Here is a 281,054-nt window from a genome sequence, read left to right on the forward strand (position 1 = left end):
GCATCCATTCAAAGATGCAGCGCCCCCGACAAAAGGGACGTGAGTACATGTGGAATAGTGCTCGTATGTAAGACAGACAAAACAACATATGAAAATACGGTAACTCAAATAATAGGCAAACAAAGTATATCAAGAAATTACGAAACATCCCATAGAATCAAATTTCAAGTCTTATTATACCTACATCATTCTGAACTTCTTTTGAGATCAATTGAGCCATATGAATTATGTATGGAATACATAATACAATGTAATTGAAACAACATGTACAAACAAGGCCAATGAAAGTGGCACCTATTGTCTGTGTTACAATGCGTCTCACTAGACCATCCATATCCCTCTCTTATTTTACACATATACATTTCATAGACCGTCCTTAGTGTTCACATATTATATTATACACCTACGCGTCTCATAGACCGTCTATAGTGTTCACATATCATATTATATACTTATGTGTCTCATAGACTATCCATGGTGTTCACATATTATACTATACACCTATGCGTCTCATAAATCGTCCGTAGTATTTATTCATACCGTATACCTATAGGATTACATATACAATACACATATGCGTTTCATAGACCATTCATAGGATTTTATATACAATACACCTATGCGTTTCATAGACCGTTCATAGGATTTCATATACAATATACCTATGCGTTTCATAGACCGTTCATAGGATTTCATATATACACCTATGCGTTTCATAGACTATTCATAGGATTACATATACAATACACTTATGCGTTTCATAGACCGTTCATAGGATTTCATATACAATACACCTATGCGTTTCATAGACCGTTCATAGTATTACATATACAATATACCTATGCGTTTCATAGACCGTTCATAGGATTTCATATATACACCTATGCGTTTCATAGACCGTTCATAGGATTACATATACAATATACCTCTGCGTTTCATAGACCGTTCATAGAATTACATATACAATATACATATGCGTTTCATAGACCGTCCATAGGATTTCATACACAATACACGTATGTGTTTCATAGACCGTCCATAGGGTTCATAACATATCATTATGCACATAACCATATATAAACTCAAGTGACATGACTAACGCTACTTTTAAGGTCATAAGTTCCCAGATCATTGGAACACTTCATGTTCATGCTCATCATGGAGAAACATAGCTCATTACATTAGCACATGTATGGTGAATCAATAAGTCTATTTCAATGGCACATGGCCCAAATTCGTTTTCATAAGATTTATCATCATTTAGCATATGATATCTCTCTTCCAGCTCATTATATACCCTCTAGTCAACTTAAGGTCATTAGCTAAATTCATGATTCTTGGGGACTTAACATCGAAGTCATTTGCATTTATTATTTTAGAAGCATACATACTATGATTGAGACCATTGGGACATACAACACCTCATAATTCTCATTTTGGTAAACGGTCGCATTTCATGTTCATACTATCACTTACTTGTACTTGCCATGGGTGATCATAGGACATTAAGAATATTTAAAACATTTAGGAACACCATAGCCTCTCCTCATGAGGGCGTAGGAGCTTATAGCACATTGGAAACATAAGTACGAATACGTTCATCTCATAATCTTTCACACTATATATCACTTCATTAGTACTTTCAACTACTTACAACATCATTATTTCATTGGCTCCCTTGGCCATATATATTATTCTTCATTCATTGCATTGTGGCCGTATATAATATTCCACACTTTCATTTCTTTACTTTCAAGGATTATCATCATAAACATCAACATATAGAATATTCTTGAAGTACCTTTCCCAAAAAGGACAATACACAATTCCAACTCATAAATATGTAAAGGATTAAAATACATTGGAAATACTTACAAAGCACAACATTAGTTAAAGCAGCCACATTGGGGCATGACTTGAGGACATAAGCTTTTAGGCAAACCTATTTTCGAAGTCAATTAGGAACGGGTGAATCAAGGCTTATTTCATAACCTCTCTCACATCATTTTATTTCATTGACACCATTGGCCACAAGTATAATTTCCATTATTGGTACGATGGCCACACTTTATATCTCCAGCCCACTTATTTTACTTTCCATCATCTTTATGGGTTATCAACAACAATGCATTTCTAATCCAGACCTTAGGTACACATATGAACAATTAAGAGTCTTAAGCGCATCGAGTTTTTCTCACATAATTTGGCATCATAACTTTCATTTGAAACACGACTCAAAGCCATAACATTTTAATACACAACTCATATTTTGAACACATTTTCAAAGAATAACAAAACATGATAAGAGCATTCAGAACACATATTGAACATATTTCTTTCGGCACAAAACTTATTCGGAATAGTCAATTCATAATGAACAACTCGGTACTTACAAGAACATCGTGGGATTCAATTCTAAGAGAGAAGTTTAGCCAACATACCTGGAATTTGCCCCTTAATAATACTACGACGTTCCACCACACTAAATAACTTAAATCTACAACAATGCAACACAATTGCACCAATATTAGCAAGATTTCTATACTTTAAGTCATTTAGACTTTTTATCAAACATCTAATGTGCATATCTTTTTACAACCTCCTTCAACGGAATATATTCACCTAACAACTACCTACCACACCAATGATTTACTTCATAGTCACCTCTAGGCCATCCACAACTTTCATTAGCACATGCATGCCCAACAATTCACTCCCAACCCATAAATCTTATCAATTAATTTATTTTACAATCTCTACAATACCAACACAACCTAGGTTAGGAATTTCTTTCTTTCAATCACCATCCCATAAGTCCTAACACATATTCCATACATAAATAATCACCATGAATTAGTTAGAGATGGCGGACATACCTCTTGTAGTGAGACTCTTGAAAATCCCAACTTGTAGGGTTCCTGACCAATTTGGGAATTTGAATGGAAATCTATGGATCTTCAAGATTAATAATTCTAGTTAATATAAGTGTTTAGGAGTAGTAATCAACTCAAAATTACTCCAAAAACATTACCTTGGTTCATGGGAGGGAAGTTTTGGACGGATTCCCCTTGATATGCAAACCCTAGCTCAAAGAAATGACTTATCCCCTCTCTCCACGTGCGCGGCCGCGCACCTGGGCAAGTGACCGCACATCTGGCCGCACACACAAGGCAGGATACTCTCTTATATGTGCGGTCGCGCATATCGTAGAGGTCTGGTAAAATGGCCATAACTTTCTTTAGAAATATCCAAATGATGAACAGTTTAATGCGTTGGAAACTAGACTCAAAGGGCTTTAATTTGATAGGTATATCATCACCTAAGTCTTTATATTTTGGGAGTGGCATTTGTTAGAAGTAGGGTCTTGTGCTAATTGAGACATCCTTTCCACTTAATGTATCCAATTTGTTCCACACAAATTCTTGTCATTCATAAAATTTCTTAGTATGTTCCAACTCACCTTAAACATATATTTTAATTTCAAAATAATGGGGTTTTATCCCATGAGTCTCCTTTAATACTCGAATACATTATTTTCAAATACCGTTGACGCACTTTACAATCTTAAATCATTAGGAGATTTTAACGGGGTCTTAGAAGAACACTACTAGAAAATGACAGTTTTCTGACCGCAATTTCGCGACCGAAAAAATGCAGACGGAGTTTCCGACTGAAACGGTAGCAAAATTACTGAAAAATATATATATTTTTTATAATTTTAAGATTGACATTGCGACTGTGTCCGTCGAAAACATTGGCGGATAACATCGAAAAATACTTATTTCGCCTCTTTCTCTCTTTCTTTTTTTCTTTCCTCCCATCTCCTCCCCCACTGCAGAACCCTCCAAAGCTGGTGCCATTGAAGACGGAGGTAAGGTAATTCTTTCTCTCCTTCTCTCTATCCATCATCCTCTCCTCTTCTTCTCATTTTCCTTTCTCAATTTTTTAAGTAGGTGGGCAGCAGCGACAACGGTGGACTCCGACGACATTCTCTCCCTCTACACTCAGCGGCAGTGTTCTAGTGGTGCTCTTCTACGATTGCAAGGTTATTAAAATTTATTATTAAAATTATTAAAATTATTCAAGTATTTAGAAATTTATGATAGAAAATATCATGAGTTTCAATTTTGTATTTCTCATAGTATATTTAATGATTTGTTTTTTGTTTTGAAATCATAAAATTGATTAGTTGGGTTAAAAATTGTGTATTTTTCATAGTACACCTATATTTTGTATTTCTCGTACATTTTGTAGTTCTAATAGCACACCTAAAAGTTAGTTAGTTGGGTTAAAAATTGTAAACTCATCGGTTTTAGTTGGAATCAAGATTGGGAGCAACCTTATAGACTTTTAGTTTTCTTTTTACCTCTCTTATCTTGGTAAAAATATTCATAAATGATAGTAATAACAAAAAACATAGTTGGTAAAATTTGATGAAGAACGATCTAATGAATCTCAATCACTTTAGTAAAAGAGATTTCTGAGAATAGGTTAGGTAACACTAAGCTAATATTTCTACTTTTATAACTTTACAAATAGAAGCCTTTGAAATTAAATTCTTTAAAATTGGATTCTTAAAAATTAACTTATAGCGTAATGATATATAATCTTTAAAAATAGGATCCTTTAAATGAATTTCATTGTTTTGTGTAGATGGAATTTGGGCATTGTAAATGGATGCATAATAGGAATCATCTGAATCGTACGGTGTTGCAGGATAAATTTATAAAAGGGGTTGCTGGCTTTATTGCTAAAACAAAGACTCTTGATGATTTTTTTATTGAAGGTACGATTAGATGTCCTTGTGTGAAATGCATGTGTATTAAGTTATTAGGTCCCGATATTGTTACTGTTCATTTATATAAGAAGGGGTTTATGAAACGTTATTATGTGTGGACTGTTCATGGGGAAAGTCATGCTAGTGTAGATGGTGTTGATTTTAAGAATGATTTTGGTGGTAAAGAAGGTAGTCACATAGTATAGAATATTAATGTTGAAAATTCTTGATTTAAAGAAATGTTGAGGGATGCTTTTGAGATGTTCCATGGGGCTCAATTCGAACCAAATGATGAAGCTAAGAGCTTCTTCAAGCAGTTAGAGGAAGCGCGTTGTCTGCTTTATGAAGGCGCAACGCATTCCAAGTTGTCTGTTGTAATTAGATTACTAAGTATTAAATTGGATAATTCTATTTTTAAGCGGCCATGGATTCTATCATTGGCCTTATGAATGAACTTAATCCGAGAAAGATTGACATGCCCAAAGATTTTTATACGACAAAGAAATTAATTTCCAAGTTGGGTCTATCAGCGGAGAGGATTGATTGTTGTGAGAAAGGTTACATGTTATTCTATAAGGATGATGAAGCTTTAGAAAATTGTAAATTTTATAACCAGCCTCGTTACAAAGAAGTCACAAATGCTAAATAGAAGAAGGTTCCAGTGAAGATGATGCACTACTTACCCCTTATACCAAGGTTAAAGAGGTTGTATGCATCAATGAGTTCCGCTCCTCATATGAGATGACGCTATAAACATAGAAGGTCAGATGGTGTGTTATGCCATCCATCAGATGGAGAAGCATGAAAGCATTTTGATAGGGTGTTCCTAGACTTGCCACTGAACCGAAAAATATTACGTTGGGATTATGTGCTGATGAATTTACTTTATTTGCAGTGTCTGCTGCACCATATTCATGTTGGCCAGTGTTTGTTACGTTGTATAATCTGCCACCTGAATTGTGTATGACAAATGAATATTTATTTCTAACTTGTATTGTTCCAGGTCTACGCAATCCAAAATAATTGATTGGTGTATACATGCAGCCCTTGATTGATGAGTTGAAGTTATTGTGGAATCAAGGTGTGGAAATATATGATGTTCAACTAAGCAAAACTTCAAATTCCGTGCTACTTTGATGTGGACTATAAATGATTTTTCTGCTTATGGAATGAGTCTGGTTGGTCAACTGCCGGAAAGTTAGCTTGCCCAATAAATGATTTTTCTGCTTATGGAATGAGTCTGGTTGGTCAACTGCCGGAAAGTTAGCTTGCCCATCTTGTATGAAAGACATAAAGGCATTCACTTTAAAACATGGAGGCAAGAGCACATGGTTTGATTATCATCACCACTTCTTGCCAATGGATCATGAGTTTAAGAGAAATACTAGTGCATTTATGAAGAATAAATCTGATTATGAGGAGCCACCGCATGTCTTGTCGCCTGAAGAGATTTGGAACAGAGTTAGGAATCTACCTAAGGTAACAGAGTATCCATTGTATAATAAGATACCGGGGTATGGTATAACACACCACTAGATAAAATAGAGTATATTCTGGGATTTACCTTATTGGAAGCACAATCTTCTTCGACATAATCTTGATGTCATGCATATCGAGAATTTTTTTGATAACTTGTTTAATACTATAATGGATGTAAGCAACAAGACAAAAGATAACTTGAAGGACATGATGAATTTGAAAGAATATTGTAGGCGAAGTGAGTTGTACTTGACATACTTGAACATCAAGATTCAGAAGCCTAAGGCCAGTTACATATTCACTTTGGATGAGAGAAGAGAGATTTATAATTGGGTTAATAATTTGAGGATGCCTGATGGATATGCATCAATCTTATCTAGGTGTGTTAATATGGGAGAAGGGAAGTTGACATCTTTGAAAAGCTAAGATTGTCACATTTTCATGGAATCTTTGATGCCTATTGCATTCAATGCTTTGCCTGATAGAATATGGAAGCCCACCACAGAGATATACTTATTTTTCAATGAGTTGTACTTTAGAACATTGAGGGGGGAGAACCTAGCTTACATGGACAGTAACATTCGCTTAACTTTAAACAAGTTGGTGAAAATTTTGTCCCTTGGGTTTTTTGATGTCATGGAACATCTTTCAATTCACCTTGCGCAAGAGGCACAACTAGGAAGGCTAGTTTAATGTAGATGGATGTATCCCTTCGAGAGGTAATTATCTTTAGTCAATTATCCTTACGTGTTTTAGTTAAAAAATATTTTATCTTAAAATCGTGCTATGAATGATGATTGACAATGTAAGCGGATCGTGAAAAATATATTACGGATTGAGGGATCGATATGTGAGGTATATCTAGATAGAGAAACTTCTTATTTTTGTTCATATTATTTTGAACATGATATGCCGTTCTTAAGAAATAGACCTTATCGGCATGATGGTGGTGGCAATACCGATCCATTGGCACCACCTTTTTTTATATTTAATCAACCTGGAAAATGCGGTCTAAAATGTAGTCCAACAAGATTGTTGACTGAGATAGAGATAAAGTCAGCTACAATATATGTTCTTACTAAATTGTATCGAGGTCCAACCTTATTATACGTAAGTGTACATTTATATTGCGACTTACATTCAATATCAATTATCAATCATTTTAACTAATTAAAGTTTCAAATCTGTTGGACAATTAATTTGTGGGTACATATGGGCATGAGCATGTTTATCCTAGGTTTGCAGAATGATTAAACACTTTATTAGTATTAGCGAAGTTTCTTTCGATGCAAATTATTATCAATTGTACGTACATTTTAAATTCGAATTAAATGTTATTGGGTTCGCTCTAGGTGCATAATCCAAATAATGGCGTAAATGATCCATATTTATGTGACATTGCTTGGGAACCTAGCCCTAAGGCCAAAATGATGTCTAAGTACTCCGTCAATGTGATACAAGTTTCATACAGAAGAATGGGGTCCAAGGGCAAAAAACCAATAATAGTGGCGTGTGTGTGAAAATTGATGGTGATGTTGATTATTATGGTTTGCTTCAAGAGATATTAGAACTCGAGTATATGTTGGTTGGCCGAAGAAAACGTTAGTACTCTTTCAGTGTGAATGGTATGGTCCAACACCTACTAGAGGTACAATGGTACATCCTCTGTATAAAATAGTTAAAATAAAGGACACAGGGAGGTATAGGCTCTATGACCCATTTATCATAGCACAAAATGTGAAACAAGTGTATTACGCACCTTATCCTTTGTGCAAGAAGAAGGTTGCACGAGGGGTAGTGATAAAAACTAAGCATGTGGGTAGAGTTGAGGTCGAGGATGCATTAGATGTAGTGCACTAGAATGACATTTCAAGTGTTGAAACAATGGTGGGTGATGAACTAACAGGTGAATTGCAGGATAGTGAAGGCCTTTATGAAGAATTCGAGCCTTCAGTCCTTAGATCAAATCAAAGAGAGTATGAGGAAGGAACATCCATGACAAACGAGGATGGAGATTCAAGTGATAAATATCAAGCAAGCGAGGATGAAGAATTATATGATGAAAATATAAAAAAAAAGCGAAGATAAAAATGAATATGATCAATATGAAGAAAGCGATGAGGATTGAGTTGTTTGTGTGTTTTATGAGTTGTTTAATTTCTTATGTTATTCCTTATGCTATTGTTTTATATATATATATATATATATATATATATATATATATATATATATATATATATATATATCTTTTGTTAATCGTTATAATATGTAGAAAAATTATTTTATATTATTACATGTTAATTTTTTTATTATTATATTTATTTTACTTAAATTGCACAGATGGCTTCTAAGGGTAAATAACTGAAACAATATAAGAAGAAAACAAGTACTTTGTCATCTACGAGTGATCACATTCCTTCACATATGCCTAGTATGAGTCCTCTTCCTAGTTTTTCTCGCCCTTCTCAGTCGACGAATTCATAACAATCTGAGTTTTTCAGAGTCCCCCCCTCCCGGCTAGCACAGTACAATATTATTCTATGCCGACCAGGATGGTTTAGCCTCCACTACTATTAATTTTATGCCCATGCCTAATTTGCCACCTTTGAGTCATCGTGTCTCTGCTAGTCAACATAGTGGCTCACCATTGATTCCATCCCAGGGCGGGCATTACAGTCAGCATGATGGTTCGTCTTTTGTGCCTCCATCTTGGTCCACTCCATTATCATCTCCATCATCATCTACTCCTAGTATTTCTAGACCGGATATTAGAGGATCATAGACGATTTCATCCCTATCTACTAGTACTACTTCAGTTGCTCCTTTATGGAGATAATATGCTGGTGAGATTGTAGAGTACGATTATTTGCATTGATTGATCATCGTACCCCATGGGGACGGGTAAGCAATTCTTTAATTTTTAATTATTAGAATAAAAATCCACATATATTTAACGAATATTTATTTTACATATAATGCAGGTTTTTGCCATCCTTTCAGGCCGCACATATGGTTGTGGAATCTATGAAGACATTATTTCATGAGCCGTGAAATTCCTGGAGAGAGATACCATACCAAATTAGATTGAATATGTGGCTTCAATTTAAGGTACGAATAAATATAATTTATATAACCATTATTGAGCTATTCTAACTTTTGTTTTAATTGCAGACTAAGTGTGTATGGCAGTCTCAACATGAAATTCAGGTGAATGCTAATTTCGAGAAGATAACTCAAAAAGGATTAAAGATACTCATTTTGTTGCTCGGAGAGGTGGGAGCAGGCCATAATGGTTGCGTCAAGATGTCTGGGTTCAACTATTGGAGAAGTGGAACACCGATGAATGGAAGCAGAAGAGTGAAAAAGCGAAGGCAAACAGAGCCTCCAGTAAAGGTGGCTCTATCACGACCCAAAACTCACTATAGGCCGTGATGGCGCCCAACGTCATCGTTAGGCAAGCCAATGGTGAACTACCAACTTAATTATGAACTTTATTATTCTCGAAATCATGAATTTTATTAGATAAAGAAATCAGCGTATTAAAATCATGAAAACTTAAAAATTTTAACAGAATAGATAATAAAAGAGTGTAAATGCTAAGCAAAATCACAAACAACTTCTAGAACACCCCAAAACCCGGTGTCACAAGTGCATGAGTATTTACTAAGGAGTAAAATAATAATACAACATCTGTCTGGAATGTAAATAAGACAAGATAGAGTAAATGGTACGATGAAGACTCTGTGGGCTGCGATACGTAGCCTGGAATGCAGCTCACCATAAAGTCTCCTCAACAGTTGCGCCTACGCGCCAAGATGACGACCAATTAAACCTGTCAGATCCTGCACATTTAGTGCAGAAGTGTAGCATGACTACGTAAATCAACGCGTACCCAGTTAGTATCTAGCCTAACCCCGGAGAAGTAGTGATGAGGGGTCGACATCGACACCTACTAGAGGTCTAATAAAGCAATATAATAAATCATAAGCATATATGAAGCACACAACAATAATGTGGTAAATCTGTAAGTTACATAATCTTCCAAAAATTTCTTTTAAAGGGAATGATTTTCTCAGTTTTGTATTCTATTTCATCAGCTCAGATATATCAAGTGCCAATATCAAACGGATAAGGAATACCATATAAAAGACCTGGTATTAGTGGAAGGATAATATCGTGAACATTCGGACTGCCAACGATATAACACACGATTATGCCAAGGTCATTCGGTCCGATTTAGAATAATGTGTACATTGCCGAGGGTCGAGCGGTACAAACCATAGATGCATCTATTATACTGCCGAGGTGTTCGACCCTCTCCACAAGAAAGGAAGAGACTTATCGAATTATGAGTCACATGGTTACAACACATATACATGTGCATAATAATAAATATACCCCTTTACGTTTATCAAGTATCTTTGCAACAACTCAAGGTGATAAAGCTCAGCCTAATATATTTATATGTTTCTAAATAAATTTCAGTTATAATTTCAATTAATTAATCTAGAAAAATGAGTCCAAACAATTCAAATATTACATGATAAAGTCCTAAGTCTACCCAGACATAAATATATTGTAGCTATGTACGGACTCTCGTCACCTCGTGCGCATGTAGCACCCACAACTAGTAGCACATAACAATTACATCACCTAGGGGTAGTTTGCCCCTCACAAGGTTAGACAAGAGACTTACCTCGCTCTGAAGTTTTATTACCGACTCCCGCGCCTCTCCAACACCTCAAATCAAAGCCCATCGATCCGAAACTAGTCAAACAATGTGCAAACCAATAAAAATACACTCTAATACTCATAATTAATCAATTCATAACAATTTTCAACTTTGCTCGAAAAGTCAACAAAGTCAACCCTCAGGCTCACGTGCCCGGATTCCAAAAATTATTAAAAATAAATATTACCCATAACTCATATGGTCTATATCCAGAAAAGAATCCAATGTTGTCCATGACTCATCCCTCGGATCAAGGATTTACCATTTCTCAACTTTGGGGCTCAAATCCCAAATTCTACAATCCAAACACGGATAAAAATAATAACCAATGGAAATAATCTTGTAAAAACATCTAAATAAAGGTCATATATTTACCCCTTGTTTAGATGAGAACAACTCCGTGAAAATCACCTCAAACGGAGCTCTAGAACTCAAGATATGCCCAAAATACTAAAATTCTCGGTTTAAAACACTATCCAGATAATGTTTCTTCAACGCCTTCACGGGAGACCTTCGCGTTCGCGAAGAGCAATCTTTCGCATTAACTGGTCAATCCATAAATCCTTCTTCGCGCTTGCGGAACCTCTCTCGCGTTCGCAAAGAGCAAGGCTTCGCACCAGAAACCAGTAATTTTGTCCGACACAGAAATTGGCATAACTCTCTTATACGACATCAAAATTCGACGATTCTTGGTGATATTGCTCCGTAATTACGATATGGATATAATGGTTCAATAAACTCATAAACCAAATGTCCTTTTTCTCAATATATTATCCTTTATACCCAAGAAAACAATGTCAAAACATCAAATAAGAGCGTGACACAACCCAAACACATCCGAAACACACCCGAGGCCCTCGGGATCCCGTCCAATTACCCAAAACAGTATCAAAACATAACACGAACCTGCTCGAGGCCTCAAAGTACACCAAACAATGTCAAAACTACGAATCGACGATCAAAACCTTTCTTTAAACTTCCAAACATTCAAACTTCGATGAACGCGTCCGATTCATACTTAAACATTCCGGAACAATGCCAAACTTTACGTACAAGCCAAAAATCATGATACGAACCTATTCAAGTCTCAGAACCCCAAATAGATATCGATAATACCAAATTTCACCTCAAACCAAACTTAGAAAATTCTAAAATGTTCAAAATATCAACTTTCCACAATAAGCGCTGAAATGCTTCCGGGAGACCCGATACTCAATCTGAGCATACGCACAAGTCTGGAATCATCATACGAACCTATTGGAACCTTCAAATCCCGATTCCGAGATCATTTACTCATGATTCAAACCTTAGTCAACACTTCCAACTTAAAGCTTCCGAATTTAGAATTTTCTTTCCAAATCTACTCTGAACTTCCCGAAATTCAATTCCTACCACACCTACAAGTCATAATACCTGAAGTGAAGCTACTCGAGACCTCAAACCGCCGAACGACGCTAGGTCATTACATTTTCCCCCACTTAAACATATGTTCATTCTCGAACGTGCCAAGAACTGTTCTGGAGTTGTCCAAAATCACTTTTTAACAGCTCATGCACCTACCCGTGCCACCGCAACCCATATGAGCACATTAGCTCGAGCCAGACTGAAGATCCTCCTTATAACCTTAGCTAACAAGCCTTAGAACCAAATTCCAACATCCGGAATTCTCCACGAGACCTTATATTAACATACAAACACTGCATCAATCACTACACTCTGTACCAAAATATGATCATACACCTATGCTGAAATCACATCATGCACCACATAAGTCGGTTGCCCATAATAACATCCTCCGACCACAATAGCTGAAATTTCACGAATTTGATGCCCGTAATATACCCCATAACACATATAAGCCATGTTGCAATTCTCGCAAATACTGCCACGATGAAATAGATGTGTAGAAACTCATAACCACCTGCCGAATCAATAAATCATGGAGTCTCTCCCCCTGACAAGAACCATTACCTCATTCTGAACTGAATAACGATATTTTCTCTTTCATATACCCTACATAACTCTTATCGCACTGATCTTATGTCCAATGACATCATCTCACCCAATATAAGCTTCTCGTGCAATAAGCTGCCTCAAACACCGTCTAAAATCTCATACAGCGAAATCAAAGCGCTAATTAGCTACAACTCGAATGTGTCACATAAGGAAGAACGAACTCTGGAAAAAGAACTACACAACCCGCATAACGAATAAAATAGCCAAAAAGAGGCTATGAACCTTTCTCAGAGAATGAGAAACAAAGTACACAGAAATAAGTATAGGGAACCGTACCCAACATCTCACTATTGCGATGTGCAACCCGATCCACACATGATACCATTGCGGCGTGCAACCCAATCCAAACAACATACTCATGGAGGCGTGCAACCCGATCCACACATAACAATAAAAAAGGAAATACCCATCAAGCCATATTGCTTATACCTACAAAATACCCAAATATCGGCCACAAGCACGCCAAGTGCATAAATATGACTCCGGGGAGACGGATAGCGCCATACGCTACAAAACCCAAGCACAACTAAGGTGTGACAAATGACCAGCATCTCGAGAGCCATCATGTTCATATAACACCACAATCTACATGGGACCACAACACATATGCGAATAATCAAGTCATCTCACAACCCACATGGCAAAATAAAGTATTACATGGAATAGTTGACGACGGGAATAACATCCAACACTCGAAGACTCCCCCATAAGCAACGCTATGCTGAATGAACACATCCGACCTGATGTAGAGCACACATTCACATTAGACCCATCAACAGACCCCAAGCCGATTCTGATCATCCCATACTGGGCCAACAACCTTTCAAGGATCCACGATGGCCCCATTCATGACACACACAAGCAGACGTCACAATCCGGAACAAACTCCCACAGTCCACAACAAAAGGAACAGAGTGCCTTCCAGGCATAAACTCTCACATTAACAATAGTACCGTAATCTCCATGCTTGGTTTCAATCTTTAACAATCAAGTGACTAACATGTCCCACTTATACAGATTTCCCCGTGGGATACACTCTGACGACCTTCCGTACCAGGTAGTAAGGTCTGCATCTCCATACTACCAACAGTACTAATGTTGTAAAGCAAATCAAGAATTCACAAATCAGTACACAAAGCCTCTTACACAGGACTTCGTTCTCAGGTGACACTGAAGAAAATACTAGCTTACTCTAAACATCTGAATTCTTTCCTCCTCATTTGAGCTCGTGACATTCTTGTCAACACCGAACTGCAACCTTGATCCTCAACTTCCAATTCACATGTCGCTCACTGCACCTATCATGCCGCTACGCGAGAGAATAAGAATTCATCATAACCCCTAAACTACTAGTAGAATAAACACTTCATTGGCTAGAAACCTTTCACTTAGCTCATTTCAGAAGAAACAATGCAACACACAACTGAATTCCCAAACTGTAGAAAATACAAACCTCAAGTCGTGATCTACACCGCCATAACTCTTCCGGAATCCATTTACACAACAAGGCCATTTGAATCAAATACCTCCCAAATCAATCAAGTTATGGTGGTTGTGAAGCCCGCACGTACAACCACAAACCACGTGTATAACTTCACATGCCGAAGGAACTGATCATTGCCACAATCATGATGATTCAACCATTACTAACCGATCCAACTTCTTTCAATTTACTCTTAACTTGCCTTAGAAATAATAATAACTCCATGCAAAACATAATGTAACCTAACAACACTCATCCCGAGTGACCCAATTCACGAGACCACATCGTCTCAATACCCATAAACTATCTCATACCCTCTTTATGCGCACAATATCACCTCCAATTGGTACACCCTTTCTGAAAACTCCTCTACCAATCTGAAGTTGTTTCCTCCCATTTCTCCAATAATGCAACGCCGACCCGATGATAATATAGAACACTCTAAGTCCCTTTCATAACCCACTGCAAAAACTCGATCCTTAACCACATAACAGACCCGAAATCCTTAGGAACTGCACTTTAATCCTTGAACCCACTAGGACCGTTGTTGAGAGTCACCCGCTCTGACCTGGTCCTGAATATAACCAAACTCCAATGATATGCTAGCACATGAACACCCCCTCAAAGAAGCAACAGGCTGAATTCTTTTCCTTGTACATCAGTCCACAAAAAGCATAAACTTCGAGTCTTCCCAAAACCTGCACATGAACCGATAAGGCAAAATATAGCACACATTTATCAAGTCATTTGCTCGAATTACCCCTGATGATTTCTTTCCTTAGTCATAATTGATCCACTAATACACTGATCCAATCGTAGACGGTGGGCTCCCCCACTTAGCTTTAAGGTACCATCACATAATGTAGAACCCACAAAGATTCCTACTTCTTAGTTACCATGATCTCGCACCATCAACCCGCCAAATTTCTTGCAGTCTCTTGTTAAACTTTTCATGAATATTCTGAATTATCAGCCACAATCGCATACTTGACCTTTTGTCGGGTAGTAAGTAGAACTTTTCGTAGAAACTTCATCAAAATCACGCAACCGCTAACCCACTCATAGGAGATAACCCATTTATGGGATTCTATTTCGACATCGTCCAACGACATTGCCCTGGTTACAACTACCACGAAATCAGCAAACCCCTCTTGAGCCCATGCTCGTCCACCAGCTGTAAAAGTCTATTCCTTCCCCATTGACATCAACTCAAAGTCCGACAATACATTCCAAACTTGAAGTTACGTCGTATCCCATAACGATAATCAAGCTTTTACACCCCTCTTTATTCCAAGCAAACTCCTTTCTGTCATATTAATACTTCCTCAGTGCAGTAGCCACCGTCCCAAATGGCATTTATGGACTTGGTCATTGTCCACCACAATTCCCAAATCGCTCTAAACTTTTCTCAAGGCATGTGTCTATCCTACCACAGAATCCATATGCTACCATGTCACTCCCACTTCGGTTAAACCATCTCCTTTAAGCAACTTCTCGACCTCTGCTTTTCATACTTGACCTGTTAGTAATTCAACCACTGCGAGATACCTCCCACCATGTCCTTCCTCATCCTTCTCTACCCAAATGCTGCCTCAAATCAAAATTCATCTCTATAGCACCTGAACTGATAAATTGCTACCAACTCTAATCTTAATCGAAGATCATCTTTCTCGAGCCATCAGCATTAGAAACACCAATTTGATTATGAACCGCTACACACTGCCATCTCTGACAACCGCTTCTCAGACACCATTTCACAATACCCTGCCCTGAAGTCAACTCAAATAAGACCATAACACCGGCGAACCTTAATGCGTTCAAACAAGGACGACGACACCACAACACAAATGAGAATTCCACCATGCTCAGAATATCAAGTCTCATTACTCCATCAACCAAAGCCTGACATCCATAGTCCGATTGCCTTTCCTCCGTGGGAATTAAATGACGAACCTCTAAACCATGCACTGAGAGATCCTCCTTTTGATTTATTTACTACCTCGACACATAATCAAGCACCCTACTATTACACCAACATTGTGAGATAATAACACATGAACATCATAATAATTTATGCATAGCCTCGAAACCAAAGGAAATATAGATATTGAGCTGAAATGACAGAACACCCTTCCGCAAGGCGACGATAATAGTCTGCCCTAACACACTGGGAGAAACATCCTGCACCACGTCTACAGTACCCCCACAACTCCTCGATGCCCAATTGATTATAAGTGCTCCACATCGCATAAGATTGAGTAAGAAGGAAATGAAGACATAAGCCTCAAAAGAATCAAATCGCACGACGAGGAATCAAAAAGGGAAGTGCTCCTTACAGCCTTGTAGCCTCTCGAAGATAAGTACAGACGTCTCTGTACTGATCCACCAGACTCTACTAGACTTGCTCATGACTCGTGAGACCCAAGTGAACCTAGAGCTCTGATACCAAGCTGTCACGACCCAAAACTTACTATAGGCGATGATGGCGTCCAACGTTGTCGTTAGGCAAGCCAACGGTGAACTACCAACTTAATTATGAACTTTATTATTCTCTAAATCGTGAGTTTTATTAGATAAAGAAATCAACGCATTAAAATCATAGAAACTTAAAATTTCAACAGAATAGATAATAAAAGTGTGTAAATGCTAAGCAAAATCACAAACAACTTCTAAAATATCCCAAAACTCGGTGTCACAAGTGCATGAGCATTTACTAAGGAGTACAATAAGAATACAACATATATCTGGAATGTAAATAAGACAGGATATAGTAAATGGTACGATGGAGACTCTGTAGGCTGCGATGCGTAGCCTGGAATACAGCTCACCATAAAGACTCCCCAATAGATGCGCCTACGCGCCAAGATGACCACCAATTGAACCTGTCAGATCCTGCACATTCAGTGCAGAAGTATAGCATGATTATGTAAATCAACGTGTACCCAGTAAGTATCTAGTCTAACCCCGGAGAAGTTATGACGAGGGGTCGACATTGACACTTACTAGAGGTCAATAAATCATAAGCACATATGAAGCACACAACAATAATGGGGTAAATATGTAAGTTACATAATCTTCCAAAAATTTCTTTAAAGGGTATGATTTTCTCAATCTTGTATTCTACCTCAACTACTCAGATATATCAAGTGTCAGTATCAAACGGATAAGGAATACCATATAAAAGGCCAGACATCAGTGGAAGGATAATCTCGTGAACATTCGGACTGCCAGCGATATAATGCACGATTATGCCGAGATCGTTCAGCCCAATCCAGAATAATGTGTACACTGCCGAGGGTCGAGCGGCACGAACCATAGATGCATCTATTAAACTGCTGAGGCGTTCGGCCCGTTCAACAAGAAAGGAAGAGACTTATCAAATTACGAGTCACATGCTTACAACACAGATACAGGTGCATAATAATAAATATACCCCTTTACGTTTATCAAATATCTTGGCAACAACTCAAGGTGATAAAGATCTACCTAATATATTTATATGTTTCTAAATCAATTTCAGTTATAATTTCAATAAATTAAGCTAGCAAAATAAGTCCAAACAATTCAAATATTATATGATAAAGTCCTAAGTCTACCAGGACATAAACATGCTTTAAGTACGGATGGACCCTCGTCACCTCGTACGCACGTAGCACCCACAACTAGTAATACATAACAATTACATCACCAAGGGGATAGTTTCCCCCTCACAAGGTTAGACGGGAGACTTACCTCGCTCTGAAGTTCCATTACCGGCTCCCGCGCCTCTTTAACACCTCAAACCAAAGCCCATGGATCCGAAACTAGTCAAACAATGTGAAAACCAATAAAAATATAATCTAATACTCATAATTAATCAATTCATAATATTTTCCAACTTCGCTCGAAAAGTCAACAAAGTCAACCCTCAGGCTCACGTGCCCAGATTCCGAAAATTATTAAAAATAAATATTTCTCATAACTCATATGGTCTATATCCAGAAAATCATCCAATTTCATCCATGAATCGACCCTCGATTAAGGATTTACCATTTCTTAACTTTGGGGCTCAAAATCCCAATTTTTACAATCCAAACCCGAATAAAAATAATAACCAACGAAAATAATCATGGATAAACATAAAAATAAAGTTCATATATTTACCCCTTATTGATACGAGAACACCGCCGCAAAAATCACCTCAAACGGAGCTCTAGAACTCAAGATATGCCCAAAATACTAAAATTCTCGGTTTAAAACACTGTCCAGATGATTTTTCTTCATATCCTTCGTGTTCGCGAAGAGCAATCTTTCGCGTTAATTGGTCAACTCATAAATCCTTCTTAGCGTTTGCTAAACCTCTCTCGCGTTCGCGAAGAACAAAGTTTCGCACCAGAAACCAGCAATTTTGTCTGACACGGAAATAGGGATAACTCTCCCATACGACATCAGAATTCGACGATTCTTGTTGTTATGACTCCATAATTATGATACGGATATAATGATTCAATACAATTAAAGGTCGTTTGATAAATATAGTATCCTTTATACCCAAGAAAACGACACTGAAATATCAAATAAGAGCGCGACACAACCCAAACACATCTGAAACACACACGAGGCCCCCGGGATCCCGTCCAATTACACAATCCAGTCCCAAAAAATAGCACGAACCTGCTTGAGGCCTCAAATCATACCAAACAACATCAAAACTATGAATCAGCGATCAAAACCTTTCTTTAAACTTCCAAACATTCAAACTTCGACGAACGCATCCGATTCATACTTAAACATTCCGGAATGACGCCAAAATTTATGCACAAGTCACAAGCGTACATCAATAATACCAAAGTCTACCTCAAACCAAACTTAGAAAATTCTAAAACTTTCAAAATGCCAACTTTTCACAATAAGCACCAAAATACTCTCGGGCGACCCGATACTCAATCCGAACGTACGCCCAAGTCCGGAATCATCATACAAATCTATTTGAACCTTCAAATCGTAATTCCGAGATCATTTACTCATAAGTCAAATCTTAATCAACTTTTCCAACTCAAAGCTTTCTAATTTAGAATTTTTTTTCCAAATCAACTCCGAACTTCCCGAAATTCAATTCCGACCGCATGTATAAGTCATAATACTTGAAGTGAAACTACTCGAGGCCTCAAACCGCAGAACGCCGCGCTAGAGCTCAAAATGACCAGTCGGGTCGTTACAGACTCGTTACACACCGGGGGTTCAATTAGTTTTGCGGCCCATCGATTAAGATTTTTAATTTATTTATAAACATTTTCTTGGATTTACTTATATAAGATTCAAATAATAAACTCATATTTTTAATTTGACAGGAAAAGTCACATAGGGGAAATGTGTCTCATGCTACTGTCTTTGAGGAGACGCATAAGAAGAAGAATAAGGATGGTACAAGAGAAGGATTGGTTGAAGCGCGTGCATCGGAGACATGTAAGATTCTAAATTCAATACTACCTTTATTCTTGGTTAATATTAATTCGTTTATATAATGTCTATCATCTATATTTCAGGAAGGGTATCAAAGAAGAATGGAGGAATGGCAACAAACTCAGCCTGATTCTCAACCGACGCCCGAAGATATGACTTTGTATATACACAGGCAGTCGGTGGAGTAAATAAAGATATAGAATTTTTGTCACGACCCAAAATCTCACATATCGTGATGGCGCCTATCTCGATACTAGGCAAGCCAACAACATCAATAACCCATAATTTCTTTTAAATATTGAAAACATAATAATTAATTAAGGGGAAAACTCCCACCAATACTGAATATAAATTTACTCCCAAAATCCGGTGTCACTGAGTACATGAGCATCTATACATTACAAGTCTGGAAAACACGTTCTATAATAGTCTAAGACCAAATACAGTAAACAATGAGAGAGGAAAGAAGAGACAAGGTCTGCGAAACATGGCAATTACCTCTGAATCTCCGAAAAATCAACTGTGTGAAAGAATCAACACTCACTATGTCCGGGATCACCTGGATCTGCACACGAAATGCAGGGTATAGTATGAGTACAACCAACTCAGTAAGTAACAATAACAAATAAGGATATGAAAGTAGTGACGAGCTTCTCAGCTAAGTCCAAATATAGTACTTTCCAACATAAAAGGGTAGGCATGCTCTCAAGTTCAACATTTAAGATTTTACAGAAATTTCATATCAAGTTTGACTGAAACAGAAAATAATGTTTTTCCAAAATTTCCAAAATAGTGATATATGACAGCTGAAATGCAACAAATAATGAAATCAATGCATCATCTCAGAGTAACAGTCACTCAGTCCTCCCATTCACTCCAACCTCACAGTCATTATTTCCTCACAGTCACTCTTTCCTCACAGTCGCTCATTCCTCACAGTAACTCATCACTCGGCACTCGCACTCAGTAGGTACCTGCGCTCACTGGGGGTGTGTACAGACTCTGGAGGGGCTCCTTCAGCCCAAGCGCTATAACAAGCCAATCATGGCATATAACAATGAAATATGTTGCGGCGTGAAACCCGATCCCATATATATCCTTACAAATAAGCCCTCAGCCTCACTCAGTCATCAACCTCTCCAGTCTCTCGGGCTCAAGATGTCATGAAAATTAGCCCAAAATGATAATATGATGCATCAATAAATAGCAACAGAGACTGAGATATGATATGAAATGAATGAATATGACTGGGTGTGAAATTACAATTTGAACATATAATTCAACCACAGAAATGACCCAGTGGGTACTAATAATAACAGCATATGTCTAAGCATGATGTTTAATACGAGTCTCAGCTCAATTTTCTCTAACACATAGAGAATGTAGTGGTATCAACATATTATTCAACTATACAGTTCCATGGAATTTGACCAAGTCTCAATTCCTACGGTTCACGCCTACACGCCCGTCACCTAGCATGTGCGTCACCTTAAAACCAATCACATAACACATAATCCGGGGTTTCATACCCTCAGGACCTAATTTAGAACTGTTACTTACCTCAAACCGTGAAATTCTTTATTCCGCTATGCCCTTGCCACGAGAATTGGTCTCCAAAAGCATCGTATCTAGCCACAATTAATTCGATTCAGTCAATACTAGTTATTGTAATTAATTCCATAAGAAAATACTAATTTTCCAATAAAAATCTGAAATTAACTCAAAAATCGCATGTGGGGCCCACATCTCAGAACCTGACAAAAGTTACAAAATATGAATGCTTATCCAACCACGAGTCCAACCATATAAATTTCACCAAATTCCGACATCAACTCGACCCTCAAATCTTCAATTAAAGTCTTTGAAAAGTTTTACCATTTTCAACCTAATCTTTACCCATTTGAACTCAACAATCTTTCCATAAACCTTATTGATACGTATAATTAATACTCTTACACCCAAGAATCATACTCTTAATCACCCATATTTATCCAAACTCGAAATTGAAGATTAGGGGTTAGAACCTTACCTCTTGGGTGAAGACCTTGTGATATTTCCTTGTTGGATTTCAAAGCTTGAACAAGATGTTGATGAACAAAGAACTTGAGCTTCTTCCTCTCTCTAGAACACTCTCTCTTCTCTCTACAAATGTCAGATTTTTGCTCCAAAATGAGCTTCAAGGGCTATAAATCGAAGTTGGGTTGGGTCAAAATTAGAAAGAATTGAAGACCCGATGCAGATTTGCGGTCGCATAACACATATGTGGTCTGCAAACTGACCGCATAATTAAAGCTCTAAAACGAGGGTCGTCTGGATAGGTCTGCGGTGATTATGCAGCCTGCATACCTATTCTGTGGTCGCATAATGCATCGCAAAATAGGTCTGTGGTCGCATAATGCACCACATATTTTCTCAAATCTTGCCTCACATCTGCCTCACTCTGCAGCCATTATGCGGTCCGCAGAGTGATTCTGCGACCGCATAGTGGGCCGCAGAAATGTCCTCTTCTACCGAAAATTTTCTTTTACTCCTCAGTACCTTTTTCAACACAAAAAGTCTGAGCCACAAAACCTTAATTTTCTTAGCAAAAATTCTCCGGGGTCGTTATACATAAGTCAACATCCGCTCAACATTTTCAACTTAAATTTCAAACCTTGAAACTAATTATTCCAAATTATTTCAAAACCTTACCGGACCAGAACCAAATACCACCGGCAAGTCACATAACCAATGTAAAGCATAAATTGAGCAGTAAATGGAGGAATGGGGTTGTAACACTCAAAACAACCGGTCGAGTCGTTACAATTATTTAGTAATATTCGTTTTAATATTATTTTGCACAAGTTGTATGTTTATTTCCTTGCTCTTTTAACTATTATTTTTTAAATTTCTCATGAAAATAAATAAAGGTAGAGTCTACGAACTTGGAGTACATCCGTCGTCCAGCCGCATTATTTAGTAGTGCTTCTACTTCACCCGACGAAATTGAGACTATGCAGATGCAAATCAATGAATTATCGTAACACTGGAACATTGCTCAAGAAATAATAAGTATGATGCGTACATTCATGAAAAATCATGGAAACTAACGTACAATAGAAGAATCTAACAATGAGGAGACTAAACCGATGAGGATCGGTAGTAATTTGGAATGTGTAATAGAATATTTAGACTTGATTGGTTGTAACAAAACTTTGTTCATTTTAGACTTGGTTGCATGTCATTTTGGTAGAAAGCTTTACATTTTGATGTGGTTTAATAGGATTTACACTTGTAAAATATTTTTGTTGTGTTTAAAATAGTATGATACTTGATGTTTTTGGTTCTATTGATTGAGAATTTGTGATATTAGTGGTTGTTTATTAGTTGTTTGATTTGGCAGGGGTTGTGGCTTAAAATACAACAGAAATTCTGATGTATTTTACCTAAATTTGCGACTGATTTCTGATCACTTTGGTCAGAAACTGAACATGGAAATTTTCAGTTTTGCGACTAAAGTGGTCGGAATATTTAATTAATTATATTATTATTTTTTTAAGCTCCGACGGATTCAGTCAAAATATTTAAACAAAATAATAAATAATTATTTAAAGTACCGGCCAAATCAGTCGGAACATTAATTATTAAATTAATTTTTATTATTAATTGTGAGACGAAATCAGTCGCAAAATTACCGACCAAAACAGTCGCAAACTTCAATTTTATCCGATGAACGCTACAATTCCCTATTGCGACCAAAATGGTCGGAAGTTTTCGACCGATTCAGTAGAAAATATTTTACGACTATCATTTTTCCGACCACTCTAAATTCGTCGAAAATCCGTCGAAAATAACAAATTTTCGACGAATTTGGTGGTCGAAAATTTGACATTTTCTAGTAGTGGAAGATGAACATGGAAGAAGATGAGATGTGTATTGCTTGTGTATTTTGCGTGTATCATTTGTATTGTATATCTAGGTATACCTTTGTGCGAGATAAATGTGAGATGCATGATAGATACATGCGTCGTAGAGAAAAATTATAAACTCTATTTCAACTACAAATTTTGACTCCAAACCAGTCCAAATCACTTTAAAATCTTCCTCAAAAATTGTATATTGCCTCATCTATGCTTTCAACGAATTCCAACTGTATCTCATGAAAATTAAATCCCTGTTCTCCTGGGCTTTTTGAATATTGTATGTCATTGATAAAGAAATTTAGCTCCAAACGAGTCCAAATCCTCTCTAATCTTCCTCAAATTTGTATATTGCATCATCTATGTGTTTTCAATAAACTTCAATCGTACCAATTGAAAAAGTCACTTTTGCCTAGGTTTTTTGATAACCTTTTCTTGCTATTTATGGTAGCGTGACTTAATGGTTAATTATTGTAAATAATGTCTATTTATGGCTATTCTATAGGTTTTCATTATTTAACGATCTCGCATATCTTCAATTTCACCAATAAGTTTGAGTTACAAGGGGTTTAAAAAAAATATTAATGAAATTCGTTAGGAAATTAAGATTTCTCTAGAAGCTCTAAGATTTCAACAAATATTCTAGGTTATATTGGAATTTGTTTCTTAGAAAAAGTTCTTTGACTTAAATGAGTGGTGATTATTAAGCCATATAACTGCTTTGTTTAGCATGAGATTATTTATTTGTCTATCAATAATGAAAACTTTAGAACAATAAAACTGTCACGACCCAAAATCCTATCACAGGCATCATGATGGCACCTAGTCTCTAAGACTAGGTAAGCCGGTTTCTATTATATTTTGAAGCCATTTTTTTTTTTGTAACCAAAACTAACAACGGAATAAATATGAATATACAACCTCCCAAGACTGGTAGTACTAAGTCACGAACTCTAACTGAATACATGGAATGATCACGAGGACCGAATATACAATACTGTTTGATTAAAAATTAACAGTACAATGAAATGAAAAGACTCCAAGGGACTGCGACGACCAAGCAGCTCTACCTTGAATCCTTACGGTCCCGCTTTAACTCTGCTCAAGTCTGATATCTCCAATACCTGGCTCTGAACAAAAATGTGCAAAAGCGTAGTATGAGTACACCACGGTCGGTACCCAGTAAGTATCAAGACTAACCTCAGTGGAGTAGAGACGAGGTAAAATCAAGACACTCACTAGTCTAATAGCTTGTGCAATATAATATACAAGATAATACTGAAAAATAACTAACAATGATAACAACAAAATCAACCAGATGTAACAGCAATGCAACAAGAACATCATAATTATTGCTCAGACGAATACAAAATACAAGTACATCAAATTAAATCAAATTCAAATAAATGTCCTTCACATATAATTCTACCAATTAACTCTCTTTCAAATATAATTTTTCTCAAATAAATATCTTTCAAATACAATTGTTTCATATAATACTTTCTAAATAAAAATCCTTCCAAATAAATATTTTGAATATAATGCTTCAATTAAAAAGTCACCATGTGACACCTCATTTCATAATCATAAAAATACGGGTCTCAGCCCATTTTCATATTTTTCATAAACACGGGTCTCAGCCCATTTTTCATATCTTTTCATAAATACGGGTCTTAGCCCATTTTTCATATCTCCACGGCACTTCGTGCCCATAATTAAATCATCATATTTTCCCAGCACCTTGTGCCCTCATTTCATATCACAACTGGACAACTCACGTGCCAATATCCTCAATGTATATAAGATCCACATGATCAATTTATTTTTAAATAAATTAAGGTTAGAATCTTTAAATCAAGTGAGAAATCAATAAATGAATGAATTTATTTTAGAATCATTTGGGTGGAGAAAATAACATTTTAATTAAAATGAAACATCAGATAAACTACTGATTTGGATATAAAATTTATTAAATTAAAACATACTAGAATTTTTCTTTTATTTAAAACAACTCAATCATAAAAAAATAAGTACAACCTAAAAATACAAATCCTCAAAGTCTCATACGAAAAGTCGAGGTCAACACAATACATCAAGAAATACAAAACACTTAATATTAAGTGAAATAATACATCACGAAAAATACAAGAATTTATAAATTTCGAAAAAATAAAATAACCAAAGGCAAGTGCAACCATAGAGAAATATCAACAAAAGGGCACTCCCGAGGTACCGCCTCGTAGTCAAATCATAATTAAATTCACAATATCTCATTTTCTTATATCACCGCGGGAGCCTTCACATTTAATTTTAAAGAAATTATTTTTTCCGGAATAGCATCCCGCGTTTTTAGTCATCCTTATCACACCGCATGACTTCTAGTAGTTCCCCTACTAGCCACGCGTTTCAAGCCACCCTTATCTCACCGCATGCGTTTAAACACCCTGACCTTATATCACCGCATGACTTCTAGTAGTTTTCCTACTAGCCACGCATTTCAAGTCACCCTTATCTTACCGCATGCGTATCAATATCATAATATTTCACAAATCGCACCTCAAGTGCCCAAATATCACAGCATAATACAACTTGCACCTCAAGTGCCCAAATATTACAGCATTTCACAAATTGCACATCAAGTGCTCAAATCTTACAACATATCACAGTTTGCACATCAAGTGCTCAAATCTTACAACATATCACAGATTGCACATCAAGTGCTCAAATCTTACAACATATCACAAATTGCACATCAAGTGCTCAAATCTTACAACATATCTCAAATTGTACATCAAGTGCCCAAATATTACAACTTGCCAAAGAAATCAACAATACATTATTTTCCACAATAAGGAGGCCATGGCTCAACTATAATGTGCACAACACCCAAAAACAAGCAATAGATATAAAAATTACTCAACATAAAGCAAAGTCTTCATTAAATTCAAATTTTCAATAATTATATAAACAACTCTTCTTAAGCTCATTTAATTAATTATTTGCAGAGGGAAAATTCATAATGAAATTAAATTCCAATAATTATCAAATTTACCACAAAATATGCTCAAGACTTTAACTCAATAAAATTTACACATATAAGCCCGAGTATGTACTCGTCACCTCGTGTACACGGCTTTTCATATTTTACAAATGGCACATAAGACTCAATACCTAAAGGGTAATTCCCCCACTCGAGGTTAAGCAAGACACTTATCTTTTTGAAGTTATGCCGATATTTCAAAATCGCCTTCTTGCTTGAATTGACCTCCGGACCGCTCAAATCTATCCAAATTAATTGCATAACTTAATTAAAATTCATCGAAAATAATTTCGGATAATAATACGTCGACTTATAATTTTATTCCAAAAAAATCAACAAAATTTAATGCGGGACCCCCCTCTCGGAACCCGACATAATTTTTACGAAATCTGATCACTCATTCCGATACGAGTTCAACCATACTAAAATTATCAAATTCCGATGTCAAATGAACCTTCAAATCTTAAATTGTGGTTTATGAAGTTCCTACAATTTTTTTCCAAATTTTCATCTCAAAGTACTAATTAAATAATGAAATCAGTGATATATTCATGTATATTAACCAAATCCGAGTTAGAATTACTTACCCCATTGAATTTCTTGAAAAACCCACAAAAAATAGCCACAAACTGAGCTCCCTAGGTCCAAAATATGAAATAATACCCTAAACCCCGGATATATAGTACATCCTCTGAGCTAAATTTCGCGGTCGGCGAAATTCCAAGCGCAGCCGCGCCCCAGGTCCCGCGGTCGCGAAAATTTGGTGCGGTCTGCGAAATTCTTGGAGCTGCACTGCTAGGCTTTAGTAGTTTGGCCATAACGTTCTCTACATATATCTAAATGATGATTTCTTTACCTTTCTGGAAACTAGACACAAAGGGCTATAACTTTTATGTTTGAATCATCTCAAAATTCCTTGTGTATCAAAAGATATCGGCTTCCGAAGTCGGACCAGCGGATCTGCAGAACTTCCTAGAGCGCGACCTCGGACAGAATTGCGCGGTCCGCGAAATTTTGAGCGCGGCCGCGAAATTTTGCAGCTGACCGCGTCCCTCCTTCGCCTCAGCGCCCAAAAATGCGCGGTCCGCGTCCCCGAAAGTGTCAGAACAATATTAGAGTGCCGAAATGCCCGGACTCGCTCAAAACTCATCCCGAAACTCATCCGGAATCTCCCGGACACAAACCATATATGAATTTCAATCATAAGACACGCTATGGACCTGCTCGCGCACTCAAAATACTGAAAAGAGGTCGTCTTGACCCGATATTGACCATGGCCAAACTCTCAATTTTTTTAACTTTACAAATTTCTCAACTTCTATGTTTTGCGCCGAAACGTATCAAATCAATCCGGAATGATGTCAAATTTTGCACACAAGTCATAAATTACTTAATGGAGCTATTCCCATTTTCGGAATCGAAATCCGACCTCGTTATCAAAATTTCACCCTTCGGCCGGACTTTTCCAAAATTTTATATTTTTCAACTTTCGCCAAAATATGTCGAATTGTCCTACGGACTTCCAAATCCAAATCCGAACATACGCCTAAGTCTGAAATCATCATACGAAACTATTGCCATCCTCGAAATTCTATTTCGAGGTCGTTTGCTCAAAAGTAATCTCTCCGGTCATCTCTTTCTATTTAAACTTCTAAATAAGAATTGCTCTTTTAACTAAATTTCGAATATTCAGTAAATCAAACTCGACTACACTCGCGGGTCATAATACATATTGTGAAGTTATTCGAGATCTTAAGCCACTGAACGGGACGTTAATTCTTAAAACGACAAGTCGGGTCGTTACAAAAGCCAGCACAAAATGACCTAGCTAGAATGGGGCTTGCTATTCAATTGACGCTAGAATTTTCCTTTCACCATGGTGAAGCTACGGCGATGGAAGGATGGTTAGATAAATACTCTTTATCAGAAAATTATACTGTGTATATAAGTTCAATAATATCTTTTTAAATATGTACTAAATACTGAACACCTTTGACACAACTGAAATAGATAATCAAAACTAATCATATTTACTAATCAACAAATATTCTAGGTTATATAAGTCCTGAAAAGGTTTGAGCAAGATGCACACTCGTGCGTGTTTTCTCTATGTTTATCCTACATATGGGAAAGTAATCCATCTGGATTCGTGAAATTAGTCCCTTCGCATAAGAAACACTTGGATGGTTTTGGTTTTCGGTTTTGATTTCGTCTAAATCGGCCTTTGGCCATTTTGATAGAAGTGAGAAATGATTTGGTAGAGTGATACGGTTATATATAGGAGGAATTTTTTTGGTTTTCAAAAAGTAAGCATAAAAACTGTTGGTTTTGGATTAGCTAGTGGTAGCATGTTTCTAATCAAATGATAGGTAGAACAAAAACAAATCTTGTAAATATGCATACAATATAGTTTAAATCTTGTAACGCAACATGTGTTATAGTTTAAATGAAGAAAAATCTAATTCTCATTTCTCAATATAAGCATGTTAAAATTTGACAAGCTTCAAACATTGTTTCGGAGAATGTGAACTTTTATAATTAGTTATTATAATTTAACAGAAAAAAATGATCCTATGTGTTTATTTATTTATAAAGGTTTAAACCAACATATCTCCCCCGTGTTATGTGAGTGTTGTTTCAGTGTATATATGCCACGTTTAATTAGTGGTGGCAAAATAGATTAAAAAAAAAGTTATTCATCCATATTATTTATTAAAAAATAGATTGAATAATAAACTTTTTAAAAATTGGTCAAATATTGATAGGATTTATATTATTCACTTAAAAAATATATAATCATTGGATTTAACTTTTAGGTTTGCAAAGACTCAAATTTGGGGTTCATCAAGTTTGGGAGACTAGGAATTCTCGCAAAAATGATCAAATTCAAGAAGCTATCTACCGTTTAACCTATTTTTTTTATCCTGATTAAACATGGATGGGGTCTGAAATTTTACCCGTATGCGTTTTTGATCCACCTATATCCGACCCAACACGTCCATTTGCCACCCCTACATTCAATAAAAGTCTCTTTGACTGTCAATCTGACCAAATTTTAAAAAATGGCATATAACTAGGGACGGAGCTAGAGTATCGACTACGAGTTCGGTTGAATCTAATAGCTTTGCTTTAAATCTTTTATTTGACTTAAAAAATATGTATAGATTATTAATTTAGAATCATAAACTTAAAGAGTTAGCGTCTCGAACTCATAAATTTCAAATCTGGCTCTGCCTCTGCATATAACACGATACTATAGTTCTTTAAGCATAATATTTTTATCGGCAAAGGACCAAATATACCCCTGTATTTTCGAAAATGGTCTAAGAATACCCCTCGTTATACTATTGGGCTATATATACCCTTCCCGTCATACTTTAGAACAAATATACCCTTATTTTGGATGGAGTGCCACCTGTTAGCACTAGATGAAAACGACCCATTTCTTTTTTTTTTTACCCGATCCGTTTTAAAAAATCCACCGCCCGACCCGTTTTAAAATTCAGTTTTTTTAAAGCATATATTTTGTAAAACCTGAAATTTATTTTTGTAAAAACTGAAAAAAAGGAATTTGCAAAATACATATTTTTAAGTCTTTTCAGTTTTTTAAAATTAATTTTTTTGTAAAAACTGAAAAAAAAAAATTTAAAAAAATGCTTTAAAAACTGAAAAATATATATTCTGTAAAAACTGAAAAAAAAGAAATTTACAAAATATATATTTTTAAGTCTTTTCAGTTTTTTTAAAGTATTTATTTTTGTAAAAACTGAAAAAAAATATTTTTTTTAAAAACTAAAAAAAAAAGAATCTCCTAAAGCAGTGAACTACATATGCATTAGTTTTTAAAAAATAAAAATATTTTGCAATTTTTTTTTTCCAGTTTTTACAAAAAGAATACTTTAAAAAACTGAAAAATATATATTTTGCAAATTTCTTTTTTTATTTCCAGTTTTTACAGAATATATATTTTTCAGTTTTTAAAGTATTTTTTTTAAAAAAAAATTCAGTTTTTACAAAAGAATACTTTAAAAAAACTGAAAAGACTTAAAAATATATATTTTGCAAATTTTTTTTTTCCAGTTTTTACAAAAAGAAATTCCAGTTTTTACAAAATATATGCTTTTAAAAAATAGAATTTTAAAACGGGTCGGGTGGTGGATTTTTTTAAACGGATCGGGTAAAAAAAAAAAATTGGTCGTTTTCATCTGGTGCTGACACGTGGCACTCCATCCAATATAAGGGTATATTTGTTCCAAAGTATGACGGGAAGGGTATATATAACCCAATAGTATAACGAGGGGTATTCTTAGACCATTTTCGAAAGTACATGGGTATATTTGGCCCTTTGCTGTATTTTTATTGACTATAAATATAAAGTTTCAATCACTTTTAAAAATATCGTATTAATTATTAAATATGAATTTATTAAATGAAAAGTAAGATTTTCTTCTTCTAATAATTTTCACAATAGCATATCATGATTATTGCAATTAAATCGTTTTATCAATTTGAACAGAAAATATATATATATATATATTAAAAAAAAAACTAGACTGTTGGTGTGACTAGACTGTTGGTGTGTCTCATATAAACTCTACCAAAAGTATGAAAAAAGAAATAACAAACATTTTGGGGTCTAAGCATAATTAAGGAAAATAGATAACTTGCCTAACCGTTTTTTCCCGCCCAATTCCTAACAGCTTTTTGATAATTGTAGGAGTACTAAAATGTTTAATTAAAAAGAAAAAAATTGGATCATTTTCTAATATTCGATATTTTTGTTATTTTCCAATTTTGTTTTGATGTGTTCGGCTTTAATTACTTATTCATTAATTTTCTGATTACTTTGTATTAATCATTCATCTTTCTTTTTTACCTTTTTCTATTGATTCGTATAAAAATTTATAACAAAAAGGTAATTTCTAAATTCATACATCTCCTTTTGTTATTTGAAAATGGAACAAATTATAAATTTCATATTATATATACATATGAGTTAGAAGATACCTAATATACTTTATGATATTAGTTATCAATACACACACGCGCGCACATATTGTTTATTAGTAATAAATAGGAGTAATATTTAATATTGTTTACATGCATATATAATTGCTTCACACTTAAGTTTATTTGCTTGTTTATCTAAAAATAGTTTATTTAATTTTGTATGTCAACTTATATTTAAAATTTTAAGAAAATATTTAATTATGTAATTATATTTGTACAACTAAACTTGACAAAACAATTGTCCAGTAACTATATCATAACAAAACAAATGTCTTTATAATTATTTTACTATTTAATTGCTAAGTCATGTAATTATTAGGATAATAATTATATAACCTAGTAATTTATATAGCAGTTTTAAAGTGTGTGACAATTAGAATGGGCCAGAAGGGTTGAGGGAGTAGTGTTTTAGGTTTTCGATAAATATCTCTTTCTTCATCTCAAGACTTCCATACATTCTTGAAAGCTTGTCTAATGGCAATCGTTTTATTTCAAATGGAGGAAGTTAGAGGCAGATCTATGATTTAAATTTTATGGGTTCTAAATTTTAAATGAAGATATCAAATGCTAATAATTGAGTTCTAAATTCATCCCTAATTTTCTACAATAAAAGAACAAATATTAAGGCTAGAAATTAATGGGTGATGATAGAAATGGAAGAAAATAAGTAACCTATGAAAGGGTGATGAATTTTCTCTTTCAAATCGCCTCTAGACCGAGCTCTAATGAAAAGATAGTGAAAAATGGGTGAAATCCCGTGTTTGGAAATATTTAAGGCCTGGGCGTCAGGCCTTCTTCGCTTCGCGAAGGGCCTGCTGCGTTCGTGTTACACAGCGGCCCAAATGGCCTACGCGTTCGCGAGTTCACTCACGCATTCGTGAAGGTCGCTCCTCCCAGGCCTTCATGTTCGCGAGCCAGTACTCGTGTTCGCGTAGAGCAAATCACTGATCCCCCCTCCCCAGGTCCTCAACGGACCTTACGCGTTCACGAGAGGTTGTACATGTTCGCGAAGGGCACCCCCCCAAGGCTTCGCGTTCACGTACATGCCATCGCGTTCGCGATGAAGAAACACTCCCCCAGCCCATATTAACACTTCGCGATCGCGGGAGTATCTTCGCGATCGCGAAGAAGAAAATACCAGATGACAGCATAAGCTAAAACCAGAAATTTGCTTAAGTTCAAAATAATCCGTAGCCCATCTGAAACTCACCTGAGCCCCTCGGTTTCCAAACCAAACATGCACACAATTCCAAAAATATCATACGAACGCGCTCGCGTGATCAGAATACCAAAATAACACCTATAACTACGAATCGTATACCAAAACAATAAAATTTTCAAAGAAGCTTAAGAACTTTCATTTTAACAACCGGGCGTCTGAAGCACGTCAAATCAACTTTGTCTTGTACCAAATTTTACAGACAAGTCATAAATGCAGTAATGAACTTATACCAAGTGCCAGAACTAAAATTCGGATCTGGTAGCAACAAAGTCAAACTACTGTCAAACTTATTAATTCTTTAAACCTTTAAGATTTTAGTTTTCAATAGATTGCGATAATTCGAGTTAGGGACTTCCGAATTTGATTCCGGACATACACTCAAGTTCCAAATCACGATACGGACTCACCGGAACCGTCAAAACACTGACCCGGGTTTATTTTCTCAAAACGTTGACCGAAATCAACTCAAATGAGTTTTAAAGTACAATTTCACATTTTAATCAAATTTTCACATAAAAACCTTCTGGAAAAGACATGGACTGTGCACATAATCGAGGAAGGCTAATCAGAGCTAATCGAGATTTCAACACACAGAAATAAAGGTTAAAACTAGAAATGACTTATCGGGTTATCACAATAACGAAGATAATAAAATTGCATAAAGCAAATATTGCTAATTAATAAGTCATGATGAAAATTAACACAATCTAAAAATACTATATAGGTCATGTTAAAATAAGTATAGCTAATAAATACTATTAATTACATAACTAGGCACTAAAAAAAAAGATAAAATAAGTTATGCATTTTCATTATAAATCAATGTAAAACTAAAAAATAGATATCCAACACTATCATATTCCTAGTATTGAATTGAATTTCTTTTGTTAGCATTAGTATTGGTTTGAACTTTGTTTGAGTTACTATATTTATGGGCCATAAAATTTATTTATCATTCAAGAATGTTAAGTCCAAACTTGAAATACTACGTTAAAAGATAAAACTCTAAAAAAGTTTAAGAAATATTTATAAATTACATTACAACAAATATTTATTTGTATAGAATATTTAAAAATTATATAAATATACTATCGGGTTGGTTTGGTTTCGGTTTGACTTTGTTTTAGCTAAAATAAAACCAAACCAATTATGGTCGGGTTTGTTTCTAATACCAAACCACATTCGATTTTTTTCCGATTTGACTCGGATTATCGGATTGGTGCGGTTTATCAGTTTTCTTTGTACACCCTTACTTTGAGCCTAACCAACAGTAAAATCTTACTCGTATTAGATATTTACACCAAATCATATTAATGTACCATAATTAAGTGATTCAATGAGGTAAAAATATATACATTAATTATGATTTATACAAAAGAAGTATATGTACAAATATGCATGCCATGCATCTGTTAGTCTTACAAGTATGATTTCATCGTAAATAGGGTTGGATTATCATTTGATCCGCTATATCTAACGGCAACCGCTTTATTTCAAGTGGAGGAAGTAGATAAGCCATTTAAGGTGCATCTAAAATCAATCGGGATCTTTACACAAATAGTCAATCGATTCATTAATTTTTTTAGTCAATATACATAGATTATACGCTAAATATACACGATTATAACATATTATATATGAATTATTATATATATATGTGTGTGTGTAATTCATTATTTGTTTTAGTCAGTATACATACATTATACGCTAATTATACACGATTATAATATATTATACATGAATTATTATTTTATATATATATATATATATATATATATATATATATATATTATTTATTTTTTAAATTTAAGCGCTTGGATAGACTGCTATTCAAATTAATTCTTCAAAATCATCATCAAAGAGAAATCCCCTAATCCTTCTACCCATAAAGCCCAAAAGAAACTCTAACAACCTATCCCAAACCCATTTCCATGATTCGGGCCGTAGCCCAATAGAGCCTAAACCGTCCTTCATTCCCCAAAACCCCCATTTGGGGGTTGGAATTTTACAAAACTAACCGCACATCAAATTGCTTAAACTAAAAATAGCTGACAGATTTATAATATATATATATATATATATATATATATATATATATATATATATATATATATATATATAATCAGTATATAATCAAATTATACCAGTTAAAAAAGATAAAATATGAATCTATCTGGCTATTTCTGTAAAGATCACAATTCCAAATTACTTTTCTAGCCTATTCCAGCAAAACTCAAGCTCTCTATAGCCCCAGCAGCCCGTCAGAATCCTTTTCTTTCTCTTCCTAATTCTTTTGCAAAAGAAATGAATTTGTTTTTTTGAAGGATTAACCCAAATAATCGTCCACCTAACTACGTAAACTAAACTAGCGGTAGGGGTATAATATATGCATAATTTATGTATTATATGTGTTTAATTGTACATAATTAATATATAATTTATGTATATGATTAGAAAAAGTAAATAATGAATATGATTCAAATGCCCTTTTTTTTTTCCTTTTCTTCAATTGACTTCTCTCTGCCATAATTGCATTTCTAGACGAACCATTATCCATCAAATGAAACTAATCTTATCAATTTGTCATCATATCGTTTGTCCACTTAAATATTGCAAAATGTCACGAAATACTTCCAAATGATCAATTGCGTGTATAAATGAAGGTCATTTTCTAGGCTTGATTGCTATATCACTAAAGTATTGAGTAGCTTATCCAGGTAGCTAACTGTCAATTGCACAATCCCATATCAACCAATTATAATGCTATACATTAGCAAAATAAGAAATCTCTAATTTCTATGATAATTTGCATTGATAGCGACAAAGAATTTTATGACATCGATGTGTCATATAGTTTTATGGTAAAATTAAACCTAACCAATGATAAAAACTTACTTACATCATATATTTATACCAAATTAATCATATTAATGTATTATAATTAAGTGATTAAATGAGGTAAAAATATATACATTAACCATAATTTATACAAAAAACGTGTAAGTGAAAACATGCATGCCATGCATCTATTGGTCTTACAAGTATGATTTCTTCGTATATAGGGTTGGATTATCATTTTTCGCTACAAATAATTCGAGCTTTACAATTCTTCGTATATACTGAGGGGGAATGTATTCATTTATATAATTATTTAGATAGATGATAAATAAATAAATAAAATTATTTATGTGCTGCAGCCAATCTCCTGGAAGTTGGAGGTAAAGCGAGTACGTATAATTTGAGAATTGTTTTCTAAAATTCTGAGAATTCAAAAAATATGTAAAACCCATACAAGAAGTGAGCACCAAAGCCTAAAGGAGATATAGTTAATCTTTGCTGACCTCAACTAGTTTTATTGGTCATATTTGCTGACCGGGATTTATTTTGCTGACCAGAACACGTCGCATAAGTTTTTCAAACAATTCAGATCAATTTACAGTGAAATTTTTCCTCCCTCCGGTCCACAAAAAATTTCTGCAAGTAGTCTCCACCAATTGAATCACCTTCTTTGGTAGTACAAATACTTGTGACGAGAACACTTATATAAAAAAACTTAATCAACACTTGTCTGCTAGCATATGACAAGTACCTTGTAGTCCAGGAATCCCCAGGTATCTAAAAGGCATTTCACCCTTTGTAAATTCCAATGTTTGCAGGATAGCTTGCTGAATCTCAGGTTTTACACTCCCAAAATATACTGAACTTTTGTCCACATTTACTATCAGCCCAGACACTTGTGGAAAGTGTTGAAAACACTGGAAGAGCATTTGCACCGATTCCAGCTCTCCTTTGCAAAATAGAAGCAAATCATCAGCAAACCCAAGTTGAATGATATGCAATTTCTTGCACCTTGGATGAAACTTAAAACTAGGCACTGCATTAAGTCCTTTTAAGGATCGACTAAGATATTCCATGACAAGAACAAATAGGAAAGGGGATAAGGGGTTCCCTTGTCGTAGCCCCTTCTTTGCTTGAAAAGGTGTCACCGGATTAACATTGAGAATGATAGAGTACGAGACAGACTGCACACATCTCATGATCCATTTGACAAAGCATGTTGGGAATTGTAAACAATTGAGAATTTGTTCTATGTATTGTCACTCAACAGAGTCATAGGCTTTCCTCATGTTAATCTTCAGCATACATCTAGATGTAATTCCTTTTCTACCATATCCCTTCCCAAGCTCATGGCTCAATATGATGTTGTCAGTAATCAACCTCCTAGGAACAAAGGCAGATTGACTTTGATCCACTAAACTATCCATCACGCCTTGCATTCTTCTTGCCAGGACTTTGGAGATGAGTTTGTATAACATTATACAACAAGATATTGGCCTGAACTTTGAAATTTTGGATGGATTCTGTACCTTTGGGATGCGTGTGATTGTGGTGCAATTATTGTCTCATATAATTCACCCTCTTCAAAGTACTAGAGTACTACATTTTTCATCTCTTCCCCTATTTGATAACAACACGATAGGGGTCCAAGAATTACTAAAGAAAATCAAGAAACGTGCGGAAGCTAAAAGAAAATAAATAAACAAAAAAACAACGGAAAATTAAAGATAGATTGAATTCAAGAAAGAGTTTCTTGAATTCAAGAAGTCTATTCTTGAAGTTGAATCCTAACAACAACAATTAGCTAACAAAAAACTAATCGCCTTTGGTAGAGAATTAAAAACAAGAGATAGATTGTGAAACCCGACCCTTTAGAATAACAAGAACAACAATAAGCCTAAACTTATCACCTTTCTTGAATACCTTGAAGTGATCTAAGATTTCGAAAGAGTTTAATCTTACCGCCTTAAGTTTAGTCTTGAAGGTTGAAGAATAAATCCAAGAGTAGCCACACACAAGAGTGCAAGAAAAATCTCACAATTTTTATTGATATTGTCTATAATAATCTAAAATCTAAAAACAAAGAAGACACACCTTTATATAGAGAGGAGGTCACGAAATTCCTACCTAAAAATAAGGAAATAAAGTCCTAAACTACTTTGGACAACAAGTCCAAATACCTTAGGAAAAGAAAAAATACTAGGAAACAAATACCAAGTCAATCTTGGAAAGTAACTCTAACAATATTAGGAAAAAGAAAACATAACCTTAACTACCTAGGAAAGCAATAAATCTAGTACCAAAATATATGAAAATAAGTTAAAACCAATCTTGGATAGAATCTTGAAAGTCCCAAACCAATCATGGATAGGATCTTGAAAATCTTGAAGGCAACTTGCAAGCAACTTGACACCAACTTGTACCCAACTTCTATCACACCTATTGAACCTTTCTTGGGAAGCAAGTAAGTCCTTTTTATTTTATAAAAAAGTGATTTCATGTACGACTTATTGGGCTGCAAGTTTGGACATATTTTTAGGTGCCAAATATGTCCAATCGTGGCATGATTTGGACCTTCTCCAGAGGATGTCTCTTGGGATCTAATCCACCTTTTCTTAGACATAAATTTGGATCATAAAATAATTATAATACCTAGACACCTCATATCTTTTTATCTTTGAGCTCTCCATCCCAATTAACAACTTCTTTATTTGCACTTGAAGTCTAATGACCTGGTTTTGCAACTCTTTAGCTTGACATCTTGTTAAAGACTCTCTTTAAGATTCCAAAGCTTCATTCTTGTCCTTGAATAGATTTGAGCTTCCTAGGATGCTATCATTCCCCTCTTCTTGAAAAATATTCGTCCTCGAATTTCGACCTTGCAAGAAAAAGAAGTCACACACTAGTAAATGACATCCACTAATCTGAAAAAATAGCAGGAATAAAACAAGATAGTGACCATGTATCCACTTAACCCAATTAAGCCTAATAGGTGTAAATACTCCTTTATAAAGCATATGGACATCATCATCCCAATAAAATTTATGCCTACTTAGAGTTTTCTAATAAAAACATCTCTTAGATGCACTATGTAATGAAATTTGCAATGCGATCTTGTCAATAAGGTAGTCCAAACATGTGCATGCCAAAGAAATTATAAAATATTGATCATGCATCCATTTAACACAAGTATCTCTGCCACATGTATTAAATAAGATACTCTTATGATATAGCCAAGTATCAATTATAAATTCCATGGATTCTTCTACATGTAAGTTATTCAAAGAAGCACATAAATTCTTAGAAAGGTCAGAAGAACCCATAAATTCCAAAATATAAATTTCAATACATTCAAGCTCATGATTATAACTTTCCCCAATAATATTCGCAACATCAATGGATTCTACATGATTGCTCAAACTGTCATAGAAAGAGTCATAGATAGGTTCATGAAATAGTATTTGATCACTAACGTCACAATAATCATGCATATCCTCTTTACTAGTAGCAAACACTTTTATAGGCTCACAATCAACATGACTAGAGGAATGACTTCCCATCAAACAACAAAACTCACATTCTAGCAATTTATCACATGAAAACTTATTAGACACTTGAATAAGAGAAGAAAGAATATTTAACTCATTAGCAAACATTTAACTCATTAGCAAGCCTCTTCTCATAAATTTCATGCCTCTTTCCACCAAGTTGGAATGCATAATCATCTATGTCATACTCAATTTCAAAAGGAAGCAAATTACTCTTGCACTTTAACTTAGATATTACAGTTAATGACTTGATATGCATCAAAATATCATCATCCACAAAAATTATAAAGTCACCAACATAAGAAATAAGAGTATAGTTCATTACCTCCAAAAATACCTTAGGTGTTCTAGAAAGGCCAAGAATGTGAATGAACCAATTATACATACCATACTTGGACTTATTTACTAATGGAATAATATCACCTTTTATTCTCTTATGCAATGGCTCTAACTTAGCAATGCCTTTAGGGAATTCCATGTTATAAACCTGTAAATAAGGATCAAAATAGTCAAAAGGTTCAACAACAAAAAAATTAACCAAGCTTTTATCTTTCACCATCCAACAAGAATTGATTTCGCTAAATTCATGTTGGAATCCGATTGGATCCTTTGCTACCATCTCTTGTGCCTCACCTCCCCTTTCAAAAGGTCTTTCTACATATGGCTGCACAAAATCACAAGAACTAAAACAAGAAAGATTTAATAGGTTAGGAAGTAAAGAAAATATTTTCTTGCTTACACTCTCTTTGGCTTTTATCACAAGACTAATTTTTCCCTCACCCTTAGCCTCTTTTCTCTCACTAAAGTTTTTTTCTTCTTCTTTACTCAAACCCTCTTGTTTTTCTCTCTCTACCTTAAAGACTTTTCTTATCTCATTACCTTCTCTCTTTTCTTTTCCCTCAAGCTCACTCTTTTTCTCAATTGACATCCCATTCTCTTCACTTAATACAACCTCTCTTTTTTCCTCTGTTGGAATGTCAACCTGCACTCCCTTACTCCTCTCATTCTTTTCTCTCTCATATTTTTTCATATTCTCCTTAACAGTCTTTTCATCTTCATAAATTTGTGAGGGAGTCAAAGGTCCAAGAATAAGTTTCTTCCCGTTAACCTCAAAAGAGTATCTATTTTTTCCCATATTATATGAAGCTCTTTTATAGGCATACCATGGCTTTCCCAACAAGATATGATAATTATTCATGAGAATCACATCACACCAGATCGCATCCTCATACCTTCCAATAGAGAATATTAATAACACTCTTTTATCTACTTTTACTCCTCTCAACATGTAGGGTTCAATATGCTCAACACAAGACAAGTTTAATTTTTCAACCATATAAGTGCTAATTGAGTTATAGCTAAACTCTTTGTCAATTTTAAGGGCACAAATTGCAGACATCACTTAGCTCTTGTTTGAAAAATAATTTTACCATTGTCTTCCTTCCATTCGATATACTGTAAGTTTGACTTTTCAAGTTGTTGAGTCATAGCTCGCCTCCTTTCACTATAACTACCTGTTTGAAACATCTTGAACAAAGATTAGAAGAATTATGTATCTCTCAAACTTTGGCTTTTTCCTCTAATATTCTTGCCTCTCTTGCCTTTTTCCACTCAAAGCAACTCTTGGTCTTTAAAATTTAGATTTATTAATAAACCTTACTAGTCACAACCCTTAGTGATAAGAATGTAGAGTTAAAAAAAGAAAAGAAAAGTGAAGGACCAAACTTTGGAAGAATAGGAATTGGTTATTTAGAAAAAATAAGGAAATAATTTAAGAAACCCAAAACCCACAAGAATAAGGAAAGAAGTTACCTTAATCTTCAAGAACTAGGATCCCCTCTTCTTGTTTCCTTTCTTGACTTGGAAACTATATAACACTCGAATTCTACAAATAATAATGAGCCATAATATTTTTCTTTTGGCTGTTTTTTTTTTTTTGGGTTTTGTTTTGCTCAAGAACCTCTCAAGATTATCAAGATTGAAATATTGATTAGCTTATGCTCTGATACCACTTGATAACAATACGATAGGGGTCCAAGAATTACTAAAGAAAATCAAGAAACGTGCAGAAACTAAAAAAAATAAAGAAACAAAAAAACAACAAAAAATTAAAGATAGATTGAATTCAAGAAAGAGTTTACAACAATTAGCTAACAAAGAACTAATCGCCTTTGGTAGAGAATTAAAAATAAGAGATAGATTCTGAAACCCGACCCTTTAGAATAACAAGAACAACAATAAGCCTAAACTTATCATCTTTCTTGAATACCTAGAAGCGATCTAAGATTTCGAAAGAGTTTAATCTCATCACCTTAAGTTGAGTCTTGAAGGTTGAAGAATAAATCCAAGAGTAGCCACACACAAAAGTGCAAGAAAAATCTCACAATTTTTATTGATATTGTCTATAATAATCTAAAATCTAAAAACAAAGAAGACACCCCTTTATATAGAGAGGGAGTCACGAAATTCCTACCTAAAAATAAGAAAATAAAGTCATAAACTACTTTGGACAACAAGTCCAAATACCTTAAGAAAAGGAAAAACACTAGGAAACAAAAACCAAGTCAATCTTGGAAAGTAACTCCAACAATCTTAGAAAAAGGAAAACATAACCTTAACTACATAGGAAAGCAATAAATATAGTACCAAAATATATGAAAATAAGTTAAAATCAATCTTGGATAGAATCTTGAAAATCCCAAACCAATCATGGATAGGATCTTGAAAATATTGAAGGCAACTTGCAAGCAACTTGGCACCAACTTGTACTCAACTTCTATCACACCTATTGAACCTTTATTGGTCAGAAAGTAAGTCCTTTATACTTTATAAAAATATGGCTTCATGTAGGACTTATTGGGCTGCAAGTTTGGACATATTTTTAGGTGCCAAATAGGTCCAATAGTGGCCTGATTTGGACCTTTTTCAGAGAATGTCTCTTGGGATCTAATCCACCTTTTCTTGGACATGAATTTAGACCATAAAATAATTATAATACCTAGACAACTCATATCCTTTTATTCTTGAGCTCTCCACCCCAATTAACAACTTCTTTATTTGCACTTGAAGTCTAATGACTTTGTTTTGCAACTCTTTAGCTTGACATCTTATTAAAGGCCCTCTTTGAGATTCCAAAGCTTCATTCTTGTCCTTGAATAGATTTGAACTTCCTAGGATACTATCACTATTATTGGCCATGCTCTTTTGAAGAAAAGAGCATTAAAACCATCACATTCTGGTGCCTTCTGATCATCAATACTCATCAGTGCTTGGTAAACTTCTTCCTTAGTAATTAGAGATATCAAGTTTAGTTGTTGTACTCTATTTAAGCAGTTACCTCTCCTCATAATGGTAGGATCAATGGCAGGTAGTTGATCAACAGCAGTTCCAAGTAATTCTTTGTAGAGCCTTGTGACCTCTTTCTCAATTTCCTCAGGTTGCTGTAGAGTTTCCCCATTTGCATTAATGAGGAATCTAATCCTATTTTGATCTTGTCTATTCTTTAGATTGGCATAGAAATAAGAAGTATTAGCATCTCCCAGTTGCAACCATTTTGTTCTAAATTTTTGCTTCATTATACTCTCTTCCACAAGACACCACTTTTCCAATTCCTTTTGCAACTCCTTTTCAGCAATGAACAATTCAACAAGATGGTTGTGATTACTCATCATGGCTTGTGTATCGGCTAACTTATGTCTACATAGTTGTATTATTTTCTCCACATTGTTGTATTCCATCTGATTCAGTTATTTTAGACCAGTTTTTACCTCCTTTAACTTCTTCCATACTACCTCCATGCATTGATATTTCATAGGGATATCCCATGCCTTTTTAACAGTGCTCAAGAAATCTTTGTGATCAGCCAAACAATTTAAGAATCTAAAAGGTTTGGGGCCCTTTTTCTCAACTGTCTCAAAGTGTATGCTCAATGGAGTATGATCTAAGCAGCCGAGGTTCATTACTGTAACTTCAGTCTGGGCTATTGTAAGAAGCCATTCAACATTAACAAAAGCTCTGTATATTCTGCTATAGATCTGCCCATTAGACCATGTAAACTTCTTGCCAACAGCTCGTAATTCTGTCATGCCAGACTCTATTATGTAGGCATTAAAGTCTCGCACCTCATTTTCATGCACATGATTCCCAAACTGTCTATCATCCCTCTATGTTACTGCATTGTAATCACCAATAGCTAGCCAAGGCCCCTTCATTGTAACACTCATATTCCTCAGTTTATTCCACAATGATTTCCTAGTCCCAATAGTGTGGAAACCATATATAGCTGATAATGTGAATTTAACTTTCAAGTGAGGGATCCATACTATGCCATGAATGGCATGGGCACTCATGGCAATTTCATCAAACTCCACCATGTTTGGGTCCAAATTACCCAAATTCTGCCTTTGTCGCTATGGGAATAGTTAGCACACCATCTCCAATTATTTGCTATCTTCAAGATTGTCCTACTAGCATTCTGTTCTTTTACTCTATTTTTTAGTATGGCAATTAAACCAACATCATTATTCTGTATGAACTTATTTACTTCCTTATGCTTATATACTTTATTTATGCCCCTTACTTTCCAGGTTATGACCTTCATTTGGTTATATTTAGTGTTTTTGCACCACTTGTATCTCCTAGGCAGCTGCATTGCCCCTTTTCAACAATTTTATACCCCTCATCCTCTCCTTCTGTTGCATTAATTAAAGGGCTGAAACTATTTATTATATTGATCCCCTCTGAATCCTTTCCTCTAGTTTGAGTCCCTTTAGTTCCTGATCTTCCTTTTATAATTTCCCAATTCTCCTTCCCCTGACTATTAATGACTAATTCAGGTTCTTCGGCTTTCTGTTGTTGTGTGTTTTGTATTTTCCCATCAAGTTTTTGTGGCTTGGAGCTGATCTACTGTTGATCCTCTCTCCTCTTCCATTCCATCCTAGTTTTCATTTGCTTCTACTTGATCATTGGCATAGGTTTTGGCTGTTTCTCCTCGTTTCGACAGGTATGACCTACTTGAAGGTACTTACGACAGTATTCAGGAACCCAGTCATACTCAATATTTTGTTCAAAGATCTTCCCTGTTGGGTCCATGACTTTAATCGAGTGGGGCAGAGGCTTTGTAACATATCCATTTCTACTAAAAATCTAGCATACGAGATCCTCTCAATTTTTATTGTACATTCATCGGCATAAAGAGGAATACCCATACCACTTCCTATCCTACTAAGAGAGTCCATGCTCCAACAGTTTAGTGGTAGGTTTGGCAGTTGTACCCATATGGGAATTGTTTGAAACACTTCAGTATCAAAATCAAAGTTAGGCGACTAGGCTTTAACGATTATAGGTTTGTTATGTATAGTGTATGGTCCTGAGTAAAGTACATCATCCCTATCTTCCAAACATGTGAATTTCACTACAAAATAGCCATCGTTGTGAAAGTAAATTTTGGGATTAGCTGCAAAATTCCAGTTAGCTGCAATGAATCTGTCCAGAGCCCCAATTGATGGAGATTCACTCACTACATACAGGATGATTGCATGCTTCCACTTTGCTGTCTCCCTAACAATTTTCTCATTGTCTAATTCTATAATTTTTTCCCATTCATTTAGAGTAGGAGCAACATATTTGAGATTCATACCTTTTGCCGCCAAATTATTGCTTGCGAATAGATTTACCCCTTCCTTCTTGTTCTTCTGCTGGTCCATATCCAATTTCTTTTGAATTTGGGCCTTTTGCATGGTGATTGGCTTACTTACACCAAGTTGATCAGCTAATTTCAATGGAGCCTTTGATTCAGCTTTAGCAGTTGGGCCTTTCTCTGTAGGCGTAGGTAGTACTTCCTTAGCTTGATTTTGATTTGGAGTTTGGTTCAGTCAACCAATTAGCGTTGTTTGAGTTGAACTTTCTCCCTTCAATGGCGGCCAGATCTCCATCTCCTGTGAACATTCACTACTAGAAATTCGCTAAAAACCGACCAACGTTGGTCAGTTATGGCCAATTACCGACCAAAATGCGACCATTACGGTGTGAACGGTGTTTTGATGGTCGGAATGGCTTACCGACCAAAGTTGGTCGGTAGCTTAAAACGACCATCTGACAAGTTTAATTACTTACCGACCAACTTTGGTCGGAAACATATTTTATTAATTTAATTTTACCGACCAAAGTTGGCCGGTTTAACTAAATTATGCTTTTTTTATTAATTATTAAAATTAAAAAAAACCGACCAACTTTGGTCGAATTGAAAATATATATTTTTTAAAAATAATTAAAATTAAACATTACCGACCAACTATGGTCGGTAATCTCAACAGTGCAGGCAAAATACCGACCAAAGTTGGTCGGTAATGTTGAATTCTGGGAATTCAATGTTCATTAACCGACCAACTTTGGTCGGTATTTTGGAATAATTTATTTTTTTATTAAAAACCGACCAACTTTGGTCGGTTTTTCTAGGTTTAATTTTGGCATAAAATGCCTGTTTTGGAAGCTACACCACCTGCCAACATACCAATACACCTAATAATAACAACAACACAACAACAACAACACAACAACAACAACAACAACAATAATAACAACAACAACAACAACAACACAACAACAACAACAACAACAACAACAACAAAAACACAACAACACAACAACAACAACAACAACAACACAACAACAACACAACAATAATAACAACAACAACAACAACCAAAACATTCAATAAATACTTTAAAACTAACAAATTAAAGTTCAATTGAACATAAAAATCCAAAACCAAGTTAAAACTAATTACAACTAGTTCAAAACTGATTCTATTTGTCTAGTTCAAAGTAAATAAAAGTCAAGGGGTATTTTCTACAACATCATCATCACCGTCTGATGAACTTTCATTTACAAGACGATATAGAGAACGGTCTTGTGGAGGACGGGAAGCACGATCACGGGGAGGACGGGAGAAACGATCACGAGCAGAATGGGAGGAACGATCACGTGGAGGTCGACCCTCTGGAGATGACTCACGAGATCGGGGCAACGGAAAAGCTCCACTAGATAGGAGAGTTCTGATCTGAGCTTTCATGCCAAGGAATTGAGCATCTCTAAGACTTTCTCTTTCCTTGGCCGCTTCTAGCTCTGATGTGAGCTTTGTCACTGTCTCCCGCATAGCGGAGAGGCTCTCCCTATTAAGTTGCTCACCTTGCGAGAAAGTCCCTATTCCTCGCATTCCACACTTATAGCGATGGAAGTTTTTAGTAGGAAGCCCGTATACCTTCCCCCATTTTGGACCGCCAACAGACTCCAACCATATTCTTTCAGCATCCTCGTCCGAAGGTTGGGTTGGCTCACCCGATTCACCAGCTGGATGACTACGGATGAATTCCTCCACGTTACTTTGGTAGCGACCCTATATTATTTTAAATTAAATCAGTATTTCAAAATTTTTATAAAAGTAAATTATAATACTTAAAGAAAATTGAAAGCTTACATATGCAGTCGAGGCCCGGTCCTCGACCCACCTATCTTGATCCCCCTCTTTCTTCTTCTTCACAATATGTGTCTCCTTGAATAGCTCATCATGACTCATTGGACGCCCATACTTCTTTTCCTAAAAACAAATTAATTTAGTTAATAAACAGAATAGATATACTTAGAAAAGTAAAATAATTTAAGCAATTACGTACCAATCTTCTTTTTATTGTCCCTAGGCTGATCACACCTCCAGTGTGCAAGGAGCCTCCCTTCTCGGATGCGCGAGCTTTCTTTCCCTTTTTGCTCCTCTCTAAGAACTCTGCGGTAAGCCATTGCCTTTGCAAATCATTCCACAAATTCTCAAGTAACCAGCCAGGCCTCTTATTCTTCTTTCTAGCAACCGAGAAAGCATCCGCCAATCTCTTGCGAGCTTTATGATGAAAATTTGTAGCCACTTTCGCGCTATAGCGGTCTTCCCATACACACTTGCTCTGTATTTCAAAAGTTAAATATTAGATGGAAACATCATAAATATAAATTATTAAACTGTGTAAAAGAACATTTATACCTTAAATTGATTGAAAATTTGCTCATTCAGTGAGAATGGGCAATCAGTCCAAGTCGCATAAGGGCCATCATAAAGCTTTCTGATGGCATTGGTGATTATCCTCGTAGTCTTATTACCCGGCCTGAACCTGCAATTTAACAATAAAAACACATTAATATCTTAGTAAAAATGTTACAAATCAATAGACGCAAAAAATAATGAATAACACTTACCCATCACCCTCAGGGACTATGATGATCCTGCAATATCGATCATAATGCACTACCTCGTCATCACCATCCGAAGCATGTGTATCAGAGGCATGTGAACACGGTGTAGGCGGGTCAGAGCTAATGCCTCGCAGGCGAAGGCCTGCAATAGATGGAGTCGATGATGAAGATGGTTGCGATCCCTGTGACTGCGACATAGCTGGATGCGACCCAAGTGGATGTGATACCGATGGCTGTGACTCGAGTGGCTGTGACCCGAGTGGCTGTGACATGGATGGATGCTATCCATGTGGCGGTGATATGTAGGGATGTGATCCATGTGGATGTGATGCAGATGGCTGTGAGGCAGCTGGGCTGTATGTCGGACGTATAGTCCTATGGCCCTGTGATGGAAGACTGGGTGTCTGAATGAAGGTGTACGGCTCGTGATTCTGTGGTAGCTCAGTATAGCCGTGTGGTGGAGGATAAGACATAGGCATCTCTGAAAAGGGTGGACAAGAGGGAGTATTATTTTCTACCCTCCTATTTCCCTTCCTACCCTTTTCTCGACCCCGAGAACTAGTAGGGTCATTATTACCTTGACCCTTGCCTGCCATCTGCATAATATAATACACATTTAGATTGAAACATATAAGAAACTAGCTATAAAACGAGAGTGCTTTAAAAAACCAACTTTTTAATCCTCATCGACGTATTGTTCCTCGTCCGAGAATTCTTCGTCCTCACTTGTTTGAGCTTCATCAGTTGATTCCTCGTCCTCATTTTCTATAATTGTTACTTCATTTATATCAACTTCTTCCAATATGCGTTCAGGATGTTCCAAATCATTTTCTAACTGATCGTCCACTATTTGGTGAACATTGGAGATATCGTTTTGATATGCAACATCTAACACATTCTCGACTTCCACCCTACCTACAGGCTTAGTTTTTATTACAACCCACCAATCGGACTTATTCCGCCGCAATGGATAAGGAGCATAATACACTTGCCTAACGTTATGTGCAATTATGAAAGGATCATAGCGATCATACTCCCTCGTATGATTAACCTCAATTATGTTGTATTGGTTGTGTACTCTTGTACCTCTTGTTGGATTTGGGTCAAACCACTTGCATCTAAAGAGTATCAATTTCTTATATGGCCAACCTGTATATTCTAGTTGTAATATTTCTTTGACCACACCATAATAATCAATATCTCCAACTTGGTTGCCATCACCACCTTGAACCCACACCCCGCTGTTGTTGCTATTTTTATTTTTAGAGCAATCCTCTGTATGAAACTTATAACCATTCACTACGTACTTAGACATTGTTGTGACCTGAAGTCCAGGTCCCCAAGATATATCTTTCAAAAATTGATTTACAACCATTATTTGGATTATTTACCTGCATAAAGTTAAAAAAATTCATAAGTTAGCACAACTTATGAACCAATTTTTATACATTCACTACATATATATATACACACTTACAAACTGTTTGAACCACATATTAAATCTCGTATATACAACATCATAGCCAAATTGACCCACGAAGTGACTGTGACATATCAAATATTTTTAGTAGTTGCATCAATATATAGTCACAGTAAATTTTACATTTTGATAACTAATAAATCAATACTTACTTGAGAAATGGTACAACTTCGGGACAATTTAGCAACACATGAAGTGTAGCTGACTTGTACTCCATATCACTCAAACTTCTCTTTCTAACATCCTTAGAACATCGGCCTGGTTGATTGAATATGGACATTGGTGGATATAATGGATCATTCACACATTCGACCGTGTGCCTATTGGGCCTATTCCTAGAACATGGCACGTTACTCTCAAAATAATAAGAACAAAAATGTGCAGTTTCCTTTGCAAGATAGGCTTCGCATATAGATCCTTCAATCTTATTCCTCTGCTTAACAAATTGTTTGCATTTGCCAATTGTCCTACATAATCTCATGTTAGCCAAGAACATTCAAATAAAATAGAATATTATATCAAACTTATAATATTACCTCTCAAAGGGATACATCTATCTATATTGAACAGGCCCTCCAAGTCGTGCCTCGTGTACAAGGTGTATTGGAAGGTGTTCCATCACATCAAAGAAACCATATGGGAATATTTTTTCCATCTTACTAGAAATTACACGGATGTTCTGGTCCATCCGAAGTAGGTATTCTTCCCTTAATGTGGTAGAACACAAGTCTTTGAAAAATAAACTAATCTCTGTGATGGGTTTCCAGATTCTTTCAGGCAAACCACAAAATGCAATAGGCACTAAGGTCTCCATAAAAACATGGCAGTCATGACTTTTCAAATGGCTCAACTTCCCTACCTCCATATCTATTTTTTTTCCAAGATTCGACGCATAACCCTCAGGCATCTTCAATTTTGTAACCCAATCACAAATTTGTCGTCTTTCCTCCAAAGTGAATGTGTAACTTGCTTTGGGCTTGAACACCTTACCATTGTTTGCTATCTGCAAGTATAATTGAGGCCGCATGTAATATTCTTGTAAGTCCATTCTAGCCTTCGGGTTATCTTTTGTCTTACCTTTAACATCCATCATTATGTTGAACAAATTATCAAAATAATTCTTCTCAATATGCATGACATCAAGGTTGTGTCGGAGAAGATTATCCTTCCAATAAGGACTCCCAAAATATACTCTGTTTCATCCAATTATGATTAACACCATATCCGGGGAATCTATAAGGTGGAGCCTCAGTAACTTTACTGAAGTTCTGGACCCTCTCCCAAATTTCCTCACCTGAAAGTATCGGAGGTAGAGAATCATATTCCACTTTATTCTTTTTGAATGCATTTTTCATCCTTCTAAACTCATGATCATCAGGAAATAATTGACGGTGACAATCAAACCATGATTGCATTCGGACATGTTTCAAAGTGAACACTTTACTATTTTCCATGCAGTAAGGACAAGCTAGCTTCCCAGCAGTCATCCACCCAGACAACATTCCATACGCAGGAAAATCATTAATAGTCCACATTAAATTAGCACGCAAATTAAAATTCTGCTTGGTTGATATGTCATATGTTTCAACACCATCATACCACAATTGTTTTAGCTCATCAATCAAAGGTTGCAAATATACATCAATCAAACATTTCGGATTACATGGATCGGGGATAATACAATTTAAGAATATATATGGACTAGTCATACACAACTCAGATGGTAGATTATAAGGTGTAAGAAAGACAGGCCAACATCAATATGGTGTCGCAGATATAGAAAAAGGCGTGAAGCCATCCGCACACAGACCTAACCGAATGTTCCTTGGTTCACTAGCAAAATCTGGATATGTCCTATCAAAGTGCTTCCAAGCTTCTCCATCTGAAGGATGACACATAACACCAGGTGGTCTTCTATTTTCAAAGTGCCATCTCATATGAGGAGCAGAACTCATCGACGCATATAACCTCTTTAACCTAGGTATAAGAGGTAAATAATGCATCGCCTTGACAGTGACCATATTCCCGCTGGAAAGCCTCTTGAAACGAGGCTTTTTACAAAATTTACAACTGTCTAAAGTTGCATCATCTTTATAATATAACTTGCAACCATCTTCACAACAATCAATTCTCATTGACGAAAGTCCTAACTTAGAAACCAATCTCTTTGCCTTATAGAAATCACCAGGTAAGTTGATATTAGGGTCAACTAGTTCACTCATAAGGTCAATGAAAGAGTCCATGGCTGCTTGAAAAATATTCCAATTCGATTTGATACTTAGTAATCTAACTGCAACAGACAGCTCAGAGTGCGGACTTCCTTCACGTAGTGTACGACTAGCTTCCTCTAACTGTTCATAAAAATATTTTGCGTCATCATTAGGAGTTTGTTCAACATTTTCATTGGGCTCACCCCCGAAGTGCACCCCAAAAGCATCCGCAACCATATCCTGAATTCTAGAATCAAGATTTGTATTCTCCACCGACCTACTACTTTTACCAACAACCATGTTATGAAATATCCCACGGCTACCATCGATCTCTCCATGATTAGTCCACACAAAGTAATTCTCTATAAACCCCTTCCTATAAAGATGAAGCTTAACTTCCTCCGATTTTTTAAACTTCATACAATCGCACCTGACACAAGGGCACCTAATTACTCCTTCACTTTGGTATGGTGGAAGTGACATTGCATGTCTAATAAAGTCATCAACCCCTTCTACAAAATCCTCCCGCAATCCCCGCCGATTAGGATAATTTCTATTGTACATCCAAGTACGATGTTCCATCTATACAAATAAAACAAGAACAAATTAATTTATTCTACAATTATAAATTAATTATATCTTTTTTAGTTAATTCAAGATAATTATTTTTTTCTAATTACACCAATTTATATCCTAAAAGTTCAATTCATATCCAAAAGGTCCAATTCATATCTTAAAAGTTCAATTCATATCCTAAAAGTTCAATTCACAAGAACAAATCCTAAAAACTAAAATTTCAATTCATATCCTACGAGTTTAAACATAAACTAACTAAACTAAAGAAATTCAACCCATACCCTAAAAGTTCGATTCACAAGAATAAATTAATTTATTCTACAATTATAAATTAATTATATCTTTTTTAGTTAATTCAAGATAATTATTTTTTCCTAATTACACCAATTTATATCCTAAAAGTTCAATTCATATCCAAAAGGTCCAATTCATATCTTAAAAGTTCAAATCATATCCTAAAAGTTCAATTCACAAGAACAAATCCTAAAAACTAAAATTTCAATTCATATCCTACGAGTTTAAGGTGCGGCGACGGCGAGGGCTGGGCGGTGGCAACGCGGGGTGGGGAATGTGATTTATGTGAGAGAAATAGAGAAGGAGAGGGGAAGGTTTTGAGTGAGGGAAAATCTGAAGAGAGGGGAATTTTTTTAGAGAAATGGGGGTTTCCCCCATTTTTCAATTCTCTGATTTCAGAATTACCGACCAAAGTTGGTCGGTAATTTTGGTCGGTACATTAAGTGTTGACCGTTTGACCAAAAACCGACCAACTTTGGTCGGTTTTTTTTTTTTTTAAAAATAAATTCTTTTTTTTGTGTGTTTTTTTTTCTTAAACTATTATAAACTATAAAACAATATTATAAACTACAAGCATTTATTTTATTTAACTATGTAATTATTATAAATAATTATAAACTATAAGCATAATCTTTATAAATAATTATATTAACTATTTAATTTTAATAAATTATAATAGCATCTATCTAAGTAAATTTTCTAAGTTATAATTAAGTATGTGAGTAATTTCTCACACACACACATACACTATATTGTAATTGATGCTAATAACTTCTTTTTTCATTCGTTCATCACTAATAATGCATGACATAGATTAATCGATATATAGGTCGAGACGTTTTGATGAATCATCGATTAATATTCATCGATACATCTAAGTAAGTTATAAGTCGATGAATCAATTTACAAATAGATATATTTGATGATAAAGTATATATACTAATTAGTATCTTCCTAAGTCTATCCCTAAAAGAACCCGATCTTGTGGTCCTAGCGCTTCGTGTTCTATATATATATATATATATATATATATATATATATATATATATATATATATATACACACACAAACACACTTCACTGTAATACTTTAACTATATATATAGCTTGTTATAGTATATGTTAGTGTGTATATATATAGCTTGTTAAAGTTTGACCATGTTTGACCTATTAATTTAACTCGTTTACTTAATACTAATAGCTTCTTTCGTTTATTTAATTTGTGATCCATATATATATATATATATATATATATATATATATATATATATATATATATATATGTCAAAGATGTTTAGTATTAATTCTTTTATTTTTCATTCATTCATCACTAATAATGCATGGCATAGCTAGATTAATCGATATAAGTCGAGACGTTTTGTTTTTACTATTAGTCGATATAGGTCAAACGTTTTGTTTTTAATATTCATCGATGCATCTAAGTAAGTTATAAGTCGATGAATCAATTTACAAATAGCATGTTATATATAGTATATGTTAGTGTATTCATTTTTTGTATTACAAAAGTGTTAACGAATTACATTTATATTATATAGATAGTAAATATAAAAGTAATTTGAAAGTTTGATCAATGTTGACGTAATAACCGACCAACTTTGGTCGGTTATTTTCCAGAAAATAACAATTACCGACCAAAGTTGGTCGGTAAATGCTTCTCCTACATTAACCGACCAACATTGGTCGGTAATTTTAAATATAAATTCTTAAATATTATAAAATATTTTAAATAATAAAATAATTATTAAATTTTAAAAAATTGGATCCAGATTACCGACCAACGTTGGTCGGTAATCCAAAATTTTCTTGTCTGACCAGCTGGGTCAATTCGTTGACCAATTTACCGACCAACGTTGGTCGTTATTTAGTTTTAAAAAAATATAAAAAAAAAATTTCCCAGTTTCCGTCCAACCTGGACGGTTTTTGGTCGCTTTTTTTGACCGACCAACGTTGGTCGGAAATAGTTGGTCGATTTTTAGCAGATTTTTAGTAGTGATTGTTCCATTCCTATTTTTAGGGCTAGGGCACCCCTCATTTTCCTTCTCAACTTCCCTCCCATTCCTATTGGTTCTACTTATTATCTCTTTGACTGGTTTCATGATCGGACCTACCCTCTTAGGTCTTCCTCGACCTCCCATGCCGGCGAGGCGCACGTTAGTTCACCATCGGTGTGCTGAGACGAGCATTTTTAGAGAGAGAAATTAGAGAAAAAATCACAATCTATTTTTTAGAGCGTTCTTCTTCATTATCCTCTGAAATATTGTCTATAACTTCATTTTTTTTCAAACTTGTTGGTTTTACTATTTGAAGGAATTCAAATTCGGGTTGGTTGCAAAAAAGAGGAGAGCTTTAGAAAAATAGCTCTGAAATACCACTATATGAATACAATTTCAAATACACCACACAAATTGATATTACTCCCTTTGTCCTAATTTATATGTCATAATTTATTTTTTAGTGTCTAGAAAAAATATCATATTTAATTTTTAGAAAAAATCTAACTTATACATCTACTTTAATGAAATCATGCTTTATCGCCACACAAATATTTATGATTTATTTTATATTAAATTCCAAAAATATTTTTTATTTTTTAAACTTTGTATATGGCCAAACACATCCATATAAATTGAGACAGATGAATTAGTGAAGAGCAACACATTAACCAAGTTTTTTTTTTCTCCCAACCCCACCATGAAAATGAAACTAAAGCGTTGAAAATTTGAAGAAAAAGTGAAGAAAAACTTCCACACCACTTGGCCATACCCACCTAAATATTTGCCAACACATTCCCACGGATTTAACAGGTCAGTCCCCACGTACATTAATGCGTCTTACATAGTAAACCTTCTGCTAAGAAACAACTTTATAAATATAACAATTTCGAAGAAGAAAAATAACAAGAAATAGGAAACCTTGAAACTCTTCCTTGTCCATGTATATTTTCACTACAAGAAAAACAAAGATTACTATCTGAATATTTCACAATTTATTCATTTTGTGATAGAATTCGTCAACGTATAAATGGAATCTGTGACGAATTTTTGACGGTTTTATTCTTCTTCGCTAATTTTTTGGAGACAACCGATTTTGTGACGCAACTACATATCCAGTGTAATCGCACAAGTGAAGTCTAAGGAAGATAGTGAGTACGCAGACCTTAGAGCAGATAGACATACGGTCTTTGATAGATGGGTAGCTTTCTTGATATATATAAATAAAACTCTTCATTGTTATTTCCTCAATTCATAAACTCTTCATAATATTATCAACTCAAACCAAGAAATCACAATCTAAAACCATTCCATTTTAAATTCTTCATTTTTTCTATGGGGAACTTTATTTCTTGCACTACTTCACCAAGGACAAGAAATTCAAGAGCAGCTAGGGTTATTCTACCGAATGGACAAATCCAACAGTTTCGTGAGATAGTAAAAGCAGCTGAACTTATGTTGGAATATCCAAACTCCTTCTTAGTAAACTCTTGCTCGTTGATCATCGGCCGACGGTTTTCCGCCTTGTCGGCCGATGAAGACTTGGAGTTTGGTAATATTTACCTTATGTTTCCTATGAAGAGGGTGAATTCTGTGATCACGGAGAAAGATGTGGAAGTTTTTATGATGGCGGCAAACTCAGCGCTAGCACCCGTACAAATACCAGATAACTCGTCGAGAAAAGGGGTTGAATGGTCAGGTTTGAATTTGAATGAATTAGAAGGTTTTATGGGAGGGCAAGAATTTAGGTATTGGGTGTCATGCAGATCTAGGAAGCCTTTGTTGGAGACAATTATAGAAGAACCATTTCGTTCAACATAGTGAAGTTTTAGTTGTCTTCTAAGGAGTTCGACCAGTTATTTGGTAGATTATAATTCTCTTAATTTATTTTATTTTCTTTAAATATTTTTCCATCATTACTTAGGGGGATTGGGAGAGAAGGGAAAAGGGGATGATGTTGCGGCAAAGAATTTTAAATATCAAACAATAATGTGTATTATAGTCCAAGGTATAATTGTATATCGCATGTTAACTTTGGCGGTGTTGGTAATGAAAATCTCTCTGGCTAAACAAGTCTATACTAGTGAACTTAGCTTGTGGATTAGTATATGATTGGTGTTTCTCCTAATGCAAAACAAGAAAACAATATAAGAGACAAATCAGAAAGGAAAATTATATTTATGATATAAGTGTTGGTGAGAGTCAACACATAGGTATCATTTAAGTGTTCGTAGGTTGATTGGACACTACATTTATTTTCTTACAAAATTAAAAATAGAACCAGGGAACTTTCATAGAGAAAGATGAATGCAGTTCCATAAACCGTGGCTAAAAGTTAAATATATTGTAAATTATGGTTGTATTTTAAATAGCACCATTAGAAATGGTTACCTGGTGTCATTTCAACAAGAGACTACTAGGCATGGACTCACTCAAGAACTTTTAACCCAAATAGCTGTTCACCTAATTTCTTAAATTAAAGATAGTCGGTGGATATATAATACATGTAAAATTTATGTATAATATGTGTGTACATGTATATAATCAATGTAAAATCTATATATAACGGCGAGAAAAAAAAAGTAAACAACTTATCTCACCGGCTATTTGTGTAACAATCCCTTTCTGCTGTTTGTATCTTATTGTGGTCGGCATGATGGAAGCCCAGGTCATATATTTTCTAGCTATCCATTTAATAAGCTTAACTACTGTACTAACTCTAACAAAGCCCATTACACAAGCCTCAGAAACATCACATTGTAGAAATGGCACTAGATAGCAACTCTAAAGTGTTGCTATTTAGGAGTTAGTCGATGCTTGAAGTTAAAATTTCAGGATAAAATAAATACTGACTAATCTCTAAATAGCATTCTGAGAATGAATCTCTGTGCACTTGCCCCAACATCATTTCTGAATGTTATTTGTTTTTCCTTAAAACTCCGCGCCGAATCAAATTACGCTAGGAATAAGAGAGCGCGTAATTTTTAACTTATCTATAAGATAATATACCCAAGTAGTATATTAGAGCTCTTATTTACATATGTTGTACTGAATTGGTCATGCCTTACGCATTCCTCATGTGAATATTATTAGAGGAAATTTTTAAAAAGCACTACAATTTCATAGCTATTTATAATTTGCAAGTATTGTTTCAATATTTGTCATTCACGGCAAATCTTCCCTTTCCGGACGTCTGTATTTACTGTATTTGTTCGTTCAACGAATACATCCTGTATTAACTAATACAACTTGTATCAACTCTATTCGTTCGCGCAACGAATACAACCAAGACAAAATATAAAAATACAAGAGTATATACAAGAATACATACAACAAAAATATAGGGGTGAAATCCATTATTATTTCTGAATAGGGAGTCCATTACATGAATTTCTTTATTATTCCTCCGATAGCATGAAAGACAAGGAAACGAGATAATACAACAGAAATACTGAAATTATAGTGAATTACTTAGGCGTAGTAAGGATCTGTAGCAGAGTTGTTGCCACTAAACACAAAGGCATTTACCATTTTTTAATTTGCCAAACACCTATTATCACTAGTTATACCATAGTAACTACAAGTACAACAAAGCCAGCAATCACTGCAGTCGCTGCTGGAAGTACGTCAACTTCTTAAACAAGTCGCAAGTTGTGGGAGAAATCACTTCTTGAGTCCCGAGAAATCATGATCAGCATCTAGTGAAGCTATAGCTTGTGTCTTTGATATCCACTGCATATTAACTGAAAAATATTACTGTCGTTATTAGTAAAATAAAATTATGAGTAATATAACATAAAGAATACACATTTAAATATCATGCATAGAACAACATGCACATTCATGTATATATACAGGCATACAAAATATGTCATAGTCATATATATAACGGTATTATAGAACAACAACAACAACCCAGTATAATCCCACTAGTGGGGTCTGAGAAGGGTAGTGCGTACGCAGACCTTACCCCTACCCTAGGGTAGAGAAGCTGTTTCCGATAGACCCTCGGCTCCCTTCCTTCAAGAACTCCTCACTTTGCTCTTGGCGTAACTCGAACTCACAACCTCTTGGTTGGAAGTAGAGGGTGCTCACCACTAGAGATAAAGAAAAATAAATACTCACTAGTAGTTGCCATGCAGGGGCGGAGCTTCAGTAGTGGGTGCGGGTTCGGGCGAACCCAGTAACTTTTTCCGGAACTCTGTATTTGTATTGAAATATTTACTAAATCTATATAAATATATACTGCCGAACCCAATAACAAAAGAGGTCTTGGTTCAACGGTAAGGGTTATGGGTTCGCTGGGAAAGATGGGGGTTTGATTCCCGCTTAAAGAAGAGTTTTATTTTAAAATTTAGAACCCACAGTACTACAAAATTTGCAACAATCTTTTAGCAACAACAATGATATTGTTGCTAAATACTAATAAATGGCAACAACTTTATTTAGTTATTGCTATATCATAGAACTTTTAACCAAAAAACTTTTCTTGTTGGCTAACGTTTTAATTTTGTTGCCATAACGTTTTAGGTAATATAACAATTTTAAGATATAAATAAATCGGCAACAATAAATTATCAATGTTGCCAAAAGTATTTTTCTTGTGGGTAAAATATTTTTTTTTTTTCAACAACTTGTTTGACTTGTGGCCAAAAGAATATTTAGCTCTTTCTCAATTTTCAGCAAAAAACAAACGCGGCAAACTTCATTCCGTTTTTCCTCCTGCATCCTTCCCCCTTTTTATTTTCGTTTTGGCTCTCACCTTCCCCAATTTGTTCAACCCTTCCACTCGTGCTTTGAGTTACGAGGTTCAAATGAGCAACAACCTTTTCTTCCGGTGCTTTGACTATTGCTTGAAATTGTAAGCTCTTTCATCTCTATTTTCAGTTGTTTCTAATTTAGGGTTTCAATTCTTTGAATGCTTCGATTTAGGTTTTGAGTTAGGAGGTCCTAACCAGGGTCGGCGCTTTCTCAAAGCAAAAACTAGGGCATCAAATAAACCATTTTCTTGCAGGTTCTAAATAAAGATAGTGTGGTCCATCCACATCAGTACTTAGAGCTCCATTCCAGTTCTAATCAATGGTCTCATGCCTTATTCGGTTGGTTATTCTATTTTACTTTTTTTCTTAAAAATATTATGTTCTTTTCTATTGATTGATAGATTCACAAGCAGATTGTGACTATAATTTTATATTTTTTGTTATATTTATGCTTTTTGGAATTGGGATAGATGTAGATTTTAGCATCTGCTTTGGCTATATTTTTGAGGTTGTAATACTCCTAAAGAATAGGTTACTTCTGACTTTGCGGACGGAAGTCTCTCTTTGGTTGTGGTATTTTGATTCCCACATCTAACTGTAAAAGGTTCTGTCTATATTCGTTTCTTTAATATTTATGTTAGAGAATTGATTTAATGCATTTCAATTGTACTGATTCTATCCTTATTAGTGATGGAAACTCAGAGTGAAAATTGTTACATTTGGTGATCTGAGTATTACTATCAACTATTCATCTTAAGGAAGATGTCATATTTGTATCTCTGGTTTCAATGGACTTGTCGAGTTCCAAGGGATTGGATATTTTATGAGATTAGGTGTTATCTGTTCTCTTAGTAAATTTGGTGAAATCTAACAATTACTGTGATGTTAACTAGGAGCTTAACAAGATTAGTTGCCTTGTTGAAATTAAAATTCTAGTGATCTTTCTGTTCCTTGGTTTTATCGATAAATCTTAGTGTCTTGCACCGAAGAATTTTAAGGTTCAAGAAGTAATTCCTTTTTTACAGAAAGGTAATTATATTATAAAGCTAGCACTAAGGAAGTGTTGTAGTATTTGTTTTGCCTAAAGTGTTGTAGTAATTACAAATGAGCAAAAAACCAGAAGAACAAACTTTTTCCAATATTACAGGGATTTCAAGAAATAAATCTTTGTGTTTTACATCCATAAAGCCTTATTTGTGCTACCAATTATCATTCATTCACTATTTTTTAATAAATTGCTAGGGCCAGTTAGTAGTTCCACTTGTATATTTGTGTATAATTGCTCTTGAATTATCTATACTACCAATTATACTTTCCTCCTTTATTCTCAGGATATCACAAGTGCGGAGAGAAAAACTCTTGCTAATAAACATGAGATGGAGAAAGTGAGGTAATACTCTGCTTTAATAGAAATATTTATTGTTTAATGTGCAGTAGAGATTTAAACACATGTAAAGAAATATTCATGAGTTAATCAATAAGAAATTAAACCTTTGATCTGCAAAGAGAAATCAGTACAAAATGCAACAGTTCATAGTATATGTTTCCTTGACCCCTAAGCCCAGTTTTTACAAGTCAATCAGTTTGTAGATAATTGTCTTAAATATTTGAAAAGTTGATCTCCTGATTTATCTAAAGATCACTTAGTCATTTACAATTCTCATTGTATTCACCAGTACTTGTTTTGAGAAAAAACATCTTAACTTAGCATAAAGTAAGAAATTGCTCTTTACAAATTTCATATATAGATAATTTGGTTCTTTCTGTAGTAGCTTGAGTGGATATTTCTCTAATCACATAGGAATATTAGTTAAAGATTTCAAACCATGGCCTACCTTTATCTTTCTTTATGTTAGGCAGTTTAGGAGGAAACTCAAGGGAAAAGGCTATTGTCTCTATTCTGACACTTTCAATTACTGAATGCATCTCTTTTTCCTTATGATGGTCCAATATTTCTTGCAACTTATAATTTTGATTATGGCATGACTGTTGTACATGTTTCCGGTAGAGTTGGTCTTACTATGTAATTTCAAACGCACAACTAGTTAAGTCTATTCATTTTTTAAAAACTAACTCTGTTCAATCTATAGTTTTTTTTGTTGGTCCGCTATATTTTATATCTTGGACATTGCCTATATAGCTAGTAATACTGAATTCTTTCGAGTGTACTACTCATAGTTTCCTTTCTATTTCACCAAGCTATTTGAGGATTCTTGATTTTGTCAATGAATTGGAAAAACTATGGAGGAGATTGAAATTGATGGAACCAGTGTCATATAGTGAATTGTATCTTTTGTTTCCCCTACTCTGTTTTACTGCCTTCATATTTTTGCTACCATTTATACTTATTGATCTTATAGTGCTATATTTTGGAAGAAGTGGATGAGGCAAGTCCTACAAGTTATACTAAGTAACTTTATCTTTCATATAAACAGCAAATATTTTGTCTGTATGCACAAATGAGTCTATTTACTTGAATCAATCTTTGTATGGTATTTGGTTTGACTACAGTATTGTATCTTTGGGAGTATTTAGTAGGTTTTGGTACATTAACTTTGTTTGGGGGAGCATTCAGTTTTGATGTGAAATATTTGAATGATTTACAACTCAATTTATTCAATTCTATTTGAAGTAGTTCTCTTGATCTGATAATTTTGAAACTTATATTCAATTTTCTTTTAGCTAAATGTTTATATACAACATTTTGTAGAATTTAAATTTTTCAGTGGTGAAGTAGTTGCAATGTTTAGTAAGTTGACTATAGGCATATTTGGTTCCCTCTTTTTCTCTATTAATTATAGTTTTGTACTTTACAACTTCTTTTTATCAATATGTAATTATATTTATCTTCTTTTGTAGGATGGACATGTTTAAATTATCATTGCTGGAAATATGGTTCGTGCGGTGCAAAAAGTTGTTGGAAGAAGATTTGTTTATGGGGTGCGATTTGTGAAATATTATGATATTGATACACATGCGGTGATATAAGGGTGGTTTGAAACGCGTGGCTAGTAAGGGAACTACTAGAAGTCATGCGGTGATATAAGGTCAGGGTGTTGAAATGCATGCGGTGAGATAAGGGTGGCTTGAAACGCATGATTAGTAGGGAAACTATTAGAAGCCATGCGGTGTGATAAGGGTGGCTAAAAACACGGGATGCTATTTCGGGAAAAAAATGATTTCTTTAAAATTAAATGTGAAGGCTCCCGCAGTGATATAAGGAAATGAGATATTGTGAATTTATTTATGATTTGGGACTACAAGGAGGTACCTCGGGAGTGCCCTTTTGTTGATATTTCTCTATGGTTGCACTTGCCTTTGGTTATTTTATTTTTCCGAAATTTTTAAAATTTTTGTGTTTTTCGTGATGTATTATTTCATCTAATATTAAGTGTTTTGTATTTCTTGAGGTATTGTGTTGACCTCGACTTTTTCGTACGAGACTTTGTATTTTTGGGTTAGACTTGTTTTGATGATTGAGTTGTTTTTAAATAAAAGAAAAAAATACTAATATGTTTTAAATTTAATAAAAATTTTATCCAAACCAGTAGTTTATCTGATGTTTCATTTTATTTGAAATGTTATTTTCTCCACCCAAATGATTCTAAAATAAATTCATTCATTTATTGATTTCTTACTTGATTTAAAGATTTTCTAACCTTACTTTATTGTAAAATAAATTGATCATGTGGATCTTATATACATTGAGATTATTGGCACGTGAGTTGTCCGTGCAGTTGAGATATGAAATGAGGGCACGAGGTGCCGGAAAAATATGATGATTTAATTATGGGCACAAAGTGCAGTGGAGATATGAAAAATGGGCTGAGACCCGTGTTTATGAAAAACATGAAAATGGGCTGAGACTCGTATTTTTATGATTTTGAAATGAGGTATCACATGGTGACTTTTTAATCGAAAGAATTATATTCAAAATATTTATTTGAAAGGATTTTTATTCGTAAGAATTATATGTGAAAGATAATTAATTGATGAACTTGATTTAACTAGGTGTAATTATATTTATTAATTGTTGAGCGATATTAAATGGTAATCTTATTGTCTTACTGTGCATATCATTGATTGTTTTATGTTGCCTTGTTGTGATATCACTGGTTGAGTTGTTGTTATCATTGCTAGTTATTTTTCAGTACTATTGTATACTGCTAGATTGCACAAGGTATTAGACTAGTGAGTGTCTTGACTGTACCTCGTCTCTACTCCATTGAGGTTAGCCTTGATACTTACTGGGCACCGCTGTGTTGTGCTCACTCTACACTTCTGCATATTTTGTGCAGAGCCAGGTATTGAAGATAACAGACTTGAGCAGAGTTAAAGCGAGATCGTAAGGATTCAAGGTAGAGCTGCTTGGTCGTCGCAGTCCCTTGGAGTCCTTTCATTCCATTGTACTGTTAACTTGTAATCAAACAGTATTGTATATTCGATCCTCCTGATCATTCTATGTATTCAGTTAGAACTCGTGACTCAGTACTACCAGTCTTGGGAGGTTGTATATTGTAATTATTTTCGTTATTAGTTTTGATTATTTATTTAATTAAAAAAAATGGCTTCAAAAATGCAATAGAAATCGGCTTACCTAGTCTTAGAGACTAGGTGCCATCACGACTCCTGTGGTGGGATTTTGGATCGTGAAAAATATATCCATTTCAATCAATTCTTATAAAAGAAATTTCTCCAATAAATGCAATAATTAATATAAAACTATAAGACAACAAGCATTCAATAATTATGATTTAATTATGAAACAAATAATGACAAATAGCAAATTATTATGGAAATCAGGGAGAAAATAGGCAGTTTAATATTTAATATGCTAAATGTCAAATAACAATTAAAACACATAATTCAAATAGCATGTAACAATTAATGCAGGAATTCAAGAATTAATATATGACAAAGAATAGGAGAGAAATAATTATTATAATAATTAATTTATGATTTAAAACAATTTATGATTTTTCAAGTAAGTAGGCAAACAATTAATTTCACGACGTATAGACACTCGTCACCTCGCCTATACACCGTTCACATGCTTTTCACATAACAAATAATTTAAGGGTTCTATTCAAGTCAAGGTTAACCACGACACTTACCTCGTTTTGCAAATTCCAATCAATTACTCGACCACAACGTTTCCTTTTAAATGTGTCTCCAAAAGATTCAAATCTATTCACAAACAATTCGATATACTCAATACGAATCATAGGAATTAATTCCATATGAATTTACAAATTTTCCGGATAAAAATCTAAAATTTATTTAAATATTCGATAGTGGGACCCACGTCTCAAATCCCGAAAAAAATTGCAAAATCCGAACACCCGTTCTACTACGAGTTCAACCATACAAAAATTATCCAATTCCGATATCAAATGGACCTTCAAATCTTAATTTTTTATTTTTGGAAGATTTTATAAAAATCTGATTTTTCTTCCATAAATTCACGGATTCATGATATAAATGAGTATGAAATCATGAAATATAATCAATATAGGATAAGGAACACTTACCCCAATGTTTTCCCATGAAAATCGCACAAGAATCGCCTTACCCGAGCTCAAAAATGAAAAGGAGTTGAAAATGGGTCGTAACTCCATTTCCAGAACTTAAGTTCTATTTCTGGGATTTTTACTCATCGTGATCGCGAAAATTCGTTCGCGATCGCGTAGAACAACTTTTGCCCAGGTTCATTTTACTCTTCGCGATTGCGGGAATGGCTTCGCGATCGCGAAGCACATTTTGGTTGCACAAACTTTTAACTCTACGCGATCGCGTAAATGCTCATGCGATCGCGGAGTACATTTTTCCAGCCTTACGCGATCGCGTAAATGCTCATGCGATCACGGAGCACAATTGACGTGCCTAGCTCCTGCCTTCCTTCCTTCAACGCGATCGTATCTGGTCCCTTGCGTTCGCAGTGCACTCGAAGTTTACCTTCCGTGATCGCGTGCCTATATTCGCAAACGCGAAGGGTAAAACTCACTACATACAATTTACTCTTCGCGATCGCGAAGCACAATGCACCAGATAACAGCAGAAGCTCAAAAACCAGATTTTCTAAGTTGAAAATCATCCCGTAGCCTATCCAAAACTCACCCCAGCCCTCGGGGCTCCAAACCAAACATGCACACAAGTCCTAAAACATCATACGAACTTGCTCGCGTGATCAAATCTCCAAAATAACACCTAGAACTATGAATCGGGCATCAAATCAAAGGAAATTTTTAAGATAATTAACTCCAAACGCAGTTTGACCAAATGAATCGGACGTCTGAATCACGTCAAATCAACTCCGATTCTCACCAAATTCGGCAGACAAGTCATAAATATTATAGTGGACCTATACCGGGCTCCGAAACCAAAATACGGACCCGAGGTCAATAAATCCAACATTAGTAATTTCTTAAAAATCATTAAGCTTTCAAGCTTTTAATATTTTATCAAAATTCCATATCTCGGGCTAGGGATCTCGGAATTCGATTCCGGGCATACGACCAAGTCTCCAATTACGATACGGACCTACCGAAATTGTCAAAATACTGATCCGGGTCCGTTTGCTAAAAATGTTGACCAAAGTCAACTCAATTGAGTTTTAAAGCTCTATTTCACATTTTAATCCGTTTTTCACATGAAAACTTTCCGAAAAATTTTACGGACTGCGCACGCAAGTCGAGAAATGATACATGGTGCTTTTCGAGATTTTAGAACACAGAATTACTTATTAAATTTAAAGATGACAATTTGGGTCATCACACTATTCTTAGAAACTCATGATTTGTACTACCAGTTCTTGGGGAATGTATAAGGTTAAGATAATTATTTACTTAAATTTCTTTAATAATTATTATTGGAACTGGATAGTTAAAAGTTGGCTTACCTAGCGGGTTGGGTTAGGTGCCATCACGACTAGTTGGATTTTGGGTCGTGACAAAATAATTGAAACACTAATCAATTGAATCTAATTCATAACTAATTAACAAAACCTAGAAATAATAAAGAAATGGGTTGTAATTCAAACCTAGAATTTTTAGGAGGTGGAGAAGGAGAGGGGCGGCAGTGGCAGCGGCGACAGCGGCAGCTGGGCGGTGGAGACGCGGGGTAGGGAATGGGATTTGTGTGAGGGAAATAGAGAAGGAGAGGGGAAGGTATTGAGTGAGGAGATAGGGGAAATTTGGAGAAGAAAGGTAAGAGAAATGGGGGTTCCCCCGTTATTTCAATTCTGATTTCAGAATTACCAACCAAAGTTGGTCGGTAATTTTGGTCGGTACATTAAGTGTTGACCATTTGACCAAAATCCGACCAACTTTGGTCAGTTTTTTTTTAAAAAAAAACTAAATTCTTTTTTTTTGTTTTTTTAAAAAAATATTATAAACTATAAAAAATATTATAAACTATAAGCATTTATTTTATTTAACTATACAATTATTATAAATACTTATAAATAATAAGCATAATATTTATAAATAATTATATTAACTATTTACTTTTAATAAATTATAATAGCATCTATCTAAGTAAATTTTCTAAGTTATAATTAAGTATATGAGTAATTTCTCACACACACACACATACACTATATTGTATATTGTAATTGATGCTAATAACTTCTTTTTTCATTCGTTCATCACTAATAATACATGACATAGATTAATCGATATATAGGTCGAGACGTTTTGATGAATCATCGATTAATATTTATCGATGCATCTAAGTAAGTTATAAGTCGATGAATCAATTTACAAATAGATATATTTGATGATAAAGTATATATACTAATTAGGATCTTCACAAGTCTATCCCTAAAATAACCCGACCCTGTGGTCCTAGCGCTTCGTGTTCTTATATATATATACGGCTATATATATATATATACACACACACAAACAGACTTCACTGTAATACTTTAACTATATATATATATATATATATATATATATATATATATATATATATATATATATATATATATATATATGAGAGAGAGAGAGCTTGTTATAATATATGTTAGTGTGTATATATATAGCTTGTTAAAGTTTGACCATGTTTGACCTATTAATTTAACTCGTTTACTTAATACTAATAACCTCTTTCGTTTCTTTAATTTGTGATCCATATATATATATATATATATATATATATATATTTATTTCGTTTATTTAATTTGTGATCCATATATATATATACATGTCAAAGATGTTTAGTATTAATTCTTCTATTTTTCATTCATTCATCACTAATAATGCATGACATAGATTAATCGATATAGGTCGAGACGTTTTGTTTTTACTATTAGTCGATATAGGTCAAACATTTTATTTTTAATAATCATCGATGCATCTAAGTAAGTTATAAGTCGATGAATCAATTTACAAATAGATATATTTAATGATAAATTATATATACTAATTAGGATCTTCACAAGTTTATCCCTAAAAGAACCCGACCATGTGGTCCTAGCGCTTCATATTCTTTTATATATACGGCTATACCTCTATATACACACACACACACACACACACACACACATATTTCATTGTAATACTTTAACTATATATATAGCTTGTTATAGTATATGTTAGTGTGTGTGTGTGTGTGTGTATAACACGCTTCGTTGTACTACTTTAACTATATATATAGCATGTTATATATAGTATATGTTAGTGTATTCATTATTTGTATTACAAAAGTGTTAACAGATTACATTTATATTATTTAGATAGTAAATATAAAAGTAATTCAAAAGTTTGACCAATATTGACGTAATAACCGACCAACTTTGGTCGGTTATTTTGCAGAAAATAAAAATGACCGACTAAAGTTGGTCGGTAAATGCTTCCCCTACATTAACCGACCAACGTTGGTCGGTAATTTTAAATATAAATTCTTAAATTTTATAAAATATTTTAAATAATAAAATAATTATTAAAATTTAAAAAATTGGGTCCAGATTACTAACCAACGTTGGTCGGTAATCCAAAATTTTCTTTGGCTAACCAAGTTGACCAGCTGGGTCAATTTGTTGACCAATTTACCGACCACGTTGGTCGGTATTTATTTTTTTAAAAATGTAAAATATTTTTTTCCAGTTTCCGTCCAAGCTGGATGGTTTTTGGTCGCTTTTTTTGACCGACCAACATTGGTTAGAAATTTTTGGTCGGTTTTTAGCGGATTTCTAGTAGTGATATACAGAACAAATTGGATATTAAGGATTCATATATTGCCCACCCGAACTAATTTTCTAGCTACAGAAAGCTAGCTTCCCCATCGAGCATAAGTATTCAGCGATGAGAAAAGAAGTTACTCTTCGTTTTTAGTAGATAAATGCATGCACACATACAGATTAAATTATTAAAAAGCATAAAGATTACAAAACATAAGAGTACGTAACATGCCTCACTTATTTACTACTACTACTACTAAACACTGGAAGTAGAAACAGTAGTGTACATCCATTTGATGAGGCGATAGTTTTTGCATAATTTTAGGGCAACCATTTCTTCAAGGTGCAGCCTCAACAGGACAGGTCATTTTGCCCTCGCGGCAGTATTCCATGCAGCAGTTGAACCTCTTCTCATCTGCATTATTAACAGATAAATCAAACGGGTGAAGAGAGGCATATTAGAGAAAGATCGTTTGACCCTTTTATTCTACTATTAACTAGGTCATGAGCTCTTCTTTATCAAGTGCTGCTGCCCACATATTGAAAATGTACTCCCCATGGACTTTACAATTGTGACAGTTAAGGCAAAATTAGGCTTATTGTCAAGCAAATTATATTGCAACATCCAATATTAAATCACAAGATTGTGCGGATAATTGAAAACCTACCTGAAATTATAGAAATGTCGAGCTAGTTTGATTAACAAGCTGATCATAGGGGTTAGGTTGTCGAGAAGGCGAGAACCACTTTCACATGTTGACCCACTAACAACTGCACGTAACATTTTCGTCCTGAAAACTACAATTGTATATCATTTTACCCCAACTTCCTCAGTATAGTTTAGTTGAATTAATTTAGGCTGCTAAATGCTTAATTTTTGGTTTTAATTTAGTTTCCTGGACATCACTTCTTTTTCTTTTATATATTTATATCTTGGCCGGATTGTTTTCACCTTATGATATATATATTTCACTTGAGAATGCTGATAAACCTCTTTTGCTTCCTTTTCCTACTTATGTCGAACAAGTTTTAGTTGTGGGATTCTTGATTTTATAGCTTTACATCAATCAAATACCATAAATTTAGAAATTCATTTTCATGACAGTTGATGGATATTTAAGATGTGACAAGTGGATGCGGAATGACATTGTTGATACTCGAGAGTCGAAAATATTCTCATGGTTTGATCGATTCATTGGACGTGCAAAGAAACCAGAGGTGACATGGCCTTTCCCGTTTGTGGAGGGTAGGATGTTTATTCTGACTATTCGTGCTGGTATTGATGGCTACCATATCAATGTAGGTGGCCGGCACGTGACGTCATTTCCGTATCGAACTGTAAGCTACTTGCGCTCTTCCAAACAATTTTGCAGGCTTTCTTGGTAGACATGTGAATGTTCTGCTTACTGAGCATGTCTGTAGTGAAGGAGTGCATTTTTAAGACGTTGCACTTGAAATTGACTTGAGACTTAACACATTTTAGAGTCTTGGACTGCGTTCCAGTCATGATCACCATTGAATAGCCACTGCATACATTTTCCTTATACACAAGGGCACATTGGATATCAAACTACTATTCAAATCTTTTACCCATACAAAATGAACGGTAGACACAAACATGTCCTAGTATTTGATCCCTTTTCTGAAACCCTTAACCAGTTTACCGAATTTGTAATCCTTGCAATTAATATGATCACCAGATTTTCTGGAATTAATGTTTTAGTTTCCTCACTCATGTTATTACCCTACTATACTTGTGAGCCTTCAATAAATGTTCCCTATTCTTTCAGGGCTTTACACTGGAAGATGCTACAGGGTTGACAATCAGAGGTGATGTAGATATAAATTCGGTTTATGCTACATCTCTACCAACCTCTCATCCAAGTTTTTCTCCCCAAAGAGTGTTGGACTTCTCAGAGAAGTGGAAATCTCTTCCTTTGCCCCAGAATCGCATTCAAATTTTTATTGGGGTGCTTTCTGCCACCAATCACTTTGCTGAGCGTATGGCAATCAGGAAAACGTGGATGCAGGCTTCAGCAATTAAAACCTCAGATATAGCAGTCCGCTTCTTTGTTGCATTGGTAAGTCACCCACATCACCAAATAAAAGATAGATTTGGCTCAACTGCATGTTAAGCATAACTGTTGATCCGCCCAAATAAGTTTGGACCTCAAATGCAGTCAAGTATTCCTCGTAATTACAACATTTTAAACTCCAATAAACTTTAATTTCGATGAGCTGATTAATGGAGATTGTCATAGGTTTAAGGAATAAGCTGTTTATTGAACTGCTTTCTTGATAAGTTGATTATTGGAATTAGCGAAACCAGACAAGTGTCTATGAGTTGAAAATCATTAATTTGTTGGATCATCTTTTTTCAGGCCAAATTTGTAAAAAACATGTCTGGAAGTCCATTAATTTTTGTCTAAGTCTCTTTACATATTTGGCCCAAAAAGAAGAAATACACAGTTGGAACAAATAGCCATTGCAGCTAATAAAGAAATTGAAAAACAAAGTTGAAGTAAAGCATGCATGGGATATTAATATAAGAAGTAAGTAGAAATACACAATTGGAACAAATAAATCACTCTCTATGACTATGTGCGAATTAACAGTTGAAAAATACCCTACTTGTCAGCTGATTTTTAAACTTTTATGCACTCCCACGTGCCTAAAAGAGTGTACTTTGTCACATCAGCATCCAGGGGACGAAGGCTATCAAACTGCCAAGTTAAGGGAGGTAATTAGGACAAAAAATATTGCCTGAATAAACGGTACCAAGTTTAGGGAGTCCTGGGGTGATGATCTATGCTGACCTTTCTAGGTGCTGAATCTTAGGTGAAAATGCTAAATGTGGCTAAATTTGCAGAAACATTGTTATATTAGTGGTTAACAAGGTCTGGCAGACTACCAGTGATGAATGCCGAAGATATAGAGAGGGAAAATGTATAGAAAAGAAGAGAACAATGGAGTATCATGGTAGCCCAATTGGTTAACTACCTGAACTTCCACCTTGCTGGTCGGGTTCGATTCTCCACCTTGTAATCCTCTCCCCTCAATGTAAAAAACAAAAAAAGAAAAAAGAAAAGAACATTTATCAAAATGCACTCTTTGGTTAAACTTTACATGTATTCCATATTTTACTAACATGTGCGACTTTAGTGGATTGATTACCCATTCTAGAACATCCAACTTTTTGAATAAAGAAAATAGAATTTGATGAGGGCAATTTTGCTCACCTGATCAGGAGGCACACTTCGTGAATGCTTTTAGAACATTTGATTATATGAATGATTGGTCTGAGTGGCATGATTGTGTTTGTTTACATGCAAAGCATGTTGAGTATTTTACCTCCGTAATTAATGACTTTGTGTGTGACTAACATTGTTTAAAGAGAAGAGCCTATAGAAAACTCAAGTGGAAGCAACGTATGGTGATGCTTAAGCATAAGGGAGAAGAGACAATTTGACATTATCATCTTTGCAAATAGCCAGTTTGGAGTTGAATCCCAATGCATCTGCTTATTTATGTATTAAAATTAACTTTGTAGAATCCACGAAAGGAGTTAAATGCTATATTGAAAAAGGAAGCAGATTACTTTGGGGACATTGTTATTGTCCCCTTTATCGACAGATATGAGCTAGTGGTCCTAAAAACTATTGCCATCTGCGAGTATGAGGTGAGTTCTGCACTTCCGCTCCATCTTCCTCTTCTTTCCTGAACTGCTTAGTCACATCCTAATATCCATCGACATGGCCCACAATATCTGTTGCAGGTTCAGAATGTTACAGCTACATATATCATGAAATGTGACGACGATAATTTCGTGAGGATAGATGCAGTCCTTAGAGAAATTCAACATGTTCCTCCTAGACGATCTCTTTACATGGGTAATCTTAATCTCTTGCATCGACCACTTCGAACTGGAAAATGGGCGGTATCATTTGAGGTACAGAGATTTAAATGATAATTGGAGTATAAATTCAAAATTCATGACTATTGTTTGTTGATTTCTTATAGACACTGATTTAATTTCAAAATATGGACTTGTGCAATAGGAGTGGCCAGAAGATGTATATCCCCCTTATGCTAATGGGCCAGGACATATAATATCAAGTGATATTGCCAAACATATCATTTCTCAATATCGGAACCGAAGCTTAAGGGTTTGTCACAGCTGAATTCTTTATTTTTTTTCCTAAATCATAAACATGATAAAAGTGTCAGTACTGAAATACGTATTTCCCCATCAAATTGACAGCTTTTCAAAATGGAGGATGTGAGCATGGGTATGTGGGTTGAGAAGTACAATAGTTCCGCTCCTGTACAGTACTGTCATAACTGGAAGTTTTGTCAATATGGATGTATGGAAGATTATTTCACGGCTCATTATCAGTCTCCACGACAGATGTTCTGTCTGTGGAACAATTTGCTCAAGGGTAAGGCTCATTGCTGCAATTTTTAGATTGACGAGAGCAATTGATGGGCGTCCTCCCCCAATTTGAATTGAAGCTTCTGACTCCCTAACTGGAGATCTTCCGCCAAGAAGTGAAGTTGTGCAGTTTTATCTGTTCAGATTACTGTTTTAGTTCAACAAATGATTTAACACCGAGCTTTGGTCATTCCCATGGATTTGTACATCTGGTTATTTACTGTGTACTACTTGTCTTTGTATAGGATTCGTGCCTCCTTGTACCATGAACGAACATACAGAGATCTAATGTTTTCCCCTTAACGCTTTGTATGAAGCTTTTACTCTGGGAATTCCAAGAAGTACTTTTTACTCCTTGAAATTTGCTTACTCTTCATAGTTCATACCTTTGCAGCCTTTGGTCTTCGTCTCTTTAACTATTTGCATTTTGCACCCATACGCTTATTAAAAGTTATAAATGTTCACCAAAAAACTTAATAGTATTTCTTTTGTGTAGACTGGTTTACAGAAGAAGAGTTGAAAAGAAGAGATGGCCGTGACTCGTGAGCGATCAATGCACGCGTGTTACGCGGTGCCTTCCTGAAGTTCCTTGGAAGGGCAACGTAAGGCTAGGCAACCGATGTCAGTACGGTTGATGTCCGCCAACTGAGGTCCCCTCCGTACGCTAGACTAGATTGTCAGTGCCGTACGGGAAAACCAATGTCATGAGCAATTGAAAGAGAGCAGAAAAGAGAATTGAGAATGAAAGAAAGCTTGATTGCATTGAATGAAAGCTATTACAGAAAACAAGACGGTGTCGGGGGGGAGAGACACCAGTACAGAGAATTGTTTGCTTGCTTGAAAGTTTTGATTGCTTGGTCCCCCTTAATAATGCTTAAAAAAATAAACCAAAGTTACATGACTAGACCTATGAAAGCTGGAAAATCACACTTAAAGAAAATGCAGCAAAACTACTCTATATTTACAATGAAAAGGACTTAGTCTTCTACAAAGCAGCAGCAAGTCCGTTGGCAGCAACTTTGTCTTTAGCATCAGGGTCTGCGCGCGCGGCGCTGTTGGCTTTTGCCTGTGGCTGGGCGCTGGCGATGGCTATCGGTGGGGCGACAGAGGCACATGCGCGCTTGTCACTTGGAGCTGCCGAGACCACGGGGCCGACCGTGGCGACGGGCGTTGGGAGGCTGGCCAGGACGCCACGGGGCGCGTCCAAGGGATCATGGGGCATGGCTGGAAAGCCGCCCATGACATTCTCCCCCACCTGAGTTGGCGACGTCCTCGGCGCCTTCCTTGCAAGGTAATCATCAATCAGGCTCTTGTAGGCTTTGAGGTTTGTTCCCCTCTCCCAAGTATTCTCCTCTACATCACATCCCTGCCATTTCACCAAGAACTCCTGGTGATCTTTTCTTGAGGCGTGAATCACTCGATCATCAAGAATAGCTTCAGCACGCCTTTTTCCGGTTGAATTGGGGCCTCGAATACTTGGTATTGTGAGTTGGCTTCGTGAAGGATCCTCCACATCTTCCCGAAAAGGTTTCAGGAGACTGACATGGAAAACAGGATGGATTTTCCACCAAGCTGGGGTATCCACCCGGTATGCAACTTTCCCAATGCGCCTTTCAATGGACAAGGGTCCAATATATTTTTGCAATAGGCGAGGGTCATGGACCCCTGCAAACAAGTACCGCTTTGGGATTTTGACCATCACTTTGTCTCCCACCTGGTATTCCACAAAGCAACGATTCTGATCAGCATGCCTCTTCATCCGCTTTTGGGCTTTGACAAGATAGCTCCGCACTATCTCCAAATTTTGCTTCCATTCTTTTGAGAAGCTAGCAGCCCGAGGAGATTTTGACATGTTTGGTGCGTTCACTGTGTGTGGGAGTAGCGGTTGCTGTCCGGTAATAATTTCAAAAGCGCTTTTGTTGGTACTTGAGCTCTTTTGTGAATTGAAACACAGTTGAGCAGCATCCAGAAGCTTCACCCAATTCTTCTGCGATCCGGTCACAAAGTGCCGGAGATATTCCTCTAGCATGCCATTGAATCGCTCCGTCTGGCCATCAGATTGCGGATGAAAACTTGAGCTATGACTCAATTTTGACCCGAGGCACTTAAAGAGTTGGGTCCAAAAATTGCTAGTGAAGCGTGAGTCGCGATCACTAACAATGTCTTTAGGTAAGCCCCAATACTTGACGACATGAGAGAAGAATAGTCGAGCTGTATCTTCTGCTGATATATATTGTGGGGCTGCTATAAAGGTAGCATACTTGGAAAACCGATCCACCACAACCAAGATAGTTGTGAGATCTCCGACCTTGGGCAATCCGGTGATGAAGTCCAGGGAAACGCTTTCCCAAGGTCTTTTTGGTACAGCTAGTGGTTCCAAGAGCCCTGCCTGCGTCAAGCGGTCTGACTTATCTTTCTGGCATACTAGACAAGTCTTCACATACTGAGCGACGTCATCGACCATTTGAGGCCAATAATATGCACGGCGAAGTAATGCCATGGTGCGTTCCTCGCCGGGATGACCGGCCCACAAAGTATCGTGGCATTCTGCAAGAAGAGTCCGTCGCAGATCTCCTCCTTTAGGAACATAAAGTCGGTTCCCTTTCACCTTCAGGAACCCATCTTCGGTGTAGAACTGGCGAGTCTTGCCCTGTCCTACCAAATCAACCAAATACTGTGCAGCAGGATCCTTGATGAGTAGATCCTGTATCTGGTCTTTTATGGTGGTGGTTACTTCGCTTCCCTTTAGGGCGGCGAGTACACACATCGATGCTAGATCAGCTCTCCGACTGAGTGCATCAGCAACATGATTGGTCTTTCCACTTCGGTACTCCAGGTTGAAGTGAAATTCCGCTAGGAGTTCCTGCAACTTTCTCCTGGCATTGTACTCAACATTTTCGGGGAAGAACTGTAGGCATATGGCTGCCTTCAGTTCCGCCCATGTGTCGAGGGCATCTTCACCTGCCTTGATGGCTTCGTACTTCACCCGCCACCAGAGTTTGGCATCACCCTGAAGATACATGGCAGCAGTTGCTACCTTCTTAGCTTCTTCCAGGCTTCCCACGGCATCGAAGTATTGCTCGATGTCGAAAATGAAATTTTCCACTTCTTTGGCATTCCGAGCTCCACTGTATGGCTTTGGCTCAGGAATTTTCAGCTTTTGTGCCATGGGGGCGAGGTTCACACCACCCCCAAATTGGTTTCCGCCTCCTCGAAGTAGGCCTTGTAAAGCAGCATTGACAACATTGAGCTGGTCTGTCAAGTTGTCTATGGTTTGTTGCATGGCAGTCACCCTGTCTGCCTCTTGTTCCCTGTTGGCTAAATCCTCGGCACGCTCCTGCTGGAGGACCTCAAATTTACCAAAAATTTCAGCTGCCTCTGTGGCTGCTGTTTGCCGGTCTCCTTCAGAGTCGCGGCTGATGTTTTCTATGTCAACTTCGGCCTGGATGAGTCTGCGGTCCAGGTCGTCCAACCTTTGCACTAGGCTGGTTTTTAGATCGGGCACCATTTCCACGATGGGCCGTAATGCGTCAACCGTTCCCTCAAGGGTCGCGATGCGATCCCCATAATTCACCATGGTCAGAAATGGTGGTAATTGCAATGTGATCCCTCGTCCGATGTCGAGCCTAGGCTCTGATACCAACTGTTACGCGGCGCCTTCCTGAAGTTCCTTGGAAGGGCGACGTAAGGCTAGGCAACCGATGTCAGTACGGTTGCTGTCCGCCAACTGAGGTCCCCTCCGTACGCTAGACTAGATTATCAGTGCCGTACGAGAAAACCAATGTCATGAGCAATTGAAAGAGAGCAGAAAAGAGAATTGAGAATGAAAGAAAGCTTGATTGCATTGAATAAAAGCTATTACAGAAAACAAGACGGTGTCGGGGGAGAGACACCAGTACAGAGAATTGTTTGCTTGCTTGAAAGTTTTGATTGCTTGGTCCCCCTTAATAATGCTTAAAAAAATAAACCAAAGTTACATGACTAGACCTATGAAAGCTGAAAAATCACACTTAAAGAAAATGCAGCAAAACTACTCTATATTTACAATGAAAAGGACTTAGTCTTCTACAAAGCAGCAGCAAGTCCGTTGGCAGCAACTTTGTCTTTAGCATCAGGGTCTGCGCGCGCGGCGCTGTTGGCTTTTGCCTGTGGCTGGGCGCTGGCGATGGCTATCGGTGGGGCGACAGAGGCACATGCGCGCTTGTCACTTGGAGCTGCCGAGACCACGGAGCCGACCGTGGCGACGGGCGTTGGGAGGCTGGCCAGGACGCCACGGGGCGCGTCCAAGGGATCATGGGGCATGGCTGGAAAGCCGCCCATGACAGTAATAGTGCTCGTGTCAATTATATCACAACTAGTGGATATGCCCCCGCTCCGCGCTGTGTATTTATCCATTTTTAACTCACAGCTATTTGTATATATATATCAATTTTTAACTTACAACTATTAATAATTTGTATTCAGTTCTAAGTCAAATCCCGAAAAATTTTGCTGGTTGCTATTTCAATATTTCCATCACTGAAAGTAACTATTATCATAAGCAATCTCATTTAGAAATCATTTCACCTAAAAATGTAGCTTCAAAAAATATCATATTTAGTATCGGCGAATATTATATTCAGCACTGAATACATATGCAAGGACGTATAGAACACTTCCTCACAATTTCATCTTTATAGACCAAAAGAAATAGGCACTATGTCCATATATTAGACATGAAAAGATACAATCAACACTAAATATATCAGACAGGGAAACAATATTATTTCTTTGATCATCATCCCAAATACACGACAAAGTAGACATAGCTACAACCAGATCAATCAACTGCAAAATAATTAGCAATCATGACTACGAAATGGTGCAATGAGATGTCCTAATACATAAATAAAATATAGAAAATTCATATCTTGAGTTTGGAGTTCTATAATCTATAGATATTCTGCATAGTAACCTTGAAGGAGGATGAGAAAAGGCATAGAAATGAAAAGCTTTCTCTTCAAAAATGAGGCCGAAACCTCCATAACTTTGGTAGCACCTATAATTTTTTATCTTGAATTTACAGGTAAATTATCATTGAGATTGGAGGCCCTTCTTTCATGAATTGTAAGGCTTGTGCCTATGTAGAAATGTTGGATACTCTTGAACAAACCGAGCAATTTTCAGAAACAGATCTATAACTCCTGCCTCACTGGTAAATGTTTACATGTTGACCGCCTAGCCATTTTCCGACCACTCAAGGATATCTCTTCAGATAAGCTCCTGTGCAATAGAATCGAATTAACAACAATCATTTTACATAGCAGCCATAAGCATTAGAAAGTAAAAGAATAGATGTTCAAAAGTACATAAGATAAATTGTTTAGAGAATCGCCAACAAATTCAACAAATTGCAGCGCAAATATATGAGCTCAAGCTTTAACGAAGTAAATAGGTCCTCCATATTGCACCAGAAGGAAAATGTATTAAGATCGTATGAACTACAGAAGAAACATACAATGGATCATCAAATATACTCATAAATCAGATCAGGTAATTCAAGAACTGTAAGAGATATCTGCAAAAGAAAATATTACAATAAATATTCAACGTTATAATTCTCAAGATTTGAGAGGAAATACAATATATCAAACTTAAGAACACCGATGTAAGCCAAAGATGACATTAAGAGCGAGGATTTTTCAATATATAGATATATTAATCTCCCGTACCACATTCAACACAAAGAGAACATTGTTAGCCAAATTTAAGTAATAATAGATGTGAATTCAGTGTATCCAAGGAAAAGTAGACTCATTTCAACACAAGAATAGTCATGAATATAACACGACAATTCCTAAATAATGGATGGAAACTAAGAAAAGGTACAAAACTATTTCTTGAATCTCAATATTCATCACTGCCAAACACTATTTATGAATAAAACTAAAAGAGAAAGCTAAGGCCATCAATGTTTTAATTTCTAGAAGGCAATCAGGTCCTTCTAAGCTACTAATGAAAAGGACTACATATAGGTTCTTGAAGCAATTTACCCATCAAATCAAATCGAACAATTTTGTCGATTTCTTCATTCATACATAGTCCCAAACTCTGTCCCCACTAATGACAAAGTAAAGTGAAAATACCTTTGAAAAAGTGAAGAAGTGAAGGATGGCGATAACGTATAATAACGCTAAAAACGTAAAAACCTACCATCTTTGAGAAATTTCTTCACAGTCAGATCTGGATTTTCATGGGAAGTGGTAAAAACCTACGATCTTTGAGAACCTTCTTTGCAGGTCTAGATTTTTATCGGAAGTGGGAAGGTTTCTTGACGCATATGCAATAAAGAGAAACGGTTACAATAGAAAAAAAGGAGGGCAAGAGAGGAAAGGTGCAGCGTTAATGGAACCGGCAGTGGTAAGCCAATAGAAGTAAAGAAGCGACTGTTAGTGGAAAAAAGAGAGATAAAAATGATAAGCACATTAAGCGGAAAAAATAGGCAAAAAATGGGAAAGTGGCAAAAAAAAGAAGAAGAAATGAGATAAATGTAATTACTGGGATTGAGAAATGCCACGTAACCGGTCCAAGGACCTTCAATTATATATATATATAGATTTTAAATAACAAAGATATAAAGCCTATAAAGGTTGTGCGCTTTCTAACAGCTTAATTAATCTTTTAGATAAGATGGTAATACATTACTTCAACATCATACCAAAGAAATAAACTAGCTAGGCTCGAGTTCACCGTCATCCATGATATGTGTTTGACCCATGAAAAAGAATAAGACACGCACATGAAGAAGCATGCTAAAGACATAAAGTGAGATCCATCTTAGCACCAGGCACCAGCTAGTAGCATTCCTCTAATCCACATCATGGTGCATTAAACTGTAAGAATTGCACCCATTTATGTAGAAAGTTTTACCATTAACAAAGTCCATTAATTTCTCTCCACAAAATTTAGATTAAATTCTCTGTTGTAATTGACCCACAAGATCCCGAATGATAAATAGAGAAAGCAAGAAATAATCCGAAGTCAATGACTGGATAAAACAGGCCAGCATTTCTTGCTAGGGTTCTGATCATAGGTGATTTAACCATTTCATGAAATGGAAAAAAGAACCAACCAAAATGGGGAAAACCATAGAGCCGAAAAAATAGCTTTCTGATAAAGTAGCCATTTTGAGCCAATTCTCTCCGTCAAAATGGGGGAAAACCATAAAACTTCGCAGATAAAATAATGGCCATTCACATTAATTAACTTGTAATTGCACTTATTAGAAATGACCACATTTGAAAGAGAGTGCAGTAGCACGTTCAAGGGATAAATTCAGGAAGGTTGCTAATTGAGATGGTTTAGTCAATTATCCTTACATAGACCTCTAGATACATCTGTCCATATAAGTGTGAAATCATGATGCATGGTTAGAGGTGTTAAAACGAGACGACTATTCCTAAAAAATACATGAAAAAAGTGTAAAAATTGCATGGGGCGCCCTATTTGGTCGTTCTTTTTAACTTATATCCGTTTTGTTTTTCCGTTTGCATCCGTACCCATTTTGTTTTTGTTAAAAGCGTTTTAAAAAAATAATTTTGCCCTCCTTTAATAAAAGACTATTGACAAAACTTTAGACTGCAGGGCAAAATTTCAGCATGTTTTGGTATGAAATTTTAGCAAATGAACCAAATAACTTCAACATGCATTAGAAAAAACTAATTAGAAAATTACATACAGCAAGACAAAATCTTAAGCATGTTTAGTCTGATGTTTTAGCAAATGAACTAAAAAACTTCAGCTTATTTAGTCTGATGTTTCGGATAAAACTCATGACAAAATTGTACGCTGCATGACAAAACTTAAGCATGTTTTGGTATGAAGGTTTAGCAATTGAACTAAATAACTTCAGCATGCATTAGCAAAAACTCATTAGAAAATTACATACTGCAAGACAAAAACTTAAGTATGTTTAAAGTGATGTTTTAGCAAATGAACTAAAAAACTTAAGTATGTTTAGTTTGAAATTTTAGCAAATGACCTTTAATTTCATCAAGATGCAACCTCAACAGGACAGGTCATTTTGTCCTCGCGGCAGTATACCATGCAGCAGTTGAACCTCTTCTCATCTGCATTATTAACAGATAAATAAAACCGGTGAAGACATGCATATTAGAGAAAGATCATTTGACCCTTTAATTTTATGCTACTATTAATTTTGAATAACAAAGATATAATTAAAGCCTATAAAGATTATGTTCTTTCTAGCAGCTAAATTAATCTTTTAGATGAGATGGCAGCGAGGGGCGTATTTATAGGCTAATATGTGGGGCCCGTGAACCAATGATCTTTTCGCGAAACTAGGTATTTTAGAAAGTTCAAGTCACCGTGGGAGCTAAGTGAGAAAGAGCCACTATTGACTCCTGAGCCACGGGGGTTCTTGGCCGGGGTGGGGTTGGGGTGTTGGGGCTTGGGAGGATTACCTAACAAAGTAATGATAAGTATTATGCTTTGATTCAATTATTTTAACATATACCTTAAGGATCCAACCCTTAAATTTAAGAAACGTAAGACTCGGAATTTACATTGTTTTAGGCCATTTGCAGATATTTTCCTTGTTAAAGTCTCTGAAGTTAAAAGTACCTCGCTTCGTTGCAAAAATTTGGAAAGCTTGTTAACAGATTTGGTTGCTAATAAATTTCCCCTTTCTCAAATAGTGATTTCTAGCGGGCCATTGTATATGGTCTCTGCATCGAAAAGGGATACGTAGAGTAATTTGATTGACATATGCTATATCTTGCTTATTCTTCAGGTAATCTGTAAAGTTACTGATAGCTTAATTTGTAAGAATTGCAGGATTTGATTTTACTGCCGAGTCTGAATTAGTTGGAAATGAAATTGCTAAAGGCATTGATTTGGCCGATGATGGTATCCATGCTGTTCTTTTGGTTTTGTCTGTACGAACCAGCTTTTCAAAAGAAGAACAGGCTGCTATCCAGTACTTTAGGGAGTTCTTTGGGGACAAAATCAGTGATTATATGATTGCCATCTTCACTCTAGCTTTATATGATTGCCATCTTCACTCTAGCTAGAATATCTAGTGAGATTGCTCTGACACCGTGAAATAATAATTTAAAGAATTGTAAATTGGGAATGAATCCTAATTGATGAAGATGATAGACTAGCAGAAGAGAGAAGTAGAAGAGAGAAATAGGATGTATTTCTGTTATGTTCTCTTGACCGTAAGAATACACTTACACGTACATATATAGTATCTGAATTCTTAACTACCTTAACTTATTAGCGTCCTAGTGGTTAACACTGTACATAGGAAAAATGACTAAAATAACCTTCTGTAATGTATCACTTCAATTCTCTTAACAAATGAACCTAATAGCTTTTGCTTAGACTTTATATTTGTATTAGAAAATTTATTAAATTGTATCAGAACCCATAACCTTTAAATCCTGACTTCGTCTCTAATCCAATGCAAAAGTAAGTAAAATTATTGTTTTCCCGTTACTTGGATTGTCAGAGGAAATGAGAGAAATTAAAATTGTACTACAATCTTTTTCAATAAAAACAAGAAACAAATAAGTTGCAGTAAAGATGAAAAAGTTCTTTGCAGCTTTATTCCTATCCTCCTCTGTTATACAAACTAAGTAACTAGTAAGAGAGACGGGGGATTTTAGACTGTATTTTCTTGTCTTGTGATTCCAAATAAAAAGATAAGCAATGTCGTGAATGGATAGGCCTCCCATTTTTCAATTTTCCCCGCACGGAAGAAATGGGCAAATAGCCACTTTTTCGGACCGCTAATTGATATTGTTGTTTTAAAATTATTTAATATTTAGCCGCTTTTTAAGGCAAAAAATAAAATTTGAACAAGAATGCCCCTAGATAATACACGAAAAAATTCCAGAATTTTTCTTTTAAAGTTTGAAGATTCGGGAGTTTGAACCGCACATTTGAACTTTAGGAATTTTTCAAACTCCAAGGCATTATATTGGAGTTCCACTTGTCAAAGTTGCGAATTCCAACACCTTGCTAGCGGTGAAGTACACAAATAATCCTCAAAAGTGGATGGTATTGAGTTTTTGTCCCTTCCGGCCCATGAGCAATACATTTAACTTTTTACTTTGAAATTCTGCTTATAGGACAAGCAGAGTTAAAACTTAAAGACCATCCAAAAAGTGTCATATTTCTACAATATTTTTAATTCCAAAATCTGGCAATCCGGGCTAATTTTTACGTTTACTAGTATTTTGACATGGTGTGACAACATACTCACATAATTAGCATAAAAAAACCCTAGTTATAGATATTGGCACTAGGTAGCCAATAAATGTATATCACAAAAATAATATGTATATCAAAGTGTGTATCCGAACATTTATTTTTCTTCTTTTTGTATATCAAAATGTATACTAAGATTTAATTTTTCTTCCTTGTATATCTAAAATACGAAATTATAAATATAGTTGCATAAAATTTATTGTTGTCTCTATATTAATGTATATCACAATGGAAATAATTTGTGTTGTTTATATATCGTAGTGCATAACCCATCAAATTAGCAAAATATATATTACAAGTTTATTTTCCTTCTTTGTGCGTATCAAAATTTATATTAAGATTTAATTTTCCTTGTTTGTATATCTAAAATATGAAATTATAAATATAGTTGCTTAAAATTTATTGTTGTCTCTATATCAGTGTATATCACAATAAAAATAATTGTATTGTTTGTATATCGTAGTGTATAACCCATCAAATAATAGGTATACCAAAATATATAATACAAATTTATTTTTCTTCTTTGTGTATATCAAAATGCATATAAAAAAATTATATTTCTTCTTTGTATAGCGCAATATATAACACAAAATGTTTGTGAGAACATTATCTCAATTCTCAAAACTGAAGAGAAGAAACTTCCAAAACGTCCCGAGTCAAGTCCTCCCTATGATCTCTACATCAGCTTTGTGCTTGATATTATGCCTAATAAGGCTACTTCACCCACCTAATTAATTTGAAGCATTTTTATTGAATCAAGTAATTTTCTGTTAAGTCTCCGACACGGGTTAGTCGTTGTTGTAAAATTCTGGCTATGGAGATTTCGCTTAAGGTCTCCAAGTCCGGTTTAAGGTTTCGGTCCTAATCATTGGTGAAATCCAAACTCTCAAACTTTAATTGAACACCTAATCAATTATATTTATTTATTTTATGAAAGAAACAGGACAGATAGAAGAAGAAATATGGGAAGAGAAAGAGAGGAAGATGAAAAAGAGAGGTAGAGAGGAGGTTACAGCGGGAGAATAAATTGGGAAGTAGGCATTTTTTTTAGGATATGGCTATACAATACTAATTTTTTGGGGCTACCTTTGCTAAATGTAATTTAAGGCCAATTTGCAAATTTCTATTGTATGTTGTCACGGGGTGACAATTTCTCAGGTGAAAGTTAAAAATAGCCAGATTTACAAGTGGTAATTGAAAAATAGCGATAATTTCAAAAGTAATCGAAATTTAGCCACTTTTTATGTAAAGATAAATCTGAACGAAAATATTGTTCAAAATCCAGAAAATATTCCAGCATAATATACTGGACTTCCAATATAATATATTGGAATTCCAGCATAGTATACTGGACTTCCAAGATAATATAATATACTGGAGTTTCAGTATAATTTGAGCAATTTTGTATTAGATTCACCTTATAACAATAGATTTTCATCTTTTAATCTAGAATTCCATCATAGTATACTAGACTTCCAGTATAATATACTGGTCCAGTATAATATGCTGGAAGTAATACACATGTTCAAATCTCCAATATATTATGCTGGAACTTTCCGCGTGTTGGAGTTTCAGCATAATATGTTGGAAGTTTATACATAGATGCATCAATCTTCAGTATATTGTGGTGGAACTTTCCGTGTTGCGGCAAAATAATGGGCTATCGGTTATCGGCTTTTAGATATACTAATCCGCTAGCCAACCAATAAGATATCGGGCGGTTCGGTATCAGATTAGCAATTATCGGGCGGCCTATCGTCCAAATTAAAGAAACAATGAAAATAAAATCAGTACACTCTACTTATAATCAAAGAAGTGACAATGCAATTACTTCCTTCGCAAATACAAGACGACAACATTGAAATACTTCTGGTCGTCGGTTAGTGTGGAGGTGTGGAGTAGACGGCTGCAAGAAATGTGAAGAAATTGGCCAACCGCAAAATTGGCTTATCGGGCTTATTGGTGTCGGATTATCGAATTAATATTTAGTACAGAATTCTGAGTCATTCTCATTTCCTTTGAAGCTATAGAAATTTATGGTTCTTCCACTGTTTGTCTCATGCTTTGTTCTTGTCAGCATATTGTAAAGTTCTGACTTTTGTCTTCTGGTTTTGTTTGATGGACGAGTTAGGGGGACGTCATTCATACAGCTGCTGCCAATGTCGAAGTCATCTCTCATTTGAAGATGATATTATCTCTAAGATATTTCAGGTGAACGATTTCATCTGTCCATTTATAGTTACTTGATCACTATTGCCATGCACTTTATCTGCGATCATCTGGTTTATGAGCATTAACTATAGAAATTAGAAAAGATATAATTGTTGTTTTACAGGCAAGTAGTGGCAAAGCTTTCCTTTTTTCTCTCGTGAAAAATATTGTTCTAGGAACCAAAGAAGATAGACATCTTATTACTGGTCTTCACACAGTTGCTGACATACACTTGTGAGAAATGTAATGATGTATTGGGTTGGAAGTATGAACGAGCTTTTGAGCCAGCGCAAAAGTACAAGGAAGGGAAATTCGTACTCGAGATGTCCAAAATTGTTGAAGTTATATATATAAATGAAAGCCCATAACCAAAGTCATCTTTGATTTTATATCTCAGTACTTTATGTAAGTTTTTTTATCCTGTCTATCAGTTTTCACTCTCCACTTTCCTACAGAATTATAACAATCGTCTGGTCACTTTCGTTTCGCGTAATAACATCCGTTGTTTCTTACTCCCTGTTTTAATTTATGTGAACCTATTTTCTTTTGAGTTCGTGTCAAAAGGAATTACCCATTTCCTTATTTAGAAACAATTTACCTTTATGCAATAATTTATAGCCACACAAAATATATGTGCCTCATTCTACACCACAAGTTCAAAAATCTTCTCTCGTTTCTTAAACTCCATACTCAGTCAAATGGGTTCACATAAATTGAAACGGAAGGAGTTAATTCACTGAGTAATTGGTTACTTTGGTTTCTCGAGTTCTTCTGCATATTCACAATTATCTTCAGATGTACAAGTACGAGATTATGTTTGCGGTATCTTCTATTATCTTCATAGTAATAAAGAGATTTTTTGGTTACTGTGTGATAGTTTTGTTGGGTTTTATATAATAAGAGGTGCGAATCAAAAATGGAAGGAAAAGATTCGGAGGGAAACGAAAAATTTGAAATTGTTTCCTTTATTAATGCACTTTGTCTCTCATCGAAAAAAGAAAAGAAAATTTTTGTGCTTATATAGAGAAGCACATCTTATAGCTGTTAAATAGTTGAGAAGAAGTGGTGCCTCGCGTCGTCGTCATCGCTCGGCTTATCTTCGGCTTCGGCTTTGGACTTGGACTTGGACGCTGATTTAATTCTAGGAATTAAAATCTATTGTACTCCTCAAGGACTGACATTATCTCAATACTACTAGAAATTCGGTAAAAACCGACCAAAACCCGACCAACGTAGGTTGGTAATGACCAATAACCGACCAAAACGCGACTATTTACGTGTGGACGATATTTTAGAGGTCGGAAAAGCATACCGACCAAATTTGGTTGGAAATTACCGACCAACTTTGGTCGGTCAATTAAATTAAAAAAAAAGTATTGCAAAAAAACCGACCAAAGTTCGTCGATTTTTTCCGACCAAAGTTGGTCGGTATTTTAATTATGTAATCAAAAGATTCACCATCTGGGAATCGAACCGGGGTCTGTACTGTGGCAGGATACTATTCTACTACTAGACCATTGGTGTATTTTGTTTTAAGACTGTCTTTTATTTGATTTATACTCTTTAATTATATTTTCGCATGAAAATAACCGACCAAAGTTGGTCGGTTTTTTAAAATGACCAGCCGAAATTGGTCGGTTTTTTTAATATTAATTTTTATTTATTTAAATTGAAAAACCAACCAAAGTTAGTCGGTTTCTTGAAAAATATATTTTGCGGGACTCAAAAATAGTTTCCCGCATTTTTGCGCCAAAGAAAATCGAACTTTGGTCGGTTTCGTAAAAAAAAAATTAAAAAATAAAATATTTTGAAAATCGACCAAAGTTGGTCGGTCGACCTTGGTCGGTTTTTGCCGAATTTCTAGCAGTGCAATCTCATTACGTTAGTACTGGAAAAATTCAAGTATTTGGATTTCAAAGTCGCAAAGACACCGATTGATGTAAATATGGCTCTTACAAAGAATCTAGGTCAAATCAAATCTCAATTGGATTATGCTCGAGTGTTGGAAAGTTTAATGTATATCATGAATTGTACACGACCTGGTATAGCTTGTGCAGTAAGTAAACTGAGTTGTTACACAATTAATCCCGACCAAACTCTTTAGATGGCAATGAAACGAGTTTTGAGTATCTAAAACATACCTAAGATTATGCTTTGCATAACAGTAAGTATCATGCGGTAATTGAAGGATATAGTGATGCAAATTGGATCACTGGGTCATTAGAAACAAAGTCCACAAGTGAATATGTTTTTACAATTAGTGGAGGACCAGTTTCTTGGAAATCATCAAAACAAACATGCATCGCTTGCTCTACAATGGAGTCTGAGTTTATAGCTTTAGATAAGGCTAGAGAAGAAGCTGAATGGCTCCGAAATTTCTTGGAAGATATTTCATTTTGGCCCAAACCAGTGGCTCTTATACCCATACATTGTGATAGTCAAGCGGCAATAGGAAAGGCTGGAAGCGTTATGTATAACTGATAGTAAGTAGGGATCCACCAGGTTCTCTATTAGTTTCTACAGAATGCACGCACACAACAGTAAGTAAATGACACAATAGAATTTTACGTGGAAAACTCCCAGCTCATGGGATTAAAAATCACGACCTACCCTTGTAGGATTTCAACTTCACTACTGAGCAAACTTCAGATTACAACCTATTATAACCTAGGAATTAACCTTTTAATCCCTCACTAACTTGTAACAATTCTATTACAAGCCACTTTGTAATAACTCTATTACAAAGACTTACACTCGACTAATTCTAGCCAAGACACAAACACAGAGTTTATGGTTTAATAAAAGTTTCCTACACAATTACTTCTAATTAAGATAGGTAGGAATTACAAGTAAAGAACTTAAACAAAGGTGCAACACAACTAAGGACATGTAATGACTCAATGTTGTTCCTTGTTATGTTGTTCTTTGTTCTTGAAGCCCTTGAGAATCGATTGTTAGATTGATGCACAGACTTGAAAGAGTGCTAGATGTATTTTTCAATCTTCAAGTCATGTTTTGCCTTTGGTTTAATATTAATATAATATTGGTGACATCACTTGAATGATGCAAGCATGTCTGGTACAGGGACATTCCCAATGAAGTTGACTGTTGCACTGTTTTATACTGTTGCGTGTGCAGGCAGCAATTTACATCTATTGGGAAGTTGACTGGTACGGTCACCAAGGGAACTAGTTTTCATCTGTTCCCTTTATTGTTTATTTAACTTTTGAAGAGTTGATTTTCGTCTCCAGCTTGAGACTTATTATTCCCACGTACTTGAGATATCTGGTTCTTATCATTAAGTTTGTTAGATCATCAAAACATAATAAGAATGCATATATCTTATGCATAAATTCTATCAATTTCTCCCTTTTTGATGATGACAAACTTATAATTGAGGTTCCTCCTATGAACCAGAATTCCCTTTTAAACTTTTAATTGAGGTTCCCCCTAAGAACCAGAATTCCCTTTGAAACTGTTGTTCTCTATCTTGTTCCCCCTCAAGTTAAACTTCCCCCTTTTGGCATCATAAAAAGATTAGTAGCAAGCAATAAGCAGAAAGAAGTCTAGCTCAGTTAACTCATGCCACATGTGTGCACACAAACATGACTAAAAACAGAGCAGAAGATCAAGATATGCATAGGAAAAGGACAAGAAATTCATTAATTTTGGAAATAAAACAGGAAGCAGTTCCATTGTTACCACATATCCACAAAATAAAAATAACAAAAAACAAAAAGGAGGTACGAGCCATAAACATCACTAAGCATAAGAAAAGGAAATAGAGGACGGACACTAAGAACTAGACACTAGCAACGGGACAGCTATTAAGGAGCACTGGAAGGGGGAGCACTGGAGGTAGAGGAAGAGGCAAGGGTTCTAAAAAGGATGTACATGCGAGCATTTACAAACCCGAGAGCAACATTTTCCTTTGTCAGGCGGGCAACCTTTGTGTTTTGGGCACTACTGGAACTAGCTGCCTCCTAGGCCTGACTGAGCTGACCTTCAAGAATGGCATTCCAAGCCTTCAGCTTCCTTATTTCTTCAGTGGCACTATTTTGAGTGCTGATCAGCTGAGAGATGGTCGAATTGCTACCGAATTGCTGCCAACCCCTCCACTCCTATCAATGCACTCACACTCTTCAAGGGTGGTTTTGGAGAAAGATTGTTTGTGAGTTCCTACTTTAGCTTGTCCCAAGGTAACCTTGAAGAATTCAAATACTTTAGTGAGGAGAAACCCGTAAGGCAACCCATGATTACCATCCTTGAACTCTGCCACTTTCTTCATGTGCTCTATCATAAGACCAGGCAGGTTTATAATGGTGTTGCCATCCAGTGCTTCCATGAGAACCAAGTCTTCTCGTGATGTAATGGAGCGTCTTTCGGCATGTGGGAGCAGAACTTTATTCACCATTTCGAATAGCAGTTGGTACATTGGAATGAGGTCCTTCTTGTGTACCCGTTCCTCTTGCTGCACTGACTTATCCTTCACAGAGGCATTTCTGAAATTTGTAGAGAAGACCCCCTCAATGGAGGACATCCCATCAGTGGGAACACCCAAAATAGCTCCCAGTACAGTAGTGTCCATCACAAAATCAACACCGTTCACTTTCAGACAAATGTTATCATCCTCAACTATGAATAAGTCAGCATAGAATCTATGCACTTCTGCCTCATATATCTTGGGATTGTCACTTGTGAACAAATGTGTCCACTATTGGAATTCACAGATCTCCACCAATTGGCACATTCCTAATATATCCAGAATATGAGGGGCAAATGTACGGCCCAACAGTACTTTTTGGATTCTCAAATTTTCCCTTCCAGTGGCATCCTGGGTTGCACCAACATTGGACTTCTTGGAAGAACCAGGTTCCTCATTGGCACCATCCTTCCTTTTCACTAATTTCCTACACTTTTTCTTTTCTCAACAGATTTCTCAGATACCGTTTTCTCAGACACTTGTTCAACCAACTCTTCAGTCGCTTTCTTCCTAGACTGGGCAACTGCTTTCTCATCAGATTTTTCACCCTCAACATTGCTCAAACCCATCCCACTTACATATGACTCTTTCTTGGACATTGGAATTGTAAGTTTATTTGAGGAATTACTAACTAAAGAACCAGGTTCCTCATCTACCTCATTATCAATATCGACAACTAGTTCTAGAGGCACTACCTTATCATTTACAATCTTCCCATCCTTTACCAATCTCCTTTTCTTCTATTTTTCTTTGCTTTTCCTAAGAATTGACTCAAGAGCTTCCTCCTTCTGCAACCTAACAATATCAAATTACCAAATTACCCTCGGATTCAAGCCTAAGAACTTCTAATCTTTCGAATTCCACAAATAATGCCGAAACCTACCAAACCACGTACGAATGACCTCAAAATTTACACACACGTCACAAATGACACCACAAACCTACTCCAACTTCCGAAAATCGATTCTGACCCCGATATCAAATTTTCCACAACCGACCGAAAATAGCCAAATTTCCAATTTCGCCAATTCAAGCCTAATTCTACCACGGACCTCCAAATCAAATTCCGGATGCACTACTAAGTCCAAAATCACCTAACAGAGCTAACGGAATAATAAAAATTCAAATCCGAGATCGTTTACACATAGGTCAATATCTGGTTGACTTTTCCAAGTTAAGCTTCTACTTTAGAGACTAAGTGTCTCATTCCAATCCGAAACTACTCCGGACCTGAACCAACCAACCTGGTATATCATAATATAGCTGAAAAATACAAAAGAAAGCAGAAATAGGGGAAACGGGGCTATAACTCTCGAAACGACCGGCCGGGTCGTTACATGCACGAAGGGTGATGACGTGCCATATTGTGAGTGTTAATGCACGAAGGGTGATGCCGTTCCATATTGTGAGTGTTAATGCACGAAGGGTGATGCCGTGCTATGCCGTGCTATGTTATGAGAGTTAATGTATGAATGATGATGTCGTGCTGTTTCTATTGATTTTATGATGAGGCTGAGAGTAAAAGCACGAAGGGTGATGCCGTGCATTTTTCCCTTACTGTGTTTACTTATTCCTATTGGTTCATAGTATATTGTCTGTTCAAGTTACCATTCTACTGTAGTTCTCTATCTCATATTCCCCTCAGCATGTTCCCCCTCCTAATAGCACATGTTTAGCTGTTATTTGTACATATACTGTTAAATTGCACATGTTTGTAATGTAGGTGTCTTGTCATAGTCTCGTCACTACTTCATCGAGGTTAGGCTCGACACTTACCAATACATGGGTTCGGTTGTACTGATACTGCACTCTACACTTCCTGTGCAGATTTTGGTATTGGTCCCAGTTGATCGAGAGGCGTAGCAGCTCAGACCGGTTCATCGGAGACTCAAGGTAGATCTGTTGGCATTCACAGACCTTGAAGTCTCTGTCTATCTTTTTATTTTCTTATTTTTTATTTTTTTTACTGTTTCTTTCGTTCCAACAGTTGTATTTCTTTCAGACTTTTACTTGTAGTAACTCCTAGAGGTTCGTGAATTGTGACTCAAGATCCGGGTGGTAGTAATTAATGAAGTTTTTATATTATTCCGCACTCGCTGTATTTTATTTTAGCTTATTTGCTGTTATTTATTGAATTGAATAAGGATTGGCTTAATAATTCTCTAACGTCGGCTTGCCTAGCAAGTGGAATGTTAGGCGCCATCACGGTCCCGGCGGTGGAAATTTCGGGTCGTGACAAGTTGGTATCAGAGCACTAGGTTGCCTAGGTCTCACAATTCATGAGCAGGCTTAGTAAAGTCTGGAGGATCGGTACAGAGACGTCTGTGCTTATATTTCAGAGGCTATGAAGTTTAGGAATCATTTCACTTCTATTCTTCTCTGTCGTGCGATTTTATTCTATCATTGCTGATTGAACTCTTTTATTCTTGTCCTTCCGTGGATGGCGAGAACACGTGCCGCTTCTTCAGCTGAGTAGTAGCCAGAGTCTCCAGTAGAAGCTCCTACGAGGGGCAGAGGTCGAGGCCGAGGCTGTGCCAGAGGCAGAGGCAGGGGCAGGGGCAGGGCTCAGCCTAGAGCCCGAGCAGCAGCCCCAGCAGCGGAGCCTCACGTAGAGTTTGACGAGGAGGTTTCAGCCCAGACTATTTCTGCTGGACCAGCTCAAGTTCCGGAGGGGTTCATTGCCACCCCAGTACTTCAGGACACTTTGGTCCGTTTGGTGGGCCTTACGGAGAGTGTGGCCCAGACTGGTGCATTTCCCATGGCACTAGCCGTCTCTCAGGCTGGAGGAGGAGCCCAGACTCCTGTGTTTGTGAAGAAGAAGGATGGATCGATGAGGATGTGCATAGATTATCGGCAGTTGAACAAAGTTACTATCAAGAACAAGTATCCATTACCGAGGATTAATGACTTATTGATCAGCTTCAGGGTGCCAAAGTGTTTTCAAAGATGGATTTGAGATCTGGCTACCATCAATTGAGAATTAGGGCATCCGATGTCCCTAAGACAGCTTTTTAGACTCGGTACGGGCATCATGAGTTTCTAGTGATATCCTTTGGGTTGATAAATGCCCCCGCAACATTCATAGATTTGATGAACCGAGTGTTCAAGCTTGGACTTCTTTGTGATTGTGTTTATTGACGATATCTTGATCTACTCCCGTAGTCGAGAGGAGCATGAGCAGCATCTTAGGATTTTACTTCAGACTTTGAGAGCCAGCCAGTTATATGCTAAATTTTCAAAGTGCGAGTTTTGGCTGGATTCAGTCACTTTTTTTGGAGGCACTATCTTTACGGCATGTCGTGTGAGGTCTTCACGGATCATCGGAGTCTTCCGTATTTGTTCAAGCAAGAGGATCTCAATTTGAGGTAGAGGAGGTGGTTGGAGCTATTGAAAGACTATGATATCACTATTTTGTACCTCCCCGGGAAGGCCAATGTGGTAGTCGATGCCTTGAGTAGAAAGGCATCGAGTATGGGCAGCCTTTCGTTCATTCCAGTCGGTGAGAAGCCGTTTGCATCAGATGTTCAGACTTTGGCCAACAAGCTTGTGAGGTTGGATATTTCAGAGCCCATCTGTGTTCTAGCTTGTACAGTCGCTCGGTCTTCCTTGTTTGAGCGTATTAGAGATCGGCAGTATGACGACCCTCATTTGTTGGTCCTTAGGGACACAGTGCGACATGGTGGTGCCAAGCAAGTTACTGTTGGAGATGACAGACTTTTACTACTAGAAATACAGACTTTTCCCACAAAAGAATCAGTGAAAAATCTGTGTGAAATTTTAATATTCCCAGGGGAGACGCTCAGTGGAAAAATGGCTGGTGGAAAAATAGTTTCCCAGAATATTCGTGGGTAATTCTCAGGGAGTTTCCGACTGAGGGTTTCACGAGAACTTAGTGGGCTCACCTAGTGTAATTTCCCACGAACGTCATGGAAAAAGTAAGAAAATATAATAATTTAATTTTCTTAAGTTTTCCACCGAATCTGTGGGAAGTATTAAAAATAATTTAGATATTTGTTTTATTTTACCTATGGAAGCAATGAGAAATATTCATAACTTGAAAATAAACATATAAACATTCCCACGAAAATCAGTGGAAAATATTGAAATTCTGGAAAAAAATATGCACAAAATTCCCACGACGTCGGTGGAAAATCCGTGGGAAATCTGAAAAATATTTTCATGGCCAAATCTACTTTAAGAACTACACCACCTGCCAAACAGAAAGTACAACCAATAATACAAGACTAAATACAATTAAGCATTCAAATACCAAATTCAACATGCAATCCAATTCATTTCATAAACAATAACTAATCAATCCATTTCATAATCAACATCCAACTAATCAGAAAGTAGAACAAAAACTAAAAAAATCCAACATTCAATATTAAACATCCATGTACCATCCAAGACAAGCTAATAAAAGAAACTACTCCTTAGTTATCATCACATGCTGGAGAACGGGGCATAGGAAATACACCAAATGCACCACATACTCTATTTCTAAAATCTCCTCGAGTACACCATAATAATCAATATCTCCATCTTGGTCACCGTCACCACCTTTCACCCAGACTCCGCTATTAATGGTTTTTTTATTCTTAGACCATTCTTCCGTGTGAAACTTGTACCCATTGACAAAGTACTTGGACATAGTTTTGACTTGAGGTATAGGTCCCCAAGCTATATCACGTAAAAATGGATCACCTATACCATTGTCTGGATTATGAACCTATATAGAGTTGAAGAAAATTGAGAAGTTAGAAAATACAACTTGTGCAATTTATAATGAGAATCTGGTAATATATTAGTTAACACTTACATAATCTCTAAACTACTCTGAAAACCTTGGATAAACAGCCAAACACACTCACAAAATAATTGTCCGACATATTTATAAAGTTTATTAGTTAAAATACGGATAGATCATGCAAGTAGGTCAATAATATAATTTCAAACCTACTTGTAAAATTGTTGAACTTCGGGGCAATTGAGCAATACATGTGTTGTAGCCGACTTTTTCTCCATCTCAATCCAATTTATTTTTTGATACTTCTTAGAACTTCTACCGGGTTGATTGAATATGGATATAGGCGGTGCCAAAGGATCATTATCACCTTCATCGTCATGCCGATTTTGGCCTATTTCTCAAACATGGCACGCGATGCTCAAAATAATATGAACAAAAATGAGAAGTTTCTTTAACTAGATATGCTTTACATATTGATCCTTCAATCTTGGATTTTTGTTTCACCATCCGTTTACATTTGCTAATAGTCCTACATAGCATAATTTTAGATGGGAAGAAGTATAATCAAAACATATAAAGGGAAAATAATTAATGGTTATTACCTCTCAAATGGATACATTCATCTATATTGAACATGCTCTCCATGAACCGTCCACACATAGTAATTTTCTCTAAACCCCTTTCTATAAAGATGAACTTTAACATCCCCAAGTATCAACAACTTTATACAATTGTACTTAGCACAAGGACACCTAATTGTTCCTTCATTACGGAATTCAGGAAGTATTTTTGCATAAACAATAAATCCTTTAACACCTTCTACAAATTCTTCCTTCAATCCCCCACGATTAGGATGATTTCTATCATACATCTATCTCCGATCTTGTTTCATCTATTACACAATAGCAAGATAAAATAATTAAATAAAGAAATAAATAATTTATTTTATTCAAGTTAGTTTACAATTAAACTTGAATATAGATCTTAGATAATTCACATTTCTTTTTTCTTTTTATTAAGTTAAGAAAAGTTATGGTTGTAAATAAAATTTTTGTAAATGAACAATTATTTTTAATAGAAGTGCTCTCAACAAGTCCTTGAAATCAGTTTTAGAAATACCAAGTCAAATCAAGACTCTAACAGACTTATCATGCGTCAATATCATGGTTCTTAAAAAAAATATAAGTAATTAAAGGAATTGGTAAAAACGTAATTCTCACTCACAAAATTCTAATAGATTGCAATGTCTCTCAATAATTAACTTAACATGTAAATGGATGAGAATATAATATCATATAGGAAACTTACTTCAGTTTCTTAATGGTCAAAGTATATATATTGGGTTTAAGCTTAACTGCCTCCTTTATCAATATCTCCTTGTAGCAAAGAAATGATAACCTGGCAAAACAAGTTTTACAAGGAATATTAATTCCAACTTGGCTTCTCATCCAAATGTCTGTACAATACAAACTAACTACTGTAATTTTTATATTAGAGCATATCATACAAATGATAATTTCACCTAGAGGGGGAGCAGCTAGAGTTTGCCTTGAATACATTGAATAGCCAATGAGAAGGAAAGTTTTTTGCTTCAAGAATTCTTGTAGCAGCATCAACGATGAGATTGACCTTGGATGCTTTTTTCTGGATACGGATCCAATTGTGGGCTTATGAAACCTGCACAAATAGCATGAGAAATTTGAAAATTTTACTAATAAACAAAGGCAGCCTTAAACAAATGTTATAGTATCCAATTTCTCCATACTCTTTATATATCAATAAAGAATTATAGATTTCTATAGTTTCACATTGCCAGAAAAGTGATAAATTCCCTAACAAAGCCTCCCCAGAAAACCTTGAGGACGAAAAGCTATTCTTTCTTTAAAGTCAAATGGTAATGAAAAGATGATTTGCAATTATTTTGTTGTTTCATTAGGGAAAGTAGCTAATTTTAATCCTTAAAATATTGTGTTATCCCAGTTTTGATCCTTGTGTTATCCAACGTATCACATTTAACCTTTAATTAAATTTAGGTGCGATTTAACTCCAATAATTGATGGAAACTTTAGAAAAAATATCAAGCCTTGAGGTGCACTACAATTCCAGTGCTTCTAATGCAATACAAACAATATCAAGCCTCAAACAGTCTCATAATAATAAAATCTTTTTAATGTATACATTACTATGATATGCAGTAGTTATTTCAGACTTCTTCAGTACATTAGTCTTAAGATCCCACCTTTATGACAAAGTTATATTATTTTTAAGCACTTCAAAATCTCTTAACCCAAAAAAAAAAAAGAGACATCAGAAGGATTATGCACTAAACTTGAAAAGAGACCTAAGCAGCTAAGCAAAAGGCTTACCTGAAGTGTTAGCTCAGCAGCCGCTATATCAGGACAAACTTTGGTATCCAAGACCTGATACAAAACAATAAGGAACAATAACTATACTTACTACTTAAAAAGTCACAAAATGAAGAGCAAAGTTGACAAATTTATAACTACAATAAGGAATTCAAGCCGCACAAAAGATTGACCATTATAACAATTGCCTACTTAAGAACAAAAACATGAGAGTGATTTGATTGCTAGGATCAAGAAAAATGAAACCAGTATTAGAATCAATTTCTTTTTAGTAAACCAACACTTCCCATATCATGTGCTTCATACATTTTCTGTTTTAAGAAAAGGAAAAAAGTAGTACGCAAACTACGACAGGTCTAACAACATAATTTTTGCCTTCTCTCCTATTTGTAAAAAAATTGTTTAACTCTTCGGCTGCATTCTAGGTTCTGCGTGTCTTCTCTTCATTCACGCGACCAAAATCTCTCCAGGAACAAGACATTTAGATGATAAGTTCATCAAACTGAACAACAAAAAAGCAATAGAAGTGCTTTGCCTAAGTCTACTCTGTAGGGTAATTAGTAGTAAACAAAATTAACATAGTAAGAAGGGAAACTGATTTATATTTATAGTTCATCTGTTCTCGAAGATGCACAAGTGCAACCATAAAAATTGGACAAGGGCGAAAATTACAACGACAAAGAAATCAACAAGAGACATGCAACTGAGAGACTAAGAAGAAAGGAAAATATGTATATCTTTAAGAAGAGGCACAAGTGTGAAGAGGACATAAACATTGATTTTAATGTTAATAAAGGAATTATTATGTCAAGAAATGATATTTTGAGGTTCTAAACTTAAATGTACTCATATTTACTAATTTTTACAAATTATTGACTTTACTCAATGATTAAAATCATAAGTATTTTCGGGTGATAACACTTCTGAAATCCAATGTCATTTTGTAAAATAAAAATTTCGAATGGACAGATATAGTCCAACCATAAGAAAATACAAACCAAACTCAAACTTTAAAAAGAAGCAAAATCTAGAAGTTCAATAAAAATTAATTTCTTTCAATAAATTCATCGAACACCTAGTATAGAGATAGGTTACCTAAGGAGTTAACAAACTCAATTCTTGACCAACAAATTCTTGCATGCAGAAGAATTGGAATGAAGCAGACTCAAGCTTCAGGTGACAGTGGCAAAATCCGAAATCGGAGAAAGGAGAGAGAGAAAAAGAGATTGACTTACCTACTCATCGGAGTGAAGGGATTCCCGAAATCGCAAGCTTGTATTGGATTTGGAGAATAGAGTAGTAGTCGAAGTGATGATTGTTTATCCTTTTGTCGTCGGCGCTTAAAGTATCAACCGATGCTGAGTATTCGATCGGTAGCAGGTGCTAATGTCGGGTCGGATTCACGGGCACAGGTCGCGAATGATTTGTTGCCAAATAGGTCACGATTCGTTAAGAGCTTTTCAGTGATGGATAGCCAATGCAATGCTTTAGGTCGGTTAGAGGGGAGGCCATTGGTGAAGAAGGGATGCTTAAGTTTACAAAGAAGAGAATGGGAAAATAGAACAAAGAAATTTCTGAATGAGAGAAGCGATTGTGACCTAATTAGAATGTGGGAAATCTTTCTTTTGCAAAAAATAAAATAATATACTAATATTTACTTTCCCAGAGAATGTGTGGGAATATTAAAAATATTTCATATACTTTTTTTAGTTTGCCACTGTTTTCCTTGGGAACTTCTTTTTAATTTTATGTAATTAATTTTCAATTATTTTTCCACTGACATAGGTGGGAAACGAATTTCGCAGTTTTAGGTGCTAAACAGTTCCCACGGAGAGTTTGTGAGAACTATTGAAATTTTGGTAAAATTTTCGTGTCCCCACTTTCCCACTGATTTTGTCAAATTTTTTGTTGGAATTACTATTAATATATTTTCGTGGGAAATATCCGTGGAAAATTTGCATTATTCTAGTAGTGTTTTGAGGATGAAGGGTCGTGTTTGTGTGCCTAATGTGGATGGACTTCGTGAGTTGATTCTTGAGGAGGCCCACAGTTTCTGGTATTCTATTCATCCAGGCGCCGCCAAGATGTATCAGGACTTGCGGCATCATTATTGGTGGAGGAGGATTAAGAAGGATATAGTTGCTTATATAGCTCGGTGGCTAAATTGTCAGCAAGTAAAGTACGAGCATCAGAGACCCGGTGGTTTACTTCAGCAGATAGAGATTCCTGAGTCGAAGTGGGAGCATATCACTATGGACTTCGTTGTTAGACTCTCACGGACTCAGAGGAAATTCGATGTCGTTTGGGTCATTATGGACAGGCTGACTAAGTCAGCGCATTTCATTCTTGTGGCAATTACCTATTCTTCGGACAGGTTGGCAGAGATTTATATCCGCGAGATCGTCCATCTTCACGGTGTGCCCGTATCTATTATTTCTGATTGAGGTACGCAGTTCACCTCGTACTTATGGAGGGCAGTACAACGTGAATTGGGCACGCGGGTTGAGTTGAGCACAACGTTTTATCCTCAGACGGACGGACAGTTCGAGCGCACTATTCAGATCTTGTAGGATATGCTCCGCGCATATGTTATAGACTTCGGAGGATCGTGGGATCAGTTCTTGCCCCTTGTAGAGTTCGCTTACAAGAAAAACTACCAGTCGAGCATTCAGATGGCTCTCTGTGAGGCATTATACGGTAGGTGGTGCCGGTCGCCAGTTGGGTGGTTCGAGCCGGGGGAGGCTTGGTTGTTGGGTACAGACCTAGTACAGGATGCCTTGGATAAGGTCAAGATTATTTAGGATCGACTTCGCACAGCCCAGTCCAGGCAGAAGAGTTATGCTGACCACAGAGTTCGTGATATTGCATTCATGGTCAGGGAGAGAGTATTGCTTCGGGTATCACCCATCAAGGGTGTAATGAGGTTCGGAAAGAAGGGCAAGTTGAGCCCTAGGTATATCGAACCTTTTGGGATTCTGGAGAGAGTGGGAGAGGTGGCTTACAGGCTTGCGTTTCCACCGGGGTTATCAGCAGTTCATTCGGTGTTTTACGTGTCCATGCTTCGGAAGTATCACGTCGATCCGTCCCACGTATTAGATTTCAACTCTGTCCAGTTCTACAAGTATTTGACTTACGAGGAGGAGTCGGTGGCTATTCTAGCCCGACAGGTTCGACAACTGAGATCTAAAAGTTATCCTTCAGTTCGAGTGCAGTGGAGAGGTCGGCCCATTGAGGCAGCTACTTGGGAGTCCGAGTCAGCTATGCGGAGTAGATATCCACATCTTTTTACCAGTTCAGGTACTTTTCTATGTCCGTTCGAGTATGAACGGTTGTTTTAGAGGTGAAGAATATGATGACCCGATAGGTCATCTTATATTTCAGAACCTAATTTTATATTTTGAAATCTCAAAAACCTCATTTTAGCCTTCCTCGATTTGCGTGCACAGTCCAGATATTCTTCCGGAAGGCTTATATGTTAAAAACTAATAAAAATAAGAATTTTACCTTAGAAATTCATTTAAGTTGACTTCGGTCAATGCTTTGAGCAAAACGGACACAGATCTGTATTTTTATGGTCCCGGTAGGTCTGTATCATAATTTGGGATCTGAGCGTATGCCCGAATCGAATTCGGAGGTCCCTAGCCCGAGTTATTAGTTTTTGTTGAAAATTAAAAGTTTTAAAGATTTATGATATTTAAAAATCGAATGATGTTTGGATTTATTGATACCGGGTCCATATTTTGGTTCCGAAGTTCGGTACAGGTCCACTATAATATTTATGACTTGTCTGTCGAATTTGGTGAGAAACGGAGTTGATTTGACGTGATTCGGATGTTCGGTTGTGAAAATAGAAGTTTTAAAGTTTTCTTAAAAGTTTCCTTTGATTTAGTGTCCAATTCGTGGTTCTAGGCGTTATTTTGATATTTTTATCACACGAGCGAGTTCATGTGAGGTTTTTGGACTTGTGTGCATAATTGGTTTGGAGCCCCGAGGGCTCGGGCGAGTTTCAGATAGGCTACGGGTGTTTTGAAATTTAGAAAATCTGAGTTTTTTGAGCTTCAGCTGCTATCTGGTGTCTTCTTCTTCGCGTCCGCAAAGATACTCTCGCGAACGCGAAGAGTAAACTGGGGTAAGGTGATTTTCTTAAGCACGAACATGATAGCTGGGTCGCGAACCGAAGCAATGGGGGCCTTACCCTTCGCTAACGCGACCAACTTTTCGTGAATGCGAAGCTTTAGGGACCTGGGGGAGGGGTCAGTCATTCTTTTACGCGAACGCGAGCATTGGCTCGCAAACGCTAAGGCCAGGGGGGAGCAGCCTTCGCGAACGCGAAGGAGGAATTGCGAACGTGAAAGCCATTTAGGCTGCTGCACATCGCGAACGCGGCAGGCCCTTCGCGAACGCGAAGAAGGCCTGACGCCCAGACCTTAAAACATTTCAAAAACGAGATTTTACCCATTTTTCATAAACTCTCCATTAGAGCTCGGCCTAGGTGCGATTTTGAAGGGAAAACTCAACACCAATTCATAGGTTTATACTCTTTAATTCATTTTCTTTCATTTCTAATATCACCCATTAAATTCCTAACCCTAATCTTTGTTCTTTCATAGTAGAAAACTAGGGATTTAAGAAGGATTGGGGGGCTTTTGCAAATTGGGGATTTAGACCTCAATTTAGGGTCAGATTCCGAAACTAATTATATAATCAGGATCGGGGGTGAATGGGTAAGTGGATTTTGGTCCGAACCTCGGGTTTTGACCAAGAGGGCCCGGGGTAGATTTTTTACTTTTTTGGGGAAAGTTTGGGGAATCTAAATTTATACATTGTAATTAATTTCTTTAGCAATATTTGATATTATTGAGTCGTTTTTGATTTGATACAAGTAGTTTGGAGGTGGATTCTAGAGGAAAAGAGGTAATTGAGCATTGAGTGGCCTTTGGAGCGAGGTAAGTGTCGTGGTTAACCTTGACTTGAGGAAATATGACTTGTTTGTCTATTTGCTACATGTTTAAATGTTGGGGAACAACGTATATGTGAGGTGACGAGTACTTATACGTTGTAGTCGGGTTAAAGCATGCAGGTGAGGCTTGGTTTCTTGCAATTATAGCTTCCTTTATTCATGTTATCCGTGTTTAGACTAGTATTGTTAAATTGATTGTTCTTATCATGTTTACGGATCTTCTAGTGATAATTGAGTATTGATTCCGAAGTTGAGGTTGGTATTGTGGAACCAAATGGTTGAAGTAAGGCTTGTACTTGTTATTCTATCTCCCTGTTGTTATTTGTTCATTGCATTATGGTAAGGGAGAGTGTTAATGCACGAAGGGTGATGTCGTGCCATATTGTGAGTGTTAATGCACGAAGGGTGATGTCGTGCTATATTGTGAGTGTTAATACACGAAGGGTGATGCCATGCCATATTGTGAGTGTTAATGCACTAAGGGTGATGTCGTGCCATGTTATGAGAGTTAATGCACGAAGGGTGATGTTGTGCCATTTCTATTGATTTTATGGTGAGGATGAGAGTAAAAGTACGAAGGGTGATGCCGTGCATTTTTCCCTTGTTTTTATTGGTTCATAGTATATTGGCTGTTCAAGTTACTATTCTGTTGTAGTTCTCTATTTCGTATTCCCCTCAGCATGTTCCCCTTCCCAATAGTACATGTTTAGCTGTTATTTGTACATATAATGTTAAGTTGCACATGTTTGTTATGTAGATCTCTTGTCCTAGCCTCGTCACTACTTCGTCGAGGTTAGGCTCGACACTTACTAGTACATGGGGTCGGTTGTACTGATACTGCACTCTGCATTTTCTATGCAGATTTTGATATTGGTCCCAGCTGATCGAGAGGCGTAGCAGCTCGGACTGGTTCATCGGAGACTCAAGGTAGATCTGTTGGTGTTCGCAGACCTTGAAGTCCCCGTCTATCTTTTCAGTTTTTTTTTTTACTGTTTCTTTCGTTCCAACAGTTGTATTTCTTTCACACTTTTACTTGTAGTAACTCCTAGAGGTTCGTGAATTGTGACTCAAGATCCGGGTGGTAGTAATTAATGAAGTTTTTATATTATTCCGCACTCGCTGTATTTCATTTTAGCTTATTTGCTGTTATTTACTGAATTGAATAAGGATTGGCTTAATAATTCTCTAACGTCGGCTTGTCTAGCAAGTGGAATGTTAGGCGCCATCACGGTCCCGGCGGTGGAAATTCCGGGTCGTGACAGTAATGCAGTTTGATTGGACACAGAGTTTAAGAAAAAAATATTTTTGAAATATTTGATCAAAACAAGCTATAGATATTTATGAGGCTATAAATCATCTCATGATAAATTAGAAAGCCTAAAGGTATATTATTTTTAAATATTAAAAAAATATGTATTTTTTGGGACAAACTAAAAATGAAAGTATCACATAAATTGAGATGAACAGATATTATATTGCTCATTTTGCCCCTATCAGGAAAAGTTATATTTATTTATATATTTGTTTTGACAAAGGATTGTGATTATCAAGGACGATTATGAAATCAAATACGCCCTGTATTTATTATTATTTTTTATTTTCAATTTTGTTTTGTGGAGAAAATATGCCCTCTATTTGATTTGGAAAGTGCACAACTAAGATCCTCCCTAAAACTCACGAAATAAGATACGAATAAAAAGGGGGATTTTTGGAAAAAACAAAACTTAATCCCTCCTAAAATGATGTTGTAAGAGACTAAGAGTATTCTTCATTCTTTCTTAAGCATAGACTTGCTAACTTGTACGTGGAGCTCAACAAAAACCCTAATTTTCACTTCTATGTGCAGTTCTACTAAAAAACCTAATCCGTCAACCCCTCAAAGAGAAACTTCACATTACCTATATGCCCGATAGACATATTTATATGAGTTTAAGTTTTGTACATTAGTATTATATCCTATAAGTTTTTCACACCACTAGGTTATATTACAGTCTCGAACAAGTTATAGCTAGTCGACTATACGAATTTTTACTGTCATGGTTCTCCATTTAATTAAATTAGTTTCAGACCAACATTATGCTGAATTAAAATAAAAATAAAGAGTACTTGAAGTTCTCGATATTTTCTAGCTACTAGCAAAAAGTTTCTAAATTCTAATGCCATCCGGTTAAATATTACTCAATGATATCTGTATCAGCTGAGTGTTGTTTGTTTAATTGAAAAAAAAAAAAGAGACTTAGGAGATGTAAATTAAATAGAAGAAGGGGCATATTAGTCAAGTTGAAACCAAGTAACACGCTTTGCAATTTTTGGTGAAATTTTGGTCTGCAATAAACCAGGCCACAACATCACGTCTGGTTTATATCTGGAAAAAAGACATTTCAATGTCATTTTCTTGGCCAGCTATCTCTTCACTTTAATTTTAAGTGATAGTTAAAACTTAGGGTAGGCATATACAAAGAAAGAAAGGCATATAAGTATTAGGGGTTTTTTTCTGAGTACTACTAGTGTTGTAATTCCAAGATTATAACAAAGTCTTATTGGAAGTTGTGAGAGCTTTCCGAAAGGCTTTGAAGTCGCCGGAAAATAGCAATATTTTCCATTGAAGCCAATCAGGTCTGTTTACGTTGGTATTTTACATAGCATAAAGGAGAGGAAAATTTAGTAAGAAAAGTAATAATGAAATTTGCCGTTAATTTCCTTTCTTCCATGCATTTTTTATGCAGTGTGTGAAATGTTTTTCTCTCTGTTCATTATGGCAAATTAATTTGAGTTACGTATGGAAATGAGTCAAGCTAATTTAGATCTGCAAACTTACCTCAAAGAACAATTGTTTTTTCTTACTTGAAAGATCTCATTTTTTATTCTTTCAATTCTATCATTTTTATAACGAGCTTTCTTCATACCATTTTGCCTTTTAAAAAAAAAAGAAAAGATGTCCTTGATACATGGATATATTGTGTATACCTTTGTTTACACAAGATTATTCTTGTATGCGTCTTTCTTGCATATGTATATATCGATCTGGAGAAAAAAGAAATTAAGGAAAATGGACAAGCACTGCTTTTTATTATATTAATTTGGAGCGCTTCTCCAAGATTTTTTTTTCTAACACTAATTTGGATGATATTTCTCATCTTTAAAACAAGGTACTTCTTCTTGATCTTTTGTTTTTGACTTTTTAATTTATATCTGACTATATTAATCGTTTCTGCTCATGAGCTGAGCTAATATTAGCATTAATGGAAGAAAGGGATAATGTAAGTTATTGCTTAGATTCTTGATTTGATGCTTTATATAGTACGTTCACACCCTAAATCTTGTAAGTGCATGCCTCTGAGATCTAGAGAGAGAGATTTTAAAATCATTTCTCAAGTCCAGTGATAATACTTGTATTGTACTGAAATAAATTTGCCTAATTAAAAGCATCTAAACTAAGTTATTCTTAACATGATATAAGTGAAGTTAATTTCTTTTTATTATTTCACAATTGGAAGGAATTTCTTACTGTTTTCTTCTTTTCTTCTTCTTCTTCTCCTTTTTTCTGTTGTTAAATATTTTCCCTTTATTATTTATTCTCAAAATCAAACATAGTAGATTTTATTTTTATATCTCTTGCTAAGTTTTAGATCTTTCTAAGATTGAAAGAACATTTGACTAATAGATGCAATTTGCATAATTTTCCCCTAATTAATTTAATTAAAGAGAAAAGTCTACAATTAATTATGACAAAAATGTTGATTTTGGTTGCCTAATGTACTAATAATCAGGATAAATATATTGTGATCAACAGATGGGTCGAGGAAAGATAGAGATAAAGAGGATAGAGAACAACACAAACAGGCAGGTGACATTCTGCAAGAGGAGAAATGGACTCCTCAAAAAGGCCTATGAACTCTCAGTACTTTGTGAAGCTGAGATTGCTCTTATTGTTTTCTCCAGCCGTGGCCGCGTCTATGAGTACTCTAACAATAAGTAATTCTTCATTCCCTACTCATCTTCCTCTGTGTGTGTGTGTGTTTTTCTCTGTGTGTGTGTTTTGTTTTTCTTAATAATCATATCTGAATCTGCTATCTAGCTTTGTCTCATCTCATGGACATATATTCATTTCATTAGTATCCGTTTCTTTTTGTCGTTCATTTCCTTGATATCAGTGTAATCATTCGCCCATCTCTTGCTGTCTGATCTTCAAGGAAGCCAACTGAGTAACAAGTGCTTAATTATTGAAGTAACACATTGTAGAGGATATATAATTATATTATAAGGCAAGCTCTATATTAAGTTTACTCCAGAAATTAAAGGCTTAAAGAATGGAGTAAAATTTAATTTTTTAATATTTGTGTTTATAATGATGCTCAATAAGTCACACATGATTATTGAGTTTTAGCTATAAGGACTAAGAAAATGAAAACATGTCAAATTCGCCAGAAAGTTTAAATTAAATTTAAAAGTAGATATATTTATCCTCCCTTATATTTGCAATTCTTGATATTCTTTTTGCACATACAAGAAAACAATGAATGACTAATTAATTATCACAAATTAAAAAGTTTGGTTTATATAAACACGAAAAACATAAGGAAAGACAGAGTAAACACTAAATTAAAGAAGTACTCTCAGTGACTTGTGATTCCTTTCCATTTTCATTGTTTGTGAGCTTCTGTTTCCAGGGGTTTCTTAGTTTCCACTCCTAGCTTATACACTGTAAAGTTCTCCTGCTTTGGCCTGTATTTTCCTAGTGAAAGTAAATTTATACTGCTCCACTAATGTTGAATATTCTCTGGAGTTTCTCTGTTCACTTTTATGTTAACATATACTAGAATTAAAAGATCGATCGAGTTGATGCATGGTAATTCTCCAGGATTTCCCTTTTGCATGGATATGGCAAATGCTGCTACCAGCTGGGGAATGATTTTTGTATAAAATAAGTACGTAAAAACACCCTTTAGTGAAAAATGAAAAAGAAAGATGACAATATCAAAGATAGTGAATTTTAAGAGAAGGAGAAAAGGATCAGGGAAGAGAACAAAGTCTTGGCAATCCTTCATTCCTTTTGTCATACATTATAGTCATTAAAAAATGAAACAAATTCTTTTCCTCTCTTTTCAAGACGAAATCTTATGCTTTACATCGACCAGAAATCCACCATTTAAATTTCATTTCCCTTTTAATGCTTTTTTCTGCACTTTGATAAATCCCTCTCTTTCACTTATCGTTTCTATTTATAACATTCTGTTTTATTAACATCTTTTTATGCATTAAAATACCTGAAACCAATCGCTTCCCAGATATTTTTTCCCATCTAGGAAAGATATGAACTTACACCATCAAATTATTCCCTTGTTTTAGTGCGGATATAGATTAAAATGCTTACATTCATGGTTCATTTATTTTACGAGATAAATTATATCTGCTGAAAAGAATTTATTGCATTATATGCATTTTTCTTACTCCTTGTTAACGAGTTTAATTTCTTTACTTTTTATTTTCTAAATATCTTTGAAGTTTATTATTATAAACCTGTTGAAACCTTTTGCTATACACAGCATTAAGGCAACTATTGATCGGTACAAGAAGGCAACTTCAGAAACCTCTAATGCTTGCACCACTCAAGAGCTCAATGCTCAGGTAATTAATTAAGCAAAACCTTTTATTCTTTTAATATTTCCAAGTATACAGAAACATCAGAAATATTATTTAATTAATTGTTGCCTGATTAACAATAATTCTTTTGGCTATCATGGACGTAGTTTTACCAACAAGAATCGAAAAAGCTGCGCCAACAGATACAGATGATCCAGAATTCAAACAGGTAATGTCATAATTATTGCATAATATTTGAGATGAACTTAGAACTTTTCCATTGTTTTGTAAAAGTTATAACATTAATTTTATATCCACAGGCATTTGGTTGGTGAAGGCTTAAGCTCTTTGAATGTAAGAGAGCTGAAGCAGTTGGAGAACAGACTTGAACGAGGCATTACTAGAATTAGGTCAAAAAAGGTACACTAAAATTGTTAAGAATACTAGTAAAAATTGTACATACTGTGTTTCAAATTGTAACCTCATAGCCGTTGAGTATCCTATAGTGACGATATTTATCCAACGTAGCAATCCGTAGAATCTTCTTAATAAATGGCTTTGATGTTTCTTATATATGTGGTTGAACAGCATGAGATGATACTAGCTGAAACTGAGAATTTGCAGAAGAGGGTACGTAATTTCTTGAAACTTGTTTTATCATATTTCCTTGAGGGTTCTTAATTAACAGATCTATCTCATTAATTATTCTTGGTTCTTTAATCGTGAATATGTTGTTCTAATAGGAAATTCAACTTGAACAAGAGAATGCATTCCTCAGATCAAAGGTACGTTTAGCATTAATAGGGAAGAGTCCAAACCTAAATTTTTCCTTCAGTTATTTTCAAACAAATAATCATGCCTTTTTTCTTCTTTCCAGGTAGCTGAAAATGAGAGGCTTCAGGAACTAAGCATGATGCCAGCTGGGGGGCAAGAGTACAGTGCAATTCAGCAATATTTAGCAAGAAATATGCTTCAACTTAATATGATGGAAGGAGGAGTCCCTAATTCCTATCATCATCAATTACCTACTGACAAGAAGTCCCTTGAGCTTCAGTAGACCGACCGAACGACCATCTTTTGGCTTCCCAAGTATGTCTTCAGAATTCCTCAAACATACACCTTTACCACTATAGACAGCGGTATGTGTCTAAGTGACACGACTTGTCTTTACTTCAAGTGTTCCTAGGTACTATCCTTGGTTTACGTGTCCAAGTGAGAAGTACTGTCAAAGTTTAGGAGACCGCCTATGTATTCTGCCTTAATTAATACAGTAATTGACAAATGAAATGAGCATGTGGTGCCATATGTTGAGGTCTGAGGATATGCTGGTGTTTAGGGTTTAGGAGAATTGACTAGATAGTCTTTCAACATAGCAAGTTGACACAAAGGACATCAGAAAATACCTACCTGGAAAATATGATTTAAAGAAACTTTGAAAGACCAAAAAAGCTCAAGTGGAAGAATATGGATAGCCAAAAAGTAAAACTACGTATCTGTTTCTCCACTGATCATTCTTGTTTCTTTTGATGCAGGTGAATCCACTAAACACTTTGAGAAATTTATTACGAAGGAATTTGGTGTTTAGAATATATAAAGTAATCTCTTATGATTGTGTGTTGCTTAAATTAGTACCTTATTGGTGTATTTGAATTGTTTGCCGTTATTTTGGGACTTGAGAATTTGAACTGGTGGATGTATCAGCTTTGTTGCATCAGACTTTGCAAAGAACAAGCAAGTTTTGGCTAAACTTTTTAGGCAATGTCCCTCTTGAATCTTGATGTATGTCTGTATTTAGAATCGCTGGGGGCTTCTTTGTAGATAAATTAACTTTTAAAAATAAAAAATAAAATAAAAAAGTCTATATTTAGAATGCAAGATTCAATTCTAGTTTAGCAATGGTCTACAAAGTTTAGCAAATCAATTCAAAGCATTGGACGCCCTCAGTACGAAAATCATGAATATATATCCTGTTCATTCTTGAGTTTCAAGTTAGATACAATTAGTTTGACTCATGAACATAAACAAGTCGCAAAGAGATTAGAAAGTCTAGTGTTCAACTCCAGTATTTACCAGCATTTGAGTTATCTTAGATCCCAAATCAATACAAAAAGGCACTGATAAACAATGCGAGAAACTAGGGGAGAAAATTGTTCTAATCTGTATTCAAAAATATAATTTCTGCAAAATGAAACGAAACCAGAAACAAAAGACAGAAATAAAATAAGATGAAGAACGTTTCGAGCCCAACAGAAAACTGTGTTTCCTTAAAGAATTTAATCCCCTCACTGTTGCCCAAGGTTGTTGGATTAATTCCTCCTAAGATAGAACGGAACAACTATTCTGTAATACTGACAGTGAAAATTACATAACCTCGTCGAACTCAACAAACGACAGTAAATCACACTGATGCTTACGTTTTTTCTTTTAAAAGACAGTGCAGAAATGCAGAAGAGAGAGGGGACAGTATGCAAATTTTTCGTGGTCTGAAAGTGAGGATAAACCTCTGAATTTATAGCCAGAAAGTCTGGGTTGAATAGATGCGAAAGTACCTGTTCACATGAGGTACTGTTTCGGTAGAAAACTTTTCTATTTGGTCGCGAATTTTAATTTAAAAAACGACCATTAGGCGTTAGGAAATTATTCGTAAAAATATATCAGGAATAAATAACGAAAAACGGGAAATAAAATTGGTCCAAAAAATTGGCCGAATCAATCAAATCAATTGACCGAAGCCGAGCCGAGCCGAGCGAGCGAGCGATGACGGCGCGAGGCACCACTTCTTCTCAACTCTTTAAGATCTAGAAGATGTGCTTCTCTATATAAGCATAAAGATTTTCTTTCCTTTTTCCGATGAGGGACAAAGTGCATTAGTAAAGGAAACAACTTCAAACTTTTTGTTTCCCTCCAAATCTTTTTCCTCCATTTTCCATTCACACCTCTTATTATATAAAACCCAACAATCCCCCACATGAATGGGGAATGGATATCTAAAAATATGCATGCATAAAAAACTGTGTGATTTACAATCAAAGATTAATTGCATCTGGATAAGTACGTTTCCCTTTGAACTTTCTTTAGTGAACTTATGTCGGATATACTCGGTCAATCAGTAGATTTGATATCTTTGAACCGTCGAACTTTGGTGTATACCTAGACAACCATAAGTCACACAATAAGCCCTTTAACCACCTTTGGTTCTCATTGTTGTATTCGTTTCAGCCATGAACACCGCCTGGTTCATAAGTGCGTAGCGAACTTTCCTTACAGAATTCTCCTTGAAGCGACTTACACTTCACACATATATAGGTAATTCCTAAACGTGTTATACCATAGATACACTATTTGACATACTCTGTATCAAACTTAGAAACCATTAAAACACCTTAACGCTTTATCCTTGGTACTGAATATTGTCTCATTATGAGAAAAAATAAAATTTTCATTTGACAATGTTGAACCATCATTAATGACTTTGTTTGATCTCCTTGAACCTAGATCTTGGGATCTCCAGTCTTCTAGGTAGAGTGTAATGACCCGACCGGTCGTTTTGAGTATTACAACCCCGTTTCCCTATTTACTGCTCAAAGTGGGCTTTATAGTTATTGTGTGACTTGACGGGGCAATTGGTTCGTGTCCGGTGAGGTTTTGGAATGAATTGGAACACTTAGTTACAAGGTTTAAAGCTTAAGTTAAAATAGTGACCGGATGTCGACTTATGTGTAAATGACCTCGGAATTTAATTCTGATGATTCCAATAACTCTGTATGGTAATTTGGGACTTAGAAGCGTGTCCGAAAAATTATTTGGAGGTCCGTAGTGGAATTAGGCTTGAAATGCCGAAAGTTGAATTTTTTGGAAAGATTGACCGGGGGTTGACTTTTTGATATCGAGGTCGGAATTCGATTCTGGAAATTGGAATAGGTCCGTAATGTGAAATGTGACTTGTGCGCAAAATTTAAGGTCAATCGGACGTGAATTGATAGGTTCCGGAGTCGTTTGTAGAAACTAGAAATTGCAAAGTTCATTAGGCTTGAATTGGGGTGTAATTCATGGTTTTAGCGTTGTTTGAGGTGATTTTAGGGTTAGACTAAGTCCGGATGATATTTTAGGACTTGTTGTTATATTTGGTTGATGTCCCGGGGGGCTCGGATAAGTTTCGTATGGTTAGCGGGTTGGATTTTGGACTTGGAACTCTGCTGGAATTTTTCCGATGCACCATCTGGTTTCCTTCATCGCTTTCGCGAGTGGAGCCTCGCGTTCGCGAAGAGGAACTGAGAGGCTGGAAATATTTGCTCTTCACGTTCGCGAAGGGTAGACTGGGTGTGCATCGCGAACGCGAGAGGTGTTACGCGTTCGCGAAGAAGAGAGGAAGTAGCTGAGGACCCCGTGTAATTGGTCTACGCATTCGCGTAGGGGGTGTCGCATTTGCGTAGTGAGGGGAAATGAAGCATCGCGTTCGCGATTGGTTGAACGCGTTCGCGCAGAAGGCATTGAGGCAGAGGCGCTTTGTGCTTCGCGAATGCGAGGGTGATATCGCGTTCGCGAAGGAGGAATTTGGACGGGATCTATTTTGTGCTTCGCGAACGCGAGGTACTGACCTCGTTCGCGAAGAAGAAAAGCCTGGGCAGTGAGTTTAAGTTCTAAAAATGGGACGAGGCGATTTTCCATTTTTGACGGATTTGAGCTCGGAAAAAGGCGATTTTTGGGAGTTTTTCAAGGAAAATAATGGGGTAAGCGATTCTAACTCGATTTTGGTTGAATTACACGAATCTAATATTGTTTTTATCAACAAATTAGTGTTTTGGGTTGAAAATAGTAGAAAAATTCATAGCATTTTAATTGAGGATTCGAAGGCCGAGTTGTGGTCGGATTTGAGTAATTTTGGTATGGTTGGACTCGTGGTTGAATGGAAGTTCGGATTTTGTGAGTTTTATCGGATTCAGAGACGTGGGCCCCACGGGTGATTTTTGGGGCGTAACTTTAGATTTTTGGAAAAAATTAATATTTTGAAATGGAATTAATTCCTATAATTTTTGTGAGCTGAATCAAATTAGTTGTGACTAGATTCGAGCCCTTTGGAAGTTGATACACGCAGAATGGAATTTCTGGAGCATTGCTTAGCTTGCTCGACATTAGATTTGGCTTGTTCGAGGTAAGTAACTCTTCTAATCTTGGAGTTGAGGGTATGAACCCTGAATATATGTATTTTGTGAATTGTTGGGAGGTGACGCACATGCTAGGTGACGGGCGTGTGGGCGTGCACTATAGAAATTATGACATAATTATTTCTGTGAAATTTTTTAGTTAAATGATCTTGGCATTTTCCATGCGTTTTATGAGTTAGAGAAATTAAGTTGAAAAGCATAATAAAAATCATGATTGAGGCTATGTGACAGTATTATTGGGACCCACAGAGGTCATATTATTGTGAATTATTTGTTTTAAATTGAAAATTCATACTCAGTCATATTCATTTCATTGCATATCATAACTCAATTTTATGACTCTATTTTGATGCATATAAATGTTTTGGGTCGAATGCCCTGTTTTACTGAAATGCCGGAGTGGCTTGAGAGGTTTATGACTGAGTGAGGCCGAGGGCCTGATTTGTGAGGATATTTATGGGATCGGGTTGCACGCCACAACATGTTGCATATTTATGGGATCGGGTTGCACACCGCAGCATATTTGATATCGGCCGAGGGCCTAATTGTGAGGATGAATGTGGATCGGGGATGCCCGCCTGCAGCATACTTTATTATTATAGCATGTGAGTTGTCCGTGCAGCACGTTAGTTGTCCGTACAACACGTTAGTTGTCCGTGCAGATTATAACGCTTGGCTGAAAGAGCCCCTCCAGAGTCTGTACACACCCCTAGTGAGCGCAGGTACCTACTGAGTGCGATTGCCTAGTGACTAGGAGGCATGAGTGATTGTGAGGTATGCCCGAGTGGCAAGAGTGATTGTAAGGTATGCCCGAGTGGCACGAGTGACTGTGAGGTTTGCCCGAGGGGCTGTATATGAGTGATGTTCTGCCTGAGGGGCTATTTATGATTTTATCACTGAGTTGCATCGCATTGGCATGCACACATGACATACAGGCATAGATATGTATTTTTCCTCATGCTGTACAATATCACATCATTCATGATTTCTCACATATTTTGACAGATGGGCATAGTGATGCATTTATTTTACACGGGTCATCCGAAAGGAAAATGAAACATATTATTTATTATTGAAAAGATTTTTGGAGAAATTTATTGTTTTCAAACTATTCATATTATTGGAAACTTCGGCAAACGATTTGGGTTTTCAATGGTGTATTTGAAAGAAAGAACTACTATTTTTGAAATCATTATTTGGATGAGTATTTTATCCCTCAGTTACTTCTCGTATTATTTGCTTTATGTTGTTATGGATTGTTGTGGACTATTGGTATTGGACCTGACCTTGGTGGAAACTCGTCACTACTTTCAACCTACGGCTAGGTTTGTTACTTACTCAGTACATAGGGTCGGTTGTACTGATACTACACTTCTGCATATTGTGTGCAGATGTTGGCTGTTGTTGTTGCTGTGCTCGATAGTTGCGGGACTTGAAGATGTACCCGCATTTCTGTTGTAGCTGCCTCTTGTTCAGGGTAGCCTTAGATTTTATAAAAGCTCTGTTTATGTACTATTCAAACAGACTATGTATTTATTTCATTTTCGCTTAAGATAATTATTTACTTAAATTGCTTTAATAATTGTTATTAGAATTGGATAATTGAAAGTTGGCTTATCTAGCGGGTTGGGTTAGGTGCCATCACGACTAGTTGGATTTTGGGTCGTGACAAGGTGGTATCAGAGCTCTAGGTTCATAGGTTCTACAAGTCATGAGCAAGTGTCTAGTAGATTCTTGCAGATCGGTATGATGACGTTCATACTTATCTTCGAGAGGCTACAGGGCATTTAGGATATATACTTCCCATCTTTCTTTCCTTGTCGTGCGAGATTGATTCAGCTTGAAATATAACTCTTTGAATTCCTTCCACGTATTCGTATGCGCACATGAGCGCTCAGTATCAGTTGTGTATCGTCGGCTTGTGATTTCAGGGATGATGTGCGAGATGTGTATTCTATGTTTTGGTAATGGGCCGGTCTGGAGGACTTGAGGCCAGGCTTAGACCGCAACTTAGGCTCGGTAGTTTCAGTCGAAACCTGTACATTTGGACTCATATGTCCGGTAATATCCCTATGAGTGGAAGTTATGGCTCGATCAGCGGCGGAATGGCTTTGTGATGAGTATGATGTAAATGCGGGTTGTGTTAAGACAATTTGAATATGACGAGAAGTGTTTCCTTGAAATGTAAAGGAAAGGCCATTGGGTGCTTGATTTTCGAATTGATGTGGCGTACAATCTCCAGTATGAATGTTTTGAAGGATCTTTCACATTGTTAAATTTTGGGGTAAAACTAAATTCTCACATCTAGTTAATGAGTTTGGACTCAGATAGGCTAAGTGATTGCATAGTAATTGTGACTGCGAAAGGGTATAACAAGATACCAGATTGAGGCTAAGAAGGTGGATTATCCCCTGCGGAGTAATCTACGTAGGAGTATTCCTTATGATGTGAGCAGAGAGTTTCTTTCTGCCGACGGGGTGTATGGGTGGAGATTTGAATCTGAATCTGGTGGAGAAAGTTGACTTGTGTGTTAAGAGGATGAAAACGAGCTTAGCGGATGATTGAGGTATATTTATGGTTGGCGTTGTATGAACTTGGGAAGAAGTTTCGTTGGAATGACTGTGGCATTATGTCAGTAAGAGAGTATTGGTATTGTGAGTTATGGAATGTTTTAACCTATGGCTTTGAGCCAAGTAGGGGAGTCCGCTATTGACCATTTGATTTCATGGTTAGGTGTTAAATTTTAATTTTGGTCTGAGGCATACTTGTGGGTTAGCTATGACTTGCAGAAGTTGATATCGAGGATGACTCGAATAAGAAAATTCCTGGTTAAGGATTATATTGCACGTATGAGTAAATGAAATTCACGGGATGAGTGAGTTGTTATTGGTAAATGATGTAGTGCGCACGGAGTATGAATTTGATATGTGTGTTAAAGTAGAGTTACTTCTTTGAGTATTGTGGTGCTAATGGGGCACGTGTCTTGGGGCCCATTTGGGCGGTGCAATTAGATTTGAGTAAAGTGGGTGACTCCCGAGAAAATTCCAGTGGGTTTGAGAATTATATATAGCAATTGAGAATATTTTCGGACTTGTGTAGGGATAAAATCCGAGATTTGCGTTTGATGGTGCCTGGACTTGCGAAAATTCTATATAACTATGGATTCTACATTTTTGCATAAGGAAGGTAAGAAGAACAATTTCAAATTCACATAAGGTATTCTCAGAGTGAGTGTTATAGTTGTAGTATTTTTGAAGGTGCTTAAGAAGAATACAATTGCTTATGGGCCGTAGGGCGTTGTGGTTCTATGCTAAGGTTTGTAGGGTAAGTTGTGGTTAAAGATCGTGGTATTTTAGCAAGAAGAAGTATCAATCTGAAGACAAATTCAGAAGGGACTTGGAGAAAATAGGACAACTGGGTAGTAGGTTGGATCAGTATGGTAATGGATATGATCGGTTCTTTGGGTGCTTATGATGTGGGGGTTTTCTACAGGTTCTTTGTGGCAATACACCTGGACTTGGAGACCTGCGCGGCTTGGTCGAGTTAGAGGAATTTAGTTTTAAGGGCTTGATTATGTGCAAATGGATTCCAAAGTATTCTTGATGGTTTCTACCGGTGTGGAGAACGTGTTGTGTATTGTGATTTCCTCTTGGAAGGAAGCAAGATAAAGGTTTCTAACTAACCGGATATGTAATTTGCTGGTGACCAGAGTTGATAATGAGATTCTTGTGCTTTTCACATGATGGCAAGATAGATGTTATGTGTTGTGCGGAAGTTAGATTTATATGTACAAGGTGGCAGTTCAGTCTTAAAGGAAGGTAACGGAGTTTGGGAAAAATGGTCATGAATTCTTAGACATCATAGGCGGTTCCAAATGACTAGATGAATACGATTACTACTTCGTGTATGAGAGAGGTGTTAGGCATTCGGGCGGTGGAGATGGAATCAAATATGGGGATTCGTGTGTTCAATGGATTTGGAGATTGGGAGTTCCCAGGAGCAGATTGTTTCATGGTTGTGGACTGTGAAGTTGTGGTCGGAGGTAGCTAGATGATGAAATGTGTTATGATTCAGTCATTATGGATTTTCGGAGTGATTTTTATCTATTTATGGGTAACCCGAGTTGATCTGGGGGTCCATAGGTAGGCCCGATTAAGATGTGTATTCTACACCGAGCCAGAATAGTTGGCTCCATACTGCTATTATTGAGGGATGTGTCATTTGGTTGATGTTGAACTTATTTGTGTTCTCAAATGATCTGTGAGTTACTCTTTTATGCTACGAAGAGCTGTGATTCATTGGTTATGTGCACAGATGGTGCGGTTCTATTTGAGCTTTATAGCGGAATTTGAGTGTGATGAGTATTTGGGTATTGCATGATCGATAGCGTAATGGTTATGTTCTTTCAGGTTTTGTGTGGCATTTATTTTGTCATTTGCCTCTTTGTGGTTATTGATTTTGAGCGGGGTGGCTCGAGGTACATATTATGGACCAACGTTTGGATGGGGTCACGCATTGCAGCGGATTTATGTTAAGGTATGAACCTTGTGTTAGGATCGGGTGATGGTTCTATGGTATATGATGAATTTTTAGCATTTCGTTGTGGCGGTACTTGTTAATCTGGTGGGGCAGTTCTCTCATTTGAGTCATTTTCCATGACTGGGTACATTTGAATAGTTGCGTATTGGTGCACGGATGGCACGGGTTGTGGCTCTGAGTTATATTGGTACGGTATGCCTGTGGAACAATTATGTTTAGTAATATAAGGTCATTGGACCTGGAATGGGTACTATCAGGATTGATTCGATATATTTGGGAGTATAATATTGAAAGTCAGCTCAAAAAGCAATTATGGTTCTGGTTGGGACAAGAGAGCTCCGTGACTTGTTGATCTGGTAAGTAGTCATGAAATTTCGCGTGTTTCTTTTACTATCAACAGTGTACGAAGGTTTTGGGATGAGGTTTGGTTCGATATGGTTTTAATACTAGTATTTGGTTGGTTTTGGAGTAGTCACTGTGGTCAGGAATGGTGCTATGAGCATGCGAGTTGTGTAATATGTTAGGTGATTGTGTCCGTGGTTATGGTTATGGTTATGGCTTGATACAGCTTGTTCAGACTCATACCGGGTGTAAATATAAGATTCGTGTCTTGAAAGAAATTCTAAAGGTTTATGGGCTAAAGTTAAATCAATGATTTCAGTTGTATTGTGTTGTCAAGCTCATATGGAATAGGGTGACGTGGGTTCAACCCCAGGTACATATGTGGTAAGATGGAACAGTGATTTGATGGCTTGGAAACAACTCTTGGCACGTTCGAGGATGAACGTATATTTAAGTGGGGGAGAATGTAACAACCCGACCGGTCGTTTTGATATTACAACCTCGTTTCCCCATTTACTGTTCAAAGTGGGCTTTACAGTTGTTGTGTGACTTGCCGGGGCAATTGGTTCGGATCCGGTGAGGTTTTGGAATGAATTGGAACACTTAGTTACAAGGTTTAAAGCTTAAGTTAAAATAGTGACCGGATATCGACTTATATGTAAACGACCTCGGAATTTAATTCTGATGATTCCAATAGCTCCGTATGGTGATTTTGGACTTAGAAGCGTGTCCGAAAAATTATTTGGAGGTCCGTAGTAGAATTAGGCTTAAAATGTCGAAAGTTGAATTTTTTGGGAAGTTTGACCACGGGTTGACTTTTTGATATCGGGGTCGGAATCCGATTCTGGAAATTGGAATAGGTCCGTAATGTGAAATGTGACTTGTGCGCAAAGTTTGAGGTCAATCGAATGTGAATTGATAGGTTCCGAAATCGTTTGTAGAAACTAGAAATTGCAAAGTTCATTAGGCTTGAATTGGGGTGCAATTCAAGGTTTTAGCATTGTTTGAGGTAATTTGAGGGTTCGACTAAGTCCTTATGATATATTAGGACTTGTTGGTATATTTGGTTGAGGTCCTGAGGGGCTCGGGTAAGTTTCGGATGGTTAGGGGGTTGGATTTTGGACTTGGAACTCTGCTGGAATTTTTCTGATGCACCATCTAGTTTCCTTCATCGCGTTTGCGAGTGGAGCCTCGCGTTCGCGAAGAGGAACTGAGAGGCTGGAAATATTTTCTCTTCGCGTTCGTGAAGGCTGGACTGGGTGTGCATCGTGAAAGCGAGAGGTGTTACGCGTTCGCGAAGAAGAGAGGAAGTAGCTGAGGACCCCAGGAAATTGGTCTACGCGTTCGCGTACGGGGTGTCGCGTTTGCGTAGTGAGGGGAAATGAAGTATCGACTTCGCGATTGGTTGAACGCGTTCGCGTAGAAGGCATTGAGGCAGAGGCACTTTGTGCTTCGCGAACGCGAGGGTGATGTCGCGTTCGTGAAGGAGGAATTTGGACGGGAACTATTTTGTGCTTCGCGAACGCGAGGCACTGACCTCGTTCGCGAAGAAGAAAAGCCCGGGCAGTGAGTTTAAGTTCTGAAAATGGGACTTCGTCCCATTTTTCATTTTTGACGGATTTGAGGTCGGGAAGAGGCGATTTTCGGGAGTTTTTCAAGGAAAACAATGGGGTAAGCGATTCTAACTCGGTTTTGGTTAAATTACACGAATCTATTATTGTTTTTATCAACAAATTAGTGTTTTGGGTTGAAAATAGTAGAAATATTTATAGACTTTAATTGAGGATTTGAAGGCCGAGTTGTGGTCGGATTTGAGTAATTTTGGTATGGGTTAACTCGTGGTTGAATTGGAGTTCGGATTTTGTGAGTTTTATCGGATTCCGAGACGTGGGCCCCACGAGTGATTTTTGGGGCGTAATTTCGGATTTTTGGAAAATATTAATATTTTGATATGGAATTAATTCCTATAATTTTTGTGAGCTGAATCAAATTAATTGTGACTAGATTCGAGCCCTTTGGAAGTTGATACGCGCATAATGAAATTTCTGGAGCATTGCTTAGCTTGCTCGACATTAGATTTGGCTTGTTCGAGGTAAGTAACTCTTCTAATCTTGGAGTTGAGGGTATGAACCCTGAATATATGTATTTTGTAAATTGTTGGGAGGTGACACACATGCTAGGTGACGGGCGTGTGGGCGTGCACTATAGAAATTGTGGCATAATTGTTTATGTGAAATTTTGTAGTTAAATGATCTTGTCATTTTTCATGCATTTTATGAGTTAGAGAAATTAAGCTGAAAAGCATATTAAAAATCCTGATTGAGGCTATGTGCCAGTATTATTGGGACCCACAGAGGTCATATTGCTGTAAATTATTTGTTTTAAATTGAAAGTACATACTCAGTCATATTCATTTCATTGTATATCAAAACTTAATTTTATGACTCTATTTTGATGCATATAAATGTTTTGGGCTGAATGCCCTGTTTTACTGAAATGCCCGAGTGGCTTGAGAGGTTTATGACTGAGTGAGGCCGAGGGCCTGATTTGTGAGGATATTTATGGGTGCAGGCTGCACGCCGCAGCATGTTGCATATTTATGGGATCGGGCTGCACGCCGCAACATGTTTGAGCCAAGGGCCTGATTGTGAGGATGAGTGTGGATCGGAGCTGCCCGCCTGTAGCATACTTTATTATTATAGCACGTGAGTTGTCCGTGCAACACGTGAGTTGTCCATGCAGATTATAGCGCTTGGGCTGAAAGAGCCCCTCCGGAGTCTCTACACACCCCTAGTGAGCGCAGGTACCTACTGAGTGCGAGTGCCGAGTGCTGAGTGACTGGGAGGCATGAGTGATTGTGAGGTATGCCTGAGTGGCAAGATTGATTGTGAGGTATGCCCGAATGGCAAGAGTGATTGTGAGGTATGCCCGAGTGGCACGAGTGACTGTGAGGTTTGCCCGAGGGGCTGTATGTGAGTGATGTTCTGCCCGAGGGGCTATTTATGATTTTATCACTGAGTTGCATCGCATTGGCATGCACACATGACATACAGGCATATAGATGTATTTTTCCTCATGCTGTACAACATCACATCATTCATGATTTCTCACACATTTTGACAGATGGGCATAGTGACGCATTTGTTTTACACGGGTCATCTGGAAGGAAAATGAAATATATTATTTATTATTGAAAAGATTTTTGGAGAAATTTATTGTTTTCAAACTATTCATATTATTGGCAACTTCGGCAAACGATTTGGGTTTTCACTGGTGTATTTGAAAGAAAGAACTACTATTTTTGAAATCATTATTTGGATGAGTATTTTATCCCTGAGTTACTTCTCGTATTATTTGCTTTATGTTGTTATGGATTGTTGTGGACTATTGGTTTTGGACTCAACCTTGGTGGAAGCTCGTCACTACTTTCAACCTACGGCTAGGTTTGTTACTTACTCAGTACATAGGGTCGGTTGTACTGATACTACACTTCTGCACATTGTGTGCAGATGTTGGTTGTTGTTGTTGCTGTGCTCGATGGTTGCGGGAGTTGAAGATATACCTGCGTTCCTATTGTAGCTGCCTTATGTTCAGGGTAGCCTTAGATTTTATAAAAGCTCGGTTTATGTACTATTCAAACAGACTATGTATTTATTTTATTTCCGCTTTTATACTCTATTCTTAGAAGCTCATGATTTGTACTACCAGTTCTTGGGGAATGTATAAGGCTAAGATAATTATTTACTTATATTGCTTTAATAATTGTTATTGGAATTGGATAATTGAAAGTTGGCTTACCTAGCGGGTTGGGTTAGGTGCCATCACGACTAGTTGGATTTTGGGTCGTGACATAGAGTTACCGCCATAGTGATTTTTCCTCGTCCATAGTCCCATTCCCTTTGATATTTTATCAAGTGCCTCTCTATTTAAGCCTTTTGTAAGTGGATCCGACACATTATCTTTTGACTTTATGTAGTCAATTGTGATAATTCCACTAGAGAGTAGTTGTCTGACGATATTATGTCTTCGTCGTATGTGACGAGATTTTCCGTTATTGATAGGATTTATTCATAGGATATATGCATTCTTGTTATATTTTGATGATCTAACAATTTTAATGATAAGAACCAGATACCTCAAGTATCTGAGAATAACAAGTCTCAAGCGGGAGACGAAAATCAACTCTTAAGAAGTCAAAGAAACAACAAAGGGAATAGATGAACACCAGTTCCCTTGTTGACCGTACCAATCAACTTCCAACAGCTGTAAAGTTGCTGCATGCACACGCAACACTGCAAAACAGTGTAACAGTCAACTTCATTGGGAATGCTCTCGTACCAAACGTGCTTGCACCATTCAAGCGATGTCACCAATATTATATTAATATTGAACCAAAGGCAAAACATGACTTGAAGATTGAAGAATCCATCTAGCACTCTCTCAAGTCTGTGTATCAATCCAGCAATCGATTCTCAAGTGCTTCAAGAACAAAGAACAACATAACAAGGACCAGCTCCCTGCATTGACTCACTACATATCCTTAGTTATGTTGCACCTTTGTTTAAGTTCTTTATTTGTAATTCATACCTAGCTTAGTTAAAAGCAATTGTGTAGGAAACTTTTATTAAATCATAAACTCTGTGTTTGTGTCTTGGCTAGAGTTAGTGAAGTGTAAATCTTTGTAATAGAGTTATTACAAAGTGGATTGTAATAGAATTATTACAAGTTAGTGAGGGATTAAAAGGTTAATTCCTAGGTTATAATAGGTTGTAATCTGAAGTTTGTTCAATAGTGAAGTTTAAATCCTACAAGGATAGGTCGTGATTTTTAATCCCAAGAGCTGGGAGTTTTCCACGTAAAATTCTATTGTGTCATTTACTTACTGTTGTGTGTGTGCATTCTGTAGAAACTAATAGAGAACCTGGTTCTCTATACAGTTTGGTGGATCCATAGTTTCTATCAGAGCGGGTTCTTTCTATCAGGCTAACACTTAGAAAGGATCCCCATGGCTGCTCCACCAAACTTTGAAGAAGGTCAATCTACCTACAGACCACCTAGATTCAACGACCAATGCAATGGATGGTGGAAGACAAGGATGCATGATTTTATCATAGCTGAAGATTCAGAGCTCTGGGACGTTATATGGGATGGAACCTTCGTCCCTACGAAGACCATTGGTGACCCAGCAGTAACATTTTCCAAAACAAGAAAAGAATTCAATGATGCTGATCGCAAGGCCATAAAGAAGAACTTTTGAGCAAAAACAATTCTTGTCTGTGGTATTGGTCCAGATGAATACAACAAGATATCAGCATGCCAATCTGCTAAAGAGATCTGGGAAGCTCTTCAAATAGTTCATGAAGAGACAACCCAAGTTAAGCAGTCAAAGATTGACATGCTTACCACAGAGTACGAGCTTTTCAAGATAAAAGACGATGAGTCCATCCAAGACATGCATACTCGATTCACCTCCATCATCAATGAGCTCCATTCTCTGGGAGAAATCATTCCAAGGAACAAACTTGTCAGAAAAATACTTAGTGTTTTACCTAGTTCCTTTGAAAGCAAAGTAAATGCTATCACGGAGACAAAGGATCTACAGAAGCTGACCATTGATGAACTCATTGGGAATTTGAAAACTTACGAAATGAAGAAGAAGAAGAAGAAGAAGAAGAAGAAGAAGAAGAAGAAGAAGAAGAAGAAGAAGAAGAAGAAGAAGAAGGATAATGAGAGAAGAGAGCCCAAGAGGGAGAAGAACCTGGTCCTCAATATAGACAACAATGAATCAAGTGGTGAGGATGCTGATATGGCTTACTTGACAAAGAGATTTTAGAAAATGGTTCGCAGAAATAGAGGTATTCCAAAGCGGGGCAGCTCCAGCAAGCCAAGAGGCTATGACTTATTTCATAAGTGTGGAATGTTAGGGCATTTCATTAAAGATTGTCCTCTCCTAAAACAATATCAGTACAAACACAACTCAGAAAAAATAGCTAAGAGGAACCAGGTTCCTGACAAATGATTCAAAAGAAACGATGTTGCTAACAACATTGTGAAACAAGATCTTGTTGCATGTGGAGACTCCTCCAGTGAATCCGGTGAACATGATGACAAATATGACATCTCCATGATGGCAGTGGAAAGTGAAGCAACTGAATATGACTCTATCTTTGCCCTGATGGAACAATCTGACGATGATGAAGATGATGACGATGAGGTAAACTTTCTAGATGTTCAAAGAAATCTGAAGTCTTACTCTCCAAAAAGATTTATGTCCCTGGAAAATATTTTAATTGATGCTTACCACAGTTTTATAAATAATAAAAATGCTTTAACTATGGAACTAGGAGAAGTAGAACACGAGAGAGATGATCTAGCAACCATTGAGAGTTTGTAAAGGGAAAAAGATGCCTTGACTGAAATAATTGCAAACATAGAACATGAGAGGGATGACCTAATAGTTGTTATGGTTGATCTAAAAGAGACAATCGAGAGTCTTAAAGTTGAGAAAGAAGCCTTAACTGAGAAAGTAGCTAACGTAGAGCATGAGAGAGATGACCTATTAGTGGTAGTAGTAGACCTAAAGGAAATAATTGATGAGCAAAAAGTAGAAGGAAACCATGATATTTTTGAAAGGGAAAGGAAGTTGCAAGTGAGGAACATCTTAATATTGAAGACGAGTTAAAATCAGTGAAATCTAGTCTGTGTGCTGAGCTTGAGAAAAATAAGCAACTTCAGGAAGATCTAGGAAGGGTTAAGAGTGATCTAGAAAAATCACTTAAGTGGACCTGGTCCTCTGATGCTATCACTTCCTTGTATAAAAACAATGGAGGAGACATGCTAGGGATAGGGTTTCAAAGGGAAAAGACTCCTTACAACCCTCATAGTTGCTGTACCTGATAATTGGCTCTGCACTCACCGTGGTAACAATGGACACTTTAAGGATACCTGTAAGGCCAAATTTCAGTCCCAACAGAAAACAAAATTTTTGCAAAAAAAAAGGGTAACTACTGCTATATAACCTGGTTCCTTATATAAAAAAAGTGTGATGCCTGCTTGGACCAAAAAGGTCCTGATTCATCCCTTTCCTCGTTACAAGGGACCTAAACTTATTTGAGTTCCTAAGTCTTACCCTTGATTTCCTTGTGCAGGGAGCAGTGAAAGGGAGTAGCCAACAATGGTGCATGCATAGTGGCTACTCAAAGCACATGACTGGAAGCACAAATGATTTTCTTTCACTCAAAGCCCTGCAAGGAGGGAGTGTATCTTTTGAAAACGACAAAAAGGGATATATTCTGGGAGTTGACAGGATTGTGAAGTCTCTTTCTCACTCAATTGAAAATGTGTACTACGTGAATGGGTTGAAGTACAACTTGCTAAGTGTCTCCCAAATCTGTGACAAGGGAAACAAAGTGGAATTTGTGTCAAACATATGCACGGTCACAAATCTTGTGACTGATGAAGTGGTTTTGGTAGCCAAAATATACAAAAACATCTATGTTGCTGACTTTGAATCTCTGAAAAATGGATATCTCAGTTGTCTGAGTGCTATAGATGATGATGTTGAACCATGGCACCGAAGATTGGGTCATACAAGCTTTATGTTGCTGAACAAGTTGGTCAAGAAGGACCTGGTTCGTGGCCTGCCCAACTCAAGCTTCACGAATCATAAAGTGTGTGATGCATGTGTAAGAGGAAAGCAAGTTAGATCTTCTTTCAAGACCAAAAAGGAATTCAGCACTTCAAGGCCACTTGATCTCCTTCATATGGATCTATGTGGACCTATGAGAGTGCCAAGTAGAGGAGGAAAGAAGTACATCTTTGTTATTGTGGATGACTATTCCAGATTCACCTCGACTCTATTTCTCAGATCCAAGGATGAAATATTTAAAGTATTTGTTGCATTTGTTAAAACGATCCAAGTGAAGATGAGCCATAATTTAATAAATATCAGGTCAGATCATGGCACAGAGTTTGACAATGCTAAATTCGATAAATTTTGTGCTAGAAATGGCATCACTCATAATTTTTCACCTCCAAGAACACCTCAACAAAAAGGTGTTGTGGAAAGAAATAATTGGGCTCTTGAAGATATGGCAAGAACAATGTTGATTGATAGTGGAATTACAAAAAACTTCTGGGTAGAAGCTATCAACACTGCATGTTACTTGGTGAACAGGTGCATGATCAGGTCCCTTCTGAACAAAACTCCATATGAACTGCTGAATGGGAGGAAGCCCAAGCTAACACATCTTATAACATTTGGATGCAAATATTTTTTCCTCAACAATGGCAAGGAAGCTCTTGGAAAGTTCGACACCAAAAGTGATGAAGGAATCTTCCTGGGCTATTCGTCACAAAGCGAAGCTTACAAAGTATATAACAAAAGAACTCAATGTGTTGAGGAAAGTATACATGTGATCTTTAATGAATCTCACCACTCATGTGGGAACGATTCATATGATAAGATTGATCAAGAAGGAGAACAATCAACTATTCCTCGTGAAGTCATTGACATGGCAAATGGAAAAGCTGACATAATGAGTTACGTTAAGAAATCAAATGATGATGGTGCAGTTATTTTTCCAACTTATGGGGAGGAACCCGGTTCCTCAATCACAATAACTGAAGCTGAAAACAGAGTTGCTGATGCAGTTCAAGGGATCCCACATGTAGAATCATATTCAGAAATACCTGAACCATCCCATAACGAGGTTCAATTATCTAACTGAAAATACAAAATCTCACATCTTCTTGAAAATATGATCATTCCTCTTGATTCAGGAATTCAAACCAGATCAAAGGTAAGAAACGCGCTTGCCTTCTCAACTTTTATCTCTCAAATTGAGCTCAAGAATATTAAGGAAGCATTAAAAGATGTTGATTGCATTACATCTATGAAAGAAGAATCAACCAATTTGAGAAAAACAGTGTATGGCACGTGGATCCACGACCTGCTGACATAACTGTTATGGAACCAGGTGGGTATTCAGAAATAAAATTGATGAGTTTGGAAACATAACCAGAAACAAGGCAAGGCTGGTAGTTCAAGGTTACAATTAGGAAGAAGGGATTGACTATGATAAATATTTGATCCAGTTGCTCGAATGGAGGCAATCAGAATCCTCATTGCCTTTGCGTCTCATATGGAATTCAAATTGTTCTAAATGGATGTCAAAAATGCATTTTTGAATGGCTTTCTAAATGAAGAAGTCTTTGTCAAGCAACCTCCTAGATTTGAGAATCATGAACATCCTGAGCATGTTTTTAAACTTGACAAGACACTATATGGGCTAAAGGAGGTTCCTCGTGCTTGGTATGAAAGGTTGTCCAAATTTCTTCTAGAAAATGGCTTTACAAGAGGAAAAATTGACAATACCGTATTTCTGAAGAAACGAGGAGGAACCTGCTCATTTTGCAAGTCTATGTTGATGACATCATCTTTGGAGCAAAAAATGATTCATTGTGTGAGGAATTTGCAAAACTCATGGGAAAAGAGTTTGAGATGAGTATGATGGGGGAATTAAACTTCTTCTTGAGACTGCAAGTTAAGAAAACTACTAAGGGGACAAGGATAAGTCAGCAGAAGTACATCAAGCAGCTCCTGAAAAGATTTGATATGGAAGGGTCAAAGATCATTGATACTCCTATTGCTACTGTTACTCGTCTGGACATGGATAGACCCGGTTCTCCTGTGAATGAAACTATGTATAGAGGTATCATAGAGTCACTTCTGTATTTCACAGCAAGCCAACCAGATATTGTTTTCAGTGTGGGACTTTGTGCCAGGTTTTAGTCTAATCCCAAGGAATCTCATCTGAAGGCTGTCCAAAGAATCCTGAGGTATCTCAAAGGCTAACATGACCTGGTTCTCTACTATCCCTCAGGAGATAACTTTGATTTAATTGGATATGCTGATGCTAATTATGGTGGATATTTGGTAGATAGGAAAAACACTTCTTCTATGGCACATTTTCTGGGATGATGTCTGATCTCATGGGGTACAAGAAAGCAAAACTCAGAGGCTCTTTCAACGGCTGAAGCTGAATATGTGGCAATTGCCTCATGCTATGCTCAATTGCTATGGATCAGGCAGCAGCTGGAAGATTTTTGTGTATTCTCTAACTGTGTGACCTTACTCTGTGACAAAACTAGTGCTCTCAACATAGCAAGAATCTAGTTCAACATAAGAGAACAAAGCACATTAATGTGTGGCACCACTTTCTCAGAGATAATGTTGAAAAGGGCTCATCTGCATAAAATTTTGTAGCACAGAAGATCAAATTGCAGATATCTTTACCAAGCACTGAGCAGAGAGAACTTTGAAAGGAACCGCTTGGCACTAGGGTTTATAAAATCAAGTTGAGGATCTGGTCCCTCAATGATTGGCTATAAAAGAAATGTGCAAGTAAAATGGCTAAAAAGTATTTTTTGGCAAAGTCTAACTCATCTCTATACTGTTGCAGGTAGACACGAATGACGAATATAGAGCAAACAAGTAGCTAGTGATATCGCATTTAAGTTAAAAGGATGAAGTTCACATTTACAATATCTGTCAGGGAACTTGGTTCCTTTGACACAGGTTAGTAGTTTCTATGTACTCTCATCCACATCTTTTTAACGGTTGAAATGGTAATTTGGTGATTTGATGTTGTTTTGAGTGATTCGAAGGTTCGACTAAGTTTGTATGTTGATATATGACTTCTTGGTATTTTTGGTTGAGGTCCCAAGGGCCTCGGGTGTATTTCGGATGGATGTCAGATTTTGATAAATTTTGTATGTATGGACTCGTGAGTGAATGGGCTTTCTAGTTTTGTAAATTTTGTCGGATTTCGAGACGTGGGCCTGGGGGCCGGGTTTGAGCCAATTTTGGGATTTTGGGCTAATTTGATATTTTTTCTTGTGGAATTCATTCCATTAGCGTATATTGATGGTATTGTACTGATTGTGAATAGATTCGGAGCATTTGGAGGCCGAGTCGAGAGGCAAGAGCATCGCGGGGTAGAGATTTGACCGGTTTAAGGTAAGTAACGATTGTAAATCCAGTCCTGAGTGTATAAAACCCTGGCATTCGTATCATTTTACTATTTTGAGATGACGCACATGCTAGGTGACGGGTGTGTGGGCGTGCACCGTTGGGGATTGTTACTTGGTCCGTCCTGTAGCAACTGTAAAGTTGCATATTTTGTTGAAACTATATGATACTTATGTGTTTTAAAAAGAGTTTCTGTAAATTGGGTTGAATGCCATGTTTGGGCATTGTGCCAGTATTGTTTGGACCCTTAGGAGCCTTTTCTTACTATCCTCTCACTGTTTTCGATTGAAAATCTATACTCAGTCATGGTTATACCTGTTTACTGTATAACACAGTTTTTATTACTCTGTTTTGATGCATATAAATGTTGTTTTGGGCTGAATACCCTATTTTACTGAGAGCCCGAGTGGCTTGAGAGGTTTATGACTGAGTGGGGACGAGGACCTGATTTGTGAGGATATTTATGGGATCGTGTTGCGTGCCGCAACATGTTTGATATAGGCCGAAGACCTGATTGATTTATACCATGATTTGGCTTGATATAGCGCTTGGGCTGAAGGAGCCCCTCTGGAGTCTGTACACACCCCCAGTGAGCGCAGGTACCTACTGAGTGCAAGTGCCGAGTACCGAGTGCTGAGTGACTGGGAGGCATGAGAGATGGTGAGGTATTACGAGTGATTGTGAGGTATGCACGAGGGGCTGTATACAAGTGATTGTGAGGTTTTTCCCGAGGGGCTGTATATTAGTGATGTTACCCGAGTGGCTAATTATGATTTCATTATTTTTCTCACCTTTGCATTGAGCCTTTGTTTGAAAAACTCTTGAAAGATGTATTTAAATGATTTTACTGGAACTGGATTTAAAAGAGCTAATTTGATTCAAACCCTGGTTTTAAAAGCATGTTGTGTCTTACTGAATTTTTGTGAACTTTACTTGCATTACTGCTCGTCACTACTTCTCGGTCTTTATTTACTGTTGTTGCTTACTGAGTTGGCGTATTCACGTTACTCCCTGTACCTTGTGTGCAGATTCAGGTGTAGCTGGACACGGTAGCGGCTGTTGACTATTTCGGTTGCAGATTTTCTCGGGGATAGCAAGGTAGCTGTCTGGCGATCACAGCCATGCTCTTCTCCCTCTTATCTTCCTTTAATTGTATTTAGCTATTTTTCAAACTATGTTAGTCTCGATATTGTCAGACAAATTATAGTTGATGGTCATGAGTAGTGACACCCCGATGTCGGGCTTTTCTTTCCGTACTTTTATTTTGATTCGAACTCATTTACGAAAGTTTTTATGTTAAGTAGTCTTGAAATTATCTTTGAAATGAAAATATCGGTTTGTTTTGGAAATGAGTCGGCTTGCCTAGTTGCACGATAGGCGCCATCACGACAGGGTTAGTTTGGGTCATGACGGTGCATTAACACTCATAATATGGCACGGTATCACCCTTCGTGCATTAACACTCATAATATGGCACGGCATCACCCTTCGTGCATTAACACTCTCCCTTACCATAATGCAATGAACAAATAATAACAGGGAGAATATAATAACAAGTACAAGCCTTACTTCAACATTTGGTTCCACAATATCAACCTCAACTTCGGAATCAATACTCAATTATCACCAGAAGATCCGTAAACATGATAAGAACAATTAATTTAATAATACTAGTCTAAACACGGATAACATGAACAAAGGAAACTATAATTGCAAGAAACCAAGCCTCACCCACAGGCTTTAACCCGACTACAATGCATAAGTACTCGTCACCTCACATATACGTTGTTCCCCAATATTTAAACATGTAGAAAATAGATAAACAAGTCATATTCCCTCAAGTCAAGGTTAACCACGATACTTACCTCGCTCCAAAGGCCACTCAATGCTCAATTACCGTTTTCCCTCTAGAATCTACCTCCAAACCACTCGTATCTAACCACAAACGACTCAATAATATCAAATATTGCTAAAGAAATCAATTACAATGCATAAATTTAGATTCCCCAAACTTTCCCCCCAAAAGTCAAAAATTAACTCCGGGCTCGCTTGGTCAAAACCCGAGGTTCAGACCAAAATCCACTTACCCATTCACCCCCGAGACCGATTATGTAATTAGTTTCGGAATCCGACCCCAAATTGAGGTCTAAATCCCTAATTTGCAAAACCCCAATCCTTCTTAAATCCCTAGTTTTCTACCATGAAAGAACAAGGATTAGGGCTAGAAATTTAATGGGTGATCTTAGAAATGGAAGAAAATGAGTTAAAGAGTATAAACCTATGAATTAGTATTGAGTTTTCCCTTCAAAATCGCACCTAAGCCGAGCTCTAATGGAGAGTTTATGAAAAATGTGTAAAATCCCATTTTTTGAAATGTTTTAAGGTCTGGGCGTCAGACCTTCTTCACGTTCGCGAAGGGCTTGCCGCGTTCGCGATGTGCAGCAACCTAAATGGCTTTCGCGTTCGCGAGTCCTCCTTCGCGTTCGCAAAGGCTGCTCCCCCCGGCCTTTGCGTTCACGAGCCAATGCTCGCGTTTGCATAGAAGAATGACTGACCCCTCCCTCAGGTCCCTAAAGCTTCGCGTTCGCGAGAAGCTGGTCGCACTCGCGAAGGGTAAGGCCCTCATTGCTTCGCGTTCGCGACCCAGCTACCGCGTTCGTGATTAAGAAAATCACCCTGCCCCAGTTTACTCTTCGCGTTCGCGAGAGTACCTTCGCGAACGCGAAGAAGAAGATACCAGATAATAGCTGAAGCACGAAAAAAATCAAATTTTCTAAGTTTCAAAACACCCGTAGCCTATCTGAAATTTGCCCGAACCCTCGGGGCTCCAAACCAATTATGCACACAAGTCCAAAAACCTCACATGAACTCGCTTGTGCGATCAAAACATAAAAATAACGCCTAAGGACCGTTTCTCACCAAATTCGATAGACAAGTCATAAATATTATAGTGGACCAGTACCGGCTCCGAAATCAAAATACGGACCAGGTATCAATAAATCCAAACATCAGTCGATTCTTAAATATCATAACTCTTTCAAACTTTTAATTTTCAACAAAAATCAATAACTCGGGTTAGGGACCTCCGAATTCGATTCCGGGCATACGCTAAGGTCCCAAATTATGATACGGACCCACTGGGACCGTCAAAATACGGATCCGGGTCCGTTTGCTCAAAATGTTGATCGAAGTCAACTTAAATGAATTTCTAAGGAAAACTTTTTATTTTTATCAGTTTTTAACATATAAGTCTTCCGGAAGAACACCCGGACTGCGCACGCAAATCGAGAAAGGTTAAAATGAGATTTTTAAGGCCTCGAAACACATAATTAGGTTCTAAAATATAGGATGACCTATCGGTCATCACAATTACATAAATTGGGAGGGACAGAAGGAGTAATATATATTTCACTGTATTGATTTAATGTTCGTTGACATATTTGAAATGTACTTATTCAAGTGATCTATATGAATTTTGTCTTCAAGAAATTTTAAGCAATAATTTCTAGCCATGAAGTTTCTTTTAATAAGCACTCAAAATTTTCTCTAGATGGTAAATCTTGACCGTAAATTTGGGACAGTAAAATCTCCGAAAGAACAAAAAGTTTATTGTGAAAGTCAGAAGTTAAATCCCTGAAAGAATCTAAGATAGATTGCTATCAATGTTTCGCAAGCTGTCACAAAGCTAGTCATGCACTCGTAGTAGTAAAATCAAATATGTCATCAAAATGAAGAATTAAATGTCTCCCTTATGTATTTTGAAAGTGGAAGATACTTACCTTTGTCATGTCTACTGTGAAAATATTTTCACTATCTAATATAAATTTACTTTCCCTTTACAGTAAGAAATCCGCAATTTCCTTTTCGATATGTAAACCTTGGGTTCTTTTTATCTTAAGAAAGTTTCCTACGTGATAAACTAACCTTTAACAAAAAAAAGTTGGGGTTCAAATTTCCTTAACTATTCTTCGCGATAAGTGACCCCCACCCATGACCGTTAGGTCCTGGGCTCGAGTCACGCTAGGGAAAGGGTGGAAACACTATAGATCCTCCTAAATTGGGAGGGATTAAAAATAAAAATAAAAACTATTCTTCGCTCCCCATTCAAGAATTTTCACTCTCACTTTATGAATTTCTCTTTTGTTCCCCTTTATGAAATTTAACAAGATATATATTGCCCTCAAATAATTTTTCTAGTTCATTGTCCCATCAATTTGTTTAACGAGAAATAATTCTCTAACTGACGAACTAATTAAAAAAAGAAGATGACATTAATAAAAATTAAAAACAAGAAGGTTAAAGCTAGTTGATTAATTCATGAGTTATTCTAAAGAATAGTGAAATAATTATTCAAAGAAATGTATCTGCAGGTCAAATGATAATGAAAAGATGTGTGCTTTGAACTTTGAAGGAAAGGTAAAGGCAAGAGAAAATGAATTTAAATTTTATATACTATTTTAGAGCAAGCAAGCAATGTAGGGGAAAGCTTGAGGTGAGATAGACACGCTTCTTGCAATAAAAAGGAAAAAAAGAGTGACTAATTGTCTTGTATGAAGCCTACGGAACTGAAATAAAGATCTTTTCATGGATTTTCTCTGTCGGTATTTCATTTTTTTGGGTTTACCCTCCATTGTCCGGTACACATCGGACTCGACTAATTCGGATTCGCGTTGGAAAGTTCCATATTTGAGGTAAAACACTCATTAAAAAAGACGACTTCATACTCAGAATTATAATCCGAGACCTCTGATTAAAGATAAAGGAGTGTCACTCTACCACAACGGCCTTGTTGGTCATTTATTTCATTTCTTTCTCTTCATTCTTAATTTCTTGGACTTTCACGTTTTAGGACGTTTAACAAAAATAAAATAGAAAGAAATAGCATCATATTGAACTTGTTTTTCTACCTCATCCTCATATTTTTTAACGAAAGAAGAAAATATCAAAATTAATAATTTGTACCAAATCAACCTTGAACTAAATTTATAATTAAAAATGAGAATACTTATATGCATTAACCTTTCCTCTTATTCAAATCAAAGATAATATTATTAATGCTACACACATTGAGCATAGTTATGATAGTTAAAAGGGATAAGTCTAGTGAACTTAGCCCTTTGTTATAAGTTTTGTACAAAAACATTAAAAACAAAGGGATCATAGAACAAAACATATTCATAGGCAACTAACCGCGTAATGCTTCCTTTTCCGTACATGTCATTTATTTATCTATATATGCAGCTGAAGTGATTAAAAAACATAATAGTGGTTGCATCCTTTGTCCCAACCGCGCTTAATAATAGTATAATATTTGTTTCAAAGTTAATAGAGAGGTAAACCAATTGGATGATCAAACCATGATCTATTTTCTGATTTTCGTATCCAATTTTAATTTATAACAAACTTTTCAAATATTGCTTTTATTATTTTGTAAATTCTGATGCATTTTTTAAACATGTCTTTCATTCGAGAGCTTCCAAAACTTGCATAATTACAAGGTTCGATTTTATATTATCCTCTTCTCTTTTTTCTCACTATCGGCGTTCGCAAGTCCACTTTTATAACCCTAATGAAGAATGTTGATCTTTCTAATTTTCATAGAAAATGGAACATATCAAACGCGCAGACAGATCATTAATTAGAAGCATATTTTTTTATTGATATTGACTTGATTATATGCATCTTATAATCCGTTATTGATATTTATAAATTATAAATTTAAAATATAAATTATTCAATGCTAAAATATAAATTGGAAAACTGAATAATGTGACCTCATCCAACTTAATTAGGTCCTTTTTAACTATATATGAATAGTATCATAACTTTCTCTTGTGTCAAAAATTGAATTCATGTCATCCAATATTCAAATAATAGGATGGATTACGTGAGTATAAATTTCTCAAACAAAATGTTACTCACACCTAATCTAAGTATACTTCATAGCTAGATTCAATTCTCTTTCCCCTTATCATAAATTATCTTTTTAAAAGCGTACTCCCCTGTTCACTTTTATTTGGCACGTTTTGACTTTTCACGCCCCTTAAGAAATAATAAATGAAATGCATAATTTATCATGATACTCATATTAATTGATGCATATTTTATTGGATTTGAGAAAATGATTTGAAATGAGTAATAAATACTGTGGGTATAATAGAAAAAAAAATTATCTTCTCTTGATATGCGTAAAGTGACAAGTAAAAATAAAAATCTATTTTTAGTATATATGTCAAGTAAAAGTGAACGGAGGGAGTATAAGCCAAGGCCAGATTTTGATGGAAAATTTCACGTGTTGGTCTTTCTTTTTTGGCTCGACTTAATTTGGACCACTTAAAGTCTTATTTTTCTTCATTAAAAAAAAAAATGAAGTCTTAGTATTCCCTTTTTGGTTACTTATCAAGCTGGTCAGATAATAGGTTTAGAAATTTTGGACCCTTTTGGCCATTTATAGAATGGTGGTATTCATATTTGTGATACTCTTATGTGATTGGAGCCTGCTTTATTTATAGGTGGTCCTCTGTCCAATGTAACATCATAATTAATTCTGTCCTCTTTTAATAGACTTTCTTAAATTTTGACTTTCTTAAATTTTGCATAAGTGAGGCTTGCTCTAATGATAGCTCGAATCATGATCAATCCATAGATACAAAAGATTAGTGAAAAATAAAAAAAAATATTAATTACCAATATTAATATTTAATAACATTACAGCAATGAAATCTCTAGCATTTCTTTGTGGGAGCTAAGAAACTTACCCAGATTAAGCAAAAATCGGGGGTGCCTTCAATTCAAATTTCAAAGGAATGAAGAAATTTCCATGTGAAAAAATGTAAGCATTTTATCATATATCAGTAATAAATAAAGTGTAATGAATTAAAAAGGTAAAAAAAGAAAGTCATGTTCTGATAAAATTGCCTTTCCACTAGCAGAATATATTCTATTTTTATTTCAATCAGTTGCTTCAATTCTCAGCTTGATAAGGCAAACAAAACATGGAGTTGAATTATTCAAATTATTGCTTAAAGAGGCAAAAGCCAACAATCTGCATGAGCAGTTTAGCTTTAAAAGGGAATTGCTTAAAGATATAGGCTAGGGTTTTATTCAAGAAAAAAAAAAAGGCAGGACAACTCAAACTTTGGGGGTATGATTATAATAAAAGAAACTAATATTGTACTACAATTATTACATTGAACATATACAAAATAATTACTGAATCACTCGTGGTTTAACATTTTTATAGCTGAAAATTTGAATCTTGATCACTCGATACTTGATGTTACTATCCTCTTATGCATTATTTTTACATTTCACATAGGAAAATTTGGAAGTCCCTGTGGCACATATTAAAGATAAAATATTGTGTTTAAGATTCTATTCTTTTATGGATTCGTGTTGTAAAGGCAAAGTGTTCCTTTGGTGTCACGGCCCAAAATCCAACTAGCCATGATGACACCTAACCTCACCCGTTAGGTAAGCCAAATAACAACAATCCGATTCAATTAATAATTAATTGACTCTAATACACTCCCCAAGGACTGATAGTACAAATCATGAGCTTCTAAGATTAGAATTTACAAAGTTGGTATGAAATAAATGCAACATCTGTTCGAAACGTACAGAAATAAATTTTTATAAATCTAAGGCTACCATGCACAAGAGATAGCTACAACCGGAATGCATGTACGTCTTCAAATCCAGCTCCCGTCGATCACAGCAACATCAGCATCCAATATCTGCACGCAAGGTGCAGAAGTGTAGTATGAGTACAACCGATCCAATGTACTCAATAAGTAACAAACCTAACGTTAGGTTGAAAGTAGTGACGAGCTGGAACACAGGTCGGGGTCCAACACCAATAGCCAATAACAGTTCATAACAACATAATGGAAGTAATAAAAGAAGTAGCTTAGAGATAAAATGCTCGGCTCATTCACAATTCCAGAAAAATAGGCATGTTTTTCAAGTATATCAGCGAAAATCTAAATCTTTTACCGAAATTACCAAAATATGAGTACGTCTTATAAAACTGTGATTTTTCCCAAAACCTTTTCAACAACAGATAGGATGTTTCATTTTCAAATGGCATGAGGAAAATACATCTCTATGCCTACATGTCAATGAGTATGTGAAGTAATGAATGACGCAATATCGTACAACAAGAGGAAAATGCATCTTTATGCCTGTATGTCAAGTGTGCATGTCAATGTGATGCAACTCAGTGATAAAATCATGTGCATACTCTCAGAGTATCAATTCACTCAGTCCTGACAGTCACTCGGTCCTTCTAGTCACTCAGTCACTACAGTCACTCAATCCTCCCAATCGCTCGGCACTCGCACTCGCACTCAGTAGGTACCTATGCTTACTGGGGGGTGTGTACAGACTCCGAAGCGGCTCCTTCAGCCCAAGCGCTATAATAAGCCAATCATGGCATGAATCCTCACAGACAACTCATGTGCTGCACGGACAACTCACGTGCTATAGTATCAATATCTGAATCTGCACGGATAACTCACGTGCTGCACCGACAACTCACGTGCTATGGTATCAATAACCTCACCATCAGGCCCTCGGCCTCACTTAGTCATCAATCTCTCCAGTCTCTCTGGCTCTCAATGTCATGAAACTAGCCCAAAATGATAATATTATGTATCAATAAATAACAACAGAGACTGAGATATGATATGCAATGAATGTATATGACTGAGTACGAAATAACAATTTAAACATATAATTGGACAACATAAATGACCTCAATGGGTCCCAATAACACCATCATTTGCCTAAGCATGATCTCTAACATGAGGCACACCTCAGTTTCTCTAACACATAAAAATACATAAAAAAAAATACAAGTTAATTGACTATACAACTCTATGGAATCAACTGAGTCTCAATTTCTACGGTGCACACCCACACACCCGTCACCTAGCATGTGCATCACCTCCAAATAATTCACATCATACTCCCCAGCTCCAAGTTTAGAAGAGTTACTTACTTTGAACAAGTCGAATCCAATACCGAGCAAGCTAAACAATGCTTCAAACATTCTACTCTGTGCGTATCAACCTCCGAACGCCTTCCTATCTCCTCAATTCTAAGCCAAACGATTCAAAACTAGTCAAACAACGTGCAAATTAATCAAAATATACTCCAATGCTTACAATTTAATAATTTACAAAAATTTTCAACTCAGCTCGAAAAATCTACAGCGGGGACCACGTCTTAGAATCAGACGAAACTCACAAAATCCGATAACCCATTCAATTACGAGTCCAGCCATACTAATTTTACTCAAATCCGACTCCGAATCGATGTTCAAATCTCGAAAATTTATTTTATGGAATTGTAGAAAATTCCTCCGATTTCTCTTGAAAAATTAATAATCTAATGCCGAAAATGAAGATTAATTCATAGAATATAATAACAAGGGAGTCAAGAAAAATTTACCCCAAGTTGTATTGTGAAATTTGCCTCTGAAAATCGCTCAAACCGAGCTCCCCAACTCTGTTTTTATCAAAAATGGCAAAACCTCTCATTTATAAGGATTTTAATGTTCGACATAGTTTCCAGAGCATCAAAATTCCCAGCGCGAGGGCTAAAGTTCCACGCTACCCTGGGCGCTGGCGATAGGAAATAATTTTTTTCGACATGGAAATGGGCATAACTCTCTCATATGATGTCCGAAATTGACTATTCTGTTTGCTATGGCTTCGTAATTTTAATAAGAATCTAATGCTTCAATAAAAGCTGAACTTGGAGCTCATTTTGTTAATGTGATACCATTTATGCTTGAAAAAATAATGTCGAAACATTCTAGAAATATCCAAATTAAATTCCGTTAATCATCCGAAATCCACCCGAGATCCTCGGGACCTCAACTAAATATACCAACAAGTCGTAAAACATCATATGAACTTAGTCGATGCCTCAATTCACATCAAATAAAGCTAAAAATACGAATCACACCCCAATTCAAGTTTAAATGAAACTATCGAATTCCAACTTCTACCACTACAAGAAATCGGCCTTATTGCGGCGACCAAAGTCGCTACAAAATCCCTGAAAGTTGTTGCTACATGTTATCAGTGGCGATATTTGTGTTGCTACAAGCAAAACCGAAACTGAAAGGTATTTGTGGCGACACCAAAGGTCGCCACTAAACGCGCATATTTTTCGGCGACATAGTTGCCACAAAAGGCGAAAAAACTCGCTACAAAAATGGTTTCACAAGAATAAAAATTTAGCTGGGTAGCCACTGCTATTCACCTTTAGCGGCGACTACTATCGCTGCCAAAATATTTTTGCAGTGGCAAGTTAATGTCGCCACTATAAATGACTGTTAGTGGCGACCCGTGTCGCTACAATATAATAAACCATGAAAGACACAATAACTTTCTGTAGCGACTAAAGTTGCTGCAAAAGAAATAAACCAACAATGGAAAAATTAACATTGCAACAATTACTAATATTTTATGAAAAATAATGTCGCCACTAAAAACTATCTTCTCAAAAACTATAATGACCAAAATTATATATATTTCCGGTAGGAACCTAATTCTCTAAATTTAATGACTGGATATTCACATCAATTGACTACCATTATTAAAAGCAACCAATAATATTTAAAAAACACCAAAAGAATTTCTCAAACTGAATATTATAAATATTTTCATTACTAAAAAGTCAATTACATAATACTACACGACACTTCATTGTGCATTGTAATTGTACACATATACATATCCCAAAAAAGATAAAATATTAGGTGCCTTGTAGTTTCTCATTGGTCGACACCATCCTTGAACGATACCATTGTTTAAGTGCCTTGTCCCTGCTAAAACAAATAATATATATATATATATATATATATATATTTAAGGAACATAATGAAATTTTTTATATCAAAAAACATGCATAGAAAAACTTCTAAGGATAACAAAAGGGGGTCTACTAAGTTTAAAGATGATGTGCTTCTTTTTATCTAAAAAAAAGTTATTGGACTTTCATATTCAGGACAAACTTATGCTTCATTGGCATCTTGTCTACTGATCAACTAAACTGATCATTTCCCCCTTTCAATTTCTTCACTCATTATTCTAATAGTTAAAGAAATCACATTTTTTCATGACGAAAAAGTAAATATTAATTGCTTTTCTTGGAATACTTTCTTTTTGCAAAAACAGTGTATGGTGATGAACTGTGAACACATCAAGAAAAAGAGAATTTTCAATTGAATCCATGAGGATTATTAGCTCTCTAATTTTCATATATGGATTGGTATTATTCTTCTAGCTCAACTTTCCTCTCAAATATCATCCTACTTCTACACCATGGATGGTCCATGGGAAGAAAGCCACGATGATCTATATAACACGACTTACTACGTAAGGAAGTCGATTGTGTATCTTTATGCCAACAAGGTCATGCAAGCTTGCCTTTGGTTGACCATCCTGAAAGATTTCCATATGCAGGAAAGTCATTGATCATTCACATGATAGCCACACGCGTCAGAAAATTAGATTTTGTGTGCGCATCATAAGTCTCCACCCCGTCCCATAATTCTTTCAACTCTTCAATCATTGGTTGTAAATATACATCGATATCATTGTCTGGACAGTTGGGGCCTGGAATAAGAAGTTGTCATCATGAAATACGGATTTTTCATGCAATCCCATGGTGGCAAATTATACGTAGTTAGTACAACTGGCCAAATACTATGATTAGAACTCATGTTCCCATAAGGTTGGAACCCATCACTCGCCAAGCCTAGTCGAACATTTCTTAACTCAGATGAAAAGGTGGGATGTTGTGCATCAAAGGATTTCCATGCTATTGAGTCAGACGGATGTCGCAAGACACCATCATCAATATTTTCCTCCTTGTGCCGCCTCATCTTTTTAGCTATCTCTCTTGCCATGTACAATCTTTGAAGCCGTGGTTTCATTGAAAAATGCCGCAAGATGTTATGAGCTATTTTCTTGCCTTCGTGTTCTTCAGACTTCCATCTAGACTTACCGCACTTAGGATATGCTTGAATATCAGCATAATCACACCAAAATAAAATACAATCATTCCTACATGCATCTATTTTGGTGTACCCCAAGCCGAGGTCACAAAAAACTTTCTTTGCTTCATAGAAAGAATTTGGCACAAATGACCCCTCGGGAAGAACTTCTTTAAAGAAGCTCAATAATGCATCCATAGATTTGTTGCTCCAATGGTTAAGACACTTCAAGTGAAGTAGTTTAACGACAAAAGATAACTTCGAGACTTTTTTACAATCAGGATAAAGTTTTGTCTCAGCTTCTTCTAACAATTCGTAGAACTTTGTTGCATGTATATTTGGCTCTTCCCTGTCCTCTGAATTATTATTATTATCCTCCACATTCGTATATCCAGAAGCATCGCGAATCATTTCACTTATATTGTCCTCTTCAATGCTATCATCTTCTGCTTCATCATCACTATCTACAGCACTAGAAGTTTCAACTCTAACTGACACTTCTCCATGCAAGTCCCACACTTTATAAGAATCCCAAAAATCCTTCCTCAATAAATCTCCTCTTACACCAACCCGTAGCTTGAACTCGGTATTCATACACCCTTTACAAGGACACCGAATCATAGTGCTCACAGTTGGTTGACTGAATGCCCAATTAAGAAAGTTGTCTACTCCATCTCTATACCTTTGGTCGACTCTATTCCTAATATTCAACCAACTTTTATCCATACTTTCTATTTAAAAAAAGAAAGTTAATTAAATAAAAGTACAACGGTGATAATAATCAAAACATATATAATAACTAACATACAAGAGAAATGAACAAATCAAATCACCTCTAAATAAAATGAGAAATATTGCAGCAAGTTTCTACTCTTACACACCTTTTGGTTACAAGAAAATTAACCAGTTTCACAAAATATATAAAATAAAAAAAAAAGAGTACACTGCCACATCTATAAATACCTTATTGATAAACATATTCAATATCTCTTACCCAACTAGACTCAAAGAGTATTAAATTGATAGGCCCTAAACTCCTTTTTAGATGGTCGCGAAATAATTTTATATTTAAATTATTGTTTAAGTGGCCAAATATATGCATTTAATTCTACTGTAAAAAATGTGTAGAATGTTTCAAAAGAACATCACTTTTTCAAAGGTTATATATATATATATATATATATATATATATATACCTGACCCTTACCCCCTCACCCCTTCCCTTAAATACCCATCTTTTCTACTAAGTTTCTACATCACTTGCAAAAAATTTTAAAATCAGCTACTGATTTCTCTCTCTCTCTTTCTATAGAAAGAGATGTCCATAAACCATATTTCTTCAGAAACAGTGTGGTGGACTAAACAACAACAATATATGACGATGGACTCCTCATCCAAGAAAACCTCATCCCCTTATCATAAGAACACACTACCCCACCCACCCACCCTACCTGAAACTCAAACACCGACCATGTTTGGCTTCAACCTTAACAACATGAGCAATAACGAAGAGGACGAGGAACAAATCAATGAAGTATTATATTTTCTTATAACCTTACGGTAACATATATGTGCCTTATAAAATTTAAAAGTATCTATCTACTGATTTAGGCATATAGCCATAAAAGAAAATATAATTAGAATGAAACACCAATATGCAATAGGTCTCTGAACAAGAAGCTTTTAACTTACCCAAACTAAGATAGTCAAGTTCTGTCAAGACTGAAAATCAATAACAACAACACCAAATAGGCCTCAAATGAGTCTTTCTGTGCAGGTTTGTTTTTTGTATTCTTGTAGATTATCAAATGGTTCAGAGAAATTCGAGAGGAAATCTAAGAATATAAATATAAAACCACCGAAATAACAATAATCCCTAACTGCATGTTGAAAATTTTGCCTTAAAGAATCCTTATAAAAAAACCAAACATACATTTATATATAAACTAGTATGGGTATAAACAAAAAGGAAAGGATTAGGGTCACTAGCAGCTATATGAGAGAAATCAGTTATGCAATTCTTCCACTACAAAATCGATATGGATTTGAACAACAACTATATGAGATTTCCGTTCCTAAAAGAAAAAGGAAAAGATTAGGAATTTGAACACATACCTAATAAATGAGATTCACATTTTGATTAGAGAGATTTAGAGTTGGGTGAAATTTTACGAGAGAAGTGATTTTAGAGAGAGGGGGGAGGGATTTCTAGAGAGAGGAGGGTTTGTGTGTTTGTGAAGGGTTCAGTTCTTTTAATTAGTGTGTCTGTGAGACTTTTTTAATTTTGTTTTGTTATTTTAAATTAAAATTTCTAGGATATAGTAGCGACCCAGTCGCTCCAAATTATCTTTAGCGGCGACAAGTTAAAAGTCGCCACAAATAATATGGAGCCAAAATTTTTTTTTTAGCGGGACCGAAAATTTCAACCACATCAGAGGCGACCGCAGAAAAGTCGTTGCTAAATATTTACCTTCTATAGCGACCTTTAATGTCGCTGCTAATTCTATAAATGTTGTAGCAACCTATAGGGTCGCCGTTATATGTTGCCACTAAAAATCCAAATTCTTGTAGTGTACGTTCGATGCCGAAACCTTTCAAATCAAGTCCGATTGACTTTAAATTTTGGACACAAGTCATAAATGACATAACAAACCTATTCAAATTTTCAGAATCGGATTCCAACCCCGATATCAAAAAATCAACTCTCGGTCAAACTTCCAAACCTTCCTTTCCAACTTTCGCTATTTCAAGCCAAAATTAACTACGGACTTCTAAATAAATATCCGAACACACTCTTAAGTCCAAAATTACCATACAGAGCTATTGGAACCATCAAAACTCCATTTCGAAATCGTTTGCACAAAAGTCAAATTTCGGTCAACTCTTTCTATTTAAGCTTCTAAACAAGGATTGTTCTTTCAATTTAATCCTGGATCATCCGAAAACCAAAGCCAACAATTCACACTGGTCATAATACATCATATGAAACTACTCAAGACTTCAAATAGTTGAACAGGATATAAATGCTCAAAATGACCGGTTGAGTCATTACATTTTCCCCCACTTAAACATACGTTCGTCCTCGAACGTGCCAAAAGTTGTTCCTAAGCCTTCAAATCACTGTTCCACCTTACCACGCACATACCCGGGGGTGATACCATATCACCCTATTCCATATAGGCCTGAAAACACAATAAGTGAAGATTATTACTTAAATCTTAGTCCGTAAACCTTGGAATTCAATTTCTAACATTCATAATTTCTTTTCAAGACCCGAATCTCACATCTACACAATGTATAAGTCTGAACAAATTGTATCAAGCCATAACTATAACCCCAGATATAATCATATAACATACTACACAGCTCGCAGACTCGCAACATCATTCCCTATAACAGTAACTACTCTAAACTAACTAAGTACTAGTATTAAACCCCACATTCCACATAACCTCGTTCCAAAACCTTCGTATACTGCCGAAAAATAAAGAAACATACATGAACTCACAACCACTCGCCAGATCAACAGGTCACGGAGCTTTCCCTCGTTCAACAATTACCATAGCCAATTATTTAAGCCGAATTCTAAATTATTCTTCCAGCACGTTGTAATCAAACATGATAGTACCTATTCTAGGTCCAATGACCTTATATTATCAAACACAACTATTCCACAGACATACCACACCAATATAACTCAAGCCACAATCACGCAATCCGTGCACCCATAAATAGGAAATACCTCAAAGAAGAGAGTCGTTTCGCAAGTTCAACAAGCACCACTACAACCGCAATGCTATGAGCTCATCATATATAGTAGAACCAAGACACACGAATCTAATAACGGTAACCAGCTCTTCTATAGCTCACATTAACATTACCCGCACGGTATAGTCCCAAGCCTCCAGTCCAACATATCATAGGGGAGCATTTAAACAGGTATACAGGTATATGATGAATAGGATAAGATTCTCATATTCCTGTACTGGTATAAATGATATGCCAAAGCGTAGGCATGTACAAAATGTGTTATTGTAGCTCAAATCAAAAATCTTTCATCATTGAGGCATTTATCAAGTTCGTTCAGGGATTTTAACCCCTATGTAGCCTCAAACACGGCTTAAATAGCTCAAACAATGTTACAGATATGAGAAATATCATAGCTTAAAGCTTAACAGTCAATTTTAGGCTTATTAAAGACTCAACGTAATCCGAACATGGATAAATAGCCCTCTAAAAAGTCCTCAATGACTTAACTATAACACGCACCATTATCTAGTTAACTTGGCCTTATCTTCACAGTCCGCGGCTCCGAAACAATTTACTTCTGAGAACTCCTTGTCCCCCAAATTCATAGAACACATGAACCACCGTAATTGATCAAAACTCTATCACTCGAATGACTAAAATATCCTTCATGCACGATCATCCCACTAGGAATACTTCCATAATTTCTTTTTCCGTGCCACACAGAAATAATTTGAATACCAGTAGTCTATCAACCAGGTGAGTACCGCAATACCAATGAACATCCGTAATTCAAAATACAGTGCGTCTTCTGAACGTACACTCTTCTCAAGTAATACCACTAATGCCAATATCTGAAATCGTCTGTGCTCCATAAACTCATGACCTTCCTTTTGAAGTTGAACCGTATGCTTGCACATTCAAATCCCAAATCTCACACCACATACCGTCTCTATTAGGCTATCCTATGAAAATACTAGAACCTAATTAATACTCCGAGTCACCGACAGAATACATAACCAGTTAGTTAAAAACCTTCCATTTGCTCTTATCCAGGTGAAAATCACAATACACAACATGTTCCTCACGTTGTAGAAAATATCTGTCTCAAGTTGTGGTAGAAACCATCAAGAATTCTTCGAAACCCATTTGCACATTATAACCACGCTATTAGAACTGAATTCCTCTAACTCGACCAAACCACACAAGTTTCCAAATCCGAGAGTATTGCCACAAAACACCTGTAAAGCCTCACCTCATCATAAAAACCAAAAGAACCCAGTATACCATTACCATACTGATCCAGCTTGTTACTCATTTATCCTATTTTCTTCGAGTTTCTTCTGATTTACCCTCAAGTTGACACATCTGCTTGTCAGAACACCACGATCCTTACTCAAAGCTCACCACTAGAGATGCTAGCATAAACCACATCGCTCCAAGGCCCATAAGCTATTGTATTCTCTCTTAAGCACCACAAAAGTGCCACAACCGGGACACCACTTTATGTGAATTTAAAATTGTTCTTTTTACCTTTCTTATATTGAAATGTAGAATCCATAGTCATACAAAATTATCGCAAGTCTCGGCACCATCCAGTGTAAATAACCGATTCTGGAGATATACAAATTTTGAAAAATTTTCAATTGACACATATACATTTAAAATACATTAGAACCCTTTCGAAAGTCATCCACTCTGCTCAAATCTAAATTGCACCGTCAAACGGGCCGAAAGACACAAGCCCCATTAGCACAACAACCCGCAAAGAAGTAACCATGCCTTAAAACCACTAATAAAATTCATACTTCGTATGCACTATATCCTTCAAAATAATAATTTAATCATTCCACGATCTTTATATTTTTATAAAGTCCACTATAACCCGTATTCGGAAATTTTCTTACTCGAGTCATCCTCGATCTCAATCTATGCAAGTCATAACTAATCCACAAATATGCCTCAGACCAAAACCAATACAACACATAATCATGCAATAAAATCGTAGATAGCAGACTCCCCTAATTAGCTCAAAGCCATAAATCAAAACACTCTGTAACTCACAATACCACTACTCTATTACTTCCATAATATCACAGTTAGGTCAATGAAAATTCTTCTCAAGCTCATGAAACACCAACCATAAAATACCTCAATCATCCACTAAGCTCGCAATTATTCTCTTGACAGTCAAGTCAACTTTCTCAACCAGATTCAAATTCAAATCTCAACACATACATCTCGCTGGTGGAAAAAAAACTCTCTACTCAACATTATAAGGAGCACACCTCCGTAGATTACTCGGCATGAGATAGCCCACCCGCTTAGCCTAAAATTGGCATCTTGATATACCCTTCTGCATCTACAATTACTATATAATCACTTAGTCTCCCTAAGTCTAAACTCACAACGACACATGAAAATCTACTTCATTGCACAATTAATCAGCATGAAAAATCTCTCAACACACTCATAACTTGAGACTATACGTCACATCAAGATAGTAATCTAACACCCAATAGTCCTTTTTACATCTCAAGCAAACTATTCTCGTCACCATCAAACCATCTGAACACATTCCGCAGTCACATCATGCTCATCATATAGCCATTCAACCACTCATCGAGCCACACATTTTACTCATAGGGACACTATCGGATATATGAGTCCAAATGTACAAGTTCACACAACTGAAGCTACCAAGCCTAAGCTGCAGTCTAAACTTGGCCTCAAGTTATCCAGACTTGCCCATCACCAAAACACAGAATATATATCTCGAACCTCGTTCATGGAATCATAAGTCGGTGATGCACATCTGATACCGAGTGATCACATGCGCACAAAAATGTGTGGAAGGAATTCAAAGAGTTATGTTTCAAGCTGAATCAATTCCGCACGATAAGGAAGGAAAGATGGAAAATTATCCTAAATGCCTTGTAGCCTCTCGAAGATAGGTATGGACATTATCCTACTGATCCACAAGACTCTACTAAACACTTGCTCATGACTTGTAGAACCTATGAACCTAGAGCTATGATACTAACTTGTCATGACCCAAAATCCAACTAGCCATGATGGCACATAACTTTACCCGCTAGGTAAGCCAAATAAGAACAATCTGATTCAATTAATAATTAACTGACTCTAATACACTCCCTAAGAACAGGTAGTACAAATCATGAGCTTCTAAGATTAGAATTTACAAAGCTGGTATAAAATAAATACATCATCTGTTCGAAACGTACATAAATAGATTTTTATAAATCTAAGGCTACCATGAGCAAGAGACAGCTACAACCGGAACACAGGTACGTCTTCAAATCTAGCTCCCATCGATCACAGCAACATTAGCATCCAATATCTGCACGCAAGGTGCAGAAGTATAGTATGAGTACAACCGACCCCATGTACTCAGTAAGTAACAAACCTAACCTTAGGTTGAAAGTAGTGACGAGCTGGAACACAGGTTGGGGTCCAACACCAATAGCCAACAACAGTTCTTAACAACATAATAGAAGTAATAAAAGAAGTATCTTAGAGATAAAATGTTCACCTCGTTCACAGTTCCAAAAAAATAGGCCTGTTTTTCAAGTATACCAGCGAAATCCCAAATCTTTTACGGAAATCACCAAAATATGAGTACGTTTTGCAAAACTATGATTTTTCCCAAAAACTTTTCAACAACAGATAGGATGTTTCATTTTCAAATGGTATGAGGAAAATATATCTCTATGCGTACATGTTAATGAGTATGTGAAGTCATGAATGACGAAAGATCGTACAGCATGAGCAATGCATCTCTATGCTTGTATATCAAGTGTGCATGTCAATGCAATGCAACTCAGTGATAAAACCATGTGCATACTCTCAGAGTATCAATAACCTCACAATCAGGCCCTCAGCCTCACTCAGTCATCAATATCTCTAGTCTCTCGGGCTCTCAATTGTCATGAAGCTATCCCAAAATGTGATATGATGTATCAATAAATAACAACAGAGACTGAGATATGATATGCAATGAATGTATATGACTAAGTACGAAATAACAATTTAAACATATAATTCGACAACATAAATGACCTCAATGGGTCCCAATAATACAAGCATTTGCCTAAGTATGATCTCTAACATGAGTCACAACTCAGTTTCTCTAATACATAAAAATACAAGTTAATTGACTACACAACTCTACAGAATCAACTGAGTCTCAATTTCTACGGTGCATGCCCACACGCCCATCACCTAGCATGTGCTCACATCCAAATAATTCATATAACATGTATAATCAGGGTTCATAACCTCAACTCCAAGTTTAGAAGAGTTACTATCACGCCCCATCTCGGGAAGCATGACCGGCACTCAACCGAGTGAACCCGGCCGAGCAAGCCTAATAGATATTGTCTACCCAAATAACCCATGATCAAGAAAAGACAAGATTTCATAAATTATACAGTAGGAGTCTCAAAATACATATTTCTTATAGTTCAAGTGGAACAAGTGATCAAACGCAACATGACTTGTTTAACATTCCCAACACCTATATACAAACCACTTAGTGTCTACGGAGCCTCTAAATATACAAAAGAGAGTAAAGATGGTACCGGAAACAAGGCCCCAACTATACCTCAAAAAGAAACCATAATATAAATAAAAGGTACAATACATGACCCCAGAATGAAATGGGGCTCACCGAGTTCGCTGAGAAGAGGATGGAGCACTATCTGAGATCCGCATTGTCTGCTATGTAACCACCTGCATCCATTTAAATATGCAGCGCCCCCGGCAAAAGGGACGCTAGTACCGTCGAATAGCACTAGTATGTATAGCTAAACACCAACTCAATAGAATGAATAATAATATAAGAGGAGCAGACAAGAATTCAATAAGGGCTTCAAATAAATAATAAAATAACAAGTTAAGGATCATATACATTCTCAAGCCAATTTCCATATTACTAGGTTGGGTGACCTTTAGTACCGATGTTCCACAATTCACAATACCTCCGTGTTCTTACACGAAGTATGATCTCGGCCCTATCGGCTAGGCCGCCTCGTTGGGGACATTACCACAATTCCATTTACAATACCACCGTGTTCTTACACGGAGTCCGATCTCGGCCCGATCGGCTAGGCTGCCTTGTTGGAGATGTTACCACAATTCCATTCACAATACCACCATGTTCTTACACGGAGTCCGATCTCGGCCCGATCGGCTAGGCCGCCTCGTTGGAGACGTTACCACAATTTTAATCATCTCACATCATACTTCTTTCATGTACTTTCGATTCATTGACACTAGTGATTACGATTACAAAGTCATTCTTGGCACTTGGCCGTATTTCATAGTTCCAGACCCTTTTTCCCACATTCAATATCATTATCAAAATCATTAAGGCTCCCCATTCAAGGCATTAAATTCACGTATGAGCTGTCTGGGAATCTTAGGCACATAGAGGCTTTTCATACAATTTGGCATAACAACCTTTATTTCAATCTTGACATGAAGTCTTAACATCCCTAACACGTATTCCACATTTTGAACATATTCTCAAATGGCAAGATGACATGATGAAGCATTTAGCATAAACATTGAACTTACATCCTTCAACACAAATACATTAAAAATCGTCAATTCTATAATGATCAAGAACTTACTCCGATTAAATGAACACCATGGGATTCGATTCTAAGAAGAAGGGGGGTTTAGCCAACATACCTCAATTGAGCTTCTTAAAACTCTAAAACGTTCGAGAATATTTGCAACTTCAATCTATTTTAGCAATATAACAAAATTGAACCAAAATTAGAAAGATGAACATGGTTTTAGCTCATTTGAGCATATTATCAAACACTAGGTGTGCATCAATGTTTTAAGGCTCTTTTGTAGAAAATTCCATCATTTCCCAACCCACTCTCTACCATTATTAGCTCACAATCTTCACACATACTACAAGGATACATGCATGCAAGGTAAGCACTCCCATCCCCATGAATTACCTCACTAATGGCCCATTCTAGTTACATTTTAAAATTAAGAGTTTGGGTGATAGAATCTTACCTCTTAGGAAGAAGACCTAGGTTCCTCTCTTGATAATCTTCAAGATTTAAGTGAGAATTTAAGAGCAATTTGATGAAGATCACTTCTCCCTCTAGGACCCTCTCTCTCTCACTCTAGAAATATAAGAAAATATGCTCAAAATGGTCCGTGGGTGTGTTTTAACAAAATAGGGTCGGGTTTAAAACCCCAAAAAGGAAGCTCCGGAACAGGTTCTGCGATCGCATAACCAATATGCAGACCGCATATCGGTCGCATAATTGTAGACCAAAATGGCCAAAAACATTGTTCGTGTCTGCGGTCACTATGTGACCCGCATAATTGTTCTGCGGTCGCATAATGCATCGCAGAACAGTTATGCGGTCGCATAGTCGACCACATAATTGCTCCCAGACTGACCCAAATATTGCCTCACTCTGCGGCCATTATGTGATCCGCAGAGTAATTCTACGGTCGCATAATAGACCGGAGAAACGCGTAATCCTGCCAAAAATTTTCCTTTACTTTCTGATGCATTGTTCAACCCAAAAAGTCCAAACCGCGGCGAGCAAGCTCTCCGCGAATAATTTCTATAATACACAATACGTAAAACTAATTCGGTACCACGAAATATTATTAACATTATTTTGCAAAATTTTACGGGGGCTTACATTCTCCCCCACTTAGGATCATTCATCCTCGAATGAGGGTAAAAATTTGTTATTAGCATCTTGTGCAATTCAGTTTTCATACCACATGCCAGCAGCCCCAAATCCGACTAACTCCCTAAATTCTCAAAAATTTCGCCAGAGTTTCGTTTGTAACTAGGCCTATCAACTTGTCAGAGAGCCCCAGAAACACACTTACAAACATGTATAGAACCCAACGACATAGCATAACTCATAACCACACCAACCGTGGCCTCATGTAAACAACATATAATCAAAAGGAGCATCTTTACATTAACTAATCAAGTGGTACAAAATTCTTAGGTGACAGGTTCATAAAAGAAAGGATTACATAACTATTCAAACAAGTGAGGATACTTCTTCTTCTTCTCTTCTTCGGTCTCCCACGTGGCCTCTTTAACTTGCTGGTTTCGCCATAACACTTTCAAGGAGGCAATTTCTTTATTCCTCAACTTTCAGATTTGCCTATCAAGAATGGCAATTGGAATCTCTTCATATGACAATTCTTCATTAACCTCAATGGTCTCAACCGGAATAATGAGTGTCGGATCTCCAACTACTTTCTTCAACATAGACACATGAAACACCGGGTGTACTAATGACATCTCAGGTGGTAGCTAAAGCTCGTACGCCACCTCACTGATCCTCTGAATAATTTTGTACGGCCTGACATATCTCGGACTCAATTTCCCCTTTTTCCCTAACCGTATAATACCCTTCATGGGGAAAACCTTCAAGAATACCCAATAATATTCTTTGAACTCTAAGTCTCTGCGACGAACATCCGAATAGGATTTTTGATGACTCTGAGCAGTTTTCAACCGCTCTTTTATGATCTTAACTTTTTCCATAGCCTGATGTACAAGGTCTGGCCCTAGGCTTCCCCAATCTCAAACCACCCAATGGGAGATCTACATTTCCTACCATATAATGCCTCAAATGGTGCCATCTGGATACTTGCATGAAAGTTGTTATTATAAGCAAACTCTATGTGTGACAAATGATCATCCCAGGTACCCTTGAAATCAAGAACACAAGAACGCAACATGTCCTCGAGCGTCTGAATAGTCTGCTCTGCTTGCCCGCCTGTCTGTGGATGGAAAGTTGTACTAAGATTCACCTGAGTACCCAAACCTTGCTGAACTTTCCTCCAAAAATTAGCCGTGAACTGAGCCCCTCGATCGGAAATGATAGAAACTGGAGTGCCATGTAGCCTGACTATTTCATTGATATACAACTAAGCATACTGTTCCGCTGTGTCGGTAGATTTAACTGGCAAGAAGTGTGCTGATTTCGTGAGTCGGTCCACGATCACCCAAATTGAGTCAAACTTGCGCGGAGTGCGTGGTAATCCTACCATAAAATCCATATTAATCATCTCCTACTTCCACATTGGAATTTCTATGTTTTGTGCTAACCCACCAGGCCGTTGATGTTCGGCCTTCACTTGCTGACAGTTCGGGCACCTTGCCACAAAGTCCGCCACATTCCTTTTCATTTCATTCCACCAATAGACTTCCTTGAGGTCGTGATACATCTTCGTAGAACCTGGATGCACGGAATACTTAGAAGCGTGAGCTTTGGTCATGATTCTTTCCTGGAGACCATCTACATTCGGAACACATAGTCGCCCTTGGTACCTTAGTGTACAATCATCCATGCTAAGAGCAAAAGCCGTAATCTTATGTTTTTGAATCCCCTCCTTCAATTGCACCAAAAATGGATCGTTGTATTGCTTCTCTTTGACTTCCACCATAATCGATGATTCAGCCCTATTTTGCACAATTACCCCTCCTTCATTAGAGTCCGTAAGATGAACTCCCAAACTAGACAATCGATAGACTTCCTTGGCCAATGACCTTTGGTATACCTCCAAGTGTGCTAAACTACCCATAGATTTCCGGCTAAGAGCAGCCACCACAACATTGGCTTTCCCCGGGTGATATAGAATATCAATGTCATAATCCTTGAGTAACTCAAGCCATCTTCTCTGCCTCAGATTCAGTTCCTTTTGTTTGAAAATATATTGAAGACTCTTGTGGTCCGTGAATACATCCACATGGACCCCATACAAATAGTGACGCCAAATTTTCAATGCAAAAACCACCGCCGCAAGTTCTAAGTCATGTGTTGGATAATTCTTTTCATGATTCTTGAGTTGCCTAAAAGCATATGCTATAACTTTGCCGTGTTGCATTAACACACACCCAAGCCCAATTCTTGAAATATCACAATATACCACAAATTCATTTGTACCCTCTGGCAAGGTCAACACCGACGTTGTAGTCAATCTCAATTTCAACTCCTGGAAGCTCATTTTACAAGCATCAGACCATTGGAACTTAACTGCTTTCTGAGTCAATTTAGTCAACGGAGAGGCAAGAGTAGAGAACCCCTCCACAAACTTCATGTAATACCCTGCTAAGCCCAAGAAACTGTGAATTTCGGTGGGCGTTGTAGGTCTAGGCCAATTCTTTACTACTGAAATCTTTTGAGGATCAACCTTGATTCCTTCTCTAGAGACAACATGACCCAAGAATGTGACAGATTTGAGGCAAAATTCACACTTTGAAAATTTCGCATACAATTATTGGTGCTGATGAAGAGTCTGCAACACTGCCCTGAGATGATCGGCATGGTCCTCCCGACCTCCTGAATACACAAGAATATCATCAATGAACACTATCACAAAGGAGTCCACGAAAGGCTTGAAAACCCGATTCATAAGATCCATGAAAGCCGCTGGGGAGTTTGTTAGCCCAAAAGACATCACCAGAAATTCAAAATGCCCATACCGGGTCCTAAAAGCTATTTTCGGAATATCCTGCTCCCTGATCTTCAATTGGTGATACCCGGATCGTAAATCAATTTTGGAGAAGTATTTAGCACCCTGTAACTAATCAAACAAATCATCTATTCTTGGTAGTGGGTATTTGTTTTTTATTGTGACTTTGTTGAGCTGCCGGTAGTCAATACACATCCTCAATGACTCATCTTTCTTCCTCACAAAGAGAACCGGTGTGCCCCATGGCGACATACTCGGTCGGATGAATCCCTTTTCTAACAAATTCTTCAACTGTTCCTTTAGTTCCTTCAATTCTGCTGGTGCCATTCTGTAGGGCGGAATAAATATAGGATGCGTGCCTGGCATCACATCAATCCCAAAGTCAATCTCCCTGTCCGGCGGAATCCCAGGGAGCTCATCAGGAAAGACCTCCGAAAATTCATTCACAACTGGCACAGATTCGAGTGTAGGTGCCTCAGCAGTGGTGTCTGTAACCCGGACCAAGTGATAGATACACCCCTTGTTAATCATTTTTGTGGCTTTAAGGTAAGAAATAAACCTACATTTTGGCATCACGTTATCCCCCTTCCACTCAACAACTGGCTCACTAGGAAATTCAAACCTCACAGTTCTAGTTCGGAAGTCGAGCTTAGCAAAACATGAATAGAGCCAATCCATTCCCATAATTACATCAAAATCAACCATCCCTAATTCAATGAGACCGGCCACGGTGTCCCGACCACGCACCGTGATGACATAACCCCTATAAACTCATACGGCCACAATAGACTCGCCAACCGGAGTAGATACAGAGAACGGCTCAAGAAGTTATTCCGGTTCTATCCCAAATTCCATAGAAACAAAAGGGGTAACATAGGACAAGGTGGAACCAGGATCAATAAGAGCATATACATCATGAGTTTGGACAGTCAATATTCCCATGACGACATCTGGAGAAGCCTCTGCACTCTGGCGACCACTCATAGCATAGAAACGGCTGGGTCCTCCTGAACTCTATGCACCACCCCTAGCTGCACCACGCCCTGCTGGTGCTGGTGTACCTCGAGCTGGAGGGGGTGCTGAAGATGTAGCAGCTGTAGAATTGGATGGCTGTGTTGTGCCCCTGCCCACACCCTGGCGGGATGAATGTCACTCCTTATTAATATGACCCCTCAATCCACATCCGTAACATATAGGTAAGTCTATATAGCAGAACCCCGAGTGCATCTTCCCACACCTGGGGCATGGGGGCCTCCGCTGCTGCGGGAATCTCCTTCCTGATTGGCCCTGATGGTGGGGTCCCCTGCTACCCTGATTGGGCCTGAAGTGACTCCCCTGCTGCTGACCGTGCCCCGCTGGTGGTGCACTGGCTGAAGACTGAGCATGAGACTGGGTTGGCCCTGATGACCCTCCCCCGAAAGTTGATCTTCCCCCACCAAATGAATCATCAAAGTTGCCCGCGGACCGGGCCTTGCTGGTACCCTCTCGATCCCTCCTATTCTTCAACTTACGGTCCTCTATAGCTTGAGCAAATGCTACAATTTTCCCATAGTTCATGTCTGAATTCAATTCAGCTGTAGCGGCCCCATTGATAACCAATGGGCTAAGGCCCTGCACAAACCAGCGCACTCTAGCCTCCATAGTAGGTAACATGAGAATGGCATATTTGGACAAGCATGTGAACTCCATATGATACTCCCACACACTCCTACTCCCTTGCTTAAGATTCTCAAATTCTGTTGCACGGGCTGCCCTAGTCTCGGCAGGTAAGAAATGGTCCATAAAGGCATCCGCAAACTCACTCCATCTCGCTGGAGGGCTCCCCTCCTCCCGAGAGTCCTCCTACAGCTCAAAACAAGAATATTCCATCCCCTTCAGGCAGTAGGCGGCCAACTCTACTCCCTCCATCTCAGTAGCGCGCATAACCCGGAGAGTCTTATGCATCTCATCAATGAATTCCTGTGGGTCCTCCTCGGGATTAGCACCAGTGAACACTGGAGGATCCAACTGCAAAAATCTGTTCACCCTAGAAATAGTATAATCCCCTTGCTGGCTAGAAGATGTGGGTGCAACATTCGACCTTTGGGCCTGAGAAACCACAATCTGAGTCAGCATCTGAATAGCTCCCCTAAGATCCCCATCAGAAATACCAGAGCTGGAAGCTGAGGCTGGAGGTGGAATCGGAATGCCAGATGGAGGAACCGTCGCACCCTCAGTAGGTGTAGGAACTGGTGTGTCTTGGAACGGTGTAGTGGAATCGGGTAGTATAGTAGTCAGGGGATTATCCTCACCCCTCGGGTGTTCACCCACTTCATTATATAAAGGGTCAACTTCCACTTCTAAGGTGGCGTTGGCTCCTTGTCCAGTTCTTGCTCTCTTCTTAGGTGCCATATACTGAAAGTTAAAGGAATGCACGAGTTAGAGGAGGAACAGTTACATAATTAGTTTCATCGCACGATCCAGAATATCAAAGAAGGGTATTGTTCCTAAATGTCCAAGTAGCCTCCAACTTATAGATGTGGTCGAAACCACATCGATAAGAAGGACTCTACCATACACGGCTCCAAGACATCCTAGGACACTTTAAAACCTTAGGATCTGATACCAAGTTTGTCACGCCCCAACCTCGGGAAGCGTGATAGGCGCTCAACCGAGTGAACCCGGCCGAGCAAGCCTAATAGATACTGTCTACCCAAATAACCCATGATCAAGAAAAGACATGATTTCATAAATTATACAGTAGGAGTCTCAAAATACATATTTCTTATAGTTCAAGTGGAACAAGTGATCAAACGCAACATGACTTGTTTAACATTCCCAATACCCATATACAGCCCACATAGTATCTACGGAGCCTCTAAAGATACAAAAGAGAGTAAAGATGGTGCCGGAAATAAGGCCCCGGCTATACCTCAAAAAGTGACCATAATATAAATAAAAGGTACAATACATGACCCCGGAATGAAATGGGACTCACCGAGTCCGCTGAGAAGAGGATGCAACACTATCTAAGATCCGCACTGTCTGCTATGTAACCACCTGCATCCATTTAAAGATGCAGCACCCCCGGCAAAAGGGACGTTAGTACCGTCGAATAGCACTAGTATGTATAGCTAAACACCAACTCAATAGAATGAATAATAATACAAGAGGAACAGACAATAATTCAATAAGGGCTTCAAATAAATAATAAAACAACAAGTTAAGGATCATATACATTTTCAAGCCAATTTCCATATTACTAGGTTGGGTGACCTTTAGTACCGATGTTCCACAATTCATAATACCTCCATGTTCTTACACGAAGTCCGATCTCGGCCCGATCATCTAGGCCGCATCGTTGGAGACGTTACCACGATTCCATTCACAATACCATCATATTCTTACACGGAGTCCGATCTCGGCCCGATCGGCTAGGCCGCCTCGTTGGAGACATTACCACAATTCCATTCACAATACCACCTTGTTCTTACACGGAGTCTGATCTCGGCCCGATCGGCTAGGCCGCCTCGTTGGAGACGTTACCACAATTTCAATCATCTCACATCGTACTTCTTTCATGTACTTTCGATTCGTTGACACTAGTGATTACAATTACAAAGTCATTCTTGGCACTTGGCCGTATTTCATAGTTCCAAACCCATTTTCCCTCATTCAATATCATTATCAAAATTAATAAGGCTCCCCATTCAAGGCATTAAATTCACGTATGAGCTGTCTAGGAATCTTAGGCACATAGAGGCTTTTCATACAATTTGGCATAACAACCGTTTTTTCAATCTTGACATGAAGTCTTAACATCCCTAATACATATTCCACATTTTAAACATATTTTCAAATGGCAAGATGACATGATGAAGCATTTAGCATAAATATTGAACTTACATCCTTCAACATAAATACGTTAAAAATTGTCAATTCTATAATGATCAAGAACTTACTCCGATTATATGAACACCGTGGGATTTGATTCTAAGAAGAAGGGGGGTTTAGCCAACATACCTCAATTGAGCTTCTTAAAACTCTAAGACGTTCGGGAATATTAGCAACTTCAATCTATTTTAGCAATATAACAAAATTGAACCAAAATTAGGAAGATGAACATGGTTTTAGCTCATTTGAGCATATTATCAAACACTAGGTGTGCATCAATGTTTTAAGGCTCTTTTGTGGAAGATTCCATCATTTCCCAACCCACTCTCTACCATTATTAGCTCACAATATTCCCACATACTACAAGGATACATGCATGCAAGGTAAGCACTCACATCCCCATGAATTACCTCACTAATGGCTCATTGTAGTTATATTTTAAAATTAAGAGTTTGGGTGATAGAATCTTACTTCTTAGGAAGAAGACCTAGGTTCCTCCCTTGATAATCTTCAAGATTTAAGTGAGAATTGAAGAGCAATTTGATGAAGATCACTTCTCCCTCTAGGACCCTCTCTCTCTCACTCTAGAAATATCAAAAAATATGCTCAAAATGGTCCATGGGGTGTGTTTTAAAGAAATAGGGTCGGGTTTAAAACCCCAAAAATAAAGCTCCGCAATAGGTTCTGCGATCGCATAAACAATATACGGACCGCATATCGGTCGCATAATTGCAGACCAAAATGGCCAAAAAAACTGTCTATGTCTGCGGTCACTATGCGAACCGCATAATTGTTCTGCGGTCGCATAATGCACTGCAGAACAGTTATGCGGTCGCATAGTCGACCGCATAATTGCTCCCAGACTGACCCAAAAATTGCCTCACTCTGCGGCCATTATACGGTCCGCAGAGTGATTCTGTGGTCGTATAATGGACCGCAGAAATACGTAATCCTGCCAAATATTTTTCTTTACTTTTCGATGCATTGTTCAACCCAAAAAGTCGACTTGCTCGCCGCGAAGAATTTCTATAATACACAACACGTAAAATCAATTCGGCACCACAAAATATTATTAACATTATTTTGAAAAATTTTACGGGGCCTTACAGTTACTTACCTCGAACAAGTCGAATCCAATATCGAGCAAGCTAAAAAATGCTTCGGAAATTCCACTATGCGCGTATCAACCTCCGAACGCCTTCTTATCTCCTCAATTCCAAGCCAAACGATTCGAAACTAGTCAAACAATGTATAAATTAATCAAAATATACTCAAATGCTTACAATTTAACAATTTACAAAAATTTCCAACTCCGCTCGAAAAATTGACAGTGGGGCCCACGTCTCAGAATCCGACGAAACTCACAAAATCCGACAACTCATTCAATTGCGAGTTCAATCATACTAATTTTACTCAAATCCGACTCCGAATCGATGTTCAAATCTTGAAAAATTATTTTATGGAATTGTAGAAATTTTCTCCAATTTCTCTTGAAAAATCAATAATCTAACACCGAAAACGAAGATTAATTCATGGAATATAATCGCAAGAGAGTCAAGAAGACTTACCCCAAGTTGTGTGGTAAAATTTGCCACTAAAAATCGCTCAAACCGAGCTCCCCAACTCTTTTTTGTCAAAAATGGCAAAACCTTTCGTTTATAGGGATTTTAATGTTCGAACGCCACAGGTGGCGTGGGGCGCTACCTATGGCCCAGTTTTCAGAACATCAAAATTCCCAGCGCCAGGGCTACCATCCCACGCTACCCTGGGCGCTAGCGATAGGAAATAATTCTTTTCCAACACGGAAATGGGCATAACTCTCTCATACAATATTCGAAATCGACGATTCTTTTTACTATGGCTCCGTAATTTTAATACGAATCTAATGATTCAATAAAAACTTAATTTGGAGCTTATTTTGTTAATGTGATACCACTTATGCTTGAAGAAATAACGTCGAAACATTCTAGAAATATCCAAATTAAATTCTGGTATTCATCCGAAATCCACCCGAGGCCCTCGAGACCTTAACCAAATATACCAACAAGTCCTAAAACATCATAAGAACTTAGTCGATGCCTCAAATCATATCAAACAATACGAAAAACACTAATCACACCCCAATTCAAATTTAAATGAAACTATCGAATTCCAACTTCTACCTTCAATGATGAAACCTATCAAATCAAGTACGATTGACTTCAAATTTTGTACACAGGTCATAAACAACATAACAGACCTATTAAAATTTCTAGAATTGGATTCCAACCCCGATATCAAAAAGTCAACTCCCGGTCAAACTTCCAAACCTTCCATTTCCAACTTTCGTTATTTCAAGCCAAAATCAACTACGGACTTCCAAATAAATATCCAGACATACTCCTAAGTCCAAAATCACCATATATAGCTATTGGAGCCATCAAAACTCCATTCCGGAGTCGTTTGCATAAAAGTCAAATTTCAGTCAACTCTTTTCATTTAAGCGTCTAAACAAGGATTGTTCTTTTAATTTAATCCTGAATCATCCAAAAACCAAAGCCGATAATTTACATTGGTCAAAATACATTACATGAAGTTACTTAAGACTTCAAATAGTTGAACGGGATGTAAATACTCAAAACGAACGGTTGGATCATTACCTTTGGCAAGTTCTTTAAGCTTATTCCCAAAACTCAAATTTAAGACAATTTAAACGTGAAAGATATCATCCATCCCGCTATATGGTATTAACGATGATGCTTCTATATCGTTGATTCCATAGTGGGTTCAATTGGAGAACAATCAATAAATTAAAAGAAAATAATAAAAGCTGGTGTTTCATTGTGTGAATCGAAAGAAAGAGTTCGTATTTAACGGGTAAACTGAGAGTTTATTTCTTAGAAAGACAAAATTGCTTAATAGAGTCACTTACCATTTAATGTCCAATATACAATTTGGACCACATCTTTTTAGGTAAACCATCTCTTTCTTTGAATTTGCATAGTTCTCGACTTGAGATCCAAGTGACTCCCATTTTGTTTTTAAAAACAATTGTATATGCAATAGCTATATACTAGTTTCCTATTCACTTGATGGAATAGCATGATTTAGTACTATCTTTATTTTACCAATCTTATTAAATTATTCACAAATCACGAGGGATTGAAATATTGCGATATTAAATTATTTTATTTGTCTTTGTTAAATTATTTGTAAGTTATGACGGAATGATTTGGTACTATCTTCGTTACCTATCTTGTTTAATGGTTCACAAGTGTCATGGCGACCGAGGTATTTTGCCTTCATGATTTTTTACAATGTTGAAATTAAGAAAATAACTTTTTAGATCTTTTATGCGTAAAAGATAGATATGTTATGTGTAAAAACAAATCTCGCATGTATAAAGAAAAAGATTGGTTCATAAAACTAAAAAAAAGTTTATAATGGGCCACAAAACCATTTGACCCCGACAGATAATGGACTTAGTTTTATCTTTGTTCAACGTATCTTTGTCAATTATTCCAAATCTGTCAAAAATGGTACTGACAACAAGATGTCCTTACTCTAAACACTCTTCCATCTAATCTGCGTACCAGGGGAAATCTACTGAGCATTTGTATCCACCATCGCTAAAAGCCCAAGTTCGACATAGAGTGAGACCCAAGCAACAGCTTACAACATTCCTCTAATCCAAATCATGGTCCATTAACCAGTAAGAATTGCACCCATTTACGTAGAAATTAGTTTTACCATTAACAAAGAACTAAGTCCATTAATTTCTCTCCACAAAATTCTCTGTTGTAATTGACCCACAAGTCCTCGAATGATAAATAGAGAAAGCAAGAAACAATCCGAAGCCAATGACTGGATAAAACAGGCCACCATTTCTTGCTAGTGTTCTGTTGACAGATGATTTAACGAACCAACCAAAATGGGGAAAATCATAGAGCTGAAAAAATAGCTTTCTGATAGAGTAGCGATTTTGAGGCAATGTTTTCCCCCAAAATAGGGATAAACCATAAAATTTCTTAGAGGGAAAAAAATAATGGCTATTCACATTAATTTGTAATGCACTTATTGGAAATGACCACATTTGAAAGAAAGTGCAGTGCAGTAGCACGTTCAAATGATAAACTCAGAGAAGGTTACTAATTGAGATGTTTTAGTCAATTATTTTTACGAAGACCTCTAGATACATCCGTCCATATGTGTGAAACCATGATGCATGGTTATGTTGGGAAAAATAATAATTCCGTCCAAAAATAATATTCACGAAAAATAATAATAACGCAAGAGAGTAACAATGACACCAACTCTTTTAACGAGGTAAATACAATACTCGAGCGGAGCAATATTACCACTATAATGTTACAACCTAGTAGTGTCAAGAGACTACTACAATTTTGAAAGAAATAACACTCTTTATTTAAAATATCTCACTACAATATTACTGCCACTCGCTATTTATCTCAGAGACAACAATCTGTGGATTACTCTCACTACTTTGCTTTCTACTTAGCTTCTCTTTGTTTTTTGGTGTGTTTCAAAAGAGAAATGGAGCCTCTTATTTATAGAAAACACTTGCCTACCATTAGACTAATCACATTTATTATTTGCAATTTGCAGTGCAAATTGCCATTGGTTGAAACACGTTTTTGTGACTTAGTCGCCCAACTTGCCAATTTTTTTCAGCAACCCTACTTGCAACTTTTTCCAACTTTTTCTTTATTTCTTTTAGATAGGTCCACAAATCTCCCCCTTAATTTTGAATTTTCTGGGTCATTTCAAGTCTTGATCTCAACCTTTAAAAATCTTCAAACTTGAGAGGCTTTGTGAAGATATCTGCAACTTGATCATGAGATCTCACATACTTGAGCTCGACTTCTTTCTTGGCAATGCATTCTCTGATGAAGTGATATCTTGTATCTATATGCTTGCTTTGATCATGATACACCGAATTCTTGACAAGTGTTTATGTGGATTTGTTGTCAATACAAATATCGATAGCTTCAATTTGTGGCAAATTGAGCTCCTTCAATAATCTTCTCAGCCAAATAGCATGACACATACAAGATGTTGCTGCTACATATTCAGCTTCACAAGTCGAGAGAGTAACAATTGATTGTTTCTTTGAACTCCAAGAAATAACAGAATCACCCAAGAAAAACACAAAACCAGTTGTGCCTTTTCTATCATCAATATCTCTCACATAATCACTATCACAAAATCAAAATCAATAGAACAAGAATAAAATAGCCCAAAGTCAATCGTACCTTTTTAGGTAACGAAGAATTCTTCTAGTGACTTTCAAATGGGTGGAGGTAGGAGCTTCCATGAAGCGGCTTACTACGCCAACTGCAAAGAGTATATCTGGCCTGGTACAAGTCAAGTACCTTAAACTTCCCACAAGACTTTTGAAAAATATGGGATCAACATTTTCTCCTTCATCAAACTTGGACAATTTTGTCCCATTCTCTATCGGTGTATTCACGGGGTTGCAATCGAGCATGTTGAACTTCTTCAAGATCTCCTTCGTATAGCTTTGTGGAAATATAAAAATTCCATCCTTCATCTGCTTCACTTCTAGGCCCAGGTAGTATGACATGAGCCCTACGTCTGTCATCTCGAACTCACGGGATATATCTTTCTTAAAAACTTCAAATAAACTTGGATTATTATCCGTGAAAATAAGATCATCAGCATAAAGACAAACAAGCAAGATATCTCCATTAGTATGAACTTTAAGGTAAAGAGCATATTCATGGAGATAACGAGTAAACCCATTGTCTTGAAAATACTTGTCGATGCAACTATTTCATGCTCGTGGGGCTTGCTTCAATCCATATAAAACTTTCTTCAACTGTAACACTTTATCTTTATGGTTTTTGACTACGAAGCCCAATGGTTGTTCAACATAGACTTCTTCTTTAAGATAGCCATTCAAAAAGACTGACTTGACGTCTAGTAGATAGATCTTCCACTTCATTTGCGCTGCCAAAGAGATCAGCAAATGAACCGTCTCCATGCGGGCAACAGGTGCATAAACTTCTTCATAGTCAATTCCTTACCTTTGCTTGTAGCCTTTAGCCACAAGTCGTGCCTTGTATCTCTCCACGTCTCCATCAGTATTCTTCTTTATCTTGTATACCCATTTTACTCCAATTGCACGTTGACCCTTGGGAAGAGTTGTTAACTCCCAAGTGTTGTTCTTCTCTATTGACTCGATCTCCTCCTCCATGGCTTGTCTCCACCTTTTGTCTATAACAGCTTCATAAAAGTTTATTGGTTCACTCTCAGCAAAGAGACAATATAAAAAATCCAAATTAGTAACTTCTTTTGTGCCATCATAGAGCTCTTGAATGCTCCTTGTCTTTTGCGGTTGCTCATTTGAACTTTGTTGAGAAGAAGTAGATGCAACATTGATTGGAGAAGAAGGTGAAGTTGTATCCTGCACAAGTTCCACGGTCTCTGGTTCTTCTTCATTGCCAAAGTATGGAAGAAAATCATATGACGTTTCTTCCTGAGCTTCTCAATTCCATGCCAATTCTTCATCAAATTCAACATCAAGACTCACCACCATCTTGCCGCTACTTGGGTTGTATAGCTTGTAGCCTTTTGAACTCGTATCATAGCCAACAAACACATGCTTGACACTTCGATCGTCAAGCTTCACTCTCCCTTGATGTGGCACATGAGCATAGGAATGCTCCCAAAGATTCTCAAGTGCTTGACACTTGGCTTTCTTCCACTGCATGCTTCTTGAGGGGTTTGATCTCTAACATTCCTTGTTGGAGACTTGTTGTTCAAATAAACTGCACAAGATACAACTTATGCCCAAAATTCCTTGGGCATACTTTTAGCTTTTAACATACATCTAGCCATATTAAGAATTAATCGTTCGATTCTTTCTCTCTGTAATTCTATTTTGTTGGGGGTGAATAAGGCACTGTTAGAGGGCGACGAATTCCATGAAATTGACAAAAGTCATTAAATTTTTTTGAAGTGAATTCTCCTCCTCTATCGGACCTTAAAGCTTTTATTTCATAGCCACTTTCTTTTTCTACAAGTACTTTAAACGTTTTAAAAGCAGCAAAAACTTCAGATTTTTGGTTCAAGAAATAAACCCAAGTCTTTATACTAAAGTCATCAATGAAGAGTAGAAAGTATTTACTTTTACCAAAGGAAGGTGGATTGATTGGCCCACATATATCAGTGTGAACAAGCTAGAGCGGTTTGATTGATGTTGACATGGACTCCTTTGAAAAACTCCTCCTTGTATATTTTCTAAGAAGACAAGCTTCACACAATTGATTGGGATGGTTGATTGATGGTATCACATTCACCATGTTCTCTATTCCCATTGATTTGAGCGCTTCAAAATTCAAGTGCCCAAATCGCATGTGCCAACACCATGATTCATCTTGCACATTAGCCTTCAAACACTTTGCATTAATTGTATTAAGATTCAGAGAAAATAATCTATTCTTTGTCATATGTACTTTAGCAATTAGAATTCCACTTGAATCTCTAAACCAAAGATGCATATTTTTCAGGTAGATGTCATATTCCTTTTCAAGAAGTTGACCCAAACTCAAAATATTACTTTTTAATTTTGGCACATAATAAACATCTTGAATTAGCTTGTGACTACCATCTTTACAAGATATCAGAATCGTACCTATCCCTTCAATTTGAATCTTTGAGGCATATCCAAAGGACACATTACCTCTCACCGTGTTATTGATCTCCACAAATTTCTCTTTGCATCCTCACATATGATTGCTTGCTCCATTGTCCAAATACCACGAGCTGCAATCATCCATGTCTTCTTCCTTGAGTGCTATCAACAATGTTGACTTATATTCTTCTTTCTTGTCATCAACAAGGTTAGTTTTTTCTTCAATATTGCTACGACATTCCCAAGAGTAATGGCCAAATTTATGACAATTATAACACTCAATTTTTTATTTGTCATACCTTTGTCCATTATTTTCTTGGTAGTAGCCACGTCCTCTTCCTCCTCTATGTCCACGACCACGAGTTTTGAATGTCTGGTGGATTTTAACTTCATTGTTGAAGTTGTTACCGTTACTTCTTCCTCTTCCATGACCGCTACGGCCTCGTCTCCGTCCATTCCCTCGATAGCTCTTTTCACCTCCATAATCCTTGAAGGATACCTCAGTTTTAAGAAATTGCTCCAATGGCACTTCTTGTCTCCTTTTGTTCTTTTTTTCGTGAGCCTGTAAAGAGCCCTCCAACTGCTCTACCATAATAGAGTCTAAATCTTTAGACTCCTCAATAGCACACACCACAAAAGCAAATTTAGGTGTTAAAGTGCGAAGGATCTTTTCTACCACACGGACATCTTCTATATCCTCCTCGTATCTTCTTAGTTGATTTACAATAGCATTCACTTTCACTATTAGAAATCCGGTAAAAACCGACCAACGTTGGTCGGTAATGGCCAAAAATCGACCAAAACGCGATCATTTACTTGTGGACGGTATTTTTGTGGTCGGAAAGGAATACCGACCAAAGTTGGTTACTGACCAACTTTGGTCGGTCAATTAAATTTAAAAAATAAAATATTGCAAAAAAAAAAAACCGACCAAAGTTGGTCGATTTTTTCCGACCACTGTTGGTCGGTATTTTAATTATGTAATAAAAAGATTCACCATCTGGAATCGAACCGTGGTCTGTACTGTGGCAGGATACAATTCTACCACTAGACCATTGGTACATTTTATTTTAAGACTGTCTTTTATTTGATTTATACTCTTTAATTGTATTTTCGCACAAAAATAACCGACCAATCGCTTTTATTAAAAAGTAAAATTACTGACCAAAGTTGGTCGATTTTTTTAAATGAACCGCCGAATTAACCGACCAATTTTGGTCGGTTTTTTTAATATTAATTTTTATTTATATTAATTGAAAAACCGACCAAAGTTGGTTGGTTTCTTGAAACATAAATTTTGCGGGACTCAAAAATAGTTTTTCGCATTTTTGCGCTAAAGAAAACGGACCAAAGTTGGTCGGTTTCGTAAAAAAAAAAAATTAAAAAAAAATATTTTGAAAAACCGACCAACTTTGGTCGGTTTTTTGACCGACTAAAGTTGGTCGGTCAACCTTGGTCGGTTTTTGTCGAATTTCTAGTAGTATTTTGAACAATAATCCGAAATGCATTCGGATTCTTTCATTTTTAAAACTTCATAATCAGCCCTTAGAGTTTGAAGTTTTACCTTCCTTACCTTGTCAACTCTTTCAAGAGAATTTTGTAAAATCCCCCAAGCTTCCTTTGAGGTGGTAGCATCTGCCACTTTCTCAAATATGGCATCATCCAAACATTGGTGGATGAGCGTGAGGGCTTGTTGATCCTTCTTCCTCGTCTTTGCCAAGACCTCTTTTTCATTTTGAGGCAAAGTTTCCTCATTATCGGGTTTTGCATACCCTCTGTCTACGATTTTTCATACATCCCGAGAGTCAAGAATGGCTTTCATACGTAGACATCATTTCTCATAATTAAATTTTATGAGACGGGGGTACTGAAAAGACATCGTACCATTATTTGTCATGGCTCTGATACCACGTTGTTGGGAAAAAAATAAAAATTTCGCCCAGAAATAACATCCACGGAAAATAATAATAATAACACAAGAGAGTAACAGTGACACCAACTCTTTTAACAAGGTAAATACAATACCTGAGCGGAGCAATATTACCACTATAATATTACAACTTAGTTATGTCAAGAGACTACTACAATTTTGAAAGAAATAATATTTTTTATTTAAAATATCTCACTACAATAATACTGCCACTCACTATTTATCTTACAGACAACAATCTGTGGATTATTCTCACTGCTTTATTTTCTACTTAGCTTCTCTTTATTTTTTGGTGTGTTTCAAAAGAGAAATAGAGCCTCTTATGTATAGAAAAAGCTTGCCTACAATTAGACCAATCATATTTATTCTTTGCGGTTTGCATTGCAAATTGGCATCGGTTGAAATACGTTTTTGTGACTTGGCTGCCCAACTTGCCAATTTTTTTCAGCAACCCAACTTGCAACTTTTTCCTAACTTTTTCTTTATTTCTTTTAGATGGTCCACGGGTTAGAGGTGTTAAAAGGAGCCTTGTAGTTCAAAAAATCACATGAAAGAAATGGTAATGAAAGACCTTTAATTTCTTAGAATCTGTGAAACTTAGCCAAAATAAATTAAAGTACAACGAAAGAAAAATACCCATAAAGCCGATATAAACTAAATGAGGTTATGTCAATTATCTACGCTCGTCCAAAATTTGCTAGAGATGATCATATCAATCTTGTCGGCGAATTTATAATGTCAATAGATAAAATTTAGATAGATTTTTAAGTTAGAGAATTTATCGAAATGTGACAAGGCTAAATATATGGAACAAATTAGATATTAAGGATTCATATATTGCCCGCCCTAGCTAATTTTCGGTTGAAGAATAGTTGTTGATTAAGTTTAACATCTTTTCTAGTTTCTAGCTACAGAATGCTGGCTTACCGAGCATAAGTATCCAGCGATCAGAAAAAATAAGTTACTCTTCGTTTTTAGTAGATAAAAAGTAGTAGCTAGCGTCGTGTGCATTGCAAGCACACAGACAAGCACACAGTAATAGCTAGCGTTGTGTGCATTATTTCCGCAGTTGGTTTCTATTTTAAAAAAAATTTGACTGAAATTGTAATTATAATCGGCTTACTTAATCTTAGAGACTAAGTGCCATCACGACGACTGTGGTGAAATTTTGGATCGTGACACCTATGCTCCAAAGAAGCTAAATATTGGTGCACTTAGGTGAATACTGAATTATTTATCTAGAGGAGCAGAGATCAATTCCTACTCATTAGTGCACCCATATGATAAAAATTCTAGAATATTGATAACACAGCACACGAAGAAGCATGCTAAAGAAATCAGAGCATCACACGAAGAAGCATGCTTAAGACATAATTAAATAATCGATCTATGTAACAGTTTAAATATATATGATTAATTGGTAACACAATTCTAGTTTCTAACTAGAGAATGCTGGCTTTCCGAGCATAAGTATTCAGCGATCAGAAATAAGTTACTTTTCGTTTTTAGTAGATAAAAAGTAGTAGCTAGCGTCGTGTGCATTGTATGCACACAGACAGATTACATTATTAAAAAGCATAATTATTACAAAACATAAGAGTACGTAACATGCCTCACTTATTTACTACTACTACTAAACACCGGAAGTAGAAAAAGCAGTGTACTTCCATTTGATGAGGCGATAATTTTAGGGCAACCATTTCTTCAAGGTGCAGCCTCAACAGGACAGGTCATTTTGCCCTCGCGACAGTATTCCATGCAGCAGTTGAACCTCCTCTCATCTGCATCATTAACAGATAAATAAAACAGATGAAGAGAGGCATATTAGGTAAAAATAGCACGGGCTAGTCAGTTTTCGGACCGAAATATAGTCAGTGTTTGCAAAGTCATTGAAAAATAGCCACTATTTTGCTGAAACACGGAAAGTTCCAGCATAATATACTGGAGATTGGTGCACTTGTGTATGAATTTCCAGCATATTATACTGGAACTCCAGCACACAGAAAGTTTCAATATATTGTCGATTGGGGCACCTTTGTATGAACTTCCAACATATTATGCTGGAACTCCAGTATATTATGATGGAGTTCCAGTATTATGCTGGAAGTTCATATGTAAAAAATTCGAACTTCGGTATATTATGCTGGAATATTTTTTGGATTTTGAATAATGTTTTCGTTCAAATTTATCTTTACATGAAAAGTAACTAAATTTCTATTACTTTTGAAACTGTGACTATTTTTCAATTACGACCTATAAATCTGGCTATTTTTGATTGCACCCTTTTATGCTACTATTAATTTTAAATAACAAAGATATAAAGCCCGTAAAGGTTGTGTGCTTTCTAACAACTTAATTAATCTTTTAGATGATATTATAACACATTACTTCAACATCATACCAAAGAAATAAACTAGCTAGGCTCGAGTTCACCGCACATGAAGATGCATGCTAAAGACACAATTAAATAATCGATCTCTATATATATGATTGGTAATGTAATTCAAGAGAGGGAGAGAGATATATACCATAATTCAACAGGAACTCAGAGCAGTAGCCAAGGGCACATCCAACATCATACTGGTTGTATGCAGTCTCACCTATTATGCCCTTAGTTTCAGCTATATTGGCCTCATCTTGGACAGCGCACTTAAACAAACATTGAGCTGCACAAATGGCTGCTTTTGCAGGTGGCAACCCCCTGCATCCATATAAACATTTTATTAAGCAGAAAGGGCTAATAGAGTTATCTTCAGTTGTTTTAATTTCATGATTAGCAGCCATGAAATGCTCCGAAAACAGAAGCATTGCAAGCATCAGTACTGCAAGCACTTTCTCAACCTTCCCTGCCATTGAGTTTTTTTAATGCTTATCTCAAGGTTAATTAGTTAATACTGTGTTTTCTTATTTGTTGATGCAAAAACGAGGACCTCTTAGGAGCTATTTATAGTGGAAACGTCTTAGCATAAGAAAGGGGAAGTCGCACATTTCTCCCCATCACGTGCCTTCATCCCTTCTACATACGTACAATTTGCAAACGTCATGAAACACCACGTAGGCAATGACCTCATGCAAACAAATTTAAGATTACGTAAACTTCAATTATGACATATTATCGCAGCCTATAATTCTTGGATATAATTTTGTTTTCTTTCAAACAGGCACCCCTTTCGCACATTTCTCCCCATCACGTGCCTTCATCCCTTCCGATAGGATCGGGAATTCGGATAGTGCAGAATTTAGCCAAACAACGTTATAATGACAATAACAAAGACAATGGAAGTCGATAATAACGGCAATTAAAGAATATAAAGAAGACACAAATTTAACATGGTTCGGTCAAGGTGACCTACGTCCACAAGCGGAGATGAGCAATTTTACTATACCAACAAGAGTACAAAAGAGAGTACAAAATTAGAGTAAATACTCTAATTAGTCCCAAATACCCCAAGAGAATAACCTCACAAAATCACTCCAAAGAAAGGGTTCACACAAGTGTTTCCCAACACTCACTCTCTTACAAAATACTCTATAATGAAATAAAGGAGGAGAAAGAAAGACAAGAGTGAAAAGCTCTTGAATTGGTGTGTTTGCAAATGAGGAAAAACTCCTCTATTTATAGCAAAAAATCCTTGGCCTAATAATGGATATTATGTCATGACAAATGTCATGATCTGCAAATTTGTTATAATGGATATTATGTCATGGCAAATATCATGAACCACAAATTTGTTATAATGGATATTATGTCATGGCAAATGTCATGAAAATTTGGCCATATTACACCTTCTACACTAAGAAATATTAGGTCGCTGTTATTAAATTCTTAGTTTCAGCTAGCTAGTATCATCTCATGCTGTTCAACCACATAAGATAATTAGTTAATCTATGCTTATCTCAAAGGATAATTAGTTATATTGTGTTTTCTTATTTGTTGATGCAAAAACGAGGACCTCTTAGGAGCTATTTATTGTGGAAAGGTCTTAGCATAAAGCCAAACTTATTTCCCAATTATGCAGGAATCAAGGGCCATATGACTTCTTTTCTTTCTTACTTTTTTATGCATCCTATAATCCCTACATCTCATTTTATTAAAATCAATAATAAAATGTCAATTCGAGTTTATCTTATATATATCGTTAGTGTAAGAATTTTTTATACCATCAGGTTATTTTAAACTGTCTTATTTTCAAGATTACAAATCTCACATTATAAGGACAATTATCTGAATATATTTTTTAGGTGACCTGATAATGTAATTTTTTTTAAACCAACGATATATATAACTAAAGTACTTTGTAAACTTCTAAATCATAATATAACAAAACTAAGAAATTCAAGTATGAATTCATAAAAAAAATGTTAAATATGTTAACTTTATAGTACCCAAAGTCCCGATTCCCGTCGTTTCTATGTTTAATTATTGAAATTAAATTGCGGGAAAGATAACTAACTAAGACAGTTACGTCGGTGGATTAATCAAAAGTATTCTTTGATTAGATTTGTATTTTACATATATCAAAAGATTACCAATCGAGCTACTTGTGGGATTAATGAAAGGAGATTCTTCTTGTTTTACAAATTTTATGTATGGGTATATATATATATATATATATATATATATATATATATATATATATATATGAGAGAGAGAGAGAGAGAGAGAGAGAGAGAGAGAGAGAGAGGAATTATTAGTAGAACTTAGTGTTTAAGTATTTATAGTAATTAAACGATAAGCTTTTATAACCACATAAATTTCATGGACCGATAAAGTTTTTACCCCTTAAGTTTTTAAGACCACAAGTTTTAAAACTCTTTTTTTCCTTAAACTCCATGCCGGGTCAAACTATTTCATCTAAATTATAACAGATGGAGTAGGTTGGATTAATCAGGTCGTATTCGGAGTTTATTACAGTGAAACTCAGAAAGAAAGTCATTGTCAATTAATTTGATTTTGTTTGACGTGAAAAAAAGCTCATTATATGTTTTAAATTTCGACTACATATTATCTTAGAATTTTTTTGCGAGCGTACTATTTCTGTGATTCTGCAATATGTAGTGATGAAAGTTCTTCAGTGGTTCTCTTCTTTTAAAAATTTAGTATTAAGTCATAATAAATAAATATAAAAGACTTTCATAAGTATTAATAAAAATCAATGTTTTCTTTTTGTCCGTAAGAAACCAATGTTACACACTACATATGATATCTCCTTGGTGCTGTTTCCTGTTTATGTAATTTTTAAAATTTCATACTTTTTGATATATGTCCACGCGTAACGCGTGTATAGACTAGTTAGCACGTAGGAAAGTAAGTAAAATTTTTAGACTGACACGTCTTTGTCTGCAAATGTCAACATTAGTGTAAAATTACGAGCAAATATAAACGGCATTTGTCGTTTTTTGTTTAATTTACTGTGGTCAATGAAAATGAGAAGAATGTGCCACTGTACCTAGAAAAATAAGGCACATAGCACGAAATGTTCGTAAAAGATAAAGATGTGTGCTCAATCCAAATTTAAATGACTATAAGCAAGCATGTGAACATAAACGCGTTTGCTTCTTCATACTTGTAAGTAATAGAAAATTTATTTATCTACTTAAGCGGGGCGTACCGGATTCAAACTTAACGGCCATAACTTTTAATGCGGTGTATGAATTTATATATAAAATTTATTAAAATTACAATAAATACAATAATATATATGAACCCATAACTTTAAAAAATACAATGTGTCAATAATAAAAATTTTAAAGACTAAATCCATAGATTTGAATCCTGAATCGAGCTTTTCTACTTAACCACAATCTTTTCATTCTTCCCGAATTTTATGGCTAAAGTTTCCAAAATAAGACAACAACATAACCATTAAGTTCCCACCCCAGCCTCGAGAAATGTTTACCTTTGAGGCAAAAAAAACTAGAATATGCACGTTTCTATAAACCAAGTTTTGGCTGTTTCTCCTTTAGGGGCAACCATGATTCCAACAATATGGTGTACCATATTGTCACTAACAATAGCAAGTTAGAGATTAAGGAAAGTCTATCCGAAATAGCCTTTTTAACTGCATAAAAGTCCTCTATAAATTTCACTTATGGGACTATATTAATAGTTTGTTTGGCCAAATTTCTAAAATTAACTTATTTTGATAAGTATTTTTTTTTTCAAGAGTGCTTTTTCTCAAATTATTTTAGGTGAGAAGCAGTTTGTGTTTGACTAATTATTTTAAAAAGTACGTCTAAGCAGCAATTAATGTTTGACCAACATTTTAAGTGTATTTTTCTCAAAAGTATTTTTGGGGAGAAGCTAATTTTTTCTACTTCTCCTAAAAACCACTTTTGTTTCTTCTAGAAGCTTGGCCAAATACTCGGTGGACACCACCAAGGGTTTGTCACGATCCCAAATTCATCCTCCATAGGATGTCGTGATGGCACCTAGTATCTAAGACTAGGTAAGCCTAACAATTTTTGTGGAAATACATAAAATAAAACTGAAGCCAAATTCTCAACATATGGAATAAATATAAAACTGCAATCCAATAATTTCAACTCCCAAAATCGGGTAGAAATAAGTCACAAGTTTCTAAGAATTTATTTTGAGTGTCTCAATACATTAAAATCTAAAGAGAAATCAGGAAGACAACATAATAACGATAGAGGGGGACTTCGAGGTCTGCGGGACGCTGGTAGATGTACCTTGAAGTCTCCGTGTACAGCTAGTTCACTGATACTTGGTCTGATAGGATGTACCTGGATCTGCACCAAAAGATGTGCAAAAGCATAGTATGAGTACACCACAGTGGTACCTAGTAAGTGCCAAGCCAAACCTCGGTAGAGTAGTGACGAGGTCAGGTCAGGTCAGGTCAGGCCCTAATGAAAATAATAATAATAATAATAATAATAATAATAATAATAATAATAATAATAATAATAATAATAATAATAATAATAAATAAATAAATAAATAAATAAATAACAAAATAAGGCAAAAATTTATAATAGGGTAATGAAGTGACCGAGAAATAAACGAAATTTACAGAAAGATAACTTAACAATTAGAGGTAAACGACAGGGGCGCTCCCGAGGTACCGCCTCGTAGTTCCAAAAGTAAATATGCAGTACAAGAGATCTCCCGAGGAACTGTCTCGTAGTCCCAAAAGTAAATATGCAGTAGGTAGTCGGAGGAACAACAAATTTTCAGCAAGAAATCTTACAGTTAATGATTTAAATCAAATCAAGGAAAGCAAGTAATTCAGCTAAGAATGTTGCACATATTGTACGTAAGAGTTAAGATACATAGATATGTGATACTAGGCTAAACATGTTCACTACATATACTAAGACAACTCAGTTAAAGAATTTAAAAGAAGACTACTCAACAAGAACCGATATTTCCAAATTTAGCCGTGTACGCATTGGTCACCTCGCGTACACGGCGCTCACATATCACAAAATGTTACAACAGTAACAAATCCTAAGGGGAGTTCCTCCACACAGGGTTAGACAAGCCACTTACCTCGAACCACGCTCAATCAGTCAAGTAGTATACCTTTTTCTCGATTTTCTCACTCCGATCGGCTCGAATCTAGTCATAATTAATTTGATTCAGTCAATAAAAAATTATAAGAATAAATTCGATATGAAAATACAAATTTTTCAACAAAAATCTGAAACTTATCTCAAAAATCGCCCGTGGGGCCCACGTTTTGGAATCCGACAAAAGTTATAAAATATTAATTCTCATTCAACCGCGAGTCCAACCATACCAAATTTACCAAATTCCGACATCAACTCGACCTCCAAATCTCAAATTCTTATTTTGAAATCCGTAGGCCCAAATCCTCTAATTTCACCTCAAAAATATGTTATCTAGTCGAAATACTCAATGATAATCCAATATTATTGACTAACAATGATCACAAGTAACTTACCTTAAGTTTTTCATTTTCTCTGAAAAATCACCCAAAACCGTGTTGGAAATGTTAGAAATGAAGTCAAAATTACGGACCTTATTTTTAACATTCTGTCCAGGCTTTTCGCACTTGTGACCCCCTATCCGCACCTGCGGAACCGCTTCTGCGGAAGCCATGCCAAGTCCCCGACCCGCGCACCTGTGCTAAAAAATTCTGCACCTGCAGGTTGCGCTTCTGCGAGCCTCTCACCGCACCTGCGACCACGCAGGTGCGGAAAACTCTTCGCACCTGCGACCTTCTTCCTCCCCAGCCTTGGCCGCTTCTGCGATGGCCCTTGCGTGCCTGCGGTGTCGCACATGCAATCAAAGCTTCGCAGTTACGGTTACACCATAAGCAAAATTTCTAGATTTTCCTAAGTCCAAATTTTCAATCCGTTAACCATACGAAACTCACCCGAGGCCCCCCGAGACCTCAACCAAATACACCAACAAGTCCTAAAACATCATATGAACTTAGTCGAGCCTTCAAATCACATCAAACAACAATAAAAACATGAATTTTATCCAAATTCAAGCCTAATGAAACTAAAAAATTTCAACTTTTGCATTCGATGCCGAAACCTATCAAATTAAGTACGATTGATCTAAAATTTTGCATACAAGTCATAAATGACATAACAAACCTATTCAAATTTCAAGAATCGGATTCCGACCCCGATATTAAAAAGTCATCTCCCCGGTCAAACTTCCAAACTTAAATTTCTATTTTAGCCATTTCAAGCCTAATTTAACTACGGACTTCCAAATAATTTTCCGGACACGCTCCCAAGTCCAAAATTACCATACGGAGCTATTAGAATCATCAAAACTCTATTCCGGGGTGGTTTACACATAAGTCGATATCCGATCACTATTTTAACTTAAACTTTAAACCTTAGAACTAAGTGTTTCAATTTTTATTCCAAAACCTCCCCGGACCCGAACCATCTACCCCAGTAAGTCATATAACAATTATAAAGCACAAATTGAGCAGTTAATGGGGGAACGGGGTTGTAATGCTCAAAATGACCGACGGGATCGTTACATTCTCCCCTTCTTAAACAAACGTTCCTACTCGAACGTGTTTGGAATTATACCTGGAGTTTCAAATAGGTGTGGATATTTTCTCTGCATCTCCCGCTCAGTCTCCCAAGTATCTTCTCCGACTAGCTGGCCTCTCGACTGCACTTTCACTGAAGCTATGTTCTTTGATCTCAACTTTCGAACCTATCGGTCTAAAATGGCCATCGGCTCCACATCATAAGTCAAATTATCATCCAACTGCACTGTATTGTAATCTAAAACATGAGACAGATCCCAGACATACTTCCGGAGCATAGATATATGAAACCCTGCATGAACACTCGATAGACTAGGCAGCAATGCAAGTTCATAAGCCACATCTTCAATCTTCTTAAGCACCTCAAACGACCCAATATACCGAGAGCTCAACTTGACCTTCGTCCCGAACCTCAACACACCATTCATGGGGGAAATCTTGAGCAGAACCTTCTCCCCAACCATATAAGCAACATCACGGACCTTCCGGTCGGCATAACTCTTCTGTCTAGATTGCGTCGTACGAAAGCCGCTCCTAAATCAATTTAACCTTTTCCAAAGCATCCTGAACCAAATAAGTATCCAATAGCCTAGTCTCACCCGGCTCAAACTAACCTAGTAGAGACCGATACCATCTCTAATATAAAGCCTCATACGGAGCCATCTAAATGCTCGATTGGTAGCTGTAATTATAAGCAAACTCTGCTAGTGGCAGATATTGATCCCAAGAACCCCCAAAATCTATCACACATGCACAAAGCATATCCTCCAATATCTAAATAGTGCTCTCGGACTGCCTGTCCGTCTGAGGGTGAAATGATGTACTCAACTCTACCCGAGTACCTAACTCATGTTGTACAGACCTCCAGAACCGTGATGTAAATTTTGTACCCCGGTCAGAGATGATAGATACCGGTACGTCATGAAGCCTGACAATCTCGCGAATGTAAACCTGAGCCAGCTGCTCCGAAGAGTAAGTAGTAACCACAGGAATGAAATGAGCTGACTTGGTCAATCTATCTACAATCACCCAAACTGTATCGAACTTCCTCTGAGTTTGTGGGAGTCCAACAACAAAATTCATAGTGATCCGCTCCCATTTCCATTTTGGAGTCTCTAACTTCTAAAGCAATCCACCTAGTCGTTGATGCTCATACTTCACTTGTTGGCAATTTAGGCACCAAGCTACATTTTCCACTATGTCTTTCTTCATCCGCCCCCACCAATAGTACTATCTCAAGTCCTGATACATCTTTACAGCACCTAGATGAATGGAGTACCGCGAACTGTGATCCTCCTGGAGAATCAACTCACGCAAACCATCTACGTTGGGCACACATAGCATGCATGTATCCGTAATACACCGTCATCTCCAATAGTGACTTCCTTGGCACCACCGTTATGAACTGTGTCCTTAAGGACAAGTAGATGGGGGTCATCATACTGACGTTCTCTGATATGATCATAAAGAGAAGACTGAGAAACCACACAAGCCAAAACTCGGCTCGGCTCGGAAATATCCAATCTGACAAACTGGTTGGCCAAGGTCTGAACATCCAAGGCTAAAGGCCTCTCTGCTACTGGTAAGTATGCTAAGCTGCCCAAATTCTCTGCCTTACGACTTAAGGCATCGGCCACCATATTGGCCTTTTTGGGATGATAGAGAATAGTGATATCATAATCCTTAAGCAACTTCAACCACCTCCGCTACCGCAAATTAATATCCTTCTATTTAAACAAATATTGTAGACTCCGGTGATCGGTGTAAACCTCATAATGGACACCGTAAAAATAATGCCGCCAAATCTTCAAGGCATGAACAATAGCTACTAACTCAAGGTCGTGGATAGGATAATTCTTCTCATGTACCTTTAACTGTCTGGATGCATAGGCAATCATCCTACCGTCTTGCATCAACACTGCGTCGAGACCAATACGCGATGTATCACAATACACATTATAAGACCTTGAACTTGTCGGTAACACTAATATTGGGGCTGTAGTCAAAGTTGTCTTGAGCTTTTGAAAGCTCTCCTCACATTCCTCGGTCCACCTGAATGGAGTACCCTTCTGTATCATTTTTTGGTCATAGGTGCAGCAATAGAAGAGAAACCCTCTACAAATCGGCGATAATACCCTGCCAAATCAAGGAAACTCCGGATCTCCGTAGCTGAGGATGATCTGGGCCAACTCTGTATTGCCTCAATCTTCTTCGGATCTACCTTGATCCCCTTGCACAAAACTATATGACCCAAAACTCCCACTAAATCAAGCCATAATTCACACTTTGAAAATTTTGCATATAACTTCTTTTCTTTCAAGGTCTGAAGCACAATCCTCAGGTGCTGCTCATGATCCTCCCGACTCCGGGAATACACCAGAATGCCATCAATAAACACAATGACAAAAGAATCAAGATAGGGCTGAAATACACTGTTCATTAAGTGCATAAATGTTGTTGGGGCGTTAGTTAGCCCAAAAGATATCACAAGGAATTCATAATGACCATATCGAGTCCTGAAAGCAGTCTTCAAGATATCTGGCTCCTGAATCTTCAACTGGTGATAGCCTGAACGCAAGTCAATCTTAGAGAACACTCTGGCACCCTGAAGCTGATCAAATAGGTCATTAATACATGGAAATGGGTACATGTTCTTCACTGTAACCTTGTTCAACTGGCGGTAATCAATGCACATCTGCATAGAACCATCCTTCTTTTTTCACAAATAAGACAAGAGCACCCCAAGGCGATACACTGGGCCAAACAAAACCCTTATTAAGAAGTTTCTTTAACTGTTCTTTTAATTCTTTCAATTCTGTTGGGACCATACGATATGGTGCAATAGAAATGGGTTGAGTGCCCGGTAACAAATCAATGCCAAAATCAATATCCTTGTCGGGTGGCATCCTCGGAAGATCCGCTGGAAATACATCGGGAGAGTCCCTTACTACCGGAACTGACTCCACAGTAGGAGTATCAACACTAAAATCTCTCATATAGGCCAGATATACATCACACCCCTTCTCAACCATTCGTTGAGCCTTAAGAAATGAAACAACCCTTCTAGGAACATAATCTAAGGTACCTCTCCACTCTAGCTACGGTAGACCTGGCATAGCCAACGTCACCGTCTTGGCGTGACAATCAAGGATAGCGTGATAGGGCGACAACCAGTGTATGCCCAAAATAATATCGAAATCCACCATACTGAGCAATTATAAATTAGCTCTAGTCTCAAAACCACTAATAACAATCAAACATGACCGATACATGCGGTCAAAAATAATAGATTCACCCACGGGTGTAGATACATAAACAGAAAAACTTAAAGAATCACAGTATACACCCAAATACGGAGCAAAATAAGATGACACATAAGAATAAGTAGAGCCTGGATCAAATAAGACTGATGCATCTTTATGACAGACCGGAACAAGACCTATGATAACAAAATTGGATGCAACTACCTCCGTCCTAGCAGGAAGGGCATAACATCTTGCCTGACCTCCCCCATAGGGCGACCTCTACTTGTCCGACCTCCATCTCTAGCTGGCTGTGCAGGTGGAGTGGCAACTGGTGCAGTAATCATGGCCTGAGAAGCCCGAGGGCCTTGTGGAATAGGTGGGGCCTGCGAAATCTGTAGAGGTGCACCCCTACTAAATCTGGGGCAATCCCTCACCATATGACGAGTGTCACCACACTCAAAACAAGCTCTTGGAGGACGTGGTTGCTGTGACTGGCTCGGGCCTGATCGACTGGACTGACCACTGGAAGCACCCCGTACAGGAGGTACACTAGACACTGGCAGTGCATAATAGGGATCCTGGGGCCTAGGAATGGACGGAGTACCGCTAGCGGCTGGAAGTGCTGAATGAACATGGCGACTCCTATAACCCCTACTGTGACGAGTTGTAGCTGGGGCACGAGAACTGTTATACGTTCCAAATTTTGAGGTCTATTGGCTTCTCTCTCTTCTCTCTCCCGGATCCGTATACCTTCCAATCTCCTAGTTATTGACACCACCTGCTAGTATGCGATGTCCATCTCCAGCTCTCGGGCCATACTGAATCTGATACTAGGGTGGAGCCCCTCAATAAATCGACGAACCCGCTCTCGAACAGTAGCAACCAAGGTTGGCACCAAATCATTGAATCGGATTGCATACTCTGACATGATCATAGAACCCTAGCGCAACTGCTCAAAGTCTGCGTGCCATGCATCTCTAAGACTCTGAGGAATATTTTCCCTCATGAACATATCTGAAACTTGAGTCCAAGTGAGTGAAGCTGCCTCAGCCGGACTATCCAACACGTATGCCCGCCACCACTGGTAGACCACTCCTCTAAGCTGGAATGTCGTGAAAGAAACCCCACTATAATCCACAATGCCCATAGTATAGAGGATGCGGTGACATTCTTCAAGAAAACCCTGAGCATCCTCTGAAGCCAAACCGCTGAAAGTGGGAGGGGGGTACTTCTTGTACCTCTCGAGCCTGAGTTGTTCCCCCTCCGAAACTGCCGCCCTAACCTCGGGCCGAACTGGGACAACTAGTTGAACTGGTATAACCTCTTGGGCATGGTAAACCTCGGCTTGTGGCTCTGGGTACTGGTGGTGGGAGTCTGTGCTCCTCCTCCGGTCTGAGATGTGGTAGGAGCAAGTGGAATTAGCCCTGCGTGACCTAGAGTGCCAAACATGCTTAAAATCTGGGCAAGAGTCTCCTGAAGTGCAGGGGTAGTAACAGGTGTCTCAGGTGCCTGCTCTCCAACTGGAGCTACTGGTGGCTCCTCTACAATAGCTCGTGCAGGTGCTCTGGCTACACCACGTGGTCTTCTTCGGCCTCTGGCCCGGCCCTAGCCTCTTGCGGTTCCAACAAGGGACGTGGGTGTCTAATCATCAGATCCAGTTGTACGTGTCCTCACCATCTGTGAGAGAATAGAAAGGCAAGGTTTTAGAATTTCGAAGTCAACAAATGCGCACGATAAGGAATCAAAGGAGCGAACATTTTCCTACCAGTTCCATAGCCTCCCGAAGAAAAGTACAGACGTCTCCGTGATGATCCGCAAGACTTTACTAAACCTGCTTATGACTCATAACACCTACGAACCTAGAGCTCTGATACCAATTTTTCACGAACCCAAATTCACCCTCCATAAGATGTCGTGATGAAACCTAGTCTCTAAGACTAGGTAAGCCTAAGAAGTTTTGCGGAAATACATAAAATAAAGCTGAAGCCAAATTCTCAACATATGAAATAAATATAAAACTGCAATCCAATAATTTCAACTCCCAAACTCCGGTAGAAATAAGTCACAAGCTTCTAAGAATTTATTTTGAGTGTCTCAATATATTAGAGTCTAAAGAGAAATCAGGAAGACAACATAATAAGGATATGGGGACTCTGATGTCTGCGGACGCCGGTAAATGTACCTTGAAGTCTCCGTATACAGCTAGTTCATTGATACTTGGTCTGATAGAATGTACCTGGATCTGCACAAAAGGATGTGCAGAAGCGTAGTATGAATACACCATAGTGGCACCCAGTAAGTGCCAAGCCTAACCTCGGTAGAGTAGTGACGAGGTCAGGTCAGGCCCTATTGAAAATAATAATAATAATAATAATAATAATAATAATAATAAATAAGGAAGAAATTTATAATAGGGTAATGAAGTGACTGAGAAATAAATGAAATTTATAGAAAGATAACACAACAATTAGAGGTAAACGACAAGGGCACTCCCGAGGTACCGCCTTGTAGTCCCAAAAATAAATATGCAGTACATGGGATCTCCCAAGGAACCACCATTTAGTCCTAAAGTAAATATGCAATATAGGGGGATCTCCCGAGAAACCGCCTCGTAGTCCCAAAGGTAAATATGTAGTAAAGGGGGACCTCCCGAGGAACCGCCTCATAGTCCCAAAAATAAATATACAGTAGGTAGTCGGATGAAAAATAAATTTTCAGTAAGAAATCTTACAGTTAAAGATTTAAATCAAATCAAGGAAAGCAGGTAATTCAGCTAAGCATATTGCACATATTGCACGTAAGAGTTAAGGCATGTAGACATGTGATACTAGGCTAAACATGATCACTACAATGCTAAGGCAACTCAGTTAAAGATTTTAAAAGAAGACTACTCAGCAACTCAATTTAGCCCGTGTACGCACTCGTCACCTTATGTGCACAGCGCTCATATATCACAAAATGTTATAACAATATCAAATCCTAAGGGGATTTCCCCCACACAGGGTTAGACAAGCCACTTATCTCGAACCACGCTCAATCAGTTAAGTAGTATGCCTTTCCCTCTATTTTCCGAATCCGATCAGCTCGAATCTAATCATAATTAATTCGATTCAGTCAATAAAAATTATGGGAATAAATTCCATATGAAAATACAAATTTTCCAACAAAAATCCGAAATTTAACTCAAAAATGGTCTGTAGGGCTCACTTCTCGGAACCTGACAATAGTTACAAAATATGAATGCCCCATTCAACCACGAGTCCAACCATACCAAATTTAAAAAGTTCCGATATCAACTCGACCTCCAAATCTCAAATTCTTATTTTGAAATCCTTATACCCAAATCCTCTAATTACACTTCAAAAATATGTAATCTAGTCGAAATACTCAATGATAATCCAATATTATTGACTAATAATAATCACAAGTGACTTGTCTCAAGTTTTCCCATGAATTCTCTCGAAAAATCACCCAAAACCGTGTTGGAAATGTTACAAATGAAGTCAAAATCGCGGACCTTGTTTTTAACATTCTGTCCTGGCTTTTCGCACCTGTGACCTCCTATCCGTACTTGCGAAATCGCTTCTGCGGTGCAATTTCCTCTTCTGTGGAAGCCACGCCAATTCCCCGACTCGTGCAACTGCGCTCAAAAATTCGGTACCTGCGGGGTGTGCTTCTGCGAGCCTCTCACCGCGCCTGCGACCACGCAGGTGCGAAAAACTCTTCGCACCTGTGACCTTCGTCCTCCCCAGCCTTGGCTTCTTCTGCGATAGCCCTTGAACACCTGGGGTGTCGCACATGCGATCAAAGCTTCGCAAGTGCGGTTACACCAGAAGCAAAATTTCCAGATTTTCCTAAGTCCAAATTTTCCATCCATTAACCATCCGAAACTCACCCAAGGCCCCCGGGACCTCAACCAAATACACCAACAAGTACTAAAATATCATACGAACTTTGTCGAGCCTTCAAATTACATCAAACAAGACTAAAACGTGAATTCTACCCAAATTCAAGCCTAATGAAAGTAAGAAATTCGAACTTATACATTTGATGCCGAAACCTATCAAATCAAGTCCGATTGACCTCAAATTTTGCACATAAGTTATAAATGACATAACATACCTATTCAAATTTTCAGAATCGGATTCCTTTCATGATATTAAAAAGTCATCTCCCCGGTCAAACTTTCAAACTTAAGTTTCTATTTTAGCCATTTCAAGCCTAATTTAACTACTAACTTCCAAATAATTTTCCGGACACGCTTCCAAGTCCAAAATTACCATACGGAACTATTGGAATCATCAAAACTCTATTCCGGGGTGGTTTACACATAAGTCGACATCCGGTTACTATTTCAACTTAAACTTTAAACCTTAGAACTAAGTGTTTCAATTTTTATTCCAAAACCTCACCGAACCCGAACCAATTACTCCGGCAAGTCACATAACAATTATAAAGCACAAATTGAGTAGTAAATGGGGGAACGGGGTTGTAATACTCAAAACAACCGGTCGAGTTGTTACAAGGTTCAAGTCCATGACCGATGGGTTCAGAAGATTCTGGACATCACTACACCAGTAAGCAGCCGGTGGAAGAAGTTGGCCCCCAAATACGGGTGGAGGGCCAAGACCCACGGTAAACTGGCATTTCCTTCATTCCACCTTTGTACATAAGAAAACATGCTAACCCCACCTTCTTGTTTGATTCAGGTCTTCCGCAGGGTTCTGTTTCCAGCCCGGAGGAGGATGCTTTGGTCGATCCTGCAAAGGCTGCAAGGTTGTTGCGGAGGCTCTCACCCGGACCGGTGCCCTCGGGTCTGCTTCCGGTGCAGGAGCTTCTTCTCGAAGTCCCCCGCTAGAGAACAAGCAACCAAAAAAGTGGTGTTCTTCCTCGACCGGGGATAAAAATAAGAAAGCAAAGAAAACCACGTCTGAGCTAGTCGCAGCCACTATGGTCATTGACGATGATAGGGAAGCCAGTGATGAAGAGGCTTCCCTCCAAAGGAGACAACAATCTTCATCAGCTCAACAGAATGCTCAATCTGGAGAGCTTAGAACCCAATCGAGGGTGATTCCGCGAGTACTCTGGGAGAATTTCACTTAGTGGAGAATGTTGATTCTCTATTTTCGGTCCCAGTTGTTGCTTCCAGTCCAATGAGGTCGGATACCGGGCCTCCTCTGCCTTCGGTTGGTGAGCAACCAACAAATAGCATTGCTTCTACCGCAGTTGCTTCTCAACCTACAACACTATCAGCTTCATCTCCATCTACACCAATTGTTCCCTCATCACCAGCAACTGCTACATCTCCCCCATCGTCCCAGACGCTCGAGAGGAGGATGTCCCTCCTTCCTATTCCCCTGACCACGGGAATTTGGGGCACAACTATTCACCCCCTTCTGTAGAGCCCCAAGGGAGGAGGAGCGTTTCTCTCTCGATCTCAAAGGAGTGCCACCTGTTGTCCAGGTCGGTGGAGCTCTCCAATTACCTGAAGCCGCTAGCTCTAGAAAAAGAGAAGAAAAAAATACACTCTCTTTCAGGGGGAGTGTATGTTAAATAACGCCATGCACAATGCAACAACGGTATTGTACTTGTTCTTTTTACTGTTTGTTTCTATTTGACTGTTACAGTAAGGTTTCTGACTTTGATATTTGTTTAACAAGCAACCTTCCTCATTTCGAGGGCCTTCAGAGATTTATCCTTGACAAAGAGGGACTAATGTCTGAGCGGGATCAACTGTTGGTCGAGAAGAATCAACTCATCGCACACCTCATGGTACTAGAGGCGAAGGTTGCTGAAGCGGCCAAGCTTGAGGCCCGGTTGCAACAGAGTGAGCAGGATGTGATGCCTCATAGCCAAGAAGCCACTCGGCTACATGCACAACTTCAAGATGCAAAGGCTAGGTGGACTAAATATCAAGATGCTTCTCTTGATGCTACCGAGTGCGAGTCTTCCTCTGTCGAACGAGCAAACTATTTGGAGGCAACTTTTAACTCAAAGGCTGAAGAGGTTGTTGTTGTGGAGGAGAAGCAATATTAATAGATTTCCCATGATAAATAAAGTGCATAATTTACCATGATACCCATATTAATTGATGCATCTTTTTAATAGATTTAAGAAAATGATTTGAAATGAGTAATTAATATTGTGGGTATAACAGGAAAAAAAAAATTGTCTTCTCTTGACATGCTAAAAGTGACAAGTAAAAGTAAAAATCTATTTTTAGAATACTGGACAAGTAAAAGTGAATGGAGGGAGTATATCGTTAGTATAAGAATTTTTTATACCATCAGGTCATTTTAAATTGTCTTATTTTTAAGATTACAAATCCCACATTATAAGGGCACTTACGTGAATATATTTTTTAGGTGACCTGATAATGTAAAAAATTTTAAACCAACGGTGTATATAACTTAAAGTACTTTGTAAACTTCTAAATCATAATATAACAAAACTAAGAAATTCAAGTATGAATTCATAAAAAAAAAGTTAAATATGTTAATGCTATAGTACCCAAAGTCCTGATTCCCGTCGTTCTTCTATTTGGGACGGGAGGAAATAGTTAATGATTAGGCTTTGAGCAGTTTCTGTGTTTGATTATTGAAACTAAATTGCGGGAAAGATAACTAACTAAGACAGTTGGGGGATTAATCAAAAGTATTATTTTATTAGATTTGTATTTTACATATATCAAAAGATTACTAATCGAGCTACTTGTGGGATTAATGAAAAGATATTCTTGTTTTACAAATTTTGTATTGGTGGAAAAAAGACATGACACGTGGACTATCAACAAGTTGACAGGGCATGGTACGTGGAATATCGATATAATGAAAGTGACGTTCTTAATTAGGCGAGTTAAAGAATGCGGAAAAGGCACGAAGAAGCACCCATGGGGTTACACTGAGGGAAAAAATCGGACCTGATAGTTTTAAAAGGAGAAAAGGGAACGAAATGAATAAAGATTGTGAAGAAGGGAAAATACACGAACCTATCATAAATAAGGAAGGAAAATCAGTACAGTTACAAGGAATCTTTAATCATAAATGTTTCCGTTACGGTTATATATGGTAACGGGCAATCAAGGCAATTAATACCATTAGTGAGCCCGAATTAAGTAAGGGAACCGTTATAATTGTATGCTCCTATATAAGGACTGAAATCTCATTTGTAATGGCAAGAGACAATTACTGAAATTTATGCAGTTATTCTTTACTTTACTCTCAACTAAGCCGTAATTTTGGGAGTGATTATCAGTTCATTTCATATTTTCTTTGTCAATTATTTTCATTCCTTGATGTATTCTTCCAAATTGTTGGAAAAATGAATTAAATCTTCGTTATCAGTAACCCAATTTCTTTTAGATATTGAATTTGACCGAGAAATCTATTTTTGGGTTAAACAAATTGGTTATGTTACCAGAAATCTGATAATCTGTTCACTTTCCAATGTTTAACAACCAAGTATGTCAACCGTTAATGACAACAACCAGCTGAACCAACAAGGTGCAACTCCACCACACCACACACCTATGAGATCCCCTCAACAGTCCCGTGGAAGTTCATCTGAAAGGTACTTCACGCGCTGATGATCAGCAGGGAAACGACCAAACCGTGGAACAAGACGCTCTAAAGTAGTTGATTGCGGAACACGTGAACAGTGCACTGCAAGCTTTTGTTAGAGGATTACCCAATTGACGAGCTTGAAACACATACTTAAAATTATGCTCGCTAATTGATCACGCCCAGCTATGCCTTATAAAATGGACTAAGCGGTCTTTACAAATATAATCCGGTTTATAAGTCTGGAGTCGAATCCCACAGAGAACTAAGGCTTAGCTACAGTTGTTCAATATTGCAAAGAAACACAAGTTCGAATAATTTTCTAGTTATAAAGATTTAATTTTTATTTCTACTAATTAACTAGCAAATATTATAAAGCAGTAAAATTATCAACTAACATGGATGAAATTCTATACAAGACTAAAGAGGTCTAGAGTTGTGATTTTCCCTATTGTCAGAATCTTTTCCGCTACGTTTTCTACAAATTTTCCTAAGTCTTCTCTATCGACCATGAGCACTCTAACTGTCGTAACTCTCTCCCGAGTAATTACCACAATTTACTAGACATATTCTCCCGAATTACGCTAGCTAGCATTAAGCACAGCTCACTCAGATCATACCAATGTTTCGTTATCCATAAACCCACCTTTAAACCTCCGTATTGATCCCTCATATACGTTTTGGAGTGATGTTGTTCAACAACTATCTAAATATACACTCTCTCCTGAGTAATACATACTAAATAGCCACAGCTAATTGAGAGCCCTTCAATCAACTACAAGAATAATATAGTTGAACAAATAGAGAAAATACTACAGCAAATCTATATTAACATAACAAGAAAATCATCCTTCAATAGGTTCCATCAAAACCCTAGATTAGAAAGTTAGCTACTCATACTCATAGTAACAATATCCCAAATATTTTGCATAATTAAAATACAGAGTAAAGATAAAAAGATGTAGAAATAGATGATTCTAACTCCCAAGAGGTGATTCCACCAGCTCTTCTTGCCTCTAGTTGCCCAAAAACGTGGCTACTGATAGACCTCTTCCAAGTGGTGTTTTAGGTCTATTTATATGTGTAGAAGAAACCCTAAACGTGTGGGTTGGGTCCTAGTCAAAACCCGGAACGAATTAAGTCTTCAAAAACTTGGATTGGACCTGGCGTTAGGCCTGGCGTCGCCAGCCTAACGCCTGAAATTTGGCTGGCCTCGCCAGGCTAAAGCTTGGTCCAGCCTGGCCTTAGGCTGGCCTCGCCATGCTAAAGCCTGGTCTCTCCTTTTCACTGTTCTTGAGCACACTTTCAATGTTTAAGTATCCCTTTTGCTCTACTTTCATCTCCAATTCACCTACACATAAAATAGATTTTATTATGCACAAATAAAGTGTAATTTATCATTAAAGCATGTAAAATGCAAGGCACATAATGTACGAAACTATGGAATTATAGCCACACATCACTAATCAAATATAGTATAGTAAAATATCGTATCACACAGAGATTTGATTTAAATAGTATTCTCGTAGTTTCTAGTTTGATTGCTATTCAAGATAATCAACAGTTGAGATTTATATAATTTATACTAAAATTAACTAAAAATCTGAAGCTATTGACTAGTGACAATTAAAACAGGGAACAAGCAAAGAAGGTTATCAGTGGGAGAAGATACTGTTTTGATAGGATAGGTGCAAGATAATTATTTGGGATCTAACTTTAGATAATTCACTTCTAATGTTTAAGTGAGTCTCTTGAATTCATTCAATTATTAGTTCAAACATTCAGCAAAAACTCCTCTCTCGATTAAGTCTTAACCTTACGAGATGAACCAATTTAAGCACGTGAAGATATGCAAGAATGCGTAGTGGATTGGTCTTTAGGAAAATCTCTTTCGATTATCCTCCTAACTAGGTTTATTCAATGATTCAACTAGCCTCTTTCGATTACTAAGAAGAACTAATGAACTCAACCAACAATATAATGCAAAGATATCACAAGTTATGCCTCTCTCGATTACATGAACAAGTGAATAAAGATGCAATAATTAAATCATCCAAAAATAATTCAATACATAAAACTAGAGTTATAATCCACAAACAATCATCACTATACCAAATCTACCAAACCCTAAAGAGAAATACTCCATAGACATGGAGAAATTCATCACAAATATAATTAAAGTATAGGAAAATATAAATTTGATCCAAACGGTCTTAAGTGAGGAAGGAATGATGAAATCCTTGTGGTTTTGCTTCTCCAACTCCTCCTTAGCTTCCTTAAGTCTAAAGTATGTCAAAAGTCCAGAAAATAATATTTTTTCATGTATTTATACTAAGAAGGGTCGGGCCTAAATGAAACCACCTTCTTCTAGCCGAAATAGGTTATTTACTCGATAAATATTGCATAGGCACACCGCATGGGGTGACGCACCATGCGGGGCATTAGTGGGGAAATCCAAAGAGTTGATTCTGACAGGCAGCAGAGAATTGGGCAGTCGCATAGCGCCACGCGCCGCGGTTGTGGACTTTTCTCAGAGTATAGATTGAATCTCGATTTTTGACGTCCAGACTTGGTCCTCGACCCCTGATAAGTGAGAATTTTGACTACTTATTAGCACATTTTAGCTTTTGTTTTAGTCTAAAAGCATTGAATTGTATTCCCAAAACTGATGAAATATGCTAAATTGCAGGAATATTGGAAGATGGACTCCCGAGATGAAATCCAACTCAAAAAGAAGTAATCTAAACTCAAGGAAACAAAAGGCACAGAAGCTCACAAAGTGCGGACCGCAGAATTGCATCTGCGGCCGCAGATGATGAAGGAAAGTCCAGCAAACTTTTGTGCAAAGTGCGGACCGCACATGAATTGTGCGTCCGCAAAAGATGGGCTAGGAATAAAGTTGAGAGAATATGCAAATTCCCAAGTTTCCAAGCCCCTCAGAAGTGCGGACCACACAGGAATTGTGCGGCTATAGAAGAAGTGCCTTGCGGCCGCAGACGTAAAAGTGCAGATCACAGAAGACCAAGTTGCGGCTGCATTTACAAATCTGTGGACCGTAGAAAGAATGCCTCACGGCCGCAGATCAGAATTATGCAGCCGCAAACCTCCAGTTCCTGACAAGTTGAAGAAATCTGCGGACCGTACATGGAATTGTGCGGCCGTAGAATCTTCCGATGAGCATTTTTGTCCGAAATTGTCAGTTTTGTATAAATAGAAGAGTTTCACGAAATTAGGTCAACTTTTGACATCAGCAGCTACAGTAACCATTTCTCTTTACTTCTTTTAGTAGTTTTTCATATTTTAGAATATTTTAACATAGATTTTATCATATTGATTTCACAATATGAATTTAATTATCATTTCTTCTTTTATTTCTTCAATTTCAAGCATGAGTACCTAGTTTTTTACTAGGGTTGTGACCCAACCCTAGTGTATAAACCTTATGGGTGTTTAACTTAATGCTTGTTTATGGTTGAGTGTTTATTATTTAACCTTGTTAATGATTTAATTTATAAAATTAATGGTTGTAAATATTAGTTCATGCCTATTTGACTTAGTCTCTACTTGAGAAAGAGACTTAGTCTAAGACAACTTGGCTAACAAGAAATTGGGTCAATCGAGAGATTTATAATCCCAATTAAAGGTTTCAACCTAGAGATAGTAATAACCCGACTTGAGCTTTTATCAACCGTTTTTTGCAATACCTATTTCGACTTGAAAAAGTTAAATTGGGCAATATCACTCTCTGATCGAGAGGTATTGAGTGGGTGATTAAGAGTTGATAGCTATAATACACCCCGATCAATAAAACAAGCACTGAGGTCTATATACCATAAGTCAAATACCTAGGTGATGATCATAGCCTTAGGCTTTTTACAAAACTTGAAAAATAACAAAAATAATTCTCTTAGTTTTACTTCTTAACTTTGCAATCTTAGCTTTTAATTAGACATAGAAACAACCCAGATTTGTAGAAATGTAAAGTAAGATAGTTAAACTCACATACTACAGTGTATACTCCTAACTCCCATATATAGCTCCCTGTGGATATCGATCCCGATAATTGTTGGGTACTATTATTGCATTCGACCGTTTCATAACCTTGATTTTGAGGTGTGAAATTGAACGAGATCAATTTTTGGAATCGTTAGCTTAATCCCTTGGGCTTTTACTCAGGCTTCAATGCTCCAAATCACTCGAATTCATTCCATAACATCTACATAGCTAAGAATTACTCCTACAAGGCATAAAACACATAATAAGTACAAAACACTATCAATTAAAGCTCAAACATGAATAAAGTACAGTAAATTAGAGAGCAATAAGTGACTAAAACACGAGATTATAGCCTACCATCACTAATGCAGCGCAAACTCCTCCACCAATTAATACAACGACTTTGGAAAACCCGCGTTCAGGGCTTGATAATTCTGGAAGTGGAGAAATTCCTAATGAATCTCGTGATGGAGGGTCAGGTACACCAAATAATTCTAATTTACAAAGTTTAGTACTAACTTTGTAGAAACAGTTGAAGGAATAAAATAATCGTATAGAGCAGATACCTGGTGTACCCCCTGTGATCAAAGGGGTGGATATTGAAAAATATTCACAATAACCCTGGAAGACAAGTGCGACACCTTTACCAATTCCCGAAAAGTTTAAAATGCTTGAAATTCCCAAATATAACGGAACAACTGACCCTCGAGATCACGTAATTGCGTTCACTACCGGCGTGGAAGGCAATGATTAAACCAAACAGGAAATCAAATCGGTTTTGGTTAAAAACGTTTAGTGAAACACTCACAAAGGGTATTCTATTTTACCTAGAAATTCTATTTATTCTTTTGCTAAGCTTGCAGATTCATTTATAAAAGCATATTTGGGAGCTCAAAAAGTTAAAAAAATGATGGAAGACATCTTTAAGGTTAAACAAGGGAGTACAAAATTGCTTAGGGAATTCATAGATAGATTCCAGCAAGAGAGGATGATGTTACCTCGAGTACCTGATAACTAGGCAGCTATGTCATTCGCAAGCAACTTGAACGAGAAAAGTTCAGAAGCCATGAGGAGGTGGAAAGAAAGTTTGCGAGAATTTTCTGTAACAACTTGGAACAATGTGTACAACAGGTACAATACGAAACTGTAGATAGAAAAAGATACGGTCGCACAGCCAAGGGCCGATGAAAGACCAGGATCGAGACATTCAGAATCAGAAAGGAGGTCTGGTAAAAATAGGTACGAGCCGTACATGAGACCTGTAGGGAAAGATTCTCGATCTAAACAGGAGAATGCATGATTCGATTCAATACCAAGGCAAAAGACGCGAGCAAGAATAGGAGATTACACCTTTAACATCAACACCTACGAGTTAGTGGATGTGTTAAGAGGTATTGGAGATAAGGTGCAGATGCGATGGTCTAAAGGAATGAGATCATATCCAAGAAAAAAAAATCCAGATTTGTGATGCGAGTTTCAGAATGATCATGGCCATAGAACAGTAGATTGTAGGCTTCTGCAAGGAAAGGTCGAGCATTTATTGAAGCAGGGTTATCTTACTGATCTGTTTAGTGAAAAAGGGAGACAATCATACATGAAGATCAGACAATAGCCCCTGAAACCTCCATCACCAAAAAGAATAGCCAACGTTATAACTAGAGGAGATGAGGTTAATGAAATAAAATATACAGCCGCGAAAAAGACATCAAAATTCACGGTCACTCATGGAAAGCGAGTTCACCAAGTCTTGGATAGCGACAGTATAACATTCAACGATGAGGATGCGGACAGCTTGATGATTCCTCACAACGATGTGCTGGTAATATCTTTACTTGTATATGATACTAATGTAAAACGAGTTTTGATTGATCTAGGTAGCTTAGTGAATATCATTTTACTAAGGGTGGTGAATGAAATCCAACCTAATGATAAGGTCATACCAAAAGCACGGTCCTTGTCCGGGTTTGATAATTCAAGTGTTATTACAAAAGGGGAAGTTGAAAAAAAATGCAAAAAGTCAAACCCCTGCAAAAAGCTCTATTCTCTCTCCTTTCTTGGCGATTCTATGGAGACTTAGCAGCCATGGATGCATTAATCTCTCCCCAGCCTTTTGCTGTGGGAGAGGCTGCCTCAAACCCTAAAGATTTGTCCATAAACCCTAGCCAATCAATTTCCTATGCTACACGCTTACATACAAATCTAGCAGATTCATCTTTCCCCAAAACTAACCTAAAACCAGTCGAAATTATCCACGGAATTCCAACTCTTTAGTTAACTATTGATGAACGACATGAATTTGCAAAGGAAGAAGGTCTTCATCAAGCCAGTGTTGTGAAGCTTTCAACCGGTGGCCCAGATTTAGCAACGGTAAGAACTCTACTACCAAAACGTTTTGGTATTAAAGGGCATTATTTGATTGGATTTCTCCTAGACAACTGTTGCTAAGAGTTGATCAATATGATGATTTCGTCAATGGTTTGACAAGATCAGTCACATATAATACGCACAAGGGGAAGGAGCATCAGGTTAGTGTGTTTTCATGGTCCATTGGATTTACCAAGGTAGTGATTTCGATTTCACTACCACACTGGTCACCGGAGTTTTTTGCAAAGAAAGCTTTATTATCCATTGCGTCTGCTATGGGAAAACCCTTTTCCATTGATAAGGCAACTCAAATAAGATCTCGTCCAAGCATAACAAGAGTGAAGGTGATTCTGGATTTAATGGACAAACTTCCTGAGAAGGTGCGACTTCAATATGTTGATTCTACAACTGGTAAGATAGTAGAGGAGTTCTAGGAAATTGTTTATGATAATTTGTCGTCATATTGCTGCATTGTAAACACCAAGGTCATGAGGATACAGAGTGTCATCGTTTGAAAGGAAAAACAATAGCATCAACTCATGATGTGGATGATCTAGTCGAGGAAGATGTTCAAAATATTGAAACATTACAAGGTGATGCCAGGGACTTTTTGAATGCAAAGAAATAACAAAATTTTGAGCTTGCTAAAACTATAGGGAACTTAGTTGATGCTGAACCAGGAAGGTCTTCACACGTTTTGGTGGTAGGCACAACAAATGAGAAGGACAATCCTAATCCTAGTGTGATGGGGACTGATGTTGTTGTTCAGACTGTCCCAGCTGGTGTTATTGGTCATGGTACAGGTTTGATTCAAGATACTAATGGTAATGAACAACAAGAGGTTACACCGGTTGATCAAAGAGGTAGGAGTGGTAAGGTTGATGATATAGAAATTGGGCAACTGAGTAGTGATCAACAGAAACCTGTTTCTAAACTCCCTCGTGACATTCCAGCTGCTACTACTTTAGTGACGATTTACCAGGTTGTTGGTTCTGCTCTACAAAATCATTATATTGCACAAAATGCTCCTGGGGTTCAAACGATTAATGATCGAGGTATAGTGCATGCACATAATAGAAAATACTGGTGTAAGAGCTAAAAAAACCAGCATGTTCTTGTACAAACTCAAATAACACCAAAGTATATTGTATTGATAAATTGGCAGTAATAGGAACAACTCAGTTAAAGGAAATTACAGAGAACTCAAACACCACAAGAATGGGGATGAGAAGACACGGAGAGAAGGGAGATGAGAAGACACGGAGAGAAGGGAGATGAGAGGATACAGAACTTTCATATAATACAAACGTCATGCAATTCTTATTCTACTAGGTATTTATAGGGAATGCTAAATCCTATTTTCTTTCTTCACACTTCACGTATTCCAGCACTCTGCTGCCAAACAAAGTCTATTAATTTTGTTGGATGTTTTTTTTTACTCTTATGTTGTGCCTCACATTTTCTGTTACTTGAGGAGTGCTGATCTGGCTGCTGACTTGGTCAGGTGCATGTGCATTTTTAGCTCTATCGGTGTTCATAACATTACTCACATCCAAACAATGAACCTTGTCCACAAGGTTCACGCCCGTAGCAGTAGAAGAAGAGTTTTTGAGATGCAAGGGAGTGATTTGTTGTTCAGGTTTTCCTGCACACTTCTTGAGCATTGAAATATGGAAGACAGGATGAATTGAAGCCACCTCGGGTAAGTCTAATTTGTAAGCCACTAGACCAATGTGTCGCAACACCTTGAAGGGTCCAAAATACTTCCTATCCATCTTGTGCTTCTAATGGGAACACAAAGAATGTTGTTTATAAGGCTGCAATTTAACATATGCCCAATCCTAACCTGCGGCATGACATCCGTGCACTTTCGATCAGCAAACTTCTTCATACGACTCTGAGCACGTAGTAAATCTGCCTTGAGGGCCTCTAGGACCTCATCACGACGCAGGAAGAACTGTTCCACTAGGTTGTGAGAACTGCCATCCAGAACATAACGAGCTATAGTGGGAGGAGTGTGGCCATACAAGGCCAAAAAAGAGACATACCTGCCGAGGTTTAAAAAGAAGTATTGTACCAGTACTCCGCCCAAGGAAGAATGCTGACCCAATCCTTTGGAGAAGCAGTGATGTAGCAACGTAAATACTGCTCAACACATTTATTGAGGACCTCAGATTGGCCATCCGTCTGGGGATGATAAGCAGTGCTCATGGCTAAAGATGTTCTCTGGAGTCGGTTTAGTTCCTTCCATAACACATGTAAGAAACAGGGGTCACGATTAGTGACAATGGACTTCGGAGGACCATGAAGCTTGATGATGGGAGAAACAAAAGCCTCCGCAACAGTCAGGGCCGTGAAAGTAGTTGGAAAGGGTATAAAGTGGCCATATTTCAATAATTTGTCAACTATTGTAATGATGGTTGTCTTGCCACGAGATAGAGGCAAGCAAGTCGCAAAATCCATGGTGATCTCCTCAAAGACTTGTTCTGGAATCGGTAGGGTCTGTAATAAGCCAGCTGGATAATGATGTAGATCCTTCATTTGCTGGCAAGTAGGACAAGTAGCTATAAACACTTTGATGTCATGCCGTATGGTTTTCCAATAAAAATTTGAGGATAAGCGATGAAAGGTACGAGCAATGCCAGAATGTCCCCCGATTGGTGAAGAGTGGAACTCATGGAATAAGTGTAAACAAAGTGGCGAATCTGTAGGCAGTACCAAACGACTTTTAAAGAATAAGAGTCTGTCACGAAATAAATAATCGGGATATGCAGTAGGATCAGATTGAAGGCCATGGTGAATAGACAATAATTCGGGATGCACCTTGTTTGCTTGGCGTAATGTGTCAAACAACTGAAAGGATTGACTAGAAATAGCCATAAGGGAAGCAGTTGGCGTTCGAGACAAGGCATCTGCGACGAGGTTGTGCTTCCCCGGTCTGTACATAATATTAAAATCATAACCCTACCCAACCATTTTTGTTGCTCCGCAGTTTGTATTACTTGATTAGTGAGGTTCTTAAGTGCTTGCTGATCAGTGATGATGGTGAAGAGTCTCCCCAATAGATATTGGCGCCACTTACTAACAGCTTGAGTGATAGACAACATTTCTCGCACATAAGTAGAAGCCTTCTGCATTCGAGGACAGAGCCTTAGACTAAAATATGCAATTGGATGACCTCTCTGAGAGAGAACAACCCCAATGATGGTCCCTGATGCATCAGTTTCAACTTGAAATGGTTGAGTGAAGTCAGGTAAAGCCAACACTGGCGTAGAGCTGAGATAATTCTTAAGAGTCTCAAAGGCAGTTTGAGCTAGGGGGTCCAAGAGTAAGAGTCATGACGCAACAAATCTGTCAATGGGCTAGCAATCATAGCATAGTTACGGATGAAACGCCAGTAATATCCGGCGAGCCCCAAAAAACTGCAAACCTCCTTAAAATTGCGAGGCACGGGCCACTGTTGAATAGTGGTAATCTTTGTAGGATCCACTGATAACCCTTGTTGTGATAACACATGACCTACATAGTCCATTGTCTCCTGACCGAACATGCATTTAGTGAACTTAGCAACCAACTTGTATTGCCTCAACGTGGATGGAACAGACTGGAGGTGGTCCAAATGAAGCTCCCATGATGGGCTATAAACCAGAATGTCGTCAAACATACCAATACAAATCGCCGCAAAAAGGGGCAAAACACAGAATTCATCGTAGCTTGGAAGGTGGAGGGTGCATTGGAAAGCCCAAAGGCATTACCAAAAATTCATAATGGCCCTCGTGTGTGCGAAATGCAGTCTTTGCAATGTCCTCTGGTTTCCCTCGAATCTGATGATACTCGGACAGAAAATCGAGTTTAGAAAAATACCTTGCACCATGTAATTCGTCAAATAATTCATCAACTGTGGGAATTGGGAATCTATCTCGTATGGTGATAGCATTCAAGGCCCTATAATCAACACAAAACGCCGAGAGCCATCCTTCTTACAAACAAGCAACATAGGGGAAGAGAAGGGTTTCGCAGGTGGTAGACTATGTGGCTTAGTAAAACTATCTTCGAATGACTCCAATAAAGTAGACAATGTCGGGGGAGGATCAGGGGACTTCGGAAGTGAAACGCCAATTAACTCCAAATGATAATAGGTATCAATAGCATCTGTAGTGAAAATGCGCCTTAAGCACTGAAGTTGGACCGGTTGCACATCTGGAAATGACTCACCTAGCCACTGGACCTGCTTGTCATTCAACACAAATTCAATACCCACTGGCCATAGTCAGTCACCACACGACCCAAAGTAGCAATCCACGAAATTCCTAAGACAATGTCAGAGCCATACATAGGCAGGACAAAGAAATCCATGGTCAGAAGACACCCTTGAATGCTAAGCGGAACTTGGCGGACAAGGCCTGCACATTGAAGACATTGCCCACTTCCTACCATAACTGAGAAGGGAGGAATGGGTTCTACAGCCAATCGAAGGAAATTAGCCACACTATTTTGAATAAAGTTGTGTGTGCTTTCATTGTCAAGCATGACTTGCATTGGTGAGTGTTGAATATAGCCAGTGAATCTAAGCGTAGAAACAGTGTTACCTCCAGCCATGGCGTGGTAAGAAATGGAAGAATGGTGCATCACCTCCAAATTTTGAAGCTCATCAACCAATATTTCATCTGCCATAGTTACATCGGGTAGAGGCTCCTGCTCAAGTGCTTTGTGTTCGAGCAATAATAGTTGCGGGGGAGTCTTACACTTATGGCCCGCGGAGTACTTCTCATCACAATGGAAGCACAACCCTTATTCCCGACGTTGCTGAACCTCGACTGGTGAAAGACGTTTAATTGGAAGACGAGTGTGGGAATTACTTTGTGTAGAGAAAGTAGGGTTGGTAGGAGGGGTGGGGATCTAGGAAAAACTAGTTGCAGCGACCCTCCCCACTCCAATACAATTCTCTACTCATGGGTATGGGCCAAGTCAAAGACCTCATCTAATGTTTTGGGCTTATGGGCCAAAACAGCCGTCTACATATCAGCTCTAAGGCCCGAAGTAAACACAGGAACTAACCACGATTCCGGAACGTCATTAGTTTCATTGGCAATTGATTCAAATCGAGCTTGGAACTCAACGACGGTGGACGTCGGTCGGAGCTTTGATAAACGACCCTCTGGTGGAAGTAAGGAACGCTTCTGAAATCGGATCGTCACTTTCAGGGCAAAATGAGGCCAATCACTCAGTTTCTTGTTGCGGAACTACCACCGATACCATTCGCGGGCCTCACCGTCCAAATAGAATGATGCAAAGGAGAGTTTGTGATCCTCAGAGATATGATAGAAATCAAAGTACCTTTCTGCGTCAAAGACCCAACCCTCTGGATTAGCACCAGAGAAGCGAGAGGATAATTGGCCTCACCTGTGGCAACTGCTTGAGAGTACAATGAATTGGCCACCTGAGACATCAAATCCAAGAGTAGCTTCTGCTGCCTAGCAAAGGCCGTAGTAAGATAGCAACGGAGACTACGAGATCCGCGATCTCCTTAGAAGACGATGAAGACAGCATAATGTCAGTAGCAGTGGAACTCGAAATCCAGTCATGGATCTGGAATTAGTGAAAGCACCAATGGTACAAACTCAAATAACACCAAAGTATATTGTATTGATAAACTGGCAGTAATAGGAACAACTCAGTTAAAGGAAATTACAGAGAACTCAAACATCACAAGAATGGGGATGAGATGACTCGGAGAGAAGGGAGATAAGAGGATACAGAACTTTCACATAATACAAGCCTACTGTAATTCTTATTCTACTAGGTATTTATAAGGAATGCTAAATCCTATTTCCTTGCTTCACACTTCACGTGTTCCAGCCCTCTGTTGCCAAACAAAGTCTGTTAATTTTGTTGGATGCTTCTTCACTCTTATGCTCCGCCTCACATTTTTTGTTAATTGAGGAGTGTTGATCTAGTTGTTGACTTGGTCAGGTGCATGTGCATTTTCAGCTATATCGGTGTTCATAACAGGTTCTAAAGGTACAGATGTGAAGAATATCTTTCAGGTTTTGGAGGTGGAAAATCTGGCTGCTAAGGGACCTGGTATTGATCTTGTTCAAGCTTGGATTGCTGATAAGTTCCCTTTAGTTGTTGGGCACGTTAATACAAGGCAGGAACAGGCTAATGATCAGTAAGTATCAGGTGAAAAACCAGCAAGTTATGTTGGTGTTACTGATGGTATTAAGGATAATTAGATCGAGAGGAAGGCAGCAACTCTAATAACTACTGTAGGAGTTTCTAAACATCCTGTTGCACTAGGTGATCTAGTTAAAAAAACCAGCAGCTCCTATTGCTACTAATGTGCAACAGGTAGGTGTGGAAAAAAGAGATGGACATGTGCTTGCTCCATCCAAATCTGGACATATTTTAGACGCTTCAGGCAAGTCTGTTACAACTCACTTGGAGAAAGTAGTTGCACAAAATGCAAAGGAAAAGGTTGGACAGTGGTGAGGCAGAATACATCACCAGGCGCAAAGCAAAATCAGCAAATTATTACTGTTTCAGCAGGTCGATAAAATGCTCCAATGACTGTCACCAGTCAAAACAGTTTTGAAATATTAGCGAACGGGAAGGGTGTTGATATCAATCTACAAATCTTAAATAATCCTAACATGATGCAACAGTTAATACCACGTACTATCAGTGGTGAGGAAGAACGAGGCAGTGAGAATTTGGCTAACAAATTTGATTTTCGACGTAACGCTTCGGAGAACAACTTGGCTGAAATTTTGAAGGGTGATAGTAGATCTCTTTCTAGCTCACCTAGACTGCATATTTCAAGTCCAGCAGTGGCCAAAATCATCAAGGAAGCCTTAGTTTCCATGATGTTAAATGTCAATCCCATGATCAAGCAACCTTTGGTCACTTTGAATACATCGGCACAAAAAGTTCCTTCCCAAATTGTGGAATCGTTTGGTGAGCACAGTGGTGGTTCTGGGCAGCCACTACTATCTACAGGTAATGAGAAGGAAGTGATCAAGGAGAGAAGTCAAGATTTGAGGGAGGTGATCAATGAAAGAACATGCCGACAAGAGGGTCAAGTTCTTGATCGAATTTTGCCAAGGCTGAAAACATGGGCAAATCAAATTGAGTTTGAAGAAGAGGAGAATTGGGAGAATGATGAGGATGATGAATTTGATGAATTTGCTGAACAAGAAATTGAGGATGACTTGCGTTCAGTTGGATCCCCAATCTTGCCAAACAATCAAATTTCCTCAACTTTGAATCTCAAGAGAAAGCTTAACTAGGGGTGCTTATTGGGCGAATCGGGCGGATAATTACACTTAACGGTTCGGCTTAGCAGTTATCGGATTATAAATATAATAATCCGCTAGCCATCCAATAAGACAACGGGCAGATTGGTATCAGATTAATAATTATCGGACGGTTATCGGGCGGCTTATCGGATAAACCATATAGAAATTTTTTGAACAATAATTCAATCAATACCAAATAGTTTCAAATCAATACCAAATTTTTAATACCATCTAAGATCTAAACAAATGGTATTTTTAAATTGAAGAGTCTTCAAGACTACTCATACTTTCATACATATATTAACCAAATATGTAAAATCAGAAAAGCACATTCGTTCAGTAATCAATCAAACTTTCAGAAGGACATTCGATTATGTAATATACAAATAGATAAAGGTACAACATGTGAGAAAAACCAATATTCATATAAAACTGGGCAACCACCTGTAATTGTATCAAGAAGTTGGAAAAAGAATAGTAATATACAAATAACAATGGGAACGAAAGACAGATAAACAATGGTGTAATTTCTTAAAACAGCGAAGATTGAGTAGAAAGTTGAGATAAACTTTCTAAATTTCCAAGAAAACACTTCCAAGTTCCAAATTGATGATAAGTAGTTCACAAGAAGTAGTAATCATCATATTATAATCAGATGATGAAATGCTACGAGCAGATTCAGATTGAGATGAGAGCGAGATTGCCTTACTGTGTGACGAGTAACGAGTGATGACTAATGAGCACGAGGTGAAGAGCTGATTCAGATTTGAATTTTTCGACTTCTCAGTTCTCAGTTCTCAATTCAAGAGAGAGACGACGACTTCTCTGCCTCTAGTGGCTGCAGACAATTGAGAATTAGGAAATAGACATTAGGGATTTAGCCATTTAGGATTTCAATAGTACTTTATATACTTAGGGGTAAAAGTATAAATATAAAAATTCTTAACGGGTTAACAGTTTACCCGATAAGAAAATTGAGTAATCCGCCCCCAAATCGGTAAGCCGTTAATTATAAAATCGCAATCTGTTCCCCATCCATTATCCCGATAATTTGATACCAATAAGCCAATAAGACATCGATTCGATTAACGATTTTGGTTCGGTTTTGAACAACCCTAAGCTTAACTCAATGACGCCTGTTTTTGTTCCCACAAAGTCTTCAGGTGGTAACAGAATTCTGGGAGATCAACAAGCGATACAACTTGCGCAAGAAATAATAACTAGGCAACAACAATTTGATCACAGTACACAAGTTATTTTGGCAAATGATCGTAAACTACTGGATGCTTTGGAACCTATTGGTATTGTTGCAACAACACATGAACAAATGAAACAACGTGACCTCAAAGAGGCTGAAAATAGGCACAAAAAATCAGATAAAAAGAAAAATGCTCAATTGAAATATTCCACAATAAAACCTAATGCCATGGTTATGAAGAGGAATGAACCTTTAGATATGGTTGCACATAAATGTGCTACTCAACAACTAGAGAACAACTTACGTGTTGAAGTTTGGGAAGAAGGCGAGGAAGAAGATTTGCTTGATTATTGCTGAGCTCAGGCAGCTAGATGTGGAGATGTATCTCCTACGCATAGTGGAAAAAATAATAAGACACACATACGGGAGAATAGTTGGGATGGTAAAGTGAATGAAGGAGTAACACTTAGGATACTCCCAATGAGAGATGCAAAGAAAAAAAGGGCAGCCCCGACCACATCTACAAGGTCCAATCGATCAAAGAAGAAATGAGAAATTTTGAAGATTGATTGAAGATATCTGAAGAGGATTTTAAGGAGCTACAAATTGAAGAACTCACAAGTATCATGAATGAGGGAAAGAATCTAATTTCTACCTTGTTTTATTTTATTATTTTCAAAGCATTATCATATGTAGTATCATCATAGAATGTGTTATAAACTCTATGATGATCATATAGTACTTAGTTCTTTCTAGTTCGTAAATTTTACATGCTTGCTAAAAGATGAGATTGTACATGCCTCAATAGGAATTGTAAGGTAAAGTCTAGCTCAGTATGTGTTTGTTATTTGTCTTATGCCTTTGGAAAATATCCTTACGGCTATGAGATCATTCGCCCTCGTAAGTCTTTGCCAGCAGTCACATCCTCAACATGAGGCTGCCATCATAAGGCGATGGAGGTGCAGAGGGATGATTATATAGCCAAGGTATAGAGCCAACACTACTGTAGATTTTGCCCCTCTTACTTGTACTCTTCCTTTGTGGGTTTTCTTTTATTATTAATAAATTAGCTACTGGGCATACCGCCTAGTAGTATAATTTGCTAAAAAAAGAAAGGGGAAGTTGTACTTGCCATATTTGCATAAGGGGTCGTCAAAGATACAAAGTTCCAGGTGATAGACGCGGACATGGCCTATAATATAATTCTGGGAAGACCGTGGATTCATGATATGGACGATGTGCCCTCCACATTGCATCAAGTTATCAAATTTCCTTCGCAGTGGGGAATTCGTCAAATCCGTAGAGATCAACAAGCTTCAAGAAGTATAAACTCAGTGGTGATCGCAAGCACGATAGCCAATGATGCTGACGCGAAATAGCAATTATAGAATTCGGTTGAGGTCACTGTTGCGAAAACCTCAACTGAAGACATGCAAGGACAAACTGATGTTGACTTAAGACCTGATGTGATTTAAGAGCCACAAGAAAATATTGAAACAACTACCGAGGAGCTCAAAGCTATAATATTATTTGTCCACTAGCCAGACACAAAAGTTTACATCCGAGCAAATTTGAGTCCAGAAATAAAAGGTAAGTTAATTGAATTTTTATGTGCTAACACAGATTGCTTTGCTTGGTTGCACTCAGATATGACAGGTATACCACCGGAGGTGATGACTCTTAAGCTGAATGAGGATCCTTTACACCCACCTATCAAGCAGAAGTAAAGGAAGCAGGGGTCCTTAAAAATCAAGTGATCCAGGATGAGGTACAAAAGTTTTTAAAATTTGGTTCAATACGAGAGGTAAAGTACCCTGACTGGTTAGCTATCCAAAAAAGAATAGAAAATGGCGAGTTTGCGTAGACTATACTGATTTAAATAAGGCTTGTTCTAAAGATTCATTTACTTTACCACATATAGATCAATTAATTGATTCTACTACAGGTCATGAACTTTTAAGTTTTTTAGACGCATATTCAGGTTATAACCAAACAAAAATGGATCCTCTAGATGAAGAAAAAACTTCGTTTATCACAGATAGGGGAACTTATTATTACAAAGTCATGCCATTTGGCTTGAAAAATGCTAGAGCCACATATCAAAAATTGGTGACTAAAATGTTCCAAGAACATTTGGGAAAAACCATGAAAGTCTACATAGACGATATGTTGGTCAAGTCAACACAAGCAGGGGATCATTTTCAACACTTGTGAGACAAATTTAAGATTCTCCGCAAGTACAATATGAAGTTAAACCCAGAAAAATATGCTTTTAGTGTGGCTTCAGGTAAGTTTTTAGGTTTTTTTGTTTCTAATAGAGGTATTGAAGTGAATCCCCTACAGATCAAAGTTATTGAGGATATACCAGATATACTCACGAGCAAGAAAGAAGTGCAGAGATTAACAGGCAGGATATCAGCTCTAGGGAGATTTATATCAAAGTCATCAGAAAAAAAGTTTTAAATTCTTTTCAATGCTGAAAAAGCAAAATCACTTTGAATGGACTGACGAGTGCCAACAAGATCTCAAGGACCTAAAGTCGTATCTATCAAATCCGCCTTTGTTAGCCAAACCAAAAGACAGTGAAAGATTGCTCATTTACCTCGTTGTGTTAGAAGTAGCGATAAGTGCGGTGTTGGTACGAGAAGATAAAGGTAAACTATCCCCAATTTATTATGTTAGTAAGTCTTTACTAGATTCTGAGATGCGGTATCCACACCTACAAAAGCTTGCGTTAGCATTAATTATGGCATCTAGGAAGTTACGACCTTACTTTCAATGTCATCCTATTTCTGTTATAGTTGTTTTGCCCTTAAGAAACATATTGCGTAAACATGAATTATCAGATAGATTAGCTAAATGGGCAATAGAACTCAGTGAGTATGATATCATATATCAACCTAGAACTATAATAAAATCACAGGTGTTAGTATATTTCGTAGCGGATTTTGGCATGAATTTAGTTCCTGGGGCAAAGAAGGAACTACAGGTGTTTACCGGAGCTAATCCAGGGACTTGGACCCTGTTTACTGACACTTCCTCAAATGTTAAAGGAGCGGGTTTAGAAATTATTTTAATTCCACCCTCAGGTGAAGTCATAAGACAAGCAATAAAATGTTATCTAATCATTAACAATGAGGCAGAGTATGAAGCTGTTATTGCAGGCTTGGAATTGGCACGAGAACTTGGTATCGAACAAATTGTGATCAAAAGTGACTCGCGGCTCGTGGTTAAGCAACTGCAGGGGACTTACATGGAAAAATAGACGCGAATGCAGCAATACTTGAAAAAGGTACGAGAATTGCTTAGACAATTTCAGACATGAAAAGCCGTGCAAATACCCAGGGAGGAAAATGCAGAAGCAGACGCGTTGGTAAATCTCGCGTCTGTCACGGATGTAACAAATGCAGAAAATTCCACTTTGATACATTTAGAGAAACGAATTTGTGAATTTTTTGCAGTATGGTATCTTGCCTGAAGATAAGAAGAAATCACAATTGCTACGGCAGAAAGCTGCTTGGTATTGCTTAATTCGTGGAAATTTATATCGTAAAAGGTTTGGTGGACCTTTAGCACGGTGCCTCGGTCCATCACAAACAAAGTATGTAATGAGAGAAGTACATGAGGGGCATTATAGTAATCACGTCCGGGGAAGATCGTTGGTAAAAACATTAATAAGGTCAGGATATTATTGGTCAAAAATGGAAGAAGAAGCAGAAAACATTGTAGTTAGGTGTGATAAATGTCAACGATATGCCAATAACATGTACCGACTGGTAGAGCTGTTGCATTTAGTTATTTCACCATGGCCCTTCATGAAATGGGGCATGGACATCATAAGGTCGTTGCCTCAAGCTAAAGGAAAGGTACAGTTTATGTTAGTTTTAACAGATTATTTCTCAAAATGGGTAGAAGTAGGTGCTTTCAAACAGGTGCGGGAAAAAGAAGTTAGGGATTTCATTTGGAAAAATATTATATGTCAATTTGGAGTTCCAAAAGAAATTGTATGTGACAATGGCCCATAATTCAAAGGCGCGAAAATCACAGAATTCTTCCAAAGTTGGAAAATTAAACGAATTACATCCGCACCTTATCACCCTGCGGCCAACGGACAAGATGAATCGACAAATAAAGTTATTATCATTAACTTAAAGAAGAGATTCGAAGAATCAAAAAGTAAATGGCCAGAGGTATTACCAGGGGTGCTATGGGCTTACCGAGAAACCGCAAAAACTAGTGCGGGTGAGACTCCGTTTTCACTTGTATACGGTGCAGAAACATTAATTCTGGTGTAGATAGGTGAACCAAGTACGAGGTACACGCATGCCACTGAAGAGGAAAACAAGGAAGAGCTGCGGGTAAATTTGGATTTGTTAGAAGATAAAGAGAAGTAGCATTAATTCGAATGGCGGCTCAAAAACATATGATTGAACAATATTATAACAGGAAAGCTAATTTGAGATACTTCAAGATTGGGGACTTCGTCCTCAAAAAGGTATTCCGGTAAACAAAAGCAACAAATGCAGAAAAAATTGAGTCCAAATTGGGAAGGCCCATATAGGATTCGAGGCATCGCTGGAAAAGGAGCATACGAGTTCGAAACCATGGATGGCAAGGTATCACTATCGAACTGAAATGCAGTCCATTTGAAGAAGTATTACTTCTAAACGAAGATAATATCCACGGTCAGTATCATGCAAGTTCGATTTTATTTTGTTCTTTTAAATTTTACTAACTATTTTAGATGATAGGCAAAAAGTTGGTCCGTACCAAATGATGATATTAAAGCCAAAGACACGCGGAATACTGAATTATTCCTGGTCTAGGTTATAACTTTTCTGATGGGAAAATTGTTTATACAGTCATCATTTAAGAAATTATCTTCGAGTCCCGTTTGTATTTTGCTTTTCAGGAAAAGGACCAAAAGAAAGGAGTGATCCAGTGTTCGAGATTTCATACTTCAAAGCTCTAGCGCTAGAGGGACTATGCATATAGAAGGAAGGAAAAAGAACCAAGGAGATAGTTCAGCCTGAATCAAAACCTTGAAGAAACCCTTGAAAACTTTTGAAATGAGTCCAAACTCGCAAAAAGGATGCAAGATATTCCCACGAGTTTCTAGGTTAAGGCCATAAATTTAGTCACGAGAGAATACACCCGGATGAAAGCAGTTATGAATGTGTTGTATGAACAGTTATGAAAATGATGTACAAATTTATTTATTTGAAAGTTCAAAATATAAAACTTCCTCAAATTATTCTTCTTTTCATATCTACTTCATGTTTCATATATTTGCACCAATATGAAGATGAGACATCATCCTCATCAGTGTCGTTAATATAAAAGGGCACTCTTTTATGAAAATTTGTGTATATCGAAGTCACGGTCTATTAAAATATTTTTAAGTGCAAGAGTAAGCTCAACTATTAAAAGGGAAGAAATCATAATATGCGCCAAAAGCAATAAATATATTTATGTCATAACCCCAAAGAACAGGGGCAGTATTTATGTCATAACCCTAAAAAGACAGGGGCGGCAAAACCTTCCAAAAAAGTTGTCCAAAATATATAAGGGTATTCAAAACAAAAACTAACAAACAAACACTTTCAACAAAAAGTCTGGAAAAGGGGAAAAGATAATAAGCATCATCAACGGGAGAAGAAGGATCAACTTGGGGAGAACAGGGTTGAACATCAGCTTCACCAGGAACAAGTTCATCTCCATCACTCTTAGAACCTTTGTCTTCAGGTGTGAAAAAGCTTTGACGTTGCAGAGTTTGTTCAGTTGTTTTTCTGGCCTTAGCAAATCTCAGCGTTAAGGTCAAAACCTTCCTAGATGGCTTCAGTTAAAGTCTCGAGGCGAGTGTTCAAAAAATCCCAGCTAACATCTAGCGATGACTTATCCTCGGGGGCTTCATAGTCCTTCTCCCACTGATCAATTTCAGCTCTCAACTCTTCTTTTTCTGCTTCCGAGGCTTCATAAGTTGTCTTCAAAGGAGCAAGAAAACTTTCCAAGAACAGAATTTTATCGGTAGAAGTACGGAGATCTTCTTGAGCTTGGGTAAGCGTTTGAGCCAATTCACCCGCGTAAACCTCTTTTTGATTAAGGAGATCTTTCAAACTCCTTATCTCTTCATTAGCCTTTAAAAGTTGTTCAGTAAAAGAGGATTCTAGTATGTCCTTATCCTCCTCAACTTGACTAGAAGAAGCTTTTAGAACCGCTAACTCAACGGATACCATTCTCATTTGATGTTCCAAAGCTTCTTTCTCTTCTGCAAGAACGTCATTTTCCAACTGAAGACCTTCAAATTGTTCTCTCCGGTTATTAGCCTCGGTACACAATTCAATTAGTTGTTGATCAGTCCAAGAGACCCTTTTTCATAAGCTCAGTGCCTATCAAACTAATCTACAAAAAAAGAGGGAGAGTTACGAATGAGGAAAAAGAAGGAAGGAAATGTAAGTAAATTTGTACCTTAATAGAAGAATGAATAATTTCATTCAGTAAGGTCAAGGAAATGTGAGCCTTCAACTTCTTCTTCTCCACGGGTCCTAACAATGGTTTCAACCACATGTCAGCTTGTCTAGACTTCCTCAATAAATCTCCACCCTCGGGGGCTTTAATCACAACCTTTTTTATTTCCCGCCTGCTACTAGAAGGCTCATCTTCTACATGAGAAGCAACAACGGGAGAAACCACTGGAGTAACACCGGGAAAAGACACAAGGGGTTAACAGTAGATAAAACCAGAAGGGAAGCAAGTGGCAATTCTTCAGAAACAAGCCTAAGGCTTTCTTCACCCTCAAAGCCATGGGCGAATAACCTTTCCATGGGACTTGATGGGGGATTAGTTGAGTTACCAACGTCTTCATCAGAAATTTCTAAAGGGGCATTCTCTGATTCGTCAATGAGTTTGAAGAGAATCGAACTTGATGGGGGATCATGAGAAATATGGGTTTCATCATCTGGAACCACACGTCTTCTGACACGCGTTTTTCTCACGAAAGAACCTTCTTCTACATCCTCTACATCATCAGACCCACGGGCTTCAACAGTTTTCCTCTTGGAGGAAGAAGCACTCAAAATCCGTTCTTGAGCAAGACTTACAGAAAGTCTGGTCGATGGAGCATATGTGGGACTAATGCCACGAATAGCAAACCCTAATAAAAAATGGGGGATGATGAAAAATTTATATATAAACAAGTAAAGAAGGAGAGGAGCTGCGAGGATGAAGAGTACCGTGAGTTTTCACTTTCCTACCGAATTTTTGTGAAAGAAATTACCAAGATCTTTTGTCCATAGGAGCAGCAATCAACATTTTTTCTACCCAAGCACGGAAGTCGGAAATTTCTTTGAAGAATTCCATGGTTGCTGAAAAAATGAATACGTGGTTACATGAAGGAATTCAAGGCATCAAAGAAAGAAAATAAAAGCTTACGTGCAAAGTTCCATTTTTCTGGAAAATGCATGTTTTCTTCACCCACTAACCCACTAGTGGGGGTAGCAATAAAACGGGCATACCAGCCATGGTCACGGTCATCCTCGGGGCTAACTATAACCCTTTTGCTTCTAGCCACGAGGAAAAAGACCCCTTCACGAAACAGCTTGGGAGAGTAAAGATGAAGTAAGTGACGGAATGTAAAAGGGGCGAAAACCAAATGCGACATATAGCAAAGGCATGCCACAACCCTACACACAATGAAACCAATATGGCCAAGGCAAATATTAAAATAGCAATAAAACTCGATGATCAATGGATCAATGGGAGGCTTAAACCCTAAAATGAAAGGGCCGGTATAAACGAAAGAAAAGACAGCATGGTAAGAGGTGATTCTTTGATTGGCACCAGGAATTAAAACTAGGAAATCTGGTTTCCAATGACATTCTCGTTGAACTAAAGAAAGAAGACCATGAGTGATTAAACTTGGATAAAGTTCAGCAGGGTTAAGGGAAGCTATAGAAGAAACTTGATTCTTCATGGTCTCACGATCTGATACAAAAGAAAAATCTTGACGAACAATCTCAGAAACCGTAGGCTCACATATGGATTCATTCTGGTCCCTATTTTTAGAAGAAGATCTAGGGGTCAAAGGAGCCCTAGGTCTAGAAGAAGATGGCCTGGTGGAACTACTTTGAGAAGTAGAACTACGAGTAGATAACGAACCAAGGCTGCAGAGTCTACCACCTCTCCTACTCCTAGTAGGGGCAGTAGAAGGAGCAAGCTCGTCGACGATCACAACTTTGCGAGGGTTTGGTGTTGAAGAAGACATGTTTAACAAAAAAAATACAGAGGAAAGGTACAGAACTACGAAGGAGGGTTACGATGATGGATACAGAGAAGAAGGAAGAAGGTTTCAAGAAATAAAAAAGGATGAAGTATTTATAAAGAGATACAACTGTCGTTAAAATTGATTATTATGAAGTGTCATAATGGAACCGTCACTTCGTGACTGACGCAACCGCATAAAAAACCCTAAAAAGCGCTGAGAAACTGCAGAACCAATCATGGGAAGCCACGTGGATTAGGCATTAAATGAATGTGACATACGCCGCATCGATTCTGAAGAAGGCATAATGATACTCGAGAAACGGCGGCAAAGAATTTCCGCCATAAAAACTTACGACTTCCAGAATATTCAGTTGAAAATATTCAGAAAGTGGGGGGGGGGGGGGGGGGACTATCTGTATTGGTAGAAAAAAGACATGACACGTGGACTATCAACAAGCTGACATGGCATAGTATGTGGAACATCAATATAATGATAAGTGACGTTCTTAATTAGACAAGTTAAATAATGCGAAAAAGGCACGAGAGAAGCACCCATGGGGTTACACTGAGGGAAAAATCGAACTTGACAACTGTAAAAGGAGAAACAGGAACGAAATGAATAAAGGCTGTGAAGAAGGAAAGATACATGAACCTGTCATAAATAAGGAAGGGAAATCGGTACAGTTACAAGGAATCTTTAATCATAAATATTTTCGTTATGGTTGTATATGGTAACGGGCAATCAATGCAATTAATACCATTAGTGAGCCCGAATTAAGTAAGGGAACTGTTATAATTGTATGCTCCTATATAAGGACTAAAATCTCATTTGTAATGGCAAGAGACAATTATTGAAATTTATGCAGTTATTCTTTACTTTACTCTCAAAGTTCTAAGACGTAATTTTGGGAGTGATTATTAGTTCATTTTATATTTTCTTTGTCAATTATTTCCATTCTATGATCTATTCTTCAAAATTATTTGGAAAGTGAAGTAAATCTTGGTTATCAGTAACCCGATTTCTTCTAGATATTGACTTTGACCGAAAAATCTAGTTTTGGGTTAAACAAATTTCACGTTATAGACGAATTACTAGTATAAGTTAAGTGTTCAAAAAATTTCTTTTTTAAGGTGTACAGTTCTAGAAATTAATCTAAGTTGTATTATGGAGTTCGAAAACTTCCTTTATGTGAAACTCTAGCACAATATATATGGAGTTTTGGACTTCTACATGTAAAACTTCAACAATACATTGATAGAATTTAAATCTTTTGCAAGTAAAACTCTATCAAACCGTGCTAGAGTTTAACAATGGAGGTGATTATTTACGTTGTATCTGTCTCGACTCCCACATCTTCCCATGATGTTTCTACAATTGCTAATTTTCAGTCTATTACTACTTTTTCTAGATGCAAGTGGCATTGTCCTGAATATGGCCAGTGTTTACCCGAAAAATAGGTATAGTTGAATTTATGCACAGTTCCGAAGATATGTGGTACAACTTAATATAGAATTCTAGGATAAATAAAAGGATGAATATAGGTTGGCGAAAACGTAATCCAGGCGAATCAATTATGAACAGTGAATTTAGGATTTAACAAAATAGAAATCATCTAAGAAACTAGAAAGATCACTCTTGCTTATAGAGGAAATAATACAGTTTTTCTAGTCTAAATCTCCAAAAAATGGATCCCCTCCAAGAATGATAAACAAGCCCTTTTATAGTGAAGGGATTTGGCTCCAAGTATAATAAAATAAACATTCAGTGGGAGACCCATGATAAATCAGCTTTTTCATAATTTCTGCCAAGATTTCCTCTAGTGGGATTACAACGGCTTTTGTCTGCGAGCTCGATCTTGCTTAGAATCCTCGATTTTGGTTTGAGCTTGATTTCATCTCGAACTCGTGATCTTGGTTCGAGCCCGATCCTGGTTCGAGCTCTCGGATGGATTCCAAGTCGATGTAGGTTGGTTTTTGGATTATCAGCACGATAGATCTACCCGCGCCATGGTTCGATTCTTGTTCGAGTTTAATTATGATATCGATCTCAACACGGACCGGCCTCCCCGGGCTCTAGGTTAGTTCGTGCCCCCCTTTGGTATCTTACCTCAATACATCACCCTTCGAACCATACCGGACATGCCAAGGCTGAAATCCATTTCGACCGTATACAGATAGTCCCCTCGTTTCTCAGAAAGAAATATGGCGAGAAACGATATGATTTTCAACGGCTCGATCGGATTATATCTTGTCGATTCCATCAAGTTCGATCGTGACGCACATGATAGTTGTCCTATCGGTTTAGTCTCTCAAGGCATTTAATGCATGTCAGGCGGTGGTCGGCCACTGCTGATAACGAACCGCCGTCGCTTTGACCCTATAAATAACTCTCACCTTTATCTTTTACCATTTTTGCATCTTCTATCTTCTAAAATTTCTCAATTTCTTCTTTATACTCTCTAGCCTACCAAAAAAAAAGCTGTGATTTCTTTCCGAAAAGACCCCTCAATTCTACCATACTAGAAAAAATGGCAAAAATATCGCAAACCATTCCTCAGAAAGAGAAAGCTTTATCTTCACATTGTGCCGCCGATGAGACACCGGCGGAGCCGCGGCCAGAGGAGTGTGTCCCCGAGGCATGCGTCCTTACTTCATATTTTAAAGTTGATAAAGGTTCATCGGTCCCTGGCCGGTGTGAGCCGGTATCGAGGTACATGTATTCGATTACTGAGAAGCACCTCGATCTGTTTAAGAAGGACTGCAATTGGGGGAAAAAGAAGTGATAATACGTACCACTGATGAAGACATCACTTCTCACGTGAAAGGGTTTTTGAATGTATATACTTACCCTTTCACTTTGGGTCCCCTCGATTCCGTCGTTATCGACTTCTGTCGACAGTATCAGGTAACCTTAGGCCAGGTCCATCCTTCTTTGTGGCGGATCGTTATTCTGATCCGATATTTCATGAGCAAAATCGAGGGGATGTCGTTCACCCTCGATCATCTTATCCGGCTGTACCGTCCCCGACTTTTTCGGGGAGGGTTAATAAAACTCCAGCGTCGGGCTACCAAGGCTTTGTTCTCGAGTATTGACGAGGACAGGGACCGGGGTTGGATGAGCAGGTTCGTTCGAGTAAGGACTTCAGACCTGATCCAGACTGAAAAGATGCCCTTTCCCGAAGAGTGGAATTTGAAACGTAAGTGTGATTTTGCTATAGCTTCTATTTTGTTCCTTCATTTGTCCTCTTATCGACACTTCTCTTTTCGTGATGTAGCGGTTCCCTAGATGCCCGGAGCGGTTCCCGACCTCAAGAATTGGGTACGGGATCTTGTTTCGACTTCCACATACGCCGAACGCTCATGGCATGATTTGTCTAAGGGTCGGTGGGAGGCCAAAAATCACGGTAAGCTCATTTCTCGGACTCTGACGAGGCATTTCTCGATTTTTTTTATAAGGTTTCCCATATGCAGGTTTGGGTAAGGACGCGGTCTTGAGACCTCTGTCTAATGAGGAGGATGTCCCGACCTTCGTTCCAAAGCCGGTGAAGGAAAATAAAAGGAAGAGAGCTTCGTTGCTCGAATATCCAAAACCGAAGAAGAGGAGGGCTCGTAAGCCGAACAAGAATATTATTCCTTTGACCGTAGAATCCATTTTGCGCCTAAGGGATAAAGAAGAAGAAGAAAATGATAATGAGTCCACGCTTGCGGTCCGGACGAAGAGCGCCACCGATGCTTCAACGCCGACTGGATCGATGATGCCCTATGGGGCTCCGTCTCGACCTGAAAATATACCGGATAGAGGTTCTGGTAGAGTCCTCGAACTATCGGATGTCGAAGACGCCTCTCATCGAAATCAACCGGCAGGGGTTACAATCGAAGAGCCCTTCGAACCCCTCCAAGCCGAGGGGAATGCTCCGAGCGAGTCACTTGGGGCAGCAGCGATCGAGGACTCGCCTACCTTTCCCGCTTTTTCCGCAGGGGTGATTCGGGAAGCTCAAGCTCTGGGGGCCCTCGATCTAGGTAGGCCTCACAATGAAGAGGATCCGTTTCGTGACCTGTTTACTGGTATCGAGGATGTTGCCGGTGCCGGTGATGAATCAAATCTTTTTCACGGTTTTCGGCAGGCTTTGAACCAGGTGAGTCTTTTTTTTTTTAAAAATCTTTTTGTTGGTATTGCCTTTATGTTCGTCTTTTGTTAACTTCGCATCTTGTTCCTTCGTAGGCTACGGCGGTCCATCGAGAACAATGTTCTCGTTCCCAGAATGAGCTACATCGATACGCGGCCGACCTGAAATGCGCTACCGATGAGAGGAACTCTCTCAAACTTTCCTTAGGGCAGAGAGAGGAGGAAATAAAAGATCTCCGAGTCGAGCTGGCCAAGGCTTATCGAGACCAGAATGATTTGTCTGAGCAGGTAATGATGCTTTTGAAAACCTATGGGTTAGATACCAGAACGACAGCTAACATTTCGATCTCACAGGTGCAGCAAAAAATCGAGATGATAGGGAAGCTGCGTGAGGAGGTCGATGTGATAAGCATGGAATCCTTGCGGTGGAAAGAAGGTATAGACCGCTTTGCTGCAGAAAAAGAGACTGCTCGAGCCCAGTTATCATCGTCTGAAACCCAACTTCAGAAAATGAAGGAAAAAGGCCTGGTTCAAGCAAGAAAAATTTAGGAGCTCGAGGCTCGGTTGGCCTCAGTACTCGCCAAGGCCGAATCCGATGCTGAAACAGCAAAGACTTATGCGGATGCGCTCGTGGCCGTCTATCGGGCTGATGCTGAAGCTGCCCAAGTTCAAGCAAGAGAGGCAGCCGAATCCGCCAATGGTCGGGCGTATTGGGTCGCCGAACTTGCTAAGTACCGATCCAGGAGAGAAACTCTCGAGGAGATTCATGCTCGCGGCTTCGATCTCACAGAAGAGATAAAAAGGGCAAAAGAACTCGAAGCTGATGCTGAAGCTCTGGTTTTCGATGATGATGAGGACGACGATGGGAGCAAAAGCGGATCCGAGAACGGGGAGGAACCTGACAAAGAAGAGACTGCTCCCGTTTAAATTTTTTTTTTTTTTGGTAGCCACCTATGTAGATAAATTTTGTGTATAGGCATATCTCCATGTATTAAACCACTTAATCAAACTTGAACCTCGTGGTCTCTGCAACCGATCGAGCGTTTATTCAAAATTAGGGCAATGTAGCCCTTTAGACTTATTAATTGTATCGATTCGCTTTTGACGATCGAGCGAGTGTTTGCTTGAACTCGAAATAAAAAATAAAAAATAGACCGTAGGCTTGATCGAGTGAATGATTTGAACTCGAATTAATGCAGCCCATAGGCTATTTGGTCGGGTGAGTGTTTACTCGAACTCTAAATGAAAAATAGCCCGTAGGCTCGATCGTGTGAATGATTCGAACTCGAATTGATGCAGCCCGTAGGCTATTTGGTCGAGTGAGTGTTTGCTCGAACTCGAAATGAAAAATAGCCCATAGGCCAAGTCGATTGAATGATTCAAACTCGAAGTAATGCAGCCCGTAGGCTATTTGGTCGAGTGAGTGTTTGCTCGAACTCGAAATGAAAAATAGCCCGTAGGCCTGGTCGAGTGAATGATTCGAATTCGAATTGATGCAGCCCGTAGACTATTTGGTCGAGTGAGTGTTTTCTCGAACTCGAAATGAAAAATAGCCCATAGGCCTGGTCGATTGAATGATTCGAACTCGAATTGATGCAGCCCGTAGGCTATTTGGTCGAGTGAGTGTTTGCTCGAACTCGAAATGAAAAATAGCCCGTAGGCCTGGTCGGGTGAATGATTCGAACTCGAATTGATGCAGCCCGTAGGTTATTTGGTTGAGTGAGTGTTTGCTCGAACTTGAAATGAAAAATAGCCCGTAGGCCTGGTCGAGTGAATGATTCGAACTCGAATTGATGCAACCCGTAGGCTATTTGGTCGAGTGAGTGTTTGCTCGAACTCGAAATGAAAAATAGCCCGTAGGCCTGGTCGAGTGAATGATTCGAACTCGAATTGATGCAGCCCGTAGGCTATTTGGTCGAGTGAGTGTTTGCTCGAACTCGAAATGAAAAATAGCCTGTAGGCCTGGTCGATTGAATGATTCAAACTCGAATTGATGCAGCCCGTAGGCTATTTGGTCGAGTGAGTGTTTGCTCGAACTCGAAATGAAAAATAGCCCGTAGGCCTGGTCGAGTGAATGATTCGAACTCGAATTGATGCAGCCCGTAGGCTATTTGGTCGAGTGAGTGTTTGCTCGAACTCGAAATGAAAAATAGTCCGTAGGCCTGGTCGAGTGAATGATTCGAACTCGAATTGATGCAGCCTGTAGGCTATTTGGTCGAGTGAGTGTTTTCTCGAACTCGAAATGAAAAAATAGCCCGTAGGCTTAATGGTCGCATTATATCTTAATTCTTCGCATGTTATTACACGCCTGGGTTCGGGCTAATTTATACGAGCATGGCTCGCTTCGACCATTTGGCTCTTTATTGTTTTCCTATCGGGACCCTGTTGCTATGAAGTAACTCTCTTACGGGGCCTCGGATATCATTATAAATGTTGCACGACCAGTGGTTGCCTCATTAAAAACCTTGCCGAAAAACCCATTTGGGATAAAACCGGTATAAGGAAAAAAGAGTGCAACGCGTGCTTTCTGATGAGAGATACGTCCCTTGTTCGGACTTCTGCAAGGGTCAGTTTTGAGATATAAACGAATATGGAAAGGTTGTACCTTAACAGTAGTACCGTTTTAGATGTGATACATTCCAGTTGCTTGATAACTGTTTGCCGTTTATAACGCCGATCTTGTATGACCCCTTTCCGATGTCCTCGAGTACCTGATATGGTCCTTCCCAATTCGGTTCTAGCTTCCCTTCATTCAGATTCCGGGTATTGATGGTAATTTTTCTCAACACTAAGTCCCCAGGCTTGAAATGGCGGAGCTTGGTTCTTCGATTATAATACCTTTCGATTCGCTGCTTTTGGGCGGCCATTCAGACGAGGGCAGTTTCTCGCCTTTCATCCGATAGTTCGAGGCTTGTGTTCATAGCCTCGTTATTTGATTCTTCCATCGAGAATTGAAATCTGGCACTGGGTTCACCAACCTCGACTGGTATCAATGCTTCAGATCCATATACTAAGGAGAACGGGGTCGCCCCCGTATTGGATTTTGATGTTGTCCGATATGCCCAAAGGACTTCGGGTAGGATTTCTCTCCATCTCCCTTTAGCATTGTTCAATCTCTTCTTTAAGTTTTGAATGACAGTTTTATTCGTTGATTCAGCCTGCCCGTTCCCACTGGGGTGGTACGGCGTCGACAGTATCCTTCTTATCTTGTGGTCTTCGAGGAATCCTGTTACTTTGCCGCCAATGAATTGCTTTCCATTGTCACATACTATTTCGGCGGGTATCTCGAACCGGCATATGATATGATCCCAAATAAAGTCTATAACTTCTTTCTCTCTTATTTTCTCGAACGTCTGTGCTTCAACCCATTTAGAAAAATAGTCAGTCATAAACAAAATGAATTTGGCTTTACCTGGGGTCGATGGCAGATGGCCGACGATATCCATTCCCCATTTCATGAAAGGCCACGGGGATAGGACCGAGTGGAGTTGTTCTCCGAGCTGGTGGATCATTGGTGCGAACCTTTGACATTTATCATATTTACGAACGAATTACTTCGTATCTTTGCCCATATCGATCCAATAATACCCTGCTCTGATTATTGTTTGGGCTAATGTGTCGGCTCCAGAGTGATTCCCGCAAGTACCCTCATGAACTTCCCGTAGGACATAATCGACATCCCCCGGACCCAAGCATACCACCAATGGTCCATCGAACGTTCTTCGGTACAGTGTTCCATCTGAAGCCAGAGTGAATCGAGCAGCCTTGGTCCGTAGGGTTCTGGAATCTTTAGGGTCCAATGGGAGTTTTACGTTTTTCAAATATTCGATATACTTGTTTCTCCAATCCCAGGTTAAGCTTGTAGAATTTATTTCGGCGTGTCCTTCTTCGATTACCGATCTCGAAAGTTGAACAACATTCCCCGAGCCCGTATCATCTACCTCGACCGATGACCCCAAATTCGCCAGTGCGTCGGCCTCATTATTCTGTTCCCATGGCACATGTCGTAAAGTCCATTGTTTGAAATGGCGCAAAGTGATAAGCAGTTTATCTAAATACCTCTGCATTCCACCTTCTCGAACTTCGAAAGTTTTGTTTACTTGACTTACCACTAGCAAGGAGTCGCAGTTGGCTTCAATGATTTCTGCTCCCAAATTTCTAGCTAGCTCGAGACCTGCAATCATGGCTTCGTACTCGGCCTCGTTGTTAGTCAACCTGATAGTTTTAGTAGATTGTCTAATAATGCCACCCGTTAGTGGTTTCAAAACTATGCCCAGCCCGGACCCCTTTACGTTTGAAGCCCTATCCGTAAAAAGGATCCATACCCCCGATGATGTACCTGATTTCAACAGTTCTTTTTCGGCTTCAGGTACGAGGGCTGGTGTGAAATCGGCCACGAAGTCTACTAGGAGTTGAGACTTGATGGCCGTGCGGGGTCGATATTCAATATCGTACCCACAGAGTTCGATGGCCCATTTGGCCAGTCGGCCCGATAACTCGGGTTTGTACAAAATATTACGAAGTGGGTAAGTAGACAATACGCATATGGGGTGACATTGGAAGTATGGCCTTAACTTCCTTGAGGCGCTTATCAGTGCAAGCGCCAACCTTTCTAGGAGCGGATATCTAGTTTCCGCCTCTCCTAAGGTTCGACTTGTATAATAAACTGGGAATTGTGTACCTTGCTCTTCTCGAACTAGGACACCGCTTATGGCGACTTCCGATACTACCAAGTACAAACAAAGTTTCTCATCGGTTTTTGGAGTGTGAAGCAGTGGTGCGCTTGATAGATATCGTTTTAGTCCTTCTAATGCTTGTTGGCACTCCGGGGTCCAAGAAAAATCGTTCTTCTTTTTGAGTAGAGAAAAATATTTATGACTTCGATCGGACGATCTCGATATGAATCGGCTTAGGGCGGCGATCCGACCCGTTAGTCTTTGCACGGCCTTCACGCTGTCTACGATGGTGATGTCTTCGACGGCCCTGATTTTATCGGGGTTAATCTCTATTCCCCGATGTGATACCATGAAGCCGAGGAAATTGCCCGAACCGACCTCGAAGGCACATTTTTCGGGGTTGAGCTTCATTTTGTATTTCCTCAGAATCTCGAATGTTTCCTGCAAATGAATTAAATGGTCCTCTGCGCGCAGGGATTTGACTAACATGTCATTAATATAAACCTCCATTGATTTTCCTATTTGTTCTTCGAACATTTTATTCACTAGGCGTTGGTAAGTGGCCCCTGCGTTTTTTAGCCCGAAGGGCATCACATCATAAAAATACGTTCCATATTTGGTGACAAATGAGGTTTTTTCCTAGTCCTCCGGGTTCATCTGTATTTGATTATACTCGGAATAGGCATCAAGAAAAGTGAGGATCTCGTGGCCGGCCGTGGCATCGATCATGCGATCGATGTTGGGCAACGGAAAAGAATCTTTGGGGCATGCTTTGTTCAAATCCTTATAGTCCACGCACATTCTAAGTTTGTCTCCTTTTTTAGGGACTACAACTACGTTGGCTAACCATTCGGGATATTTTACCTACCGAATGGACCCTATTTTGAGAAGTTTGGTTACCTCGTCCTTTATGAAGGCATTCTTTCTATCGGACTGGGGTCTTCTTTTTTTGCTTCACCGGTCTGAACCTATGGTCCAAACTTAGCTGATGCGTCATTATGTCCGGCGGGATCCCTGTTATATCTAAATGGGACCAGGCGAAACAATCGATGTTATTGATAAGAAATTGAACGAGTTTCTTCCTGAGTTCAGGGCTCAACCCCGTTCCCAAGTATACCTTTTGCTCGGGCCGGCGCTCGATTAATATGACTTGCTCTAGCTCCTTGATCGTTGATTTTGTGGCATCGGAGTCATCGGGAATTACGAAAGATCGAGGGACCCTTTGGTCCCCATCCTCTTTGACTTTCTGATCGTCTGGCTGGGTTGAAGTCGCCGTCTGTGATTGCTATTTGGTGTCCCGTTCTCCTTCCGGGCCCGATCCTTTTGTCGGTAAAAGTGGGGACATTGGTTTGGCTTCGTCGACGGCGAATATTTCTTTTGCGGCTGGTTGCTCTCCGTATACCGTTTTGACATTTTCCGACGCCGGAAATTTGAGGACCTGGTGTAGGGTCGAAGGCACGGCTCTCATGTTATGGACCCATGGCCTTCCGAAAAGGGCGTTATACCTCATATCGCCTTCTATCACGTGAAACTTTGTTTCCTGGACTATTCCAGCCACGTTTATTGGTAAGGCTATCTCCCCTTTGGTGGTTTCGCATGCCATATTGAACCCGTTCAGGACCAGAGTTGCAGGTACGATCCGATCATGCAGGCCGAGCTGCTCTACTACCTTCAACTGGATGATATTGGCCGAGCTACCTGGATCGATCAACACACGCTTAATTTTAGTTTTTTTTTACAAGTACGGATATTACCAGTGCGTCGTTGTGAGGTTGGATAACCCCCTATGCATCTTCATCACCGGAGGACAAAGTCCCAAGGGTGCATAATCTTGAGTCCGAGATCGCTTTTCCCTCACCATCGATGTTTTAGTGCGCTTAAGCATCGGTCCCCGGGGGGTATCGGTGCCGCCGATGATCATGTGGATAACGTTCTGTGGCTCTTCTTGCTCGTTCTGCTTGCTGAAATCCCTACTTCTAAAATGGCTCTTTGCCCTATCACTCAGAAACTCCCGAAGATGCCCTTTGTTAAATAGGCGAGCTATTTCCTCTCTTAGTTGCTTGCAATCTTCCGTTCTGTGGCCATGGGTACCATGATATTCGCACGTTTGATTGGGATTTTTCTGGGCAGGATTGGTTTGCATTGGTCGAGGCCATTTAGTGTCTTCGATGCGTTCGATGGCTGACACGAGAGCGGATGCGCCAACGCTGAAGTTATATTCTGATAATCGAGGTGCTTCTATAAGCTCGGCATATTTGTCGAAGCCGCTCTTACTCATAAGCCCTCGAGAATTTTGTCCCCGATCAATTCTTTGACTGTTCCGAACTACGCTGCATGTTGAACCATTGTTTACTCGATCGGTGACGTACGGTCGATATCGTTCTCTGTTTGACCTTTGCTCTCTGTCGATCTGCTTTTGATTAATAACTGTCCTGTTCTGATGAACAGGTCCGTACGGGGTCCCCGACCGATCATCCTCGACCCTAATTTTTGATTGATATCGGTTGTGCACATCTGCCCAAGTTACCGCCGGATACTCGATCAAATTTTGCTTCAGCAGATGTGATGCTGTCGAACTTAGCTCGTTCAACCCTTGGGTGAAAGCTTGTACGGCCCAGTCGTCGGTGACCGGGGGTAATTCCATGTGTTCCATTTGAAATCGGGATACGAATTCCCTCAGCATCTCTCCCTGCCTTTGCTTTACTTTGAAGAGGTCTGATTTTCTCGTTGCAACCTTTATGGCTCCAGCATGCGCTTTTACGAACGAATCTGCTAACATGGCAAAAGAATCGATGGAATTTGGTGGTAAATTGTGGTACCAAATCATAGCTCCTTTCGAGAGGGTCTCCCCGAACTTTTTCAATAGCACGGATTCGATCTCATCATCTTCCAAATCATTGCCTTTTATGGCACACGTGTAAGAGGTGACATGTTCGTTAGGATCGGTCGTACCGTTATATTTGGGAATTTCGGGCATACGAAACTTTTTGGGGATTGGCTTCGGTGCCGCACTCAATGGAAAAGGCTTTTGTATGAATGTTTTTGAATCAAGCCCTTTCATCATTGGTGGAGCCCCCGGGATTTGATCGACCCTGGCATTATACGTTTCCACTCTTTTGTCGTTGGCTTCGACTCATTTTGTGAGTTCCTCGAGCAATTTAGTAATTCCGGGAGTAGTCCCCGATTGCTGCTCGTTAGATTTTACTATGGCAGGCTCTGTCCTGGGGGTGACCTCTCGAAGTAACCCCTGCCGGACCTCTCGAAGTGGATTGGAAACCGGCCTGCTTTGTGCTTGAGTTTGGCTCTGTAGCCGAGCTATCGCTAATTGCTGGGCTTGCAACATCTCGAAGATCATGCGTAAGCTGGCCTCGATCTCCTCCGGGTTTTGGGTGTCTTGGGCTACGGATCGAGCACCGCCCTGAATGCTTCTTTCCGGTTCGGAACGCTGGTTTGCTTCCAAAGCAATTTGTGAATTGACATCTAGTGGTATTTTGGCTCGAATCTCGGGTAGTGCCAAGTTGTTGGTTTCATCTTGAAGGCCAGCTTCGTAATCGGTCGATGAAGCCATTCGGTCGGTGGCTATTCGTAACCGAACCTGAATTGAAGGTGTTTTCAGAAATAAGTGACCACTGTTATCCTCCGCCCCACGGTGGGCGCCAAACTGTTTACCCGAAAAATGGGTATAGTTGAATTTATGCACAGTTCCGAAGATATGTGATACAACTTAATATAGAATGCTAGGATAAATAAAATGATGAATATAGGTTGGCGAAAACGTAATCCAGGCGAATCAATTATGAACAGTGAATTTAGGATTTAACAAAATAGAAATCATCTAAGAAACTAGAAAGATCATTCTTGCTTATAGAGGAAATAATACAGTTTTTCTAGTCTAAGTCTCCAAAAAATGGATCCCCTCCAAGAATGATAAACAAGCCCTTTTATAGTGAAGGGGTTTGGCTCCAAGTATAATAAAATAAACATTCAGTGGGAGACCCATGATAAATTAGCTTTTCCATAATTTCTGCCAAGATTCCCTCTAGTGGGATTACAACGGCTTTTGTCTGCGAACTCGATCTTGCTTAGAATCCTCGATTTTGGTTCGAGCTTGATTTCGTCTCGAACTCGTGATCTTGGTTCGAGCCCGATCCTGGTTCGAGCTCTCGGATGGATTCCAAGTCGATGTAGGTTGGTTTTTGGATTATCAGCACGATAGATCTACCCGCGCCATGGTTCGATTCTTGTTCGAGTTTGATTATGATATCGATCTCAACACGGACCGGCCTCCCCGGGCTCTAGGTTAGTTCGTGCCCCCTTCGGGATCTTACCTCGATACATCACCCTTCGAACCGTACCGGACATGCCAAGGTTGAAATCCATTTCGACCGTATACAGCCAGTTAGACAGAAACAAGATTGTAATAACGTTCTTACATAGGTTGGATTAATGATCAGGTCGTATTAGGAGTTTATTATGGTGAAACTCAGAAAGACAGTCGTTGTCAATTAATTTGAGTTTGTTTGACGTGAAAAAAACTCATTATATGTTTTAAATTTCGACTACATATTATCTTAGAAATTTTTTGCGAGCGTACTGTTTCTGTGATTGTGCAATCTGTAGTGGTTAAAGTTCTTCAGTGATTCTCTTCTTTTGAAATGTTATTACTATATATATATTACAAGCTTACATTTTGATGAGACCCTTTCGGAGTTATACTTTTATTCTACAGATCATATGTTGGTATTTCCTTTCTATTATTGGATTTTACTGATATTTTAAAATAGTCGGGTGGAGTTTTCGAACTCTAACACTTCCGTACATTAAGTAGGAATTTTATTTTCAAATACTTTTTTTTTGGTATTAAATAATGGCCAGATAGTGATTAAAATTGAGATGATGGTTCTTTTTTATTGGAAGTTACACATTTACTGTTCAGTCAAAAATATTTATAGCCACTAGCTAATATGCATAAATTTTATATACACTAATTACATATAATATATGTAAGTGTTACATAGTTATACATATATTATTTATTTTCCTGGACCACTATATAACGTGAAAAAAAAAAAAAAAAGGATTTACACAATATGTCACCCATTCAAACAAATAACCGGTAGATATAAATATTAGTTAGCAAATATAAATATTTTTGGTTGAACAGACAAATGTGCGACTTCCCCTTTCTTAAAAAGCTAGGCCCTCGACTATTTTATAGGGTTTGTAACAAGAAATATGTGATGACCCAAAAGATCATCTTTAAATTTAATAATTATTTCTCTGTTCTAAGACCTCAAAAAATACTATTTATCATTTCTCGACTTGCGTGCGCAGTCCGTATAATTTTTCGAAAAGCTTTTATGTGAAAAATGGATTAAAATGTGAAATAGAGCTTTAAAACTCAACTGAGTTGACTTCGGTCAATATTTTGAGTAAACGAATCTAGAACAGTGTTTTGACAGTTCCGGTAGGTCCGTATCATAATTTGGGACTTGGGCGTATGCCCGGAATTTAAATTGGATGTCTCTAGCTCAAGTTATGGCCATTTGACAGAAATTAGAAATTTAAAGGCCAATGATTTTCAAAGTTTGACCACGGATTTGACTTTTTAATATTGGGGTCGGATTCCGATTACAGAAGTTGGAGTAGGTCCGCTATGTCATTTATGACTAGTGTGCAAAATTTGAGGTCAAACGGATTTGATTTGATAGGTTTCGGCGTCGAATGTAGAAGTTGAAAATTCTTAGTTTCATTAAGCTTGAATTGGGGTATGATTTATTATTTTAGCATTGTTTGATGTGATTTGAGGTTTCGACTAAGTCTGTAATATGTTTTGAGACTTGTTGATATGTTCGGACGGGGTCCCGAATAGCTCGGGTGAGTTTCGGGGTAGATTCAGACCATTTTAGGCCATTTTTAGTTGCTGATTTTTTGCCACAGAGGTATTCATCGCGATCGCGGACAAACGGTCGCGATCGCGGAGAGCAATTTTGCTGTTTGGACACTGTGAATCGCGATCGCGGAAGCCTTTTCGCGATCGCGTAGAGGAAAACCTTGTTGCATAAACCCGACTTTAGAAGCTTATATCTCTCAAAATATATGGAATTTGGAGATGATCTAAAAATGAAAGTTGTAGCTCTTTGTGTCTAGTTTTCAGAAACGTAAACCATTTGTCATTTGGAGATATGTACAAAAAGTTATGGTAGATATACTATAGGCTATCTGAGAAGAGTTTGAAAATCTTTGTCGCATGGGGCTGACTTTGGAAGCTTATATCTCGCAATCTATAAGGAATTGGGAGATGAAAAATAAATAAAAGTTATATCCCATGGTGTCTAGTTTTCATAAAGTTAAACCATTTACAATTTTGAGTTTTTTACAAAAAGTTATGTGTGATGACCCAAAAATGTCATCTTTAAATTTAATAAGTAATTCTGTATTCTAAGACCTCGAAAAACACCATTTATCATTCCTCGACTTGCATGCGCAGTCCGTAAAATTTTTCGGAAAGTTTTCATGTGAAAAACGAATTAAAATGTGAAATAGAGCTTTAAAATTCAAGTGAGTTGACTTTGGTCAACATTTTTAGCAAACACACCCGGATCAGTATTTTGACAGTTTCGGTAGCTCCGTATCGTGATTTGGGACTTAGGCGTATGGCCGAATTTAATTTGGAGGTCCCTAACTCAAGTTATGACCATTTAACGGAACTAGCAATTTAAAGGCTAAGTATTCCAAGTTTGACCACGGTGTTGACTTTTTGATATCGGAGCCGGAATCCGATTCTGGAAATTTGAACAGCTCCGTTATGTCATTTATTACTTGTGTGCCAAATTTAAAGTCATTTCGGATTCATTTAATATGTTTTGGCACGAGGTTTGCAAATTGAAAAGTCTAAAACTCAAAGTCCGAATCGAGGTGAGAATTGCAATTTTGATATTATTTGATGTGATTTGAGACCTCGAGTAAGTCCGTATTATGTTACGGGACTTGTTGGGATATTTAGATAAGGTCTCGAGGGGCTCGGGTGAGTTTCGGACGAGATTCGGATGGTTTAGAGCATGTTGAAAGCAGCAGGTTCTTGGTAGAACCTGGTGTAATCGCACCTGCACAATGATGATCGCAAGTGCGCAACCGCATCTGCGAGAAGATAGTCGCTTCTGTGAAAGAGGAACTGGCCAGTTGCATCGCTTTTGCGGAGAAATGGGGTGCAAATGTGCGACCGCTGCTGCGAATGTTGTATCGTTTCTGCGGAAGAGACCGCTTCTGCGGTCGTTTGGTCGCTTCTGCGACGTCGCATGTGCGAGAGAAATGTCCGCAGATGCTGAACCTCGCCTGGCAGCCCTACTTCGCAAATGCGAGATTTTTCTCGCAAATGCGTGACCGCAGGTGCGAAATATAGCCCGCAAATGCGAAAATACTGGGCAGAATACATAAAATCGGGTCTTAGCCATTTTTACTCATTTTTGAGTTTTAAGTCTCGGATTTGGGCGATTTCAAGGGGGATTTTCACGACTTTGAATTGGGGCAAGTGTTCCTTATCCTATATTAATTATATTTCATGATTTCATACTCATTTATATCATGAATCCGTGAATTTATGGAAGAAAAATCAGATTTTTATAAAATCTTCCAAAAACGAAAATTTAAGATTTGAAGGTCCATTTGATATCGGAATTGGACAAATTTGGTATGGTTGAACTCGTATCGGAACGGGTGTTCGGATTTCGTGAGATTTTCCGAGATTTGAGACGTGGGTCCCACTGCCGAATATTTTAATGAATTTTGGATTTTTATCCGAAAAATTTATAAATTCATATGGAATTAATTCCTATGATTAGTATTGAATATATTGAATTGTTTGTGAATAGATTTGAAGCTTTTGAAGGCAAATTTAAAAGGGAAAGTTGTGGTTGAATAATTGATTTGGAATTTGCAAAGCGAGGTAAGTGTCGTGGATAGCCTTGACTTGAGAAAATAGAACCCTTAATTTAATTATTATGTGAATTGTATGTGAACGACGTATAGGGGAGGTGACGAGTGTCTATACGTCGTCAAATTAATTGTTTTCCTGCTTACTTGAAAATTTTTAATTTGTTTTAAATCATGAATTAATTATTATAATAATTATTTCTTTCCTATTCTTTGTCAAATATTAATTCTTGAATTCCTGCATTAATTGTTACATGCTACTTGAATTATGTGTCTTAATTGTTATTTGACATTTAGCATATTAAATACTAAACTGCCTATTTTTTTCTGATTTCTATAATAAATTGCTAATTGTCATTGTTTGTTTCATAATTAAATTATAATTGTTGTATGCTTGTTGTCTTATGACTTTATATTAATTGTTGCATTTATTGGGGAAATTTCTTCTATAAGAATTGATTGGAATGAAAATATTGGAGGATCGGGTTGCACGCCGCAACAAACTTATGAAAAGTTAATATTGGAGGATCGGGTTGCACGCCGCAACAGACTTATTAAAAGTTAATATTGGAGGATCGGGTTGCACGCCGCAACACACTTGTTAAAAAGTTAATATTGGAGGATCGGGTTGTACGCCGCAATAGACTTATTAAAAGTCAATATTGGGGGATCGGATTGCACGCTGCAATAGACTTAATGAACAGTCAATATTGGGGGATCGGATTGCACGCCCCAACAGACGTATTTAAAAGTCTAAATATATACTTGATTGAAATAAATACATGCAAGCTTGATTAAAAGGAAAATATTGTGAGAGCGGGTTGCACACTGCAACAGAATTGAATGTGAATATATGGTAATAGCGGGTTACACGCTGCAACAGAATTGATGAAAATGATAATTGGTTATGACTGCTGAGTTGTCTTCAATTATTATAAATAAATTACCTAATTTATTTCTATTATTGTTGTTGTTGCTAATATTGCGTACATGTTAATGTAAGTGAATCGCCTTTGCCTCGTCATTACTTCGTCGAGGTTAGGCTCAACACTTACCAGTACATGGGGTCGGTTGTACTGATACTATACTCTGCACATCTTGTGCAGATTTTGGAGTTGGTCCCAGCGGCGTACCATAGACTTTCTCGGATTTCAGCTACCAGAGGAGACTTGAGGTATAACTGCATGGCGTCCGCAGATCTGAAGTCCTAGTCTATTTTACTTTAGCTGTGTGTTTATTCCCAGACAGCTTTATTTTATTCAGGCCTTATTTGTATTTATTCTAGAAGCTCGTGCACTTGTGACACCAATTCTGGGATGGTATTTAGACATCGTTGTTTTTATGGATTATTCACTATATTTCAAACTTTGCTTCCGCTTTTGTTTCCTTGATTATTAATAATTTAAAAATTATTTAAAAAAATTGGTTAATATTATTCTAACGTTGGCTTGCCTAGCAAGTGAAATATTAGGCGCTATCACGGTCAGAAGGAGGGAATTTCGGGTCGTGACAGTTGGTATCAGAGCACTAGGTTACATAGGTCTCACGAGTCATGAGCAAGCTTAGTAGAGTCTGAAGGATCGGTACGGAGATGTCTGTACTTATCTCTCAGAGGCTATGAAGTTTAGGAACAATATCACTTCTTTCTTATTCTGTCATGCGATTTTATTCTATCATCGATGATTGAACCATTCTACTCTTATTCTCTCGCAGATGGTGAGAACACGTAATACCTCTACCGATGGATAGGGACCAGAACCCCCGGTGGCAACTATGGCCAGGGGTAGAGGTCGAGGTCGTGCTAGAGGCCGAGGCAGAGGCCGAGGTAGAGCTCAGTCCAGAGCTCGAGCAGCTGCACCTGTTGTAGACCTTCAGGAAGAGGTCCCAGTTCAGAATGTACCAGTTGGACCAGTTCAGGTCCTGGAAGGTTTCATAGCCACTCCAGTGCTTCGGGACGCTCTAGTCCGATTGGTGAGTCTTATGGAGGGTGTGGCCCAGAATGGTACATTTCCAGTGGCACCAGCCATCTCACAGGTTGGGGGAGGAGCACAAACTCACAATACTCCCGCTCCGGAGCAGATGGCTCCCCAGAATCAGGCTCCAGCAGCCCCGCTAGCTGGGGTAGTTCAGCCAGTTATTGTGGCACAGACCGGTGATAGGCCCGCCATGTCTTTTGAGGCCTTATTGAGACTGGATAAGTTTACCAAGCTCTTTCTAGTTCACTTCAGCGGTACACCTTCTGAGGACCCACAGGATTATCTTGAACGCTGCCATGAGGTGCTGCGGAACATGGGTATAGTTGAGACCAATGGGGTTGATTTTGCTGTATTTCAGATGACGGATTCCGCCAAGAGGTGGTGGAGAGATTATACATTGACCTGACCAGTCGGATCGCCTGCACTTACCCGGGAGCAGTTCTTTCAGCTATTTCTGGAGAAGTTCCTCCCTATCACTCTGAGAGAGGAATTCCACAAGCAATTTGAGCGTCTACAGTAGGGCAGTATGACTGTTACTCAGTATGAGTCCTATTTTGTGGATTTGGCCCATCATGCTCTCATTTTACTACCTACGGAGGAAGAGAGAGTAAGGAGGTTTATTGAGGGACTCACTCACCCTATCAGACTTCAGATGGCCAAGGAAACCGGAAGTGAGATTTCTTTTCAGGCGGCTGCTAATGTTGCTAGGAGGATCGAGATGGTTCTTGCACAAGAGAGAGGACAGAGGTCTAATAAGAGGCCTCGTCAGTTCGGTGGTTTCAGTCTCGTCTGGAGGCAGGGGTAATTTTGGCAGGGATCATCCTCCCAGACTATTTTATTCAGCACTTCATGTATCTCCCGGTACTTCAGGGAGTCACGGTCCTATTATGCCTTACTCTGGGCAGCCAATTTTCAGTACACATTCAGCTCCTATCAGTGCACCACCACTCCATAGTTACTACAGTGGTTATCCATCCCATCTGGGTCAGCTTCAGCTTCAGCAACCACGGCATCAGGATGGGTGTTATGAGTGTAGGAACATTGGTCATATCAAGAGGTATTGCCCTAGATTGGCGAGTAACAGATCTCGACAAGATTCTCGTGCCATCATACCGGCACCGGTTGTTTCATCGCCTACTCAGCCAGCTAGAGGTAGGGGTTAGGCAGCTAGAGGTGGAGGTCAGGCCATTAGAGGTGGAGGTCAGGCTATTAGAGGTAGAGGTCAGACAGTTAGAGGTGGAGGCTAGCTAGTTAGAAGCCGTCCCAGAGATGCGATTCAGAGTTGTGGGGCCCAGCCCCGATGTTATGCTTTTCCAGCTAGGCCTGAGGCCGAGTCATCTGATGCTGTGATCACAGGTATTATTCCAGTTTGCCATAGAGATGCTTCAATTCTATTTGATCCAGGATCTACTTATTCCTATGTGTCCTCCTATTTTGCTTCATATTTGGTTGTGCCTTGTGATTCTCTGAGTGCTTTTGTGTGTGTATCTACACCGGTGGGAGACTCTGTTGTAGTAGATCATGTCTATCATTCGTGTGTGGTTACTATTGGTAATCTTGAGACAAGTGTGGATATTCTACTTCTTGATATGGTAGATTTTGATGTCATCTTGGATATGGATTGGCTGTCTCCTTATCATGCTATATTGGACTATCATGCCAAGACAGTGACCCTAGCTATGCCGGGGTTACCTCGATTAGAGTGGAAAGGAACTCCTGGTCATTCTGCCAGCATGGTTATTTCTTATATGAAAGCTCGGTGTATGGTAGAGAAAGGGTGTCTAGCCTATTTGGCTTATATTCGCGATCCCAGTGGGGATGTCCCTTCTATGGACTCAGTACCAGTGGTTCGTGAATTTTCAGAAGTATTTCCTATAGATCTGCCGAGGATGCCACCCGACAGATATATTGACTTCTGTATTGATTTGGCTCCAGGCACTCTGCCCATTTCTACTCCACCATACTGTATGGCCCCGCCAGAGTTGAAAGAATTGAAAGAGCAGTTACAGGACTTGCTTGACCAGGGATTCATTAGACCCAGTGTCTTGCCCTGGGGTGCACCAGTATTATTTGTAAAGAAGAAAGATGGCTCGATGCGGATGTGTATAGAGTATCGGCATTTGAACAAGGCCACTATCAAAAACAAATATCCGATGCCAAGAATTGATGACTTATTTGATCAGCTGCAGGGTGCCAAGGTATTTTCGAAGATTGATTTGAGATCTGGTTACCATCAGTTGAAGATTAGGGCATCTGATGTCCCTAAGACAGCTTTTCGGACTCGGTATGGGCATTACGAGTTCCTAGTGATGTCATTTGGGTTGACAAATGCTCCAACAACATTTATGGATTTGATGAATCAGGTGTTCAAGCCTTATTTGGATTCTTTTGTGGTTGTATTCATTGATGATATCTTGATTTACTCCAGCAGTCGAGAGGAGCATGAGCAGCATCTTCGAAGTGTGCCTCACACCTTGAAGAATAATCAGTTATATGCCAAAATTTCAAAATGTGAGTTTTGGTTAGACTCAGTTGCCTTTTTGGGGCATGTTGTATCAGCAGAAGGCATAAAGGTGGATCCTAAGAAGATTGAGGCTGTTCAGTATTGGCCTAGACCTACTTCAGTTACAGAGAACCGGAGTTTCCTAGGTTTGGCAGGTTATTATCATCGGTTTGTGGAAGGATTTTCATCTATAGCAAGCCCATTGACCAGATTGACCCAGAAAGGTGTCCCATTCAGATGGTCAGACAAGTGTGAGTTGAGCTTTCAGAAACTTAAGACAGTTTTGACTACGGCGCCACCAATGTTGTTATTACCCACAGGTTCAGGATCGTATATGGTATATTGTGACGTATCTCACATTGGGCTTGGTGCAGTATTAATGCAAGATGGCAAGGTAATTGCATATGCGTCGTGGCAGTTGAAAGTTCACGCGAAGAATTATCTTGTTCATGACTTAGAATTGGCAGCCATTGTTCATACGCTGAAGATTTGGAGGCATTACCTCTACGGTGTCTCGTGTGAGGTATTTACTGATCATCGTAGACTTCAGTATCTGTTCAAACAAAAAGATCTTAATTTGAGGCAGAGAAGATGGTTGTAGTTGTTGAAAGACTATGATATCACCATTTTGTATCACCCCGGAAAGGCCAATGTGGTGGCCGATACTTTGAGTAGAAAGGCTGTGAGTATGGGCAGTCTTGCGTATATTCCGGTTGGTGAGAGGCCATTAGCTGCAGATGTTCAGACTTTAGCTAATCAGTTAGTGAGTTAGATGTTTCAGAACCCAGTCGGGTTATAGCTTGCACAGTCGCTCGGTCTTCTTTATATGAGCGCATCAGAGAGAGTCAGTATGATGATCCTTATTTACTTGTCCTTAAGGACACGGTGCGGCACGGTGATGCCAAACAGGTTGCTGTGGGGGAAGATGGAGTTCTGCGAATGCAGGGCTGTATTTATGTGCCTAATGTGGATGGGCTTCGTGAATTAATTCTTGAAAAGGCACACAGTTCCAGGTATTCTATTAATCCAGGTACCGCTAAAATGTATCAAGATTTGCGGCAACATTATTGGTGGAGGAGAATGAAAAATGATATAGTTGCACATGTAGCTCGGTGTATGAATTGTCAGCAAGTTAAGTACGAGCATCAGAGACCTGGTGATTTGCTTAAGAAGTTAGAAATTCCTGAGTGGAAGTGGGAGCGTATCACTATGGATTTTGTTGTTGGGCTCCCACGAACTCAAAGAAAATTTGATGCAGTTTGGGTCATTATGGACAGGTTGACCAAGTCAGCCCATTTCATTCCAGTGGCAGTTACCTATTCTTCAGAGAGGTTAACCGAAATTTATATTCGTGAGATTGTCCGCCTTCACGGTGTGCCCGTGTCTATTATTTCATATTGAGGTACGCAGTTTACCTCACATTTCTGGAGGGCTGTACAGCGTGAGTTAGGCACGCGGGTGGAGTTGAGTACAACATTTCATCCACAGACAGACGGACAGTCAGAGCGCACTATTCAGACATTGAAAGATATGCTTCACGCTTGTGTTATAGACTTTGGAGGTTCTTGGGATCATTTCTTACTACTTGCAGAGTTTGCTTATAATAATAGCTACCAGTCGAGCATTCAGATGGCTCCATATGAGGCATTATATGGAAGGCGATGCCGATCGCCAGTTGGTTGGTTTGAACCAGGATAAGCTCGGTTGTTGGGTACCGATTTGGTACAGGATGCCTTGGATAAGGTCAAGATTATTCAGGATCGACTTCGCATAGCTCAGTCTAGGCAAAAGAGTTATGACGACCGTAAAGTTCGTGATATTGCATTCATAGTTGGAGAATGAATATTGCTCTGGGTTTCACCTATGAAAGGTGTAATGAGGTTCGGAAAGAAGGGCAAGTTGAGCCCTAGGTATATCGGACCCTTTGAAATTCTTGAAAGGGTGGGTGAAGTAGCCTACAGGCTTGCATTACCACCTAGTTTATCAGCGGTTCATCCAGTGTTCCATATGTCTATGCTCCGAAAATATCATGGTGATCCGTCCCATGTGTTAGATTTCAGCTCAGTCCAATTGGACAAAGATTTGACTTACGAGGAGGAGCCGGTGGCTATTCTAGCCCGGCAGGTCTGACAGTTGAGGTCAAAGAGTTATCCTTCAGTTCGGGTGCAATGGAGAGGTCAGCCGATAGAGGCATCTACCTGGGAGTCCGAGTCAGACATGCGGAGTAAATATCCGCACTTATTCACCAACTCAGGTACTTTTTCTAACTCCGTTCGAGGATGAACGTTTGTTTTAGAGGTGGAGAATGTGATGACCCAAAAATGTCATCTTTAAATTTAATAAGTAATTTTGTGTTCTAAGACCTCGAAAAGCACCATTTATCATTCCTCGACTTGCGTGCGCAGTCCGTAAAATTTTTCGAAAAGTTTTCATGTGAAAAATGAATTAAATGTGAAATAGAGCTTTTAAATTCAAGTGAGTTGACTTTGGTCAACATTTTTAGCAAACGGACCCGGATCAGTGTTTTGATAGTTTTGGTAGCTCAGTATCGTGATTTGGGACTTGGGCGTATGCCCGGAATTTAATTTAGAGGTCCCTAGCTCAAGTTATGACCATTTAACGGAACTAGCAATTTAAAGGCTAAATATTCCAAGTTTGACCACGGTGTTGAGTTTTTGATGTCGGAGCCGGAATCCGATTATGGAAATTTGAACAACTCCGTTATGTCATTTATTACTTGTGTGCCAAATTTGAAGTCATTCCGGATTCATTTAATATGTTTTAGCACGAGGTTTGCAAATTGAAAAGTTTAAAACTCAAAGTCCGAATCGAGGTGAGAATTGCAATTTCGATGTTATTTGATGTGATTTGAGACCCCGAGTAAGTCTGTATTATGTTACGGGACTTGTTGGGATATTTGGATAAGGTCCCGAGGGACTCGGGTGAGTTTCGAGATTCAGATGGTTTAGAGCATGTTGAAAGCAACAGTAATCGCACCTGCGCAATGGTTATCGCAGGTGTGCAACCGCATCTACGAGAAGATAGTCGCTTCTGCGAAAGAGGCGTTGGACAGTTGCATCTCTTCTACGGAGAAATGGGGCGCAAATGCGCGACCGCTGCTGTGAAGGATGTATTGCTTCTGCGGAAGAGATCGCTTCTGTGGTCGTTTGGTCGCTTCTGCGACGTCGCAGGTGCGAGAGAAATGTCCGCATATGCGGAATCTCACCTGGCAGCCCTACTTTGCAAATACGATATTTTTCTCACAAATGCGTGACCGCAGGTGCGAAATATAGCCCGCAGATGCGAAAATGCTGGGTAGAATACATAAAATCGGGTCTTAGCTATTTTTACTCATTTTTGAGTTTTAAGTGTCGGATTTGGGCGATTTCAAGGGAGATTTTCACGACTTTGAATTGAGGTACGTATTCCTTATCCTATATTGATTATATTTCATGATTTCATACTCATTTATATCATGAATCCGTGAATGTAAGGAAGAAAAATCAGATTTTTATAAAATCTTCCAAAAACGAAAATTTAAGATTTTAAGGTCTATTTGATATCAGAATTGGACAAATTTGGTCTGGTTGAACTCGTATCGAAACGGGTGTTCGTATTTCGCGATTTTTTCCGGGATTTGAGACGTGGGTCCCACTGCCGAATATTGTAATGAATTTCGGATTTTTATCCGAAAAATTTGTAAATTCATATGGAATTAATTCCTATGATTAGTATTAAATATATTGAATTGTTTGTGAATAGATTTGTAGCTTTTGAAGGCAAATTTAAAAGGAAAAGTTGTGGTTGAATAATTGATTTAGAATTTGCAAAGCGAGGTAAGTATCGTGGTTAACCTTGACTTGAGGGAATAGAACCCTTAATTTAATTGTTATGTGAGTTGAATGTGAACGACGTATAGGCGAGGTGACGAGTGTCTATACGTCGTCAAATTAATTGTTTGCCTGCTTACTTAAAAAATTATAATTTATTTTAAATCATGAATTAATTATTATAATAATTGTTTCTTTCCTATTCTTTGCCAAATATTAATTCTTGAATTTCTGCATTAATTGTTACATGCTACTTGAATTATGTGTCTTAATTGTTATTTGACATTTAGCATATTAAATATTAAACCGCCTATTTTCTCCCTGATTTCTATAATAAATTGCTAATAGTCATTGTTTGTTTTATAATTAAATTATAATTGTTGTATGCTTGTTGTCTTATGATTTTATATTAATTGTTGCATTTATTGGGGAAATTTCTTCTATAATAATTGATTGGAATGGAAATATTGGAGGATCGGGTTGCACGCCGCAACAGACTTATTAAAAGTTAATATTGGAGGATCGAGTTGCACGCCGCAACAGGGTCGGGTTGCACGCCGCAACAGACTTATTAAAAGTCAATATTAGGAGATCGGATTGCACGCCGCAATAGACTTAATGAAAAGTCAATATTGGAGGATCGGATTGCACGCCGCAACAGACTTATTTAAAAGTCTATATATATACTTGATTGAAATAAATATATGACAGACTTGATTAAAAGGAAAATATTGTGAGAGCGGGTTGCACGCTGTAACAGAATTGAATGTGAATATATGGTAAGAGCGGGTTGCACGCTGCAACAGAATTGATGAAAATGACAATTGGTTATGATTGCTGAGTTGTCTTCAATTATTATAAATGAATTACCTGATTTATTTCTATTATTGTTGTTGTTGCTAATATTGCATACAGGTTAATGTAAGTGAACCGCCTTAGCCTTGTCACTACTTCGTCGAGGTTAGGCTCAGCACTTACCAGTACATGGGGTCGGTTGTACTGATATTATACTCTGCACTTCTTGTGCAAATTTTGGAGTTAGTCCCAGCGGCGTACCATAGACTTTCTCGGATTTCAGCAACCAGAGGAGACTTGAGGTATAACTGCATGGCGTCCGCAGTTCTGAAGTCCCCGTCTATTTTACTTTAGCTGTGTATTTATTCCGAGATAGCTTTATTTTATTCAGACCTTATTTGTATTTATTCTAGAAGCTCGTGCACTTGTGACACCAATTCTGGGATGGTATTTAGACACCGTTGTTTTTATGGATTATTCACTATATTTCAAACTTTGCTTCCGCTTTTGTTTCCTTGATTATTAATAATTTAAAAATTGTTTTAAAAAAATTGGTTAATATTATTCTAACGTTGGCTTGCCTAGCAAGTGAAATGTTAGGCGCCATCATGGTCCGAAGGAGGAAATTTCGGGTCGTGACATTATGACCATTATACTAGAGGCTGTCTGGAAGAGCTGGGCACTTGTTCTTCGTGATCGCGAAGCATTTTCCGTGATCGCGAAAGGCAAATTTTGGGCTGAGAAAAGTTGTGCTTCGCGATCGCAAAGCATTTTCCGTGATTGCGAACAGTAAATACCTGGACAGTATCTATATTTCGAGGTTTCAGCCATTTTTAACATATTAGGAGCTATGGAGCTCGGATTGAAGCGATTTTTGAGGTGATTTTCACCATATGGATTGGGGTAAGTGTTCTATATCCTAAAATATTTATATTTCATGACTCTATGATTATATTCATCATTTATTTCGAATTTAGATGGAAGAAATTGGAATTTTTGTAAAACTTTCCAAAAATAAAAATTTAAGATTTGAAGATCCATTTGACATCGGAATTTGATAATTTTTGTATGGTTGAACTCGATTCGGAACGGGTGTTCGGAATTCGTAAGTGTAACGGCCCGGCCAGTCGTTCCGAGAGTTATAGCCATGTTTCCCCATTCCTGCTTCTTTATGTGTTGTTCAACAGTGTTGAGTTGTATTGAGTTGGTAGGTTTGGGTCCAGAGTACTTTTGGAGTGAAATGAACACTTAGAAAGTTAAGTTAGAAAAGTCAACCGGAAGTTGACTTATGAGTAAACGAATTCGGATGTGGATTTTTATGATTCGATTAGCTTCGGTGGGTGATTTTAGACTTAGGAGTGTGTCCGAAATGTAATTTGGAGGTCCTTGGTAGAATTAGGCTTGAATTGGCGAAAGTTGGAAGTTTAGAAGTTCTTAGGCTTGAATCTGAGGTTGATTTGGTGTTTTGGTGTTATTTTGGTTGTTCCGAAGGTTCGACTAAGTTCGGGTAGTGATATATGACTTGTTGGAATTATTGGTTGAGGTCCCGAGGGCCTCGGGTGAGTTTCGGATAGGTTTGGGTTGTGTTGCGCTCGTTTTTCTTATGTTTCGACGTCGTTTCTTCAAGCATAAATGATATCATATTGAACGAATTAGCTTCGATTTCTTTTTTGATTGAAGCATTAGATCCGTATCGTAATTGTGTACCCGTATCAAAAAGAATCGTCGAATTTGGACATCGTATGAGGATTTTAGGGTCATTTTACTAAGAATTAGGTTGCCAGATTTTTCAGATTAATTACGCAATTGCCACTGACGGCGTATTTAAAAAACTGCACTATTTGCAAATATTGAAACCAACATATCTCCTTCATTATAAGGTCAAATTGAGTAATTCAAAAGCCTAACTTGACTAGAATTTTACAAGGAATCTATTGGATACATAAAAAGTGAGTTTCGGGATCGTTTGGCATGCAAAACGAGGCAGAATAGCTGGCAGAAAAATATATAAAATGAGAGTTTGTTCATTCGGTCATATTTTGAGTTGGGGAGCTCGTATTTGGGCGATTTTCACCATAAGGATTGGGGTAAATGTCCTCTATTCAGTTTTGATTATATTTCATGAATCCATCTTCGTTTTTGGGATTTGATTGATGATTTCAAAGTGAAATTGAGGGAGTTAGGGTTTGAGTTTTGGAGAGTTTAAGTGAGGATTTGAGAGACCAAACGGAGTCCGATTTTGATGAATTTTATATGGTTATACTCGGGAGAGGACGAAGTTTATTATTCTTTCATTTTTGACTGATTTCAAGACGTGGGCCCGGGGGCCGGTTTTGGCCGGTTTCAGATTTTTGGCATATTTTATAGTTTTTATTGTGGAATTCGATTCGTTAGCCTATGTTGATGGTATTAATCTGATTATGGTTAGATTTGAAGCTTTTGAAAACCGAGTCCAGAGACGAGGGTATCCCGGAGTAGGAGTTTATGTTGTTAAGGTAAGTAACAGTTTTAACTCTGGCTTTGAGGGTATAAACCCGGAGAATTTGATATCGTGTGACATTTTGAAGGTGATACCCACGCTAGGTGACGGGCGTGTGGGTGTATACCTCGAGGGATTGAGACTTGGTTCGTCCCGTGAGGCCTCATGGACATAATCTGTGTTTACGTAGTTACTTGTTGTTGAACTTGTGTGCCTTCATGTTAGAGATCATGCTTAGGCTTTATTCATGCTCACATTATTTGTATTCAGTCATAGAAATTATTGTACATATTTGCCTCAGTCTCTATTATTTTCTAATATGTTGTGATACTTGATGTGGGCTGTGTTCCCTTATTTGTTGATGATGGTGAGGCTAGTGAGGTACATGATTGAATGAGGTCGAGGGCCTGGTTGTGAGGATATTAATACCATAGTGCGTGAGTTGCCTGTGTAGCACGTGAGTTGACTGTGCGGGTCCAGGTATTGATACCATAGCACGTGAGTTGTCCGCGTAGCACGTGAGTTGACCGTGCGGATCCAGGTATTGATATGATGGCACGTGAGTTGTCCGTGCTTAGCGCTTGGGCTTTGGGAGCCCCTCCGAAGTCTGTACACACCCCCATTGAGCGCAGAGTGTTGAGTGTTTTGAGTGTTGAGTGCTGAGTGTGAGTGATGAGTGATGGAGTGACACTGCTGTGAGGTTGTATTTATTTGTGTTGTTGCTTCATTTATCTGTTAAACTTCTTTGTAGCATTTACTCAGTTATGGAATTTACCTGTTTATTTTTTTTAATTTTTTAATTGTGAAAATAAATAATTGGACTGTTTTACTTAGCTCGTCACTACTGCTCAGTTCCTTAGTTATTTCTATTACTTGCTGAGGTGGTTGTACTCATACTACACCCGGCACTTTATGTGCAGATCCAAGTGAGTTAGAGTGTGGCGATCGTTGAGTTCAGGTCGGCTATCTGTGGAGATTGCAAGGTAGCTGCTAGCGTCCGCAGGACCTTGTTACTCCTTTTGTCATTTCTTCTTTTGGACAGTTAGACAGTTTATATATCTTAGTTTATAGTTTTAGAGGCTCATGACTTAGTGACATCCCGATGTTTGGGTCTCGTTTCCGTATTTTTCTATATTATATTTAGAGTTGATTTAGTTTATGAAAAATTTAAATGTTGAAATGTTTTATTAAATTCTTATAATCGGTTTAGTAGTAATATTTTGGGAAGTAGTCTTGTCTTGTAACACGATAGGCGCCATCACAACCATAGTTAGATTTTCGGTCGTGACAGTAAGTTTTTCCGAGATTCTAGATGTGGGCCCCATTGTCAATTTTTAAAATGTATTTTGTATTTTAATCCGAAAAATTTGTAAATTCATATGGAATTAATTCCTACCAATTGTATTGAGTATATTGAATTGTTTATGACTAGATTGAGGATTTCGGATAATAATTCGCGAGGCCAAGGTTTATTGGATTCTTGAATTTGGTTGCAAAGCGAGGTAAGTGTCGTGGTTAACCTTGACTTGAGAGAATAGAACCCTTAAATTATTTGTTATGTGAAATGCATGTGAACGACGTATAGGCGAGGTGACGAGTGTCTATACGTCGTCAAATTAATTATTTGCATAATTACTTGAAAAATCATAAATCATTTTAAATCATGAATTATTTATTATATTAATTTTTTTCTCGTGTTCTTTGCTCAATATCATGCCTTGAATCCATGCTATAATTGCTACATGCTTATTTTATTTATGTGACTTAATTTTCACTTTACCTTTAGCATACTAATTATTAAAATGCCTATTACATCCTTAATTTCCATAATTAATTGATACTTGTCATCACTTATTTCTAATAAATCGTAATTATTGTATGCTTGTTGTCTTATAATTTCATATTAATTATTGCATTTATTGGAGTAATTTATTTTATAAGAATTAGTAAATGAATATATTGGAGGAGCGGGTTGCACGCCGCAACAGAATTGATTGAAATGAATATATTAGAGGAACGGGTTGCACACCGCAACAGAATTAACAGAATTGATTGAAATGAATATATTGGAGTAACGGGTTGCACGCCGCAACAGAATTGATTGAAATGAATATATTGGAGGATCGGGTTGCATGCCGCAACGGAAATGGATTGAAATAATAATTGGTTATAACTGCTGAGTTGGCTTCAACTGTTGAAAAGAGACACCTATTTTATTTCTATTATTGTTGTTATTATTATTATTGCGTACAGGTTAATGTATGTGACCTGCCTTAGCCTCGTCACTACTTCGTCGAGGTTAGGCTCGACACTTATTAGTACATGGGGGTTGGGGTCGGTTGTACTGATACTACACTCTGCACTTCTTGTACAAATTTCGGAGTTGATCCCAGCGGCGTACTGTAGATTTTCCCGGATACAGCTACCAGTGGAGACTTGAGGTATAACTACACAACATTCGCAATTCTGAAGTCCCCTTCTATATTATCTCAGCTGTGTATTATCTTTCAAACAACTTGAATTTTATTCAGACCTTTATTTGTATTATTCTAGAAGCTTGTGCACTTGTGACTCAAGTTCTGGGATGGTATTTAGATATCGCGATTATTATGGATTATTCACTTTATTTCAGACTTTATTTCCGCATTTGTTTTCTTGTTATTAATTTATTTAAAATTTTTGTTAAAATGGCTAATTATATTCTAACGTTGGCTTGCCTAGCAAGTGAAATGTTAGGCGTCATCACGGTCCCGAAGGTAGAAATTTCAGGTCGTGACAATATATATATATATATATATATATATATATATATATATATATATATATATATATGTGTGTGTGTGTGTGTGTGTGTGTGTGTGTGTGTGCGCGCGCGCGCGCGCGTGTGTGAGAGAGAGAGAATCAACCTTAAATTACTCTGCAGATAGGAAAGACACAAGAGAGAAATTTACTGAGAGAGTCCTCATGTTAATCATAAGGTTGAGCCGAAAAAGAAACTTTTGATTAGCAGCTAGTACTAGAAGTAGTTATTCCTGTATAAAAAGTTGTACATGTTTTATATTTCATTTGGTTATCATTTCAATTTCAATATATTAATATCAATTGTTTACCTTCAAAATCGGATAACAATTAAATTTGTACGTGATTTTAAGGATACATGATCTAGCTTGATACAAAATGATAAATCAGATTGAAATTGAAATAATCAATGGGAAAGTAAATGCAAACCACCCAAGTTGAACAGTCTTAGCCTCAGAAGATTAGCCGCCCTCAAGCCAAAAGTGCTTTTGTCGATATCAGAGCAGAATGACAAGAGAATAATAAGAACTAAAACTAACAATATATTTGCTTTGGGATACGAGTTACAGTGTGTTTTACAAGTAATCAGACCACCTTTATATAGTAGGGGAGTCCTACTTTAGGTACAATTCTATAAAAGGTAAAAATCTCCTGGTTTGTTGATTTGTCGGTTCCTTATTGATTCGTGCCGATATTCCCGCCGTGATATCCGACCGATTACGGATATTTCGGCCTTCCGTTATTTCGGTCCTCTGTTGGTTATACTGGCAATGTTTCCTCGAGCTTATTTTGGGTCAGGTTCGATTCCGGGATCATGGACTTCAATGTTCTCGAGGACGGACATTCTGACCTCGTGTTCTGGTTTGATGAGACTAGGGGTCGACCTTTAACCCCTCGCATTCCGAGCCTGATCTGTCATGAAATAGTTGAGCCCGATTATGACCGTACACAGATAGTACCCTCATTTTCGGAGAGTTAACGACGAGAAACGATATGAGCTTCCGATTCTCACCTCGGTACTCCGCGTCAGAAACGACAAAATGAACAAAACGTCTTGTTAATCACGTCTTAATGGCATTAAATGCTCGTCAGTTGCTGGTCGTACACTCCTGGCTTTGAGCTGTTATTTGGAAATTATAAATACCCCCTTCTTCATTCATTCAAACTTTACATCCAAATCTTTTTTACTGTTGTTCCTTAGAAATCTCTACATTTCTAGCATTTGTATCCTGATTTCTTGAGATCTTTGTAAGAACTTATGTTTGTCTTCTTCCTAGACCATCAAGTGTATCTCTTTAACTTCCTCTTTTTCACCTCTTTCCCTTTATTTTAAAAGAAAATGGCGAAAATGTCAAAAACATTTCCCCAAAAAGAAACTACTTCTACATCGCGGTCGGCTGATGAGGAACCAGCAGCGGAACCTCCTCTTAGCATGTTTATTCCTAGCGGGTGCTCGGTGACCGCCGATTTCTAGGTTGAGAAATCTTCACTTGTACCAAGCCGGTGTGAGAAGGTCTCGAGTTACATCTGCTCGATCATAGAAGAAGTTCTCCCTACGGTTAAAAGGGATCGCAACTGGGTCGGAAAAGACGTGGTCGTTCTGGGGCCCGATGAAGATATCACTACCCACATCGAGGGATACCTAAGTGTTTACACTTATCCCTTTACGCTGGGCCCGTTGGATCTGGTAATCATCCAGTTTTGCAAAAGGTATGTGGTGTGCCTCGGTCAGATTCACCCCTCATTCTGGAGGATCGTCATTCTTCTCCGGTTCTTCATGAGCAAGAGTGATGGATGCTCATTCATAGTTGACCATATTATGCGCCTATACAGTCCCCAATTCTTCCGGGGGGACTAATTAAACTTGAGCGTCGGGCTAGTAAAGCCCCGTTCTCGAGCATCGATGAAGATCAGGATCGAGGTTGGCTAGGCCGATTTGTCCGAGTGAGGACCTCAGACCCGATCCTAGCCGAGTATATGCCGTTTCCCGAGAAGTGGAACACAAAACATAAGTAAAGTTTAATTTTTCCCAAATTTTTAGCTTTTACTCTCCTTTGCTTCTTTCTTATCGGTGTTTGGTGGTGATGAAGTTGTTGCTCGGGTCCCGGATGCAGTCCATCGACTCAAGGAGTAGGTCGAGGGCATTGTGTTGTAGAAATCATATTCCGAGAACGCATGGCGCGAGCTTTCAACGGGCCTATGGGAGGCCTGTTCTCACGGTGCTACTGCGCCCTTACTCATTTTTTTATTTGCAGGTCTTCCCAAGTATGTCACAATGAGGGGCCCATCTGGTGATGAGGATTACCCCACCGAGTCCCCTGCTTCGAGACAGGGTGGGGAGCAGAAGAGAAAAAGGGCTCCAAGTTCTCCAAACTTGAAGAAGAATAAACAAAGGAAGAGGCTGGTGCGAAAATCCAAAGAAAGCACCAGCACCTGAGAGCTTCTATCGGACTCACTCCATCGGTTGAAGGATGGCCCGCATGCAAGGCAACACTGAATTGCCTCAAATTAGGGGGTCGATGAAGAGGAAGTGGTCGAGGCCTCCGAACCAGGGAGGGGCGAGTCCATTTTGCCCCAAGTTAGGGAGGCAGACAAAGAGACCGCGGCCAGTGCTTCTCGGGCAGAGGACAATGCCCCTAAGGACGTACTTGGAGTGATAGATCTCTCCGAGTCGCCTTCGTTTACTAATTCCATGATCAACGAGGCCCAGACGCTGAGAGAGCGCCCCAGCGAGGGGCCCCAAGGGGTGGCATACCCCTTTCACAACTTTTTTGATGGTTTAGACTCCACCGCCTCGGAAGACATCACCGGGTTAGATGACTTACCGGTGCCAAGGAAGAGTTCATCTTCGGGAACCAGCGGGCCTTCTTCAAGTCCGAAACTAGTCAACCGGTTCCTAGCTCCGAGTGTAAATCATGATCGGAAGCAGTCGATTATCATGTCCATTCTGAAGGATGCCCGAGTTCTCTCTGCCCCCGTAGAGGTTTCCAGTTATCTTCGGTTCCTGATGACCGAAGAGGATCACGCTAAGATGAACGGGGTGGATGCGCCCTTCCTGTTCAACAAAGCACAACATGCGCTAAACCGGGTAACTTTGGATGCCTCTTGATGACTTCTATTATGTACTTAGATTAAGTCGTAAATAATCGTAACTTTTTTCTTTGTGTTTGTAGGCCTTGGTGCTTCACCACGAGACGTTTCTCCCATATCGGGAAGAGTTAAACTAACACGAGGCCGAGGCTCAAGGGCTCACTGAGAAGAGGGATGCTTACAAACTTCTCAGCATGAAACTCCAAGCTGTGCTAGAGGAGGCTCGAAAGGAGCATGCCGACCTGGCCGAGTAGGTAAGAAGATTATTTGAGGTTAGTGACGATGAGTCAGACACGGTGGCTAACTATCCAAACCCACAGGACAAACAAAATCTTGATCATATCAGGAAGCTTCGGGTAGAGATGGATGCGATAAAGGTCGATGCCAAAGAATGGAAATGCAGCATAGATCGCTTGGCCTCAGAAAAGGAGACTGCCTGGGCACAATTGGCTTCGGATGAGGTCTAGCATCGAGCTGTAAAGGAAAAGGCCTTGGTGCAGGCCAAAAAGATCGAGGAGCTCTAATCTCAGTTGAGTTCGGCCGTCTCCATTCAAGAAAATCTGGCCAAGGAGCTTGAGACGGCCAAGGTAGTTAAAGTCGATGCCGAAGAGATGGTGGCCGTTTATAAGGCCGATGTCAAAGCGGCTCAGGTTCGAGCAAAAGATATCATCGATTGGCAATCTTGAAGGGAGGACCTCAAGGAAATTCATGCTCGGGGTTTCAACGTATCGGTTGAGATTGAGAGTGCCAAAGAGCTCGAATTCGACGCCAAAAAATTGGCTTATCCCGAAGATGATGAGGAGTCTGAAGATTTGAGCGAATTCGAGGGTGGCGGAGACCCCGAAGGTGATGATGCGTCCCCCGACGAAGACTTGTCCACTTAGGCTCTTTTTAGATATTTTTGTTTTTTGCTTTTTGTATTACCTTTTTATTGAGGCCGTTCGGCCTTTGTAAAAATTTGCATCGGGGCTGTTTGGATCCTGTAAAAAGAATTTTTGATATGTATATAAGGTTTTTTCCTTTCCACAGCTTTTGAATTTTCCCTTTGCTTTACTACTTATATATGTAAAGATCGAAACACCATAGCATGAAATAGTTAGGTTACGTTCGGAGGTTCGAACAAACCTTACCTTCAACATTATTTTGTTTTAAGGCATCGTAGGGGATCGATATTACCGGAAACTTTTTCCTAAAGTAGTTTAGATTATAATTTTCTGAGGGTATCCTTTAGAACCAGTTATGAAATTTTGAAGGCCTTTAGTATCGTCATAGCCTTTTTAGTTCGGGCAACGCCAAATAGGCTTTGTTCCCTAGGGTTTTGATATCCTGGAATGGTCATAGCCTTTTAATTCGGGCAACGCCAAATAAGCTTTGTGCCCCCATGCTCCGATAATCCGAGCCATCCGAGTTTGTTTTTGGATGGCAGCCTCCGATTGGGAGTGATCGTTTGAACCCAGATAAAGGTGTTCCTTGGGCTGGATACCTTTAGGGGATTGAAGGACAATATATTTATCCGCAAGGTAGAAACTTTTATTCTTGTAGGTGATAGTTACACATGTGTACAAGTTTTATGCCAGGGCTCGAGTAGTCTATGCAGGCACGGTTTGTGTGACCGTTTGGCCCTTACAGTAAATTCTATCGATTGTATCCTATCGATCGAGTCGTGACCATCCAATCATAAATTTTCTTTCCTTGCTAAAGTCGTTAACCGAGAGTAATCCCCCCCAGTGTCTGGGGCTTATCAAAGAGAGGCCTCGAATACTGTTGTGTTCTTCGATACCGGTTCGTAACCGGCCTTCAATTCTAAGTTAGAACGATTTACTTGTTGCCTCGTTAAAAACTTTGTCTAAAAACTAATTTGGGACAAAACCGGTTCAAGGGAAAAAGAGTGCAGTGCATACTTTCAGGCTTAAAGGTTGTATCGTTCTTTGATGATTCCCTGCAAGTGTTAGTTCGGAATAGATATATAAAAGGAAATGAATGGGGTCGTACCTTAGCAATAGTATCGCTTCAAGTGAGCTATGTTCCATTTGTTCGGTAGTTGTTCACCGTTCATCGCTCCGAGTTTGTACGATATTTTACCGGTAATCTCAGTAATTTGATAAGGGCCTTCCCAGTTCGGACTCAACTTCCCTTCATTCAGGTTTCGGGTGTTTAGTGTAACCTTCCTCAGTACCAAGTCCTCGACATTGAAATGTTGAAGGTTGGCCCATTGATTGTAATACCTTTCGATCCGCTGCTTTTGGGCGACCAATCGGACAAGGGCTGCTTCGCGCCTTTCATCCAGTAGATTTAGGCTCGTGTTCATAGCCTCGTCATTTGATTCCTTGGTTGCATATCGGAACCTGAGACTTGGTTCTCCGACTTCGGCCAGTATTAGAGCTTCAGTGACCAGTGAGAATGGGGTGGCCCCGGTACTGGACTTGGAGGTCGTTCGGTATGCCGATAAGACTTCGGGCAAGATTTCCTTCCATCTTTCTTTGGTGTCAGTTAATCTCTTTCTGCGGTTTTGGAGTATGGTTTTGTTTGTCAATTCTACTTGTCTGTTCCCACTAGGTGGTACGATGTTGACAAGATCCTTTTGATCTTATGATCCTCGAGAAATTTGCTTACCTTGCTACCGATGAATTGCTTCCCGTTGTCGCATACGATCTTGGCCGGCATTCTGAATCGGCATATGATATGATCCCAAATGAAGTCGATGACTTCTTTCTCCCTGATCTTTTCGTATGCCTGGGCTTCCACCCACTTAAAAAATAGTCAGTCATAAATAATATAAATTGAGCCTTACCGGGAGCCCATAGAATAGGGCCAATAATATCCAGTCCCCACTTCATGAATGACCATGGTGACAAAACCGAATGCAGCAGCTCCCCGGGCTGATGAATTATCGGAGTGTGTCTTTGACATTCATCACATTTTTGTACGAACTCCTTAGCGTCTTTTTCCATATCGATCCAGTAATAACCGGCTCTGATTATTTTTCAAACCAATGATTCGGCGCTCGAGTGATTTCCACAGGTACCTTCGTGGATTTCCCTCAAAACGTACTCAGTATCTCCTAGCCCTAGACATATTGCGAGTGGGCCATCGAATGATTTTCTGAACAGGATTCCGTCTTCGGATATGCTAAATCGGGCTGCCGTTGTAGGCAAGGCCCTCGATTCTTTTGGATCCGAGGGAATTTTCCCGGTCCTAAGATATTCTACATATTTATTTATCCAGTCCCAAGTTAGGCTCGTCGAGTTGATCTCGACATGCCCTTCTTCCACCACCGATCTCATAAGTTGTACGAGTGCCCCCGAATTGAACTCGTCGTCTTCGACCAAAGACCCTAAGTTAGAGAGGGCATCGACCTCACTGTTTTGATCCCGAGGTACATGTTGCAAAGTAAATTCTTTGAATCGATATAATGTTACCTGCAATTTGTCCAAGTATCTTTGCATTCGTTCTTCTTTGACCTCGAATGTTCCATTAACTTGGTTTACCATAAGGAGAGAGGCACACTTAGCTTCGATCACTTCTGCCCCCAAGCTTTTGGCTAGTTCAAGACCTGAAATCATGGATCCGGCCTCGTTGTTAGTCAATTTCACAGTCTTAATAGATTGTCTAACTACATTGCCTATTGGTGGCTTCAATACGATGCCAAGTACTGACCCATTTGCATTTGCGGCACCGTCTGTAAAGAGTGTCTAGATTCCCGAGGAGGTCCTTGAGTTAAATAATAACTCTCTTTCGACCTCAGGTATTAGGGCCGGCGTATAGTCAGCCACAAAGTCTGTCAGGATTTGGGACTTAATGGCAGCCCGGGGTCGGTATTCAATATCGTACCCACTTATTTCCACGACCCATTTCGCCAACCGGCCCGAGAGCTCGGGCTTATGCATAACTTTTCTTAACGGGTAAGCAGTTACGACACATATGGGGTAACACTGGAAGTACGGTTTTAGCTTCCTAGAGGTGCTAAACAAAGCGAACGCCTATTTTTCTAGGCGAGGGTACCTAGTTTCGGCCTCACCTAGGGTCCTACTAACATAGTAAATTGGAAATTGCGTACCTTGCTCTTCCCGGACCAGGACTCCACATACCGCTATTTCCGAAACTGCCAAGTACAAGTATAGTTATTCGTCTGCCTTCGATGTGTGAAGAAGCAATGGGCTCGATAGGTACCGTTTGAGTTCCTCCAAAGCTCGTTTACATTCTGGGGTCTATGAGAAGTTTCTCTTCTTCTTAAATAGTGCGAAGAATCAATGGCTCATATTGGACGACCTCGAAATGAATCGTCCCAAGGTGGCTATGCGTCTGGTTAGTCTTTGCACGGCCTTCACATTGTCCACGACCGTGATATCTTCGATGGCTTTGATTTTGTCGGGGTTGATCTCGATTCCCCGGTTGGATACCATGAATCCGAGGAATTTACCCGACCCAACTCCAAATGCACATTTTTCCGGGTTCAGCTTCGTATTGTATTGCTTCAATATGCTGAAGGCTTCCTACAAATGTTTAAAATGGTCCTCTGCTCATAGGGACTTAACCTACATGTCGCCAATGTAAACTTTCATTGATTTTCCTATTTGTTCCTCGAACATCCGATTTACTAGGCGTTGATAAGTGGCATCGGCATTTTTTAATCCGAATGGCATCACATTATAGCAGTACATGTCGTACTTTGTGTTGAAGGAGGTTTTTACTTGATCATTCGGGTCCATCCATATTTGGTTGTACCCAGAATAGGCATAGAGAAAACTGAGGATTTCGTGGCCGGCCGTGGCATCGATCATGCGATCGATGTTGGGCAGAGGAAAAGAGTCCTTTGGGACATTCCTTGTTGAAATCCTTATAGTCTACACACATTCTTAATTTATTCCCCTTTTAGGGACCACCACTGTGTTTGCTAACCAATCTGGGTATTTAACATCCCGAATGGACCCTATTTTAAGGAGTTTAGATACCTCGTCCTTGATGAAAGCATGTTTGACCTCGGACTGGGGCCTCCTCTTCTGTTTATCCCATCAAAAACATCAACAGAGTCAAGAGAGACATCGATCGTGAAACAAGACCAAACAGGGATCGGTACCAACCGTATAATTGAGATCGAAGAAGCAGTAGGTCTGGGCAGAACTCTATAAGAAACGAAAGGAGAAGCGACAGATGTCATAGCAACTGGGGACTTATGAGCAAAAACAGTTTTGATGGGCCCATCGGGCCTAAAGAAGCACTGAGGTTATCGGAATACAACTTTAATATCGATGATACCGCTATTGTATTAGCTATCGGATGTATCAAAGATACCAAATAGCCTTGACCTCTACAATCTGATCCGACCCAAAGGGATCCTAACCAGATATGTAAATATCACAGCACTCACGGCCACAAAATGGAGGATTGCCGACAGTTGAGAGAGGAAGTAGCCCGACTATTCAACAACGGGCATCTTCGAGAATTCCTGAGCGACCGAGCCAAGAATCATTTCAGGAATAGGGATTCTAACAAACAAACCAAAAAAGAAGAACCTCAACACGTGGAAGCCCATGCCTTTTAACATCGGTGATGCTCCTAGGATCTAGTCTACCCTGGAATTGTAGGTTTCCACCTTTTTGTCATTAGCTTCGATTTTCTTCTCCTCTAATTCTATCCATTTTGTCAATTCTTCGAGCATCTTTATGATCTCGGGGTTAGCCCCCGAATCATGTTCATTCTACCTTTCTGCGACCGGTTCATCCCTGTGGGTGACTTTTCAAGGTGGAACGGGTTCAACCCTGCTCGGTGCATGACTTTGGTTCTGTAACTGAGCTAACGCCACTTGTTGAGCCTACAGCATTTTGAAGATCACTCGTAAACTGATCCCGCCCCCTCCATTTTTTTGTGTATCTTGAGTTGTCGATCGGGCTCCACCACAAACGCTATTCTCGGGGTCAGTTGGCAAGTTTGCATCGATATCTACATATGAATTAGTGTCAATTAGGTCTGCGATCGAAATTTCGATGGGATCAGCAGGCGGTACCTCGTTACCGGGTGCTACGTTGTTATTTTCACCGTGGTAACCGGACTCATTGTCAATATATAGGGGTGCTGATTGAGAGTTCGACATTTTGTGTTTTAACCTGAAATCAGAGACACTTCAAAGAGAAAGCGTAAGGTAATGTGTGTTATGGAGATTTGTATCAAATAACCATTATTATCCTTAGCCCCATTGTGGGCGCCAAACTGTTTACACTCAAAATCGGATAACAATTAAATTTGTACGTGGTTTTAAGGATACGTGATCTAGCTTGATACAAATGATAAATCAAATTAAAATTGAACTAAGCAATGAGAAAATAAATGCAAACCACCCAAGTTGAACAGTCTTAGCCTCAAAAGGTTAGCCGCCCTCGAGCCAAAAGTGTTTTTGTCGATATCAGAGCAGAATGACAAGAGAATAATAAGAACTAAAACTAACAATATATTTGCTTTGGGATGCGAGTTACAGTATGTTTTACAAGTAATCAGACCTCCTTTATATAGTAGGGGAGTCTTACTTTAGGTACAATTCTATAAAAGGTAAAAATCTCCTGATTTGTTGATTTGTCGATTCCTTATTGATTCATGCCGAGATTCCCGCCGTGATATCCGATCGATTACGGATATTTTGGCCTTCCATTATTTCGGTCCTCTGTTGGTTATACCGGCAATGTTTCCTCGAGCTTATTCGGGGTTAGGGTCGATTATTGGATCATGGGCTTCAATGTTCTAGAGGACAGACATTCTGACCTCGTGTTCTGGTTTGATGAGACTAGGGGTCGACCTTCAACCCCTCGCGTTCCGAGCCCGATCTATCATGCAATAGTCGAGCCCGATTTCGACGTTACATACGAATATAATTTTATGCATGAGTCCTTATATATTTTTAGTTTACCCTCAATTCTAAATCGTGACACTACTAGAAATCCGACCAAAAGTTTCTGACAAACATTGGTCGGTCAAAAAGAGCGACCAAAAACCGTCCAGCTTGAACGGAAACTGGAAAAAAAATATTTTACATTTTTTAAAAATAAATACCGACCAAAATTGGTCGATAAATTGGTCAACAAGTTGACCCAGCTGGTCAGACTTGCTTAGTCAAAGAAACTTTTGGATTACCGACCAACTTTGGTCGGTAATGTGGACCCAATTTTTAAAATTTTAATAATTATTTTATTATTTAAAATGTTTTATAAAATTTAAGAATTTTTATTTAAAATTACCGACCAATGTTGGTCGGTTAATGCAGGGGAAGCATTTACCGACCAACTTTGGTCGGTATATTTTATTTTCTAGAAAATAACCGACCAAAGTTGGTCGGTTATTAGGTCAACATTGGTCAAACTTTTGAATCACTTTTATATTTACTATCTAAATAATATAAATGTAATCCGTTAACAATTTTGTAATACAAATAATGAATACACTAACATATACTATAACATGCTATATATGTAGTTATATATATATAAGAGCACGAAGCGCTAGGACCACAGGGTCGGGTTCTTTTAGGAATAGACTTGTGAAGATCATAATTAATATATATAATTTATCATCAAATATATCTATTTGTAAATTGATTCATCGACTTATAACTTACTTAGATGCATCGATGAATAGTAAAAACAAAACGTTTGACCTATATCGACTAATAGTAAAAATAAAACGTCTCGACCTATATCGATTAATCTATGTCATGCATTATTAGTGATGAATGAATGAAAAATAGAAGAATTAATACTAAACATCTTTTACTTGTGTGTGTGTGTGTATATATATATATATATATATATATATATATATATATATATATATATATATGGATCACAAATTAAAGAAAGGAAAGAAGTTATTGGTATTAAATAAATGAGTTACATTAATAGGTCAAACATGGTCAAACTTTTAATTTGAATCACATTAATATTTACTATCTAAATAATATAAATATAATCCGTTAACACTTTTATAATACAAATAATGAATACACTAACATATACTATAACATGCTATCTTAGATGCATCGATGAATATTAAAAACAAAATATTTGACCTATATCGACTAATAGTAAAAATAAAACGTCTCGACCTATATCGATTAATCTATGTCATGCATTATTAGTGATGAATGAATGAAAAATAGAAGAATTAATACTAAACATCTTTGACTTGTATATATATATATATATATATATATATATATATATATATATATATATATATGGATCACAAATTAAAGAAACGAAAGAAGTTATTGGTATTAAATAAATGAGTTACATTAATAGGTCAAACATGGTCAAACTTTTAATTTGAATCACATTAATATTTACTATCTAAATATTATAAATATAATCTGTTAACACTTTTGTAATACAAATAATGAATACACTAACATATATTATAACATGCTATACATGTAGTTAAAGTAGTACAACGACGCGTGTGCCTTATATATATAAACACACTAACATATACTGTAACGACCCAACCGGTCTTTTTAACTTTTAGAATCTCGTTCTCTTAAATAAAACTTCTCGTATGTGCTTTAATGATTTATGACTTGTGGGGATGGTTGGTTCGGGATTTGGAAGTGTTTGGGTTTAAATCGGAACACTTGGTTCCTTAGGTTGGTTTTAAAAGGCCAAGTTTGACTTTGGTCAACATTTTAAGTAAACAGACTCGGTTTAGTATTTTGATAGTTTCGGTAGGTCCGTATCGTGATTTGAGACTTGGGCGTATCCCGGAATCAAATTCCGAGGTCCCTAGCCCGAGATATGGAATTTTGATGAAACAATTCAATAATTTAAGTTCAAATAGTGACCGAATGTCGAATTATGTACAAACGATCCCCGGAATAGAATTTTGATGATTCCAACAGCTCCGTATGGTGAATTTGGACTTACGAGCATGATCAGAATTTTATTTGGAAGTCCGTAGTGAAATTAGGCTTGAAATGGCTAAAACAAGAATTTAAGTTTGGAAGTTTGGCCGGGGAGTTGACTTTTTGATACCGGAGTTGGAATCCAGTTCCGAAACTTTTCATAGCTCTGTTATGTCATTTATGACTTGTGTGTAAAATTTGAGGCCAATCAGAGTTGATTTGATAGGTTTCGACATTGAATGTAGATGTTGGAAATTTTAAGTTTCATTAATCTTGAATGAGAGCATAATTCATGGTTTTAGCGTTGTTTTATGTGATTTGAGGCTTCAAATAAGTTTGTATGATGTTTTAGGACTTGTTGGTATATTTGGTTGAGGTCCCGAGGGCCTCGGGTGAGTTTCGGATAGTTAACGGGTCAAAAGTTGGACTTAAAACAGCTGCTACAATTTTTGCTTTCTGCTGGAGAATCTGGCCCAAAAATCGAGGCCCAAAATCGAGCTCCCAAGATCGAGCTCCCAAAATTGAGAAGCCACGATCGAGGCCGAGGATCGAGGCCATGATCGAGGCCGAGGATCAAGGCCGAGGATCGAGGCCATGATCGAGGCCATGGATCGAGGCCATGAATCGAGGCCATGGATCGAGGGTTGCCTCGGTAGTGTACACGAAACTCTGGATCGGGCCGTACGACCTCGGCAGAAATCATGCTTAATAATAATAATAATTACACGATACTTGGACAGCTTATTACAGGTTGTAAAGCTATTTGATAAATTGGAATTTTTATTGAAATTGAAGGATTTAATTAATAGATTAGAAATTATTTGAATTGAAGGAATTTAACTAATATATTGAGAATTTTTGGAATTGAAGGAATTTAATTACTTATGTTGGTTCAATAAAATTATTGTTAACTCTGTGAATCACGTTGATATAAATATCACTATTTTCATGATTATTTAATATTATTGACCCATAGTGAGTGTCATAGTCGGCCATCTCGTCGCTACCTCTTCGAGATTAGGCTTGATACTTACTGGGTACACGTTTTCGTACTCATACTGCACTTGCTGCACATGTTATTGTGCAGGTACATATATGTATAGCGGCCTTGTGGGCACAAAGGTGTGGTTAATAATATGTTATGGTGGTTTAGACCACTACTTGAGGCCGGTATTTTCTACGGATATGGGAATTCAGTCACGTGTTGCAATGGTTCTCTTGAAATGAGTTAAGAAGAAGGTTTCTATATGATGAAGTGTTTACCTTATTAGTGGTTCGGGAGTTATGATGAAATTCTTGTACTCATGTGCATCGGCGTGGTTAAGTGCACTAAGTAGCATGGGATTCGAAAGTTGAGGATTTAAGATTTCGGTTCGGTGTTGACAACGATGTCATGAGCTCGGATGAGCAGGAAAGGGATTTAGATGTTTAAAGTAAGATGGTATTATTTTTGGCATCATCTAAGGTCGATGTTAGGTATAAGAGACCTTGTGTATTGATTTGTGGATTCTAGATATGCTTTACAGCATTAGTGTAACCGGTAGCATAGATGTGCAGACTTGTTACCTGATGAGAAAGGTCGTGGGAGCGTGTCTCACGGAAAGATTGTGTAAGAGTGACATGTAGTAACTTGATTGAGTGAAGATTGAAACCAAGTATGAAGATTGTGGTAATATCGCTGATTCGAGAATTTATGCCTGGAGGGCGCTCGGTTCATTTGGATGTGGACTGTGGAAGTTTGTTTCAATTATGACGGCTATTCTTGTGTGTTATGGAAAAAGGGTTATTATGGATCCTTGAAAGGTTATTAGCCTAGTACGGTGCGATCAAAATCGGCTTGAGGTCTGTGGATGGATTTAAATATGAATACGGGCTCTATATCAAGCCGGATGTGTTCATTTCAGCATAAAAGCTCCCTATGGAGGAGTATTCGGACGTTGGATGTCGTTTCGTCGTCGGTTATTTCATGTAATACTATATGGTGCCGTGTGAGTTATGAAACGGCTTGATAAATTTCTTATGTGTTGAGGTCCCGCGTAGCGATGGTTATGTGAGCAGGATGACTCTTGAGATTTAGATCATATATCACACCTTAGTTGTGCTTGAGTTTTGTAGCGTATGGCGCTGTCGGTCCTTCCAAGGATGGTATTATGCACTTAGCGTGTTTGTGTCCGATATTCGGATAACTTTGTAGTAATGAGCATTCTAGCTCGGTAAGTATTTCCTTATAGATTCTTTTTGTGTGGATCGGGTGGCACGCCGCCACAGGTATGTTGTTTGGATCGGGTTGCACGCCGCAACGGTACCATGTGTGGATCAGGTTGCACGCCGCAACAGTGTGATGTTGAGTACAGTCCCCTATATTCTATTTTGTGTGTTTGTGTCCCATTTTCTGAGGAAGGTTCATGACACCTTTTCGGTTGTCTAATTAGTCAAGTCAGTTGAGTAATCCTTTGCAGAGTTCATTTTTCTTATGTATCGCAATCGAGTACGTAGCTTATTAGCTCATTGTGGCATCATATGAGGCTTTTTGATCGTGTCTGAGGTGGTTTATTGCCTGAGCAGCTTATACTTGGTGAGACGAGATTATTGGATTCGGGATCAGTGCGATCAGATTATATGAAGTGTAATAAAGAGACAAATACCATTATTTGGTTATAATGAGGCAATGGTTCTTGTCAGAAGGAGAAACTCAATAATTGTTGACTCGGCAGTTGGTTATGAATTTCTACACATTTCTTCCATCGTGGAAGCATTTCAAGAGTTGGAACAAGACTTATATGTATCATGAGGTGTGGTGTGAACATCAGATTCGTGGAATTTTGGCTATTGTTATCGGAGGATGTTATTATAGTCATGTGAATGATGCGGTGCATGGTCTAAATTCAAAAAAGGTATGCAATCCTGTATTGGTGCATCGTGTAGTGATTGATACGACATTCATAGGTTAGAAACATGCATGGTAGAGAATTCTGGATGTTAGAATTGGGCTCTAAGGCTTATTTGCCTAAATAAAGGGGAGAATTTTCAGATTGACTCGAGTTAATGTGCTCAACTGGGTGTGGTAGCACGAGTAGGTACACGTGGTGTTAAACAGTAATTTTGGATAACTCCGGAACACTCCTTAGCACGTTCGAGGACGAACGTATATTTAAGTGGGAGAGAATGTAATGATCCAATCGGTCGTTTTAACTTTTAGAACCCCGTTCCCTTAAATAAAACTTCTCGTATGTGCTTTAATAATTTATGATTTGTGGGGATGGTTGGTTCGGGATTTGGAAGTATTTGGGTTGAAATCGGAACACTTGGTTCCTTAAGTTGGTTTTAAAAGGCCAAGTTTGACTTTGGTCAACATTTTGAGCAAACAGACTCGGATTAGGATTTTGACAGTTTCGATAGGTCTGTATCGTGATTTGGGACTTGGGCGTATGCCCGGAAATAAATTCCGAGGTCCCTAGCCCAAGATATGAAATTTTGATGAAACAATTAAATAATTTAAGTTCAAATAGTGACCGGATGTCGAATTATGTGCAAACGACCCCGGAATAGAATTTTGATGATTCCAACAGCTCCGTATGGTGATTTTGTACTTAGAAGCGTGATCAGAATTTTATTTGGAAGTCAGTAGTGAAATTAGGCTTGAAATAACTAAAACAAGAATTTAAGTTTGGAAGTTTGACCGGGGAGTTGACTTTTTGATACCGGAGTCGGAATCCAATTCCGAAAATTTTCGTAGCTCTGTTATGTCATTTATGACTTGTGTGTAAAATTTGAGGTCAATCGAAGTTGATTTGATAGGTTTCGACATCGAATGTAAAAGTTGGAAATTTTAAGTTTCATTAATCTTGAATGGGAGCATAATTCGTGGTTTTAGCGTCGTTTTATGTGATTTGAGGTTTAAATAAGTTCGTATGATATTTTAGGACTTGTTAGTATATTTGGTTGAGGTCCCGAGGGCCTCGGGTGAGTTTCGGATAGTTAACGGGTCAAAAGGTGAACTTAAAATAGCTGCTGCAATTTTTCCTTTCTGCTGGAGATTCTAGCCCAAATATCGAGGCCCAAAATCGAGCTCCCAAGATTGAGCTCCCAAAATCGAGACCCATGATCGAAGCCACGATCGAGGCCGAGAATCAAAGCCACGATCGAGGTCGAGGATCGAAGCCACGATCGAGGCCGAGGATCTAGGCCATGATCGAGGCGGAGGATCGAGGCCGATGATCGAGGCCATGATCGAGGCCATGAATCGAGGCCATGGATCGAGGGCTGCCTGGGCAGAATTATAGAAGAGGGCATTCGTCCCATTCGCCATTTTTAACAAATTGGAGCTTGAGCAGAGACGATTTTTGATAGATTTTCAAGGAAAAGACATTGGGGTAAGTGATTCTAACTTGGATTTGGTCTATAAACATAAATATGTCATTGTTCTCATCATTTAATTAGTGTTTTGAGATTGAAATTTAGGAAATTTTTAGAAATCTCATAGAAACGAATTTTTGAGATTTCGGTATCGATTCGGAGTCGGATTTGAGTGAAATTTGTATGGTTGGACTCGTAATTTAATGGGTTGTCGGATTTCGTAACTGTTGCCGAATTCCGAGACATGGGCCCCATGGATGAATATTTAATTAATTTTGGAATTTTTATTGAAAATGTAGTATTTCCTTATAGAATTGATTCCTATAAATTTTAGTGATTTTATCGAATTATTTTTGGTTAGATTCGAGCCAATCGAAGTTGGATAATCGAGGAAAAGGCCTACTAGTGGATTAAATTGGAGCAAGACGAGGTAAGTCTCTTGTCTAATCTTGTGAGGGGGAAATTACCTCATAGGTAATTAAATTGAATAATTGTTGCTAATTGTGGGGGCTACGTATGCACAAGGTGACGAAAGTCCGTGCGTAGCTACTATTAATGCTAAAGTCCGGGTAGTTTAGGACTTAAAAGCATGAATTACTTGTGTAAATGGTAGTCTTTACTTAATTAAATTATTTGATATATTTATAGATATGTTGTGAATTGTTAGATAAAAATATTAAAGGATGGAAATCTCATATGCTTGAATTTCTGTTTAAATTGATTAATTGTTAAGAGAAATTGTTCTTCCTCCTGAATTTATCTTATAATAAATATACCCTAATTCCGGAGGTATATAAGAAAATGTTCTCCTTTCTTGTGGAGTGGGCCAAGCGCCTCGGCAGGATAGATGCATCTATGGATCGTGTCGCATGTCCCCCGGCAGTATAAACGAAACTCTGTATCGGGTCGTACGACCTCGGCAGAAATCGTGCTTAATAATAATAATAATTACACGATACTTGGACAGCTTATTACAACTTGTAAAGCTATTTGATAAATTGGAAATTTATTGAAATTGAATTACAGCTTGTAAAGCTATTTGATAAATTGGAATTTTTATTGAAATTGAAGGATTTAATTAATAGATTAGAAATTATTTGAATTGAAGGAATTTAATTAATATATTGAGAATTTTGGAATTGAAGGAATTTAATTACTTTTGTTGGTTCAATAAAATTATTGTTAACTCTGCGAATCACGTTGATATAAATATTTCTATTTTCATGATTATTTAATATTATTGACCCATAGTGAGTGTCATAGTCGGCCATCTCGTCTCTACCTCTTCGAGATTAGGCTTGATACTTACTGGGTACACGTTATTTTTGTACTCATACTGCACTTGCTGCACATGTTATTATGCAGGTACATATATGTATAGCGGCTTTGTGGGCGCAGAGGTGTGGTTAATAATTGTGGGGACATAGGTGAGCTGCATTCTATATTACGATCCGCAGCTAACAGAATCTCCTTCAGAGTTATTATATTTTCCTGTCTAATTTGTATTCTGGACAGATGCTGTATTTTATTTTAATTCCATAGTAAATGCTCATGCACTTGTGACATCGGGTTTTGGAAATGGTTGTGAGTTGTTTAGAAATTTAGTTGCTAAAAATATTTATCATTTACTCTATGAGTTTTATCTTTATTATTTCATTGAAGGAATTATTATTTCAAAAAAAACAAAATACTAAAATGGGTAATTAAGTTAATTGATTATGGTTGGCTTGCCTGATAGTGGTGTCCGGCGCCATCACGGCCTTTTTGGATTTTGGGTCGTGACATATACTATAACAAGCTATATATATAGTTAAAGTATTACAATGAAGTGTGTGTATATATAGGTATAGCCGTATATATATAAGAACACGAAGCGCCAAGACCACAGGGTCGGGTTCTTTTAGGGATAGACTTGTGAAGATCCTAATTAGTATATATAATTTATCATCAAATATATCTATTTGTAAATTGATTCATCGACTTATAACTTACTTAGATGAATCGATAAATATTAAAAACAAAACGTTCGACCTATATCGATTAATAGTAAAAATAAAACGTCTCGACCTATATCGATTAATCTATGCCATGCATTATTAGTGATGAACGAATGAAAAAAGAAGTTATTAGCATCAATTACAATATAGTGTATATGTGTGTGTGTGAGAAATTACTCATATACTTAATTATAACTAAGAAAATTTACTTAGATAGATGCTATTATAATTTATTAAAAGTAAATAGTTAATATAATTATTTATAAAGATTATGCTTATAGTTTATGATTATTTATAATAATTGTATAGTTAAATAAAATTAATTCTTATAGTTTATAATATTTTAAGGAAAAAAACACAAAAAGAAATAATTTAGTTTTTTTAAAAAAAAAACGACCAAAGTTGTTCGGTTTTTGGTCAAACGGTCAACACTTAATGTACCGACCAAAATTACAGACCAACTTTGGTCAGTAATTCTGAAATCAGAATTGAAATACGGGATTCCCCCCATTTCTCTTACCTTTATTCTCCAAATTTTCCTTAACTCCTCACTCAATACCTTCCCCTCTCCTTCTCTATTTCCCTCACACAAATCCCATTCCCCACCCCGCGTCTCCACCGCCCAGCTGTCGTCGTCGCCGCGCCGTCGTCGCTGCCACTGCCACTGCCACTGCCACGCTGCCTCCTTCTCCACCTCCTTAAAATTCTAGGTTTGAATTACAACTTATTTCTTTGTTAATTCTAAGTTTTGTTAGTTAGTTATGAATTAGTTTCAATTGATTAGTGTTTCAATTGATTATTTAACATTGCATTTTATTGAAATTTAGGGTTTAGGTCTTGTTTTAATTAGTTTTATTAACTAATTAGTTTTGTTAAGTAGTTAATTAGTTATGAATTAGTTTCAATTGATGAGTGTTTCAATTTTGAGTTTGTATTGTCTTGAATAGTTTATTTAGAATTGAATAATTAACTTTGTATTGTCTTGAATAGTTTAGTTAAAATCTAGGGTTTAGGATTTGTTCTTGTGAATCGAACTTTTAGGGTATGGGTTGAATTTTTAGGATATAAATTGAACTTTTAGTTTATGTTTAAACTCGTAGGATATGAATTGAACTTTTAGTTTTTAGCATTTGTTCTTGTTATTTAGAATTGAACTTTTAATTTTAACTATTTTTAAAAAATATATATTTTCAATTACCGACCAAAGTTGGTCTTTTTTTAATTTTAATAATTAATAAAAAACATAAATTAATTACACCGACCAACTTTGGTCGGTAAAATTAAATTAATAAAATATATTTCCGACCAAAGTTGGTCGGTAAATAATTTAAATTGTCAGATGGTCGTTTAAAGCTACCAACCAACTTTGGTCGGTAAGCCATTCCGGCCATTAAAATATCGTCCACACCCAAATGGTCGCGTTTTGGTCAGTAATTAGCCATAACCGATCAACTTTGGTCGGTTTTTTTGGTCGGTTTTTAGTAGATTTCTAGTAGTGTGATAAAAGTAAATTACGAAAATTCGATCATTTCAAATTTAGTATCGAGTCATAAAAAATAGATCTAAAAGAATTTCATAAGTATTAATAAGAAATCAATGTTTTCTTTTTGTCCGTAAGAAACCAATGTTACTTACTACATAGTAAATATGATATCTCCTTGGTGTTGTTTCCTGCTGATATTTATGTAATTTTTTAAATTTTATACTTTTTGATATACAGTCAAACCTCTCTATAACTGCGTCGTTTGTTCCGAATATTTTTGGATGTTATAGCGAAGTGTTGTTATAGAGAACATATATTATAACATAACATAAAAATTAGTTACGAAAAAACTTGGATTTTATAGTGAAGTGTTGTTATATAAGGATACTGTTGTAGAGAGGTCTGACTGTATGTCCACGCGTAACTCGTGTATAGACTAGTTAACATATAGGAAAGCAGGTAAAATTGTGATGACCCAAAATATCATCTTTAAATTTAATAAGTAATTCTGTGTTCTAAGACCTCGAAAAGCACCATTTATCATTCATCAACTTGCGTGCGCAGTCTGTATAATTTTCCGGAAAGTTTTTATGTGAAAAATGGATTAAAATGTGAAATAGAGCTTTAAAACTCATCTGAGTTGACTTTGGTCAACATTTTGAGCAAACGGACCCGGATTAGTATTTTGACAATTCCGGTAGGTCCGTATCATGATTTGGGACTTGGGCGTATGCCCGGAATCGAATTCCGAGGTCCATAGCCTGAGATATGGAATTTTGATTAAAAGTTAAAAGCTTGAAAGCTTAATAATTTTTAAGAAATTATTGATGTTGGATTTATTGACCCCGGGTCCCTATTTTGGTTTCGGATCCCGGTAAATGTCCACACTAATATTTATGACTTTTCTTCCGAATTTGGTGAGAATTGGAATTGATTTGACGTGATTCGGACGTCCGGTTGTAAAAATAGAAGTTTTAAAGTTTTCTTGAAAATTTTCTTTGATTTGGCGTCCGATTCGTAGTTCTAGGTTTTAAAGTTTTAAAGTTTGTATGATGTTTTAGGACTTGTGTGCATGTTTGATTTGGATCCTCGAGGGTTCGGGTGAGTTTCAGATGGGCTACGGGATGATTTCGGACTTATGAAATCTGGTTTTCTGCAGACTTCAGGCTTCTAGTGTGTTCTTCTTCGCATTCGTGAAGGTATTCTCCCGAACGCGAAGAGCAAATTGGGGCTGGCACATTTTGTGCTTCGCGTTCGCGACAGAGTGAACGCGTTCGCGAAGGCTTGAGGTCCAAAGCTTCGTGTTCGCGATCGAAGCCTCACGTTCGCGAAGGAAAAGAGGCTAACCAGGAAATTGCCTTCGTGTTCGTGAAGGGCAGCTCGCGTTCGCGAAGGACAAGCCAGGCAAGCTTCACGTTCGCGAAGAGTAAAAGTGGGCAGCAAAAATTTTGTGCTTCGCAAACGCGAGGCACTGATCGCGTTCGCAAAGGGTAAAAATCCCAGAAACAGAACTTAAGTTCAGGAAATGTGGTTTCGACCCATTTCCAACAATTTCTAATTTTTTAGTTCGGGTAAGGCATTTCTTGGGCGATTTTCACGGGAAAACATTAGGGTAAGTGTTACTTATCCTATATTGATTATATTTCATGATTCCATACTCATTTATATCATGAATCCGTGAATTTATGGAAGAAAAATCAGATTTTTATAAAATCTTCCAAAAATAAAAATTTAAGATTTGTAGGTCCATTTGATATCGGAATTTGACAATTTTTGTATGATTGAACTCGTAGCGGAACGGGTGTTCGGATTTCGTAAGTTTTTAAGAGATTTGAGATGTGGGTCCCACTGTCGAATATTTTAATGAATTTTGGATTTTTATCTGAAAAATTAGTAAATTCATATGGAATTAACTCCTATTATTCGTATTGAATATATTGAATTGTTTGTGAATAGATTTGAAACTTTTGGAGACAAATTTAAAAGGAAAAGCTGTGGTTGAGTAATTGATTGGAATTAGCAAAGCTAGGTAAGTGTCGTGGTTAACCTTGACTTGAGGGAATAGAACCCTTAAATTATTTTTTATGTGAATTGCATGTGAACGACGTATAGGCGAGGTGACGAGTGTCTATACGTTGTCGAATTAATTGTTTGCATAATTATTTGAAAATCATAAATCATTTTAAATTATGAATGAATTATTATATTAAATGTTTCACTCATAATTCCTTGTCAAATATTAATTCTTGAATTCCTGTAATAATTGCTACATGCTTATTTGAATTATGTGCATTAATTGCTACTTGACATTTAGCATATTAAACATTAAACTGCCTATTTTTTTCCTGATTTCCATAATAAATTATTTGTTTCATAATTAAATCATAATTATTGTGTGCTTGTTGTCTTATAATTTTATATTAATTATTGCATTTATTGGGGTAATTTCTTCTATGAGAATTGGTAAATGAATATATTGGAGGATCGGGTTGTATGCCGCAACAGAAGTGATATAAATGAATATATTGGAGGATCGGGTTGCGCATCGCAACATAATTGATTGAAATGAATATATTGGAGGATCGGGTTGCACGCCGCAACAGAATTGATTGAAATGAATATATTGGAGGATCTGGTTGTGCGCCGCAACATAATTGATTGAAATGAATATATTAAAGGATCGGATTACACACCGCAACAGACTTATTAAAAAGTGTATATATATACTTGATAAAATAATTATATGAGAGGTTGGAAAATGAATATATTGTGGAAATGGGTTGCACGCTGCAACGGAAATTGATTGAAATAATAATTGATTATGACTGTTGAGTTGGCTTCAACTATTAAAAATGAGTTACCTGATTTATTTTTATTATTGTTGTTTTACTAATATTGCGTACAGGTTAATGTAAGTGACCCGCCTTAGCCTCGTCACTACTTCGCCGAGGTTAGGCTCAGCACTTACCAGTACATGGGGTCGGTTGTACCGATACTACACTCTTCACTTCTTGTGCAGATTTTGGAGTTGGTCCCAGCGGCGTACCATAGACTTGCTCGGATTTCAGCTACTCAGAGGAGACTTGAGGTATAACTGCATGGCGTCCGTAGTTCTGAAGTCCCCATCTATTTTACTTTAGCTGTGTGTTTATTTCCAAACATTTGTAGTTTGTTCAGGCCCTTATTTGTATTATTCTAAAAACTCGTGCACTTGTCACACTAATTCTGGGATAGTATTTAGACACCGTTATTTTATAGATTATTCATTATATTCAGACCTTACTTCCGCATTTATTTCTTTGTTATTAATAAATTTAAAAATTATTTAGAAATGGTTAATATTATTCTAACATTGGCTTGCCTAGCAAGTGAAATGTTAGGCGTCATCATGGTCTGAAGGTGGGAATTTCGGGTCGTGACAGTTTGTATCAGAGGACTAGGTTACATAGGTCTCACGAGTCACAAGCAAGCTTAGTAGAGTCTGAAAGATCGGTACAGAGACGTCTGTACTTATCTCTCAGAGGCTATAAAGTTTAGGAATAATATCACTTCTTTCTTATTCTGTCGTGCGGATTTATTCTATCATCGATGATTGAAACATTCTACTCTTATTCTCTCGCAGATGGTGAGAACACATAATACCTCTTCCGATGGATAGGGATGAGAACCCCCGGTGGCAACCATGGCCAGGGGTAGAGGTCGAGGCCGAGGTCGTGCTAGAGGCCGAGGTAGAGCTCAGTCCAGAGCTCGAGTAGTTGCACCTGTTATAGAACCTCAGGTGGATCTTCAGGAGGAAGTTCCAGTTCAGAATATACCAGTTGGACCAATTCAGGTCCCGGAAGGATTCATAGCCACTCCAGTACTTCAAGACGCTCTAGTCCGTTTGGTAAGTCTTATGGAGGGCGTGGCCCGGAATGGTACATATCCAGTGGCACCAGCCGTCTCACAGGCTGAGAGAAGAGCACAAACTCCCACTACTCCCGCTCAGGAGCAGGTGACGACCCGAAATTTCCCATCGACGGGACTGTGATGGCGCCTAACATTTCACTTGCTAGGCAAGCCAACATTAGAGAATCATTAAACCAATTCCTTATTTCCATTCAGTAATTAACAATAATTAACTAAGATGAAATATAATAAGTGCAGAATATCATAAAACTGTATTCATTACTACCACCCAGATCTGGAGTCAAAATTCACGAGCATTCTAGAAATTACTACAAGTAATAGTCTGAAGAAATACAATTGTCTGAATAAAAGAAACAGTAGAGCAGAAAAGATAGACGGGAACTTCAAGGTCTGTGAACGCTGACAGATCTACCTTGAGTCTCCGGACAGCGGACCAATAGCAAAAGTCTTGATCAACCTGAGCCGGTATCAAAGTCTGTACAGAAAGTGCAGAGTGCAGCATCAGTACAACCGACCCCATGTACTGGTAAGTGTCGAGCCTAACATCGGCGAAGTAGTGACGAGGCTAGGACAAGATACCCACATATAATATAAACAGTATAATCATGCTAGTGGCAACAACAGTAAATAAAGAAATAACGCAGAAATAATGGGAAGGGAACATACAGTGGGGGAATACAACATAAAGAGAGAGAGTTATGAAAAGACGGAATTAAACCGAAAATCCTTAAACGAATTGAGCAATTAAAACAACAAGGAAAACGGCACGGCATCACCCTTCGTGCTTTTACTCTCAACCTCACCAAATAAATAAATAGAACGGCACGGCATCACCCTTCGTGCATTTACTCTCAACCTCACAAAATAAATAAATACAACGGCACGGCATCATCCTTCGTGCATTAAACCTCTCATAATATACACAGCATCACCCTTCGTGCTTTAAACCTCTCATAATATACACGGCATCACCCTTCGTGCTTTACACTCTTCCTCGCAATATAAATAATGCATGCACGTCATCACCCTTTGTGCTTTACACTCCTCCTCACCAATCACAGAATCAATAACAACGGATAGATAGGAGTATCACAAAGAAACCAGTATTTTACCCATAATCAATAGCACAATGTAATATCAACCTTGACTCAATATTCGAAAGTTACCAAATCTCGGTGAAACCAGATGCGAGTCACCCAACATTTCAAATAACCCGCTAAGCATGGATAGTAGAATTTAAGGCTACAAAATAGACAAGAATAGAATTGCACTCGCATGCTATGACTCGACAACGATGCATAGATGCTCGTCACCTCACCTATACATGGTATTTAACAACCAAACACGTAGCAAATGAACACAAAATACATATTCTCTCAAGCTAAAGTTAGACACGACACTTACCTCGCTCTGAAGGCCACTTAATTCTCAATCACATCTTTTTCTTTGGAATTCACGTCCAAACCACTCTTATATATTCAAAAATGACTCAATAATATAAAATATTGCTTAAGAAATCAATTATATTACATAAATTAAATTTCCCAAATTTTCCTCCAAAAAGTTGAAAAATCGACCCCGGGCCCACTTGGTCAAAACCCAAGGTTCTGACCAAAATACTTTTACCCATTCACCCCCGAGCCGAATATGTAATTAGTTTTGGAATCCGACCTCAAATTGAGTTCTAAATCCTCAAATTTCCGAAATCCCTAATTTCTATCCTAACCCCTAATTCTACCATGAAAACTCTAGATTTTGGGTTGAAATCTTGTTATAAGATGTAAAAGATTGAAAGAAAGAGTTAGGAATCACTTACCTATGATTTGGGGAAGATTTGGTCTTTGAAAAATCGCCTCTTAAGGTTTAGGGTTCGAAATACTAAAGAATGAAATGAAAAATCCCGTCTAAGTCTAAAGTTATCAACTGCGGACGTCGCATTTGCGACCTGAGCTTCGCAATTGCGAAGCTCGCAAATGCGAAGGGGTCATCGCAAATGCGAGATCCTTCACATTTCTGCTGCCTTCGCATTTGCGAAGAATATGTCGCATTTGCAACAATTGGCCCATCGCATTTGCGGGCAGAAATTCGCATTTGCGAACATACCCTTCCCCAGACCCCCATCGCAATTGCAAGAACATGCTGGCCCAGGCCTTCTTCACAATTGCGATAGATACCTCGCAATTGCCAGGCCTGCTTATTTTGCATTTTCGAAGCCTGATCTCGCAATTGCGAGATCAGAGGCCTGCTACAGACACCAGTTACACCAGCAATTCTCTAAGATCTAAAATCACTTCGTAGCCTATCCGAAACTCACCCGAGCCCTTGAGGCTCCAAACCAAACATGCACGCAAGTCTACAAACATCATACGAACTTGCTAGTGCGATCAAATCACAAAAATAACACCTAAAACTATGGATTTAGCACCAAAACTCATGAATTCTTCAAGAACATTTCAAAACTACTATCTTCTCAACCGGACGTCCGAATCACGTCAAATCAACTCTGATTTCTAACAAATTTCACAGACATGACTTATATATTATATTAAACCTGTACTGGGCTCCAGAACCAAAATACGGACCCGATACCAACGAGATCAAACATTAATCAATTTCTTTAAATCCATAGAATTTCAGTCTTACAATTTTCATCAAAAATTCATTTCTCGAGCTAGGGACCTCGGAATTCGATTCCGGGCATATGCCCAAGTCCCATATTTTACTACGGACCTTCCGGGAATGTCGGAACACGGATCCGGGTTCGTTTACTCAAAACGTTAACCAACGTTGACTAAAAATAAATTTAAATCCCAAAACTGATTACTTCATAAATTTCCACATAAAGGCTTTCCGGATTTACGCTCGGACTGCGCACGCAAATCGAGATAAGTAAAAATAAGGGTTTTAAGGCTAACGGGCCCGGAATAGAGTCTTAATTCACAAGATGACCCTTTGGGTCATCACAATCTCCACCTCTAAAACAAACGTTCCTCCTCGAACGGACATAGAAAAGTACCTGAACTGGCGAACAAGTGGGAATATCTACTCCGCATGTCCGACTCGAACTCCCATGTTGCTACTTCAACAGGCTAACCTCTCCACTGCACTCAAATTGAAGGGTAACTCTTTGACCTCAACTGACGAACCTGCCGGTCTAGAATGGCTACCGGCTCGTCCTCAGAAGTCAAACCCTTGTCCAATTGGACAGAGCTGATATCTAACACGTTGTATGCATCACCATGATATTTTCGGAGCATAGACACATGGAATACCGGGTGAACTGAGGATAACCCTGGAGGCAACGCAAGTCTATAAGCTACATCCCTCACTCTCTCGAGGGTCTCAAATGGCCTGATATACCTAGGGCTCAACTTGCCCTTCTTTCCAAATCTCATAACACCCTTCATGGGCGATACCCGAAGCAATATTCTTTCTCCAACCATGAATGCAATATCACAAACTTTAAGGTCGGCATAACTCTTTTGCCTAGACTGAGCTGTGCGAAGTCGATCCTGAATAATCTTGACCTTATCCAAGGCATCTTGTACCAAATCGGTACCCAATAACCAAGCCTCTCCCGGTTCAAACTAGCCAACTGGCGAACGGCATCGCCTTCCGTATAATGCCTCATATGGAGCCATCTGAATGCTCGACTGGTAGCTATTATTATAAGCAAACTCCGCAAGTGGCAAGAAATGATCCCAAGAATCTCCAAAGTCTATAACACAAGCGCGGAGCATATCTTCCAATATTTGGATAGTGCGCTCTGACTGTCCGTCTGTATGTGGATGAAATGTTGTACTCAACTCCACCCGCGTGCCTAACTCATGTTGTACAGCCCTCCAAAAATGTGAGGTAAACTGCGTACCTTGATCTGAAATAATAGACACGGGCACATCGTGAAGGCAGACAATCTCACGAATGTAAATTTCAGCTAACCTCACTGAAGAATAGGTAACTGCAACTGGAATGAAATGTGCTGACTTGGTCAACCTGTCCACAATGACCCAAACTGCGTCAAATTTTCTCTGAGTCTGTGGGAGCCCTACAACAAAATCCATAGTGATACGCTCCCACTTCCACTCAAGGATTTCTAACTTCTGAAGCAAACCACCAGGTCTCTGATGCTCGTACTTAACTTGCTAACAATTCAGACACCGAGCTACATATGTAATTATATCCTTTTTCATTCTCCTCCACCAATAATATTGCCGCAAATCTTGATACATTTTTGCGGTACCTGGATGAATAGAATACCTGGAACTGTGTGCTTCTTCAAGAATTAATTCACGAAGCCTATCCACATTAGGCACACAAATATGACCCTGCATTCGTAGAACCCCATCTTCCCCCACAGCAACTTGTTTGGCATCACCGTGCCGCACCTTGTCCCTAAGGACAAGTAAATGAGAATCATCATATTGCCTCTCTCTGATGCGCTCATATAAAGAAGACCGAGCGACTGTGCAAGCTAGAACCCGACTGGGTTCTGAAATATCTAACCTCACGAACTGATTAGCCAAAGTCTGAACATCTGCACCTAATGGCCTCTCACCAACCGGAATACACGCAAGACTGCCCATACTCACAGCCTTTCTACTCAAAGCATCGGCCACCATATTGGCCTTTCCGGGGTGATACAAAATGGTGATATCATAGTCTTTCAACAACTCCAACTATCTTCTCTGCCTCAAATTAAGATCATTTTGTTTGAACAGATACTGAAGGCTACGATGATAAGTAAATACCTCACACGAGACACCGTAGAGGTAATGCCTCCAAATCTTCAGCGCATGAACAATGGCTGCCAATTCTAAGTCATGAACAGGATAATTCTTCTCGTGAACTTTCAACTGTCGCGACGCATATGCAATTACCTTGCCATCTTGCATTAATACTGCACCAAGCCCAATGTGAGATGCGTCACAATATACTGTATACGATCCTGAACCAGTGGGTAATACCAACACTGGCGTCGTAGTCAAAGCGGTCTTGAGCTTCTGAAAGCTCATCACACTCGTCTGACCATCTGAATGGGTCACCTTTTTAGGTCAATCTGGTCAATGGGCTTGCTATAGATGAAAACCCTTCCACGAACCGACGATAATAACCTGCTTAACCCAGTAAACTCCGGATCTCTATAACTGAAGTAGGTCTAGGCCAATTCTGAACAGCCTCAATCTTCTTAGGATCCACCTTTATACCTTCTGCCGATACAACATGCCCCAAAAAGGTAACTAAGTCTAACCAAAACTCACATTTTAAAAATTTGGCATATAACTAATTATTCTTCAAGGTATGAAGCACACTCCGAAGATGTTGCTCATGCTCCTCTCGCCTGTTGGAGTAAATCAAGATATCATCAATGAATACAACCACAAAATATTTCAAATAGGGCTTGAACACCCGATTCATCAAATCCATAATTGTTGTTAGGTTATTTGTCAACCCAAATGACATCACTAGGAATTCGTAATGCCCATACCGAGTCTGAAAAGCTGCTTTAGGGACATTAGATGCCCTAATCTCCAACTGATGGTAACCAGACCTCAAATCGATCTTCGAAAATACCTTGGAATCCCTGAAGCTGATCAAATAAGTCATCAATTCTTGGCAGCGGATATTTGTTCTTAATAGTTGTTCATAATCGATTACCGAATTGCCAATTAACCTCATGTTAACAAAAAACAAATCTTGTTGCAAATCTTCACAATACTGATAACGAGATACGAGGCACGAAGACCTCATAATTATTTTACCCAAATTAACGAGTAACATTTAACGCCACCTGGGCGAGTACCTACCTCGTAGGTTAAAACTCAATAATTACAAACACGAATTTTGGCAAATATGCACAGAGAATTTCATACAAGAATTCTCAAATAAGCTTAACAGGCATAACTCCCTATTAGTACTATAGTACATATTTAATTTCACAAGGGAGAGCTTAAACACAAGAATTTTCATCACAAGAATCTCGTACTTATATAACTTCTACCGCAGCTCGTAGCCTCGTTTAAACATATCAATTTATTTAAAAAAGGTAGGATCTCGTCCTCAGTTCTGAATCACAAGTAATATGCATATCGTGCCAATCAAAAACTTCCATTTTCTCCTTTTAAATAATTTCAGTTACACAAAATCACAACACATAATGAACTTTACACCGATAGGGCATATAATTCATAATTTGTAATTAATTAGCCGTAAATTACATCAAAACTTACCGAAATGAGTAACAGAAAGTCACATTTAGCCTCACAGCTCTTATTAGTGACCAACATGAAATGATAGGCGTAGTTATCTTCATAGAATCTCCCAACAGGAATAAACACATAAGTAGGTTATAGAATCACGAAGCTTTCTCATACGTGGATCACAATAGGAGGACTCATCTTGATACTCAGAACCGAATCAATTTAAGAAAATTATTCCTTTATTTTAAATCGAGGTCGTACCCATAACGACACCATCTGATATAATGACCTCTAGCATACCATAAAACAAATATAACAACGGTTGGGTCTCCACATCTAGGACGCCTTCTACCCGCCTGTCCTCCACCTCTAACGGTCTGATCTCCACCTCTAGGTACCTGAACCTTACCATAAGTACCCCTGCCTCCAGATGAGGCCTCTTATTAGACCTCTACCCTCTCTCCTGTGCAAGAACCATCTCGATCCTCCTCGCGACATTAGGAGCCGCCTGAAAAGAAATCTCACTTCCGGTCTCCTTGACCATCTGAAGCCTGATAGGGTGAGTGAGTCCCTCCATAACCCCCCCCCCCCCAGTCTCTCTCCCTCAGTAGGTAGTAAAAGGAGAGCATGATGGCCAAATCCACAAAACGGAACTCATACTGAGTAACAGTCATACTGGCCTCTTCATAGGCTTGCCACGGACACCTGTGGAGAATTATCTCTCACAAGGCCAATTTCTTCTTTTGTTATGCTGATAACCCATTTCTTAACATACTCTTCGAATCTTCTTTAGGGTAATCCTTACCCCCATTTATACACAACGATCACAAAAGTAGAGCTCCATACCGACAAATCTTGGCACGAACCACATAGTCCAGAATCTCGTCAATCACTGTACTTCCTCCGAAGCACTCTGAAATCTGCAACCATGACGTCCACGTTGAGTAGATATTCTATAGATTTAAAGTTGTTTCTCTAACTCCTTTGAAACTGAAGTATAGGATTATTAAGTAGGCGGACATATCGCAAGTCCCAACCTTATCCTCTACAAAATCTCAGGACTTAAACATGTGTAAATATTTTTTTGGGGAACCTTTCAGTACCACATATATACATTTCAGGCCAAAACTGATATAACACATGACCCTGCAATCCATCCATTGATAGTGGACTTCCCCCCACTCGGCGCGAAGTCATAGTTCACCACGTCCGATGATCCATAATAATAACCTTCACAGCTCGTATAAATCAACCAGATGCCAAGGTCCGTTGCACCCCTCACATGATTCACTGGTTGATCTCTCAATACGTCTGCATCTTCAATCAGAACCACACGTTGAGGCAATGTTGAGCATCTATGGCTCTCTCGTAATCCATCTGCGGCATCACGAACTGTCGACGCACAACTGATACCGAGTGCGCAATATCATACACGAGTAGATACAAAGGAATATGAGATATATGTTTCAAGATAAATCAAGGTCGCACGATAAGGAATGAAAGAAGTGAAATTGTTCCTAAACTCCATAGCCTCTGAGAGATAAGTACAGACATCTCTGTACCGATCCTTCAGACTCTACTAAGCTTGCTCGTGACTCGTGAGATCTATGTAACCTAGTGCTCTGATACCAACTGTCATGACCCGAAATTTCCCATTGACGGGACCGTGATGGCGCCTAACATTTCACTTGCTAGGCAAGCCAACGTTAGAGAATCATTAAACCAATTCCTTATTTCCATTCAGTAATTAACAATAATTAACTAAGATGAAATATAATAAGTGCAGAATATCATAAAAATGTATTCATTACTACCACCCGGATCTGGAGTCACAATTCACGAGCATTCTAGAATTTACTACAAATAATAGTCTGAAGAAATACAATTGTCTGAATGAAAGAAATAGTAGAGCAGAAAAGATAGACGGGGACTTCAAGGTCTGTGAACGCCGACAGATCTACCTTGACTCTACGGACAGCGGACCAATAGCAAAAATTTCGATCAACCTGAGCCGGTATCAAAGTCTGCACAGAAAGTGAAGAGTGAAGCATCAGTACAACTGACCCCATGTACTGGTAAGTGTCGAGCCTAACCTAGGCGAAGTAGTGACGAGGCTAGAACAAGATACCCACGTATAACCTGAACAGTATAATCATGCTAGTGGCAACAACAGTAAATAAAAAAATAATGCAGAAGTAATGGGAAGGGAACATACAGTGGGGGAATACAACATAAAGAGTGAAAATAATGAAAAGGCAAAATTAAACCGAAAATCCTTAAACGAATTGAGCAATTAAAACAGCAAGGAAACCTGTACGGCATCACCCTTCGTGCTTTTACTCTCAACCTCACCAAATAAATAAATGGAACGCCACGACATCACCCTTCGTACATTTACTCTCAACCTCACAAAATAAATAAATAGAACGGCACGACATCACCCTTCGTGCATTAAACCTCTCATAATATACACAGCATCACCCTTCGTGCTTTAAACCTCTCATAATATACATGGCATCACCCTTCGTGCATTACACTCTTCCTCACAATATAAATAATGCATGCACGACATCACCCTTCGTGATTTACACTCCTCTTCACCAATCACAAAATCAATAACAATGGATAGATAGGAGTATCACAAAGAAACCAGTATTTTACCCATAATCAATAGCACAATGTAATCTCAACCTTGAATCAATATTCGAAAGTTACCAAATTTCGATGAAACTAGATGCGAGTCACCCAACATTTCAAATAACCCGCTAAGCATGGATAGTAGAATTTAAGGCTACAAAATAGACAAGAATAGAATTTCACTCGCATGCTATGACTCGACAACGATGCATAGATGCTCGTCACCGCACCTATACATGGTATTTAACAACCAAACACGTGGCAAATAAACACATAATACCTATTCCCTCAAGCCAAAGTTAAACACGACACTTACCTCGCTCTGAAGGCCACTTAATACTCAATCACAGCTTTTCCTTTGGAATTCACCTCCAAACCACTCTTATCTATTCAAAAATGACTCAATAATATAAAATATTTCTTAAGAAATCAATTATATTACATAAATTAAATTCCCCAAATTTTCCTCCAAAAAGTTGAAAAATCTACCCCGGGCCCGCTTGGTCAAAATTCGAGGTTCGGACCAAAATTCTTTTACCCATTCACCACCGAATATGTAATTAGTTTTGGAATCCGACCTCAAATTGAGGTCTAAATCCGCAAATTCCCGAAATCCCTAGTTTCTACCCTAACCCCTAATTCTACCATGAAAACTCTAGATTTTAGGTTGAAATCTTGTTATAAGATGTAAAGGATTGAAAGAAAAGAGTTAGGAATCACTTACCTATGATTTGGGGAAGATTTGGTCCTTGAAAAATCGCCTCTTAAGGTTTAGGGTTCGAAAAATTGAAGAATGAAATGAAAAATCCCGTCTAAGTCCAAAGTTATCAGCTGCGGACATCGCATTTGCGACCTGAGCTTCGCAATTGCGAAGCTCGCAAATGCGAGATCCTTTACATTTTCGCTACCTTCGCATTTGCGAAGAATATGTCGTATTTGCGACAATTGGCCCATCGCATTTGCGGGCAGAAATTCGCATTTGCGAACATACCCTTCCCCAGACCCCCATCGCAATTTGCGAAGAAAACCACGCAAATGCGAGAACATGCTGGCCCAGGCCTTCTTCGCAATTGCGATAAATACCTCGCAATTGCCAGGCCTACGTATTTTGCAATTGCGATAGATACCTAGCAATTGCGAGATCAGAGGCCTGCTACAGACACCAGTTACACCGGCAATTCTCTAAGCTCTAAAATCACTCTGTAGCCTATCCGAGACTCACCCGAGCCCTCGGAGCTCAAAACCAAACATGCACGCAAGTCTAAAAACATCATACGAACTTGCTAGTGCAATCCAATCACAAAAATAACACCTAAACTATGGATTTAGCACCAAAACTCATGAATTCGTCAAGAACATTTCAAAACTACTATCTTCTCAACCGGACGTCCGAATCACGTCAAATCTATTCCGATTTCTACCAAATTTCACAGACATGACTTATATATTATATTAGACCTGTACCGGGCTACAGAACAAAAATACGGGCTCGATACTAATGAGATCAAACATTAATCAATTTCTTTAAATCCATAGAATTTCAATCTTACAATTTTCATCAAAATTTCATTTCTCGAGCTTGGGACCTTGGAATTCAATTCCGGGCATACGCCCAAGTCCCATATTTTACTACGGACCTTCCAGGAATGTCAGAATATGGACCCGAGTCCGTTTACTCAAAACGTTGACCAAAGTCAACTAAAAATAAATTTTAAATCCCAAAAATTATTACTTCATAAATTTCCACATAAAGGCTTTCTGGATTTACGCCCGGACTGCACACACAAATTGAGGTGAGTAAAAATAAGGTTTTTAAGGCTAACGGGCCCAAAATAGAGTCTTAATTCACAAGATGACCCTTTGGGTCATCACACCCACCAGTTGGGGTAGTTCAGCCAGTTGTTGCAGCACAGACCGGTGATAGACCCGCCATGTCTTTTGAGGCCTTATTGAGACTGGATAAGTTTACTAAGCTCTTTCCAGTTCACTTCAGTGGTACACCTTCTGAGGACCCACAGGATTATCTTGAACACTGTCATGAGGTGCTGCGGAGCATGGGTATAGTTGAGACCAATGGGTTTGATTTTGCTGTATTTCAGATGACGGGTTCCACCAAGAGGTGGTGGAGAGATTATACATTGACCAGACCAGTTGGATCGCCTGCACTTACCTGGGAGCAGTTTTCTCAGCTATTTCTGGAGAAGTTCCTTTCTATCACACTGAGAGAGGAATTCCACAAGCAATTTGAGCGTCTACAGCAGGGCAGTATGACAGTTACTCAGTATGAGTCCCGTTTTGTGGATTTGGCCAGTCATGCTCTCCTTTTACTACCTATTGAGGGAGAGAGAGGGAGGAGGTTTATTGAGGGACTCACTCACCCTATCAAGCTTCAGATGGCCAAGGAGACCGAAAGTGAGATTTCTTTTCAGGTTGCTGCTAATGTCGCGAGAAGGATCGAGATAGTTCTTGTACAGGAGAGAGGGCAGAGGTCTGATAAGAGGCCTCGTTAGTTCGGTGGTTTTAGTGGTGCCTCGTTTGGAGGCAGGTGTAATTTTGGTAGGGGTCATCCTCCCAGGCTGTTTCATTCAGCACTTCATGCATCTCCCGTGCTTCAGGGAGTCACGGTCATATTATTCCTTACTATGGACAGCCAGCATTTAGTGCACATTCAGCTCCTATCACTGCACCACCACTCCAGAGTTACTACAGTGGTTATCCGGCCCATCTGGGTCAGCTTCAGCTTCAGCACCCACGGCATCAGGATGGGTGTTATGAGTGCGGTAACATTAGTCACATCAGGAGGTATTGCCCTAGATTGGCAAGTAACAGATCTCGGCAAGATTCTCGTGCCATCATACCGACACCGGTTGCTTCACCGTCTGCTCAGCCAGCTAGAGGTAGGGATTAGGCGGCTAGAGGAGGAGGTCAGGCCATTAGAGGTGGAGGTAAGGCCATTAGAGGTAGAGGTCAGACCGTTAGAGGTGGAGGCCAGCCAGTTAGAGGCCGTCCCAGGGACGCAGTTCAGAGTGGTGGGACCCAACCCCGATTTTATGCTTTTCTAGCTAAGCTTGAGGCCGAGTCATCTGATACTGTGATCACATGTATTATTCCAGTTTGCCATAGAGATGCTTCAGTTCTATTTGATCCAGGATCTACTTATTCCTATTTGTCCTCCCATTTTGCTTCATATTTAGTTGTGACTTGTGATTCTCTGAGTGCTTCTGTGTATGTATCTACACTGGTGGGAGACTCTGTTATAGTAAATCATGTCTATCGTTCGTGTGTGGTTACTATTGGTAATCTTGAGACTAGTGTGGATCTTTTACTTCTTGATATGGTAGATTTTGATGTCATCTTGGGTATGGACTGGCTATCCCCTTATCATGCTATATTGGATTATCATGCCAAGACAGTGACCCTAGCTATGTCGGGGTTACCTTGGTTTGGGGTTACCTCGGTTAGAGTGGAAAGGAACTCCTGGTCATTCTACCAACAGGGTTGTTTCTTATATGAAAGCTCGGCGTGTGGTAGAGAAAGGGTGTCTAGCCTATTTGGCTTATATTCGCGATCCCAGTGTGAATGTTCCTTCTATGGACTCAGTAACAGTTGTTCATGAATTTCCAGAAGTATTTCCTGTAGATCTGTCGGGGATGCCACCCGATAGAGATATTGACTTCTGTATTGAGTTGGCTTCGGGCACTAAGCCCATTTCTATTCTACCATATCGTATGGCCCCGCCGGAGTTAAAAAAATTAAAAGAGCAATTATAAGACTTGCTTGATCAGGGATTTATTAGACCCAGTATCTCGCCCTAGGGTGCACCAGTATTATTTGTAAAGAAGAAAGATGGCTCTATGCGGATGTATATAGATTATCGGCAGTTGAACAAGGCCACTATCAAAAACAAATATCCATTGCCAAGAATTGATGACTTATTTGATCAGCTTCAGGGTGCCAAGGTATATTCGAAGATTGACTTGAGGTCTGGATACCATCAGTTGAAGATTAGGGCATCTGATATCCCTAAGGCAGCTTTTCGGACTCGGTATGGGCATTATGAATTCCTAGTGATGTCATTTGGGTTGACAAATGCCCCAGCAACATTTATGGATCTGATGAATCAGGTGTTCAAGCCCTATTTGGATTCTTTTGTGGTTGTATTCATTGATGATATCTTGATTTACTCCCGCAGTCGAGAGGAACATGAGCAGCATCTTCGGAGTGTGCTTCAGACTTTGAAGAATAATCAGTTATATGCCAAATTTTCAAAATGTGAGTTTTGGTTAAGACTCAGTTGCCTTTTCGGGGCATGTTGTATCGATAGAAGGCATAAAAGTGGATCCTAAGAAGATTGAGGTTATTCAGAATTGGCCTAGACCTACTTCAGCTACAAAGTTCCGGAGTTTTCTGGGTTTAGCAGGTTATTATCGTCGGTTCGTGGAAGGGTTTTCATCTATAGCAAGCCTATTGACCAGACTGACCCAGAAAGGTGTCCCATTCAGATGGTCAGACGAGTGTGAGTTGAGCTTTCAGAAGCTCAAGACTGCTTTGACTACGGTGCCAATGTTGGTATTACCCACAGGTTTAGGATCGTATACGGTATATTGTGATGCATCTCACATTGGGCTTGGTGTGGTATTAATGCAAGATGGCAAGGTGATTGCATATGCGTCGCGGCAGTTGAAAGTACACGAGAAGAATTATTCTGTTCATGACTTAGAACTGGCAGCCATTGTTCATGCACTGAAGAGTTGGAGGCATTACCTCTATGGTGTCTTGTGTGAGGTATTTACTAATCATCGCAGCCTTCAGTACCTGTTCAAACAAAAATATCTTAATTTGAGGCAGAGAAGATGGTTGGAGTTGTTGAAAGACTATGATATCACCATTTTGTATCACTCCGGAAAGGCCAATGTGGTGGCCGATGCTTTGAATAGAAAGGCTGTGAGTATGGGCAGTCTTGCATATATTCTGGTTTATGAGAGGCCATTAGCTGCATATGTTCAGACTTTGGCTAATCAGTTCGTGAGGTTAGATATTTCAGAACCCAGTCGGGTTCTAACTTGCACAGTCGCTCAGTGTTATTTATATGAGCGCATAAGAGAGAGGCAGTATGATGATCCTCATTTACTTGTCCTTAGGGGCACGGTACGTCACGGTGATGCCAGACAGGTTACTGTGGGGGAAGATGGAGTTCTGCAAATGCAGGGTCGTATTTGTGTGCCTAATGTGGATGGGCTTCGTGAATTAATTCTTGAAGAGGCACACGGTTCCAGGTATTCTATTCATCTAGGTACCGCCAAAATGTATCAAGATTTGCGGCAACATTATTGGTGGAGGAGAATGTAAAGTGATATAGTTGCACATGTAACTCGGTGTCTGAATTGTCAGCAAGTTAAGTACGAGCATCAGAGACCTGATGGTTTGCTTCAGAAGTTAGAAATTCCTGAATGGAAATGGGAGCGTATCCCTATGGATTTTGTTGTTGGACTCCCACGGACTCAGAGAAAATTTGGCGCAGTTTGGGTCATTGTGGACAGGTTAACCAAATCAGCATATTTCATTCCAGTGGCAGTTACCTATTCTTCAGAAAAGTTAGCTGAAATTTATATTCGTGAGATTGTCCGCCTTTACGGTGTGCCCGTGTCTATTATTTCAGATCAAGGTACACAGTTTACCTCACATTTCTGGAGGGCTGTACAACATGAGTTAGGCACGCTGGTGGAATTGAGTACAACATTTCATCCACAGACAGACGGCCAGTCAGAGCGCACTATTCAGATATTGGAGGATATGCTTTGTGCTTGTGTTATAGACTTTAGAGGTTCTTGGGATCATTTCTTGCCACTTGCGGAGTTTTCTTATAATAATAGCTACCATTCGAGCATTCAGATGGCTCCATATGAGGCATTATACAGAAGGCGATGCAGTTCGCCAATTGGCTGGTTTGAACCGGGAGAGGCTCGGTTATTGGGTACCGATTTGGTACAAGATGCCTTGGATAAAGTCAAGATTATTCAGGATCGACTTCGCACAGCTCAGTCTAGGCAAAAGAGTTATGTCGACCGTAAAGTTCGTGATATTGCATTCATGGTTGGAGAAAGAATATTGCTCCGAGTTTCACCTATGAAAGGTGTAATGAGGTTTGGAAAGAAGGGCAAGTTGAGCCCTAGGTATATCGAACCCTTTGAAATTCTTGAAAGGGTAGGTGAAGTAGCCTACATGCTTGCATTACAACCTAGTTTATCAGCGGTTCATCTGGTGTTCCATGTGTCTATACTCCGGAAATATCATGGTGATCTGTCCCATGTGTTAGATTTCAGCTCAGTCCAATTGGACAAAGATTAATTTGACTAGCTCAGTCCAATTGGACAAAGATTTGACTTACGAGGAGGAGCCGGTGGCTATTCTAGCTTGGCAGGTCTGTCAGTTGAGGTCTAAAAGTTATCCTTCAGTTCGGATGCAATGGAGGGGTCAGCCAGCAGAGGTATTTACCTGGGAGTCCGAGTCGGACATGCAGAGTAAATATTCACACTTATTCACCAGCTCAGGTACTTGTTTTCTAACTCCGTTCGAGGACGAACATTTATTTTAGAGGTGGAGAATGTGATGACCCAAAATGTCATCTTTAAAATTAATAAGTAATTCTCTGTTCTAAGACCTCTAAAAGCACTATTTATCATTCCTCGACATGCGTGCGCAGTCAGTACAATTTTCCGAAAAGTTTTTATGTGAAAAATGGATTAAAATGTGAAATAGAGCTTCAAAACTCAACTGAGTTGACTTTGGTCAACATTTTGAGAAAATGGACCAGGATCAGTGTTTTGACAATTCAAGTAGGTCCGTATCGTGATTTGGGACTTTGACGTATGCCCGAAATCGAATTCCGAGGTCCCTAGCCCAAGATATGGAATTTTGGTGAAAAATTAAAAACTTGAAAGCTTAATGATTTTTAAGAAATTACTAATGTTGGATTTATTGACCCCGGGTCCGTATTTTGATTCCGGAGCCTGGTAAAGGCCTACAATAATATTTATGACTTGTCTGCCAAATTTGGTGAGAATCGGAGTTGATTTGACGTGATTCGGACGTCCGGTTGTAAAAATATAAGTTTTAAAGTTTTCTTGAAAATTTCCTTTGATTTGGCATCCGATTCGTAGTTCTAAGTGTTATTTTGGCGATTTGATCGCGCGAGCAAGTTTGTATGATATTTTAGGACTTGTTTGCATGTTTGATTTGGAGCCTCGAGGGCTCGGGTGAGTTTCGAATGGGCTACGGGATGATTTCGGACTTAGGAAATCTGGTTTTCTGCAGACTTCAAGCTTCTGGTGTGTTCTTCTTCGCATTTGCGAAGGTACTC

The 281,054-nt window shown here is 38.0% G+C and overlaps 6 protein-coding genes and 5 long non-coding RNA genes across 18 annotated transcripts; 6 read left to right on the forward strand and 5 right to left on the reverse strand.

Annotated features, from left to right (window-relative positions):
• The first annotated feature begins 3,742 nt into the window (after nucleotides 1-3,742).
• LOC104102215 (uncharacterized) lies at nucleotides 3,743-9,801 on the forward strand. 5 transcript variants are annotated; one of them, XR_011409193.1, is made up of 4 exons: nucleotides 3,743-3,876; nucleotides 3,954-4,045; nucleotides 9,238-9,364; nucleotides 9,428-9,801. It is a non-coding gene; the product is annotated as an uncharacterized lncRNA (long non-coding RNA). The 5 variants fall into 5 exon arrangements; XR_011409192.1 differs by having other exon boundaries at nucleotides 3,743-3,871; XR_011409191.1 differs by lacking the exons at nucleotides 9,238-9,364; nucleotides 9,428-9,801 and adding exons at nucleotides 4,654-4,786; nucleotides 5,781-6,368 and having other exon boundaries at nucleotides 3,743-3,871.
• Nucleotides 9,802-37,197: 27,396 nt separating this feature from the next.
• On the reverse strand, nucleotides 37,198-43,571 carry LOC104114434 (uncharacterized). Its single transcript, XM_070179430.1, has 6 exons — nucleotides 43,254-43,571; nucleotides 42,824-43,109; nucleotides 40,340-40,539; nucleotides 40,025-40,150; nucleotides 39,874-39,973; nucleotides 37,198-37,391 (listed from the first exon to the last, which is right to left on the reverse strand). The coding sequence occupies exons 1-6, from the start codon at nucleotides 43,569-43,571 to the stop codon at nucleotides 37,198-37,200; spliced, it is 1,224 nt and encodes a 407-aa protein (XP_070035531.1).
• Nucleotides 43,572-55,630: 12,059 nt separating this feature from the next.
• LOC104086543 (uncharacterized) lies at nucleotides 55,631-56,116 on the forward strand. Its single transcript, XM_009590833.1, has one exon. It carries the CDS (start codon nucleotides 55,631-55,633, stop codon nucleotides 56,114-56,116), a length of 486 nt encoding a protein of 161 aa, XP_009589128.1.
• A 2,857-nt stretch (nucleotides 56,117-58,973) lies between these two features.
• Nucleotides 58,974-62,516, forward strand: LOC104086541 (uncharacterized). The gene is made up of 4 exons (XR_684121.4): nucleotides 58,974-59,156; nucleotides 59,310-59,394; nucleotides 60,387-60,445; nucleotides 61,915-62,516. It is a non-coding gene; the product is annotated as an uncharacterized lncRNA (long non-coding RNA).
• Nucleotides 62,517-68,416: 5,900 nt separating this feature from the next.
• On the reverse strand, nucleotides 68,417-170,027 carry LOC104094747 (uncharacterized). 3 transcript variants are annotated; one of them, XM_070177763.1, is made up of 3 exons: nucleotides 169,627-170,027; nucleotides 80,712-80,776; nucleotides 68,417-68,586 (listed from the first exon to the last, which is right to left on the reverse strand). In XM_070177763.1, exons 1-3 carry the CDS (start codon nucleotides 169,949-169,951, stop codon nucleotides 68,575-68,577), a joined length of 402 nt encoding a protein of 133 aa, XP_070033864.1. In that variant the 5' UTR covers nucleotides 169,952-170,027; the 3' UTR covers nucleotides 68,417-68,574. The 3 variants fall into 3 exon arrangements, with proteins under 3 accessions (XP_070033864.1, XP_070033863.1, XP_009599021.1); XM_070177762.1 differs by lacking the exon at nucleotides 80,712-80,776 and having other exon boundaries at nucleotides 68,417-68,651; XM_009600726.4 differs by lacking the exons at nucleotides 68,417-68,586; nucleotides 80,712-80,776 and adding an exon at nucleotides 168,457-168,879 and having other exon boundaries at nucleotides 169,627-170,026.
• LOC104086542 (hydroxyproline O-galactosyltransferase GALT2-like) lies at nucleotides 69,314-73,029 on the forward strand. The gene is made up of 6 exons (XM_070177761.1): nucleotides 69,314-69,574; nucleotides 70,027-70,317; nucleotides 71,787-71,915; nucleotides 72,012-72,185; nucleotides 72,295-72,402; nucleotides 72,498-73,029. Exons 1-6 carry the CDS (start codon nucleotides 69,335-69,337, stop codon nucleotides 72,699-72,701), a joined length of 1,146 nt encoding a protein of 381 aa, XP_070033862.1. The 5' UTR covers nucleotides 69,314-69,334; the 3' UTR covers nucleotides 72,702-73,029.
• On the reverse strand, nucleotides 93,863-98,128 carry LOC138893405 (uncharacterized). Its single transcript, XR_011408830.1, has 5 exons — nucleotides 97,989-98,128; nucleotides 96,754-96,807; nucleotides 95,910-96,064; nucleotides 95,696-95,785; nucleotides 93,863-94,369 (listed from the first exon to the last, which is right to left on the reverse strand). It is a non-coding gene; the product is annotated as an uncharacterized lncRNA (long non-coding RNA).
• On the forward strand, nucleotides 104,180-109,068 carry LOC104094749 (agamous-like MADS-box protein AGL11). The gene is made up of 9 exons (XM_009600729.4): nucleotides 104,180-104,329; nucleotides 105,507-105,688; nucleotides 107,260-107,341; nucleotides 107,464-107,525; nucleotides 107,617-107,716; nucleotides 107,885-107,926; nucleotides 108,040-108,081; nucleotides 108,174-108,385; nucleotides 108,829-109,068. Exons 2-8 carry the CDS (start codon nucleotides 105,507-105,509, stop codon nucleotides 108,351-108,353), a joined length of 690 nt encoding a protein of 229 aa, XP_009599024.1. The 5' UTR covers nucleotides 104,180-104,329; the 3' UTR covers nucleotides 108,354-108,385; nucleotides 108,829-109,068.
• On the reverse strand, nucleotides 139,022-142,605 carry LOC104094748 (uncharacterized). Its single transcript, XR_001969008.3, has 2 exons — nucleotides 142,500-142,605; nucleotides 139,022-139,211 (listed from the first exon to the last, which is right to left on the reverse strand). It is a non-coding gene; the product is annotated as an uncharacterized lncRNA (long non-coding RNA).
• A 17,696-nt stretch (nucleotides 170,028-187,723) lies between the features above and the next one.
• On the reverse strand, nucleotides 187,724-201,437 carry LOC138893406 (uncharacterized). 2 transcript variants are annotated; one of them, XR_011408831.1, is made up of 3 exons: nucleotides 201,278-201,437; nucleotides 190,913-191,147; nucleotides 187,724-188,261 (listed from the first exon to the last, which is right to left on the reverse strand). It is a non-coding gene; the product is annotated as an uncharacterized lncRNA (long non-coding RNA). The 2 variants fall into 2 exon arrangements; XR_011408832.1 differs by lacking the exon at nucleotides 190,913-191,147.
• LOC117276403 (uncharacterized) lies at nucleotides 192,901-194,708 on the forward strand. The gene is made up of 2 exons (XM_033655757.2): nucleotides 192,901-194,325; nucleotides 194,436-194,708. The coding sequence occupies exons 1-2, from the start codon at nucleotides 194,016-194,018 to the stop codon at nucleotides 194,546-194,548; spliced, it is 423 nt and encodes a 140-aa protein (XP_033511648.1). The 5' UTR covers nucleotides 192,901-194,015; the 3' UTR covers nucleotides 194,549-194,708.
• Nucleotides 201,438-281,054: the final 79,617 nt, after the last annotated feature.

This window comes from Nicotiana tomentosiformis, chromosome 6 (assembly GCF_000390325.3).
Source record: "Nicotiana tomentosiformis chromosome 6, ASM39032v3, whole genome shotgun sequence".
NCBI classification, from domain to species: Eukaryota; Viridiplantae; Streptophyta; class Magnoliopsida; order Solanales; family Solanaceae; genus Nicotiana; species Nicotiana tomentosiformis.

What these genes read in the sequence shown, in the direction of transcription:
- LOC104094749 (XM_009600729.4), top strand. Translation starts at nt 105,507, where the DNA reads ATGGGTCGAGGAAAGATAGAGATAAAGAGGATAGAGAACAACACAAAC. An exon ending in TATGAGTACTCTAACAATAA is followed by an intron (nt 105,689 to 107,259) that starts GTAATTCTTCAT and finishes TGCTATACACAG; the next exon opens with CATTAAGGCAACTATTGATC. An exon ending in ATGCATTCCTCAGATCAAAG is followed by an intron (nt 108,082 to 108,173) that starts GTACGTTTAGCA and finishes TCTTCTTTCCAG; the next exon opens with GTAGCTGAAAATGAGAGGCT.
- LOC104086543 (XM_009590833.1), top strand. Translation starts at nt 55,631, where the DNA reads ATGGGGAACTTTATTTCTTGCACTACTTCACCAAGGACAAGAAATTCA.
- LOC104094747 (XM_070177762.1), bottom strand. Translation starts at nt 169,951, where the DNA reads ATGGCAGGGAAGGTTGAGAAAGTGCTTGCAGTACTGATGCTTGCAATG. An exon ending in TGAGTTCCTGTTGAATTATG is followed by an intron (nt 68,652 to 169,626) that starts GTATATATCTCT and finishes TTAATAATGCAG; the next exon opens with ATGAGAAGAGGTTCAACTGC.
- LOC104114434 (XM_070179430.1), bottom strand. Translation starts at nt 43,571, where the DNA reads ATGACAGAATTACGAGCTGTTGGCAAGAAGTTTACATGGTCTAATGGG. An exon ending in AGATAAGAAAAGTCTTTAAG is followed by an intron (nt 40,151 to 40,339) that starts GTAGAGAGAGAA and finishes GATTTTGTGCAG; the next exon opens with CCATATGTAGAAAGACCTTT. An exon ending in TGGTGAAAGATAAAAGCTTG is followed by an intron (nt 39,974 to 40,024) that starts GTTAATTTTTTT and finishes CCTTATTTACAG; the next exon opens with GTTTATAACATGGAATTCCC.
- LOC117276403 (XM_033655757.2), top strand. Translation starts at nt 194,016, where the DNA reads ATGGGGACTGATGTTGTTGTTCAGACTGTCCCAGCTGGTGTTATTGGT. An exon ending in TCAAACGATTAATGATCGAG is followed by an intron (nt 194,326 to 194,435) that starts GTATAGTGCATG and finishes ATAAATTGGCAG; the next exon opens with TAATAGGAACAACTCAGTTA.
- LOC104086542 (XM_070177761.1), top strand. Translation starts at nt 69,335, where the DNA reads ATGACAGTTGATGGATATTTAAGATGTGACAAGTGGATGCGGAATGAC. An exon ending in TCCGCTTCTTTGTTGCATTG is followed by an intron (nt 70,318 to 71,786) that starts GTAAGTCACCCA and finishes TTAACTTTGTAG; the next exon opens with AATCCACGAAAGGAGTTAAA. An exon ending in AATGGGCGGTATCATTTGAG is followed by an intron (nt 72,186 to 72,294) that starts GTACAGAGATTT and finishes CTTGTGCAATAG; the next exon opens with GAGTGGCCAGAAGATGTATA.